Source organism: Pseudochaenichthys georgianus, chromosome 4 (genome assembly GCF_902827115.2).
Source record: "Pseudochaenichthys georgianus chromosome 4, fPseGeo1.2, whole genome shotgun sequence".
Classification (NCBI taxonomy): Eukaryota; Metazoa; Chordata; class Actinopteri; order Perciformes; family Channichthyidae; genus Pseudochaenichthys; species Pseudochaenichthys georgianus.
The window spans coordinates 40301832-40590189 of NC_047506.1; the positions used below are offsets into that span (position 1 = coordinate 40301832).

At 42.2% G+C, this 288358-nt stretch overlaps 4 protein-coding genes and 1 long non-coding RNA gene across 14 annotated transcripts; 3 read left to right on the forward strand and 2 right to left on the reverse strand.

The window, feature by feature from the left end:
- Positions 1-22593: 22593 nt before the first annotated feature.
- Positions 22594-198209, reverse strand: mcf2l2 (MCF.2 cell line derived transforming sequence-like 2). Of its 9 annotated transcripts, none has more exons than XM_034080615.2 (34): positions 197842-198209; positions 143807-143890; positions 140480-140594; positions 139380-139470; positions 138105-138218; positions 135751-135867; positions 135441-135590; positions 134673-134797; positions 134445-134559; positions 133948-134067; positions 133305-133496; positions 132646-132837; positions 132371-132557; positions 132140-132240; positions 131563-131651; positions 96206-96272; positions 90613-90728; positions 79363-79432; positions 78444-78536; positions 78145-78237; positions 74156-74278; positions 69907-69987; positions 69058-69198; positions 57102-57194; positions 56170-56248; positions 46325-46361; positions 45983-46080; positions 41452-41547; positions 37690-37788; positions 36099-36170; positions 35556-35666; positions 34349-34458; positions 32623-32738; positions 22594-22684 (listed from the first exon to the last, which is right to left on the reverse strand). In XM_034080615.2, coding segments are annotated over exons 1-34 (3567 nt in total). In that variant the 5' UTR covers positions 197921-198209; the 3' UTR covers positions 22594-22683. The 9 variants fall into 9 exon arrangements, with proteins under 9 accessions (XP_033936506.1, XP_033936505.1, XP_033936509.1 ...); XM_034080614.2 differs by having other exon boundaries at positions 138099-138218; XM_034080618.2 differs by lacking the exon at positions 197842-198209 and adding an exon at positions 182701-182912 and having other exon boundaries at positions 138099-138218.
- On the forward strand, positions 100181-121353 carry b3gnt5a (UDP-GlcNAc:betaGal beta-1,3-N-acetylglucosaminyltransferase 5a). Of its 2 annotated transcripts, none has more exons than XM_034080624.1 (2): positions 100181-100475; positions 119496-121353. In XM_034080624.1, the coding sequence occupies exon 2, from the start codon at positions 120011-120013 to the stop codon at positions 121184-121186; it is 1176 nt and encodes a 391-aa protein (XP_033936515.1). In that variant the 5' UTR covers positions 100181-100475; positions 119496-120010; the 3' UTR covers positions 121187-121353. The 2 variants fall into 2 exon arrangements, with proteins under 2 accessions (XP_033936515.1, XP_033936516.1); XM_034080625.2 differs by lacking the exon at positions 100181-100475 and adding an exon at positions 118129-118276.
- Positions 198210-199788: 1579 nt separating the features above from the next.
- Positions 199789-218240, forward strand: rfc4 (replication factor C (activator 1) 4). The gene is made up of 11 exons (XM_034081306.2): positions 199789-199998; positions 204182-204305; positions 204552-204630; positions 211454-211533; positions 211640-211759; positions 213379-213522; positions 213624-213744; positions 217043-217168; positions 217252-217332; positions 217441-217554; positions 218012-218240. The coding sequence occupies exons 2-11, from the start codon at positions 204190-204192 to the stop codon at positions 218105-218107; spliced, it is 1077 nt and encodes a 358-aa protein (XP_033937197.1). The 5' UTR covers positions 199789-199998; positions 204182-204189; the 3' UTR covers positions 218108-218240.
- Positions 218241-263980: 45740 nt separating this feature from the next.
- LOC117445032 (desmoglein-2.1-like) lies at positions 263981-285086 on the forward strand. Its single transcript, XM_034080424.1, has 14 exons — positions 263981-264083; positions 272079-272201; positions 272368-272523; positions 272618-272759; positions 273157-273317; positions 277174-277308; positions 277485-277670; positions 277981-278549; positions 278653-278795; positions 278960-279181; positions 279406-279639; positions 280615-280733; positions 280865-281110; positions 283576-285086. Exons 1-14 carry the CDS (start codon positions 264039-264041, stop codon positions 284674-284676), a joined length of 3582 nt encoding a protein of 1193 aa, XP_033936315.1. The 5' UTR covers positions 263981-264038; the 3' UTR covers positions 284677-285086.
- Positions 268722-269768, reverse strand: LOC139433789 (uncharacterized). The gene is made up of 3 exons (XR_011643187.1): positions 269544-269768; positions 268925-268985; positions 268722-268841 (listed from the first exon to the last, which is right to left on the reverse strand). It is a non-coding gene; the product is annotated as an uncharacterized lncRNA (long non-coding RNA).
- Positions 285087-288358: the final 3272 nt, after the last annotated feature.

A 288358-nucleotide genomic window follows, 5' to 3' on the forward strand; every position in this document is an offset into this window, starting at 1 on the left:
GCTGGGTTTGCAATGGCGGAAATTGCGTTGGCGTTTTTCGTTGCAGATGAAGTGGATGCAATAGAAATCCCACATGTATTGTATGGAGAATGACATGATGATGAACCACGACTGGGTTCCATAATTAGAAATGCTCCTCCCTCTTAATGTTTGCAAAACTGATAGGTGGACAGGCTACAAATGATCAGTCCCTTCAGATCCGCACACATGAAGCTTAATGAGCATGAATTGAACAGACCTGCTGCTGTGTTAATTCTTTAGCTGCCACTTTAAGCTTTATGATGTGTACAACATGGATGTAATTTGATTTAATCTTGCCATTTTAAATGATGTATTCAATAAATAAGGTTAAACCAAATCATTACATTACAATAGATTTTATTTTAATGATTTGGTTTAACTTAAAGAGAAACGTTATTGTTATTGCACATATTACAGGTACTGAGACAACGAAATGCAGTTTAGCTTCTAACCAGGTGCAACAAGCAGTGAAGTGGAAAGTAATGTACACAATCTACAGAATAACATATAGAATGAATTGAATGATGAATAAACAGTGGGGTATGAATACACTAGATATCAGCCTGTGAGCAGTATGAACAGTGTGTATGAATATGCTAAGATATATAAAGTATGAAAACGGTAAGCAGTATAGTATAAAATATATAGATATTAATTTCATGATGATAAACATTGTGGAACAATGATGAAAAATGGGAATGGATGTGGCGACGTAAAACTGACACAAAACAACAACAAACTTTTGCCAGCCAATTGGAGAGTTTCATCAGCAGCACGTGGTAAAAACCACCAATGAGCGCTCAGCTCGAGATACCAGCGAGCCGTTTCCCATCAAGCATTTAGCTTCCGCAGCTCGTGGAGAGCAACTGCGCCAACTCGCCTCGCCTCGCTCTCAAGGCTGCGGGCGTCTTTGTCCCGCGAGAGTTCAAAGTCTCATGTGGGCGAGCGTCCAGAGCAAGTCGGACAAAATGACTAACCATCATGCAACGCACTAGCAAGACGTTGATCGCAACTGCGCAGGTCTGCGCAGGTCTTGCTTGTCTTGCTTGTCTCAAACAAGCCTAATAGCACCACATGTATGAGAGGTAGTTCACAAAAGAGTTACGACCAGTGGTGAAAGTGTGCCGGTCCTACCCGGTCCTTAGTACCGGTAAGAGATTTCCAGGCGGTCCGGAGGACCAGGAAGAATAGACAGCTCCACCCGTGGAATTTAGACTACGAAGGGAAGATATTTTGGTTTGGATTACTGGTCTGGGGGAAACTCGCGAGTGTGTGCGCGCGCGTGTGAGTGTGTATGTGTTTGTGTATGTTTGTGCGTATTGTGTTTGTTTCCCGGGGAAAACACTCAGGAGAAACACCGGCTGTTGTTAAGCCTGCAGTGACGTTAAATTACTCCGTTCTCCGCTTGTAATTATGCCGTTACAAGCTTCAAAGTTGTATTTATCACCTGAATTTCCCGAAACAAGTTTAATATTCTGAAAGCCAAGACTTTGTTTAATTGAAATCAGATGAAAACAAACACTCACGGACCCTGCCGTGTTATCTATGATTACTATACGCTTACATTCATAATTTCAGTCGGAGGGAGGGGGGCGGCGCTGCTGGAAGAGCAGATTGCGAGAGAGGTGCCTGTCTTCGTCCCTTTACAAGCTTTAAAAATGTATTTATCGTGTGATTTTGGAAATAAAAGTTTCATATTCTGAAAGCCAAGACTTTGTTTGTTTAAAATCAAATAAAACACCCGAACCCCGAAAAAATTGTTTTTTACGCAAATCCACGTTTATTTTGAAATGAGCCGTTGAGACTTCCGACTGATTTCGATAGAGCGGGTATTTGCTTTTTCACACTTGATCAGAACAGCGGGAGGAGAAAGCAATAGAGTGACTGAATGACATCTAGAAAATTAGGCTACGTGGTAATTAAAGCAAAAATGCAAACGCCGATTCTTCAGATGTTTAAGAGAAAGGAGAGAGATGAAGAAACTCAGAATGTGCTTAAAATTAGAAAAACAACACCCACAGATGACACAGGTGATGATGCTTATTTAGCCCAGAGAATGAACCTGGCCATGATGTATAATAAGTTAGCTAACTAGCAAACTGTATATCTTAAATATAAACATTCAATATTTTTGCTTTGATATCTTCTATTTTAATATGCACATTGTTGCATACATTTTGAGACATTTTATTTTATTAGTATTTTAATTTATGTAACCAATATTCTGAAAATTCTAAGAAAGACAGAGACTTGTACATTTTTGACTGTCTTCTGAATTTAGTTATACATTTGTATTCTAATTTATAACAGTTGAGGCCCAGAGGGAGGCCAGAAGAAGTGGCAGCAGGTCCCTCAGAAGCCACCACAGGTGATGCTAGCCCTACTGCATACCCTTCTATATGGAAAGAAGAACAATATGAACAGTTCAAACTGAAAAATGAATGGATGTATGCTCACAATGGAAGGCTAGGCTGTACCCCATGCCATGATGTGAAGGATCTAGGTGTCATGGCATCCCGTGGTGTTAATATTGCTATTCAGTGGGCTGATGGAAAGATAATCCCAGCTGGTCAATCAAGGGATGTCCAGCTTTCAACACTGCGCAAAAATATCCGTGAGCACAAGAACTCTGCAGCACATAATGAAGTAGTCAAGATTCTTCAGACAGCAGATAAAGATGTTCTTCTGAACATGAACGTGAGTAGTCAGGAGTCTTTGTTTGAGTCTACTGCCAAGGTATTCATGACAGCCTATTATGTGGCCAAGAATAACAAGCCTTTCACAGACTTTGACCTTCATCATGCAAATTCTGCTGATTTAGGGCGTGTTTTGCATAGAAAAACTGTCTGTGTTGACATAATTGAGCATGTGTCATCACAGATGAAAAAGGAACTTCTAAAAAGCATAATAGAGACCAAGAGCAAAATCACAGTATTGGCTGATGAGTCAACAAGTGTTGGACACAAATCAACACTAATTGTGTTCCTGAAGGCTAGTGTTGATGGAGACATGGAGCCCATTGCCTTTCCATTGGACCTGGTTGAGCTGGATAGTATGTCTGCTGCTCATATCAAGGAACAGATTATGGGTTGCTTGCTTAAAAATGGCTTCACTGTTGAGTTGCTGAGAGAAATCCTCATTGGATTTTGCAGTGATGGGGCCAGTGTCATGCTGGGAGTGAAGTCAGGTGTTGGGAAGTTGCTCCAGGATGACTTCCCAGGCATCATATATGGCACTGCCTTAATCACAGACTGGAGCTGGCTGTTGACCAGGCACTGGATGTGACAGGGGGAACAAAGGACTTCCAGGCATTCATGGACAGCCTATATTCATTATATAGCCAGTTTGTGTTCAGGGATGCATGAAGCTGCGGGCGGGAGGAGAACAATATGAACCAATGAAGGTCGGGGTAGCATTATAGTACCTGCAAGAAATTCAAACCACTTTCACCCCTGGTTACGACACTCCCATAGACCTCCGTTGTAAAAAATGGCGGCGCCTACTTCCGGGGTACGGACATCGAAATAGTTCCAAATATTGTCATTTGGGCGTTGGACCATGGATGTTGGCTCATTCACTTACATTACGGCGCGTCGATTAGTTCCAGAGGTAAGTTGCTGAAATGTCGAACTCTTTTGAATTGTCAACTGTCTATATTGTATCAGAGGCCCTTTATGATGCTTATACTGGTCTTCATTTGTATATGCACAGCGTAATTATCTATATGTTATCTTGGTTCAGGGTTGCCCACACATCAGAGTCCTGCATCGGGTCGGGGTGACCCGCAAAAAAGGTGATTCTCGGGTGGTATTTTTTCAAACGCTTTTTTCCGGGTTCGGTTCTGGGTAAAACAAAGATGATGCGGGTCGGGTCGCGGGTATTGCATAATAAATATATTAAAATAATAATTAATTAGTTTAATATTTAAAATGCTCAGACCTCTCCCCCGCGGGACCGTGCATAATCATAACCTCTGCAGAGCGCATCAATCTGCTGCTGTGCCGGATCATTTGGCTCGGCTCACCAAGAAGAGCCGGCTCTTTCGGCTCCCAAACGGCTCTTCAGTTTACCAGATATTATACCTTTTAATTAAATCAAATGTAGCCCTGTTTTGACTAATGATTTATATGTGTACACATATATCACTTAAATTATTCAATACATCCTTTGTACTGAAGTATTCAAAAGTAAAAATTACATGTTTAATATAAATGATTTGCTGTGGCCAATTGTTTTCATTGCATTTACAGACCTGTGTAACTCTCTGATACCACCCAATGAATGCATTGACTTGCTTGTAGAACCACGCTACACAAAACAGATAGCAACACCTATAAAAAACTATTTAAAAAAGGGGGCTACTGTATCGACCTATATAAAGTATATAAATATAGTTTTTTTTCAAAATACAAAAACATCCTGCATTTTAGCCATGCCTCATTTCGCTCTTTCCAGCGCTGTTTTTTGCAGGGGGCTGATTCTGTGAGCTGCAGCTGACCACGCCCCTCTGCAGGAGAGGGGAGCGTGCTTTGAGATCAGCTGCTGGGCTGTCAGAAGAGGGGGACAAAAAGAGATCTCCGTCCTCCGTGTTTTATTCTTATAGAAGTAAGAAGAGAAGTAATGGGGCAGAAACCCTCCTTTTTACGCAGCGGTCCAGACATAGACATCAAACGGCGACACATATTCAGTGTGCAGTTCCTTTGGCATTAGGGCAGGGATATCTAGATACTTTCCAAGGTTTGACATAATGAATTGTGCTACTTTTAAAGCAAGCAACGATGTTTTCAAATCTGTAATCAAAAAGCTCCTCAAAAACACTATCGAAGCAGTTCCTGCCGTTGCTACGTTAGTTCAAACAGTAACAACGGACTACTTTTCTTAGCGGATGCATGTCAATTTAAATCAATACATACAACTATTTTTTAAATCAATAAAATCATTTTCTAAATCCATAAAAGCATTTAAATTAATATTGGGAGTCATGTCGTTACTTTGTTGAGAATGTGGCCATGTGTAATAAGCGGGATAATGTGCAAAAACAAAAAACGGCTCCCGTCGTTCAAAGAGCTTATAAGAGCCGGCTCTTTGAGCCGGCTCGTTTGCGACCGACACATCACTACTGTACTAATAATTGTACTTCTTGTTGACAAAACCATGTTATCCTTCAAACAGGTTTGCCAGATTTGAAACTGTTTTGGAAATAAGAGCCCACTATCTTGATTCTGCCTGTATTGTGATCGGATATCACATGTCGAAGTGTTGAATTGTCAACAAAAGCACTGTCATTTATGACAATTCTTAAGAGACCACAAGGGTCATTGTGGACACTAGGAGTCAGGAATGTTGGCAAAGAATCCCTGTCCTCGTCATGCATGTTGTCATGGTCTATTGGTCGTTTCCTGAAGCAATACGGCTTTATTACAGTACATGACATGTTACTTGTTAGACGCTTTTATCCAAAGCGACATACATACTCAATACTGTGGGCAATCCCAACAGGAGCAAATTTGGGGTGAAGTGTCTCAGGGACACAACGACATGCTGACTGCAGTGGGGTTTGAACCTGTGCTCCCCTGATCCGAACAGCAATGCACTAGGCCACAAGCCTCCCTTTACGCTTTATGAGTTAGATGATAGACTTATAAGACAATGATCACACTGTGCAGATTGTATTCTTCCAGTTGAGATATGAACAGACTGCAATGTTTGATGTCAACAAAACTCTACAAAATGTAATTCATTTTTCTTTCAATATAAAAGTGTGATGCTCTTAATGTGAGTAATGGGTTTAGCAAACATTTATACATTTAATGTAATTGTAATTTGTCAAAAACAAATTATTTGAATCTATAAAACCAATGGGACAACTATTTTGTGTCACTATGCATGGGGAAACATCAGCAGGTTCACAGAGCTAAAGTCCTTTTACAAATCATGCTTTACTCCTTCATACAAACCCCCAAGGGAAATATGCTCTTCACCTCCTTTCTGACAAGTAAAATCCAAGCATCCCACACATATTTTATTATTGATAGGGTTAGCGTACATAGCATACAGACACACCTGAGAAGGACTGTCAGGTGTCAGTATGAGAGGATGACAGATGCATTTTTAAAAAAAAAATATATATATATATATAGCACCAAATTGCAAATAATCTATAACTACTGTCACTTTTCACATTGAACATGTGCTCTTTTATTAAATAAACTAAACGCTTTCATTTTAAGTTGTGAGTTTAGTGTTTTTGACCCTAAGAAACACTGATGCATTCAGGGCCGTTTCTAGCTTTTTGGGGGCCCTATGCAAGATGCTGTTTGGGGGCCCTAGTTTTGACAATGGGGGGGATTCCGAAGCCTTTAAGATGATCTGTGGAGATGCATCAATCTGTTATACTTTAATAGGAAAACAGGCTAATTTCACGAAAACCAAGCAATTGAAAATTACAGAAAATGATATTAAAAAGGTAAACAATAAGGCTCCTCTATGTCAATAAATGCAAGAGATGCAGCATTTTCTCAACCATGTTTCATTTACATTTGTCATCTTCCTCAGACGTCACTCATTGGCTGTCAGCCAATGAGTGATCGTTGGGCTGTCGTTGGACTTTATTACCCCAAAAACCCAAGCCACAGCTTTGCTATCATTGCAGTTTATTCGTGTTTATATCCTACATTGGATTTGTAAGCATATAATGCTTCACCGAACACACAGTGGTGACTGGTCATTAGGGGCAGGGCACAGCCCCACCTAGTGTCAGCAGAAAGTATAACAAATAATGATTACAAAAAAATGCAAAAAAATAAATAACAAAATATATAAAATATATTTTAAGATCATGTTTAATCATCTGATTTGTCTGTACATTGCTGTTTTAGTCTGTGTTCTTCTAATTAGTGTCTACAGTGTGTGCCTATTGAGCTGTTTCGAGCCATGTGGGACAAAACCCGATCATGCCCCTCCCTCTCACTGTCTAAGTGAACGGTGACTATAAAAACTACACTGCGCATGCTCAGAGTATTGTCCTATTTAATGTGTGTGGCAAAAAAATAATGACCATAGGGCAGGAGGCGAATAACCTGGCTCGATGAGCGAACTATGGATAAACCAAAGAAAAGTACCGGAGGAACACAGGATTTAATTCTGTGTGGACAGAGTTATCTGCTTTCACAGCAAACGATGCTGGTTTACCGATATGTTTGATATGTAGAGAGAAGTTTTCAACGGTGGTGCAGCCTTTACGTATCGAGGAACAACACGGGAGAGGAAGACAGCTGACGATCTTCAGTCATAATTCAATAGGGTATGTAATTTATTTCAGAAAACACTTTTTGTTATATTCCATGGAATGCTCTTAACGTCCCAATAGCAATGAATATATTAAATGCTTTGACAATAAATACATACAAAAATTAATCTCTGGAAGCCGTAGCTCTGTAAAAAGTACGACCATCTGAGCCGGCCCGGCTAAAATAACTGGATTGCCTCCGCCTGTCAGCCTTCCATCTGTGCACAAACTTATCTCGTGCCCTCATTGGTCATGTGCGCGTTCGTGTGTGTTGGAGGAGGGGCTCTGTAAGAAAGTCTGAAGGAAGAGGCATATTTTTTCCGGTTGTGTACTTTCAAATTCTAGCGCAATCGAGCTGGTTTCTCCATTCTTACCTACCCTACCTTTAACTCTTTTTAGGGTATATGTTTTATTTATTTCAAAGTGGGCCCATTTTAATAATATTTGTTTTCCTTCAAATGTGCAGAGGACTCCCCAAGTGCTGTGTTTAATTTATTTTAAAGTAGGCCTGTGTATTATTTTTAATTCTCCTTATAGGAGTTCTTTGTTTCTTATTAGAGGTTAACAGTTTTATATCATGTTATACATAGCCTAATAAATGCAAAAAAACTGTAGTTTTTGTCTGATATATAACAATAAAAAACGATGAAATATGTTTTGCGGCTCCAGACAAAAACATTTTTTGGAAAAAGGAGCAAAATGGCTCTTTTGGTCTCAACGTTTGCAGACCCCTGGCCTAGCCTATATATGAGTAGTGAAAACGTGCAATTAATAACACATGCCGTTGCATATTTGTCTCAAAAAGCGTGGGATGTTGGTTATTTTCTCCATCTAGGATGACACCAAAAGCCTCCCAGACGTTGGATTTTCGCTCTTGAGGAAGTGTTATTGAAAATGCTGTATTCTCCACTAGAGAGCTTCACCTCAGCCATTTTGAATGTGGCGCGCACAGCAGAAGATTGATGCGCTGCAGAGGTTATGATTATGCACGGTCCCGCGGGGGAGAAGTCTGAGGATTTAAACATTAAACTAAATCATTATTATTTTAATATATTTATTATGCAATACCCGCGAGCCGACCCGCATCATCTTTGTTTACCCAGAACCGAACCCGGAAAAAAGCGTTTGAAAAAATACCACCCGCGAATCACCTTTTTTGCGGGTCACCCGTCGGGTACCCGCAAAAAATTACTCTGTAGCTATGTTAGTTTGACAATAAAGAACCTTGAAGCTTTATTTTTTTTGCATGTAAACTCTTTTTCAGTTGTCCATGTGGTGTGAACTCAGAGTCGCCCATACACCATAGTGTAAAGGTAGTTGTTTATAATAGTACATTCAGGCTTGGGGATTAATCAATACCTTGTAACAAGATTACGTAATCAGGATACAAAAAAAGGTTTTCAATTACAATTACATTAGCATTATTAGCATTAGCCCTGCCCACCAACGGAGAGAGAATAACTTATGGAAACACAAAAACAAACATGGGAGCGGTGGAGATGAGGAGGTGTCGGCGTTCTGGCGATTTACTAAAAGCCAGTCCCCAACTCCGGGGACGCCGTGAAGTTGTTTGCACCCTGCCAGTAAACCCAAAGCAGAAGAAGAAGAAGTGACGTCAGCGGCTTCATTTGCGTAATCTTCCCTCAGGGAATTTATTCTGGTGGAGTGATGGGAGTGGCTCAGCCGGAGGCCAGACAGCTGATCAAGATCAGGTTATGAGTCGCTAAATAAAAGCATGATGGTAACCTGGTTCTGGTCTGTCTTGCAGTAGCCACCCCGGATATGTTTTCAATAAACTTTGTTTGTTTTCACAACCCGCATTCTCTTTCCATCATTTTTAACTCCAGTGTGAGCCAGAACACTCACACCAATAGAGCAAAGGTGCATTTTACATACACCCACACATTCAATGTGGAGCATTGCCTTTCCTAGCAGTTTACCGATCTTGGCACCCTTGTGACCTCTGTTTAGAGTATGAGGCGAGGCCCCGATTAATTTATTCCGGTAAATTACTCTGACCTCACTAATTGACCCGACCGAAGTTACTGAGTCTATGTAAGTTTACTGCTTGGCTCAGATCCACCAAACGTCAGCAAGATCTCACCTCTATTAACTCCCCGAAGAACCAGGTTCAATTAACTGCTGTTTTCATTTCAGACAACTCTTTTTAATCTGTTTAAGCGATCCCGAAGGATTTTGGTATCAGTAAATGGGGTGTGTTCCTACCTAAACATGTGTGTGTGGCAGGGTGCAATCTTACCTTTGAAGCAGGAGAGGAGAGCACAGGTGTCCTTTAAGTTGTCCCAGTCCAAAAGGTGGGATCAGTTTATTTGAAGAAAAATAGGTCCAAACTAATACAGGGTTTTTTCCTTCTCTCTTTACAACATTATAATTATACTAAACAACACACAAAAATGATGCTGTGATCATGTTCACATATGAAACTTTAATTCACAGTCTTACATTTATTACCAAAATGTTTCCCGTTACCTGGACAATTCAGTTGTGACATTCTCTCATACAAAGACTGGTGATAATAAAAACCCATTCAAAATCCCGCAATGATTCGGAGGGATTTCCTCACGTGGGCAGGTATCACTAAACCATCAAATCCCGCAATGATTCGGAGGGATTTCCTCACGTGGGCAGGTATCACTAAACCATCAAATCCCGCAATGATTCGGAGGGATTTCCTCACGTGGGCAGGTATCACTAAACCATCAAATCCCGCAATGATTCGGAGGGATTTCCTCACGTGACAGGTATCACTAAACCATCAAATCCCGCAATGATTCGGAGGGATTTCCTCACGTGGCAGGTATCACTAAACCATCAAATCCCGCAATGATTCGGAGGGATTTCCTCACGTGGGCAGGTATCACTAAACCATCAAATCCCGCAATGATTCGGAGGGATTTCCTCACGTGGGCAGGTATCACTATACCATCAAATCCCGCAATGATTCGGAGGGATTTCCTCACATGGGCAGGTATCACTAAACCATCAAATCCCGCAATGATTCGGAGGGATTTCCTCACGTGGGCAGGTATCACTAAACCATCAAATCCCGCAATGATTCGGAGGGATTTCCTCACGTGGCAGGTATCACTAAACCATCAAATCCCGCAATGATTCGGAGGGATTTCCTCACGTGGCAGGTATCACTAAACCCTCAAAAAAACCTCTTCCATAAAATCATTCCATGCAGCATTCAAATCAATTCACTCAGCATTCAAAGCAATTCACTCAGCATTCAAAGCAATTCACTCAGCATTCAAAGCAATTCCCTCATTCAAAGCAATTCCCTCATCATTCCAACTAAGAAATGCAAGAGATATTCACCCAGTTTGAGAGAACCTTACCGAGAGCTATTAACCCAGCTCTGAAAGACAGAGCCTACCGGGAGAGAGTATACCAGGGGTTCCCCCCCCTCTCCCCGACGAAATCCAAAAAAGCCAGTCTTTTTATGCTCAAAAAACCGGATAGAAAACCCACAAACACCTCCTCTATACCCAACCAACATATTCTATTGGCTCTGGCATAAGACACACCTTCCCAAGTTTGTGTAAAACAAAACATGACCAGACATATTCTATGACTATGACATAACCACCCTTTTGAGGCCTCAAATGTGTTTCTGCTTAAGTCCGGAGCCCCCCCTCCCTGCTGTGAGAGGAGAGGAAAGAACCTGCCTACTCTCTTATCAGAGATTAGGGCATAAATCATTGTTAGGCCTTACACTCAACTAAACAAACCACTTTGTTTTGTTTATGCTGTAAATATAGAAAAACCTAAAATATGAAGCATTTTCATTGTGGGTTATACAAGAATATAATTGATTATATTTAATTATAACTAACTTTCGTTTTAAGTATTCAACATACTATGAAGCTGTCAACACCCTCTTTTGAAAACGCAAAGTTATCAAACAGCAACAACTAAAATTGTAAGCATACATACATATTCAAAAACCATCAAGAAGCATTCTCATTATGGGTTATACAAGAATATGATTGATCATATATGATTTATAATTAACTGTCGTTTTAAGTATTTACTTCATACTATGAAGTTCTCAACACCCTCTTTTTAAAACGCAAAGTTATATTACAGCAACAACTAATATCGTAAAAACACATACATATTACATCCGTAAAACTTCAAGCATCAATATCATGAAAAGTTCTTCAGCATGTGTAATCAGGACGACCTTTTGATGAACCTGGTGTGGAGAACGCCGAAAACATAGTACCTCACTGGAATGTTCTCGTCATCACAGGTCAGGCACCCGAGTAAAAAGAGTCATGATGATCATAGATTTGTACGCACCCCCACTCGGCCTGACACTTGCATGAGCGGGGGGCCTACAGTATCTGTTGTTATCTGATGTAAATCCTTGACCCTGACCATGGAGGGGTTGAGGTTCCTCCCTGGATGACACCTCCAAACGAAAGCCAGATAACTCGGCCGACAGTTGTTATGGATTTTTTAGACCTCGTCAATAATCGCTCATGACTTTGTGACAAGGTCAATGAGGCCCCACACCATGATAGCACAAACGAGGAACCAGAAGCATATGAAACAGCTTAGCTGGCACTCGCTCATGGCATCCTGTGTGTGCAGTGTGAGTGTGGTGCTGGTGGTGACTTGGCACGTCACTTGTTGTCGTCTGTTTCTACCGTCTCTCCTGGCCTGTGACTACGACCTTGCAGTGGCTGACGTGGACCCACGTAGTGAAGTGGACCAGTGTCAGGGGTAGGTAGGGCTGCTGCTACCTGGCGTCTGATGTCTGACCATGCAGTTATCAGGTAGTCGTCCCTTTTTGGGAAATCCACTGCGATCGGAGTGGCTCAGCGGGTAGAGATGCAGCCTGTCCCACATAGCTGGAAGAAACATCATCCTCCACTGGCAGGGGTACAGGTGACTCAGCCGCTGGCTTCATGCTGTACAGGTTTCCTGGGTCCAGGACTTGGCTTCACTTGAGGCACTGTGACTGAAGTTGTCCCGCTAGGCAGGTTCAAATCCTCTTGGTAGATTGCTGAGGTATTAATCTCAACAATATAGCTAAGATCAAGTTTAAATAATTTCTCTGATTCATAAAAAGTTGTTTTCAGTTTAAAACTTCCCCAAGGGTTTTCTCAAGCACTGGGCCATAACTTACTCTTATCAGTTTAACGACCTGACAGCCCTGCACCTCCATGCTGTGTGAAAACCAGCAAAAAAGAAGGAGGAAGATGTGCTCAAAAAAAAAATCTAATTTAAATGAATACTGTTGTAGGGTGTAGGCATATAACAATTAAAATAACTGAAAAGAAAACTAATAGTGTAAAATTAAAAAACAATGAGAAAAATAATACAAAGGTTATTTCCCATTTCCTCTTTGATACTGAGGTATTCTCCATTCAAGCTCCAATGATCCATATGCTAATAGACAGAATTTCCTCTTGCCATCTTTCTTTGCATAATTCACTAATGATTCTAACAGTTCTACTGCTAAATCCTTTGCATTTGAGCTATTACTTGTTACCTGTGGAAGAAAGCACATTAACTGCCACGGGTGTGTGCAAAACATGTCATGTGATGTGAGACTGATAGCATCAACAGTGGATTTGGTTAGGCCGCAGTCATATTCCTATCTGGATTCTAAACTCAGTTGGCTCGGGTGAGTCCTCTCTTCTGGAGTGAAACTACGTTCCCAGAGACTGACTTCACTGTATCCAAACCTTCTGATTTAGTTTTAAGCTAACCCTTCTCTGGACTTCGCCCCTTTCTGGTCACCCATACACGATTTCTGAACTTAAACAGAAAAGGTGTGATAGTTAGATATGACCTGACCTTTGCCCTAGGTAGCTTTTCCATACATATAGGAATATATTCAGCCTTGTCAAATTGATTGGAATGTCCCAATTATTTTTACAGTTTTTATACTCCACTCTGTGGCTGCTCTAACGCCTGATACTTATATGGTAACGACCAGATAGGTGTGAATCCCTTTATCTTGCAAGGGTGACAACACTTTCTTATTTTTAAAGTGAGTTACATTATCCATTCTTATTCTCTCAGTTTTTAGGAAAAACATACTTATATGTTCCGCCATTTCAGCAGACACTGTGTTCCAGTTGCTCTGGTCAGAGGATAGACATGTTGATCGTGTGTGTTGTAAGTGCATTCGCAGTTTTGGTATGAGTATTTTATTGTTGAGGCAATATTTTCTCATTCGAACTAAGCCCACATGGCCTAAACTGCTGTGTAGTTCACGCACAACCTGAGGAGCTTCTTCAGGGGGTACGTGAATGCTTCTACCCTTTTTCCATATTCTAGGGAATATGGAAGTCAGGTGGTTAACTCTTCCCCGGCTTTAAGCAAGGTAAAACTTCTCTATTTCCCTGATAGTCTAATTTGATCTTATCTGTATGGCTACGGACATGATTCCACTCCAGGTACATGCCTGCCTTTAACTCTGTAATAAGACCCTCACTTGAAGGGCATGTGTAAGTGCTTCACCTTTCACATTGAACTGCCTTTGTTCCCAGTTATTAAGCTCTTCTTTACCCGCTTTGTAACAATAATCAGTAACAATACGGATGTGTGTTATTTTACGTTGTTTAGCAAAAAGAAGTCCCTCAACAAATGGCCTTTGCCTCAGCAGTTTGTGCTGTACCTGGTATTGCACCCTTTTGCTTGCAAAGTACTTCACCTGAATTAGTTTTCATTATAAAGGCCCAAGTGGCTGCTTGGTCACCTTTTCGCAAACTCCCTCTGTAAACAGTGTTACCTTTGGAGCAGCGGTTTTCTTTAAGGGTTTCAATGTTTCCCTGTGTGGCTTACTACCTGTGGTCCTAAACTCCACATCTGGATCTGACATCATCCTCTGCCATTTTCCATTCTTATTCTCTCAGTTTTTTGATATTGATATTTTTGTTCTGGTGTTAAGATAATTTTTTGAATCTCCCTCTTTTCTTAACAACTGGAGCTATGTCTATTTTAGATCTGACTTGGTTAAGAGGTGATTTGTTCTTTGGTGAGAGGAACACTATTCCCCTTGTGCTTGGTGGGGGTGAGGGTGGATAGCCTGCTTACAGTCTCCAGATCTTCCTCTCTGTGCTGAGGCCATAAAAGTTTTAATGGGTCGCTCCGTGGTCTGCTCAGATTTTCTGACCCTGTCTCTGACCCTGTGTGTTGGGTTTTTCTGCAGCACCTCGGGAGCAGAGAAAGGGGGAGATTTTATTTTTCCAAAAGTGCAAGCTCCTTCATTGAGCAGAATAGTTTAGTTGCAGGTCTCCCTTGAAAAAGAGATCTATGATCTCAATGGGACCAATCTGGTTAAATAAAGGTTTGAAATGAAAAAATGAAAATAGTTGATTTTGGTAAAGTATTTGAGCTTTAGCTTCGCAGAAAAACTTCCTCATATTAGTTTTGAAGATATTTTTTGGGGTTTGATATCTGCTGATAGTTCCCACTTAGGTTTTCTCTTAAAAGTTCATGCAAAACAACCAGTATTTGTGGGTCATCTGATCACCACCTTGACTTCTGACAGTTTAATAGTCGTATTATCACTCTGTGCTAGGACGTATTCTCTTTGCCAGAGCTGCTGCTATTCCTCCTGCATGTTTTAGCTTCCTATTAGCAGGGTTCACTAACATGGTTTGTTGATCTAGTTTAAGATTTTCAATAATTGACATTTATTATTTCCAACATTCCTTTTCCCTGAATATCATGTCTAACAATGTGTTTTCTTCTAGGATTAGTAGATACTCATAAATGACATTTTCTAGCTTTTATCCCTGTAGGGTGGAGGTAGGGTCTCAGACATTATACCACCTGCTTGTGGCTCTCTGTCTCAACGGTAGTCTGACAGGAAAGTATTTAGGTCGCGGTACGCCCGTGGGTCTGGGCTAAGCTGACCAGGGCGAGCAGAAGCTCCGGAGGTTGCTTCTGTGTATCCCTCCCTGTGCGGTTGGCTCTGAGTCATTAAATTGCGTTTTAACCTCATCAGCCATTATTTTTATTTTATTTTTTATTTTATTCAAGGGTTTTCGTTCACTCTTTTATACACATGCAAGTTTCTAGGCTTTTACTCACACCGGAGGATCAGTCCGACTATACCGTCACTTGGTTCTAGGTTCTCTTCTGGATTCAGCTAGTGCATGCGGACACCTCAGTTTAAGAGTGTTATGTATCGAGCTTCGAGCTTTTTCAACAGCATAGGTACCTTTTAGACCTATGTTATCTTTATTAAATCTCCTATTAACTCTTCCCCACGTTATGTTTTAACGCAAAAATTCAAACCGCAGCTCTTTGACAAGTCCTACCTATAAGTTTCAAAGCAATTTGGACAGATACTGAGCAGTGCTCCTACGGCTGACTTCACTAGCCACCAAACCTGTGATTAAAGGGACCACAGGGGCTTCTCAATTTGGCTAGGGGAAGAAGAACCTACTTTAGCTTCTTTAACAGACAGCAATATCCGATATAATATAACCCTCAGTCCGGTGCAATAGTATCATCTTAAATTACTACACTTTAAGTCAAAATATATATTCTAGGATTCGGGCAGGTATTTTAACAAGACTTTCAGCCTGTATTTCGCTGATTTGTACTCATCGACCTTTTTCACTAGGTCGTTTTGGTTCTTGTATTTTGACTCTGTAAAAGTATTACTTTTCACAGAGCCCCACGTTGGGCGCCATGTTTAGAGTTCTAGGTGAGGCCCCGATTAATTTATTCCGGTAAATTACTCTGACCTCACTAATTGACCCGACCGAAGTTACTGAGTCTATGTAAGTTTACTGCTTGGCTCAGATCCACCAAACGTCAGCAAGATCTCACCTCTATTAACTCCCCGAAGAACCAGGTTCAATCAACTGCTGTTTCTATTCAGACAACTCTTTTTAATCTGTTTAAGCGATCCCGAAGGATTTTGGTATCAGTAAATGGGGTGTGTTCCTACCTAAACATGTGTGTGGCAGGGTGCAGTCTTACCTTTGAAGCAGGAGAGGAGAGCACAGATTTTCCCTTTTATTGTCCCAATCCAAAAGGTGAGATCAGTTTATTTGAAGAAAAAAATAGGTCCAAACCAGTACAGAGTCTTTACCTTTTAACACATTATAATTATACAAAACATATCAAAATGGGGTTATATATTTTTTATCTAAAACCTTAATTCATATTCAAAAGTCCGTGTATGGATCATATATTCCGGATAGTTCTATTAACCACCAGCATAAAACCCATGTATGGATTCCGTTGGTTATAGCAACTTTCGGTATAAAATCATATATTCCGGATAGCTCTATTAACCACCAGCATAACCACTTACCGAGAGCCGTCCAACCCAGCTCTGAAAGACAGAGCCTACCGGGAGAGAGTATACCAGGGGTTTCGCCCCCTCTCCCCGACGAAATCCAAAAAAGCCAGTCTTTTTATGCTCAAAAAACCGGATAGAAAACCCACAAACACCTCCTCTATACCCAACCAACATATTCTATTGGCTCTGGCATAAGACACACCTTCCCAAGTTTGTGTAAAACAAAACATGACCAGACATATTCTATGACTATGACATAACCACCCTTTTGAGGCCTCAAATGTGTTTCTGCTTAAGTCCGGAGCCCCCCTCCCTGCTGTGAGAGGAGAGGAAAGAACCTGCCTACTCTCTTATCAGAGAGCAGGGCATAAATCATTGTTAGGCCTTACACTCAACTAAACAAACCACTTTGTTTTGTTTATGCTGTAAATATAGAAAAACCTAAAATATGAAGCATTTTCATTGTGGGTTATACAAGAATATAATTGATTATATTTAATTATAACTAACTTTCGTTTTAAGTATTCAACATACTATGAAGCTGTCAACACCTCTGATATGATAGAAAGCTCCTACCAGATTGAGTTGGGATGTAGTTTTAAGATGAGAGAAGGGCTTTGTCTTGGCGGGTTTCCAACTTTTACGGGCCTACTCCTGTTCTGGCTGCCTTACACTGGCTTCCTATAGAACACAGGATAGAATTTAAAATTCTTCTTCTCGTCTACAAAGCCCTTAATGGGCAGGCACCATCTTACCTTAAAGAACTCATTATACCCTACTGTCCTACTAGGGCATTGTGTTCCAAGAATGCAGGGTTGTTGGTTGTTCCTAGAGTCTCTAAAAGTACAATGGGAGCCAGAGCCTTTTCTTATCAAGCTCCACATGTGTGGAATCAGCTTCCAGTTTGTGTTCGGGCGGCAGACACCCTATCCGTTTTTAAGAGTGCGCTTAAGACCTTCCTTTTTGATAAAGCTTATAGTTAGGGCTGATTAGATTCAGCCCCTAGTTTTGCTGATATAGGCTTAGTTTGTCGGGGGACATCTTACTTCTTCCTTCTCTCTGTCTGTACCTGTGTCCTCTCATGTTCCCATTAACCCAGCTTCCCCACATTTCTTTCTTTTTGGTGTCTATATACGCTGGGATCCGGAGTCATGGATGATCCTGCGGTCCTGTGTCCTGGATCTTGAGTCGTGGCTGTGGTCCCGGATCATCGGTCCTGGATGGATATCCTCGTGGATTCATCTTCCTATTATACACACATGCATTTCCAAACATTTGGACTACCTATGTTGCAAATGTAGGCCCAGGCTATATACAGGACGGTCCTGTACACAACGCCAAATGGCTATATACAGGACCGTCCTGTACACAGCTCTCTGAAATGGCTATATACAGGACGGTCCTGCACAGAAGCCCTGAAATGGCTATATACAGGACGGTCCTGTATATAAGGTCTCTGAAATGGCTATATACAGGACCGTCCTGCAGCTAACGTCAAATGACTATATACAGACCGGGCTATTATAGCATGCTTAAGCAAGTTTCGCGGGTGGTAATATAGGGATAGGATTCACAGATAAATATTCTCACGACAACATTATTTTCAATGAGTTTCCCTTCAATATAAAATTGTGGCAATTACATCTCTTTCCATGCCAATTGCTTAGCTTTTTATGTTGTTTCAATCATGTTCTACTTTATATTTTCCAATGCACAATGTTTTACTTGTAAAGGATATCACTGCATACTTTAAAGACTACTCGGTTTTATTAAAACTGAAGTTTTTTTTTTTAAAGAATACGCCGACATTTCGTTGACGTGTAGTGATTTTGCATTGAAAGCAACACAAATCATTTATCGGCTACGCCGGCATTTTTATTTTAGAAATCGGAGAAACCATCTTTTGAATTGTATGTAGTATGCTGTACATTTTTGTAATTTATCCTGCTGTAAACGTTAATTGTACACCAATTATATCCATATTTCTGTAGACTACATAAAAAGCCATTTCAGGGCTTCTGTGCAGGACCGTCCTGTATATAGCCATTTCAGAGAGCTGTGTACAGGACCGTCCTGTATATAGCCATTTGGCGTTGTGTACAGGACCGTCCTGTATATAGCCATTTCAGAGACCTTATATACAGGACCGTCCTGTATATAGCCCCTCCCGCAAAGGTATTATCTTTCAATTTACACACAGCATCTATTGCACGTCTGTCCGTCCTGGGAGAGGGATCCCTCCTCTGTTGCTCTCCCTGAGGTTTCTCCCATGTTCCCTTTAAACTGGGTTTTCTCTGGAAGTTTTTCCTTGTACGATGTGAGGGTCTAAGGACAGAGGGTGTCGTATTGTCATACTGATATTCTGTACACACTATGAAGACCACTGAGACAAAGGTAACATTTGTGATATTGGGCTATATAAATAAACATTGATTGATTGATTGATTGATTGATTGAATGACTATGCCTGTAATGAGAAGTGAGATGGTAACATTGGAAACCAGGCAGAAGTAATGAATGAATAAGTAAATGATCAGAAGGGATTGGTGACGGCAGAAATCTATCTGTAAACTGTGATAGATATTTACAACGGACAGTTTTAGTAATTATTTTTGCATGACTGTAATTCATGAGCAACTGTTAATAACTGTCCAAAATATATAAACTAATACCTTTTGGGGTTTTATAGGTAACCACTACTCAGAATTGTAAGCCCATGAATGAACAAAATCATCAATAACAAAAACTGGCAACTGCTTCTGAAATTATTTCTGAATTCAAAACACCACGTCAAATTTGGTGGGAAATGTGTTGGATTACGTGATGGCACTAGGCAGGGGGAGGGCACTGTTCCTCCAGTGAAAACTGATTACAAATGTTGACAAGATTACACAAAGCAATCAGAAAAGAAAAATGAAGGTTTGTTTTCTGGAGCTTCCGCACGTTCTTCTTCTGATGAGGTGGTCTTCTCCTGGCTAAAAGGACAAATCAGGCCCATTTCCGCGGGTTTGGATTTGTGCAAAAACAAAATGTACATGGAACGGTTAAAGCCTCAGTTATTACATCATTGGCTATAGTACCTATAAAACAACACCACACATGAGGATTATAAAATGTCAGTGATATTTTGTATTTTTAAGTTTGGAATAATGGACCAAGTTTCAAATTGAAATACAGGGCAACAAAGTTCACAATGAAAATGCATATTATCACAATAAATCAATATGTACATTAAATGACAGATTGTGCAATATACAGACTTGATACATTCCATAATATGGTTACATGTTAAATTACAGCAGGATGCAGTACAATAGAAATATTTCTTTACAAAGATACAATGTTTCATTTAGCAGAGGATAAACAAAATGTACAGCATGTTTAAGAGTGAATGTCTTAATCACATTTGTATTAAATGTATAGGACTTTTAATAGAGGTTTCCCATCTGTTATGGTAAGCAAGTTATGGTGTCGAAAAATATATGGATCATCCATACATTAATCCCTAAATTCATCCTTCCTTCCATCCACCTACCTACTATTAGTTCTATGTCATCCATCTACCTACTTTATACTTCCATTCATCCATCCACCCACCTACCTACTTCCATATATCCACCAATATACCTATCCATATATGCATCATTTTTTATTTCTTATCAACGTTGGGGCGTTGTTTTTAAAGACTGATTCCAGTTACATACATGTATTCAGTCCTCAGGTGAATATGCAGACTATAAAATAATCTCGATTTCTCCTTTCATTTACAAAAGTAAATGAGTATGTGCAGAAAGCTATCTGGGACATGCCGTCTATCCGGAGTACAGTGATGCTGTCTGGGATTTCTCAGTAAATAGTCAGTAGAATTCAGTCCGTCAGTAGATATGCAAAACAATGCGGAAAGCCTCTTAGGGAAAATGGTGTACAACATTACAGCGGACATACAGAACAATTGATCTTCAGCTGAAATGATGCAATGTTAGACTGGCAATGACAGTTATTTACATTTTCTGTAATGTTCTCCATTCCCTCTCCATGAAAGAAACGTCAGTGTACAGAGCCATTATACTCTCTGGAAAAGTGAATCCTATACAGCTGTGGGTAGGAAACAGCCTGGGTGCAGCCTGATAAAAAGCATCTCCCTGAAAAATCACTTGCAGCAAATTGCCAGTTCCCTGGCATGACTTTGCAGCTTAGCTTACAAATAGCTAACAAATGCTAATATCTCAGTAACAAAAACACTGGTTTCAACTTGGACTTCACAAGACTCTGATGAATCTGATAATGCTGATGCAAAGCTGGGCAATAGAGTAGTGCAGTAGTAAGTACTAAAACGCAGAAATGAGTTAGCATTTTAGCACTTCCTGGGTTTTGGGTTAGGATTCCTGAAAGGCGGACTGTGAGACAGAAACTTTAAAATGTCAAAGTGTTGTTCTTCAACATAAAGTTGGTCAGTAAATTCCCAAGTTGTGAATATCTATAGCTTCTCTGTTTCATAAAAACAGAGGTTGCTAACACTTGGCTAAAAAAACGTCATGCTAAACACAAGTCTGCCGTTAGCTTAGTGGTCTTGATACTAAGCCGTTCGACCATGATGTAGTTAGTTTATAACCTAAGGTTAGCTTCTACTTTTGCGGATTGTATTTAGGCTTCAAAAATTATCTTAAATATGTGTTTGCCATAGAGCTTATTTTCTGAACCCTTCTAAAATCGAATGGACAAATCCTGTTGCTAATATTGTCGAGGAAACCCCAAAATATGTCATCGCTGCACCGCTCTATTGAATTCAGCTACACAACCGGTATTCAGATTCTTCATAGTATCTATAGTGAAAATACAATCAATCTGGTCGCTGATAATATATGTGTATGAACATTGCTAGCTATGAGCCGATGCCAATGTTGTTGAGATAAATTATGTAATCAATCAAATGTCCGAAGTGAGTGACAGATAGTGTGATATTCCTATATCACTTACTGTTTGAAATGTTGTTATTTTTGCTAAAGATGAACATGTAAATGTATTACAGCAAACATAATAAGTAGAATACATGGAAAAATTGTACAAAATGTTAGCATCTCCAACCATGACACCTTCTAGCCTATGCCAACAATGGCCTCATGGATCAAAATAAACAATGATTTACATATAAAAGGTTTCCGACCAAATCATCATATTTTATCTGTATGACACATGTTATTTCAGATTGAATAAAACCAATGTAAATTATTTTTCTTGTATGGGTTATCTGGGGGTAATTTCAAGTATGAAGGGGAGATATTTATTTTGAAGTCTACAGGGTGCAAGAGTGCACTTTGAGATAACATATCTGATGTAACGTAATGACATTATGTGGGGTTCTACAAGAGTGAGTAAAGGCAAGTGAGACAACTTCAAAGTTGTTCTGGAGCATGCAGCTACTGCAAGGTGTCATGAACCTGAAGAGTTGAGCGACAGCAGAGGCAGAACCTGGTCTGAAAGAATTTTACTTCAGCGAAGTGTAGCAGCAAAACAAGGCACCTTGCCAAGGTCTGCTCACAACCAGCACACAGACTTTAATCACGTTCCCTAAGGTTTTCAAAGTCAGAAATGGGAACTGAGTGTTTTAGGTATTCAGCCCAACCACTCTGGAGTTGCATTGTCTGCAGTACAAGTTCTGAGTGCATCCAGTAAAGTCCAATAACTACAACGATTCAGGTTTTCAATATCCACAGATGACAGCTTGTAGTTCTTAGAATTAAAAGTCTTATATGGCTCTCCGGCTGTGGCATTCTGGCATGTTAAGGTTCCAGCTTTTTCCAGAGGCTTCACAGAGAAGCTTCAAAGTGTCAGACATGAAAACAGTTGAACAAAGGATAGCAGGCCATATTTGTAGTCCATCATGAATAACTACAAGTAGAAAACTAGGAAACGGTGGTTGAAAAACCATGTTTGCGATCCAAAAAAATGTTTGTAGTCCAATATAGTCAGCCAGGTTCATCAGCTGTCTTGAGACACATCTCCCCACGTACTGGCTTCATTTTCATCCGAGTCAGAGAGTACTGCTGTACACAGATCACTGAAGATATCTGGAAAAAAAGTTCAAGTTAGTTTAACCTTTAAATACAATTGACAATCTTTCTTATATAATAATTCATAAAAAAAGTATTTGACGTGAACAAACAATGGCATTCAAACATAATGCTGCGGGAGGGGGATGCCAGTATAAAATAACACAGAGACATAATAGTAAGGCATTCAAAATCTGCAACATATCAAAAGGCAAGAATTATGGGGAAGGCAGACATAAGTGACCAAATCAGGTGAAGAGGGATTTATAAAAGGGTTACACTTATCCAAAATACTGAATAATAACTGCTAAGCGTGTTAAGTATAGCAAGTTCTGTCTTAAAAAATTAGAAAAAATAGATAAAGGGAAGAGAAGAGAAGGGAAAGTGAGGAGAGGGAAGGGATGGTTGGAGAGAGGCGGACAGAGCGCAGGACCAAAACAAGTGAGGCTGCTGCGAACACTTCCAGAAGCTTTCTAGCCGGTGTGATATGTAGGAGATGTGAGGAGGGGGAGTGAGGGTATGGGACATTAAAGCGAGGGAACAGAGAGAAAGAGCAGGAGGGGCTGTCCTATAAGAAACAAATATATTTTGTGCCACCAACAAAGTCATCAATACGGTATTGCAAAATACATGTCTCAATTTTATGTAAGGTTCAGATTAATATAAAATGGGCCTGTAAAAGAATCTTTTAACTGGTTTCAGAAATACTTTTCCCAACTTTAAATGTAGGGACATTTTTACCGTTCCTTAACAACAAAATTGTTCCCTTTATAATTTAATGTATTAAATATTTTTTCAAAATAATGATTATTATGATTATTATAATTATTGACTATAGGATCTTTTGATTTGCGTTCCAGGGTTGTAGGTTTTCATTAAAAAATAATATATATTTGTGTGCAATTTTCTTTTTTGTCATGAAGGAAACCAGGACAAGTCTTGATCAATCAAAGTGAGATAATAAATCTTGGCATCAAAATATATTTTTTTCTTCCTACTGTACGTCCACTCCCATCATCGATAATGGAAAGAGATGTGCTCCAACCAGTGATATCATGCTCTGATTATTCAACTGAACAAGCCAAAGCTCTTCCATCCCCATCCACTCCATCCAACCTGAAGCATGTCCAACAGCCCCCCCCCCCCTTTCCCAGAGCAGCTTCCCACCCAATCCCCTGGCCCAACTGCCATGTGAGCGAGAGAGGAGCAGCTGAAGTTGGAGTAGTAGAGCGGAGGGAGGAGTGGTGTGTGACTGAGTGAGTTACAGCATTGCTGCCAGTGGTTAGTCAGATGTAGCGTTGTTACTTAATGAGTGACCTTCAGATGCTGTTTGCAGTTTATTGGAAGGAACCAGTCCTGTCTCCTCTGTTAAAAGGTTCTTCTCTAACCTAGAACATGAGACACAATGCAGCAGAGGGAAAGTGGATACAGTAGCTCTGAAATGTACAGGAACCATAGTTAGTTTATTTATTTATTAGACTTGACTCTGCTTTTTATGTTGAACCAAAGCAATCTTTCTTTGTTGAATACCTCAAATAGGAATGAAGTGATGGATCAAAAGTCAGACAAGTACATGTTCACAGTGTAAGTGCTGATTTAATATGTGTTTGTAGTAGAGGCATGTGACTGCAGGGTTGGGAGGGTTACTTTACAAATGCATTCAATTACAAGTACTAGTTACTTGTAAAAAAGAATCAGTTACCTAATCTGATTATCAAAATATAAAATAAATGTAACCTGATTACTTATGGATTACCTCTATATCCAAGGCAAGATATTTAGGATCAGAAAGGATTTTGTGTATAGGAAAACTTTCCCATATATAGCCTTAGTTTAATATACACAGTTAAGCTCACACACTATTTTATGAACATATGGTTCACCTGCTGAATTAAAAACAGAACAAATGAAGCAAAGAAAGTGAAAACCATAAAACAGATTCAGGCAGTAGGCGAATAGATTCACTCTTTGAGTATTAGCCTATAGAAAAGTACAGTTTACAGAGAAGAGATAACATCTGGTCCTTTACAACAAACACTCTATGCTCTTTTTAGATTTTGAGAAACATTGTAATCCTGATAGCAATCCCCAATTTTTGGGAAATGTAGCAGTCATTTTTATATAACTGTAACGGAATACAGTTCCTATTATTTGCATCCTGATTTGATAATCCCATTGCCTGTAATCTGTTCCTCGCCCCAGTCTGGTGACTGACTAACATCACAGCCTGAAAGCAAACCTTGGTGAAATGGAAGTCTCATGTTCAAATGGTACCACACATGTTTCAGATTTTTTTTATTGAGGCTTCATGTGAGGGGTTTGTCAGTTATATGCTTCGTCCGACATAATTGGTTTTGCAGAACTGGTTTTCCGACCAAACACACCATTAAAGACCTGGAATAGAGCCAGCTCATTAAATGTCTCTTAATTATTAAACGTGCAAATGTATCAATTAGGAATAAGACCACCTTAAAAAAGGTTTGGGAGGCTAAGAGAAAAGACATGGATAAAAAATCCCCAAAATTGAAAATGGTGGGATCTGTTGGACAGGACAAGAAGAAGAAAACTATAGGTTACTTACGTAACCCCAGTGCTCAGAGTAACATGAAGTGAGATGTCTCACTATGGGATGCGCCTCATCGCGGAGCAAACAGAAGCAGCAATCTCATTACGCCAATCCTGATTGGCTGGTGATCTTGACGTCAGCGTCAGGGAAATCACCCCCTATAAGTAGCTTGCGCCACAGCGCATGCGTCATTGAAAATAAGCACCTCTTCTCGCTTCACCATAGCAAGGAGGGCCGTCTGGTGAGACATCTCACTTCATGTTACTCTGTGACTGGGGTTACGTAAGTAACCTATAGTTCTCATTCATAACACTCCGTTCGATGTCTCACTATGGGAAATTGTAGCTCCCGTATTGCCAGGCGAGCTTATCTCGAAAATCACCGATCAACCAGAATTTAACAGGTGGAGTCCCGACTCAACAAGGTGCCCAGCACTACTCGGGCCACGCTTGGAGCGGAGACGTCTAGCCTGTAAAAGCAGACAAAAGTGAGCGGCGAGGACCAGCTCGCCGCTGCACGGATGTCTTGGATGGAAACACCCTTGAACAAAGCCCAGGATGTAGCCAGGCCCCGAGTCGAGTGAGCCCGCAGACCCGAAGGTGCTTGCAGATTCTGACTCGTATAGGCCAAAGCAATTCCCTCCACAATCCAGTGGGAGAGCCGTTGCTTAGTAACAGGCTTACCCTTGTGAGGTTTAGCCCAGGACACGAAGAGTTGGTCATTAAGACGAAGCTCCTTTGATCTGTCCATATATGTGTGTAAAGCCCGGACTGGACACAACAGATCCTGCTGCTGCTCCCCGGAGGAAACCAGCTGCGGAGGAAATGCCTCAATGTCAATTGGGGTACCAACCACCTTTGGTGTAAAGGCAGGGTTGGGCTTCAACAACACTCTAGTTTGTCCCGGGGCGAACTGAGTGCATGAGGGATGTACAGACAGTGCATGGATATCACTGACCCGCTTGGCGGATGCCAGGGCCAGTAACAGCACTGTCTTGAGTGACAGATGTTTCATGTCAGCTCCTTCCAGGGGTTCAAATGGGGTCATTCTGAGCCCATTTAAAACCACTGCCAGGTCCCATAAGGGCACCAGCGACCTGGAGACAGGGAGGAGCCTGCGAGTTCCCTTCATAAAACGGCAAACCAAAGGATGTTGGCTCGCCGTCTTACCCTCAAAGCCCACATGGCATGCAGCAATAGCAGCCAGGTACACCTTGATCGTGGAGAAAGCTCTGTGTTTATCGATCAAGTCCTGTAGGAATGATAAAATCACCCCGACAGGACATTGAAAAGAGATATGTCCTTCTTGAAGGCACCACTCCTCAAACACCCTCCACTTACAGTCGTAAAGAGACCTGGTGGAGGAAGCTCTCGCACTCTGAATAGTGTTTATCACCTTCTGAGGGAGTCCCACTGTATTCAGATTGTACCACTCACGGGTCAGGCCCATAGTGCCCCGTGCTCTGGGCGTGGGTAAAGGATCGCCCCCCCCGCCTGAGACAATCTGTCCCTGCGTGGTGGGGGCTGCCATGGCTGCCCGCACAACAGCTGATATATCTCCCCCAGCCCGTACATTACGGGCTAGGGCGGAACCATCAGGATAAGTGTGTGGCGTTGCTCCTTCACTCTGGCCAGAGTTGGGGGTAACAGAGCCAGGGGTGGGAACGCGTACAGAGGACCCGGAGGTCAATCGTGTATGAGTGCGTCCCCGCCTAACGGTGCGTTTAAATCGTGCATTAAAGAGAACAGCTGTCATTGAGCATTTTCTCCTTTTGCGAACAGATTTAACGCGGCTCCGCCGTAACGCACCCACAGCGGACTCACGATCCTTGGATGTGGAGTCCAGTCTGCATAGAGTGGTGCACCTCTGGACAGTAATTCTGTCCCGAGGTGCATCGCTCCCGGTACCTGTGTCGCTCTCAGAGAGAGGAGACGTCTGCCGCTCCAAGGGATCAGTTTGTGTGCCAGTGTGTGTGACTGGAGACAACGCAACCTCCCTTGGCGGTTCATACACGATATCGTGTTGTCTGTCCTCACGAGGACATGGTGTCCTCTGAGAGAAGGCAGGAAGCGTTTTAGGGTGGGGACCACCGCTAAAAGCTCCGGGTGATCTACGTGCGCCCGCTGGAGGTCTCTGCTCTAGAGACCTCTCACCGGGCGGCCTTCGTAGATACCCTATCAGCCTGTCTGACATGCGTCCGTGGTGACCACCTTCCGTGAAAGGACAGCACCCGTAGGCGCTTCCCGTACTAGAAAAGTCGGGTGTAGTGCCACTACGCATTACATAATAACCAATACTCTCCGCACGCCGTGGTTTAGTTTTATTATGAGGCCCATGTTGAGCGGGTGCTTTACGAGGACTTTTGTCTGCGTAATCTGACTCTGCTCGGCGGGCATTATAGATAAAACCCTTCTTTCTAGGAGAGAGAGAACCTTTCTCTCCAGAATATGGGTTGACTCTCTCTGGGTTTGTGAAAACAGATAATGTGTAACTGTTTTGAGAAGCCCAGGCAGATGTCGTGAGTATCTCCTGCTGTATGCTCCTTAGAGCCAGCTGAGATGTCACGCTTACGGCTCCAGCCGGCACTGCACATGCACGTGACGGTAGTGCCTTCACGACCCCAGCCGGCACTGCGCATGCGCGTGACGGTGGTGCCCTTAAAGCCCCAGCCGGCACTGCGCGTGGCGGTGGTGCCTTCACAGACCCGTCAGTAATCCGCCTTTTGAGAGATGCCGTAGCTGCTCTCAGAAGGGGAACAATTGACGGGCTGTTTATTGGCTTCATTGATTTTCTTTTAATTTTTTTTAGCTGCGCCCTCGGCCTGAAGCCTGGATGCGTCAGCGGCAAATGTTTTATGACAGAGGAATCAATCAATGTGTGACATGTAGAGATGTCCCGATCCTATCACGTGATCGGGGATCGGAGCAGATCACGTGATTTTCAAAAAACCGGGGATCGGGATTTTTTTTAATTTTTTTTTTTATAAAATATTTTTTTTTAATTTAATGTTACAAAACTAAAATGACCATGTTCACGTCTTAAAGTCATCCTGAGGACTTAGTTTTGGTTTAAAATTACACAACATCATGTATGTGTTGCTTTCTTTGGGCTTGTTTTCATAGACCTGGTTGCTTATTTCTCTCAAATCTGGCAACAGAGTGGGCGCAGTGTCTAATAGTAGCAGTAAGCTAACGAGAGGCTACGTTCAGCTGGTGACTCGGGAGTCGGGACGGAGAAAATGTCAGGAGTTTGGAAGTATTATAAAATTGAAAGCGAAGGCAGTGTGACAGCCAGATGCAATGTTTGCAAGGCGGAGGTTCCGCGTGGTGGAAAGAACAGAGCTACGTTCAACGCGAGCAATCTAATACGCTATCTGAGAAACCAACAACAACACGGCGAGTACACAGCGGCTACTCAGGTAACGGCACTGAAACAACCGACACTTTCAGAGACTTTTAAAAGGAAAGAGAAACTGCCCCAGAACAGTGAAAAGGCCAAACAATAACAGCCAAGATAGCTGAATTCATCGCGTTGGATGACCAGCCGTTATCTGTTACCTTTTTTTTCTCTTAATGCATTGCATAAAGATCAGATCGGGAAAAATCGGTATCGGCAGATTGTCAAAATCAAATGATCGGAATCGGATCGGGAGCAAAAAAAGGTGAACAGGACATCCCTAGTGACATGTGTTTGTACGGACTTGAGGATGGTGTTTAGGCATCTCTCGAGGCGGCGGGAACACATTCACGGAGGGGAGAAGGAGGGGCTGTCACGCCGCTCGCTTCTTCTTCCTCGACTGCTGGCCGAAATTCTGGGTTGGCTGAGCCTGAGCTGCAGCCGGAACCGGAGATTTTCTCGGCCAACTTGCCCTTGTCTCCAGCCTGGGCTGGGGACTCGGGGTGGGCTGCGACCTCTGCTTGTCCGGTGCTTTAAACCGAGCAGAGTTCGCTTGGGTGAAGGACTGCTGCTGCGAAGGCAGCGGCTGGACCCTTCGAGGGAGGCAGAGGTGGAGTGCCTCGTCCTCCTTCTTCTTCGTCTCACACCTCCTATGCATGGAGGCGAGAGCGGAGCCGAAAATTCCCTCGGGAACGATGGGCATATCCAGCACATCTTCCTTTTCTCGGTCGGGGAGGTTGGTGAGGTTGAGCCATCTCGCTCTTTCCTGCACCACCATGATCCCCATTGCCTTGCCCGTGGCCTGGACGGCGCAGCGCTGGACACGGAGGCAAATGTCCGTGACCGCTGCCATCTCGTCCAGTGTGGCTGCTCCCGGGCTACCCAACAGGTCCTTGCAGAGCTCCGCTTGGTAGGCGGTTAGCAGCGAGGACACGTTCAGGGCCCTGGCGGACAGCGCTGCAGCTTTATAGGACTTTTCAGTCATTGTAGACTGAAAGCGGTCCGCCTTTGCTGGCAGCGTGGGGTTCCTGCTCGGTGAGCCACCAGCGGTTCCATGGGCGGTATGCGGAGCAGGCCGAGCCTCTCCATTCCGTCGCAGTCCAGGGAGGAGGCACCCTGGATTGGGACCTTGTTGCTGAAGGGCCGGTCTCTCCACGAGACCGACACTTCATCCAGCATTTCTGGGAAGACCGGAAGGAGTTGCCTCCTTTTGCCCACTGTTTGGGGAAGATGTTTCCCCTCATAGCGGGACCTGGAGGTCTCCTTGGCCATTTCAGCCCACGGGACGTTGAGTCTGACCGCAGTGCGTTTGCACACGGCCTGGAGGTCCATGCTCAGACCGGGCGAAGCTGGTGTGCTGTCGCCCGGGAGAGCAGCCCTCACTCCAGGCTTTGCAGCCTGGGCCGATGACATGAAGGTGTCCTCTTCTTGTTCATCTGACTCGGACAGGAGGAACGCCAGGGCATCCTCCTCTTCGTCCTCCTCATAGTCCAGCTCGAGGACATCCTCCGCGGGTGAGACCATGGTGAGGTCTAACCGGGAGCCCCAGCTTAGTAAAGCGCGGGAATCCGTTCCCGCGTGTCTTGTCGTCACCAGGTCCCGGCCTCCGGTTCTGTGGCCATAGCGGATAATGAGCTCCAGACCGACACGGAGAGGGGTTCGCTCTCTGTGGCGGACGCCCCCGTGTCTTGACTGCCGGCCGGCGGGTCCATGGACATGAGGGGTCCTGTTCCGACAGGCTAGCTTGTCTTGCCAACCGTCGGCGGAGGACACAATGTCCACATGAGCCGGGGTTGTCGATAGCGCCTCGGGCCTGTTCCAGCCCGAGGCAGGACGAACAGACCTGGTGTGTGTCTGTGCCCGAGATCTTCAACCCGCAGCCGCAGAGTCGAACCACCGAGTCCCTGACTCCTCTGGTGTGAGGGAGAGGGGCGTCCATCTTTGTCGCCTCGTGGCGTGGATAGGGCCCGCTCTCGACAGGTGGGACGGGAAAAAATATGTTACCACCTTGTCCTTAATCCGGAGAAAAAAGGACGGTGTGGGTATTTTATTCCCGGAGAATACTGACTGGTGTGGCAGTATGCTCCTTTTTAATCCTTTTCCCCTCCGTGGGAAGAGAAAAGAAAAAAACGTCCTCGCTACTGTGGTGTCAGTAGAGAGGGAGCGAGCTTGCAACAGGTGTGCTGCTAGCTTGAAGCGCCCGTCGACCGAACTGGGTATTTGGGTTCAGTCTGTGGACAGTGAAGTTTGCCCGGCTACTATAGAGATGTGCTCTGAAGCGAGAAGAGGTGTTTGAATGACGCATGCGTCGTGGCGCAAGCTACTTATAGGGGGTGATTTCCCTGACGCTGACGTCAACATCACCAGCCAATCAGGATTGGCGTAATGAGATTGATGCTTCTGTTTGCTCCGCGATGAGGCGCATCCCATAGTGAGACATCGAACGGAGTGTTATGAATGAGAACACAAGAGGTCAGCAAAAACTAGATTTTCAGCTCTTTTAAGCTACTTTTGAAGCTGAAACCGACCTCAAGAATATGGAAACGTAAGAATCATGACTTATTTTTCTTGTCAGCACAAAACCACAACCTTTGAAATACAAATACAGAAATGTACCAATTTGGTTTGATTTAGTCATTCGTGGGGCAATTAACAAAAAGGCAATAAACACGACATGGCACATTGCATTGATCATTTGCTGAAAACAATTGTGCAGAGTTGGAGTCTAATAATGTTAGCAAAGTGACCTTCATCTGTGCAGTGGTTCTGCACTGTAACCTGAACTATATTATAAAACAATATTCATAATTACAATATGTATTTTCCCTTTCCATTTCCCCCAAAAGCAAACAATCAAGGTGAATATCACACACTGTATGCAACAAAATTGGCATGGCGCTGAAATGGGAGAATTTAATGTATATAATGTTAATCAAATAAATATATAAATATGTCATGACTAGGCAAACCAGTATGAACCCAAAAGCATGACTCGACAAACAAAGTACAAAAGAAAGTCTTTACTGAAAAGAAGACACCATGTGCACAATAGAAAATCACTCGGTAGAGGTAACAGGTAGATAACAAAAAAACACTCTTACGAGGAAAAGGTTACCAAAGTACTTCCATCCAATGCAAAGGATCAAATTAATTCCAAACTCGGTTCTTAGCTCTTAGCAGAAAGACATGGACTTGACGCTGGCAGTCTGGCACATGGGACGAAACGAACTGGCAACAAGACAAGGGAGACAGGATCTATATAGGCAGGCTAAGGGGGCACAGGCAGTGGCGGCGCCAGGGGGGCGCTAGGGGGTGCTGAAGCACCGCCCAGGAAATGTATGTCTTTTTTTTTATATGTGAAATTCATAATTTGAAAAAGGATTGATTCCCAATAATATGCTACAGTACAGTACAAGTAGCCTACATCTGGGTCTCTGTATTTCATTCAAGCTCTGTGTGTGTGTGGCACAAGCCATTTTGTGTGCGTGCGTGAGCGAGCGAGAGAGAGAGAGGTGTAATATCACCTTAACACTGCCTGCTGCTCACAAATGAACTCTGCCTCCAACGTATTCCACATTCAAGCATGCAGGTATTGACAAGCCTATTTTCAACATCAAAAAACTAAGTACACAAGTTAATAACTGCATGGTCCTTTTCCTGCCATGGAATATTTGCTTCAACATTAGTAATCTTCTTCAAAGAATGATGAGCCAAACATATAAATTCCTTAGGAGAACTAAAATAAATACATCCAAAGTGAGATTATAAGAAATGCTGCTTTTGTTGAACTGGCATTAAACTGGTAAATGTGTGTTCCTGGACCTGAAATTAGTAAGAAAACGTGTTTGAAATGAAAGATAGGGCCCACTTTGCCAAAGGTTTTTATATATAATGCTAAGTGGAGTAGGACTGCAACCAAGCAGGGAAACAATGAGTTGGCATGAAAAAGCTCACTGACATCCCACATTTCCAATAAGAGGTGACTAAAACTCACCAGTGTCCGCTCTCCGCCTCTTCCAGAAACTGGACCAGGTCCCCCGTCCCCAGAGAGAGATCTTGTGCATCACGGGACTGGTAGGTCAGCTGCACCCGGTAACGACTGCTGTCTCCCTGCACAAATAAAACAACCCCAGTCACTTGGTTCCATTTGGTGAAAATGCTTGGTTTCATTTAACCCTTGCGGCCCGTCCACACGGTGGCGTGCGTTGAAGCTTCAACGCTTCTTCCCATTCACTTTGAATGGGGTGACGTCACGCTTTGCCGAACTGCATTGTGGTTCCGTCGCTTCGCTTTGCCCGCGTTGCTCGCTTCAAAAGTTGAGAAAAGTTAAACTTTTGAAGCTTCAACGGAAGCGTCGGCCAATCAAATCATATGCCAGTACAAGCTCTAGCCAATCAAACCGCATGCCTGTGTGTCCGGGCGGGAGATTCATGTGATTGGTTGTTGGTCGAGTTTCAGACACGCCCGCTGGCAAGCTTCAACGCACGCTGCCGTGTGGACGCTGCGTTACACGGCAAGAGCTTGTATTGGCATATGATTTGATTGGCTGACGCTTCCGTCGAAGCTTCAAAAGTTGAACTTTTCTCAACTTTTGAAGTAAGCAACGCAAGCAACGCAAGCAACGGAACCACAATGCAGTTCGGCAAAGCGTGACGTCACCCCATTCAAAGTGAATGGGAAGAAGCGTTGAAGCTTAGGACATGGCAGCCATTTTTAACGTACATGGAAAGTTTGAAACTGCCTACTCTTCCTGAACTGATTCTTTATTTTTTTTACATTTAAAAAAAAAAACTGAATAAGAACACAGATGTTCTATAGTCAACCATGTCTAACATGTATCTCGACCTTAACAAAAAATGGACAACCTGCAATTTGTTTTTGTCACTGAAACTGTATGTGTTGTTTAAGAACAAGGAAAATAAAGTTTCTACAAAAAATATGCTTTGAGCCGAAGCTAATTAATGTTAAAAAAGTGAAACCTGATTAACTTTGCTGTATATCATTTATTGGAAAAAGACACACCACTCTATGATTTCAAATGGTCTTCTATATGTTTGAACTTAAACAACCAAAACAGGCTCTGTGACTCCTGTATATGTAGACATTACAATCTGTATGGATCTCCCTGACTAATGTGTATTAATACTTTTCAACGCTTAATTAATGAATAGTTTATAATATAGCTGTCGAAAGATATGATGTGGAAAAATAATAATACAGACGGGATTAACATATGCCCTATTTTGCATGATACTTAACGTAAAATGTACATGTATTTGAAGAAGTGTGCCAAAGTGTGGGCCAGTCCCAGTTTGTGTCTTTCTACTGTCCATTCCACATATTATAATGAATGTGATACCCAGCAGACCTGTGAAGCTATAAACCGTCCATTCCTCCCCTCCCCTCCCTCGTTTCTTAAATGTCAAGTCATCAGCGCCTGCCCATAACGAGTCACGTATCCATGGGAAAACATTAAGCAAAGGTGGGATCCTCTGTCAGGGGGATCATGAGGGGATTTTGTAGAAAATGGGAGAAAGTGGAATATGAGTAGAGAGGAAACTCAGGATAAGTGGGGAGATGTCATTGGGCGTTGATCGTAAAATGTACATTTTTTAGGCGAAAGCTGACGAGACCTAGAATAACTGGAATAGGTAGGGTGGAGCTACATTTTCCTTTCGGACCAATGTTTGACAGGTTTTACAATTTTGAGAGTAACCTACATTTTTATTGTTGCCTTCTTCTTCTGAAGAGTTGGAGGATTCCTCAGCACTGGAGGGGATCGTCTCAAAGTCGTCTGTGTCCATGGAAGGGTGACGCCGCTGGGCCCAACCTGGGGAGAATCAATGCAAATTATTAGCCACAAAATTTACAAAGAAACAAGAGGGATATCACTATTCCATTTGGAAGGTGACGTAGCTCCATTGACATTATAGCAATGTTGATGTGCATTTAGGTGGTCTTGCATCATCATGAAAGCTTGATGCATCTTATCGCAATAATTAAACCTCTAACCAAGCTTCTTGCACACAAAATGACTGCAATACTGATTCAAAAGACATGACCGTGGCATAGCCAAACAACATATGATGAATCCCAATTTTCCAGGAAGTCAAAATGAACGATCCATGATACCCTTGTTGGGTTCAAATGTGCTGGCAACAGGAGATAATATATAAAGCTGTGCAAGAATTGGCGAAGTACTGCACATATTTTGTAAATCTTCAGAAGCAGAAGGTTTGAGGCATTTACCAGAAAAGCTATGACAACAAATTCAAGGCAACTTTTATTATATGGTTACATTTAGAATTGATGTTGGATTTCAAAGTTTAGGAATTATATAAAGTGGCCAAGCTGTTGGGTGGAGGCTGTTTGCCTTCTCTGGTTCACTGATTGGGTAAAGTCTTCTACACTTTCAGTCAAAGCTTATTGCACAACGCCAGAAAACAGTTGTTAGTAAATAATCACCAATCACTTTTGGTTCATGTTTTTGAATGTCAAAGAAGACAAAAGTCAACGCATTGTTCTGAACATGGTGACCACAACCTCTCCTCCACCGTTCAGACATGCATTAGCTGCCTGGACGTAACCCTAGGGTTAGGGTTAGGTTTGTAACAGTAATATAGGTAACTCTGGATGTTACTGGCAGACTATTGGCACAACCTGTTTGGAGTCAGTTGATGATTACATGGCTAAGATAGACCTAGAGGTTGCATTCGAGCAAGATTTTTCGAGATCTATTTCTTTAAGATCAGTACGAGGCTAACATGCTGGAGAAAGAAGTTAAACAAACACATCAGAAGGACACACTGATCTAAAAAAGACTGCTCAAAACCAAATTATTAACCAAAGCCAATCACAACGTTCTTCACAACTTATCAAAACCGACAAGACAATTGACCGTAGCAGACATTGTTTCTCTGCAGTTACCTGGTTGGGATGTGGATCTAGGGACAGTTGAAGTGGCGCAAGCAGCAGTAGCAGTGCTGCTAATAAGGCTCTGACGCTTCCTGACTGCAGCCATAGCACCACGCAAAGTATCTGGAGGGAAGCCAAACGCTTTATACCAATCCTTTACGTCATGATTGCCACTCAACATCGTCAAACAAATATCAAAACGTGAGGCTACCGATAAAGTAGTGCGACTCAACTCATGCAGAAATCTACCAATAAGTCAATACACTTAAACAACACCAAACCCCTCACCACACCACACAACACCAACACATTTCATCTTATCTTTCTTTGATGCTCATGCATTTGGAAACGACACGGCACGAATCACAACGCAAGTCAACACAGCAGGCAAGAAATGGAATTGAACAATCACATAAATACGTGCACACACACTACACACATCAAAATAAAAATAAAAATCTCACAAATACAAATACCTTGTAAACCAAAGAAAACGCTAAAAGGCCCAGCATGCTCAGTGCCCGTACAGAAATATATCTTTGCATGTTCAAGTACCTTCATAACCAAATGGAGTGGGATCACTCTTTATCTCATGTCTTTTGCTCTTTATGCTAGCAGACAGGGGACCTGTCCAGGGAAGATAGCATGCAACAAGAAGCTTTATTAGATGGTAACAAAGAAGGCAGACACACAGCATTGCCCCAAAACCCCATTTGGATCATTATTGTAAAACACATTTAGATATGAAATGTGTAACAATGAGCTTCCATCTGTTAGAGTAAACACTTTGTATCGTTCAGAGTGTAAGTTTCATAAAAGGTTTGCTATGATTTTATTCATAGCAAAGAGTCTGAATTCTCAAGTGATAACTGCCATCTGGTACACAGTGTGTTCACAGTTCACTTTCCAGCTGGATCAGTGGTTTTATAAGATGTCTTACTAAGTGACCATCACAAGCTTTGGAAGACACAGATTGTCACAACTGTAAGCATCCCTATTCTCATTAGTTGTATTACTTATTAAGACAGATAAAGAAATCGTATGCTGTATCATTTCTGAGAATTCCGGTGAAATATACTATACTGTAGGTCGTGACTCCAATTGACCAAAATGAAAGCATAAATATGAACTATGAACTATTTTCCTTCTCGTTTGAAGCTGAAACCGATTTGATTTTGTTGAGGTAAAAAACATTCATTATTCTTTCCTTTCTGTCCATATTTTCGTGTTCGAGGCCAATTATCTTGATGAATGTAATGCTACGTGATCAGTGTAATGCTTTTCTTATACTTACTCTAAAAGAAAAGTATCCTTTAAATATATTAGGATGTTATTTACAAGGCTGAAATTAGGACAGAGATAAGATATGCATTGTAAATTAAAGACACAAACATGTATGAATTGAAATCATATGTTCCCCTGTTATAAGTGCACATGTTGGACTGCAATTAAAATCAGAGGTCACTGCATTGAAGGAGAACAAATTACAATACATGCAGAGAGCAGACAATAGGTCAGAGAAAACTTGAATAGCTCTGTGCCGGTTCTTTTAATTCCTCCCCTGCCTCGGCCCTGTTGAAATGAACTTCTCATCTATATTCCTATAGTAAATTGCACTTCTACTGCCACTTTGAATGTCACCCTATGTTCCAAATGTCAGCTTATCAAAATTCTTATTTCCTTACCGTTGCTGTAAAATAAAAACAAATGTATGTCTACTCATTTGCAGCCTAACGTTGTTTTCATTCCCAGCAAAGGCTCGACTTTCTCTATGCATCTCATACATTCAGTACATGGGGTGAAGCTAATAAGAAAATAGGGTTTTTCTTTATTAAAGTACACACACTTTTCTCACTACAGGTTCAATGTGAGCGTGTGTTTTGGTCATGACTGACCTGAAGTCCAACAGGAACCATAATTATTCAAAACCTATATCCAAGAGATTTTAAAATGTATTTCAATTCAAGGTGCAAAAGTTTGACTTTAAATTCATCATTCTGACAACACTGATCTGTATAGACAGAGATACAAAACAAAGAGGGTCTTGTCATTAAGCCACCAAAACGTAATTATGAATCAAAAACGCAAGCAAATATAGAAAAAAGAAAAACATGGCGGCAGGGAGACCGGTTGATAAATCAGGTACCTTTTGTGCGTCGTGCGGCGAAAGTGGAGGAGGAAGAGGAGGTTAGGGAGGAGGCGAGAGAGAAGCGACGGGTGACCTCTGCCTCCTTAGCAGCAGGCGCTATAGCCGGAGAGGGGTTAGGGGGGAGGAAAGGACGACGAAGGAGACAAGGAAGGAAAGATAGAAGGAGGAAAAGGGAGGATAAATGAAGAAGCAGAGGAGCATGGTCAAAGAGATGGTGTTATAGATTTGAAATGAAAGAAAAGGAAAGGTGAGAGCATAACAGGGAATAAAAGAAGGGAAGAGTTAGTAGTTTAACATCCCACTTCCTGACAACCACCCTCAGTATTGTTAACATTGTTTTAAAATCATTTAGAAAGAAGATTCTACAACATGTCATGCTAATGAAAAGAGGAAGCGGGACATGCATGAAATGATGTACTAATGTAATCATGTTTTTGACAAATAAAACTTAAGTTCTATTTCGATATGAGCCCTTAACCTCATCTCACGTTCTTCCTCAGTGGATGGAGTTTGTTTGGATATTGTAACGGAAACTATGGACATTACCACGATTAAACTTTGCAAACTCCGTATCGAAGATCAAAGAATCCCTCCACCTGGTCCTAGGTCTACCCCTTGGTCTCCTCCTAGCTGGACGTGCCTGGAACACCTCCCTAGGGAGGCGCCCAGGTGGCATCCTAACTAGGTGCCCGAACCACCTCAACTGGCTTCTTTTGACGCGAAGGAGGAGCGGCTCAACTCCGAGTCCCTCCCTGATGACTGAACTTCTCACCTTATCCCTAAGGGAGACACCAGCCACCCGGCGGAGGAAACCCATCTCGGCCGCTTGTATCCGCGATCTCGTTCTTTCGGTCATGACCCATCCTTCATGACCATAGGTGAGGGTAGGAACGAAAATGGCCCGGTAGACAGAGAGCTTTGCCTTCTGGCTCAGCTCCCTTTTCGTCACAACGGTGCGGTAAAGCGACTGCAGTACCGCTCCCGCTGCTCCGATTCTCCGGCCCATCTCACGCTCCATTGTTCCCTCACTCGAGAACAAGACCCCGAGATACTTGAACTCCTTCACTTGGGGACTCATTCCCTACTTGGAGTGGACAGTCCATCGGTTTCCTGCTGAGAACCATGGCCTCAGATTTGGAGGTGCTGATCCTCATCCCAGCCGCTTCACACTCGGTTGCGAACCGATCCAGTGAGTGCTGAAGGTCGCAGACCGATGAAGCCATCAGAACCACATCATCTGCAAAAAGCAGTGGTGCAATCCTTAGTCCACCGAACTGCAGACCCCCCCCCCCACGACTACGCCTCGAAATCCGATCCATGTATATTACAAACAGGATTGGTGACAAAGCGCAGCCCTGGCGGAGGCCAACCCTCACTGGAAATGGGTCCGACTTACTGCAGAGGACCCGGACACAGCTCTCGCTTTGGGAGTACAGAGATTGGATGGCCCTGAGTAGAGACCCCCTCACCCCATACTCCCGCAGCACCTCCCACAGTAACTCCCTGGGAACTCGGTCATACGCCTTCTCCAAGTCTACAAAACACATGTAGACCGGATAAGCGTACTCCCAGGCCCCCTCCAGGATCCTTGCGAGAGTAAAAAGCTGATCCGTCGTTCCACGACCAGGACGGAATCCGCATTGTTCCTCCTCAATCTGAGGTTCGACAATCGGCCTGACCCTCCTTTCGAGTACCTTGGAGTAAACTTTCCCGGGGAGGCTGAGTAGTGTGATGCCTCTGTAATTGGCACACACCCTCTGATCCCCCTTTTTAAAAAGGGGGACCACCACCCCGGTCTGCCACTCCTTCGGTACTGTTTCCGACTTCCACGCAACGTTGATGAGACGTGTCAACCATGACAGTCCCTCAACACTCAGAGCCTTCAGCATGTCCGGGTGAAGAAGAAGACAATTTTATTTAATAGAAAACTTCAGAAAAGTCAGCAAGTGTTTTAGAGGGGGTTGTAAAAGAAAACTTGTTTTTTCTGTATTGAAGTTATTGTTTTTTGATGTTTCATCCCAATCCTAGAATGTTAAGAATATGATGGAAGTGAAAGGATATTCCAAACTCAATGTTTGCGCTACTCTGGATAAAACCAAAGAAAGCACTCTGAAAAGTTTTCATTGGATATATTTTTATTTTTATATTCTTAAGACATATTCCTTTTAAGTTTTTTGAATGTCATTTGTAAATGTCATTGCTGTCCTTTGTTTTGAGGTGGCAGAGACAGAGAGACAGATCAAACCTAGCTTTCACTTATTTTTAAGGAAGTTGTCCATCAATTAACATCGATGTCTGCCCCCTTGAATTGTAATGACTGGAGTTGCATGTTGAACTCCACCTGCTGTTCACCACTGAGTTGAAATGCTGTGTCACTGTAAAAAAACAGCAATGTCACTGTGAGTCAAAAGTGAGAGCACTGATCCAACATTTGGGCTTATTGAGTCAAGCACTCCCATAAAAGGTCAGTATATACTGTATACAGCAAGCCTGATTCCAATACAAGCCTATTCTCCTACTTTTTAAAGTATAAAAAAGTCAACAACAGGAAATCTATTTCTATTTAAATAACATTTATAGTTTGAAACAAATCTCTACAATGCATCATTTTCACTTTCTTTATTCATGGGTTCTGTGATCTCAATCGGGGAATGTTTGACTTGAAGAGTAACTGCACTGCTGTCACATGGAAAGCTGTACTTGGAATTAGCCCGTCCCCCTCCAAAAATGTTAATGCACCTCCAAATGTCAAGAGGGCTTCAATATTAGAGGATGACATTTAGCGCTGTGCTGCGCCACATAATTTACTGTAGCCTCGCCACTGCGTCACTACTGCCGGGACTCTGGCAGATTCTCCCTTTCTATCTCGCCTGCTGTCTCTGCAACAGCAGACCATCCCTCTCATTTGGAAATCACAGGTTCCTTGTTGTAGTGCGGGCAGATTCAAAGGATACTGACATGAAGGGATAAAATATGAGCAAGTGTAGTAAAAGAAGATGTGGCCTTCATTATGCTGACACAACAGCGACATGCAGAAATGTATGTGACATTTGAAGATGAGAAAGACCACAGCAGTTATGTGAATGGAGCCTGGATGATGATGATGATGATGATGAGTGGTGATGATGATGATGATGATGAAAGCAGTCACAGACGAAGAGAACCAAGAAAAGACTGTGCGGTTAATAGAGTGGTGCAGTTAAGACGTATTTTTGTATACCCGGGTTTAGATTAGGGTTAGGGTTAGTTAGCATCCAAGCGGTCCCTTGACAAAAGCAATGAAGACACCACTTTGAATATTATTGAAGCGTCAATGTAATCCCCAGAATAAAAATGCTAACGCAAACCTATGAACGAAAAACATCACGTTCACATGGCTGCGCATCACCACCGCTAAGCTAAAGGCGGCTAATATTTGGCGTGCTGACGTTTAGTAGTCTTGTTTAGTCACTTGTTAGCAAACCTCCGTTTTTATGACAAATTAGAAACTTCGCACATTCATGAGTGGGTATTTACTATCGTGTTTTATATCGCAGAACAAAACCTGAAAATCTCTTATACTTGTTTTAACATCAGAAAAAACGTTGACTTCAAGAAGCGGAAGCGGTAAATTGCTAACTCATTTCCAGTTTTAGGACTCATTCCTGCACCACTCTAATTGTGTTGACATATATCCCAGTGGTGGTGATGATGGTGATGCTCGTGGTCATGATGAAGGTAGCATAAGTGAGCACTCAAAGTCTCACACTGCGCTGTTACCTGCTTGAAGAGACCTCCTGTTGGAAAGTCCCTGCAAGGTGAAGCGTTTCCTAGCGTTAGCAGCCGAGAGGCCTGATTGGCTGGCTGAAGCATCAACTGAGTGGGAGAGCAAGAGGGAGCAGGGCTTAGTTCAGGAGTGAGAGAAGAAGATCAGGCTGGAGTGTTGTTAGGAAGTGTTCTTATATTGGTGTCAATGTGATACATGAGTTACATGCTGTCGAAACCTTAGTTTGTGTGTTTGGTAATTTTTCATTCCACTAAATATACCAAGTTTTGCATGCTATGACTGAAGTAATGCACCTTGGAGGCAGACATTATAAATTACAAGTTGGTTATAAATCTCTATACATTCAGTTGTTAATATATTACCCTGCCTTTTGGCATTCATTTCAGATAATTTCCGATTACATTCAATTTAGCTGATGTTTTTACCCAAAGCTACTTACAAAAACGTTAACACCATAGGCATGCCTTACACTTCCAATGTCATCATGATTATGATTTGCAGGGTCTGGTGACCAGCTGATTGGTAGACAACAATTTGGCCCCTTAGCCACAGCGGTGGCAGGTCCAAGCAAATACTCTAATAATTTACGACATGGCAATATTTTATTGCAGTACAGCTTTTTGATTGATACTAGGGAATGACTGGGTGTATGAGAGCTCTGGGCCTCTGTTGCATGGTCGAGTTAGCTTTCTAACCGCTCCTATTATTGTCGTCATCATCAGTGCACTGATAGAGAGCAATAATACCACATGGAAAAATATCATAATGATGTGGGAAGCATTATGGTGCAGTATATTAGAACAACTAATTTCCCAATTTGATCCTCGTTTGTATATTTCAATGCATTAAGGTTTTGTGAGATTCAAATCTAGTCAAATATAGAAATATTTAGATTCAGTTGACTTCACACTTTCCAATGACATCATTATCTTCAGCAGGGACGTGCACAGACATTTGGAGGGGCTATTGCTCTAAACTAGAAAAAGGGCCTCCCCCCACCCCGCCGAAAACGTAAGAACTTTTTATAAAAAAAGAAAAATGAAAACCAGGGACATTTTTTGTTTTGCGGTCCATACCTCATTGACATATCTAATGTTAGTAACTATTAAAGACAAAATGCGGACAATTCTGTTTTAATGTAGTTTGACCGTTGTAACTGCTGTGCCTTAAATAAACTCAATTGATTAAACCAGTTCAATACGCATTATTCTTATTCTTATCATTATTTATGAGCGCAGTAACGGTAAGGTATCAAATTACTTATTTATTTAGTATTCCATAACTTAATAACAGAGATGGTAAAACTAAAGTAGAGACATGGCAGAAATCCTACAATGAAGCGGGGCAGTGAAGTGTTCTCCCGTAGGCCTATGTGAGAGAGGGCGATTAAGAAAAGAGAGAGAGGGTGAGGGAGTTTGCGGAGCAGATGAGAAGACACAGAAAGACAGAACCACAATAGCAAGTATATTTAGGTGTTTTTTTTGTAAATAACCGACGGTGTCAAGAGGAAGTAAAGTCCCCTGGTTTGTCCCCTATACTCCAACTGCTATGAGAGAACTCAAAATCAATTTAAGCATATTTAAAAACGGGGACATTTCCGGGGACAAATTGACCCGGGGATTTGCCACCAAAGCCAGGCAGGCATTTGGTATGATCACCATAGCCATATGAGGCTGGACCGGACTCTGAGGACTTTGCTTTTCAGCTGTCAGATTGTAAACAAAGTCACGTGACTGGGGGCAGATGACTCTACAATACTAATTGTGGGCTTATCATGTTTCTTAGGCCACAACAGAAAAAAAAGACAATCGCTCTCTCCAGAGGGGCAGGCCAGCCAAAAAGTTCAGAAGGGCCGTTGCCCGGGCAACATTAGCCCGTACCTGTGCACGTCCCTGATCTTCAGGTATGTGAGGTTCATCGCTTAGAAATACAAGAGAAAATGTGCTAAAGTCGCAATGAATAATTAAAGACCTAGCCAACACATTCCCTGGTAAAACGTTTTGCAAATTGGCCAGGGTCTGTTTCTCTGGAAACAAAGTTTTCATTGTTTATGTGAAGTCATACTGTGCACTGAATCTAGAAATTAGGGTATTTTGTGCAGTGGCAGATGTGGCCCGAAATGTGTTGGTGTGTGTGTGTGTGTGTGTGTGTGTGTGTGTGTGTGTGTGTGTGTGTGTGTGTGTGTGTGTGTGTGTGTGTGTGTGTGTGTGTGTGTGTGTGTGTGTGTGTGTGTGTGTGTGTGTGTGTGTGTGTGTGTGTGTGTGTGTGTGTGGCACAATCTTTGATTTGGATGTGTGGGCATGATTTTGTTCACTGTCACCGTGTCAGACCGCAAACAAAATGACTCGGCACTTACAGATATTCCACTTGTTGTAGTATATCAATATGCAGGGCACAGTTTTGTTTATCAGGTTAAACGTGTGACATGTCTGGTACAAACCCATAAGCCAACACTTGTCTCTGTGTGTAGACTTGTATAACTCATGTTGTGGGGACTCACCTTCCGTGTGAGTGAGTAATATATAATCAAGAGAAATTAAGTGCAGGGAAGAGAGTGAGGAGGAGTCTGAATTGAGCAAGGGGAAACAGAAGATATGGTGGGGTAAGAAAAACGATATAAAATACTGTATAAAGTAGTAAAATGTAGGGTTTGTGTTCTCTTCACATATTGATTAAATCGAAGGAACCCAAAAAGACACAAGGATGCATAAAGGGAGGGATGGGCAGCAAGGTTGTAGAGAAGGAAGTGACAGATGGGCAGAAAAAGGAGAAGGGAGAGAGGAATGATAATAGAGAAGTAGGTGACAAGGTGGCTCCCTGCAGGCTCATGTCGATTTGACTTAGTCTGGGATTCATACCGACACCCCCCCCCCCCCCCCCCCTTTCTCCTTTGCGGATAGAATGTTGATACAAGCTCAAAGAAAACTAGGGAATTTCTCACAAGTGTTACATTGTACTTGCTATCTTATCCTCGACTGCAGTTGACAACATCGTGTGTGTGTGTGTGTGTGTGTGTGTGTGTGTGTGTGTGTGTGTGTGTGTGTGTGTGTGTGTGTGTGTGTGTGTGTGTGTGTGTGTGTGTGTGTGTGTGAGGGTGTTTGTATGTGGAAAGGCTGTCCTGCTATCCCTGACTGCTTTTGACTATGTGTGCGAAGGGTTGATAAGTGGGTTTGAGATTGTGTGTGTTTGCAGAAGAACAGGAAACAAGAGTTTATGAAGAGTAGGGTTGGGTATCGTTTGAATTTCCACGATTCCGATTCTACTTTTCGATTCCGGTTCTTAACGGTTCTCAATTCCGATTCTTTGAGGGGCAGGGTAAAAAAAATGATTAAGTTCTTGTTGAGAGAAACAAGCATATCTGCCTTCTCAGGCATATCAGGAAGAAATGTTTGAACATTTTAAAGTAAAATGCTTCAATCTGGTGCAATTTAAGCAGAATGACTAGAGACTAGATCTAGGGGGTACAACTCTAAACACCCATATGAAAAAGATCGGTTTACATTTGAATAATTAAATAAGTATGTGAGCATAACCAATAACCTACCATAGCCAATAACATACATGTAACGTATTTTATGTTTGTTGTTCATTCATATCTTATTTTACTATTTTATTTATGCATATTTTTTTATCTCTCCAGTTTAAAACGATATGTCTGGTTTACTGTCCTATAGTACACATTGGAATGATTTCAAACCTGTTTTATCCCAATAATTATAAAGGAGTGCCTTGGAAATATAAACTTACATAAATTGTGATCAAAACGTTTGAGACCCACTGAGATAACTTAGACTAAAGTGAACTATCTAAACACTGAGAGTCCTTTATCTCACTGAGCTGTAGTTTTCAGCCTCAGTCTGACTGGAGATGACTCTCCCTCCACATCATTGTAGAAACATCTTATTCTTCCGTTAGAGCAGCTAGCACCAGATGCTAATAACAACAGCGCCGGTTCCAGTGCACCCTCCCTTTCTCCCTCGCTCACGCGCACTTTGGCTGTGAGCTGCGGTTGCCAGATAAGCCAACATCCCCCATTTTCATCACTTACAGCGCCCATCGTACAGGGCTAATGAAACGTGTAACCGGGATGAAAAGGGTGTTACATTTACTTAATTATGAATGTTGTTACATCAAGGCCGAAAATTAGGATGAGCCCCAACAGTCAAAACATTTGTTTTCCCTCCCAGAGCTGTCAGCGCAGCGCCTCCACAGATCTGGCGCCCTGGGCGAACATCCATAACGCCAGTGCAACGGGCCGGCCCTGGTCTCAGGTTACACTGTAGGAAGTGTAGGTACAACGCTACATTTCCCGCCTCGCTGCAGTCATGCAGTAGGCTACGGAGAGCGGCGAGAAACATTTCCTCAGGCATCGAAAAGTGGAACCGAAATTCACATTTCTAAATGATGCCATTGGAATCGAAATGTTGGAACCGGTTCCGAACCGGAACCGGTTCTCGGTACCCAACCCTAATGAAGAGTTTATTTAGTTTTGAGTCTGTTCTAAGGTAACAATGTAGCTCTCACCTCTCTTCTGCCTCATGTTAGGGCTGGGGTTGGATCTCCTGAAGCCTGACTCTGGACTTGATGAATCCGACTGTCTCAGTGCCTTCTTGTTGACATTCCTGGAGTACATGGAGTAGAAGGACAAGTAACATTGAACCAAATATCTGGTATACCAAGTTCTAAAGATTTTATTTTGGATGAAATTGCTGAATCATAATGACTCTTACTTAATTTACACAATCCAATCAATTCCCTTTCCTATATTGAATGATCGGATAAGCATAATTGAGATCCAGTGCAAAACCTATGTAATGGTACTTTTTTAAACTCTTGTTGGTGAGAATGTGGATGTTGGGTGCTCACCTCATCGGGGCCCCAGAGATGTTGTGCTGGCTTGCTTCTGTGAACAGAAGAAAGACATTAGATTTCATTGTGACATTGTTCCTTCAGTGCCTCAACAGTGGTCCATAACCCTAACCCTACTCATACATCATTATCTTTGGTGACCGTTTTCTGATCTGCTGCCTTGATGACTGAGGTCTTAAGTATACGAACCTAGAACGCCTTATGCAACATTTCCAACTGCATTGTGATCCACTTCATTACGTCTTTGGTACCAAGTGCTTTTTATCTGTTTGATTATCCACTGTGAATGGTGACCTGACAATGGCAAGTAAAAGAAACATCTTAAATGGGGCACTAACCCTAACCCTAGCCCTTGCTTTGCCACCACAACATTGGCTCAGGGTAAATGGGCATCTACCAATTGGAGGGTCAGTTGTTCAATCAGTTGAGCAGGTTACACGTTTTAAATATTTGGGGATTTATTTTGATGCTCAGTTAGGCTGGGCCCATCAGGTGGATCAGGTATGCTCAAAGATAAGCCAGCACCTGTATTTTCTGCGTCGGCTCAGGGTTCATGGAGTGGATAAATGCATCATGTTAATGTTCTACAGGGCAGCAATTGAGTCTATTATTCGTTATGGCATCACAACATGGTTTGGTAACTTGTCAGTTCAATCTAAGGCTGCGGCCCCACGAGGACGAAAACGGCTAAACGCATAGGATTAACGCAAACTCAATCGCAAACGGCTTCCGTCCACATGCAATAATTATCCGGATAGTGTCTGCCCACACGAGACCGCTCGGTTTAGCTCCAACCGCTGGAGAAGCTGCAGTACATATGCAGGAGCCTGTAGGTGGCGCTGTAACTTCCTCCACAAAAGCAGCGAAGAAGCATGGTTGTCATGGTTGCCCTTCTGTTTATTCTCCGCGGTGGGGGCCGAGGGAACCGGGCAGAGTTTTTCGCCAGTCAGCGTGTATTAAAGTTGAAATCTTCCAGACAAAATTATAAAAGTGCCGGTCAAAGGTCTTCTTTGTTATTTATTGAGCTTTAAAACAAATGAATAACGACTCTATATAATATAATGATAAAATACACGGAGCCTCTCTTTTTCCTCCCTCTCTTCGGACAGCGCCAGTGTCTGTCTCATGCAGCAGCTCATCCAGTAATCAGTGACCCGGCCGACAGTAAAAAATAAACATATTTATAACTAGTTTAGGGAGTTTGAGAGGTAATTAAAATAGCTAAGGGTGATGATCTGACTTGAAGTGTGTGTTTTGCTGCAGAGGGAGGAGCTGCAGGTGAGCAGAGCTGCGTGTCTCCGTCCTGTCAGATTAGACTTCACTCGCGAGAGAAAGATAAATAATCTGAATTCAGGGTGCAGTTTATTTTGACGTGGGGGTGAGCAGCAGAGGTGGGGAGAGGCGGGGCTATTGCCTCATCATTATTGCTGTAGATGTTGCACAAACAACTGTAGCATGGTCAATAGCGTCCGGAGCACGATAGCAACTCTGCGATCCGCCATTGTTGTTGTTGTTGGTGGCGAAACACTTCAGCACTGGCGCGGGGTAAGCGGAGGTGAGCAGAAGAGGTGGGGAGAGGCGGGGCTATTGCGCAATCACTATCAGTGATCTGAAAATGTCCGTATAGGGCGCACACACGGAGCTGTTTGACCCCCCAGAGAGTGGCGTATGCATTTCTATCCACCTTGGGACCCGTTGTCGTTTCCTCAGTCGTTTAGTGCCGTATTCGGTCGTCCTCGTGTGGCCGAGCGGTCTATATGATACTAAACAGTAACGCAAACGACCGAATTCGTCCTCGTGGGGCCGCAGCCAAATCACAACTCCAGAGCTTGATAAAAAGGGCTGGAAAAATAATTGGCATGCTTCCACCATCCTCTCTTCAGGAGATATTTGAGGAGATGGTGAGAAAGCAAGGCCGTAAAATCACATGCGACCCCAAAGACATCCTGTATAGAGAGTTTGAGTTGCTGCCCTCGGGCAGAAGGTATAGATTACCAAACTGTAAATTGAACAGGTATAAGTTTTCCTTTGTTCCGCTGTCAATCAAGCTGCTGAACAGTCAGAAATAACTGTGATTATGCTGTGTTAGGAGTTGTTGGGAGGTGCAATGTTTACAGTGTAGTGTGTGCAATCGAGAAGGTTAAATAGGGGAAGTGCATTGTGTGTAAATATGGACACAATAGGGATATGTGCAATTTGACGGACACTATGCATAGGTGAAATAGGGAAAGTGCAATATTGATTTGTGTATGAATACAATAGGGGAAAGTGCAATATTTGATTTATGTATAAATACAATAGGGAAAAGTGCAATATTTGATTATGTACAGTATGAATGCAATAGGGAAAGTGCAATTTGATTATGTATGTGCAATAGGGAAAGTTCGGTACCTGTATGTTTCTTGTTGTTTCTTTGCCATGTGATATATGTGATCTCTGTTCTGTATCTATGACTGATTGACCTGAATGTTTTTTATGTGTATTATCTTGATGCCCAAGACAAATTTCTCCTAAGGGAGACAATAAAACTCTATCTAATCTAATCACTAGCCCCTGCAGTCAACAATGTAAGATACCCAAATGCTCCTGACCTGTAGGCATGTAGACAGTATTTAAGTGTATGTAAGTTGCTTCATACAAAAGTGTCAGCTATATCTTTACTTTGTCAAGTTTATGGCGTAGGGTTCAAGAAGATGTTGATGATTCTCTCTGAACAATAAGTGTTCTGCAAAGATGTACCCCCACCTTCTAGTATCGGCTAAGCTTGCTTGGAACCTGGACCGGTCCTGTTAAAATGCTTCGCTGCACAGGACATGAAGGATACCGGACAGAATAGTAGCTGTATAGCGAGTTCAAGGTGAGTCCTCGTAAGCTATTTAAATAATAAGGAAGAAGAACCAATACTGGGCAGAATATAAAAAGATCGAACATATATGATTGTATTTCTGATAGGCTGTTCCCTCTGGATATTTACACCAAAAGCTTCTCTGGCCTTTCTCATCATGTGCAATTCGAACATTTCTGCATTATCTCCATGCATACAATTTCCCAAACTGCTGCGTCAACTCCCTAAGCTGCTTTTATTGGGCTGATAGAAATCCCTTTGTGTTGCTATAAAAAAGAAAGAAACATCCACACACTGAAGTCATTGGGGTTACAGCTTCATATCTAAACAAGCGACTTCATAAATGCAAAGTTAACAAATGTGGCCTGCCACAGGATTCTGCTGTGTGACAAGAAATCTGTGGAGAAGAATCTCGTAAAGAAACTGCAGCGAGGCCAAATGCATTGCTCACATAAGTGAAATACCAAGCTCTGAATGATCTCACTTGTCACCTCCCATTCCCAGTAACCAATGAACCTGTCGCACAAATGCAGACTCAGCATGGAGCCATTCCACATGCTCCAAATATTGTATTCAGCAAAATGGAGATATTTTTTCATCATGGATCTAACAATGTTTTATTCATAAAGGCTGAGCACATGGAGGTGTGTGCAGGCCAACAGCAGTGTGCGCGGAGAGCATGGGGAGTGAAACCAAAGTCTATTCTTTTCAAATGAGTGAACAATAACTTATAACAATAACTTTCATGTCAATAACCTGCTAAACAAACTAAGGCTAGGTTTCTTCTACAGGAACAAGTCCTGTTTCTCGCTTGAGGCCAGGAAAAGGCTAGTCACTGTGACCTTTGACCTGTGCTGGACTATGGGGATCTGGTCTATATGAATGCACCTGCCAATTGCCTGGTCAAGTTAGATGCTGCGTATCACAGTGCACTAAGATTTGTGACAAACTGTAAAGCATTAACCCATCACTGTACCCTGTATGCAAGGGCTGGTTTGCCTTCACTAACTGTACGGAGGCTCAGACACTGGTACATTTTTATATACACAGCCATGCTAGGGAAACTTCCATCTTATATCTGCTCCCTGATCTCTCGGAGAATTGTAAGTGGCTACTGCCTGAGATCGCATGCTGTGGTTTTATTAAATGTGCCAACTGCTAGGACTGTCTTAGGGAAGACAGCTTTTAGATGCGCAGCTCCTCTGTCTTGGAATAGTCTGCAAATTAAATGGAAACTGAACAATCTGGTGCCACTAAATGTTTTTAAAGCTCGGTTAGATGCTACTCAATCGGAAGCTATTGGTACCTGCTTATGTGGATAATTATGTAAATGATGCTGTATGATGTCCTTTTGTTGTTCTGTTTATGTTTTTATGTTTCATGTGGAACTACTTGAGCAGGTCTCCCTTGTAAAAGAGATCAATGATCTCAATGGGATTTATCTGTATAAATAAAGGTTTGAAATGAAATGAAATGAACAGCATTTACACATCTTGCAGTTAATTCAAATACACATAACTTTATTCCGTTTTCTAGTTCCCTCTACACTTACTGATATATATATATATATATATATATATATACTGTACTGTCTTCATCACATTCTCAGATCCCAGTCAAGAGTGAAAGATCTTTCTTGACTTTGGAAATAGCTTATAATCTTCAGTATACACCTTCATCTGACTAACACAAAGAAAATGATGTGGTTGAAAGTCCAGAAAAAGCTTGACCTTGATTCTAAATGACTTTTGTCAAAACAGCATTTCGGCTGTGTATTGTACCCCATCTCTTCCTCTCGTCTCCTCACATTCACACTTCCTCTCCTCCTCTTTCTGAAAGGAGTGCGGCTCCTCTTTGTCCTACTTCTCTTCACCCTTCTCTCTCAAGCCTCCTTCATTCCCCTTGTGCTGCCTCTCAGCCTCCATCTCCACCCTGAAAATGTCTTTCCTCTCTGTCCGTCCCTTATTCTCCCTCCACCCATCATCCCTCATCCTCGTATTGTCTCTTCCCATCACTTTCAATGTCCTCCCTCTCCTTTTCCCACACCACTTCACTCTCTCTTACCTACACCCTCCTCACATGGAGTCAGAGGGGTCACACACGCACGCACGCACGCGCGCACGCACGCACGCACGCACGCACGCACGCACGCACGCACGCACGCACGCACGCACGCACGCACGCACACACACACACACACACACACACACACACACACACACACACACACACACACACACACACACACACAGGGGCAGTGTGCGGCTCACGTTGGGGGGGTTCTGCTGTCAGTCAGGCCATAGAGTGGAACTGTGGACCACGGTGCTTACTGGTACCGAGAGGTGGTAACACAGGAAGGTGGGGGGGGGCAGCGGACACACAGGCAGAGAGTGTGTGCGGTACTGTGTGTATGTAAGTGCATGTTTGAGCCTTTGTATGCTTGTGAGTATTACGCATTGTCCTGACATGGCTTAAAGTATTATTAAGACTTCTTTTTATGATGGTTTAAACTGTTGATTAGGGCCATACAATTAATCGACGTTAAATCGTTATGCAATATGGACGAGTGCAATAACAAAAATGTTAACGCAAAGAAAAAATGCGTGAACATATTTGTATATATAGTATGGTGCTGCAAAGAAGTCCCGGCCTAATGGTGTTCTACATAATTAATAAAAAATCCTTTTTATGTAAAGGTCCTCTTGTAAAATAACCACAATATCATTTATTTAATTTTTCAATGAAATGTGAATTATGTTTAATTTTTTCCCTCTCAAAACACAAATGATATCGCAATTGCAATATGAGTCAATATTATTGTGTGTAGGTTATCTTTCAAAATCGCGGAGCCCTACTGTTATGTTCTTATGTTTAATAGTTTAGTCCATAAAGTGTCAGAAAAAAGAAAAACATTAAAATGTTCAAAGTGGTGTATTCAAATTGGTGGATATACATCATTATGTACAATTCCATATTAGAGTGTTTTTAACTCTTAAAATGATGCAGTCCTGACTAAATATTGTGATGCATTGTCATAAAACTGCGATCATGTTTGAATGTCGCAAATTAAAATGTGTGTTCTGTGTAAGTACAGACAGTATTGAAAAGAGGACGTTTCCCTGACTTGGTAGCGTGAGAGAGGATGACGAGCTTATCAGCAGACTGCAGCGAGGGATGACTTGTAGATGTGCTGATAGATACTGAACAGTTTCATGATAACAGGAAGCAATTGAGTTGTTGCAGCAGGATGTAATGATAGCAGAACATCAAACAGTAAAGGAGTCAAATCACTTTTTAGTATGTTTTTGAAACATGACCAGCACACTGTCTGGGGAATTGTGTTAGCTGTGTCTCACAAGTGTAACGTTTGTAGACCACTTTAAAACATGTCTTTACCTTCCATAGTCCAATGAACTAATTTCACAGATGCGTAAAAGATATATAGGCTCACTTGTTTTGTTTAGACTATAAAGCACCAGGGGAGGCAGCTATCACATCCACTTAATATAACAAAGCTGGGGCTAGCTAAAGCCGCTAACCCTCTACGTTAGCTAGCTTTAGACAAAAATGTAAGCCTCTAAATAAATAGGACTTTTACAACTAAGTCAAGCTAAACTTTAAGTAAGGTAAGAAAATGTAAAGGTCCCATGTCATGCTTTTCCGGTTATTACCCGTCCCCTTGTGTGTTATGAAGGTTTTTCTGCATGTAAACGGTCTGCAGAGTCACAACCCCTCAAAGTACACCCTGTAGCGAGTAAAACTCTACCGGCCCGTCCACACTACAGCGTCGACAGCGTCGACAACTCCAATCTGCCCATTCACTTTGAATGGGGTGACATCACGTTGCCTCGCTTTTTCGCCGAACTGAATTGTGGGTAGCAGAGCGGTCCGTCTCCGCCGTCTCCGGCGTAGCCAGCGCCAGCCAATCAAATCCCGTTTCGGAAAATCTGACAGCTCAAGCCGTAGCCAATCAAACCGCGTCTAAGCTGGGAGAGATATCCCGCCGTTCATTTCTATATTTCAAAAAAAGTTGGAGGAGAAACCCCGGGGATTGTATGGGAGCAATATATATATAAACTCCCCAAACAGGCGAAAACCTACCAGTTTCACCCACTGTCTCTGCCACCTCCCTCCATGCCTGGTTCCTCCGGTTTGTATCCCGGTCGGTGAAGAGGGTCTGGTCATACACAACCGGGTGATTTGCTACGGCGATAATTAGTTTCTCCTCCGACTTTTTTTGAAATATAGAAATGAACGGCGGGATATCTCTCCCAGCTTAGACGCGGTTTGATTGGCTACGGCTTCAGCTGTCAGATTTTCCGAAACGGGATTTGATTGGCTGGCGCTGGCTACTCCGGCGTCTCCGCCGTCAGAAGTTGAACAATGTTCAACGGAGACGGACCGCTCTGCTACCCACAATTCAGTTCGGCGAAAAAGCGAGGCAACGTGACGTCACCCCATTCAAAGTGAATGGGCAGATTGGAGTTGTCGACGCTGTCGACGCTGTAGTGTGGACAGGCCGTGACACAGAAAATACCTGTCTATGCTGCCCCAGAACGCCTCGTTGGAGATTTCTCTTTTTCTTCCTGGGTACAGTGACGTGCCCATGGACCAATCCGTGGAGCCGTTACGTTACGTCCGCGGAGCCGTTACGTTAAATCCGTGGATTGGTCCAAATTAACCAATCCGCGGACTTCCTCACACACACACGCTCAATCTTTTCTCAACTGCAGCTCCGCAGATTTCTCCTCCCTCAGAGACGGCGGGACGCGGCGAGGCTGTGTTTTGCTGTGTCTCGCTGTCACGCAGACGGCCACTGGACTGCTGTGTATGAATGGCATGTGCATGGGTGAATGATGATGTGTAAATGTAAAGCGCTTTCAGAGGTTGTAAAGAGTGGACAAAGCATATAAACTCAGTCCATTGGTCATTGTGCAACCTCACAACTAAATGGTGAATTAAAGCTAGCTCTATGGGCTTCCAACCCAGTCTCACGGCATTTCGTATAATAGTCACGAAATACATGTAATCTATTGATTCGTGTTCAACAACACGATTTCCCCATTTATTTCGTGTCGCACAGAAGGTTATTAAAAGCAAAGTATTTCTATTGGTAGTATGTTTCGTGCCTGCACCCAGTGGCGCAGCCAGGACATTTTCAGTGGGGTGGTCAGGATGGAACCAGTGATCATTTTGGGGTGAAATTGAAATCACTATTATATGAACATAAAAATACATCTCACTAGAAAATAAGGGGTTATTTAAGGTACCTACAACACACCTCTACATTATTTGGGATTAAGTGGTGGAATAGATCAAATAATATTCAGTATATCTAACTATTGTTTTTGTATTCCCACAGGCAAAGTATCAACGAAGCTTACATTATACAAATGTAATGCAATATACAGACTGTTTAGCTTATGATGATCAGCAGCCCTATGAGCTCATTCTCTCAGTGTATCATCAGGAATACAGAGACACACAGACATCATTTAAATAAGAGTTTTTAAATTAAATGATAGGTTAAGAATAAACATCTTAAAGTAAATAACAATAAACAATAGCCCCTAACCCTGTAAGGCCCCCGGTTGGAATTTTACAACATTACTTGAAGCTATCCTAAAAAAGTCAGTAAATGTTTTGTTTTTTTAAAAGACTACATTTACATAGTCAAAAGGTCCTTTTGTTCAGCCTCACAATGCTATTGGGTAGTAAATGTGTTATAGGTCCTGCCCTCTGGCCATACACGCCAGGGATTTTGGGCCCCATGGAAAGATATCACATTGGGCCCCACCACCAGGCCCAGGCCACGCCAACCAAGCACAATTGCTGTAACCACACCTCCAGAACACAACTGACTCATTTATGCTTTAAATAACTCTACCTGTACAGGCTTGCTTGCATCTATCTTGTAGTCCAATACTAACTGCACAATATTTACTGACACTGAGCTCTGAAAATATAACACTAATGGGGGGACAGGGCTGCTAAGTCTTGAGATGGATCTGTTGGTTCTGGCACCAGGGGGAGGGACAACTGATTTAGTATCAATAGCTGCTAAAAATGTACCTGCATTTACTAAATGTCAGCTAAGAAAGGAGTGAAATTAAAAACCTGTATATATATTAACAGTACTTAATGTCAGCTTACTAAAAACAATTATTATTTACAATGGACTACGCGTAGCTAACAGACACATTTCCACCACTCATAGACCACACCCTTTTCTTTGAAAAACTGGGTGACAGTTAGTCCCTCTCTCTTGTCTTTCTCTCCTTTCTTTTCTCTTTTGAAAGCCTGACTTTGTGAGTCGTTGAGACATGGTTCACATCCCTGCTCCTAACATGCTCTCACTCTCTGCTAGAAAGTGCCGGCGGTGCTGCACCGCGTTTGGAGGCAGGACCAAACCATTACATGTAAATAGAAGGGGGTGTGCTTTGGATAATTAACTTTTGGAAGAAAATAAGTTAAATTAATTGTAAGTTTAGTGAGTATATTATCAATATAACGTCCTATTAATGTTAATTCTTGATGAATGATGAAAGGTTACTTAAACATTTTTTTCTTAATGTTCTAAACTTGTTTGGGCCCCCGTGGTGAGGGTGTTTGGGGTGGCCAATGGGGTGACCAGGATTCACCCCCCAGCTCCACCACTGCCTGCACCACGTCTTTTTGTCCGATCGGGTCTTGGAAGACCGGAAGCTGTGTGGTTCATAAAAACGTTTTCTTACTCGATATCAAGCCACGATTATTGTTTTTATTTTAAATTGTATAATGTCGGACCTTTTTTGCCGTCAACGAGGAAAAGAAATGGGGCTTAGAGCCTCAGAATACTGAAACCTGTATTTTTAAAATATTTTTTTCCTTCTAATTTGTTATTATTTGGCATCGTCTCTAACCTTTAACTAAATAAAAGTAGGGGGGATTGGAAGAGGAGTTTGTGTGTGTGTGTGTGTGTGTGTGTGTGTGTGTGTGTGTGAGTGTGTGTGTATACCTCTGCACGCCTCGAGTTGGCCTGTAAGAACTTTACGAATCTCCAACACCCAATTGTTTTTCACATCCATGGAAGGAGCCTGCGGAGGAAAAACACACACACACACACACACACACACACACACACACACACACACACACACACACACACACACACACACACACACACACACACACACACACACACACACACACACACACACACACACACACACACACACACACACACACGCCAATGTAAAGCAACATATACAACAAGAGTTTTTTGAACACTCCTGCAGTTTTTCTGTGTTTCAGTGGGAGAGCTGTGCGGTACAACACTGCCTCCAAGAGGACGACCGTGGAAAAGATCACTGAATGTCTCCAAAAAATATATATATAACATTAATCTTTATATATATAATAAAGTGTAAATGTATGTCCCCTCAGTTTAAATATTATTTTCATAAAACACATCATATCTTAATCATATATATTTGATGTATTCTTTATAAAATGAACAGGATATTACATTAGACATTGGTATACACAGCAAAGGACATATTCCTTCTTTTCTCATTATTTTTTCCAATATTCTATATATGGATTTGAACAAAATATACTTCAAGTATCAAAAGTAAAAGTATGTATTCTGCAGTAAAATGTTCCCTCTGGGACATCAATGATTATATTATACATTTTACAGATTTGTAATACTGGTGCATCAATATATAAGAATGATTTAACAACTCCAGGTGGAGTGGACCTAGTCATGAGAAGCTACACAGATAGATTCCAACCTAGGGGCCTGGTCCCCTTCACAGGGTCATTAGATACGTCTAAGGGATTGTGAGATGATAATATAGGAAAGTGTTCAAAACAATGTGCTGCTTCATAAGTCTACATTTTGATTTGATTCTAATCTTTGTTGTTTTTTGTTAAACATCAACATACCTGTATGATGTAAACCTCCTCTCTGTTGTTGTACCACACCTCAAACTTCTTGATGTCGCCTTTCACGTTCTCTGTGATCCCCACTGCACTCATCTGTACAGGAAGCAGAGCAGAGACACCGTGAGAGGCCGCAATGACTCAACATTTACAAAATAAACTCATTCCATAGACCCGCAGAAACCAACCAACTGGCACTTTGCTGAATTACTAACTGGTTCGATGGCTGTGCGCTAACTTGTCTTGCCTGGCTGGCACACATTTATAGATGAGTAAGGAGTTTTATACTTCAATTAAACACATCAAAGTGCTATATAGCTTGATCTGTCTCACGTTGGCATTGCAGCAATGGAAACGGTAACGTAATGACGTGGCTCCTCTCCTCCTTTGCAATTGTTAGGGGGGGGGGGGCATGAAGAAAGACCTGCACCAGCTTCATCGACACGTTGCTGTTATCACTTGCTCAGTGTCATTTCATTTGACCAAATGTCTTTACATAAACATTTAATATATTTTATTATTATCCACCTTTTTGTTTTATGTCCTTTTATTTAAAACGTTCTTTGAGACTTCATCTTCTGGTTAAAATTTCAATAAATGTAATTTGTATAATCACTCTTTTGTCTTTATTCTACATGCAAATGTTAGAGATTCCATTCAAATCTGTTGATTATTCAGATCTTCCTCAGGAATAGTATGTTGGGTTTTTAATGCTAAATGTATATCATTTTCTCACAGGATATAGAACGAGACAACACAGTTTGTATCCATTGTGTATGAATGCTTCAGCTCTTCAGACCAACATAGTGAGATGTGAGCATGTTCCTAATTGTGTTGGTATGCAGCCGGTCTGCTCTGTCTAATAAAGCAAATCTACCACTTTTATATTGTAGAATTTGTTAAATTAAAGCAGTCTGCGTCTTCGGTGCTTTAAACCGAGCAGGGTTCGAGGCAGCTTGGGCGAAGGACTGCTGCTGCAAGGCAGCGGCTGGACCCTTCGAGGGAGGCAGAGGTGGAGTGCCTCGTCCTCCTTTTTCTTCGTCTCACACCTCCTTTGCATGGAGGCGAAAGCGGAGCCGAAAATTCCTTCGGGAACGATGGGCATATCCAGCACATCCTCCTTTTCCCGGTCTGGGAGGTTGGTGAGGTTGAGCCATCTCGCTCTTTCCTGCACCACCATGATCCCCATTACCTTGCCCACGGGCAAGGTAATGCCCGGACGGCGCAGCGCTGGACACGGAGGCAAATGTCCGTGACCGCTGCCATCTCGTCCAGAGTGGCTGCCCCCGGGTTACCCGACAGGTCCTCACAGAGCTCCGCTTGGTAAGCGGTTAGCAGCGAGGACACGTTCAGGGCCCTGGTGGACAACGCTGCAGCTTTGTAGGACTTTTCAGTCATTGTCGACTGAAAACGGTCCGACTTTGCTGGCAGCGTGGGGTTCCTGCTCGGTGACGGGCCCACCTTCGGTAGGAGGTGGGCCGCTACCAGCGTTTCCATTGGCGGCATGCGGAGCAGGCCGAGCTTCTCCATTCCGTCACAGTCTAGGGAGGAGGCACCCTGGATTGGGACCTTGTTGCTGAAGGGCCGGTCTCTCCACGAGACCGACACCTCATCCAACATCTCCGGGAAGACCGGAAGGAGTTGCCTCTTTTTCCCCGCTGCTTGGGGAAGATGTTTTCCCTCGTAGCGGGACCTGGAGGTCTCCTTGGCCATTTCGGGCCACGGGACGTTGAGTCTGGCCACAGCGCGTTTGCACACGGCCTGCAGGTCCATGCTCAGACCGGGCGAAGCTGGTGTGCTATCGCCCGGGAGAGCAGCCCTCGCTCCAGGCTTTTCAGCCTGAGCCGATGACATGAAGGTGTCCTCTTCCTGTTCATCCGACTCAGACAGGAGGAACGCCAAGGCGTCCTCTTCTTCGTCCTCCTCGTAGTCCAGCTCGAGGACATCCTCCGCGGGTGAGACCATGGTGAGGTCTAACCGGGAGCCCCAGCTTGGTAAAGCGCGGGGACCCGTTCCCGCGTGTCTTGCCGTCACCGGGTCCCGGCCTGCCAGGGCGCGGGATTCCGGTTCTGTTGCCATCGCAGATAATGAGCTCCAGACCGACACGGAGAGGGGTTCACTCTCTGTGGCGGACGCCCCCGTGTCTTGACTGCCGGCCGGCGGGTCCGTGGACATGGGGGGGTCCTGTTCCGACAAGCTAGCTTGTCTTGCCAACCGTCGGCGGAGGCTCTTGACGGTGAAGCGGACACAATGTCCGCATGAGCCGGGGTTGTCGATAGCGCCTCGGGCGTGTTCCAGCCCGAGGCAGGACGAACAGACCTGGTGTGTGTCTGTGCCCGAGATCTTCAACCCGCAGCCGCAGAGTCGAGCCACCGAGTCCCTGACTCCTCTGGTGTGAGGGAGAGGGGCGTCCATCTTGTTCGCCTCGTGGCGTGGAGAGGGCCCACTCTCGACAGGTAGGGTGGGAGAAAAAGATGTTACCACCCTGTCCTTAATCCGGAGAAAAGGACGGTGTGGGTCTTTTATTCCCAGAGGATACTGACTGGTGTGGCAGTATGCTCCTTTAATCCTTTCCTCCTCCGTGGAGAAGAAAAAAGAAAAAACGTCCTCGCTACCGTGGTGTCGATAGTGAGGGAGCGAGATTGACAATCTTTGTTGTGATACTTTTATGAGCATAAACATTTATGTCATCAACATTTGGTTGAAAACAAAATAGGCCACCACAAACGTGAGCAAAAAATGGAAAAATAAAATGTATTTCTCATGAAGGCTAACAATTGTGTATTATTTCAGTTAACAAACTTTGCCATCTAGGGATTAAAAGTTTTGAACTCCTGGGCCCAGGAGTTCAAAACTTTGAATCCCTATCTGATCAGATCAGATTTTGAAATCCCATTTTTTGTGATCCAGGATCAGACAAGTCGGCCACATTTTCTCCCTGATCAGTTTGATCCCAAAAAACTGGATTATCCTGATCCCACCAGAGGGGTGGATTTCCAGTGGATTACCAGAGCAAAATGTACTGTACAATTTATTTTAAAATATGTTTCAATTTAAAAATTAGATGGCAACCTTTGTTAACTGAAATAATACACAATGTTTAGCCTTCATGGGAAATACATTTTATTTTTCCATTTTTTGCTCACGTTTGTGGTGGCCTATTTTGTTTTCAACCAAATGTTGATGACATAAATGTTTATGCTCATAAAAGTATCACAACAAAGATCGTCAATCACAAATGTCCATCCATCCATCTTCTCCCGCTTATCCGTGGTCGGGTCGCGGGGGTAGCAGTTCCAGCAGAGAGCCCCAAACTTTCTTTTCCCTGGCCACATCAACCAGCTCTGACTGGGGGATCCCAAGGCGCTCCCAGGCCAGCGAAGAGATATAATCCCTCCACCTGGTCCTAGGTCTACCCCTTGGTCTCTTCCCAGCTGGACGTGCCTGGAACACCCCTAGGGAGGCGCCCAGGTGGCATCCTAACTAGGTGCCCGAACCACCCCAACTGGCTCCTTTCGACGCGAAGGAGGAGCGGCTCAACACCGAGTCCCTCCCGGATGACCGAACTTCTCACCTTATCTCTAAGGGAGACACCAGCCACCCGGCGGAGGAAACCCATCTCGGCCGCTTGTATCCGCGATCTCGTTCTTTCGGTCATGACCCATCCTTCATGACCATAGGTGAGGGTAGGAGCGAAAATGGCCCGGTAGACAGAGAGCTTTGCCTTCTGGCTCAGCTCCCTTTTCGTCACAACGGTGCGGTAAAGCGACTGCAGTACCGCTCCCGCTGCTCCGATTCTCCGGCCCATCTCACGCTCCATTGTTCCCTCACTCGAGAACAAGACCCCGAGATACTTGAACTCCTTCACTTGGGGTAAGGACTCATTCCCTACTTGGAGTGGACAGTCCATCGGTTTCCTGCTGAGAACCATGGCCTCAGATTTGGAGGTGCTGATCCTCATCCCAGCCGCTTCACACTCGGTTGCGAATCGATCCAGTGAGTGCTGAAGGTCGCAGACCAATGAAGCCATCAGAACCACATCATCTGCAAAAAGCAGTGGTGCAGTCCTTAGTCCACCGAACTGCAGACCCCCTCCCCCTTATTTTTCCATTTTTTGCTCACATTTGTGGTGGCCTATTTTGTTTTCAACCAAATGTTGATGACATAAATGTTTATGCTCATAAAAGTATTACAACAAAGATTGTCAATCACAAATGTAATTTAGATTAAATAAAAAATATCCTGGGCCCAGGAGTTCAAAACTTGTAATCCCTATCTGATCAGATCAGATTTGGATTTTGGGGAGTTCAAAACCAAAAAACAGGTTTAGGATCACGTTGATATCCGATCAGATCAGGAAATCCAATCCAAGCTTTAATCTGGATCAAATCTTCAAAATGGGTAGTTCAAACCGACAACACAGGATTGGGATCAGTTTGATCCCAAAAAACTGGATTATCCTGATCCCACCAGAGGGGTGGATTTCCAGAGCAAAATGTACTGTACAATTTATTTAAAAATATGTTTCAATTTAACTTAGATGGCAAAGTTTGTTAACTGAAATAATACACAATTTTTAGCCTTCATTGGAAATACATTTTATTTTTTCCATTTTTGCTCACGTTTGTGGTGTCCTATTTTGTTTTCAACCAAATGTTGATGACATAAATGTTTATGCTCATAAAAGTATTACAACAAAGATTGTCAATCACAAATGTAATTTAGATTAAATTAAAAATATCTTCAACAAAAAAAAAGTCCATCATCTGTCATCACCTTTCAAAAGTAATTGCGGACAATAGATGTGTCACGATCACAGGTACAGATCAGAACCCAATAGCACAACTCAGATACAACCAGTGTATAGCAATGTTCAGTTTATTCAGGTCAGGGACAGGCAGGGTCAAAACCAGGAAATCCGTCAGACAGGCAACCAAAACCAGACAGGGAGCAGGCAGGAACTCGAGATCCGTATACAGGCAGGGATCAAAAACCGGGCAGGACAAAAATCTAGGCTAGAGCACAACACTCACTGGAGAGCTTGGCGGAAACGACAAGACAATCTGGCAAAGGACAAGTGATAGTGAGGTGGTATAAATACTGTGGAGTGATGAGGGAATGAGTAACAGGTGAGGGGAAGGGCTGAGGAGACCAGGTGAGGGAAATGAGCTGATTACAAGGGCCTGGAGGAAGGCGGGATCTGAAATAACAGGAGAGTTTAGATGAGCCACCAAACAAACAATAATAGAAGTGTATAACTTGTGACCAGGGCCCTTTCTCATTTCATCAAATCCCCCTCCTCGACTCCTCGACTCCTCTGTCCTCCGGTAGTGACCCGGAAATGAATTTCAGCGCGCCATGTTGAAGGACATCCCATTTCTCTAAATGCACGTCGAGGACCGAGCATCGAGCATCGAGGAGGCTCTCTGGAGGAGCTCTAACCGAGGATACACTGATGGGTCCTCCACGGTCCTCCACGGCTCCTTCGCGGATGCATTTCCGGGAACAGAGATGTTTCAAAGAGTCGTGACGCACGGCCGGACTTATCTCAGCCAATGACAGCTCTGCATGCATCCCCTGGATATTATTTTAGAAACTGCTTTCATCGCGACGCGATGTTTACAGAGAGAACAGCTGTGAGGTCCTTGCAGAAAGCAGAGCAGTGTGTATAATATATATCGCTCAGTATAACAGGCCTACTCTCTTTATTTGCTTTAGTTTAGTAGATATCTACAAACAAAGAGTCGATATTTCTCTAAAACCATTCAGTGCTTCACAATAAAATACACAACGGCTGTAGCCTGTTTTAGGAGCTGTATGTGCGTGTGTGTGTGTGTGTGTGTGTGTGTGTGTGTGTGTGTGTGTGTGTGTGTGTGTGTGTGTGTAGGTGTGTGTGGTACAGTGTGTGCGTAGATGCAGCGGACAGACAGGTCAGTTGGTTTGGTGTCCTCTGCTTACTTTTAATACTTGTAAATACAACTTTTGGCCCGTAATTTATTTTCCTCATTGTAGCGACCAAAGGGGAGAGGGGGGGGATATATCCAGTCTCTGATAGTGTTACGTTATTATGAGAGTGCTCTGTTTGATTCTGAAATTGTATTTATTTATATAAATATATACACATATATATGTATGTGTGCGTGTCCGCATCTGCAGCCTGTTATTGTCTCATTATACCGCACTGTGAATGAATCAAAGTAAATATATAAGTCATCATGAACACATCTGTCCATCAGACAGAGGGCTGCTGCCTCCTGTCATCATTAATGGACGTCTCTTTAAAATGACCGCTCAGAGGAGAGGAGTTCTCATTTCTCTAACCGCCTGCTGCTTCCCCTCCTCTCTCCTCGGTTCCCCTCCTCGGCTCCTCCGCTCGCATCTCCTGTGGGCGGGACTAAGTATCGAGGATAGGAGTCGAGGAGGGGAGTCGAGGAGGGGAGTTCGAGAAATGAGAAAGGGCCAAGATGTCTCTGCAATGTGGTCTCTTGTCTTCCTTGTATTATTTTTCATGTCCACTAGATGGCGATCGGTAGGATTAAAGCACTGATTAAAGCACTGATATTCAGGCTGATCCTATCCTGAATTGCTTTGAATTGCTTTGAACTCCAGGGAGAAAATTTGGCCGACTTGTCTGATCCTGGATCACAAAAAATGGGATTTCAAAATCTGATCGGATCTGATTGAGATTAAAAGTTTTTAACTCATGGGCCCAGGGCCCTGGATACTGGCTTCCAATCCAATATTTCACGGATACTACGTCATAGAGTGCCGCCGAAGGACTGTTCCAATCTCCAGCATACTTGGAATTCCACCGAGGCCGCGTCCTTGGTTTGGGGAAAATGTCGAGGTTGCACATGGGTAAACTTCGCGTCCTTAAAATCCCCACAATGCTTTGCGCACGGACCAATTTCAAAAACCCTTGCGGAGAATGGCTGAACCGACGCAGCACACATTTAAATGTAAGTATGTAGTGGCGTAGAACATGTGTTGGTAAATTCGTTACTTTGTTACATTTGTTATCACCAAAAATGTGTTACGTGAAAGTAAAGCAAGTTCATAATTAGATAGACATCGTGAGGTATTTATTTTCGGTAGCCTACAGTTTGTTGAAACCGTTAGAGAGAATGGCACACTTGTTAGCCTGTTCCATTCTTCTTCGTTTTCCGAAGCCGTGGCTTGGAAGCATACTTGCTTCGTTTCTGAAGGAAGTGACTTGGAAGTACCAAGCCAGCATCCTCGAGATTGAGAAACGGCCACAGTCTCCAGCATACTTGGAATTCCACCGAGGCCGCGTCCTTGGTTTGGGGGAAATTTCGAGGCTGCACATGGGTAGACTTCGCGTCCTTAAAATCCCCACAATGCTTTGCGCATGGACCAATTTCAAAAACCCTTGCGGAGAATGGCTGAACCGACGCAGCACACATTTAACTGTAAGTATGTAGTGGCGTAGAACATGTGTTGGTAAATATGTTACTTTGTTACCACCAAAAATGTGTTCCGTAAAAGTAAAGCCAGTTCATAATTAGATAGACATCGTGAGGTATTTATTTTCGGTACAGTTTATGTTGAAACCGTTAGAGAGAGTGGCACACTTGTTAGCCTGTTCCATTCTTCTTCGTTTTCCGAAGCCGTGGCTTGGAAGTATACTTGCTTCGTTTCTGAAGGAAGTGCCTTGGAAGTACGCGACTACCAAGCCAGCATCCTCGCGATTGAGAAACACCCTGAGAATCGAAAAAAAAAATGAGGGAGCGCAAACGAGAAGAGCTGCAGCGAGAGCAAAAGTCAGATCATTGAGAAAGAAGCAAAGAGAACCGCAAACAAAAATATATGTTAAAACAAAGAAAACATACTTATAGTTTACATGATTACACAAATGATTTGTTTGCAACTTATAGTTTTATTTTTTAAATAAAATGTATTTTGCTTGACTCAGTTGTTTTCTTCTCTTAAAGTGGACCTATCATGCTATATTTGAAATATATATTGTAGTGCCATTCCTATATAAAACATGTCTGTGAAGTTTTTTTTTCAAAATACCAAATCACCCGTTGTAGCCAAATCACCCGTTGTAGCCATGCCTCATACTGCTCAAACCCCTCTTTTGAAGCCCTGTTAGAGAAACGCAGATTATGGGTCCTTAGCTTGAAAAAAATAAATAAGAGGAGGCGGAGCTAATGCCTGATCAGAATTCTACCGGAGATAAAGTTAAATTCTGCTGTGATAAAACGCCATCCTGTTTAAACCACGTCAAGGATTATTTATGAAACAGTACGGAGCTCAAATGCTTTTTCTCTTTCTGGTTTATCACAAGGTGAGTTCCTTTTTTTATTTCCTGCTTTTTAAAGACATGTGTCTCTAGAGAGGTTTCTCAATACTCTAATTTCCCCTCCTCGACTCCTCGGTCCCCCGGTAGTGACCCGGAAATGGATTTCAGCGCGCCATGTTGAAGGACATCTCATTTCTCTAAATGCACATCGAGGACCGAGCATCGAAAAGGCTCTAACCGAGGAGACACTGATGGGTCCTCCACGGACGCATTTCCGGGAACGGTGGAGGCGTTACGCATGGCTGGACTTATTTCAGCCAATGACAGCTCTGCATGCATCCCCTGGATATTATTTTAGAAACTGCTTTCATCGCGATGCGTGCAGAAAGCAAAGCAGTGTGTAAAATATATATCACTCAGTATAACAGGCCTACATTACTCTCTGTATTTGTATGCTGTAGTTTAGTAGATATCTACAAACAAAGAGTCGATATATCCAGTCTCTGATTGTGTTACGTTATTATGAGAGTGCTCTCATACTTGTTTGATTATGAAATTGTATATATTTATATAAATATATGTGTGTGTATATGTCCGCATCTGTAGCCCGTTATTGTCTCATTATACCGCACTGTGAATGAATCAAAGTAAATATATAAGTGGTCATGAACACATCTGTCCATCAGACAGAGGGCTGCTGTGCCTCCTGTCATCATCAATGGACGTCTCTTTAAAATGACCGCTCAGAGGAGACGAGTTCTCATTTCTCTAACCGCCTGCTGCTTCCCCTCCTCTCTCCTCGGTTCCCCTCCTCAGTCCTCCGCTCGCATCTCCTGTGGGCGGGACTAAGTCTCGAGGATAGGAGTCGAGGAAAGGAGTCCAGGAGGGGAAATTGGAGTATTGAGAAACCTCTTAGGACAGGTTAGCTCTGAGCTCTTGCAGGTCTCCCTTGAAAAAGAGATCAATGATCCCAATGGGATACACCTGGGTAAATAAAGGTTTGAAAAATGAAATGAGTGTTAGCGAGGCTTGCTAATGTAAACAAAGACGTCCAAAACACGTCAGGCATTGTTTCTGATAGCAACTTTCTGTGGGTCCGCCGCCAAATTGACGTCAGTTCGGATGGAATCTGTATCCGCTTGTTGTACACCCGTTTTTAAAAGATTTGGGTACGGAGGAAAAGAGAGAGGGTTTTATTTTCTGACGCTGCGTGAGTTCCCCGACGCACCGGGGACACATATTTATGTATAAAAGACATCACAAAGTGCATTTTGCATGATGGGTCCCCTTTAAACTCTTAGTTTTGCTTGATTCTGAGAAAGTGTTGCTTTATCTTTATGAAACAAAACTAATCCAACATTCATGCTCTTCTCTGGGTCATTCAGCACATAAGGTCGTAAGTGATTGAACTTCTTTCATACTTGACTTCCTTTGCGACTCACTTTGTGTGGACTTGTTTGAAAAGGAACCTGGGGATCTGTACCAATAGAGTCTGTCTGCAGACCGCAGCAAGGAGGCGTTTCCTATAGGGGCGTTTCCTATGGGGGCGTTTCCTATAGGGGCGTTTCCTATAGGGGCGTTTCCTATGGGGGCGTTTCCTATAGGGGCGTTTCCTATGGGGGCGTTTCCTATAGGGGCGTTTCCTATAGTGAACGACGGGAGCCGGCTCTCGCCCGCGAACGAGACGTTTTTGGTTTTGTTTTTGCGGAGGGATCTAGATCGGCATGAAGGCACATTATGCAATGTGGACATTATCCCGCTTATTACACATGGCCACATTCTCAACAAAGTAACGACATGACTCCCAATAATAATTGAAATGCTTTTATGGATTTAGAAAAAGATTTTATTGATTTAAAAAATAGGTTTTTGTATTGATTTAAATTGACATGCATCCGCTAAGAAAAGTAGTCCGTTGTTACTGTTTGAACTAACGTAACAACGGCAGGAACTGCTTCTATAGTGTTTTTGATTACAGATTTGAAAACATCGTTGCTTGCTTTAAAAGTAGCACAATTCATTATGTCAAACCTTGAAAGATATCTCTGCCCTAATGCCCTATGTCTGGACCGCTGCGTTAAAAGGAGGGTTTCTGACCCATTACTTCTCTTCCTACTTTTTGTCCCCCTCTTCTCCCCGCTGCAGCCTAGCAGTTGATCTCAAAGCACGCTCCCCTCTCCTGCAGGGAGAAAAACTATATTTATATACTTTATATAGGTTGATACAGTAGCCCCTTTTTTTAAATAGTTTTTATAGGTGTTGCTATCTGTTTTGTGTAGCGTGGTTCTACAAGCAAGTCAATGCATTAATTGGGTGGTATCAGAGAGTTACACGGGTCTGTAAATGCAATGAAAACAATTGGCCACAGCAAATAATTTATATTAAACATGTAATTTTTACTTTTGAATACTTTAGTACAAAGGATGTCTTGAATAATTTAAGTGAAATATGTGTACACATATAAATCATTAGTCAAAACAGGGCTACATTTGATTTAATTAAAAGGTATAATATGTGGTAAACTGAAGAGCCCTTTGGGAGCCGAAAGAGCCGGCTCTTCTTGGTGAGCCAAATGATCCGGCTCAGCAAGAAGAGCCGGAATTCCCATCACTCGAACAATGACTTCTTCTGCGAGGATTTATAAAAGCAGCTGGATAAAAAAAGTTAGGAAACGCCCCTATAGGAAACGCCCCTATAGGAAACGCCTCCTTGCTGCGGTCTGCAGACAGACCCATCTCATCTGTACAGCAGATGTATCAATGACAGCTTCACTCCCCCTTGGGGTTCTTATAGAGAAATGTCAGCAAGCCACCGCTGGTAAAGAACAATGTCTGTTTACGTGCCATGTGAAAGATGTTGGAAACTGCTCTGAGAATCATCCATACTTAAAACACATTTAGGATTATCATGAAGCTAACATGGTTTAGTAGTTGTCTTTACTTATTTAAAGACCGACATTAGCAGTCATTTAAAAAAAAAATCCTGAATCAAATAGCATGAAAATGTTGCTCCGTCACCGTTGACATTTGTAAATACGCAGTAATTACTGCTAAATTAGCCATACTAACTTTATAAGTGAATACTTGGGCTGATGTAGAGTTTGTCTGCCCTCTAATGGCTAAGAAAACATTTCTGTATTCACATCTTTAAAATCTGATCAATCAACATATATATAAATTGGCACATAACACTGCAACAATGAACATTTAAAATGTTCTTGGATTACAATATACCAAAGAATATGGTGTTCTGAGGGTTTGTTTAAACAGATTGTTGGCCGCTTTATATTGTAAAGCGACCAACAATCTGTTTAATACATTGCAAAATGTGTTGTTTTACAGAGGTACCTGTACTTCACTTTACTTATTTCTTGTCATGCCACTTCATACTGCACAACATTCAAAAATATTTGAACTAACTAATACATTTTACTATCAGGTTTAGCTCAGTGAGTTTTGCTAGTTAAGAGTTGGTTGAGAGCAAAACTCACCAGGTGGTCGAAATAACAGTTTTGTTTATTAATTATTTTGAATGTATCTACTCTTAAAACACTTGAATGTGTTATAAACACTTAGTTTTATATGTATATGTACTATTGACGTTCTCTCCCTTTGTTTTTGCATTGTTTTGCATTAGCCGTAGCTGTTTCAGTCCTTCAGTATCACTCTGCCTAACACACAACGTGTATCTGACCTTGAGAGAGTGTTTGAAGCTGTAGGACGGCGTCTTGTCGTGTCCGTCTGTCGTCTCTTCTCGTTTCTTACAGAATAGCATCATCTTGTCATACAGGAACAGATGCCTCTGCATCGGCTTAAACCGGGCCAAGTCCTTTACCTGGAATCAGGAAACGGGTCATTGTATCTGTGTGCATTTCCCCCAATCATTCCATTGTTCCCTTATTCATGTTGAAGTGTTACTTTATAACAACTTAGGCCTATTACATAAAGTCATCTTGGTAATGTTACCTCTAAACTTTCAAGATATTTACATTTTTTTTCTTTTCCCATCATTAAAAAATCTTAGGCTCTATTATGTTTAGTGAAGAAACACTTACTGTATAGCATGTAACTGCAAAAATAATATTTGTTTAAATTCATCACCAACTGCACCTTGACAGAGATATGGGGATACACTCACCTGTTAAACGAAAATGTGTTCCCTTCATAACATTACATTTAGCTAAATACAAAGTGACTTACAGTAAGCGCAATACATCATGAATATACAATCTCAGAAGAAAAAAATGCAGATATATTCCGTAAATTAATATACATTTGTATGTTCCGTTCTATTCATCAACATATTTCAAAATATCACCTATCAAATGCTAGGTTTTATTTGCTCTTGTGACTCGAGTTTTAGAGCACACAATTGTAACGCATAGTTGTAATTTCTTCCCATCACATCGGGCTGGCTCTGTTTAAATAATGGCTCTTTTTCTAGAGGTGTTCTGTTTGACTTGAGTTCAAATGAAAGGCATGTCCTCCTAATGTTGGTATTAAGGACTTCTGGTAATGTGGTGGGAATACTGCAGTGCTGTACCTTGCTGTGGCCTCTCTTGTGGTCGGTCCACACGTTGAAGGATCCCTGCATCAGCAGCTTTCCCAGTTCACTCAGGTTTCCCTGTGGGCATTAACACACACATACACTTAGACTTTAGGAGGGAAATAAAGAGGACAACACGTTCACCTATAAACACACACACAAATACACACACACAAAATGGAACATGCCCGCAGACACCTAAGACACAATATAAACAGAGCCTAGATTTGTTTTCCCAGTACAACTATTGACACTGATACATGTGTTGTTCATGCTCACATCGTCTTCAGACTTATAGGGACAATTCTTCAACATGATTCCATCTGAAAAGTAGACTTTGGAACAGCATCAGAGACGTATCCCCAGTAGTGTTGGGCAAGTTACTTCCAAAATGTAATACAGTACATATTACTTATTACTGTCTTTATTAAGTAATAAGTTACATTACAATATTATTGTCTCTGAAATGTAATGAGTAAAACTACTTTTATATTACTTTTGAGTTACTTTCACTAAAATAACCGCAAAAGAATGGCTAGGTATTTGAAATGCTAAATGTAGTTTAGTGCAGCTCATTATACATGCAGTGAAGGGCAATGTGGTATAGCATAACAACTGTGTAGGCCCTTAAGGCTACTGACAACTTTTATTACACGGCTTAGTTGAATACTCAATTCTGATTGTAAATTCAGAACACGTGACACGTTGTTAATACAGTAGTACAGACCGCTGTCAAGGACTATGCCCGTTGCTAAGGAGGATCAAGAAAGAGAAAGGAAAAGAGGCTAAAAGAAGGAGCGCTGGACGTCAGATAAATCACCAGAAGAAGGCAGAGAGGAAGTAAACACTAACACGGTATGGGCTCTGCAGAGTTTAAGGACTTGTTACTTGTTAGTGGATCAGAAACTGTGAACAGACTTGGACAGTGCTGCCGTAAATGTGTTGTTGCAGTTCCAGCCGTTGGTGCGGAACAGAGTTTTATTTTTCTTAGCGGAAGAAATACGATAATAATTTCAATTAATAGTGGGAGTCGAGTCGTTAGTTTGTTTAGTATCTGGCCCGTAATAAGCAGGATAATGTGCAGCGACCTTTTTTCGCAATGTTAGTGAATTCTTAAAAGAACAAAACACCCCTTCATTTCAGGTTAAAATGTGTTGTAACTGCGTTACTAAGAATTGTAACGGGTATTATATTACCCACATTTCATTAGTAATGCGTTATATTACTGCGTTAGAGCAAAAAGTAATGCATTACTGTAACTCCGTTACTTTTGTAACACGTTACACCCAACACTGATCCCCAGAGTAGATTGTTATCAATATGTCCTTAGAGGGATCCTGTTATGCTAATTTTGAGAATGCATATCAGCATTTAGTGTCTCTACTGTGACATGTCTCCATGCTTCAATGTTCAAAAGGCTCCTTATTTTTCTCATACTGCCTCTTTTCACCCTCTGTCTGAAACTAGAGCCCAGTCTGCTCTGATTGGTTAGTTGGCCGGCTCTGTTGTGATTGGTCAACTGCTTAGGGATGTGTTGGAAAAGTCCCTCCTCATAGCATATCAAGTACAATGTCTTGGAGCGCTAGCCAATAGAGGCCCACGTGTTAAAAAGTGATGTCACTATGCAACAGAAATCAACAAAGGAGTCCAGTGTAGGCTTTTCAGGCAGGGGGGAGTTTGTGGGATAGAGATTTTAGCCGTTGCAGATCATTTACATGCATCTATTACATTTACATTTACAACGATAACTCAACACAGGAAAGGGAAAATCCCAAAGAGCATAACAGGCCCCTTTAAATGAACTAACTGCACTCTGAATGTCCTTTTTGGAGATCAAGTAAAACCGAATCAGTTCTTTAAGCCAAGTGCCACAAATAATCTGCCACAAAATGTGTATCTCTGTGTAGCAAAGCAGATCCATACCATGATAGTCATCACAATTCCACTATACATAAAAGGCAAGTCTAGTCAAGAGGCTAAACACACAGGCTGAAATCCCCCAGGGACTGAAATGAATTCTCAGAAATGTTTGTAACAACTTCCTCAACTACACTCCTCGGCTTTCAATGATGTACTTATAAAGTGTGGTTTTGTCAACACAACCTTTTAAGAATGGCAAGTCACCCCAGAGAATGTTTGGTTAATAGATTATCTGATCTGGATATTAAGCTGCATGGACAGACTTTTGCAAAGGATTCAAAGGCTACCAGGAACCACAGTTTATTAGCATTGTTAAAAACAGTTTTCTATGTAGCTCCCTAAGATTTTTCACACAATCAAAAAAAATGACAGACGAGTGAACATTCTGCAGAAAAAAGGATGAATCACTCAAGCCAACAATGCTGTATCGTAACATTCAACTAATTTTGTTTTTCTTATGTACAATGAAAGCTTGTACTCAATACATCTGGACCATGTGTTCTTTAGTGGTGACATCATTTCAGAACAAATAACATGCATGACTAAATCCTCAAATAACATCCTTCTTAGCAGTCTGTGTAAACGGATTGACATTTTACAAGCACATTTTTTTTACTTGAGGTTATTTAAGGCAAGGTTATGATGATATGATGTATTCAGTAAACATTCCAAAGGGATTTTTCAGTAGCTCAGCCTTCAGGGAATTAGCTTGGGAACCGGAGGGACGCTGGTACCAAAAACGGAGTATTGACTGAGAGGTAACAGTTTGCCTTCTGGGCCCTGCCGAGGTGCTCTTGAGCAAATAAGCCTCCGACCCCCACACTGCTAACCTGGTGCTGTTTAATAGCTTCTATTAGGACCAGGAACACTATTCTAAATGTCAATGTGTGTGCCATGCTGTGCATGTATGTCATGATTTAAGAGGAATTCATTAAAATCCTCAATTTCCATAGAAAGGAGGGTCAGGCCGATTGTCGAACCTCAGATTGAGGAGGAACAATGCGGATTCCGTCCTGGTCGTGGAACGACGGATCAGCTTTTTACTCTCGCAAGGATCCTGGGGGGGGCCTGGGAGTACGCTTATCCGGTCTACATGTGTTTTGTAGACTTGGAGAAGGCGTATGACCGAGTTCCCAGGGAGTTACTGTGGGAGGTGCTGCGGGAGTATGGGGTGAGGGGGTCTCTACTCAGGGCCATCCAATCTCTGTACTCCCAAAGCGAGAGCTGTGTCCGGGTCCTCTGCAGTAAGTCGGACCCATTTCCGGTGAGGGTTGGCCTCCGCCAGGGCTGCGCTTTGTCACCAATCCTGTTTGTAATATACATGGATCGGATTTCGAGGCGTAGTCGTGGGGGGGGGGGGTCTGCAGTTCGGTGGACTAAGGATTGCACCACTGCTTTTTGCAGATGATGTGGTTCTGATGGCTTCATCGGTCTGCGACCTTCAGCACTCACTGGATCGGTTCGCAACCGAGTGTGAAGCGGCTGGGATGAGGATCAGCACCTCCAAATCTGAGGCCATGGTTCTCAGCAGGAAACCGATGGACTGTCCGCTCCAAGTAGGGAATGAGTCCTTACCCCAAGTGAAGGAGTTCAAGTATCTCGGGGTCTTGTTCTCGAGTGAGGGAACAATGAAGCGTGAGATGGGCCGGAGAATCGGAGCAGCGGGAGCGGTACTGCAGTCGCTTTACCGCACCGTTGTGACGAAAAGGGAGCTGAGCCAGAAGGCAAGGCTCTCTGTCTACCGGGCCATTTTCATTCCTACCCTCACCTATGGTCATGAAGGATGGGTCATGACCGAAAGAACGAGATCGTGGATACAAGCGGCCGAGATGGGTTTTCTCCGCAGGGTGGCTGGTGTCTCCCTTAGAGATAAGGTGAGAAGTTCGGTCATCCGGGAGGGACTCGGAGTTGAACCGCTCCTCCTTCGCGTCGAAAGAAGCCAGTTGAGGTGGTTCGGGCACCTAGTTAGGATGCCACCTGGGCGCCTCCCTAGGGAGGTGTTCCAGGCACGTCCAGCTGGGAAGAGACCAAGGGGTAGACCTAGGACCAGGTGGAGGGATTATATCTCTTCGCTGGCCTGGGAGCACCTTGGGATCCCCCAGTCAGAGCTGGTTGATGTCGCCAGGGAAAAGAAAGTTTGGGGCTCTCTGCTGGAACTGCTACCCCCTCGATCCGACCACGGATAAACGGGAGAAGATGGATGGATGGAATTTCCATAGTGGTTTCATTCAAGTTTTAGTTATCGTAATAACAGTTGAGTTAAGTTAAGACCTTGTTTACTTAACACATTTGTGTACATGATGCTGAATACATTCTACAAACTGACCTCGAAACCAGTGATGGCTATCTGGTGCATGGAGTCGTTGACAGACTTGATGATGTCCAGCATGGTGGTCAGAGCCTCCTCCAGCTCAGCCGTCCCCTCGCCTTTATTGCATTTCAACATCTCCTGTAAGAGGGGAAGGAAGAAGGGGGGGGTGGTAGAAAGATCGAATAAGGCAGGGTAAAAGGAAGGAAACACAGAATAAAACACTACAATACAAAAGAGAAGTCCCAAAGGGAGAACATTACTGAACATTACGGTTTGGGTCAGTAAGGTCGTGTATGAGGAGTGACTTTATGTATGTGTTCCAAAGTGTTTCAATGTAATAAAAGTAAATGAGAATTATAACAAATTGTATAGATAATTCCATTTAATTTCATTAATACCACTCCCTTAATAGTCCACTTGCCAACATTGTGAACCCAGGAATGTCGGACGTTTTTGTTTGATGTTAAAATTGTATACTATGTATATTGTATACTGTGATTTAACTAGCAATAATTAGTATAAATGCCTTATGGAAAATAGGTCAAAAACAGCTTGGCTGATTTCACTATATTAGAATAGTTTCTGGGCTTTTTGGGGATGCCAAATACATTACTGACATTTTCAGGATCCAAAATGGCAATTTGAACCAGAAAGAGGCCATATTTGAACTCCTGGTGGCCGATTTTGAATGATTTTGAGTCGATTTTAAAGTTTTAGAAGACATTGTAATTGATTTGATTAAACAGATCATGCTTGATCAGCTTATCTATTGAAAATAGTTGAATAGTATACATTACATTACATTACATTGCATTGCATTTAGCTGACGCTTTTATCCAAAGCGACTTACAATAAGTACATTCGACCAGGAAGACACAACCTTGAAGAAAACAGAATCATATAAGTACATACAACCAGCCAAACATTTCAAGTGCTACTCAACTGGCTTTAGGTAAGCCAGTCCTTTATTAGTATATAAGTGCTCTGTTAGCAGTTCTTTGTTAGTAATTCTATCGCTCGAGGTGGAGTCGAAAGAGATGAGTTTTCAGTCTGCGCCGGAAGATGTGCAGGCTAATTCTGCTGTCCTGATGTCAATGGGAGCTCATTCCACCATTTTGGAGCCAGGATAGCAAACCCACGTGTTTTTGCTGATGGGAACTTGGGTCCCCCTCGCAGCGAGGGTGCAGCGAGTCGTTTGGCTGATGCAGAGCGTAGTGCACGCACTGGGGTGTACAGTTTAACCATGTCCTGGATGTAGGAAGTATACATCTAAGGATACTTCTGACGACAAATATAATGAAAAGAACACGTCCCGACGGACCCGATTGTTGTGTCGCCTCACGTCTCCTGCGTCTTGGCCAAAAAGTCGCACTGGAACACACCGCAAAGACTTCAGCCGACGGCCAAGTAGCAAGTACGCACTGTGCATGCGTGAATGGCAATAACTCTCCTTACCAGCAAGTGGCGGTAGTGTGTATTCTTCATTCAAAAGAGGCAACCGGAAGACAGACTGCGTGATATATACAAACAACAAATAGCGTGTGTTCCATTTTCACTCTCGTCCATCATAGACTGTTTCACAGACTGTTTCACATAATGACTTATAATCGAAAACATGTTTAGTGCGGTACTGGAAAATGCCTTCTTCACTTCCGTTTCGCTTCTCATGCACTGATTCGCTATGCTGAACAGCCAATCAGAGTGATTTATAAACCAGTTTGGTTTTTGTGCTCACCACTCCACTGAGACAGCTAACTGTGTCTTTGTGGAAAAGGTTGAATGTATGTTGGACACAAGCCCTTATGTAGGTGCTGTCTTCCTTGATCTAAGGAAGTCATTTGACACCGTTGACCACCAAGTGCTCCTTACAAAGCTGACTTATTTCAATTTTTCGGCAGTTTCTATACATTGGTTTAAGTCTTACTTATCGAACAGAAAACAGTGTGTTTTGGTCAACGGTGCCAAATTCCCCTACCGTATCAACCCTGTTGGGGTTCCACAAGGTTCCATTCTTGGACCGTTACTTTTTTCAATGTACATGAAAGGTGGGGTAGGTAAGTTTGAGAAACCGGCTCGAGATACACTTTTTGTTATATCTCTCACAGGCTCCGCCCTCTACTGGACTCTATGGGTACTCTCTTACCCCGCAAGCATTCTCCCACTGAGACTTCTATAGACGTAGCCGGCCCTGGGCGGGCCTACCTGAATGCGCGCGCATCACACCGTATAAAAGGAGGCCTCGCCTCCTGACTATCATCCTTTTCTCTTCATTAAGCGGAAGTGTTTTCACGGAGCTTAGAAAGACGAAAAATGAAGAGTAATGGAGTCAGTTCTTGACCACAGGACCTGCCCGAAGTGTCCAAACCTGATCGTGGGAGCGGATCCACACCCCTGCTGTTTTTTGTGTATGGGGCCTAACCACGCTGTGAGCGGTATGGGCCCGACGCCGGCATGCTCAGCCTGCCAGATGCTTCCTCGGCTCATGCGTGAGCATCGTGGGCAGCATTTCCTGTCAGCAGAGGCTCCGCAGGAGGAGGTGGAGGATTCGGATCTCGACGTCGTCGAGATGGGCGAGTCAGGAGAGGAGGTATTGCCGTTCCGATTCTCCCTTACGTGGGGCCAGACAACCCCGATTCCGGAGGAGGAGGACGAGGACGCCTCGGTGTCAGGAGGTCCGACTCTCAGGTCTGCACGTTTGGATTTCCCAGCGGTGATGACCCTGGCAGCGGAGCGCGTAGGCCTACCGCTCCCACCACCGCTGCCACCGAGGCCTATAAGCCGCCTGAGACAGGGGTTTTACGGCCCGGTGCATCCAGCGCAACCGACCTTCGTTTCGCCCCAACTGCCTGATATATGGCGGTGTGTGGAGGCGACATGGCAGCAGCCATTCAAGACAAAGGCCCCAGTAGCCGCTATGGCAGGCATCATCAAGGTGGAGGGCCGCTCGGACACAGCGTGTGCGGGGGTACCAATAGAACAGGTACCAATAGAACAGCTGTATAAGAGAGCTATCAAGGTGTTTGACAGAAAGCCATATTAATACCACCACTGTACCATCCTTGAAAAACACAATTTCTTGAGTTTTGACAATTTTAAGTCTTTTAAAAGTATGTGGTTTATTTATAAATGTTTACATGGACTGGCCCCCCCTCCCTTAGGGGAATTCATCCACAAAAAAGACACGCTGTACTAGGTCAGAAACCAGAGGAGACTGAAGTCCACCGTAGACGGACCACTTTTGGACAAAATGTACTTTCCATTAAAGGCAGCTCTTTGTGGAATAGCCTCCCAACTGAGATACGGGATCGTCCCACTCTCAATAGTTTTAAAGGTCAACTCAAAGAATGGTTGAGAAACAAACAGATGTGCAATCACCGCTAAATGCACTTTAATACAGGGGTATCTCCTCTTGCACTTTATGTATCTCTTGTATCTTCTCTTGCACTTTATATGTCATTGCTGCTATATTGTATTGCCATGTGATAAATACTTGCTGCTCTTGCTCTTTTGCACTTTTTGCACACCATGTATTTGTTTTTGCTATGTTTATAAATGTGATTTTCTTAAATGTTTTATGTGAGGGACTGCGGATGGAAAGTAGCTCAAAGCTAAATCCAGCATATTTACGCTTGAAATATCTATTGTTTTAAGTGTTCATTAATGTGCAATGAGAAACTTTTAGGAGCCTTTCTCCTCAACGTTTGTCAAGTCCGTTTTTACTTCCTGTCTTTGTTTGTTTTCCCACCTTTTCCCCCGGTCTGTCCTAGCCTTATGAGTTCTACCTATTCCCCATCAGCCCTGCAAACATCTGACCTTCGGTACACCTGTACTTCCTCCTCTCATTTCTTCTGTTTTAAGTCCTGGTTTTTCCGTTGTAGTTTTATTCGTCTGGAAGTTCTATTTTACCTTGCCTTGTCTGGACGAAACCTTTAAACAAAGGTAGTTTATATTCTATCTTTCTTTCTGCATTTGGGTCCACCTTTTCCGTGACTGCAAGATGTTACCTTGAGCATGAGTTGGTATTTGGTGATCCTCTGGACAGGCTTCAGCAGGTAGGCATCCAGAGAGAGTTTGTGGTCCAGCTTCTTCTGGCATTCCTGTTGTCACAAACACCCAACATTCTCCATCAGGAAAGACACAGGATAGACCTACTTAACCTAGTGTTAAAGCTACAATAAGTTCATGTCAAAACACACCTGTCGCAAGATGGGAAGAGATTGAAATGCTAGAGTCAGGTTGACCAGTGTTATCCTGGTGTATGGAACAAATATTGCAGTCTGACATCCTAAAGAGTACTTCATACCTGAAAGAAGAGGCTGTCTCCACACTGTCTCCAGATGACTTCAGAGCGGGGTTTATTCTGGCAGTACTTCTCATACACCTGAAGCTCTTCTTTCTGAAAACACAAAGACATGCCTTCACATTAAAACTTGTCTTTTTTTGGTCAATTTCAGCTGTTTGAATATGAGGTCTGTCAGTAATTCTGCACATCGCTGGATGGTACACCTAGTGTCCTCATTCTGTACCCTTGATTAAAAGAGTCCAAAGTCATGAGACAAACAGTATACACAAACCCTGCTTCCTACAGAATACGTTTGTACTCTTTGTATGTCGAACTAATGCCTTGATATGGTTTTTGTCAATTCAACAGTCAACTCAAAACTCTTTCAGAAGGAATGAGAAAGCCCTACAATCTATCTGACCTGATCCAATGGAGAGCCAACAATCTTCTCATTTTTTTAAATGACATGCTTATACGTACTGTCAAAACAAATAAACTGATTCTGTGAGTATTAGGATGCAAAGTAAGGTCTTAGGGTTAGGGTTAGAAAAACAACAAGATCCTATTCCTAAGTTATTTGGACCCAGCCCGATGATCCTGCCTGGTCCTGCATGTATCTAAAAGCATGTACTTTAAAGGCATCCCCTCTGAATAACACACACAGAAGCTATAAAACCCATCTCTGAGACCCTATTTCGGTTCGTAGAATGCTGCTCCATTTTAAACCTGCAATGATTTTACTTCAGAAATAGTAGCAAATTCACACATTTCAATTGCAAATAACATTACCGAAGTAGTACACCACCGAATGTAGGTCCTCATAATAGGTTTACTTTGTTTATACAGGAGACATTTTCATTATTGTTGAATGAACAACACGTAAACACTCAACCCAAATGCTTGGGTAAATGAACTGTCCACTGTTTTTTAAGCGACTCACCCTTTTCAGAAAACACGTCCCCACCAGCTCTGGTTTCTCCGCACAGTTCTCCAGCTCCCTGAGAAATGTCCTGCAGGAAGTGAATGAACAATGAGAACACAACTCACACTGTTCATTTTCTTAGAGCTGGAAATCACATTATCAATGCAAGTGAGCAGTTTATTGTAGCACGAGACAGTCAATAATTTAGATCTCCTTGGGTAAGTTGGCCAATAACTCAACTCTTGTTATTATCGAACACAATATTGATGTGTCAAATTGGACCCATTGTTTGGAAATGAAAGAGAGGACTCTCAATTGTACACATGAACAGCAGTTTACTAATCCTGAGCAGAACAGGATGAGCTTCAAGTCTGAGCAAATTATCCTCATGATGTGATCAATGTATCTCGGTTCAGACCTGTAGACCAAGCATTTGAAAGATGTGAGCAGCTTTTCCCATTCTCTTTTAATCTACCAGTATAAAGTCTCGCAACTTTTTGGACCATACATTGCTGGAATACCCATTTAAGGCCTACACTAATTTGAGTCTTGGCCCCTTAGTTTATACAAATCCAAACCAAGGATTTTGAAGAAGTGGAACAAATCTGTCCAACATCTCTGCCCCACCTCACTTTCATCAGTAACTGTACAGAGAGATGAGAAAAAGAGCTAACAAGTAGAGAGGAAAACAGGAAGCAAGAGAGAGGGCAAGGAAGTGAAAGCATAAAGTGAGGGGAAAGAGATAAGGATGGAAGGAAAGTAGGAACAGCTCTTTGGTTCAGGCCTTCGGGGAGTCTGCAATCTGCTTGGCATGCCTGTGATGTTTCTGAATTGTTCTGCTTGTTACGGTGGCCCTGAAGTGAAAGACATTTTACAAAACGCCGCAGCTTTTCACAAAACGCCACAGCATTTCACATTGGACGGAAAGGGTATTCCTTAGGGAGAACACTTCCTGTTTGTGATTGGACAGAGCCAGCCATAGGAGCACTGCTGTGATTGGTTGTTTTTGCTGCCAGTCAAGAAATGACACTGCGTGATTGGCCCAACACATCAGCCGTTAGCTGTTAGCACACACTCAGAGCTCACAGCTCCTCATATCTGTTCAGAAACTGGACAAAAGTTAAACATATACAAAACACAGACTGTCTGTCATTTCGAATACAGTCGCTACTTTATTTATGTCTGTATGACGTTGTTGTGAGTGTGGACGGAGCAGCTACAGGTTAGTTAGCCTGATCGATCCTATTCTTTCACACACAGTGACGTCACGAGCTACCCACAATGCAACGTGCGCCATATATATATAAATACGCCATTTTCCAGGAGGTGCTAATATCCTGGAGGTGCTAATATAAACAGCTAGCTAACGTAGCCAGGCAGAGCGCACTAGGTTTTTTTTCTGAATTAACGACCGAAGAAATCGCTGCATGTCTTCGGATGACATCTCTGGACTGGAGGGGTGTGCTCTAGGTCGTTACCAGCGTAAACTAGAGCTGTGTGGGTTGTCGGATTGCCCTTACTGACTGCCTGCAGATGTATGGAAAAACGAACCTTGAAAGTGGCCTTCGTCGATTTTGGCTGCATCTACGTCTAATTTCTGGAAACACCAGGTGAATACCCCACTTGTCACAATAATAGTATCATGCCATTGCATATATGTGGTATTTTAGAGTTGACTAGATATTGATTAAGGCAATAGACTATGATATTCTGCTTGCACCTCGCGTGAAATGGCGGATACCGGAAGTACGGTGTCGCACTCGGCCGTATGTGTGTGTGAAAGAATTCCGATAGGATTTACATGGAGATACGCCCCACCCCCTCTCCAGCGTCTTGTTTGAATGACAGAAGTAAACACAGAATTAATGCTTTATTAATTCATGGTTTTTAAGGGGCTTATCTCCATGTAAATACTATGGTAGACCACCCAATATTCGCATCGCTCTAATCGCTCGAGTTTCACCGCGGCTGTCAGCTGTGTTTGCTCCTGTCATTCAAACAAGAGGCGCTGGAGAGGGGGCGGGAAGTATCTCCATGTAAATCCTATGGGAGATACCAACTACAACAAAATGAACATATTTGACCATGATTTAATTGTAATACACGTTTCAAAGTGATGCCGAAGTAACTACATACTGATAACGGTTAGTAAAAACCATGAATTAACGCTTTGACAAGTTTGCAGATAAGACGGCAGGCGAAAAGCTTTTAAAATGCGTGTTTTCTGAATGGAATCGGATCCATCAGGCTACACTAACCTGTTGCTAGTGATGGCAGTTTGACACTGAAGCTTCGAACGGAGCTTCAACCCTGGACTTCCTATTCCATAGAAGCAGTGCTTCGAAGCTTGCTTCAAATCACGTGACATGTGACGTCCGAAGCAGCAACTGCTTCAAATCACGTGACATGTGACGTCCGAAGCAGCAACTGCTTCATTTCCGGAATGACTGCTTCATTCCATTCACGCGATTCAATGCACTGCCTCGTCTCGATTCTGACAGGTGATAGGTTGAAACAGTTTCAAATTTGAGCCCTTTAACACTTTATGACCGCTCTAAACAATGCGCAATGTGTGGGTTGTCGTAGTTTGCGTTGTTGCTGTTGAGTTGTTGTTGGTATTGCATTTTAATTGTAGTATCATTATAGAGCAAGCCAGGAAGAAAGATAGGTCGTTCTGGCTCGGAGTTGGGAAACACTTCGAAATGTGGAGAAGTTGTGAACAAAAAGACAATTATAAGTAATATAAAAACAGTTCAATATTTCAAGGAATAGATAGCCCAGTGGGTAGAGCCGGCGGCCCGAATGCGGCGATGTCCTCCGCGCAGCTGGTTCAAAGCCCGGAATGGATGTATTTTAATCATTGCTTTTCAACTTTAATAACTGATAAAAGGCCCTCTCCTCCCAAATTTTTTTCCAGCACTCTCTAGTCTCTTCTCAATAACCCAATACACACAATTATCAATCTTTAAGTGCAAATAGAACATGATATTCAGTCTTAGTGTGTGTGTGTGTGTGTGTGTGTGTGTGTGTGTGTGTGTGTGTGTGTGTGTGTGTGTGTGTGTGTGTGTGTGTGTGTGTGTGTGTGTGTGTGTGTGTGTGTGTGTGTGTGTGTGTGTGTGTGTGTGTGTGTGTGTGTGCATCGAATATTTTTCAAGGCAAAGATACGTTAAACCCAATGCAGCCTTGCACTTCGCCAGGAGAGGTCGCTGTAACTGAAGCTTCGAGAAATGAACCTATTTCCGACACAATTGTCCAAGTGGTTCAACGCTTCATTCAAAGCTTCATTTTGCCATCACTACCTGTAGCTGCTCCGTCCACACTCACAACAACGTCATACAGACATAAATAAAGCAGCGACTGTATTCGCCATGACATAGACAGTCTGTGGTTTGTACATGTTTAACTTGTGTCAAGTTTCTGAACAGATATGAAGAGCTGTGAGCTCTGAGTGTGTGCTAACGGCTGATATGTTGGGACATATTTTGCTGTCGGGTGTTGACCAATCACGAAGCGTCATTTCTTGACTGGCAGCAAAAACAACCAATCACAGCAGTGCTTCTCTGGCTGGCTCTGTCCAATCACAAACAAGAAGTGTTCTCCCTAAAGGAACACTTCCAATGTGAAATGCTGTGGTGTTTTCTGAAATGCTGTGGTGTCTTGCACTTCAGGGCCACCGTAGTTTGTTGACAGTTGCTTTGAATAAATATCTCACAGGCACTTTTGTTTGTCCTTGGAGCGAGAGCACAGTGGCTAAGGTTACATCAATTACACTCTGAAGCTACAAGTTAAGGAGGTACAAAACAAACCAGTGCTCTACAGTTCAAATGTTCCGACATGCTAGCTGTGGAGTTCAATATTCCTTTCAATGAAGGATGAGATTATTCAATAAACTGTCTGCATAAATCTAAGAAGGACCATGGGGATTAAACCAATCAGAACCCTGGGATGTGAAACCGATCAAACTGTCAAACTAGACAGTAAGTAGCAAATATAAATATATCAGGGCTGTCAAGTTAACACGTTAATAACGCAATTTTTTTTTAATGACACTAATTATTTTAACGTGCGATTAACGAATTGTTCTCGGCCCGCCCCGTAGTTTCAGAGCCCAAAGGCTTGACGTTGTTGTTGTTGTTAGTTGGATGGTGGGAGATTCTAGCGAGAGATATGGATACAAAAAAATATGTTTTAAACAGCAAGCCAACAGCTGATGCTGACAGCCCCGCTCCTGCCGCTCGCTTGCGGCAGACCACGCTTGAAAGTTTGCCGGGGAGACGCCTGGACAACAACAGCGATAGCTAAATGGGGGCTCATTAAAAAATAAGTACAGCTATTGTCTCCCTCTTGTATAACTGGTGCCCCACCTGCAGCAGGTAATGCAGGGTTGCCAACTCTCACGCATCTAGCGTATGACACACGCTTTCACTCTCAATCTCACGCTCTCACGCTGCCCAAACTATTCTCAAGCCAAAAACAAGATGAACCGGTGATCGTCTTTTGTTGGTTATTTACAATGTTGAGTTGACAGCTGCTCAAGTTGTTGATCCGCTCCCTCCCCGCCTCCACCACCATCAGACCCCCCTATTAGTGCTCGGTCACTGTTCGCTTTGTGAGAGGGTTTGAAGGTCTAATTTCTAATGATTGATAGTTACACATACTTGTTGTATGTATTAGTTTAGTTTGCCCCTGGTACGTAAAAAGGATAATAATAGCGTTTTTTTTAATTATACTGAGTTATTCTTCTTGTCAATAACCGCTACTATTTGTTTGTTTTATGGATTTCGGCCGGCTGGGTCTAAATGCCAGGGCCGATTTGCTGTCCCAGTCCAGCCCTGTCCAGAGGTACCACAGTACTGGCAAAACGGGAGGTCTCCTTCACAGTGAGGAGACTCCAGAGGTGGTTTATTTGCCTGTTGTGACGGCCCCTAGGCCTTAGACTCAGGTCCCTGGTTAGCCACTCCCCAAATCAGGAGAGATTGCTGACACCTGATTTGGGTTGACTGCTCAGCTACAAGTATGGGTGCCTGAGCAGTCAGTCTTTCTCTCCTCTTGGGTTGCTAGGCTCTACTGGACCTTGGTTGGTTGGTTGGTTGGTTGGTTGGTTGGTTGGTTTGTTGGTTCTTTCGTTATATACTGATGCATGTTCACACTACACACATTACTGATTAACTGACTTCATAGTTAATTTAGTTTCTTTAAATAAATGCACTTCAATTGGATGAATCATGTGTGGTCTCCTTCCTTTGTCCGTCCTTGAGCCAGGGCGTGACATGGGGGCTCGTCTAAAGTCAAAAGTCAAATGTTGACATACATTTTGTCGGTAAGAATTTTCTGTACTAATTTAGGTTGGAGTATCACACATGGATGTAGTTGTTTTGGAGAGCTTTATTATAATCTAGTTTGGGCCAGTTTTCTTTGAGGTAAATATGCTAAATGTTTGGTGTGGCATGTGACTGGTGTTCTCCTCTGTGAGGCCAAGCAGCAGGTTCTAATGGAGAGTCTGTTGTCGGGGGTTGGGTTTAGTGTGACAGAGAAAGTGGCTAGAGCAGTTGTCTCGGGATCACGTCCATGGTTTCTTGTGGGGTCGCTGTGTATACAGTTGCTTTCCAGTGCCACTGGGTTTCAGTGAATAAATACCCGCCACAAGTATCTGTACGAAGACTAGGTACGAGTTTAGTCAGATAAGGGACATACTCTAATGAGTTAGTTGAGCATGGGGAGTCACCAGTTGTTGTTGCCACTAGTTGCATAGTGTAAAGGTTCCGTGTATGTTACCTCAATGTGGTTATCTAGGTTGCTAGATTTTTGTGGTTTGATATGGCTAACATTGTGGAAGATTTTGTTCAGTGTCCCTCGGCTGAGTTGTTGGAGCAATGTACAAAGCAGCAGTTGGTGAAGATTGCTCATTATTACTCTGTTGATTTTGATTCCAAGCAAACAAAGGAAAACCTGAAAAGTGTTATAAAGGCTCATTTGCTAGACTGTGCGGTACTGATGGACAGGGGAGGTCAGAGCGTGGTCACTAATTATGTGTCTGGCTTGACATTTGAACAACAGAAAGAATTGTTGATTTTGAGGTTAGAAGAAATGAAACTGGATTTGGAACTGCAAACATTGGCTTTGATTAGGGCAGGTAAAATGTCTGCATCGGCATTGAATGAGGAACTTGTAAGTTCACGCTTTGATGTTGCAAGTAATTTACTGTTGTTGCCAAAGTTTAATGAAAGGATATAGACACTTTTTGTGTCTGTTTGAGCGTGTTGCTGATTCAAGGGGCTGGCCTGATGAGGACAGAACTTTAATGTTGCAGTGTGTGTTTAAAGGTAAAGCACAAGAAGCCTACTCCGCTTTATCTTCTGATGCCTGTAAAGATTATGATACGGTGAAATCGTCTGTTTTGAAGGCTTATGAGTTGGTGCCTGAAGCGTACCGCCAACGTTTTAGAGACTGGCGAAAGAGTGGTAACAAAACACATGTGGAATTTACACGGGATTTGATCTTGCATTTCAAGCGCTGGTACTCTGCTTCTGGTGTAAAAACATTGGATCAGTTATGTGATTTAATCATTCTGGAGCAGTTGAAACAGTCGGTCCCTGAGAACGTTGCAACCTATATTAATGAACATAAAGTCACATGTCCTAGGGAGGCAGCAGTACTGGCTGATGAGTATGTGTTGACGCACAGGCGCATCTTTGGTGAGCGTTATGAAAGGAATGAATCTCAGAGAGCAGGATCTTTGTCCCCAAAGTTTGCACAGCACCCTAATGGCACAAGCAATGCAAATGTGTGTAATTATTGCCATCAACAGGGTCATTGGAAAAAAGAATGTCCTTTGCTCGAGGGGAAAAGCAACCATTGTCATGTGAAGTCAGTTGGTTTGGCTACAACTGTTCATAATCCCAGAGTTGGTGAAACAGAAGTCTTGGCTCCATTGCAAATGCAGGGTAAGGCAATTGATATCTCAGAGGTTGAGTCGGGTTATGCTTCGTTTATGTCTGACGGTTTCGTAACTAGTTGGGAGTGACAAGAAAGTTCAAGTCAGGATTTTGAGGGACTCAGGCGCTTTGAATACTTTGGTGAGGGAGGCCATTTTGCCTTTTTCTCCAGATTCAGACACGGGGCGCTGTGTTCCAGTTCGAGGGATTGTTCTGCAATCCATTTCTGTGCCTGAGCATAAACTGTTTCTGTCCTGTGATTGGGTCCAGAGAGAAGTGGAGGTTGGTGTTCGTCCAGAGTTGCCCGTGACTGGAGTGGACATCATTTTGGGAAATGACCTGGCAGGTGGTCGTGTTTGGCCAGATCATGCAAAGCCATTCAGGGGTAACAAAATAAACATTGCAGGAAAGAGTTTTCATGTTAGAGGCGAGGACTGGTTTTGTACTGATAAGTGTGGAATGATGAACTTTGCTAGAAGAAGCAGTTGTTACAGATGTGGCAGGAAGAACCCCATGAGGGCACAAATGATGAAAGCTGGAGGAACAGATAGTTGGAAAACTCTGGCTGGGAGGAGCAGGGGTCTCTTCAGTGTAAATGATTGGAAGTGCAAAACATGTGGCAATGTCAATTGGGCTAGAAGGTCAGAGTGCAACATTTGTAACACACGGAAGTATGTGAAAGAGAGCTACAGTAACCTCTTTGGGTAAGATGGGGCAGGCAAGGGGAGCTTCGTCCCATTCTTGTTGAAGTGTTGGCCGTACAGGCATTCCCTGTTTCGTCCACTAAGCAGCAGTAGTTGCTTTTCCTGGGGTTAGGCTGTAATGATTGCGGGTTTTGTGCAAATTTCAGTAGTCACCTCAGGTACTTTTTTGTCATAGTTCCTTCTTTGCCTAGTATCAGTTTTGATAGGCTTATAATGCAGTTTGTGTGTGCTCTGAGACGTGTTACTCAGATTTATGAATTGGAAGAAAATGTTGTGTCTAATATTCTTGTTTTGTTTCAGGATCTGAGGTGCTACCTCATTCTTAAGGGGGGAGGTGTGACGGCCCCTAGGCCTTAGACTCAGGTCCCTGGTTAGCCACTCCCCAAATCAGGAGAGATTGCTGACACCTGATTTGGGTTGACTGCTCAGCTACAAGTATGGGTGCCTGAGCAGTCAGTCTTTCTCTCCTCTTGGGTTGCTAGGCTCTACTGGACCTTGGTTGGTTGGTTGGTTGGTTGGTTTGTTGGTTCTTTCGTTATATACTGATGCATGTTCACACTACACACATTACTGATTAACTGACTTCATAGTTAATTTAGTTTCTTTAAATAAATGCACTTCAATTGGATGAATCATGTGTGGTCTCCTTCCTTTGTCCGTCCTTGAGCCAGGGCGTGACACTGTGTATCGACCCCGTGCGTCAGAGGAGACACATGGTGTACATTCCTCCTTCCGTGGGTTTGGATTGAACCCACTGGAAAAATCTCCACGTCAGTGGGGGTGCCCCTGAGCAGAGTGACGTCACACACCACAGTGTTCACAGACGCATCTCTCGCAGGCTGAGGAACGTGCATGTCGCAGGCAGTGGGGGGACAGTTATAGGGGATAATTACTATATGGAAAGTGCTCCAGCACTTCGTCCCGTTGCTGTACAATCAACATGTGTTGATTCGAACAGACAACAAAGCAGCGGCGGCCTACATAAATCGCCAGGGAGGTGTTCGATCAGCGCAGCTGCTGAACACACATCCTACAAAGCCAAATGGACAATGTTCCGTGTGGTGTGTAGGGAAAAGCCTGGACCCCGTTGGCCCCCCTGCCTCGTGCTGTCGTTCCTCCAGCTGTTGCTGGACAGGAATTGGCTTATAGCACGGTAAAAACATATGCTGCTGCCATTTCATCTTGCCACGTAGATTGGTGTCAGCACGGTGTGTAGTCACCCTCTGACAAAACGTTTTCTACGGGGAGCACAGAGACTCAGACATGGGTCACGCGCTTTGGCGCCTCAATGGGTTTTGGCTTTAGTGTTACGCGCACTGAGTAAAGCTCCATTTGAACCTTTGGATCAGGTCCCCCTGAAGTTCTGGTCAGCCAAAGTAGCTCTGCTCCTGGCTCTGACATCAGCTAAAGGGTGAGTGATGTGTCTGCTCTCTCTGTGGCTCCGTCAGGTCTCCAGATCCAAGGAGATGGCAGCTCAGCGGTGTTGCGCCCTAACCCGGTTTTACAGCCAAAGGTGATCACAAGCTCGTTTAGATCGAGAGTGATAACCTTGGAGGGCTTCTTTCCTCCTCCTCACACATCAGAGGAGGAAGCCACATCTCATCTCCTCTGTCCCGTGCACGCGCTGGCATGCTATGTTGCACGCACGGCTGCTTTACGAAAATCCTAGCGCCTGTTTGTGCATTACAGAGAGCGCTCATTAGGGCAGCCTCTGTCTGCACAGCGCCTGTACACGGGCTGGGTGAGGCGGTGTCACAGGCGTATGTCTCCTCTGGGTTGGATCCCCCGGAAAACATTAAAGCGCACAGCACCAGAGGAATATCAACTTCTGCGACGTGGCACGGAGGAATGACAGTGGAAGACATTTGCACTGCTGCATCTTGGTCTTCACCCTGTTCTTTTATTCATTTTTATTTGAGGGATGTCTCCCACTCCTCTCTGACACACTCAGTACTGGATAGCCTGCCAGGAGTAATGTCGGGGTTTTCAATTGCATGCCCTCTCTCCGGCCTGTCGGCACTTAGAGAGCGGCCTTTTGTTCCCCTCTCTTGATCGTTTTTAACAAGTGAAACTCGATCTCTACTTTTTATAAACGACAGGTAGCCCGAGTAAGCCTACCTTCGTTCCCTGATGGAGAAATAGTCATTTTTTAATGCTATATTCCCTGGGAACGTGATGCTCCATTTACGCACGGCGAAATGGACATGGGTTATTAACTGAGTAGGTGTGTTTTGTGCTTCTGGTAACGGACGGAACCAGATATAGGACTGGGGTTACGTAATGTAACCCAGCTTCTATGAGTATAGGCGCAGCCCTCTAAGGTTCGGGCCCCACTGGTTCCGCGAATAGCTGAAGAAAAGCTGTTGGAGTGGATTGTAGGGCTTACTTCCTATTTATACGGAAGTGAGCCTGGAGGTGGGGCCCACGTCATAGGTGGGCGTGGAATAAATCTGTCAGTGCTGCACACGTGCTGTGGGGATTACCCAATAGCGATAGCCTTAGAGGGCTGCGCCTATACTCATAGAAGCTGGGTTACATTACGTAACCCCAGTTGTTGTTGTTCTGAGCGCCGTAACGCCGTTGGGGAGAAAATCAGCGATGTAAACGGTGACGTCATGACGCAGCAGCGGCAGCACCAGTCAGGCTCTGGGCGGTGTGAACAGAGCGGGAGCAGAAAAGGGAAACCGGAGCTGAACCAGAAAAGCTCTAGCTCGGAGCTAGAAAGGGAAAAGCGCTGGTGTGAAAGCCGCAACAGACACACAGGCCAGGGCGTTGACACGGCGCCCTTTGAGCATCAGCTCTGACGACGCTGATTGGCTGAAATTATGTTTCGGCGGCATGGTTTACAGATAGCAACAGTCAGCTTGTTGGCTGCTGCTGCTCTGGCTGAGGGCTCCTTTCTACCGCCCGGACGAGAGAGGGTAATGATACACGCTGCGGCCAGGCAGGAAACATGTGACTTATCAGTAACTTTAGATATCGTAAAACAATTTTTACCGAGATTTTATTGTAGATTATACATTTTACTGATACAAATTATATAATATTTACCTTGTTCATTAAAAAAAAAAAGATATATTATTTTTAATTTGTAATGACAATCAAACATGTGGGAAGTGGGTGGGCGGCGCCCCTAGTGCCCCTATGGGCCGGCCGCCACTGACTATCGGTTTTTTCCCAGGAGCTGGTGAAGACCAACAATAGAGCTTGAAGGATGCTAATGTACAGCTGCATGGGTACATTGTTTTTCTCTCCCTTTATTTAGAATACTTATTTGAAGAATAATTAAATTCATTAAAATGTATGTAAAGTGCATACAAAAATAATTACTCAGTCTCTGAACCAGATCCAAATTAAATTATTACAAATAATGAATGCATTGATATAAAAAGGACTACTAAGAGTGTTTCACAAGTTGATTTGTTATCTATAAGAGATTTCTATAACTGTGTGGAACATTAATAATGTTCCTGACTCATGTGACATGGTTCGGTCCCTGGTCTATTATGGAGTGGTCTCTCAGTTTCCTACATACTCTTTCACCCTGTGGTCAGCCTTGTTCCAAATCAGTGTTTCCAGGCTAGAAAGGAGCATGGGACAGGCCAATGTGCACAATGCATCCCACCTACCTGTTGTGAAACTCGTATATGGCTGGCAGGTTGCCAAACAGCACATCCCTTTTGTTCTCCAGGGTGGGGGGGATTAGGTGGCTGAGCTCGGAGTTATCCAGCTCTGCAAAATAACCCTGCAGCAGGGAAGAGTGATGAGACAGGGAGGAAGAAGAAGACATAAATGACCCTGCAAGATAGCAAAACATGTCTTCTAATGACCATTTACAGTGTCAAACTTTACAAATGGACACCTACAATAAGAGTAATGAGGTATACATTAACACCATGCTCTTTTTTATGTAATCAATATACTGTACAATCAGAATCAATGCGTCCTGCTGAATCCTATGGTGTCTCGTCAATTGTGTTTGTTTTATGTCTGTCATTTCATGTTTAGCCAGGTACTTATGTCATTCCAAGTCTAGTCAGGTTTCTATGTAGTCAGGTTTTCATGTTACTTCACATCTTGTCTGTCTATTTTATGTCTGTCATCTCTAGTCAAGTCCCCATGTTTCATGTCATGTCTCGTTTTCCCATTGCCTGTTTTATTTTGTACTTACCTCTTTTCAGGCCCTGTTACTTCCTCCCTTTGTGTGTTTTCCCGCCATCGTCAGCGTCTGCCCCGCCCCTGATTGTTTCCACCTGTTCCCACTTCCCTCATGTTTAAATAATCATTGTCTCCCTTTGTCTTGTGCCAGTTCGTCTTGTTTCAGTGTGCTTCACATGTCCAGAGACCCAGCGTGTTACCAGAGAGGAGAGTTTTTGTTTGAAATCAAGAGTTTTGTTTTGTCCTCGCAAGAATGATCTTTTGTTTAAACTTTGTTTTATTTTTCTCATTAAAAAGTGAGTCGTTGCATTTGAGTCCAGTATTTTTGTACCCCGTTCTAACAAATCCAGCCTGCGGTAGTGATGGCAAAATGAAGCTTTGCATGAAGCGTCGAACCACTTGGACAATTGTGTCGGAAATAGGTTCATTTCTCGAAGCTTCAGTTATTCGCCTCTCCTGGCGAAGTGCAAGGCTGCAGTGGGTTTAACGTATCTTTGCCTTGAAAAATATTCGATCCACACACACACTAAGACTGAATATCATGTTCTATTTGCAATTAAAGATTGATAATTGTGTGTATTGGGTTATTGAGAAGAAACTAGAGTGCTGGGACATTTTTTGAGAGGTGACGGCCTTTTATCAGTTATTAAAGTTGAAAAGCAATGATTAAAATACATCCATTCCGGGCTTTGAACCAGCTGCGCGGAGGACATCGCCACATTCGGGCCGCCGGCTCTACCCACTGGGCTATCTATTCCTTAAAATATTGAACTTTTTTTATATTACTTATAATTGTCTTTTTGTTCACAACTTCTCCACATTTCGAAGTGTTTCCCGACTCCGAGCCAGAACGACCTATCTTTCTTCCTGGCTTGCTCTATGATGATACTACAATTCAAATGCAATACCAACAACAACTCAACAGCAACAACCAGGGCTGGACTGGGACAGCAAATCGGCCCTGGCATTTAGACCCAGCCGGCCCAAATCCATAAAACAAACAAATAGTAGCGGTTATTGACAAGAAGAATAACTCAGTATAATTAAACAAAACGCTATTATTATCCTTTTTACGTACCAGGGGCAAACTAAACTAATACATACAACAAGTATGTGTAACTATCAATCATTAGAAATTAGACCTTCAAACCCTCTCACAAAGCGAACAGTGACCGAGCACTAATAGGGGGGTCTGATGGTGGTGGAGGCGGGGAGGGAGCGGATCAACAACTTGAGCAGCTGTCAACTCAACATTGTAAATAACCAACAAAAGACGATCACCGGTTCATCTTGTTTTTGGCTTGAGAATAGTTTGGGCAGCGTGAGAGCGTGAGATTGAGAGTGAAAGCGTGTGTCATACGCTAGATGCGTGAGAGTTGGCAACCCTGCATTACCTGCTGCAGGTGGGGCCGACCAGTTATACAAGAGGGAGACAATAGCTGTACTTATTTTTTAATGAGCCACATGCCATGATGCACCAACTTCAGACTTCCTCACAGAGCCACTCCTCCACCACACACGAACGCGCACATGACCAATGAGGGCACAAGATAAGTTTGTGCACAGATGGAAGGCTGACAGGCAGGTAGGCCGTCCCAAGTTCCCATCAGCAAAAACACGTGGGTTTGCTATCCTGGCTCCAAAATGGTGGAATGAGCTCCCCATTGAAATCAGGACAGCAGAAAGCTTACACATCTTCCAGACTGAAAATTCATCTCTTTCGACTCCACTTCGAGCGATAGAATTGTTAACAAAGCACTTATATACTAAAGGACTGGCTTATCTAAAGCCAGTTGAGTAGCACTTGAAATGTTTGGCTCTATGAAACCTGATGTACTTTATGATTCTGTTTTCTTCAAGGTTGTGTCTTCCTGGTGGAACGCACTTATTGTAAGTCGCTTTGGATAAAATCCTCAGCTAAATGCAATGTAATGTAATGTCTGGGGGGGTATGCCCACCCCCCAGAAGAAAAGTTTTAAAAATAACCCCTTAAATGATGACTTCTAGTTAATTTAAGGGGGGGGGACCCTATAGTGCCCTGCCTCCCCTTTCTATGACAACACGATAGAGATAGGACCAGATGAGTCTACAGGATGAGTCGACGGCATCTTTTCTTGGGCTTGTTTCTCCCACAGATTGACGCTCTGATATGACTCCCTGATAAACACTGCTATGTCATTGATTAGGTTGAAAAGTGTTCCACATTCGATGACATTTTGGGTAGTTTCAGCCAGGACAAGATTAAGAACATGAGCATAGCACCACACATGGACATGAGTGGGTGACTGGGAGGTCATCAGTGCAGAAAATCCTTTGTACCGGCCTTTCATATTGGATGCTCCATCCGTTGCATTACCTATACACACATGCCCTTGTCCAGTTTCAGATGCTTGAAGTATTGTCCGGTGGATGCGTGGCACTTCACTAAAGCCACAAGCCTCTCTTGCACAGTCTCATTGACATATTTTAAGATTACTGAACACTGATCCTGAGAAGTTATGTCTTGTGTTGTGTCCAGCTGAACAGAAGACATTCCGGCCTTCTGGACATCACTGGAGATACTTTCTTTGATTAGACTACCAACAGTTTCTATCATGGAGTTAACAGTAGTTTTGGAGAGTAGGGGGATGAGAGACCCTCTACCTTTTGTTCCACTGGATTGGTGCAATTTCTTGCTCTTCTCTACGCAATCATCCAGATGCTCTTTTAACCAGACATCATACTTTCCTAATAAAAGGATGAGCTCCAAAAAGTTACCGTGGTCCACGGTGTTGTCAGCTAGCATATATGCTCCCTCATTCTCCACCTGCCTGCACTTTCACCACATCCACCACACGCTCCAAAACCTGACGTCTCTTTCGGACTTGTTCCCTATGAGCAGACATCTGACTGCCAGCAAACATGCTTTCGATGTCTGCTTTAGAGCACCGTAAGAAAAAAGCTTCAGCACAGGTTGAATGTGTAATGCTCTTTTTGTGCTCCTCTGTACGCTGGTGTGCGTGCCTCCAATCTGACATTCCAGTTATAAATGTGCCAGTGTCAGTCCTCTTCCCAAATGCCAGACATACAAAACAAAACAACATATGACGTCCCTTGCAATATGACGCCACTTTCTGCTGGTGCCATCTTTACAGGTGAATACCGTCTGCACAACTGGATTTCTGGTATGTTGTAAAAACATCTGTAACATAGATGGCTCGGGGCGGGCAAAGTAATCTATGTCCTCCTGCTCTTTGCTCTCCTCACTCTCCTCCTCTGGGGATGCTACCTGGCTCAACACGATGATACAGAATGAATGGATTCCCTGATAGAGGTCCATCCAAATAGGCATTGACATAACAATACCACACAGTTAATGGTCAAAACTACATGTGTGCCTCCATTTTTTATCTATTTCTATATTATTCATTCTATATATTGTCAATCAAAACTACCACAACAAGCTGACTATAAACATTTTCTTCAGGTCCCAAAAGACCACTGTTGCCCTTATAACCAAATAAGTAAATACACTAAACGAAACAAGCTGACAGTAATGGTTCATGAATGTTGGTTAACTTTCAATGAGACAACGTATCAGAGTCCCATTAAGCTATATTTTAACTTGCCAGGGAAAACCTAAAAAAGCCAGCTTACTAGCTTGGAGGCTAACGAATGTTTCTCTTATAATATTTTTGCTTATTAGTTAGTGCTTCATCAAAGGGATATTAATGGGTTCCAGAACTACAGAGTATCATAACCTTAATAATAATATTTTCCTAATTTTCTTAGCTTCTGCTTACCGCCAGTTCTCCTCGCTCTCCCCACTCGCGCTGATCTCTCTCCCTCTCATCATCTTCCTCACCACCAATATCGGCCACGGGTTAGAAGAAGATGGACCTGCACCTGTACTAAACATGTCGGTTATTTTGACACAAGCGGCAGCATCAGCACGAAGGGCCTGCTTTTTTCTTGCCCGCAATTGTTCTGCTCTCCCTTTTCGCTTGGCCTTCGCCTTCGCCATTTCTAACTCGAACTTTTTTTTTTCTCGAAAAAAAAAGGAAGTTTGGCTTCAACGGCCGGCTCACCTCCTGGGGGCGTGATTTAATGATGCACACCGAGCGGCCCAAAGGGGGAGGTGATTAAAGATTTGATTGGGCCGGCCCAGTGTCAATTACTAAAAACATTTAAACAGAGGGCCAATATACCCGTCTTATGGGCCGGGACTTCAGAAAAAAAAAAAGAAATGACGTGTCGGCCCAAAAGGCACGTCGGCCCACCGGGAAAATGCCCGGTATGCCAGATGGCCAGTCCACCCCTGGCAACAACGCAAACTACAACAACCCACACATTGCGCATTGTTTAGAGCGGTCATAAAGTGTTGAAGCGCTCAAATTTGAAACTGTTTCAACCTGTCAGAATCGAGACGAGGCAGTGCATTGCATCGCGTGAATGGACCGCGAACCAGTCAAGTGATTCATTCAGGAAATGAAGCAGTTGCTGGTTCGGACGTCACATGTCACGTGATTTGAAGCAAGCTTCGAAGCACTGCTTCTATGGAATAGGAAGTCCAGGGTTGAAGCTCCGTTCGAAGCTTCAGTGTCAAACTGCCATCACTAGCCTGCGGTGTGAGTAATCCAACAGAATATCAATTGGACATATTCAACCCAGGAGACACTATAAAGTTTATACACGGACAGGAGTCTGAAGATTAGGAAAATATTTGTTTTTACAGTATGCTTTCTATTAAAAGGAACATTAATCGGTAATGAACTCAGGGATTAGGACATATTGTGCTCATTTTCAGGTTTATATTTATATATTATATCGCTACTGTGACATGTCTCCATGCTTTAATGTTCAAAAAGCTCTTTATTTTTCTCATACTGCCAGCACCTCTTTTCACCCTCTGTCTGAAACCAGAGCCCAGTCTGCTCTGATTGGTTAGCTGGCCGGCTCTGTTGTGAGTACAATGTGTTCAAGTGCTAGCCAATACAACTGAACAGTGAAGAATGTAGATGTGTTGTAAGTAAGCCCAGATGCAGTGTAAAGTAAAGGACATTCTAGTAAGGTGGCATACTGTACCTCCATGATGCTTTGCAGCTCCTCCACATACAGCCTCTCTGTTTCAATCAGCTCCGTCATGATGTGTCTGCGGAGACAGAACAGAGAATGGAGTGAATTCTAACTCACACCAAATTATAATGAAATCCCTCCAGCAGAAATGTCTTGCAAGTAAACATGAAAACCTTTATCCATCCACTTTTCTCTTAACTTTGCAAACTCCCAAACACATTCATTAAAAGTAACCAGCAAATGTTTGCCGCAGTTGTAAGGACACCTTCATTGAGAAGAGAGGGTTTGTGGGTATTTGGAAGACCAGTAGTGTCATCAGAATTTGTCTCCCAAAGTAAAAGATATTGCACCATAATAAAGAAGTGAAACTCCACCTTTACTTTGGGAAAATGGTGGAAATAATGTAATCGTTTTCTTATATATTCATTGGTCCAGTTACTTCACATTAATTCAAGTTTGAGCGCTTTGGCCGTCACACTGTTACAGTTATCGCACTTTTAGAAGAACATTATTCCTTCACGGAAAACGAAAGCGAGTTAAAACAAAGTATACTCAGTACCTCAAGCCCACCTCTCATTCCAATATATTTTGTGTTGCTTCCTCTTAAGTCTAGTTCACATGTACACAAATTCTCCGTCCAGGTGAATAAACAAAAACCCAGTTTTAGCGCTATCGGTGTATGGTAGGCATACAGGGTGGGCCACACACACACATGTACAGGTCTAAGTTAACCAACATTCATTTCAAACTGTTGATATTCTTCACACTAGAGGAAGTCAAAGTTCATCATACTAAGATCTAAGCTCTGAGAATTACAAGCTCTTCCTGTCAGGTCATACCAACAACTATTGGATATATACCTTTGTAATTTTGAACATATATGTATTTTGCCCAGGGGATACCTTCTCAAGACTTTGGTGATCCCTTGGCTTTTTCTGTAACCTGTTTTTTCGTGAGGGTGAGATGTAGAATAAGTATTTATATATGTTACAATGCTCAACAATCTGGAACAAAAAACCTGTCTGACTGCTCTTTTGTGTTTAAGAAAGACATAACATGGAATAACCTTTGCAGAATACATGTACGGGCAAAGTTATCTTCCACTCCACTAATTATTTTGACTTTGCCTTCATGCCCTGAATTCTCATTTTACATAATGGCATGAATGCACAGAACAACCGGAGCTGGAACATCTGTGGTCAAACAATGAGGATTAATATCCTGGGAATTTCCCTTGGAACGGAATATGCCGCCTTTTGTAATGGTGCGTTCACACTGGACGCGATGCGAATATTTGCTTCGCTTTAATGCTGCGTTCAGACCGGACGCGATGCGATGTTTGGGGGCGGCGCGATTACATGTAAAGTACATGCAGAGATGCGGACATACGCAAATTCGCTCCGACAGCGAGCATGAAGCGGTGGACGCGGCGCGAATCACGCGATTGAGGCGATTGAACGGTGCCGCGTCAAACGCGAGTTACATTTTTTCAACTCGAGCGTCAAATTCACGTGACGCGTTCTCGCGGAAGCCAATCAGCTGTGAGGATCTCAGCCTGACGTCACTGACGTTCAACCAGAAAACATCAGCCATTAGCTGAATTTGACGCTTGAGTTGAACAAATGTAACTCTCGCGTTTGACCGTTCAATCGCCTCAATCGCGTGATTCGCGCCGCGTCCACCGCTTCATGCTCGCCGTCGGAGCGAATTTGCGTCTGTCTGCGTCTCTGCATTGACTTTACATGTAATCGCGCCGCCCCCAAACATCGCATCGCGTCCGGTGTGAACGCACCATAAAAGTAAACAATCATATTATATACTATAATGTTGGCCAAACTGCAAAAAGAGTGGATTTCTTAGATAGCAAATGGAGCCTCCAGTTTGTAACGCAGGTTCAACATTAGGTAACACTGATGACATCTCTACCCTAGTCAATTTTCTTCAAGAGACAAAGAAGACATAGAGCAAACTGAATGTAATGTGTGTGTGACACCTGCATTGTAACATACTGTTTTTGAGGGGCAAATAAAATATGGAACAAAGCAAATATAGTCCTCTACATGTGGACACATGTTATCAGATGTCCAGAGCTGTGCTAAAAGGCACACACACACACACACACACACACAGGAATAGAGTGTTTGCCGTCTGCATGTAAACGGTTTTCAGTTTCCAGGTGACCTAAGCAAGACGCAGACTGTAAGTGAATGGCTTCTCTCTAACCCTGTTATAACTAAGAATGTGAGGGACACAGTAGTCGGCAGTGTTGTGTCTTCATTACCTGACTGTGCTGTGTAACTAAAAGGCTGGCACTGATTTGTACAATTTCACACATGTGCTCATGTCCTGCACACAATCACTTGCCTATGCTCCTATCCACACACACACACACACACACACACACACACACACACACACACACACACACACACACACACACACACACACACACACACACACACACACACACACACACACACACACACACACACACACACACACACACACACACACACACTAAGGTTTATTTCATGTGATGTGCCAATAAACTGATGCAACTGTGAGGACATGCATTCCATATTCTGCTGAACATCGCTTAATGAGAAATTAATGTTTTTGACAACGGAAATGTTCAGAGCAAATTAAAAGTTTATTTTCACTATTTGAGCTTTATGTATAACTGTCATTACAAACCCAAAGTACAAGGCTCTGGTTATCATCAGTACTCTTTTAGCACAGGTAAAAAGTGTCTTTACTGAGCATAGGAAATTGCACAAATGAATAAATATGTGGTCAGTCTCTTAATCTCTCTTTTAAAATTAGAATAAGATTAGATTAGATTTAACGTATTGTCATTGCACAGAGTACAACAAAATGTAGTTAACATCCATCCGGGAGTGCAAAAGAAGCATTAAAGTGCTGTATTGTATAATAGTAGACAGTATGAACAGTATTACCAATGGTATGACTATGTGTGATATACAGTGTATAATAGCGGTATACAATAACAGTACATAAACAGTAGAAATAGGTATATACTAAAGACCGTTATTGACACTTGATTAAATACTTTAAGGCACATCTATTTGGACCTATAACATTGTATATATAATGTTCAGGTTAAAAGGACTGTGTATGTCACCAAGGCAACATGTATATGGACTTGTCACCGCTATCAATGGTTGAATGTAAGTTAGTAACTAAGTACATTTACTTAATCGCTGTACTAAAGTGCAAACTGGAGGTACTTTTTCCCGAAATAAGGTCCCATGTAGATCCACCGGAAGGGGAGGGACTTCGCCGTTGTAGTCCGCTGTATAGAAAACTGTAGTTTTCCATAGTTTTCCCACAGCAGCACGACTGTATGACGTCCGCTGGCGCATCATAAACACGTCGGATAGTGAAAGTGCAATCGGATTCTCTAAAGCAGTGATTCTCAAATGGGGGTACGCGGACCCCTGGGGGTACGTTGGGGAACGTGAGATTTATAAAAAAAAAAGAAAAAAAAAATGTATTAAAAAAAGACCATGCATGATTACAAAAATAATCTTAGTAGCCTACAATAAATTAAATAGAAAACACAATTTTATATAAAATATTCCTAGAACCACCAAGGGGGTCCTCATATAAACATGTCAAATGTGTGTATTGTATTTTAATAAATCACACACTGAGGGAACATCACTATATTGTAATTATTTATATAGGCTTTTTCGATCAAAAATGTTCGGGGTCGGTCAGGGGGTAGGCCTACTTGGCTGAGAAAATGTTTCAAAGGGGGTACATTACTGAACAAGTTTGAGAAGCACTGCTCTAAAGCACCGCAGTCTCTTCTCCTAAATCCTTTTGAATTCTCCTATGCACTATTTCTTAACCCCATGACGTTTCACTCAGAGGTCAAGGAATAGACGATAGGGTTAGACGTTAGGAGCTGATTTTTGGACTATTCTACTGCAACCCCTGGGTGGGACCTCCCCCTTTATGAGGCTCCCACCCACATACCCGTCGACCACACACACACCCTCACAGCGCGGGGACCGTCAGAGCTACTGCTTTTTACAGCGGCCGGAGTGAGAGGAAAAAGAGGAAGAGAAGAGGACATTCTGAGTGGCAAAGAGCCAGGATTGGGATCAAAGAAATGAGACGTAGCTGGAAAGAGTGAGGCAGAAAAAGTGAGAGAAACCTTAAGGCAGATATGAGGAGGGAGAGTTTACAGGAGCTGTGAAGAGGAAATGCTTTATCTGTTGTTCACACATGGACAGGACTGAAAAAACAGCCGGTAAGTGAGGAGCAGTGTGTGTGTGTGCGCGCGTGTGTGTGTGTGTGTTAAAGGGTGTCTCTAAATAAAGTCTATAATACCTTCCTTTGTTCGGGGCTAAATGCTAGCAGTTGACAGAATCCGAGAGGTAAGAGAAGAGCTAAGATGATATAACACACGCAGTCCCAGAACTCAAGGCACTTTTTCAGAGGGCGGAAACTCAGAGTTTACAAGCGTGTTTCAGTGAAACTGAGGGGATGAATCGGGCTCAGACTGAGAAGTTAGTAAACAGCAGAGTAAACTAAAACTGAGCTCACAGGACAGAAACACTATAGTTTGAGTTGGTTGATTAGCTGTATTTGACACACATGTAAATCCATGGGCGTCGCAGCCATTATATGAGCCCCCCCCCTCCCCTCCCACCTTTTTAAAATGATTAGTTTAGACCCCCCACTTTTACTATGCGGAAAGTCCGAGAATCGGTCTATCCACTCGCCTCTCTGTAGAGCGCTGTGTCAGTGCTTCATTATCAAATCCATTCCACTTGCTTATTGTGAGAATGCCCAAATCAATGAAATTCCGTCTCATGTTTTCACTGCTACTTTGTACCAAGGCAGATTCTCAGAGCCGTACACATGCTGCGTTTTTTGTGTAGCTGTATCTTTAGTTGTAAAATCATTTCCACCAATAGAGTGGCGAAGTCCCTCCCCTTCCGGGGGAGCTCCATGGGACCTTATTTCGAAAAAATTATGTATTGAAGTCAATGGAGAGAGAAAGATTATCTTTCGATCCCGTTTGAATTGTGCCACAAATTACACAAATGTAATATGTTTGTCAATTTAAAAGATAATTTTGCAAGTCAAAAAAATAAAAATGTGTCATAAAACTGTGAAGTAACACATTTGTTTGTGTGAAACGCTTAATGAACTACATCTCTGGTCTCGCACAACAACACACGTCACCAAGATGGCCGTCACTACTGTCTTGTCAACAAAACGATTGACTACCCTATCACCACAATGAAACACGTCCAGAAGAATGTCATGCAAAGCTGCCTGCCTGCCTGCCTTCCTTTTGATTCTCTCTGAACTGCCTGGTCTTTTTAATGTTTAATGTCAACCATTTGTGCAGATAGCATGAAGTAGAAAAGAGTTTCCCCCATCATCCAAACCCATCAATTTGAGTAAATATTGTCCCCTTGAAAACCGTTACTGAACTGATTTGGGATATTTGTACTTTGATAACCATTAATCTGCCCTTCAATGTTGACCATTTTCTGGATCTTCTCGGGGATTCTTCAAGTCCCGCCAAATTATGTGTGACGTAATTGCGGGCCAAGAGCTCCAGCTGCACCGTCCGGATCCCAGCATCTGCATGCAAACGCACGACGGCGCACACAGCAGCAAGCTCAGACAGCGATGATGACAGTTTAATTTTGAACGTGTCTGAGAGCTCATATGAGGCTGAAGGATCGGTTTATGTTGTATCTGTTAGAAGTTTAGGAATTAGGTGCGTCAATATGGGCGATCATACGGTCATGTAGCCAGTGGTGGACTCGACCGGCCCACTTCGGTATCGCTAGTAAATTGTCAACGGGGGGAGTGGGGGATGTGCTAGTGACTTATCCGACCGGCCCACTTCGGTACCGGCCCATCAGGATTCGTCCCGATGGCCAGTCCGCCATTAAAAAAAAAAACACACGTTTAATCCACGTTGGTGTACTACAACTACAAAAAGCATCGGTCTGTTTTTTCATCAGGAAATGCAGACCGGCTCAAACAAACGATCATCATCCTCACGATCATTTAATGTATCATATGTTCGCCGAATTGACATGAAAGCACTAATAAATGTAGTTTAATCCACTTGAGTTCACAACTACAAAAATAATCGATTTGTTTTTATATCACATCCGACGGGAGGAAATTCAGTAGCTCTCACTACCGATTTTTAATCCTAATGTAATCATCATCTTCACCACGATCATTTATGTTTATGTCGCCGAATTGACATGAAAGCACTGACAAATATGAATATACTGTAGTCAACTTCATTAAAACGTTATTAGCGTGCCTAAACTCAGTAATTCACCATTTCTACGCATGACAACACACTTTGTCCGTGTTTGGCTCTCTCGCCGCACAGTGAAGCGTTCCCGCATTGACGTCACTTCCGGCTTCCCCCAAAACTTCAAAATGAGTCGAAGGAATTTCCCCGCGATGTTCGAAATTATTGATATTTATCGGAACAGTATCGCACCTTCTTTTTTAAACTGACGGTTCGAGACTACGAGTAGCCCAATATTTCATTGCACAACAGTTGTTGGGAGGCTGTCACTGGCTCTTTAAGTATTTTATTTTGGTGAGTCTGTCGCAAGACAGAAAAGACAGCCAGTATTGCTAGAATATAAACCTTTTTTTAATTGCATTCTATTTCTAGCGCAACAGCTTTGGTCCAGGTTTACATCCTATCAGCTACTGCCAGGGGTGGACTGGCCATCTGGCATACCGGGCATTTTCCCGGTGGGCCGACGTGCCTTTTGGGCCGACACGTCATTTTTTTTTTTTTCTGAAGTCCCGGCCCATAAGACGGGTATATTGGCCCTCTGTTTAAATGTTTTTAGTAATTGACACTGGGCCGGCCCAATCAAATCTTTAATCACCTCCCCCTTTGGGCCGCTCGGTGTGCATCATTAAATCACGCCCCCAGGAGGTGAGCCGGCCGTTGAAGCCAAACTTCCTTTTTTTTCGAGAAAAAAAAAAGTTCGAGTTAGAAATGGCGAAGGCGAAGGCCAAGCGAAAAGGGAGAGCAGAACAATTGCGGGCAAGAAAAAAGCAGGCCCTTCGTGCTGATGCTGCCGCTTGTGTCAAAATAACCGACATGTTTAGTACAGGTGCAGGTCCATCTTCTTCTAACCCGTGGCCGATATTGGTGGTGAGGAAGATGATGAGAGGGAGAGAGATCAGCGCGAGTGGGGAGAGCGAGGAGAACTGGCGGTAAGCAGAAGCTAAGAAAATTAGGAAAATATTATTATTAAGGTTATGATACTCTGTAGTTCTGGAACCCATTAATATCCCTTTGATGAAGCACTAATAAGACAAATATTATAAGAGAAACATTCGTTAGCCTCCAAGCTAGTAAGCTGGCTTTTTTAGGTTTTCCCTGGCAAGTTAAAATATAGCTTAATGGGACTCTGATACGTTGTCTCATTGAAAGTTAACCAACATTCATGAACCATTACTGTCAGCTTGTTTTGTTTAGTGTATTTACTTATTTGGTTATAAGGGCAACAGTGGTCTTTTGGGACCTGAAGAAAATGTTTATAGTCAGCTTGTTGTGGTAGTTTTGATTGACAATATATAGAATGAATAATATAGAAATAGATAAAAAATGGAGGCACACATGTAGTTTTGACCATTAACTGTGTGGTATTGTTATGTCAATGCCTATTTGTATGGACCTCTATCAGGGAATCCATTCATTCTGTATCATCGTGTTGAGCCAGGTAGCATCCCCAGAGGAGGAGAGTGAGGAGAGCAAAGAGCAGGAGGACATAGATTACTTTGCCCGCCCCGAGCCATCTATGTTACAGATGTTTTTACAACATACCAGAAATCCAGTTGTGCAGACGGTATTCACCTGTAAAGATGGCACCAGCAGAAAGTGGCGTCATATTGCAAGGGACGTCATATGTTGTTTTGTTTTGTATGTCTGGCATTTGGGAAGAGGACTGACACTGGCACATTTATAACTGGAATGTCAGATTGGACGCACGCACACCAGCGTACAGAGGAGCACAAAAAGAGCATTACACATTCAACCTGTGCTGAAGCTTTTTTCTTACGGTGCTCTAAAGCAGACATCGAAAGCATGTTTGCTGGCAGTCAGATGTCTGCTCATAGGGAACAAGTCCGAAAGAGACGTCAGGTTTTGGAGCGTGTGGTGGATGTGGTGAAAGTGCAGGCAGGTGGAGAATGAGGGAGCATATATGCTAGCTGACAACACCGTGGACCACGGTAACTTTTTGGAGCTCATCCTTTTATTAGGAAAGTATGATGTCTGGTTAAAAGAGCATCTGGATGATTGCGTAGAGAAGAGCAAGAAATTGCACCAATCCAGTGGAACAAAAGGTAGAGGGTCTCTCATCCCCCTACTCTCCAAAACTACTGTTAACTCCATCATAGAAACTGTTGGTAGTCTAATCAAAGAAAGTATCTCCAGTGATGTCCAGAAGGCCGGAATGTCTTCTGTTCAGCTGGACACAACACAAGACATAACTTCTCAGGATCAGTGTTCAGTAATCTTAAAATATGTCAATGAGACTGTGCAAGAGAGGCTTGTGGCTTTAGTGAAGTGCCACGCATCCACCGGACAATACTTCAAGCATCTGAAACTGGACAAGGGCATGTGTGTATAGGTAATGCAACGGATGGAGCATCCAATATGAAAGGCCGGTACAAAGGATTTTCTGCACTGATGACCTCCCAGTCACCCACTCATGTCCATGTGTGGTGCTATGCTCATGTTCTTAATCTTGTCCTGGCTGAAACTACCCAAAATGTCATCGAATGTGGAACACTTTTCAACCTAATCAATGACATAGCAGTGTTTATCAGGGAGTCATATCAGAGCGTCAATCTGTGGGAGAAACAAGCCCAAGAAAAGATGCCGTCGACTCATCCTGTAGACTCATCTGGTCCTATCTCTATCGTGTTGTCATAGAAAGGGGAGGCAGGGCACTATAGGGTCCCCCCCCCTTAAATTAACTAGAAGTCATCATTTAAGGGGTTATTTTTAAAACTTTTCTTCTGGGGGGTGGGCATACCCCCCCAGACATTACATTACATTGCATTTAGCTGAGGATTTTATCCAAAGCGACTTACAATAAGTGCGTTCCACCAGGAAGACACAACCTTGAAGAAAACAGAATCATAAAGTACATCAGGTTTCATAGAGCCAAACATTTCAAGTGCTACTCAACTGGCTTTAGATAAGCCAGTCCTTTAGTATATAAGTGCTTTGTTAACAATTCTATCGCTCGAAGTGGAGTCGAAAGAGATGAATTTTCAGTCTGGAAGATGTGTAAGCTTTCTGCTGTCCTGATTTCAATGGGGAGCTCATTCCACCATTTTGGAGCCAGGATAGCAAACCCACGTGTTTTTGCTGATGGGAACTTGGTTTGGCCTACCTGCCTGTCAGCCTTCCATCTGTGCACAAACTTATCTTGTGCCCTCATTGGTCATGTGCGCGTTCGTGTGTGGTGGAGGAGTGGCTCTGTGAGGAAGTCTGAAGTTGGTGCATCATGGCATGTGGCTCATTAAAAAATAAGTACAGCTATTGTCTCCCTCTTGTATAACTGGTCGGCCCCACCTGCAGCAGGTAATGCAGGGTTGTCAACTCTCACGCATCTAGCGTATGACACACGCTTTCACTCTCAATCTCACGCTCTCACGCTGCCCAAACTATTCTCAAGCCAAAAACAAGATGAACCGGTGATCGTCTTTTGTTGGTTATTTACAATGTTGAGTTGACAGCTGCTCAAGTTGTTGATCCGCTCCCTCCCCGCCTCCACCACCATCAGACCCCCCTATTAGTGCTCGGTCACTGTTCGCTTTGTGAGAGGGTTTGAAGGTCTAATTTCTAATGATTGATAGTTACACATACTTGTTGTATGTATTAGTTTAGTTTGCCCCTGGTACGTAAAAAGGATAATAATAGCGTTTTTTTTAATTATACTGAGTTATTCTTCTTGTCAATAACCGCTACTATTTGTTTGTTTTATGGATTTGGGCCGGCTGGGTCTAAATGCCAGGGCCGATTTGCTGTCCCAGTCCAGCCCTGGCTACTGCATTAGCAGACATAGCAAAAGGAAATGGGGGGCCTATTTAGAAAGTTAGTGTTTAAAAATGTCTATATTGTGAGCCTAAATATTATATTGTACAGCATGGCAAATATCACGAAACACATGGCCTGATTTGCATATTGGAACTTAATGTGTGCACTAGAACACATGTATATGTAAAATGAACACTTATCACAATACATAATATGGGCTCGCACGCTGATAAACATATATCTGATCTCGGTGGGTCTTAATGATGCTTAATACAGACCTCAGTCAGTATACTATTTCTAAGCAAATGCCTACTATAATATGTATATTATATGGCTTAAAGTGTACATACATTCGCTCACATTATAAATGATGGTCGGGTTGCATTTTTCTGGAACTTGTTAACAATGTTAATGTAACAAAATAAACTGTGGTGATCTATTGTGACATGTTGATTCGTGGCGCACTCATAACGGCTAGGGCTTGAGTGATTCTTACTGTTGGGACTCGGGTTTGAGTCCAGCATGAACATGTCGATGCACACTGAATATTATGTTTGAATAGAGGATTCCTAATATTGTTTGCCGAGACCAGCATTCATGACCAAGCAGCATTTTAAAGTCTAAGTACCTGCACATGCAGCAATGACATTTCTGCTGCTATCTTTGCAAAACGAGTTAACAGTCACATCTTATCTGGATGAGTGCTGCAGAATGCCGTTTTGATAAGAGATACATGTGTGTGTGTGTAGTCTTTCATATTAAACATGATCGCTGGTCGATAGCCACAGAAGTCGTAACACAGTTTACCCTGGGCGGATCACAGCTTACCACAGCTGAAGAGTTGTCCACGCTGCTTTCAAACTGTCAGTAAACAACGTACGCTTCACTTACACAGGTCTCAGATGGACTTGGTTTCACATTAAGAACGATATTGAGTAATTAGTCAGGCAACTGGCTGGCCTTAAATGATTTATTGGAGTTCGCAATGTTTTGAACAGACATCCCCAGTCAACTCGTTTTTCTTTTTGTAGTCCTCGCTGTTCGCGTCTGGATATCACCATCGTAACCACAACCTCACACACTGGTACTGAATGTGCATCAAAGTCTTCCTATCCAGCCAAATATACCAAAAGATGTATGTAAACGACAGAAGAAGCGATTGAAATGTGTATTTCAGTCGAAGGCCACGCCCCACACCTCTGTAAACCAGTTGATCGAGAAACCACTAGAGGAGGTGAGGTCCACCACCTGCCCACACCCCCTGTCAAATTGTCCCACCCTCATTGAGGAGGCTTCCTACGCCCATGGATAAATCTCAGAGCAAGTTTGAAAGGTTTTTTATAATTAAAACACATTTAAATCCTATTTAGAAATGGTCTGTGTTGTTTGATGTGTATTTTTCTTTGAGTGTAAAATAATCTATATATTTCAACAAAGTTACGTTTTTTTTATTGGCACTTGGATTTTATAATTATATAGAACAGGGGTGTCCAAATCCGGCCCGCGGACCATGTTGAATCTGCCCTCAGCAAATTCAAAAAGTATAATGAAATATGGTCCACAAATTAAACATCTGCTATTGTACTTCTTAAATATATATGTTCAAATATATAACACAAATTCAGTCAATTAAAGTTGAAAAGATTTTCTAACAAATCTTAGTTGATAAGAAAAAAGCCCAATAACACATTTACATAACAACCTTGAAATATATACCCTTAATATTTCCTCTTATGATAAGCAATCTGAGCCTGCTGTTTTAAGGAATGAGCTGCCAACACAATACATGAAACCTTCTGGAGAGCTGTGGGTTTTTTTCATCAATATCAACCATCATTTACCTACATTTGATAGATTTTTCTAACTTCTAATTTATGAGGCAATATACCTCTAGTGAGCGGCCCAACCCTTCGTATATTTTTCTGTATGTATTACCCTCTGTGAAAGAAGTTTGGACCCCCCTGATATAGAACATGGTTTTAGTTTTTTTCTGCTTAAACTTTAATTCCAAATAGTTCGATGTACCCTCCATTCCAGGAAACAACGGTCAACAGTTAGGCCACACAAGTTAAGATAAAGTTTAAAAAAAAGTTTTGTCGCCCTCTTAACTTCCTCTTCTCTCTTTTGTTTCCCGCAACTGTGAGTCAATCTAAAACCAGAGATTATAGGATAAGTAGTTTTACTTTAGTTCTGAAAAAAGACTGGTCACGTCTACATCACCGACCACATACAGCATCAACATGTTGCCATCATTAGTGACTGACATTCAACATCGTAACATGTTTTTTTGAATTCATGTTTTTTTGGGTGAGATTCGAGAAATACAGCATTTAAAGGGGAGATAGAGGGGCTGGCATGCCTAGACATTCCACAGGTTGGAATCGAACCAGCGTACTTCTTGGCATTCCTCTGGGAGGAATATGGGAAAGACCTCAAACTTTTCACAGATTTGAATAGCTGAACAAAAATATGCTGGGAGCAGCGATTCAGCCAACTGCTATAAAAAGCTATGTTTCCCACAGAAATTGCCCACATTTGAAGTGTAGGTTCCCACAGCACTTAGTGTAATGGGGTTAAGAAGTTTCGATCATGGTAAAATATAGATTGTATAGCTGATAGTGTGCAACTGATTATGTGCAATGTAACACTGATTGGTTGAAATGAAGTCAACAACTCCATTGCTTTTGGTTCATTCAAATGTATCATGCTAGTACCAACTTGTTTAAATTCACGCTGTATTTTCTAAGAGTGTGCAGTTTAGACTAGTCACGGCCTCCAAATAAACGTATCTGTCTAATGAGGTGTGGTCTGATGCTGGTAATTGAAACTAATTTCAACAGAACAAGAAGATTATTGAAAATCTGATTTGTATTCAATTATGAGTTTTAAACAAGTTGAGCTATCAGTTCTATCACCTCTAATGACATTTTACTCCCCAATGTTAATAGTTAATTGGGAATCACGAAAAGTCTAAATCAGAATAATACTTTAAAGAAATTCAACTTCCTCTTACGAAACTCCTTCACTAAGTAATCCTTGAGTGTGGACATGTGTGACAGAGGAGACTGGACTGTCATGTTTAGTTGATCATATCTAGGCCAGATAGTTATCACAGCCAGCAGCCTGTGTGGTTGAACCCACATTGAGAAAACGTGTGACGGCGGCCTAAATAACAGAGATATTCTGCATTCCTGTATGTGTCACCCCAATGACCAACAGCACAAACTACTAATGGCGCGTTTCCACTGCAGCGGGTAGCTCGCTTTAAGCATGCCGAGCCGTGCGGGGCCGTTTTTGGTTGCGTTTCCACTTGGCCTAGTACCGGCTAGCGGGTCCTAATTCACAGTTTTTCTGGCCCCATAAAATCGTGGTTCTCGGGCCAAGAACAACCAGGCTGAGTCGGGCTGAGTATGCTAAACTAGAGGGAGAATTGCTGGCAAGGGGGCTACAACTACAACAAGATGAACATATTTGACCGTGATTTAATTGTAATACACGTTTCAAAATGATGCCGAAGTAACAACATACTGATACCGGTTAGTAAAAACCGTGAATTAATGCTTTGACAAGTCTGCAGACAGACGGCAGGCGAAAAACCCTTTTAAAATGCGTGTTTTCTAAATGGAGCTTGGCTATAGCTAACGTTGTATATGCTCCGACCGTCCACACTCACAACAACGGCCTATACAGACATAAATAAAGCAGCGACTGTATTCGCCATGACACAGGCAGTCTGTGGTTTGTACTTGTTTAACTCTTGTCTAGTTTCTGAACAGATATGAGGAGCTCTGAGTGCTAAGAGCTAACGGCTGTGTTGTTTTTCTGGGGCTCTCATTGAAGATGACGTCACGGCTCCGCCTACACTGCGTTACTATAGTAACTACCCCAGTTCCTAAACTGTAATGGAAGCGCAGCATTAAAGTGAGCCGGGCCTAATAAGGCCTAACCCCACCACCACCATGGGCTACTCGATTCACAACATTACCCTAACCCTACCCCTCACATCAGATACTTACTGGTTTTGGACCCCCCCAGACCCCCCCAATAAAGCAAAACTGCACGTTTCAGAGTGGCCTTTTATTGTGGCCAGCCTAAGGCACACCTGTGCAATAATCATGCTGTCTAATCAGCATCTTGATATGCCACACCTGTGAGGTGGGATGGATTATCTCGGCAAAGGAGAAGTGCTCACTATCACAGACTTTTTCAGATTTGTGAACAATATTTGAGAGAAATGTTTATTTTGTGTATATAGAAAATGTTTTAGATCTTTGAGTTCATCTCATGAAAAATGGGAGCAAAAACAAAAGTGTTGCGTTTATATTTGTGTTCAGTGTACATAGTATAGCTTGTAAAAGGGTGTTCTCTTATGAGTTATTTAGAAGGAAAACTCCGGTTGGAGTTAAACAATGCATGGTGAACCCAGCTGCATTGTCAGCCGAGTGTCGGGAAAACACAAGTAGGTAGGTAGGGTGTCAAATATCCCGCCTGAGGTGATGTGTGCAACTCAGATTATATTTCTGCTGGTACCACGTGAGTGAACATGCTATTCTTCTCTTCAAATGTAAGAAGAAGCAACAAAGACCTCAATTGAAAGTTGTTACTTCATCCAATTGGTGGTTTTATGTAAAACCAGTAAAGCCACAATAGATATACTGTTAAGTAAAGGAACAAAAGCATTAGCATAAAACTATACTCATACTACACAATGCCTAATATGAACAGATTAATGTATTTATCATTTTTATGCTGCGGCTAGTGAAGCACAGTTACTTCTGAATTTACCAATAAAGTTTCATCATGTGTTGATAGATAGGTGTAAATAGTACAATATGTACCTCTATAGTGAGTACTAGTATTAAGAAGCAAAGAATACTCAAGTAAAGACACCTGAATATGTCAAAGTGAAGAGGTGGACGAAGTACTAAGATATTTTACTTAAAGGTCCCATGTCATTGCCATTTCTACTGTTCATAATTCCATTGTTGAGGTATACTAAAATAGATTTACATTGGTTTCTCATACAGCATCTCTGTATAGTATGTGTATTCACTCTCTGTCCTACACGCCTTGTTGGAGCTCCTGCCCCCCCCTCCCTGTGAGCCCAGTGGCCGTCGGCGAGACAGCGAGACACAGCGAAACCCAGCCTGAAACACACACACACCCGCAGCCTGGCTGGGAGTTTGTGTGTGTGCCCAGGCTGAGTTCCGTGGTGTCTCGCCGACCCCCCACCAGTGAGCCAGCTCACAGTGTCCCGCTCCTTTTTTTTGTTTTATTACTTTGCCGAATCTCAGAGATATTTAAAGTGAAAGATAAAGTGTATATCTTCAACAATGTATTGATCAATCTCTTCCAAACATGTCACAGTGAAAACTAAATGGGAATAAAAAGAGGAATGTTCCAACTTCATGGATAACATTGTAATTAGGTGAAGTACAAGCACCTCAATATTTGACTGTGTACTTACAGTTACATTCCACCACTGTCAGTTTGACAGCAGTGCATGTCGGCCTGTGCAGAACTGAGACGCATAACTCCAGTGAGCAAGACCAAAACCACTATTTCCTGTTAAAGAAAAGGGGTTACAAAGAAAATCACTATCAATTAATCAGCCCAGTCTCACTACTTCCACATTAGCTTCAGGGGGGCTTTACAATATACACAGCATTCCACAACCCCTGTCCTAAGACCACTTCAGCAGAGAAAGGTACAAGTCCACCCCCCCCCCAACAAACATTAACAGGGAGGGAATGTAAGAAGCCTCAGGGAGAGTGACGGAGCTGGCATTCCTCTCCAATGCCGGGAAGTTTTTCTAAACTTAAGTGATCATTGATGGTGATCAATCAGAGAACACACAACACTCAATAAGTGTGTAAAATAATGTATTTTTCCCATTTCCTGTAGGCTAAATGGTTTGTTTATGGATCATATTTATTTAAGAAGGGACAATGCATAGTAATTGTCGTCAGTACTTGAGTCCATCATGAAGAAGTGCCAGATTTAGCCATACATTCTAATGATCTGAATAAGTATTTTACAATCTCCTTTGGAAGAACCTCTGGTTGATGAGTTATGATTTGTTATTTAAGGATTATTGTGTGTGGGAGGGGGCCAAACCATGAAATAAGGAAAATATCTGCACATTTGATAATTATTTACCAGTTCAAGGATTCATATTTTGTTCAAAATGTACAATAATTATATAAATTCCAATTTGTATCCACGAGTTGTTATGCATTCTAAAGTGGCATTAAGGAAAATCACAACATTAATTCAATATCAAGTAAACCAGGGCCAGAATCACCAATATGTGTAGCATTAAAAGCATCTTAAGGTATGGGGGAGCAATGCGTCATCATTTATGAAATAATGCTTCCTACTTGATACTGCTAAATATATTTGCATGGCTTTTCTGTCTTAATAGTTTGGTCATATACATACAACTATACAACATATAACAACAAATGTAATCTGTTGATCTCAAAAGCGGCAGTAAAGATAAGCGCCCATGCTCAAAGAAGGTTGTTCTAGAACGTGCATAACATCCTTCCATATTTAGAACAACAGGAAACTATCTTCCCCAAATGAGCCTTGCAACTGTAAATGTTTGACAGTTTCTAACAGTTGAGCGTCTCATGATGTTTATCCACATGACCTCAAAGTGTGGCTTATGGGCCACGTGTTGTCTCTTTTGTTGTAGCAGCAGTGTTCAGAGAGCCTGTGTTCGGCATGGTGTGTTGCTCAGACGTCAGCAGCTTCTCTGCTTGGGGGCTCTGTCCGGCTAAAGCCACTCTACTATGGTTGTTTGTGCTGAGTCGGCACTTGCTTTCACTCTGTAGTTAGCCAACATGGAGGACGTGCCTTTTGCAGTGTTTATATGGATGTATAAACAGAACTGGACACAGAGGAGGCGGGACCACGTTCAATCCTATAGAAGTTGCTCAGTGGCGCATGAAGCCAAAATTGACTCTCCAGTATCTGGGTCTGTGGAGCATGCACACTAGTGATGGGAATTATGGCTCTTTGAAGGGAGCAGGATCTTATGGCTCTGTTCCTTTGTGAGAGCCGTTCAAAAGAGCCGGGTTTTTTTAAGGGGGCGGGGTTACTAGGTTTATCTGCGAAACATACCTTTTATAATTCAATGAAATGTAGCCCTGTTTTGACTAATGATTTATATGTGTACACATATCACTTACATTATTCAATACATCCTTTGTACTGAAGTATTCAAAAGTAAAAATTACATTTTTAATATAAATGATTTGCTGTGGCCAATTGTTTTCATTGCATTTACAGACCCTTGTAACTCTCTGATTGTAGAATCACGGTAAAAAAGCAGATGGCAACACCTACAAACTGACAACAAATCTTTGCTGAGCCTAAAAATAATCATTACATTACATTTCATTTAGCTGACGCTTTTATCCAAAGCGACTTACAATGACCAATTACAGGGACATTCTCCCTGGAGTAACTAAGGGCTAAGTGCCTTACTCAAAGAGACAACGGTGCGGGACACACCAACCTGAGTAGGGCGCCACGAATGCCCGACTGCCTCTGACATACTTATTTACATTAATCGTGACCAAACCGTTTGAGACCCACTGAGATAACTTAGACTAAAGTTAACTATCTAAACACTGAGTCCTTTACTTCACCTGAGCTGAGGTTATCTGAGACTCTCAGTCTGACAGGAGAGAGTTCTCCCTCCAGCTTGTTGTTGAAAAATCTCCTTATATCCGTTAGCGTAGCTAGCACCAGATGCTAACCACTACGATCTCCGGTACCAGCTCTCTCTCTCTCTCTCTCTCTCTCTCTCTCTCTCTCTCTCTCTCTCTCTCTCTCTCTCTCTCTCTCTCGCTCGCTCGCTCGCTCGCTCGCACACAAAATGGCTTGTGCCACACACAGAGTAGAGCTTGAATGAAACACAGAGACCCAGAAGTAGGCTACTTGTACTTATTTTCGAATCAATCCTTTTTCAAATTATGAATTTCACACATAAAAAACAACGAGCAGATACAGATTTGCTGCTGATATGACGTCAAATCGGCGGCGGACCCACAGAAAGTTGCGATCAGAAACAATGCCTGATGTGTTTTGGACGTAATCTCGTCTTTGTTTACATTAGCAAGCCTCGCTAACACTCAGAGCTAACCTGTACTGGAGAGCACATGTGTTTTTAAAAAGCAGGAAATAAAAAAAGGAACTCACCTTGAGATAAACCCACAAGAGAAAAAGCATTTGAGCTCCATACTGTTTCAGATATAATCCTTGATGTGGTTTAGAACAGGATGGCGTTTTATCACAGCAGAATTTAACTTTATCTCCGGTAGAATTCTGATCCGGCATTTTTCAAGCTAAGGACCCAAAATCCGCGTTTCTCTAACAGGGCTGCAAAAGAGGGGTATGAGGCATGGCTACAATGGGTGATCTGTTTAGTATTTTAAGCAAAGAACTTGTATAGGTATGGCCCTACAATATATGTTTCCAATATAGCATAATAGGTCCACTTTAACAAACAATGTTTATTTGTCCCGCATTAAATCTGCCACTCATAAAATAACTGGCCCCAGCATTGTTCAAGGACCGTCACAGAGTGGGATTGACCCTTCATTATGTTCGTATATCCATTGTTTCTGAATTGAAAAGAGGATTACAAAGAAAGCGGGGAAGGGGGGGAGCATGCCTCAGAAGAGCACAGAATACACGCTGAGCTGTCGCTTTGTGAACACATGCACGAGACACAGCGATTCTAAAAATTATCTGCAGTTTCTGAGTTTGCAGTTTCGCCTTTTCACATTGGAGTATGGTTATTTGTTGTTAGTTGTACACTATTGGTACAATATGGTCTGCAATATAACTGTTAAAATAAGTTATTTTATTCGTCTAAATCTTCGGACAGAATGTGAGATGTGATGTCTGTGAGCCTGTGTGTTTTTCCGCTGTAGTATGTTGTAGGGAGGTGAACAGAAACCTGCCTTTATCACTTAAATAGTCAAATCTGGTTAGCTTAGTCAAAGTGTGTGTGTGTGTGTGTGTGTGTGTGTGTGTGTGTGTGTGTGTGTGTGTGTGTGTGTGTGTGTGTGTGTGTGTGTGTGTGTGTGTGTGTGTGTGTGTGTGTGTGTGTGTGTGTGTGTGTGTGTGTGTGTGTGTGTGTGTGTGTGTGTGTGTGTGTGTGTGTGTGTGTGTGTGTGTGTGTGTGTGTGTGTGTGTGTGTGTGTGTGTGTGTGTGTGTGTGTGTGTGTGTGTGTGTGTGTGTGTGTGTGTGTGTGTGTGTGTGTGTGTGTGTGTGTGTGTGTGTGTGTGTGTGTGTGTGTGTGTGTGTGTGTGTGTGTGTGTGTGTGTGTGTGTGTGTGAAGATAGAGTTAATGGTGTTCTCTCTTGCTGTGACTGTTCCCACGGAAAGCATCACCACATCAGTGAACTCCATACAGTGTGCACACACAGACTAGCTCCCCTAAAGTAGCCTTATTATTATGCAACTAGAAAAAGGTGTGTTTTTTGGCAGCAGTAGAACCAGATGTAACTTAGTGTGATCCCATCGTACAACAATATGTTTTGATGATTGAATATATAAAATCGTGAATAGAGATGTAATAAAGTTGTGATGAAGGGAACTTGGTCACTATGGACTGACGGCTTCAGGCCGGGTGATAGGGCACTTTATCAGCGTGATTGCACAGTATATGTTGTCTGTGGCTGATGATTGTGTGCACCTGGTGTCCTGTGTTGGCTCCTCCCCCCTCACCTGTGTCTTGTTGTGCTGATTAGAGTGTGTGTATTTAGGCTCTGTTTCGCTGTCTGTTGAGGGGCTGGGTGTGTGTGTGAGATCCTTGTGGCTGCAGGACGTGTGAAAGGAGAACCGCAGGATTGAGGCGGTGAACTTTGTGCCCATGATTTTAATAAATGCCCACGTCGGGTTATATTTTTGGACGTTCTGCCTCTGCCTCCATGCTTGGTCTGGGCCGCTCAACAGTCAGCTTCACAAAAGTAAAGAAAGCATGCTTGATTTAATTCGTGTGTCAGTTATTTTACAATATTGGGATATAATTATAAAACCACAGGATATTGATTGTAAAAACCAGGCCCTAGAGATTGTGATCAAATAAGTATAAACACATAACGGAGGAGCCAGACAAATGGACTTGGAGTCCATATTAAATACCTATCCACCAATTGAGAATATTAGAGTGATGCCAAGAGAAATGAAAAAATACAAAGTACACTAAACTCATAATATTCCTCTCTGGAAAACCATACACGTATTGCTAATGTAGCTATACGTGAAAGTCTGATACACATATCTAAGTAATGCTTTATCCCTTAATATTAAAAGAACAATGCTTTTGGTAAATTTCAGTTGTAAAATAAAATGTGTCTTTTATTCTATATTTTGAGCACGACTGATTTAACCATGGGCTTTTACAATAACATATAATATCATTATCAATATATTATATGAATATTTTAGAGATATTAGAAGTAATACAAATAAAAGAGTCTCGACTGAAATATATTTGGAATACAGCAGTGATAATTTAACATGTGGGTATATTATACAGATTCTAGACGGTATAAAGGCGCAATAGAATTTGGATTTGATTTCCTAAATAAATATGATAGTGATATAATGGCATATAATTAGAAAAAATCATTTCATCTGCAAAAATATATTCTAGGGATCTATATGGATCCTACAGAAATGTTGAATTTAAATATGAATACTGAAGGTTGTCTAGTATAGTTATTATTTTCCAGTGTTGGGCAAGTTGCTTCCAAAATGTAATAGGCCTACATTACATATTACTGTCTTTTTTAAGTAATAAGTTACATTACAATATTACTGTCTCTGAAATGTAATGAGTTACACTACTTTTATATAACTTTTGAGTTACTTTCACCAAAATAACTGCAAAATAATGGCTAGGTATTTTAAATGCTAAAATGTAGTTTAGTGCAGCAACTGTGTATGCAAGGCTTAGTTGAACACTCGATTCTGATTGGTCAATTCCGTTGCTAAGGAGGATCAAGAAAGAGAAAGTAAAAGAGGGTAAAAGACAGTCAGATAAATGAACAGAAGAAGACGGACAAGAAGTAAACACTAACGGGAACAGAACACGGTCTGGGCTCTGCAGAGTTTAAGGACTTGTTAGTGGAGCAGAAACTGAACTGAGTTGGACAGTGCTGCCGTAAAGTTGTTGTTGTCGCAGTTCCAGCCGTTGGTGCGCCGTGGAACCGCCGTGGATGTTCTTATTATACATCCATGCGTTGAACGGAGTTTTTCTTTTTTCTTAGCGGAAGAAATACGATAATTTTAAATCAATAAAATAATTTCAATTAATATTGGGAGTCGATTCGTTAGTTTGTTTAGTATCTGGCCGTGTAATAAGCGGGTAATGTGCAGCGACTTGGTCATTATGGGGAAACGAACACCCTTCAGGCTCATCACGATCAGCCTGACTGATTACGTAACCACCAGGTGTACTAATCTACCGGCACAATCTTTCTCTGGTGTCGGAATGTCTCGCGATGTTAGTGAATTCTTAAAAAACAAAACACCATAATTTCGGGTTAAAATGAGTTGTAACTGCATTACTGAGAATTGTAACGAGTAGTATATTACCCACATTTCATTAGTAATGCGTTACATTACTTTGTTACAGCAAAAAGTAATACATTACTTTTGTAACACGTTACACCCAACACTGCTTCCTACAGTATACTCATAGATATAGCCTACATTTAGTACGGAACAATGAAAACTGCAAAACGTACACATGATGATGACGAGTTAGATGTATCTGTGAAAGTATGAACATACCGGCTGAGTCTTGAGGGGAAACAGAACCTGCTGAGAGCTGTGCGCAAACACCACGTGACGACGCACCGTTAATGGTGACATGGAACAGGGACAACTCGCAGTGATCACGGGAAGTCCTGCACAGGTCTCAAACCGTGACACCGTCAATCTCCTCTCCGTATCCTCCGTGAGTAAGACAGCAGCACATTCCTCGGTGCCTTTCTCTCCCGGGATGATCCTCTGATGGTCGGTCGGTAACAGTGAAAGGTCTGGTAGCTCGTATGGCGTGGCACGGCTGATGGCCGGTCTGTTTGGTCTCGTGTTTTGCAAACAAGTAGTAATGTGTGAGCTATGCACGTACACCTGACAAAGTGCACACGCACGGCGTTAGAGGGAAGGGAAATCGATGAACTCACGTTTATCCTCACATTTCTGACACGGATGAATAAAGCGAGGACATTATATTCATGAGGGAGGTGGGCTCATACTAAGCACACTTCTTACAGTAAGGCATGCTGTATTGTTTAACATATTGAATATATAAACTATTTTCATTCAAAGTTATCAGTGCTGTATCACTTCACTCAGGCATGATTTACTCTTCTCTCTTCTGTGTGTTTTAGTTTTGGGATATGGAATGTCTGGTCACCTGCACACAACAATGCTTGTAAATGATTCTGGTGGGTCCTTTACGAAATATTTATATAACACCAACTACTAACTAACAGCATGGCAAGAATAAGCACACTCTGAGCCAACTGCTGAGACTCTGAGAGCCAGTCAAAGAAATTAATGAATACAGATTAACTTTCTGAATAATACATCTAATCGTAATGTTGCCTACTGTTTGTTAAAATATGATATTTAACAAACTCTGATACCCTTAAAGAAAGGAATATGGCACTCAAGGTCTCAGGAAGTCCACTTGACTTAATTCTCGCTTTTGAAGGTTTCTCAACCAAATCCAGAGGGCAAACTTTTTTCAATTATGAGTCGAGAGAAAACATTGGGAGAAAGGTTGTAGCATCAACCCTTCTCCCAATGTTTTCAACAGGTCTTTGGACAAATTGGGTCGAGAGAAGATTATTAAGACACTTGTTGCAACCAGATCTGAGTCTGTGCTTTCTGAACCATATGAACACATGAATGGATCACTTAAGTGCAATCAGAAATGATTTGATCAATATGTCCTCGTTTTGTCCAACAAACAGACATGCATATATTTACCTCACAATTATACAAAACCTGCAGGAAAGGGATTTGGAGGCTTGCACCTGGCTGTGTACATGTTGTGTGACGAATGACTGAAACATGCTCCTTATGAATGAATCAACTTAACATTTCAGGACGTGTGGATTCATCAATATGAGTCTTATCTTACATGGGTATCTCTATCTGTTTTTCAGGCACCATGTCTTCCTACGACTTACTGATGTGAGCCCGAGGGATACGTGGAGAAGAGTTCTCAGGAAACAATAAGGACGGAGCATGTTGTTTGGGACGAAGGAGGGACGCCAAGCTTTACCTGGAGATGCTTGCAGCAGCCGGATTATCATGAAGGAGCGGAGCTTTTGCATCTCACAGTTGAGGAAGATCAGTAACAGAGGAACCCAGACTCATGAGGAGCCTGACAAAGGTCTACTGGACTTTACATCATTAAAAGAGAAGAGATGCCAGGTAGGACAGACGAATGAAAGAGGAGATTAAGGCGAGACAGACTAGAGGAGATAAAGTGAAGGCTAAACTAAGGCAAACGGTTTGATAGATGGAATGAGTAGTAGAGGCAGGCAGAAATACAATAACAATACTACCATTAAAGAAAAGCCAGAAGAAGATACCGCTCGAGGAGAGTACATGTCTAGAAGTATCCAGAGAATAGGTGATCTCAGGTTTTGAAGATCAGCAAAAAACAGTATTCGCGATGTTTATGAACTTCCGTCGTATTCACAAGTGCCAGGTCGTGCAGCTGCTGACCGCCTGCATGGTGCTGTGTGTGGTGATGGTCAGCTGGGAGGAGCTGGACCACCATGTGGTCAGCCACATGAGGTCCTACACGTACCGCTACCTGGTCAACAGCTACGACTTCCTCAACTCTTCCTTCAACATCAGCTCCAACCGTCACAGAAAGGATGGTTCTACTAACGGGTTGGTGACCTACCCGTACCTCATCAACCACCCAGGGAAATGTGCATGGGGAGATGGGAAGAGCGGGGATGACGTGCTCCTTCTTCTGTTTGTGAAATCATCGCCAGAGAACTTTGAGCGGCGCCAGGCCATCAGGGACACGTGGGGGAACGAGAGCTTTGTTTTTTCCGAACTGGGAGCCACCGTGCGGATGGTGTTCGCCCTCGGTGTGGACGCAAAGCGGAGACCCAGGGTGCAGAGAGCACTGCTGCAGGAGGACCAGACCTACGGAGACCTGATCCAGCAGGACTTCTTGGATACCTTCCACAACCTCACAGCCAAACTGATCACGCAGTTCCACTGGGTCCACGAGTACTGCCCTCAGGCGCGTTTCCTCATGTCTGCAGATGACGACATCTTCGTCCACATGCCCAATTTGGTGAAGTACCTAAGGCAGCTTCTGAGTAGTAAATCGGGGGTCAAAGACTTTTGGGTGGGGCATGTACATAGAGGAGCCCCTCCAGTTCGCCGTAAAGAAAGCAAATACCACGTCCCCTATGATCTGTACCCCTGGCCTTCCTACCCGGACTACACGGCTGGAGCGGGGTACGTGGTTTCAGGAGATGTGGCCTCTAAGATCTACCAGGCCACTCAGGTGCTGAACTCCTCCATTTATATTGACGACGTCTTCATGGGGATTTGTGCCAAAGCCATGGGGGTCTCCCCCCAGGAGCATGTGTACTTTTCAGGTGAGGGCAAGGCTCCATATCACCCCTGCATCTATGACCACATGATCACATCGCACGGTCACGCCACAGACGTGCGGTCACTGTGGCAGGCAGCTACAGACCCTGCGGTGTACGGCAAGTCCAGAGGATTCATGGGTAACCTGTACTGCACAGCGGTGAGGGCGATGATGCTGTGTCGGCCATATTACCAGAACTCTTACTCCTGTATGGCTGCTTTTACATGATGCTCAGGTAACGCAAGGACTGCTTAACGCTAAATGTTTGCAGACAAACAAATGACGGAACTTTACTCAAACAGTCTGCCATGCTATTTTGCTTTAATGTGATATGTAAGTGTTTACTTGGCTATCTGCTCTATGGTAATAAAGATAAAAGCTCTAATAAGCAAACACATGCTCTTAGCTGTTCTTCATTTATCAACAGGATACTGGTAAAACACTATGGTTCTTTTACACCAGGGCTTTATGTCTTACTTCTGAGGCCATTTTGTTTAGAGTCTGGAGAGTGAGTTGCTGGCAAAACTAGTTGATATAATTCATCTGAGGCAATTTGTGCTCTGCAGACATTAATTGCTAAATTCATCCTTTTTAGATAAATAATCTGAATATTTCTAGATCGCAAATTCTGAAGAACAACCTTTCAAATAAGGCTTATTCAAATATTCAAGAATAATAACCATGTTGTTCTTTGTAGTTCAATTAAAGCTGATTGATGGCAATTAGCAGATTAAGCGCTGAGTCAATTGAAAGAGAATGGACACTTTTTAAAAGCGGGTTTAAGTAAGCAAAGAGGGTAAAGAACAAATCATTTAGTTTCTGTTTTATGTCCTTGTATGTAAAATGAACATATTTGGGTTTTGGACAAAACAAGACAATTGAATCTCTCCATTTCATAGACCCAAATATTTATTTGTTGTAGTCAATTTGCCTTTAAAAAAACAGAATAACCTATTGCCAGACAAGAAAGTCATCAATATTTGAAATGGTCACTTGATGATGATAATCACTGCTAATCCTCACCGCTTGTCATGCAGCACTGATTATGCAGCGTAAACAGGAACCATTTAGAAAAAAAAGTTGCTTAAAAACACATCCATGTATTCCTGTATGAGGCTATCGAGGTAATTCTCCTGATATTTTCTTTATCATTTGTCCACGGTCAGAAACTCTTTGAACTTGGCGGTGGTGGTGAAGTCGATAGGGGACTTGGCTTGGCAACTGGGAGGTCACCAGTTCAAGTCCCGGCAAGACCAAGTGCTACCGAGGTGTCCCTGAGCAAGGCACCGTTCCCTACACTGCTCCCCGGGCGCCGTTAAAAATGGCAGCCCACTGCTCCGAACACTAGGATGGGTCAAAGGCAGAGAAACAATTTCCCCACGGGGATTAATAATAAAGTATATCAAAAATCAAACTTGGTATGTTGCACTAGTATCTTAGCTGGAAGTGACTCGCTGTAGACGGGCTGACAGAGCTCAACAGACGTTTCCTGTTGGGACACAGCTCAGCCAGAAGCAAGGAAGCTAAATCCAGCCAGGCTGAGCTAAACGATGCCAGATGGGGGAATTACCCTACCACAGTACAGACAGAACTCGTGGTACAGTACAGTAGGTTGCAGGGTATTTCATATTGTGCTGTTCCACTGTACCTCTTTATGACACATTATAAGGGAGCTTTTACTCTTCTACATTTTAGGTTTTAAAGTGCAGTGGTGTCGGGATTAATCGGAAAGGAAGCAAGAGGATTACAGGGAGAGTTTAGCAAAAAGATTTGAATGCTCTTATATTTGCTTTAAATGTGAGTTGTCTTTCACTTCCTGAGGCTTCGATACATCATATAAAGCAGCAACAATGGGTCACAGCAGGTAGATATGGATTTGTTTCGAGGGTGTAGCACCTTTGGGTCAACAATAGTATAAGATGGCAACTTTGTTAGTAAATAGTTGCTTTTTTACACATGCAGCTATTATAAAGTGACATTATCAATCATTTGTGTTTCTGGCAACCTGGCTCATTTCATATAAGCTATATCTCACACAGTCTCTGCCCTCTACTGGACTATATGGGTACTTCTCTCTACCTTGCTATGCGAGCATTCACATACTGAGTTGCATAAACCTAGCCGGGCGAGCCTGCCTGAATGCGTGCGCAGGCCCACAGTATATAAGGCGGCTACGCCTCCCGACTGTCATCCTTTATCTCTTCAGCGAGCAGCAAACAACTGAAAAGCTAAACGTGAGAAGCGGAAAGAATAAGAAAAGTAATGGATTCACCACTCCTTGAGCCCCGGCCTCAAGACAGGAGAATTCAGGCCCATTCTGGATCTGCAACGCCTGAATCAACACATTGCTTGCAAAAAGTTCCACATGTTAACTATAAAACAGTAACTGGGGTTAGTGCAGCCGGGCGATTGGTTCACAACCATCGACCTGAAGGACGCTTACTTTCATGTCGAAATTGCTCCAAAGCACAAAGTATTTGCGTTTCGCCTTCCAGGAGGTAGCCTACGAGTACAACAGACTACCGTTCGGCTACTCCCTATCCCCACGTACGTTCAGCAAATGTGTGGCCACAGCGCTTCAGCCACTTCGCAAACCATGGCATGAGGGTTTTCCAACCCCCGCGAAATAGCTGTGAGTTTATCGTAATATTTGCAGAATTATAAATATAAACAAATATTGTATCATAATGTTTTTTTCAAAAGTGTTTCATTTTTGCATCTATACCAGTCATATTATTTCATCCAGTAGCCTAGTTAAACTTTCACCAGAAAACAGTTGAAAATGGCTTTTATGATGTTTATCAGCCTCTCGTGCGCACGAGAAAGTTACCGGTGCGCCAAGTAGGAAGAGGAGCGCACAGGAGACAACCGTTTCATTGCAGACCGTTATGTTTATGTGGGGAAATGGCAGTGCATACATTATTTGGGATATATTTGAAACTCGGACTTTAGTTTAAGGACATGTCGGCCCGGGGTGTAGAGCTATTTGTTTAAGCACCGGATTGGCAAAACAGGAGAGTAAACCAGTCTGCCTTGATCTATGAATTAATGTCCAGGACTCTCACGGTATCTGCTGCCCGCAGCTGTTTTATAGAAGGAAAGCCTCCTTCACTTCATGAAATGGCTGCAGCATCAGGAGGCAGCGGGACGTATAACTCTGAGAAGTGCAGCACCAGCGCGCCGAGAGCTGTGCCTTTTTACGCACCGCCTTCGCTGTGTTTACCTTCATCAGAACAGCTTAAGGCTGTGGCCACACGAGGACGAATTCGGTCGTTTGCGTTAGTGTCATATAGACCGTTCAGCCACACGAGGACGACCGAATACGGCACTAAACGACTGAGGAAACGATAACGGGTCCCAAGGTGGATAGAAATGCATACGCCACTCTCTGGGGGGTCAAACGGCTCCGTGTGTACGCGCTATCCGAACATTTTCAGATCACTGATAGTGATTGCGCAATAGCCCCACCTCTCCCCACCTCTTCTGCTCACCTCCCCTTACCCCGCGCCATTGCTGAAGTGTTTCGCCACCAACAACAACAACAATGGCGGATCGCAGAGTTGCTATCGTGCTCCGGACGCTATTGACCATGCTACAGTTGTTTGTGCAACATCTACAGCAGGGGTGGGGTGCCTCCGGCCCCCGGGCCGTATACGGCCCGCGAGACCATTTGGTGTGGCCCTCGAGGTAATTTATAAACACACGCAAAAAAGAAACAAATTAAATAAATCTAGACCGAAAAATAATTAAACAAGTGAGTTCCTGTTTTTCCTGGCCAAGGTCAGGGTCCTTGAACACAACACAAGCCTAACGTGTCATCACGTGGCTCGTATGACAGGGGTGTAGTTCTGACAGGGAGCACCAGAACGCAGCTCAGCTCTGGCACTTCCAAAAATGTCAGTAGGCCTACCCATAAGGAGCGGTACACATGCTGCAGTTTTTGCGTGGCTGTGTCTTTAGCTGAAAGCCCAGTGGCGTTCTGTTCATCTGTCACACTGATCATACAGTCAATACCTTTGTTGTTATTAGCATCTGGTTAGCTAGCTATGCTAACGAATATAAGAAGCTTTTTCTACAACCAGTGAGGTAAAGGCACATCTTTATATGATCATTATAGTTGTAAAAAAACAAGAGAATAAAGTAAACAGGTATAAAATACTATATGACAGTAAAAAAAAGTTGTTATTAATAAACAAGAATACAGTTTGAAAGGGGAGTGATTTGTAAAATGTCCATAAAGAAAAATAAAATCTGCTTACAGTTCTGTTTCATCTGGGTGTTGAGAGATGTTTCCATAGATCTCCTAATGTTGCTCTCAAAGTGCACCAGATTGATGCTTTCAACTTCAACATTTTAAGCATGGACCCCCCTAGAGGAGGTTAGGTCCCCCCCCCCCCCCCCACTTAAATCATGTTCACATGGATAGGAGTCTAAATACATTTGCACACATCTTGTGTCCATATCTTTCTGTTTGGGTGGTCATGCCACTCTGTGCACGTGCATGCGTGCACGAGTCATGGCAAGATATCTGGATTAAGAGGTTGCTTTTTCTTTGCACAGCATGAAAGAAAGGTGAAATTAGTGGGCTGTGATTTTAGTATTTTTAAGCAGAGGTCAATAATTTGTACGGCCCTCGGAGGATGTTGAAAACATTGAAATGGCCCTTGAGAGGAAAAAGGTTCCCCACCCCTGATCTACAGCAATAATGATGAGGCAATAGCCCCGCCTCTCCCCACCTCTGCTGCTCACCCCTGCGTCAAAGTAAACTGCACCCTGAATTCAGATTATTTATCTTTCTCTCGATATGGACCTAAACGCGAGTGAAGTCTAATCTGACAGGACGGAGACACGCAGCTCTGCTCACCTGCAGCTCCTCCCTCTGCAGCAAAACACACACTTCAAGTCAGATCATCACCCTTAGCTATTTTAATTACCTCTCAAACTCCCTAAACTAGTGATAAATATGTTTATTTTTACTGTCGGCCGGGCCACTCATTACTGGATCAGCTGCTGCATGAGACAGACACTGGCGCTGTCTGAAGAGAGGGAGGAAAAAGAGAGGCTCTGTGTATTTTATTATTATATAGAGTCGTTATTAATTTGTTTTAAAGCTCAATAAATAACAAAGAAGACCTTTGACCGGCACTTTTATAATTTTGTCCGGAAGATTTAAACTTTAATACACGTTGACGGGTGAAAAACTCTGCCCGGTTCCCTCGGCCCCCACCGCGGAGAATAAACAGAAGGGCAACCATGATAACTATGCTTCTTCGCTGCTTTTGTGGAGGAAGTTACAGCGCCACGTAGAGGCTCCTGCATGTACTGCAGCTTCTCCAGCGGTTGGAGCTAAACGGAGCGGTCTCGTGTGGACAGACACTATCCGGATAACTATTGCGTGTGGACGGAAGCTTGTTTGCGATTGCGTTTAGGTTAATCCTATGCGTTTAGCCGTTTTCGTCCTCGTGGGGCCGCAGCCTAAGAGTGACTGCAGGCTGCTACGTGTTAACCACACACACCTCTACATACACACACACACACACACACCTCTACACATATCGAACTGCCCTATTACTCGTTTTATGAAGGAGATGTCCGGTCACCAAGGCGCATGATGTATGTGTGCACCGGAACGAACGACACTATCATAATATATTCTGAAAACAAATGCCAGTGTCACACACACACACACACACACACACACACACACACACACACACAGACTGCGACACAGACTGCGACACAGACTGCGACAGGGGGCAACGTTGACAGTTTTGACCATCATGCAGACTCTGGGTCTCATGGCGGCTGCTCACTTCGTGGTACCCTTGGGGTTACTGCATACGCTGTATCCTGTCAGGCGTTTCTTGGACAGAGCTTTACCGGCCACACCATCCCCGAAGCACACAAACAGCTGTTCAGTGCACCTAATTGAAGCTGTGCACTCTACATAACATGCCAGCAAAGGAACAAAGGAGGGGTTCGGTCTGAGTGTCGCTCGGCTACCCCGGATCAAAAGGCAACCCGGGTGCACCGACAGAGCGGTCAGCTCGGACACTCTTTTGGCCGAAGTCAAGGCAAGTAGCAACGCTGTCTTCCATGACAGTGCTTTCAGGGAGGAGAGCTCCAGAGGCTCAACTGGTTCTGTGACCAGAGCCTCGAGCACCAACGTCAGGTCCCATTGCGGGGAGGAGACATGCACCACTGGGCGCTGCCTCCTGACCCCCTGCAAAAACCGCGTCAACAGGGCGGTTGACTAACGGCTGACCTGCCGCCAAATCCCTCATGGCAGGACGAAATGGCTGCTGCATACACCTTAATTGTGGAATGAGCCAGCCCTCTGTCCAGCAGTATCTGTAAGTAGGACAGAATAGAGCACAACGTACACGATAGAGGCTCTAGACTCCTTTCTTCACACCATCGCTGGAATCCCGCCCACTTTGGCCTGTAACAGGCTGTGGTGGATCCTGCTCTTGCTGCCTGGATAGTCTGAATAACGTTGTCAGACAGCCCCACCTGTCTCAGCCTGTCCCTCTCAGGAGCCAAGCCTGGAGAGGTTGGCCCAGAGTGGGTAACGCCCCTATTGCACCTGCTTCCTGAGACAGCGCCCCCCAGACCTGAGGAACCGTCCAGGGCTGGCCCACCATCATCTGTGTCACCTCCGCGTACCACGACGCCAAGCGGCGACCTGGGGCCACTAGGATGACTGACAGACGTTCCCGCCTCACCCTCTCCAGGAGGGGGGGGGGGGTTAAGGTGCAGCGGTGGAAAGGCGTAGAGCAGCTTTCTTGGCCATGGCTCGTGTGCAAATGCGTCCACCCCCAAGGGCGGATTGTCCCGCCGAGCCAGGGAGAACCACAGGGCTGTTGCACCGGCTGGCGAACAGGTCCGCCTCCGCTCTCCCGAACTGAGCCCAGATCGGCTTCACCACCTCCGGGTGAAGCATCCACTCGTCTTGACATGAGGCCGGCCCCTCTGTTCTCCCGCCCCGGGATGTGCAGGGCCCTTATGGCCCGTCCACACTACAGCTTCAAAAAAAGCTTGGAGCTGGGCGTGTCTGAAGCTTGGGGATTTTGTTCGAGCACCGCGACCAACAACCAATCACATGAATGTCCCGCCCCGGACATACAAAGCAAAAAAAACAGGTTCTTCTCCACTATTGCTAAACTGGATGCCGGTGTTGGAGCAAGGGCAAGAAGGGTAAGACGTGTGTGTGCAAGGTTGCATAAAGTGTATACATTGTCTCGCAGGAAGCCATGTAGTGTGCGTCGCTGGGTCTGGTCAGACAAATCCGGGTGATTTGCTACGGCGATAATTAGTTTCTCCTCCATCTTTTTTTGAAATATAGAAATTAACGGCGGGATATCTCTCCCAGCTTAGACGCGGTTTGATTGGCTAGGGCTTGAGCTGTCAGATTTTCAGAAACGGGATTTGATTGGCTGGCGCTGGCTACAATGTTCAACTTCTGCAGCCGGAGACGCCGGATTTAAGGGTTTGAAGTGCTGTAGGACCAGCACTACTGCCTGCAGCTCTAGGAGGTGCTGTGCCGAGCCTCTGTCAGAGGCCAGCCACCACCTATAGCTCCCTCTAGGCAGGTCCCCCCCATTCTGTCACGGATGCGTCTGTGAACACCGTGATGTAAGAGGTCACTCGCCCCAGTGGAGTTCCCCAGTATCGGAGGTTGCCCTCCACCGAATGGGGGGATGGTCACCAGACGTCGCTTGTGCCTCTTGGGATCTAAGAAGGCTGATAAACCGCCTCTGCAGGAGATGCGTGTTATGTTTTTTCCCATGCTCCTTAGGGACTCGGGGAACATGGTGCGCGGTTTCCTCACTAGTTTCCATGCACACGAGGTAAGCGTGTGTGAGTGTGCTCTATCAAAGCTGCGGCCCCGACTTCTCCACGGTCACAACCGGATGAGAGGAAGTGGTGTGGTGGCTGTTAACCAAAGGCTGGTCAGGGGCAGTGTGATGGGTCGGTGTTGTTGGACAACAGGGCGTTAATCCATCAGGGCTCCACCCACTGTACCCATAGAGTCCAGTAGAGGGCTCCGCCTGTGCTTCTACGACTAGGGTTACAATACGTAACCCCCCGCTTTATAATCATTCTCTTTCATCCAAAGCGACTTACATACTCAATACTGTGGGCAATCCCCACAGGAGCAATTTGGGGTGAAGTGTCTTGCCCAGGGACACAACGACATGCTGACTGCTGTGGGGTTTGAACCTGTGACCATCTGATCCCCATACCAAGGCTCTATCACTGTGCTCCCTCTTTCAGATGTTTTTGTTGCTACCAAATCCTGACCCGAGGGAAATGTCTGACTTTCTGGAAGCTGAAAGTTTCACTGTGTTGGTTTTAGAGTTTTCCCTCTGAAAACAGCCACCTCCCTCTGCTCTGTTTCCTCGTAGTTTAGTCCTCTATGCCCTCATCTTCCTCTGTCATTATTTTCTCTCACCACTGCCGATCGGGTGCATCCTGTTTCATTGGGTTTCTAAACATCAAACAGGCTGTATCACCAGGAGTGTGGAGGTCTTCTGGCATCATGACCTTAAAAGGAACTGTTGTACTGCTTTTGTATGGGTCCACAGATGGAACGCATTCACTACTGGAAACTTGGTATTCCCAACATGACGTGGCAAAGTTGTTTATTTTAATTTGTTTTCATTCGTTTTGTACACATCCTTTCAGACATTAACCCATTAGTAGTTACTCCAGTGTCCTCCAAAATATCAAATGTGCCCGATCCAAAGACTGAGCCAGTCATGACTCATGACTTGGATACCATGTGATGCAGGGTTGTGTTGGCATGTGTTTGGCAGAGAGTTCCATTTGAAGAGATGACTGCAGGAGCTCAGAAACGGCTGCCTTCAGTGGCTGAAAGGTGAAACCTCACTGCAGCCGCCCAAACCACTTCTGTCCCTGTTGGCACGGTCAGTCTGTTTCATAACTGTAAGTGTTTTCTCACGATATTTGAAATGAGTTTCTACGTTAGCTACTGGAGGTAGCTCACATCAGATCTGCATGACCAACACTTGTCCGTGTCTCCACTATACTTCTATTTGGAAAAAAGCTCAGTGCATTCCTTTATTAGATTTGATGCCATAAACGGGCCACACATTTGAAGTCAATATATGTATGTGTTAAAAAGGATGTCATGATACACTAACTGTTACTGAGGAAATAAAATGTGCAGAGGAAACACGTTTTCTATTTTTATAATCTTAACAATGTGTTATGTTTCCCATATCAATACATGTTGCCACTAGACAAAACATGATATTTCATTAAATCAAAGTATTCATGATTGAACAGAGAGATTATGCTAAGAAGTGGCCTTATCTAGACTGTACACACCCTTTGATTAACAAGTAGTTGTGTGTCAGTGTTGCCACCCTGTACTGTCACTATGATGTTCACTAAACATGTCCATGTGATGTGACTCATTATATCCACACTCCCCTGTACGGAACCGTCTCTATTTATACTGACGCAACTAACCTGAAGAGGATGAGTCTCACTGAGTCAGCAAACGGGACATGGAAAGCAAATTCCTCAGAAGGAGCTGAGGAAGGAAGGAATGTCCGCTTCCTTTCTGCCTCTCTGGGCTTCAGTTGCCTAAGATGATCCTAACGTTGGTTGTGTCTTTGTGTGTGCCTGCCGCCTCCATGAAAATGTCTCTCAGGTATTCAATGTAATACCTGGACAAGAATAGATCCGAATCGATCACAATGCATTGAATGGAAACCACAAATGCTGCATTAATGCCGTCAAATTAACAGTATTAGTATTAGCTCTGTATGCAGCGTGTTGCTTTTATTTTTCCACAGCAACATATTTTATATCAATGATGCAGACAATCTAACCAAGAACACTGTTTTTATAGTACAACACTGTTATTTTAAAGAAGTGTTCATAGTATTTTTTTTATATAAAATTATTTATCTGTTTGAATTTTTGTATTGATTTTGCTGGAAATGTAAAATACATAACTCAGCTTGCCGGTATTTTTGAAGACATTTGTACGCACAATGACTCTAAAATAGGATTTTTTTTTATGGATAGTAATTTCCCACTTGCATCCTGCTCTTATTCAAAGCAACAGGTTTCCTGAAACAGTTCTAATAAATCAATTGTTATAAGTTAAAATGGCGGCAATCCAGCCAGTAGAAATGTTAAATGATGCACCAAGCGCACCTCTTATGGGACACGGAGCCTGAGGAAGGAAGCCGGGTTAACAGAGACCGATGATAACCACCTTGATGGTACCCATTCTCTCTGATTAAGGTCACGTCAAAGAAACCCTTAGGGCCCTTTAAGTGAAGGTGTTCTGTGGTTCTGGCCATTCAAAAGGGATCCTGTTCCTCCGTGTGTCTTTTCAAGGTTACTTATAAGTGGGATGTGGACACATACGGTCTAACAATTCAAATGAACTTTTCCGTGAAGTACGAGACTTTTGAAGATGTGTGTTTTGTTCAGTGAACTGCTGCGGTGCCATTTCACTTCACACCTTGTTTGCAAACCTTCAGAATAATCCTGTTGTGTTATCAGTATGATGAGATGACAGTGCATCTGCATGTGAGCACAGCACTGATTCCTGTCCATACCTGCGTCTGTTGGATAGACTCTCCGCCGTCTCACTGGTCACCACAACGTGGGTGGAGCCTCCTTGACTTTCCTCGTGCATCACCTCAATCTGTGGCACAGAAACACACACATTCAGATCAATGAGTTATTAGGGCAGCTTGTAGTATGCCTTACATGCAAACAATGTCTTTTTGTTCAGCTTGGTCCCAATAGAGCTCTACAATGGCTCAGTCACGAACTAGAGCCAGTAAAAACCAATGTTTGCATTCAGGTGCACAGAACTGCTGTAGATAAACTATGATGTACAGTATCTTGGCATTTTGAGCAACATCTTTTGTGGTTACTATGGAAAATAAAGACATTAGTTGTGTTCTCTCTGTGAGGCTGCATGGAGGTCGCAGTGACTAGCGCCGATTCAATTCCCCAAACAGACCAAGTATGTAGTATAGCAAGTACCTAGTAGAGGTATCAATACTTGTGAGACCATACCTTGCCCCAGTGTCGCAGTCAGTTGCTCTTTTTCTAATTCATGATGATTAGAACTTAAAACATCTTTAAAGTGACTTGTTAATCAGGCTTTAATGTTGGTGAGGGTACCTTGATGCCTCCTTTGGCTTTGCGTATGTTCTTCTTCTTGGGGTCAGCTTCGACTGGCGGCTTGCCACTGTTGGTGTTATCAGACGCTCTGCGAGCCAGTGCTGTAAGAAGTTCAGAGGACCAAGCATAAGTGTCAATCATATCACAGACATAAGGATTCAAACAGTTTGAGTTGCCATGGATTCATCTTCTGAAGGACAGTTGAGCAAGTGAAAACAACATGCAACTCACGCTGCTGGACCCCTGTGGTCCTGGGGGGGGTCTTCAGAGGCGGCCGTTTGGGAGAGGACTCGGGCCGCGGGGCGACGGGCTGGACGGGTCGTGTCTGCTTGGCCGACAGCCTCTTCAGACTGACGTGCCGCTTCTGGAACATCTCCTGCACGTCCTCCAGGCGCTTCAGGGCCTTCAGTACGTTGGCCTGCAACACGCTCACCATCAACTCTCCTCATCATTATTTAAACACGACATCCAGTCAACGTGTCAACTAATGGAATCGCTTTCCATACCTTGATGTCCTCGGACAGGACGGCCTCATACTGGTTGTGAAGGTTCCTCAGTTCAGTCAGTTCAGTGTTTTCCGCAGACTCCAGAAAGCGTTCTATGTCCGTCAGTGCTGACTCCGCCCCTTCCTGTGACTGACACCTATCCACAGCCTGGGAGGCCAGCAGGTAGATGCCAGACTCGCACCACTGGTTGACCTGGACACAAGAAACATTCAAACAGGGGGGAAAGTCAATTTAGCGAACAACATACCATACATTGTAATTCCTCAGTGTACGTCCTGGGTTAAGATGCCACTGGGGTCAATGGGGAACATACACCGTTTTCTATAGCTCTTCACCACCTTAATTACATTAGGGGTTGAGGTTTTAGCCTAGTTAATGTATTATAAACTCAACATAATACCCTAAAATAAAATAAAATCTAAACGTATGATAAAAGCCAGAATTTGAGTAGGGGTTCAGACATTGTATTAAACATCATAACAAAGTATTACAAAATATATATTTATAAGATAAACAAAGTCTGTTGCCCAAGGCTGATCCAAAGTCAGTCTTTGAATTGTATGGACTTTTTTGTATCTACAATCCAATGAGAGATAATCCAAGTGCTGGGAAACGTGTGTTTCTGGGTGTGACATCTGTTCATGGTATCATGTTCTCACCTTGTCAATGCCCATGTGTATCTGCAGGGATTTGGACAGGACATCTGTCTTTTTATTGGACGCGTTGCTGAAGTCGTCAGAGACCCGCCGGAGCTCCACGCATTTGGGTCGGATAGAGTCCACAGCGTAGTGGTCGCTCTGGATTAGCTGGTCTCCGTGCAGTGCGTGGAGCTGGGCCTTCTCTAGTGTGGGCTGAAATAAACACATTTCAGAATGTACCATAGTCAGCAGAAGACAAAAGAGCTGTCATGACTAAGATTGAGGTAAGGAATACATACTTTTAAAAGTAATAAGTGTCATCGTTTCTCACTTTTGTTGTATGATGCTGAAGTACCAAAACGACTGTTCTCCTAAATATTTTTTTTTATTTTATAATTCATAGGGAAGAGAGGTGTGTGTGTGTGTGTGTGTGTGTGTGTGTGTGTGTGTGTGTGTGTGTGTGTGTGTGTGTGTGTGTGTGTGTGTGTGTGTGTGTGTGTGTGTGTGTGTGTGTGTGTGTGTGTGTGTGTGTGTGTGTGTGTGTGTGTGTGTGTGTGTGTGTGTGTGTGTGTGTGTGTGTGTGTGTGTGTGTGTGTGTGTGTGTGTGTGTGTGTGTGTGTGTGTGTGTGTGTGTGTGTGTGTGTGTGTGTGTGTGTCGACTGACCAGAGCTTTCTCCTCCAGTGTCTTCAGTTCTTTGAGCAGATATTCGACTCTGGCCACGCAATCCCCAATATCTGATAGGCCGGTGAGACTGTCCATCAAACTGTCTAGAGACACCTTAACCTGGAAGATCAAAGCGGGGACAGAGACAGAGACAGGGAAAATAATTGTGAAAATAATTACGTTACCCACAATATTTATTTTTGCAAGACTAATCATAAATTGATATCCAATGTTCTAAATAAGACATTTTACAGCAAGACAACACATAACTCTTCAGAACTTGAGGTCTCTGGTAAGTAATGAAACTGAGTCAATGTATTTAGTTACTATGTCCAAACTAGACCCGGCAGTACGGTGCTTTTTCTGAAGTATGATTTTCAAAATATGACTGTACAGCTGAATTATTTTGAAGCTGTAGGAAGAGTTGAAACCGGAAAGATCCAGAGATTGCAAGCCAAAGGCAGCCAGCCGGAGAGGCAGCAGATCTACAGATGTACCTCTCTGAAGTCCTGTTCAAAGTGGCGGAGCTGCAGGCATTGCTCCAGTTTCAGATGGTGTTTACACCAGAACTGTTCAAAGGCGTTCTCCGTCTCATCCAGCTGTGCTAGAAGCCTGAAACATCCAACAGGACCATGATTACAAACACATTGAGAGGTTATTATAGTACTGCGTTGCGATGATAAAGACTGATGTGCATTTTTAAAGGTGGGAAAAGGCGTTGTCACCTTTCCACAGTGGTTTGGTTCTCCACCTCGTCTGGGTTCAGCTGGTGGTTCTCTGACTTGGCCGCCTGCTCCTTGATACACCCTAACAAGGTGGTTCCCTGCTTCAAAGCTAACTTCAGTTCATCCTGATTTAGAGACATAGAAACAAAAGAAACAACATTAAAATCATCTGTTAAATAGCAGCAATTGGAAAACATTCTGGTGCAAATTCAGACAGACATACATTCATTGTAATGTTGAAGAGAATAGGTCAATGTGCGCTGTGCTGATGTGCAAAATGCAATAGTTATAAACCGTGATCGGCAAATTGGTTCCATGAACCAAAAACAAACTGTCTTGTCTGTGCTGACCTTTAGGGGACTGGAGAGACTCCCAAACCATTAACTACCCGACTCTGCAAAATGAGATGCCAAATGAAAAGCTTTCCTCTTCCTGTCCATTTGACATCAACTAACTAAGCAACAACCAACAGTAGCTAATACATGACCCAGACGACCAGGCAGTCATTTGACTCTCAATCCCTTTCAAACATTTAAGTGTTTGTTTATCTTGACTTTTTGTATGGTCAACACATCAACATATAGCACCTTGTTTCAAACGCATACAAGCCCTCAAAACGCACCTTTTTACCAAGGCTTTCCCCACTGTACAGTTAGTTTAATAGGTTTATTTTTCCGCTACTTCCCCCCCCCCACCCCCTTAACCTGTCTATGCACACATGTACTGTCCACGTTATTATCTGCTGGTGTTTAAAATGCACTGACTCACCTTGAGGTTGGTGTGTTTGTCGGTGTGTGCTGTGAGCAGGTCTTTGGTGCACAGCACGTCATTGGGCAGCTCCGTCTCTGCCAGAGCCGCCCCAAACCTCTGCAGCATCTGGGCTGTGGTTTTCACTGTCATGGCAAAGTTCTCGACGGCCTGGAGGGAAAAGGCACCATTTGGAAATTGGAATTGGAATCACTAATATTCAAATGAAGGTAGTATAGTATTTGTTTATTTGTCCCCGCGGGGAAAATGGGTTGCAGCAAATCACTAGGCCTTTCAGGTGGACAGTTTGCATCAGTGTGTGGTAACTCACAGTGCGGTGGTGCATCCACTGACTGTGGCAGTACTCCAGAGATCCTCCCAGCTCCCGCGTCAGCTGGCCCTTATCCACATGGCTGTGCAGGTCTGACAGGGAGTTCAGCATCACGATCTGCAACACATTCAGCACATCACTTCAAGCGCTTGGTCATGACCTACGTTGTGGAACAGTGACAGTGATTGTGGAGCACTAATGAGTTCATTGGCAAACCAGTCTCAATTACAGAGAAGTGGCTTGTCGGTCTCTGTAAGGGAAGTTCCCTGATTTACCATTCGACTTCAGTTTGATGTCATGAACAGAAGAGAAACACTGAGAAAATAACCTAGGTATGTCAACAGGACTTTGTCTGCCTGGTCATAACAATAATAACTAAAATACTGAGTTTCAAATTTGGGACATGGAGTTTGAAAGACATTTATCAGGCATGAAGACCCATGAGAGAATCATTGCGGGAATGTTAGGCTTCGATGTTTTTGGAGGCTCATGCGAGGGACCAAAAGCCACATATCAAAGTCTCTGCTGCTTTCATTTTGACCATTTCTTTAAATGTGTCTCTTGAGTCCTCTAAACCAGTGCTTCTCAAAGTGTGGTCCGCGGACCACTGGTGGTCCATGAGCGCCCCCAGGTGGTCCGTGAGTATATTGGTAACATTTCACATTTGAAATAAATAAATGTATTTAAGTTTTCCGCACTCTCGCGGGAATATCTCCGCCATCGAACGAGCTTAAGTTTCACTTTCGATTGCATGATATAGCCCAGATAAACACCTTCATCACACATGTTGCCACTTGTTTGTACCATTTTCAGGCGATTTGTAAAAAACGATGTGTTTTTGGATATTTGTGGAGTTAGGTGGTCCTCGAGTGTTTTTTTATTGGTTAAGTGGTCCTTGGTATGAAAAAGTTTGAGAAACACTGCTCTAAACAAATAGAAAATAAAATACTAAATTACTGGAGCACCCATTTGAATGCAACCCTAACCCTGCCTTAATAGCACTGACATCACAGCTATTATGTACAGTTTGTATATCCTGTCAGTGTTCGTTACACAGTTCTGACATTTCTTTTTTCTGGATGTTGTTTTTATCTGAGTTTTGGTTCAATATATGCTCCGAGAACATTTGAAATCTACACAGGTTTAGTTATCATTTATGTTTCCCTTTTCTTTCTTATTGTTGCTATTTTGTTAACACATCTGGGGTGTGAAGACGTGAAAGGAGGAGCATAAAAAGTGTTCTTCGTCTTGCAGTGTGCGGCCAGAGGAGTGAAACGAGATGTGGTTCATAGGGCGGTTGCTCTTATAGAAGCCCAGCTGAGGTCATGGTGTCCTTTTCCTTCCCTTTTATATTTGTGGGTTTTGGAAATCACTGTGGTTTAGATTTGACATATTTTAGGCTCAGAAATGACTATACAAGAGCTTTAGCATTTCTCTCCCAACATTTAATTCATGGCAACGTGGAGATCTTGAAAAACTATTTACAATCAAATCGTCTTTTTCACATGCTAGGTTGCCTCTAGTATATCAGCAGGGTTGGGAGGGTTACTTTGTAATTGTAAGTAGTTACTGAATACATGGCTCTGAAAGTAATCATAATACAGTTACAGTTATGTGTTCAGATTACTTTTAGAATACTTTTGGAATACTTTCTTTTCCCATAACAGATGGGTATGTGTTGGTGAACAGGAGACACGTATTTTACTGTTTTAATGGCTTATCAAGAACTCAAACACAACATCTTGGTGTCATTCTGGACAGCTCTCTCACCTGCACCACACATAAAAAACATCACCCGGACTGCATTCTGTGTACTGTCTTAAAACCTTTCCTTGGAATATGTTATGCATTGTAAGGTGTCCTTGGGTGCTTTGAAAGGCGCCCCTAAATAGAATGAATTATCATTATTATTTATTATTATTAACTGAAACTATGTAATAACTTTTAGAACTTTTTCCAGTCTGCCGGTAATGAAAATTAAATGTTGTGAGGAAACTTTTCCACCAATAATTCCAATAAGTAATCCAAAATGTATTCACTTCAGGTTTACGAAAGTAACTGTAATCAGATTAGTCGTTTTTCAAATGTAACGCCAGCTGAATACTTGATTGTTGTATTCTGATTAACGCCGTTACATGTATTCCGTTCCAACCCAACCCTGTTATCAGTTAACGCTGTACAACATATGGAATGGATGTGTATTTACAATTAGTTATTTCATGCAACATTCATTTGTCATGCCTTTAGTTTGAAGTCTCTAAACACTCTGTTTAACAAAGAGAGAAGTCATTGTTTTCTAATGATAGCAGTTGATAGAGTCTAAGTTGTTGGTAATGAAGCATGCTTACCGGTACCTTCATTTTAAAGTCGTCTTTGTGCATCTTGAACCCAATGTCTGATATGGCCCTCTGGAAGAACCTGGACGGCCTCAGCACCAGCACCAGCTGCAGGTTCCCAGGAAACGCCCCCTGGATAACACGACCACATTTACATACATCCAATCCTCTGATACACTCATTAACTGACGCGTTTCATTCAACCAGGCCACACGAACTGGGAGGACACTCCTGGGGCCAGAATGCGTGTATTTCTTGTATTTAACATTTTAAAGGGCCAAATTATTACAGCTGTTTATCCTGAGAAATCAGTGACAGGCCAATGTAGCTCAACATGTCTGTAAGCTAATGCAGAACACACTGCTGACTCATGCGTGTCATATTTAATTAAAAAGACTTCCTGTGTGGCCTTGAACTCAAGATGAAAACTGCTACTGCGTGTATATTACCTCAGTGATCGTCACAAGTAGAGTGAGAGGAGTGTCATGTTATTAATAGAATTACTGGATTTACTTGAATGATTTCTCTCTGCTTGGTAAATGCTGTTAACAACCACAAGTCCTTCTGTCCAAACCAACAACACATTCCTGAGACATATTCAGCTTATCATAGCACTCGTTATAAACTAAACTAAAGCCCTATGAGAATCACGCGGACAAAAGGAAACAACTCAATAACAATTGAAATGTAAACAGCAGAAGCTGCAGACAGACATGACAGACATTCTCACAAACAGCAGAACAGATCTCACAATCCTCAAGTTTCAAAGTCACAGCTTGAGGATTCGCCTTAATTGTGTACTGGTCACAATAGGCCCGATTGCACTTGAACCCCCTCACTCATCTGTGATGATTCACCTACCTGTGTTAGACCCTTTGTAAGTGTATTCAACCCAACTGATCCTTAAATGAAAATCACTTGTGTAACTCACCTTTAATACAAATGCCTTTAAACTTGACATTTACACTTGTCAGTGAAAAATAATGATATTAAGACTTCTGGCAGTTTCTACATCTGTGTTAAGACTAGAGCTTTGAAGTAGACACTTGAGCTTGCTTGTCTGTCTTAAGCTCTGAGGCTTATGAGAATTTCTTTTTTTTTTTAAATGTTGTGTGGAAATAAATTGCAACCACTAATCTTTCTACGTACCCCCTGCAACCCCCCTCAGTAGCCCTAGGGGTCCCTGTACCGCCGGTTGGGAACTTGAAATGTATGTATGTATTAGACAAACACTTGTTTATGTATAGGTACAAATGTATGATGATTCGAATATGAATGTGTTGGAGAACTTACAGCGATCCTGGACAGAGAGGCCTTCACTGAGCTCCATTTGTCCTTCCGCCGGTCCATGACGATGACGAAGCCGATACTGGCAGCGTCCAGGCTGCAGACAGGAGGGAGACATGTAACGGGGCTGCTGAGTATTTTTAAAAGATTTTACTGAATTGAAAAATCACACAGAATTGTTGGGGTCAGGTAGATTTTCAATATATAGAGAGTGGGATGGTGTGGGGCCAGCATCAGGTTGTTTTGGGACCATAATACTTCTTCATTACAATATCTCTTTGCCCCTTTGTTCATATTTCTGCTGCTCAAGGGTTCGTTTGACAGATAGCCAGAGAGACTCAGTAGAACATCCTGGTATTTGAGGCATCCTGCATTAGACATTGCCTGATGACACATATTTATACCTATGTATTGCGACCTTCGAAATCAGTGGGGTCCAAACTACGGCCCGGGGGCCAACTGTGGCCCAAAGCAAATTCAAAAGGTGTAATGGAGAATTGCCAACACCTGAAATGTGTGCTTTTCTTATATTATACTTCTTAAATATACATGTAAACATATATTACACAGAATTCATGTGTTAATAAGCCCAATTTTTCAATACATTCTGTGTTTTTTTTTCATGAAATCGTTTTCTAACAAATCTTGGTTGATAAAAACAAAAAACAATAACCTTTCCATAACAAGCCTGAAATATACCCTTCCTATTCCCCATTATTATAAGCAACCTGAGGCTTCTGTTTTAAGGAATGAGCTGCAGACACTGTTTGTAACAAAATAAGTTAAACCCTATTGAGGGCTGTGATGTAGGCTGTTTTTCGTAAAAAATATTAAATTATCTAGAATAATTTACCTACATCTGGTTGATTTTGTGAACTTATAACCTAACTATTAAGGGAATAGCCTTCGTATGTTTTTCTGTTTGTGGCTCTCAGTGAAAACAGTTTGGACCCCCCTGATTTAGAGAGTATGGTAGCCTACTGTAGATTTAGTGTGAAACCTTTCACAATAAAAGCTCCTATCATATGATATTTGGGAGTTAGTTTTGGGATTTCCCGTAATATGTAAAGGCTTTTATAAAGATGTCTGTTTGAGAGTGTGCGGACCTGGGTATGCTGGTCAGATAGGTCACGACATTGAGGAAGTCTTCCTCCGGCACCTCACTGAAGCTCGAGTACTCTGGGAAAATAATAATGGGGGCGCCATCTTTCCCTCGCCCTCCTGCAACAAAAACAAACAACATTTACTCTTATTATTTGATGGGTTTGACTATTGTGGAATTACCTTCATGTTTAGAATTGATAATGAAATATATTATTTTCAGCTTATTGGACTGCCTCTGGGTTAACAATTAAAACAACGTAGTGCAGGTTTGCTACATTTGGAAACCTGCACTACAAATTCATTCCAGCAGGGGGAGCGACATCTATCTGTGTAAACACAATCTCATGATGTCGGTTAGTAAGGGGAGCGACATCTATCTGTGTAAACACAATCTCATGATGTCGGTTAGTCAAACATGAAAAACCATTGGTAAAAAACATTCAACAAATAATATTCTCGTTATGCTTTGGGGATAAGGTGTAGTCAGTGTATCCAGTGCAGCTCCCTCTGTAGAAGCATTCTGTCTCTATAACCATCGTCACTGCCTCTGTACCCATGTCGTGTGTAACACTGTTAATGTGCCCGGGCGGCCACTGAAAATGTATAAACCTAATTACAAATGTAAAACTCTTATGTTCTCAGATCTTGTTTTAATTATCTTTGTGATCATCTGCTGATTTGTAGAAAATGATTTATTTGTTCAGTTCTCCATTCATATAATTTCCTCAGAAACAACCAGAAATAAGTGGTTTCGAGATTATAATACATTATAATCTGATGATTTAAGGTTTAAGGTTTGATAAGGTTAGGGGCAGAATCACATGTTATACACCAAGTACGTTGTTGACCTTGCCAATGTAATCAATATGATAAGTTTATATGTAGGGGGAAACTAAAACAATAGTTCAAAACAAGGAGGAATGACTACTATTTGTTACCAGTCATATCCACAGTTCAGTTAACGACACTAAAGTGGTAAAGAAGCAGTGGAAATGCCACAAATGTTTCTTGTACTTTCTTGAGTATCCTATACAAATATTGTGGCTCCCCCTGCTGGTATACATGTGTTCTGCTGGTTGCTGATTCTTATAGTAAAGGCCACCAGAGTTCATTGGGTTCAGTGTGGCAATATACAAAACTGCAGTCCTCTTAGTAATATATTCTCCTTTCTGCCGCCCTGTGTCTGCGCTAAGGTCATTTAACCTGCAGTACATTCAGTATATACTATGCTATACAACCATTTCCCCCCAATCTAAGAAAGAATGGTTCCTGTTCACATGTCAAAAAACTGTATATAAGGAAAAAGGACTAAAATATCCAACCCCTATCCTGCTGAGAAGGCTACACACATGTGGTCAAAGCCATAAACTGTGCTTCTGTTAAACGTAAGTGCTCTGAAGGTAAGTCCTGCTGAGAAGGGGATTTCTGAAAACAGTAGTTATTTTTGATGTTGTAAAACGACCGAGAGAAGGAATGAGAAGCATCTCTGCAGAACCACAGCGGCTGCTGTGCCACATGTGGAATACTGAGGGAACCCAGAGTGCATGCTGGGGAGACGGGAGCAATAACTCCCTCCAGCTGGACTGCAGTGGAAAGCTTCTGTTCCCAATGAAAAACAACCATGGGAAAACAAATGGAATTGGATTGTTCTTAATTACCACAGAGGTTTTTCTTTTGCAAATATATATGTAGATATGCCCCAATATGTGGATTAAACCAGACTTTTAATGACTCAATGTCCTCTCCTATTCTGCTTCAGGAGTCAACCTAAGGGCTTTCTGTGTTCTTCCACAAAAAACATTATCACTTTGGTTTGATGGTCTTCCAATCATTTTAAATCAAGCAGCAGTTTAATACTTGAAGTCTTTATTTCTGACTTCTGTCAATGATACAATACTTATCACAAGGTTCAAAAGGGAATCTTTAGTTCCTGTAAGCTTGAAGTGACACTGGATTTGGCACTTTGAATACAAAGACATTGTTAATGTTCAATAATATAAGAATTGGATAAGAGCTTGCTGCCATTATTGGAAAGAAATGGGCAGCTGCTGCTTAGATAGAGGTCCGTCTCCCTGAACAGCTGGCACCTGGCGGAGCAGCCTCTGCCTCTGTATGGATGTGTGTGAATGGGTGAAACTTGTATATGTGAAAACACTTTGTGGGGTAACAATTACCAATTACTGTAAAAACTCTATATAAATACAGTCCGTTTCTATATGGATGAGGAGATATACTGGAAGACACAGAATGCTCCAAAACAACATACTTAGGGGATGATGACAGTGTTGGCTCCTTGTGGTACATGCAAGGGAGGAACAGAGTCTATAGTAGCATACGGTATAGACCAGGGGAGAAGAGGGTCTTTCTGATGTACAATACAGCATAGTAATAATATACAGTAGAGCCTTTGTGAAGCTGTGTAATACCATGCAGTAGAGACACATACATCGAGTGACTTCACTGTTATCCCCTAGTAGGAGAAGGTAGGGAATGTGGTAACACACATGTCTACAGCATGTGATGTGGCTGGTTTGATGTTAAGCGGCTACTTCACCCATTTTAAACATAAAGGAAACCTAAAGGTCTGCTATCGTCAAATCCACTCTAGTATCCTGTGTTTCTGTGTTATAAAATAGTGAAAGATAAGCAGGGTTTTCTCCTCCGGGGTTACGAAGGCTATATGACCGACAACGTGTTTTTTTATTTACAGAAAGCCTAAACAATACGTTGAAGAAAGGATTTAAAAGACAAAGTATTTAGCAGGTAGAGGTGCTAAGCTGGGATACATCCAGTGTAATATGAGCTACAACCCTGGAGTGAATGTCTGGATATTGATGTTATAAAATATTTCCTCTCGAGTTGTCCAACTTCATGTAAGTGCAATGCTAAAATGCTGGAATACTCCTTTAAATATCACAGAAAAAAATTGCAAAATGAAGAGGCAGCTCAAACTAATTTCCACATGGACTTATTCATGCAAATATCTTTTGGCCAACTGGAAAGATGTAACAATGTTTTCTGGTTTATTTGTGGCACGCATTAAATCAGCAGTGATGTCCATTGTATAAAATAATATTCATAGCAACACCATAACTGAATTGAGACTGTATACTCAATATGTATTCACTTGCCATTGTATGGCAATTATTATTGAGAATGAATTTTCCTTTTTAGTTTTTACTAACCAATTTCAACTGTTTAAATGAAGGTCATATCTACTAGCTACCCTCCTGGCCCACAGTTGCTCTGAACATGTTCTTAATGTAATGCTTTAGGCGAAGTAAGGAGCCCTCACAGTGTTTGGTATGCAGTGCGGTCTCGTTCCGTACCTGAGAGTAAGGCGAACTGGCGGTGGAGCTGCTCTATGATGTCCACAGCCAGCAGCGGCCGGATCTCCTGCTGCATGATCTCATCTGGAACGAGAGACACATTCATCAGATAGAGCTAGAGACACAGTTCAACATCCATGGATCACAGACAGTCAGAGAGTTACAGCACAATGTAAAAGGGGGAGCGGGGGGATCAATTCTTCACATAATATAACACATATAGTCAGACAGACCTGCGTGACAGGTGCACATACAAAACATCTTTACATCAGTCATCTTCTCATTGTTTTGTTTGGATATGTGCATTATTCAAAGAAACTCATAACTCAGAATATTACATGTATATGTTTCTGTTCTCCTTTTCATCAGATTACCTCTTTTTTCATTTCCTTTAAAAAAAAAATTGCTTTTAATTTTGGTTCCCCTGTAGCCTGAAACTCTATAGGCAGGGTTCACTGAACAAACCTTTCTCTGTCCCTGAGAATAAAGACATGCATTGACACTGACTGTACTTTATTCCTGAAACATGCTTGGCTAGGTTGTATGCTGGTGGTGGTGGGGGGTCAGGGGGATGTGGGGGGTGTAAGGGCTGACTAAAGGAGAGCACAATGGGTGGTAGTGAGTATGGCTTTTAATTGCGCCAATATCAATGTTGCTCTGTTAGCTCTGTTAGCATCTGAGTCTGCTGTATCGGGATTACGTTTATATTTAGCACCGCAACCGCCATATTTAAACGTAGCACACATGTGGACCTATCGCTAAATCATATCTGTTGTTCCAACCTGTTTGGATTGCCTTTTTCTGTGTCATTAGAGTGGTGCAATATTGACATATTTCTATAGGCTGAAACAGAAGTTGGCATCGCAAGGGCTCCCTCGATGGGATTTTTCCTAACACACTTTTATGATACTCACATGTTTTTTTTCAGCAGCAAAATCTCCACATATTAATAGGCCTACCACTTTTATGATTTTTGAAGCTGAATTGATTGCCTGAAGTAAAAACCTAGCATTAGACTTTAAACAAACTACATCACGGTCCAATGGCTGCGCATCACCATTGCCTAGCTAAAGGCAGCTAACATTCGACTAGATTAGCAGTTAGCAAGTTAGCAACGTTAGCAGTTAGCAACTGTTAGCCTAAAAAGAAACTAGGTCATGGTCACCACATCACCGCCGCTAAGCTTAAAGTGGCTAATGTTTGGCATGATGACGTTGCATAGTCACATTTAGTCACTTGTTAGCAACTTTTAGCCCAAAAAGAAGCTAGGTCATGGACACCATGACGCCACCGCTAAGCCAAAGATGGCTAACATTCGGCATGATGACGTTAAGTAGTCTTGTCTTAATAATCGCTTCTTTGAGTATGGTATTGTCTGGTATGTTTTATGTTGTATAATAAAACAGGAACATTTTATAAGCTTGCGTTTACCACAGACCTTAACCAGGAATCTAAACAAAAAACTAATTTAAAAAACAAACTTCGAGACATTGTTAAAAGGAAGTGCTAGACTGCTTACTCATTTCCGTTACAAAACTCATTCTTGCGCCAAAAAAAAAGATTACATTCCACTGCACATTGTAAATGTCTTTATAAAGCAGGGTAGGTAACTTGCTTCACAAGGATCATGAATCAAATGACACCTGAACTATCAATCAAATCCAGTTAATTTACTGAACTGCACAACAAAAGAGGTGTTTGGGTCATTCTCACTGACTGTGAAGGCTGCCTTTGGTAGTACTTGGCTCTTTATATACATGTTCTAGTTTTTATTTTTTTATTTGATCATTTGAAAGAAAAGCTGGTAAAGAGAAAAGTTGAAAATACAAAAAGAGGTACCAGAGCATGAAGAGAGAAGCAGCATCAGTGTTTCCTAATACAAAGGTCAGGAAAATGGTAGGAAGCCAAAAAATGAAGTTACCCATGAAAATAGCCCTACAATTTCACACATCACGCTGGTTAGGAACATCAGGAAGAAGTACAGACACGCAAAAACAGCAGTTGTCTTTCTGTCTTTGCGTTTCTGTACTTCCTGATGTTCCTAATTGCCAATAAATTTTTTCACAAGCCGCTTTTGGCTACTCAAAAAGAGAAGCAAAACTTTCAGTGTGCCAACTGACATGTTAACCATTACATTACATTACATTGCATTTAGCTGACGCTTTTATCCAAAGCGACTTACAATAAGTACATTCGACCAGGAAGACACAACCTTGAAGAAAACAGAATCATATAAGTACATCAGGTTTCATAGAGCCAAGTATTTCAAGTGCTGCTCAACTGGCTTTAGATAAGCCAGTCCTTTGTTAGTATATAAGTGCTCTGTTAGCAGTTCTTTGTTATGAATTCTATCGCTCGAAGTGGAGTCAAAAGAGATGAGTTTTCAGTTTGCGCCGGAAGGTGTGTAAGCTATCTGCTGTCCTGATGTCAATGGGGAGCTCATTCCACCATTTTGGAGCCAGGATAGCAAACCCACGTGTTTTTGCTGATGGGAACTTGGGTCCCCCTCGCAGCGAGGGTGCAGCGAGCCGTTTGGTTGATGAAGAGCGGAGTGCACGTGCTGGGGTGTACAGTTTAACCATGTCCTGGATGTAGGAAGGGCCAGATCCATTCGCAGCATGGTACGCAAGTACCAGTGTCTTGAAGTGGATTCTAGCAGTTACCGGAAGCCAGTGGAGGGAGCGGAGGAGCGGCGTGGTGTGGGAACATGTAGGAAGGTTGAAGACCAGGCGAGCCGCTGCATTCTGAATGAGCTGCAGAGGTCGGATGGCACATGCAGGTAGACCAGCCAGGAGGGAGTTGCAGTAGTCTAGGCGTGAGATGACGAGAGCCTGGACCAGAACCTGCGTGGCTTTCTGGGTCAGCTGGGGACGCATCCTCCTGATGTTGTAAAGCGTGTATCTGCAGCAGCGGGTTGTAGCAGCGATGTTTGCAGTGAAGGACAGGTTGTTATCTAGGGTCACACCCAGATTCCTTGCAGTCTAAGTCGGGGAAACAACAGAGGGGCCGAGGTTGATGGTCAGGTCAAGAGTGGGACAATCTTTTCCCGGAAGGAAAAGCAGTTCAGTTTTGTCAAGGTTGAGCTTGAGATGATGAGCGGACATCCACTCAGAGATGTCAGCTAAACAAGCAGAGATGCGTGCGACGACCTGGGTCTCTGAGCGGGGAAAGAACAGAATTAATTGGGTGTCGTCAGCGTAGCAGTGGTATGAAAAACCATGCAGGCTAATGACAGATCCGAGAGAGTTTGTGTACAGGGAGAAGACTATGGTTAACCCCCATGTCACTTAGGACCAGGGAGTGTCAATCAGACTCGATCATCTGCAGTATGGCGGCCCCCAGGGGACGGTGCTGGAGCCATTTCTCTTCACGCTGTACACTGCAGGATTGCACACAAGACAGCTACCTGCCAAGTCAACATGGACTCCAGGATACTCTGCAACGTCTACAGGTGCACCAGAGAGCATCCTGACCTTCTGCATCACGGTCTGGTACGGCAGCTGCACCGCCCTCAACCGTAAGGCTTTACAGAGGGTGGTGAAAGCTGCACAGATCATCACCAGGACGGAGCTGCCAGCCATGGAGGACCTTTACTCCCAGCGGCTCAGGAAGAAAGCCCTCAGGATTATAAAAGACCCCCATCACCCAAACTGTTCAGTCTGCTGCCGTGTGGCAGGCGTTACCGCAGCATCCGGACTAAAACCACCAGACTCAGAGACAGTTTCATCCCACAGGCAATAACATCCACAACATTAATCCGGCTGAAATTTAGAAATTATTGATCTAATATACCATATTCAATCACTTGTATATAGACTCTTATTGCACTATTCCACTATTTCACTTTTTTACTATTTTTCTTTTTGTATTTACTTTTAAATGTTTTATTGTGTTGCTCTGTTGGAGGAGCCTGTGACCTAAGATTTATGACGTATGACCAATAAAAGCCTTGAACCTTGAACCACTTTTAGAAGTTCTCTGAAGACTCTGCCATCGTCGGCCTCATCTCCAACAAGAGTACAGGGAGCTGACGCAGGACTTCACCCTCTGGTGCCAGAGGAACCACCTCCAGCTCAATACAGGGAAGACCAAGGAGCTGGTGGTGGACTTCACAAGTCACCAACATTAACTCCCTAAGGAATGTGGTTACAAGTGATTGAGCTGAAGCACACACACATTCTCTGCCTAGCTGTCAAGACTCTGTGTTTCTATAACACAACAATGATGCCAAGATATGCACCTTAGTTGTCACCTCCTATACAGCCAACAGCTCTACATATAAAAGGATTATATAGCATGCTCTCACACAATGTCACTGCTGCTGCTCACACACACACACACACACACACACACACACACACACACACACACACACACACACACACACACACACACACACACACACACACACGCCAATATTAAGGGTAGTGTAATTAGTGTAATTACAGTTCATACGAACTGAAATCCTCCTTTTTGTCGTTGAGCAAGGCTGGTTGCATGATTCTGATATTATGTACCGTTATTTGAATTGGCAGCCTAGTAATCAGCAAAAGGCTAACACGAGGTTAACAAATATCTGCAAACATATCTGACTCATGCACTCTGGGAAAATTAGCATTGTTATAGTTACTGATAGTTTATGTCAAAGTGTTTCTTGGTTTGTGGTTGTATTTCCTCTCCTTGCAGCGTTTTGCTAAATTTATACAGCTGTTTTCTTTATTTAAGTGTGTTCTGTTGGACCCTCACCGTCAGTGCACCAACTGTCAAATGTTAGCATGCCATTAAAGTAAACTCACTTACTTTGTGTGCAGATTGTATCAGTGCTTTATTTTTTATTTATTTTTTTATTTTGATATACTTTATTAATCCCCGTGGGGAAACGGTTTCTCTGCATTTGACCCATCCTAGTGTTAGGAGCAGTGTGCTGCCATTTTGAACGGTGCCCGGGGAGAAGTGTAGGGAACGGTGCCTTGCTCAGGGACACCTCGGTAGCACTTGGTCTTGCCGGGACTTGAACTGGTGACCTTCCAGTTGCCAAGCCAAGTCCCTATCGACTTCGCCACCACCGCCCCTTTATATGAAACTACATATGTTTCTCCTCCAGTCTCTGCTTGTTTCCATCTCTAGGTTTACAGAGCCATAAAGCCCTGTGATGAGCGCACACCCCATACTGAACTCATATATCTTAATGAACACATTTTCCCATTGACTTAAAGTTGTCAGCGATCCAGGTACAAACAGTCTGCAGCCTATACTCTTAGCTCCATTTCTTATATGCTTTTTTTGAGCCTCTTGTGTTCACAGAAATCTATCCTACTATACTTTTTTTAGTGATTGCATAGTAAGTTTGTAACCGCCATTGCAGAAACATTAATCTGTCATACCAAAAGTATGAAATATTAAGCTGCGTTTCCAACAACAAGTTCCTGGTAATTTAAGAGCTGGGACTACTTTTTCATGAACTAAAAGGTGGTTCAGAGGTTAGCACACAACCAGCACCCCCCCCCCTCCCCCACATTCCACACACTGATCCTAAGGCTAAGTACCAGAAAGCCTGATATAACTGAAACCCAATGATAAAAGTATTATAATTTGTTCTCATTAGCCATTTAGTTTGAATATGCTTTTAATTTAAAAGAACCAAAACAATCTATTTTATAACACATGCAGATCAACTGCTTCCTCTTATTTATCCTTTATTCAACCAGGTTTGAGATCAAAGGTTGCTTTTACAAAGATGGCCAAGAATAGCAGCAACTGTGAATGTCATCAATTCCCGTAAAAGCCCATAGATCCGAGTACATCAAAACGGTCAGAACAAACAGATGTTCAGGATTATTATGTTTCAAAGATTATGATCAGTCTGCAATTCAGAAGACGCAGGAAATCTAAATGCTTTAGTTCACAATGGAGTGGTGCAGTCATAACATACTTTTGTAGGCCAACCTGGAAGGGCTTTCTCCTCAAAATGCCAAAGGGATTTTGTATTGGATATTGCAGAAAAAACAAGATCTTTGGCAAACAAGTTATACTTGCATGTTTTGTAAATGTAGCAGAATAATCTCTGCATATTAACACTATTTTATGATTTTCAGTAAATGCACTGTGTGAACTACATCACAGTGAGATGACTTTACAGCACCACCGCTAAGCTAATGTTTGTCTTGATGACGTTTACTAGTTTAATGTAGCCACCTGTTAGCAACCGCTTTCATCCTGCACTGCTCTATTACGTCTGATTTAGGATACGGCAAAATGCAAAAAGTTCTGCATACAGAGATTGTATTTTCCCTAGTTCCATCGACCATTCATAAGTACAACCAAATGATTTGTAAACTAAATGATAACTAGCAGACTGTAATGGAAAACACTGGTGAGCAGGCTGACAGAGTGCTGCGGTGTCTCATCACAGCCCATGAAAACAACACAATGTGTGCATGTACATTATACAATACATGAACAATTAACTTAACTTTGAACATGAGTTTCTGAACTGATCTTCAGGGAGTAAGCTAGAAAAAGAAACTAAAGGATAAGCAAATGTGAAAGAAGAACTGACAAAGTGAGTCCAGATTACAGTACACGACAGTCCAGTGTGTGTGTGTGTGTGTGTGTGTGTGTGTGTGTGTGTGTGTGTGTGTGTGTGTGTGTGTGTGTGTGTGTGTGTGTGTGTGTGTGTGTGTGTGTGTGTGTGTGTGTGTGTGTGTGTGTGTGTGTGTGTGAACATTACCTATAACATGTTTGACACTCTTCATGTTAGCGTCTCCCTGGCTCACACACATACACAGGCATACATGGAAATCCTTGTAGAAGCAGTAATCCCATAAAATAATCTCATGGTATCCACCAGTGAGGACAAAAGAACATCCAGCAGCAGCCCTGCTCTGTCCACAGCAGCTGCCTCTTCACCGTCATCACCATCCTCATCATCAATCAGACTGCTCCAGACATCCAGACAAACACATCTCTTTCTTCTCTCTCTTTTCTCAGATTTCCCCCACACAAACACACACTCACAGCCGGAGCTCAGCCCTGAACTGCGTGTGTGTTACTGTGGTCACTTTTTCCAGCTCCAGCTGTAGTTCAACAGCTTTTCTTTGAGCAGCAAACAGCCAATCAGAAGGGAGAGAGGGAGGGCAGACAGTGTGTGAAAATGAAAGAGATGGAAGCAAAGAGAAATACAGAATTAGGTTGAGCTGCAGAATGTGTGTGTGTGTGTGTGTGTGCGTGCGTGCGTGTGTGTGTGTGTGTGTGTGTGTGTGTGTGTGTGTGTGTGTGTGTGTGTGTGTGTGTGTGTGTGTGTGTGTGTGTGTGTGTGTGTGTGTGTGTGTGTGCGTGCAACACGTTCTCACTCCCATCCCGTCATATATTGACGGACGGTCAGAGCCCCTCCCCGTCGCTATATTACGTACAGGGTACTCCTTGCCCGTCAGGCTTCTTCGGGAAGGGCGTCCCATAGACCTTCATAATGCCTATTTTAAGGTTCATTTGGCCATTAAAATGCGTTTTGATGTCATTTTATGCGAGTATTGAGTTTTTATTTCTGATTATTTGTGCAGTACATGTACATGATGTTTAGTTTGCTAGTTATGACGAAGATTACTTCATGAATGTGTACACATTCATGGTTGCTAAGGTGGTTGCTATGGACGCTGCAACAGCTCCCAGACCACGTGATCAACAACAATTTCATTTCATTTCAAACCTTTATTTAGACAGATAGGTCCCTTGAGATCATGGATCTCTTTTACAAGGGAGACCTGCAACAATGGCCGACCTTCGTGTTATTCTCGGTGGAAAATGCCTATTTTAAGGTTCATTTGGCCATTAAAATGCGTTTTGATGGCATTTTATGCGAGTAATGATTATTTGTGCAGTACATGTACATGATGTTTAGTTTGCTTGTTATGACGAAGATTACTTCATTAATGCTAACGTTTTTTTGATGGAAATGTGTTTTTTCACAGCAAAGTCACCCTCTGTACTTGGACTTATTGGGAGAATCTAAAGGCAAGAACATCCCAAATATTCATTTAGGTCTTTGTTTTAGACCTTTAGTGTTGCCGTCTGTGAGGAAAATACATGGGGCTCAGAGCCTCGTATTTTTAAAATCTTTTTTTCCTTCTAATTTGTTATTCTTTTCAAAATAACACACTGTTATTTACTCACCAATAACACACAATTATCCTTGCTTTTATTTATTGGTTTAATTCCATAATCTCGGTCTTTTTTGGCATTTGTCAGGAATTGAATTTCAAAATAAAAATAACCGGAAACAGACGTAGGCCTATAAGGGACAGTTCGAGCATCATTGCGATTGTCAACATTTTTGAGTTTAGGATGGCCGAAGACACTACACTACCCATAATCCCAAGCTATCGTTTAGGACTACAGTCCCCATGATTACTCTTCAAGGTCTGGGATTGGATGTTGGAGTGGCAGTGCGCCAAGGTTACGCAGAGCGTCAAACAGCTGTTTGAAATGGAACGAAACCACGCCAGACTATCCAGAACTGGAATCGAACGCCTCCCAGAACTACACACTACACTATTGTGTTTCGCAAAATGTTCTATGGGACGTCTCTACTGAACGTTTTCGTTTTTCCCACAATGAGAAGTTGCCAGTATTAAACACATTGGTGTTATCAAATGTAAAACATATAATTAATAAATGGGTGAAAATCGCTGTCCATAATGCGCAGCATCAATATATAGCATTAATTTATACCCACATGACCGCTCATTGATACTTTGTAATTCTACTGCACTACAATTCAGAGGTTAACCTGGTATTTTTACTCCACTACACTTATTTGAGTTACTTTGCAGATTCTGATTAATGATGTGAAATATAAACAACCCTTAAATCAGACTTTAGTTACACCTGAGTAAAATTCAGGGAAGGTGATTGTCAAGTGCCAACAATCAGGAGAGATATTTGATAGTTGGTGCTTGAGAAGACTAAACATGTATCTGCAATTGACATTAATGGAAACGAGTAATAAAGTATATTAATTACTCGTTATTCTCTACTAATAGTTAATTAAAGACTATATATTATGGCTATTTTGCACATCCCTTTCAAGATTTCAAGATTTTAAAGGTTTATTGACATATCATATACACAACTACAGTGTAGTTATGCAATGAATGAAAAACTTGGGTCACAGGTTCCTCAACAGTGCATTACAAGACATCTATCAATATGTGTGTACCTCCACCATTAAACTGTCATATTCTGCACATTTCTTATTCTATCTACATACATAAGAGTATAATCCATATGTATAATATTAGTTAAAATAGGTGCTTCAACATAGTTAACATTGCAGGAAAGCAATATATTAGACGTTCTTATTTAAAAGAAGACCTTAATCTGTTATTTAATGTTTAAATAAAGGTTAATTCGTTTTTCTGTTTTGCACCTCCTCCTATTAATATCTTTGTACATCCTACACTAAACTGTTTTATTGTAGAGATCACTTATAGTATCTTCTTGATTTTTTATATTCTGTATTTCTATCACAGACCTTCTACTTTCCCCCTATGAAAGTATGTACTCTTAATATTTTTTTAATCAAATATAACACATAAAAACAATAATTCAATAACGTGCTTTAACCACTAGGCGGTGCACACAAGGTACACACAGCCATAATAAGTTTGTATTATTAGTGTAGGACACTGTATGTACAACATCTGAAGATGTGTAGTTTTATTCATGCTTTCACATCATTTTACAGCATATTGCTATACTATTTCAGACTCAGTATTCTTACATTCAAAATTCAATCCAATTCAAATCAGTAATATCTTTAAAAACTACAAGTCCTTTTATATCAGCTATGCACCGTTATGGTGTAAATATAACCTATCTATGAATTATATCAAATGTAAAAGTCAGCCGAATTAGTGTTGATACTGCAAGGAGATGTATTGTGTGAAGAGAAATTGAAGATGTTTTTTAATTGTTGATATATTTATGATCCACGTCAAGTATTCAGTTTCGGCGGCATTTCTTCAGTTTTTCCAAAGGTCTTCTCATCAGGGCGCTCTAAATAAAGAACTACGGCAGATCTGTAATGTAATGCAGCCGAACCGTGTATTACAATTTCGTTATGTGATTACTTTCAAAGAGAAAAGCAAGAGCACTCGGAATTAAGTATTCTTTTATTCTTTTAAAATGTTTTCCGGATTTCATATAATATAAACACCAAATCCCAGCATGCTTTGCGGCTAAAACATCCAATCAGCGTAGCTGAGGATCTTCGGTAATCGCTCAAAATGCCTATGTCTGTTTCCGGTTATTTTTATTTTGAAATTCAGTTCCTGACGAACGCCAAAATAGCCCGAGATTATAGAATTAAACCAATAAATAAAAGCAAGGATAATTGTGTGTCATTGGTGAGTAAATAACAGTGTGTTATTTTGAAAAGAATAACAAATTAGAAGGAAAAAAATATTTTAAAAATACGAGGCTCTGAGCCCCATGTATTTTCCTCACAGACGGCAACACTAAAGGTCTACAATAAAGACCTAAATGAATATTTGGGATGTTCTTGCCTTTAGATTCTCCCAATAAGTCCAAGTACAGAGGGTGACTTTGCTGTGAAAAAACACATTTCCACCAAAAAAACGTTAGCAACCATGTGTACACATTCATGAAGTAATCTTCGTCATAACTAGCAAACTAAACATCATGTACATGTACTGCACAAATAATCAGAAATAAAAACTCATTACTCGCATAAAATGACATCAAAACGCATTTTAATGGCCAAATGAACCTTAAAATAGGCATTTTCACCGAGAATAACACGAAGGTCGGCCATTGTTGTTGATCACGTGGTCTGGGAGCTGTTGCAGCGTCCATAGCAACCACCTTAGCAACCATGAATGTGTACACATTCATGAAGTAATCTTCGTCATAACTAGCAAACTAAACATCATGTACATGTACTGCACAAATAATCAGAAATAAAAAAACTCATTACTCGCATAAAATGAGATCAAAACGCATTTTAATGGCCAAATGAACCTTAAAATAGCCATTTTCCACCGAGTATAACACGAAGGTCGGCCATCGTTGTTGATCACGTGGTCTATGAAGGTCTATGGGACGCCCTGCCCGTAGAAGCCTGACGGTCAAGGGGTCCGCTGTCCGCAATGAAGGTCTATGGGACGCCCTGCCCGTAGAAGCCTGACGGTCAAGGGGTCCGCTGTGTCCGCAATGAAGGTCTATGGGACGCCCTGCCCGTAGAAAATGAAGGGAAAGGGGTACCCTGTACGTAATATAGCGACGGGGAGGGGCCCTGACCGTCCGTCAATATGTGACGGGATGGGAGTGAGAACGTGTGTGTGTGTGTGTGTGTGTGTGTGTGTGTGTGTGTGTGTGTGTGTGTGTGTGTGTGTGTGTGTGTGTGTGTGTGTGTGTGTGTGTGTGTGTGTGTGTGTGTGTGTGTGTGTGTGTGTGTGTGTGTGTGTGTGTGTGTGTGTGTGTGTGTGTGTGTGTTCTTATGAGGTATGGCTAGCCATTTGAGTATTTATTCCATATACTTGATATCAGAGGGCAGATGCCTACTCTAGTTGGCTCTTTGATTTCACTTGTTAGATATATGGTCAAACTAGTTTGGCACTCTGCTTTACTAGTTAAATAAAACATTACACTAGTCACTCTTTTTCAGCAACTAGTGGCACTTTTGTCCTACTAGTTACCACATAAGCCTTACTAGCCTTACTGCCAGGAGCAGCACTCGTAGAACCAAAGTAGAACCTGTTTCCACTCAGACTTTAATACAGCTACAACATTGTTTGGTTTCCATGGTAGCGCGTCTCTTTAGTAGCGCGTGCAACTGAAAGTCTGAGAGGGTGAGGAAGATAAGTCACGGAACAAGAATCGACAAAACTCCCCCTTGCTCACTCCTTTCCTGTATAACGCAGGTCCAGCCCACACATATGCTCCATCAAGACAGTGCACTTACAACTACAATAAGCATGTTAAGCTAATACAGCTCCGGCGATCCATTAGCACCCCCCCCCCCCCCCGCGGTGGTTTTGAAATGCTCCCGATTTCTGAGGTCTCAAGGTTGGCAAGTATGCTAGTAACGCTAAAAGTCTTACAAGTTAACTAGTGTGCTGCAAAAGCTCTGACATTTTAACTGGTTCCAAAAAAGAAGCAGAACTAGTTAACTAGTGGCATACATTTGTCTGCACTAGTTAACTAGTAGCACTAACCCTAACCCAGAATCATTAATCATTTCAACACATATATCCACGAAGATTAATACATGAAGACTTGTGACTCAGACTTGACTTGGACTCGGACTCGAACACAGGTAATGATGACTCGGACTCGACTCGGACACTCCTTGGGTGACTCAGACTTGGACTCGAACACAGACGTAATGATGACTCGGACTCGACTCGGACACTCTTTGGGTGACTCGGACTTGGACTCGACTACGACTCTCCCTTGGTGACTTGAACTCGGACTCGAAGAGTGGTGACTCGAGAGTGACTTGGACTCGTGAATTGGACTCGTGAATTGGTGACTTGACTACAACACTGTTATATGGCTGCCCAACTAAACTCAGATTCATATCATTTTTGTACAACAACACCCCCGACTTGGGTAAACATAGAGCAGACATCAACTCCATATCCAGATCTGACTCCAGATGTATCTTTACTCCTCAGATATTAAGACATTGAAGAAACGTACAAAAACCCCTTTTCTTAAGAATACGATCTCAGTTTGGTATGCTGCACACAAACATGTAGGCGACACAACAACGTTGTCTCAATTTACTCCTGTTTGGAGCAATGAGCAGTTTACACCTGGGAAAAGAGATGGAGGATTTAGATCATGGAATACAAAAGGCATTCCGAAAATTATGGATCTATATACAGACGGAGTTTTGCTTTCTTTTGATCAGCTACAGTATATCGGACATATCAAATCCCTAAAAATCACTTTTTAAAAAATGTACAGTTAAAAAGTTACATGTCATCAAAACATAAACAGATAATGTCTATACCACCTTTATCGAAACTTGAGGACATTTGGAAGGAAAGGGCCTAGTATCTAAATTCTTCAACATGGTTGCATTTGACACTGAATCAGCATTAGATAAATGAAGTGCATGGAAAACGGATATAAAAGAGGATATTGATGAGGAAGATTGGAATGCTACTTGCCTAAAAGCACAAAGTCAGACAATAAATACTAGGTTCAAATTACTTCAGTATAAATGGTTATTGAGAATGTATATAACTCCTGTCCAACTGCATCATAGTCTGCCAATATTCCAGATGTTTGCTCTAAGTGTTTGGATGAAAAAGGAACTTTATTTCATTATCTTTGGGAATGTCCACAAATTCAAATCTTCTGGAAGGATATTTTTAGGTGTCTGTTCATTATGTCGGAGTAGCATTTGGTTGGTATTTCCGGTTATTTCTCCACTGGTTAACATGGGTTAACAATACCGTGTAACTGTCACGTTTGAAATCGTGACATCTTCACGTCTCCCAGCATGGTAAATCGTCACATGTTCACGTCTTGCCGTGATACCGGGTTGGTCAGCTGGGTGCCCAGTGCCCACTGTGGTGTCTTAGCTCGGTCTGCCTACCACTTAGCATCAGACTTCCCACACACTCACAATAGAGTCTGTGTTAAAGAGCGTACATAACAGAGGAGATTACACTGATGTGATGAACAGTATGCAACAGCGGAGGAGCATTCTGTGCCATGGCCGTATCTACCATTGAGGTTACCGAGGTCCGGACCTCGGTAATATTTTCCGAGCTGTGCATAACAAAACTTGTGAAATAATTGCACTAAACGGGGTTCTTTGTAGTACTTCCATTTACTGACCATGGGGGCGCTGCATAACTACGTAGCCTCGATTAAAGCAAGGAAGAAGACGACATGTATCAACAAACCTCCCTAGCCCTGTATCGGAGCAGCGGAGGAGTGATGAAGTATCTAGAGACCTGAGTCCAGCGGGCTGCTTGTGTTTCTGTTCATCAGGACATCATATGACCAGCAGGTCCTGTGTGAACGCTCTACGTTAGTCAGTGGACATCCGACAACATGCACACTAACTTATATTGCAGCTATAGGCTATACTTTGGTTTACATTGCGTGAATAAACTAGCTAGAGAGCTAAAGTTAATTACGTTCATCCAATGTCAGAAGGATTACCTTTTAACAAACGTTGTAATGCTTTTCTTTCATTTCAATTTGAGTAAAACATTGAAGATATAACATTGTATTGTTTTCTTTTTACATTGACTCAGATATAATGAAAAGACTACGTCAGTCGATGCTCAGCTTTGGTAAGGAAGAGACAGGACAGGCAGAGAGAAAGAGAGAGAGAGAGAGAGAGAGAGAGAGAGAGAGAGAGAGAGAGAGAGAGAGAGAGAGAGAGAGAGAGAGAGAGAGAAGTCAGGGAGGAACTGGAGTCACACAAAATAATGTAGGCTTAATAAGCCCATCTATTTATCTATCTATGTATCTATAACAATAGTCTTCATTTACAATAGGCATAATTTTAATACATACATCTATTGCAGTTATGATGTCATAATATACAATTGTATAAAACACAATTTGCTTACATCTTTGTTCTCTTTTGAGAATCAAACAAGACAGATTTAAATTAAAAAATAATGCAAACAAACAAGTGAAATGAACTAAATGGCTGAATTGCTTTTAATTCACTGGCAGGAGCGACAAGTGAGGAGGAGCAAACAGTGAACAACGAGGGAGAGATTGAACAAAGAGAAAGAGTAGAGGACAGAGAGAGTAAAGAACAGGAAGAAGACAGAGAGACTAAAGAAGATGGAAGAGAGGCTGCAGGTTATGGAAAGGAGAGAGACATGGAAAATGAATGTTGTTGACAATGTGTTGTGATCATTTTAGCCTCTTCTGCATGTCCAGATCATTAATAGTAACAATCAACTGATTCTTATGCATTACACTTTCAAAAATAATTGATGCTGACATTATCAGCCCACTGACATGGTTTGAAATCAATATATTATCCAATTTGTGAACCCCCCACAGGACTTAAAAAGCACCTAACTAGATCATGAAAATCGCGGGGGGTATCCCCCGGTATTTAGGAAATCCTGGATACGGCCCTGGCCACACTACATCAGTATTGTCTCTGAAACATGTGGACATCTGTGCTAGTGATGTGTCGGTCTTATAAGTGAATGACGGGAGCCGGCTCGCGCCCGCGAACGAGCCGTTTTTTGGTTAAGTAATAATAATGACATGATGATCTCCGCGCTACAGCTGCTCCGTGCATGCATGCAGTGACATGTAATATCCAAGGATTAGAGACTGTTGGATGCTGCTGTTTTGAGCATTGCAATACATTTATTTGTATTGTGTTTTTTTATGATTGGAGACGGTTGGATGCTGCTGTTTTGAGCATTGCAATATATTTATTTTCACTATGTTATTTATTTATGATTATCCTTAGGCTCAGCAAAGATTTGATGTCAGCTGTTGCTGTCTTTTTTTCTATAGTTAATACTGAAATAGAGCCCTGCTGTTTTGTCAGGGCATTTTCTTTAAATATAATTTTAAAATGTCGATACAGTAGCCCCTTTAAATGTCTATGCTTAAGTTTGTATAGGTGTTGCTATCTGCTTTGTGTAGCGTGGTTCTACTACAAGCAAGTCAATGCATTCATTGGGTGGTATCAGAGAGGTACAAGGGTCTGTAAATACAATGAAAACAATTGGCCACAGCAAATCATTTATATTAAACATGTAATTTTTACTTTTGAATACTTCAGTACAAAGGATGTATTGAATAATTTAAGTGATATATGTGTACACATATAAATCATAGTCAAAAACAGGGCTACATTTGATTTAATTATAAAAGGTATAATATGTGGTAAACTGAAGAGCCCTTTGGGAGCCGAAAGAGCCGGCTCTTCTTGGTGAGCCGAGCCAAATGATCTGGCTCACCAAGAAGAGCCGGAATTCCCATCACTGCTGCACTGTCTGGAGCAGTGTGTTATTGTCATAATCTGTGCATCACAGAGGGCATAACCTGCTCCTCATACATTAACATACAGGTGCTAATAATGGCTCACATTTGAGAGGAAATCCCAGAAAAGGTTCAATAAAAAAAAAGAAGGAAATTAGCACAGCTCCTACCAAACACACTGCTGGCATGTTTAATGTGTGGCTTGGCGTGAAAACCGCTTTTGTTTTTAGTTCACTTCCAATCCTATTAGAACTAAATGCTTGTGTAGTGCCTGCTTGTCCTTGCCCCCACTAAATCCTCTGACCCCTTCAACTCTGACACCTTATCCTTACACATTCACAGTGAATATAGGTGTGTGTGTGTGTGTGTGTGTGTGTGTGTGTGTGTGTGTGTGTGTGTGTGTGTGTGTGTGTGTGTGTGTGTGTGTGTGTGTGTGTGTGTGTGTGTGTGTGTGTGTGTGTGTGTGTGTGTGTGTGTGTGTGTGTGTGTGTGTGTGTGTGTGTGTGTGTGTGTGTGTGTGTGTGTGTGTGTGTGTGTGTGTGTGTGTGTGTGTGTGTGTGTGTGTGTGTGTGTGTGTGTGTGAGGAGTAGAACATATCTTAAACTGTGGGAATCCATGAATGAGGTTTAAAAAAGTCCCTTCTCTTTCTTCTCAGCAGAATGTTCAGTCCTCCAGTAGAGCTCACATGTGACCACTTCCCCCGCATCATGAGGGCCTGATCATCTCATGAAGTTCAATGTCAGCACAGACTGCATCTTCTTTTGTGAGCTCTTGTACATTCATTATAGTTTAGTCATAAATATGTGTAAAGCACTAGGCATTCATCACGTTGAGAGAAGTGCTCATTTAATACATGTTTTGTGCATGAATGCTAGGTGCAATTACTATTTTGCAGCGTCCATACAATGTCACAGGCTATTCTGTGGTTTAGATCTCATTACCCTTGAAATATTTTAACACCATCCCTGCAAATCCTGCAGCACCTTCAACTGATGCACAATGGATCACTCCAGTCTCCCACACACTCCCCCCCTGACTGAAGCGCCTCCATTGGACTCCTTTGTTTAGTGCTGTAACAGTGACATCACTATGTAGCACTCGCGCTTCTATTGGCTATAGCGAACACAAACCTATAGACACATTCACACCCTCACATACACACATTGTGCAGAACATGTTTTATTTTTGGGTGGTTGCTCCTCAAGGTCCAGGGAAAGGGGGGTTTCCTATTGGTTCCAAGGAAAAAGGCGTCAGTACAAGAAGACAATCAGAGGATGTCTAATGACAGGAACCACTGATAATGGGGCTCTCAGACACACACACACACACACACACACACACACACACACACACACACACACACACACACACACACACACACACACACACACACACACACACACACACACACACACACACACACACACACACACACACACACAAACACTAGGGTTAACACACAACAAACGGAGATGAATGTCATCATCCTTTTGCGGTTGAAGAATGTGTGCACTTTTAATGTGTATGTTTGTTCTTGTATGTGCCTTTGTTGTTGTCACCATAAATCTTAGCATGTTTAGTCACAGGGACTCAAACAGGGATTTAGGAGATTCCTCATTTTCCAACACGCTAAAAAACACAGAAACCAACAACATGCTCGTAAATCACTACGTTCAACGCTTTAGTACTGAACTAAAAACAGGCTGCAAAAGCTGTCACTGAAACATGATGCCCCCCCTCACAGTCTATCATGTAACATTGGTCATAAAGCGCCTACATATCTTATAATAGGTGCATTGTTTTATTTTCCAAACAAACAAGTTGTGTGTGAGAGTTTTGAGTTATCTCACTGACAGTATGTGGAAACTAATTGGGGTCTGAGACCAGAGGGCGGCTAAGACTAATGCTCCGGCACTAAACAGTTCTACGTCAAATCTGAGGTCCCATCATATGATGTTTCCATGGAAACGCATCCCTTGCCATAAAACATAATGTAGTCGTAACTCAATGGACCCAGATTTCACATGATGGTCAATGGTTCGGCCCTCAACACGTCGATATAACAATACTGAGTTTTCCTCAAACGCTGTTGCCATGGCAACGCATCATAAAACACAATCTTGCTATAACTCATGTGTAAATCGTTAAAAAGTGCTCAAACTTCACGTGCAATGCTAACAGTCCAGCCCTGAATACATCTAAGTGTCAGTTTTGAGATTTCCTAATGTCTTTTGGCTGTCTTGGACGGTGAGAAGATTTCTAGTCATCCTGACTGGATTCATGTCTGTTCTGCCGTCCGCGGTGAGCATCCCCTGCAAAGGATCGGGAGTGCTACACAAACAATTACCGGTTACCTTGTAACAGGCAATCAGTTCGACAACATATGTTTGTCTTTTTTGTTTGCCTGCGATGATGGTTCGACAGGACTGCTTCTTAAGCTTTAATCACACTCTCGCAGACTTTTCCGGTGATTCTAAAGTAGATGACAATGTATGTGTGTTGTTTAAGAGGAAAAGATGCCTGTTTTTGTTGTTGTTATTACTGTCAGGAAATGTACAACCTAACCCTGGTCCGCCCAGTAGTAGTAGTCAGATCGCTACACCTGCTGATTTTAAAGCTAGGTCTGGGTTGGGTTTCATCCACTTGAATGTGCGCAGTCTGTTAGGTAAACTAGATTTTGTCCGCATTTGGGCAAGCTCGACTGACGCTGACGTCATTCTTTTATCAGAAACATGGCTAAATAAATCTATTTTGGCCTCTGACATTGCCTTAAATGGTTATAATGTGTATCGTTCCGACCGGCCTAATAAAGGTGGTGGCGTTGCCATTTATGTTAAGAATAAGTTCAGTGTAACCACATTAGTTTCCAAATCTATCAGTAAGCAATTCGAATTTTTAGCCTTAAATATAGAAGTGGCAAAGGGGCAACAGGTCATGGTGGTGGGCCGTTACAGACCCCCCTCAGCTGTCAAGGACTCCTTGTCTTCGCTAGCAAATCTTTTATCGCAGCTAGACTACAAGGAAATAGTGCTACTTGGAGATTTTAACTAGGAAGGTTAACTGCAATGTCAGAGGATTTTAAAAACCTTTGTATCTCTTTGAATGTTACTCAGATTGTTGACAGTCCTACTCGCCCTAACATTAAGTCCCCAAATAAATCCTCCCTAATTGATCTCATTTTAACTAATGCTCCCTATAAATACTTATCTGTGGGAGTATTTGCGAATTATCTGAGTGATCACTGTGTTGTAGCCACACTTAGGGACACTAAGGTTCAAAAGGTTAAACCTCGTATTATTATTAAGAGAGACATAAAATATTTTGTGGAGCAGGGTTTTGTGCATGATCTGTTTGGGTTTGATTGGGGAAAGATCGATCTGTGTGCTGATGTAGAAACTGCATGGTCTTATTTTTATCTTGGTTGTATGGAGATCATTGATAGACATGCACCCCTGCGTACATTTAGAGTAAAGGGACGAGACAATCCTTGGTTTTCTGCTGAACTGTCTAGTCTCCTGCATGAGAGAAACAAGGCCTGGGCAAAGGCTAGGAAATCAGGCTCAGAGGTAGAATGGCTGCGTTTTAGGCAGCTAAGGAATAGCTTCACTTCAAATGTCAAAAGTGCAAAGTCGAAGTACTATTAGTCAGTTACCACAGAAAACCTAAATAATCCTAGGACATTTTGGAAAGCCATAAAATCGATATCCACCGGTGAGATCCGTAATGAGCTACCGCCTTGCCTTACCACAGCATCTGGCTCTATATCGGACAGGGCCATCCATCCATCTTCTCCCGCTTATCCGTGGTCGGGTCGCGGGGGTAGCAGTTCTAGCAGAGAGCCCCAAACTTTCTTTTCCCAGGGCCACTATGCTAAATTGCTTTAATGAGCATTTTGTGTCCTGCGGTTCTATGTTTGATTCTGTGACTAACTCTGCTTCTGTGAACACCCCAATCCGTGACTCTGAACAATGTGGTCTGGAAAACCCTTTCAGTTTTACTCCTTTTACTGTCAATGTTGTTCATGAAGCATTATCTAAGTTAGATCCTAAGAAACCGGCTGGCCCGGACAACGTAGAACCTTTCTTTTTAAAGATAGCTGCAGATTTTATTGCTCTTCCTCTCACTACTCTTTTCAACCTCTCCCTCAGCACAAATGCAATTCAAAAAGTATGGAAGTCAGCTTATGTCTTGCCTTTGCTAAAAGGAGGGGAGGCAACTATTTTAAATAACTATAGGCCAATCTCTAAATTGTCAGTTGGTGCTCGAACGCCTAGTGAGTGAACAAGTAAAGGAGTTTTTATGTAAAAATGATATCCTGTCTAAACATCAGTCAGGCTTCAGAAAGCAACATAGCACCATCACTGCCACAATGAAAGTGGTGAATGACATTACGAGTATTTTAGATAATAAGCAGAGTTGTGCAGCTCTATTTATTGACCTTTCCAAAGCGTATGACACCGTTGATCATCGCATTTTGAAGCAGAGGCTACTCAGTATTGGAATATCCAGCCATGCAGTGGGGTGGTTTGTGAACTACCTCTCTGAAAGGTCCCAATGTGTTCACTTTGATGGGCTGTCTTCTGAGTGGTTAAACATTGCTAATGGTGTTCCTGTTTTAGGTACACTTTTATTCTCTATATATATCAACAGTTTAGGTGAAAATGTGGATGAAGCTACTTTACATTTTTATGCGAATGATACTGTGATGTACTGTGCAGGTCCCTCCATTAAGGAGGCTGGTGTTAAATTACAGGCTGTTTTTAACATTATTCAGACTCAGCTCGCTGAGCTTAAGCTTCTTTTAAATGTTGATAAAACCAAGGTAATGCTCTATTGTTACTATGCAAGGACAAGTACTCAAAGTGGTTACCTGTTATAAATACCTAGGTATCTGGCTTGATGATTGTCTTACTTTTAAACTTCAGGTCATTAATCTGCTTAAAAAGCTGAGGGTTAGACTAGGTTTCTTTTTCAGAAACAAGTCCTGTTTCTCACTTGAGGTCAGGAAAAGGCTAGTCACTGTGATCTTTTTGCCTGTGCTGGACTATGGTGATTTGATCTATACGAATGCACCTGCCCATTGCCTGGAAAAGTTAGATGCCGCCTATCACAGTGCTCTGAGATTTGTTACTAACTGTAAAGCACTTCACTGTACCCTGTATGCCAAGGCAGGTCTGCCTTCACTAACTGTACGGAGGCTCAGTCACTGGTACATGTTCATTTATAAAGCCATGTTGTGTAAACTACCTTTTTATATCTGCTCTCTGATCTCTCGACGAATTGAAAGTACGTATTGCCTGAGATCTCATGATGTTGTTTTATTAAATGTGCGAAGTGCTAGGACTGTTTTAGGGAAGAAAGCTTTTAGATGTGCAGCTCCACTAAATTGGAACAGTCTGCAAACCTGTTTAAAACTGAGAACTGTAAATAGAGTTTTGTAAACTGTACCCTGTACATTATGTTTTATGTCATCCTTATTGTTGTTCTGTTGTTTTTATGTTACATGTGTAACTAATGTCCTGCAGGTCACCCTTGAAAAAGAGATCTTTTAATCTCAAGGGGCTTTCACCTGGTTAAATAAAGGCTACAAACAAACAAACAATAATATGCCGTTTCCATGGCAACACAATGCCATGAAACAAGGTTTTCTCATAACTCCAGTGAACAGGCTCCAAGCGGCCCAAAACTCCTCATGGTATATAACGATGCAGCCCTCAAGACATCTAAGCCTATTATGGGGTGTCATCATATCTCGTTGCCATGGCGAAACATAACCGCCATGAAACACGATTTTGCTGTAACTCCCATGTACATTGTCCGATCGCCCGAAACTTCCCACGTTTTCTTACGGCCGAGTCCGGAAGACATCTATGTGACACGTTGACGTGCGGACAACAGCGAACCATGCGTGGATCATTGAAGACCCGCTCATCGCTGCTCACAGCTTTAATCATATATAATAATACATTACCACTATATATTATTGGAATTTTCGGTCCACTTTACTATTCCTTGAGCCAGGTTGTGACACCTTGTATTCATGATTTTCCAATTTTGATTTATTTTAATATATTTCTTCTTTTATACTTCATTAACCATTTTTTAAGGATATTTATTCATTTATTTGGTCAACAATGGAGTTATATTGCAAATAAGAAACATAAATATCAGGCACACAATAATTATTATTTGGTTTGAGGGCTTTTGGATTTTTTAGAGGACAATTAAAAAAAACTTTTTCTCTGAGGTATATTATTAGATATTTGATCCTACCTACACTTCCTTCCTAAATAAGAACAATTTTACTAACTGACTAAATATCATAGTGTGATAAGATGTCTATAAGATGCTTATTTATAATGTTTTTCAATGGTCATGTGTGTTTGCTGTGTGTTCGAAAAGCAGGGTGATTGTTATGCAGCATACTCCCTTGCCTATATAATAGTAACCAATGTTAGACGTAGTCTCGTCTGAGTGGAAATGATGAATGTTAATGAGAGAGCAGGGAGGTTTTGTCCGTTCTGTCAGAGGAAATCATTTGTATGTAAACATGGTTTATTTTTCGGGGTTAGGGTGTTTTGTTTGATTTTAAACAAACAAAGTCTTGGCTTTCAGAATATGAAACTTTTATTTCCAAAATCACACGATAAATACATATTTGAAGCTTGTAAAGGGACGAAGACAGGCACCTCTCACTCTTAATCTGCTCTTCCACAGCGCCGCCCCCCCTCCCTCCGACTGAAATTATGAATGTACGCGTATAGTAATCATAAATAACACGGCAGGGTCCGTTACAGTTTGTTTTCATCTGATTTCAATTAAACAAAGTCTTGGCTTTCAGTATATTAAACTTGTTTTGGCAAATTCAGATGATAAATACAACGTTGAAGCTTGTAACGGCATAATTACAAGCGGAGAACGGAGTAACTTAACGTCACAGCAGGCATAACAACAGCCGGTGTTTCTCGTGAGGGTTTTCCCCGGGAAACAAACACACAGGGCTGGACTGGGACAGCAAATCGGCCCTGGCATTTAGACCCAGACCGGCCCAAATCCATAAAATAAACGAATAGTAGCGGTTCCTGACAAGAAGAATAACTCAGTATAATTTAAAAAAACGCTATTATTATTATCCTTTTTAGGTACCAGGAGTAAACAAAACTAATACATACCACAAGTATGTGTAACTATCAATCATTAGAAATTAGACCTTCAAACCCTCTCACAAAGCGAACAGTGACCGAGCACTAATAGGTCTGGGGGGGTGTGCCCCTCCCAGAAGAAAAGTTTTAAAAATAACCCCTTAACTGATGACTTCTAGTGAATTTAGGGGGGGGGGGGGCCCTATAGTGCACTGCCTCCCCTTTCTATGACAACACAATAGAGATAGGACCAGATGAGTCTACAGGGTGAGTCGACGGCATCTTTTTTATATACATTGACGCTTTCATTAAATTGTTCCATCCTTTTTTTAATCGCTGTAATTGTATTGCCTTTTTCATCTGTACACACGACACCTATTGCACGTCTGTCCATCCTGGGAGAGAGATCCCTCTTCTGTTGCACTCACAGAGGTTTCTTCCTACTTTCCACTGTTAATTGTGGAGTCTGTTTTGGGGAGTTTTTCCTTGAGCGCTGCAAGGGTCTAAGGACAGAGGATGTCGTACCTGTACACACTGTGAAGCCCTCTGAGACAAATTGTAATTTGTGATATTGGGCTATATAAATAAAATGTGATTGATTGATTGATTGATTGATTGATTGATTGATTGATTGATTGATTGATTGATTGATTGATTGATTGATTGACGCACGCAAGGGGCTATAGTGCAAGTCTTAGGCGGCTGGTTTCTCAGAACCTCACAGCACACAGAACTGAAGGAACACAGGCTTAACCAAAAATACTATCCACTGTCTTTATTTTTTTTCCTGAGAATAGGTTTGAAAGAGACAGATTTAAATTAAGGGAGTTGAAGCAACATTTGACAGAAATCCCACATAAATTACAAAAGTATACAACTAGCAAGATATATACTGTATATATATACTGTACACACAAAGTAACTTATATACTAGACTGAAATAACTCAAATGAATGCTTGTTGTGGAGAGGAGCACTATGTCCAGCGTCCATTCCTCGGGGTGTGTGTGTGTGTGTGTGTGTGTGTGTGTGTGTGTGTGTGTGTGTGTGTGTGTGTGTGTGTGTGTGTGTGTGTGTGTGTGTGTGTGTGTGTGTGTGTGTGTGTGTGTGTGTGTGTGTGTGTGTGTGTGTGTGTGTGTGTGTGTGTGTGTGTGTGTGTGTGTGTGTGTGTGTGTGTGTGTGTGTGTGTGTGTGTGTGTGTGTGTGTGTGTGTGTGTGTGTGTGTGTGTGTGGTTGGGGGGCTTTGGGAGAGTCAAAAAGGATGCAGGTGACCTCTTTGGATGAATCCTTTAAAAGGCAAGTGATGGCATCCTGTCAAAGAGAGGGTGAAGTTCAGGATTTAAGAAAACAGAGCTGGCTAATCAATGAGAATTTTCTTAATCATTTTATTTACTTAAGCTCACCTTATTAAGCTACAAAAGCATCTTTCTCAATAAGTCACTCTTCTCAGCAACCCTATCAATGACCACGTCGGAGTCCAATGCCATGAGGATGTCTTTCTCAGTGGCCATCAACAAAAAAGTCTCCAGCTTGTTCTCTGACAGACTGCTTCTGAGTCGGCTCTTTATGAACTTGAGCGTTGAAAATGTACGTTAAACGTAAAAAATTGAGAACATGAACAACTTTCTGGAAGTAATCTCAGGTATATATCACAGAGCGACCAAGTCATTTCATTGGACGAGAGGCATACTATGAGAGCTGGTCACAGGGATGCGTTCAAATGTAGTCAGTAATTTGAGGAAATGGCGAAATGGCGAACGCAGATAAAGTACCCGGTACCAAAAGAAAAAAGACTGAAGTGCAAACCCAACTCCCACTAGCATGTAAGCCTCCACCACTCGCAGAAAGTTCAGACCGAGCCAAAGCTATTACAAATGCCAAATATCCTTATGTTGCCATGTTAGCAAAGCGCTACCTGGCTGTATCTGCTGCCTCTGTCCCTAGAGAGGGTGTTCTCCACAGCAGGAGATATTGCTAGTGCCAGCAGATCTGCCCTTTCAGCAAGCAATGTGGACAAGTTCATCTTTCTTTAAACAACAATGACAAGCAAGTCCTAATGTCAAGCTGGCTGCTTAGACCGTACAGTTCAAATACAGATTATTTCAGTTCATCGAAATGCTGCACCTTAATGTTTATTTTACTATATTTTGTATTTATTTGAATACATTAGTCACAGTTTAATAATAATTAAACAATTTGTTTTAATGTTTTGTGATAATTTTTTCTGCTGTACCGAAAACGTACCGAACCGAACCGTGACCTAAAAACGTGGTACATACCGAACCGAAATGTTTGTGAACCGTTACACCCCTACAATCAATGTTAACTTGGAAAGCCACAATATTAATATTTTAACTCAATCACATAGGTGATATTATTGTGGCACATCAGTAAAGCCTTACATATAAGGTGGCAGACGTAATTTATTGAATTTTAACTGAACAATAACTGAATGAGTTTGTCTCACTCTTAGACCAGCAGGGGAACCAAATCTATGCAGACTGCTGCAATAAGTACATGAATTAACTGTCTCATCGATGTTTGTCTGAATGAATATGATACTATTAACAATCATATTATTCCTATCAGCTGTCAATCACTGTTAATAAATAATAATAATAATAATAGATTTAATTTGTTAGCGTTTTTACAGGTGCTCAAAGACGCTTTACAGATATAGTGAAGAACTGTTATGATTCACATATTCATATATTATTGAATAAACTATATTTTTTGGAGGAGTTAATGATGAATGTTCATCAAGATGCTTGCTCACCCTCCTTCAAATTTGAAAAACAAGTAATGATATCATTATTGATATACAATTACAACCTTGACTTTACATCAGAGAGAACAAACATTAAAGAAGTGACTAACTGCATCAGTTAGGGTTAAACGTGTATTCAGCTAAAACATATACATCGCTGCAGTTATTATCCAGTGGAAGGTCCTTACCTACTGGCCTAGTTAAATCAAAGTGGTTACTTTCTGTTGGCTGGGCAGTGTAGTTTTACATACCGTCTTATTTTACTTTTTCAGGACTTAAAACTGTTTTTTGGGGGCAGACCCCCTCAAAGAAAAAAATATATACACGCATACAAGGTCATCATCTTAACAGTTTGTTATTCTCATCGAGTCATCCGTGAGCAGAGCATCAAGTTGGCATTTCAATTACAGCTGAATGCGGCAATTACTCAGCAAAAACGCCTCACAAACGTATTAAGATCAACAGCTGTAGTGTGTTTTGTCATTGTAGACTGCAACTACCTCATTCCTTCAGTGCTTGGGTCCGAAAGGCTTCTCGTTTTGCGCCGTTCCCCGTTCAAGTGAATTCGCCACCAATCATATTTCCACTCTCGCACCAGGACCGGGGGAGGGGTTACATGTAGGGATGCACGTTATTGGGTTTTTGAAACCGATACCGATAACTTCCTGCTTCTCAAGACCGATACCGATAACCGATAATAAAAAAAGATTTACGCCACTAATTATTTTAATGCGATTAACGCATGTGTATTTTTTTCCTTGGCCGCCCCGTAGTTTCAGAGCGCATCGAGTTTAAAATACCATCTACAAGCTGATGCTGACAGCCCCGCTCCTGCCGCCCGCTTGTGGCAGACCACACTTGCACGCTCACCGGCAGGCACCGACTGGCCATCTGGAGGGTGTGTGTATGTGTGGCCCGAGCGAGCGAGAGAGAGACCTTACGTGCATTGTTGTTGTTAGCATCTGGTGCTAGCTAGCTAGCTGCGCTAACGGATATAAGGAGCTGTTTAAATGAAAACAGAGGAGCGACATTTCGCCACAACTGCGCCGAGCACTTGACTTTATGCAGGAAGCCAGACAGTGGGACATTGTACGAGAAGTCAGCACACTAAGCACGGATAGTGCACAACATGATTGCAGCGTCCAGGCAGCTCCGGTTCGAGCATATGCCTTGAGTTGCACATACTGTAGCTCCAACGCGCGCGTGCGCACACACACACACACACACACACACACTTTGTATTGTATTATTGTCTTTGTACGCTTTTAACACACCATCGTAGCGATGGCGATGTTTCAGGTGACTGATCAGGTTCGAAGTATTAGGGAGCGCTGGATTTGTGAAGAACTCCCCTCTTCCTAAACCACTAATACCACAGTACTGGCAAAACGGGAGGAGCCGAGTGAAAAACAAGCGCCCCTCATCCCAATCCACCCACACCACAGTACTTTTTTCTTTTTTTTACCCAACAAATATATTGTATATTATCGGGGCTATTAATACTGGTATCGGGTTTATCGGGATGACGTCATAATTCCTAATATCGGACCGATAATTATCGGGCCGATAATTATAGTGCATCCCTAGTTACATGACGTGCATCTTGTGCTGCATTCACTTGCACTCGGACATTAGAGACTTTCTCTCATAAATGTCCGATGAGCCACAACTTTTCTTTCAAAACAAAGATGCCAACTGGGTTGGCAGCTGGGGTGGCAAGGCTATTGTTTAGGGTGGCAGTTGCCACCCCATGCCACCCCGGTAGATCCGCCCCTGCTTGTAGGCTAATGAATGTTTCTCTTATAATATTTGTCTTATTATGGCGCGTTTCCACTGCAGGTCTCGCTCGGTTTGGTTAGGAATTATTAGGCCCGGCTCACTTTAATGCTGCGCTTCCATTATAGTTTAGGAACTGGGGTAGTTACTATAGTAACGCAGTGTAGGCGAAGCCGTGACGTCATCTTCAATGAGCGCCCCAGAGAAACAACACAGCCGTTAGCTCTTAGCACTCAGAGCTCACAGCTCCTCATATCTGTTCAGAAACTAGACAAAAGTTAAACAAATACAAACCACAGACTGCCTGTGTCATGGCGAATACAGTCGCTGGTTTATTTATGTCTCTATAGGCCGTTGTTGTGAGTGTGGACGGTCGGAGCATATATAATGTTAGCTTAGCCAAGCTCCATTTAGAAATCACGCATTTTAAAAGGGTTTTTCGCCTGCCGTCTGTCTGCAGACTTGTCAAAGCATTAATTCATGGTTTTTACTAACCGGTATCAGTATGTTGTTACTTCGGCATCATTTTGAAACGTGTATTACAATTAAATCACGGTCAAATATGTTCATCTTGTTGTAGTTGTAGCCCCCTTGCCAGTGATTCTCTCTGTAGTTTAAAATACTCAGCCCGACTCGGCCTGGTTGTTCCTGGCTCGAACTTTTTTTTCTCAAAAAAAAAGGCAGTTTGGCTTCGGCCGGCTCACCTCCTGGGGGCGTGATTTAATGATGCACACCGAGCGGCCCGAAGGGGGAGGTGATTAAAGATTTGATTGGGCCGGCCCAGTGTCAATTACTAAAAACATTTAAACAGAGGGCCAATCTACCCTTATGGGCCGGGACTTCAGAAAAAAAAGAGGCGTCGTCCCAAAAGGCACGTCGGCCCACCGGGAAAATGGCCGGTATGCCAGATGGCCAGTCCAGCCCTGAACACAATACACACATACACAACATTACCCAAACACACACACACACATATACACACACACACTCGCGTGCTTCCCCCAGACCAGTAATCCAAACGAAAATATCTTCCCTCCGTAGTATTTTGATAATTTGCTCTGCGATCAATCAGATCGATGGATTCCAGAGAAGAGAAAACTTTGAAGGCCTTTTTCTCAAAATGATGACTCGGTGACAGTCATTATATAATGTGACATATTTTGCTTAATATTTGGAGTACAAAAACAATCCTGATATCATTAGAAAGCTAGGAATCTCCTCTTTCCAGCAGTGTATACAACTCAAAATGTGTCTTCGGGTCAATGCGACTGATTTCGATAGAGCAGGTCCAACCTGATCTCACCAGAATGCGTGACTCCACCACGACTCCTTAACACTGCATTGCGTGGTGGACTCACGAACTTTGTTACATTTACGTGTCTGCACCACGCAAACAACCCCAATGTAAAGTGAATGAGGCTCTTTTGTCGTGGTGCACACACGCATTTCTACAACGGCCTGCAGTGAGCTTTTATTCAATAAAACGTTTTTAAAATCTACTTTATAGCTTGTAGTAACTCACGGGAGGCTTCTTTTATTTTATTTGTATTCATAATAATTTTTATTTTTTGTCAGAATGTATTATGGTGCATTAGTTACGAATTTTTGTTCTAAAAAAACAGTGCATTGTGTGTAATACAACTGTGATTTTTATTAAATTAGTTCGTTTTTAAGGAAGGCCAGAGCTTCAGCTATGTCAAATAGATTGTTCCCTTTAGTTAACGTTTTTTAAAAGAACATGATATTCCGATTTGATCATGTCCCCTTTATTGTATTACGGAGAGCATCCATTGCATCCATTCCCATTGGATAACGGAGGATTTTACCCCGGAAGTAAGTATTCTCCTTACTGTCGATTGATTTTACAGTGATATCTGCACGACTCATCAACTCAAAAATACCAGATTATCCTTGTTGATTACACAACATTGATTGGTTTAAGTTGTGTGCAATGCTTTTGTAATTTTCCCCTTTGATTCGGAGAAACAAATATGTGTTCAGTTTAGGAGGATGACCGAAGACACGACATTACCCAGAATCCTCAGCTATTGTTCCACGTTGCCTCAAGCTCTGTGATTGGTTGACCTCCAACTGCATTCCATATGAAAAAAACGTTTCGTAAAAGATAAATCATACTTTATTCAGCAGTGCTTGCTTTACTCTTTGAAAGTCATCACATGAATGCATTGTAAATATTACACATCTGTCGTAGTTCTTTATTTAAAATAGACCGGAAACTATTCTTTTACCGTTCTGTTGTAATTTCACAATAAAGTTAGTAGTAATAATTTGTTTTGATATTATTGTTTTATATTAACTACTCATGTTAAGACCATCTTTTCTGTGTTGCTGTGGGGTTTTTCCATCGCTTTTGTGTTAAAAATATCAAAACAATAACAGAATATATCCGTTGTAAACTAAACCAGAAACAGCAGTATATTTTATTTTGTTAACACTGTAAACTTGACAGCTTTTTAACCTATGTTTTTAACCCATACCTCCTACTGGTTAAAGCACGTTATTACACGTTTAGAGTAATATTGAAATCTTGAAAAGGGATGTCCAAAATAGCAATTATATACAGTTTTTAATGAACTATTTGTAGAGAATAACGAGTAATGTATATACTTTATAGGGATCTGCAGATAAATATTTAGTCTTCAAGCACCAACTATCAAATATCTATCCTGATTGTTGGCACTTGACAATCACCTTCCCTGAATTGTACTCAGGTGTAACTAAAGTCTGCTTTAAGGCAGGGGTTCCCAACCTTTTTCACCCAGGACCCCCCCCAAATGACTGCTGTTGGAATTTGCGACCCCCCAAAACTTTGAAACTTTAATTATCGCTGTTGCCGATCTGCCCCCCTGCCCGATCTGTACTGCGCATGTGCGAGATGGTCTGCCATACTGGACAACTCCGTATGGCAACCCAACTAGGACACTTGACACAGTGGCGTTTGGCAAAGCACAAAAAGAAAACTAAAAAAAGTACATTGTCAGAATAAGTGAGAAATGGATTTAACTTCTGTTTGGCAGCATGCTCAAAGTAAGCCGGATTTTGGCGATGTGTTTATGTGGATTCAAAAATCGTAAATAATCTACAAAATGGAGGAGACCGATCTGATCGGAGGAACTGTGACAAATAATCCAACTGAAACGGACACTTTACGCGCAGAAGAAACATTTCTATTAAAGAAAAAATGATATATTTCTGTCTTTGTATTAGACAGTGTATTAGCTACTAACTTGCAAATATATGCATCATATTTATTTCAAATGTCGAAGAACAGGACGCTTCAAAAGAATAGACTATGTCTAATAAAAAAATGGTAATATGGTGGCATAGGCCTGTATAAAACAAAAATGAAAAACTGGCATATTAAGCAGGTAAATCAAATGCTTGTCTGCCATGGTAGCAGAGAGAAGACGAGGTTCAAGTAGGTTCATTAATGTGAACCTTGGGCTTACACGCCCGCAGCCAGGGATGGAATGTCCGGTGTAATGTGAGTGACAGCCAGTCTAAAGTCGTTGTGAACGTCCAGTGTGTTGCGTGCTTTTGTTTTGATGGCAAAAAGTGCGCTGAAGGCTGTTTCTGATAGATATGTCGTACTGAATGGGAGTATAATCCTGGTCGTGGCATGCAGTGTGAGCTTTGGAGCGAGGCTTGGTCCTTTGACAATCCAAAACTTTTAAAATGCTTTTTCCTGGAAGTATTTCTTTGACAGCGAGTCAGCTTGGATGTCGGTGAGCTCATCTTCGCAATCCAGGTATTCCACATCCTCAACTTTGGCAATAAAGGGATCTAAAACCCACAATTTTTTGGAGACATACTCGTCTATGTCAGCGAACCGTGATTGCATTTCCGTTTGCAGTGCGTTCATATGGCAGATGAACTCGTGACGTACAGACACAGGCACCGTTTCAGGATTGTTTTGGGATTGTTTCAGCAGTAGTGGAAACTGTTGCAGCTCCCCCCTCTCCATTTTCCCGACCCTGTACTCCAGTTTGCGCACAAATGCATCGAGCGCCTCTTTACATTGGAGAATGTTGGACTCCACGCCTTGCAGACGCTTGTTTGTTTCATTGTAGAGACTGAAGATGTCGGCCAGGTATGCTGTTTTAATCCAGAATGACTCAGTCACTTGCTCTGACAGTGCGCGGTTACGAGTTTGAAGAACCTCTTCAATTTTTTCCTTCAGTTCTACAAAGCGTGCCAGCACTCGGCCGCGTGAGAGCCAGCGCACCTCGGTGTGCAGGAGGAGGGTTTGGTGCGCTTCATCCTCGCACAAGTCTGCGAATAGACGCTTGTTGGTGGGGCGACCTTTGATGAAATTGACTATTTTAACAACAGTTGAGAGTGTTTCGCTGAGGTCTTCTGACAGTTTCTTGCTGGCCAGGGCCTGGCGATGTATCACACAGTGAAATATTGTGCAGTGTGGGGCCTTTTCTTTCAAGCGACTGTTAAATCCCTTGTTTTTCCCCATCATTGAGGCAGCTCCGTCTGTGCAACATGCAACTAAATTCTCATAGCAAAGATTGTGGGATGAGAGGTAAGAATCCACTGCAGTAAAAATGTCCTCACCCAGGGTGGTAGTGGTAAGGTTGACTGACATAAGAATGTCCTGCTTCAAATCTTCCCCATCGATATATTGCACATAAACGATCAGCACAGCCTCGTCTGCTACAATTGTGGTTTCATCAAGTTGTATGGCAAATGGCCCCTTTCCAAGCTTTTCGAGCAGCTGCAGCTCGCAGTTACTTGCCATCTTGTCAATTCTGCCTTTCATTGTATTGTTTGACAGTGGTACAGTTTTTAGCTTCTCTGCCACCTGCGGGCCGCACAGTTTCTCAACCATCTTAATGCAAGCTGGCTTAATGAGCTGCTCGCCAATGTTGTGCGGTTTCTTTGCCTTTGCTATTAGTGCACATTCAAAAGAGGCCTCGGTGGCCTTCTGTGCATCGCTGCCAGCCCTAACAAACGCTGTTCTAATATCCATTGGCTTGTTTGCCTTTGCAAGGTGTTGTTTCTTTATGAAAAAGTCCCGATCAAGCCTGGGTGCATGGTCTGTTGGTGTCTCTTCATTTTGCTGGGTTTCATGCTTTCGTTGGCTAGCTTCTCTCTGCATATCACACACTCTGGGCGGGTTATGTCCGTTCCCTCCATGAAACCGAAGTTAAGATAGCGCTCTAGGTAGGTCCTCATTTTATTTTTGATTGCAGATGAGCTGTCATCTCCTTTACGTTTTTCAGACATTTTTAGACAAAAATATTCACCTTATGAAGTCGGTCGCTATAGCTAGCAAGCACAGCAAACTGTTATTATTATGAAAGCTGACACAGTAACGTCAATGTTGGCGCGAATCGGAGGAGTATCAGATGAATTTTTAGAATTGTTATTTAAATTAATCAATTAATTTCTATATTTTATTGTAATGAGGGGACAAGGCTTTTAGCGACAATCATGTATTGCGTTACAATATGTAAAAAAAATGATATGTAAAAAAAAGAGGATATGTACTTTTTTTTTTTTATTCTATATTCCGATCTCGCGACAGGGGAAGCAAACAGACATCACAACACGTACCTTTACGGAGCTTTTACGGGAGATCGTCTCACCGTAGCTGTCAATCTGATCAAAAGACTTGTTCAATGGCATTAAAACAAGAAGAAACGCGGCTGAATCGGTTGATCCATAGGTTAATAATGTATCTGTGGCTTTGAAGCAATTGTTTATAATCCATAATTCCATTTTAATGTAAAAATCGGAGCACAAAAGTTAGCTGCTAATGGTGGCCACCAGAGTGTATGCAGCTTCCGGTTTTGGCTACGCGTCACTCTCACTCCTTATTTGTTCTCGTGTTGGTGTGTGTAGAACTTCCCCTCGATTCCATTGGCTCTAGCGGTTATAAAGAGATTTAATTCGTCAAAATATACCAAGGGGGGCCAGAGATATGGAAAATCCACCCAAATGACCCCAGAAGTGTTTTTTTGTGCTAAACCTCTCTAAAAAGGTCAAATGTCACTTGTTTTGCATCAATCTTGATACAGGGTACTTATTATATGTTGTACTTTGGATTCCTAAAGCTTTTAGTCTACTAACCCATCATCCAAGGGTAGTTTTCACTATAAGTAAAAAATAATTTTTGGATGTTCAATCTGAATTTTCTTTAAAATAAAAAACATCTATATTGATTCTGACTTTTCTACATCCAACTCACAGGTTTATCATTACTTTGAGAGAAAAAATTATTAATTTAACACTTTTAGAAGTGAAGATATGGTCATTTGTTCTGGGAATGTCATTTTCTAGCCTGAGACCTGAAAAACAGGCTCAGTACTTAAGTAGGTGAATTAACTCAAACACGTCATGTTACAATTATTTAGCTGCTTGCTACAAAAGGAAAACTTCCCCTCTCATGTCATGTTGAGTGAGTGACATGCACAGCAAACCACCAATTACAATCATTCTTGATCAGATCACAACAGGCCCCGCCCCGCTAGTTTGCAGACCATCAAAACACCGGTAAAAAATGTGTGAGGCACAGGAGGACAATACCTTCATCCGGTTAAATATAGTTAAAAAAACAGCAATATATATCGCAGGTTTTTTTTTTTAAATATCGTGCAGCGCATTATGGACACAAGCGATTTTCACCCATTTATTAATTATATGTTTTACATTTGATAACACCAATGTGTTTAATACTGGCAACTTCTAATTGTGGGAAAAACGAAAACGTTCAGTAGAGACGTCCCATAGAACATTTTGCGAAACACAATAGCCAGCATGTGTAGTTCTGGAGGGGCGTTCGATTCCAGTTTTGGATAGTCTGGCGTGGTTTCGTTCCATTTCAAACAGCTGTTTGACGCTAGGCGTAACCTTGGCGCACTGCCACTCCAACATCCAATCCCAGAGCTTGAATATTAATCACGGGGACAGTAGTCCTAAATGATAGCTGGGGATTATGGGTAGTGTAGTGTCTTCGGCCATCCTAAACTCCTAGAGGCCTACGTCTGTTTCCGGTTATTTTTATTTTGAAATTCAGTTCCTGACGGACGCCAAAAAAGCCCGAGATTATGGAATTAAACCAATAAATAAAAGCAAGGATAATTGTGTGTTATTGGTGAGTAAATAACAGTGTGTTATTTTGAAAAGAATAACAAATTAGAAGGAAAAAAGGATTTAAAAAATACAGATTTCAGTATGCTGAGGCTCTGAGCGCCATTTCTTTTCCTCACAGACGACAACAAAAGTCTGAAATTATACGATTTAAAATAAAAGCAATAATTGTGGCTTGATATTGAGTAAGAACATGTTTTTATGAACCTCACAGCTTCCGTTCTACTTTTTGCGAGATAAGCGCAGCAGGGCGTGCTCTGTCAGCCACAGCCCAGATTTATCCTCGGTTACAACCGGGTTAAAGGAGAAGCAGCTGCTGACCATAATAGCCGGTCAGGGTCAGTAGGGTGGAATATTGTTGGATGACAGTGCGCGTATACATCGCGGCTCCACCCACTGTACCCATAGAGTCCAGTAGAGGGCGGAGCCTGTGAGAGATATAACGTCGGGTTACGTAGTGTAACCCTTGTAATATTAGCACAGGCGGAGCCCTCTACTCGGGCACTGTCTGTCCTATTCCGCTCGCTGAAGAGAGGTGTAGGATGATAGTCAGGAGGCGAGGCCTCCTTTTATACGGTGTGATGCGCGCGCATTCAAGTAGGCCCGCCCAGGGCCGGCTACGTCTATAGAAGTCTCAGTGGGAGAATGCTTGCGGGGGTAAGATAGTACCCATATAGTCCAGTAGAGGGCGGAGCCTGTGAGAGATATAACACATTACCAGTAGAAATACATTGCTTTTAAAATCGTGCTGTGCAACACGAAAAAAAGGGGAAAATCGGGTTGGTGAACACGAATCAATAGATTAAAAATTGGCTAACTACTGGCGATCGGTATCATAAACGTGTGTTTGCCATGGATCTTATTTTCTGTAATCTACCGAAATCCCATTGCTTTGTTGGGGTAGCCCTTGCGATGCTAACTTCCCGGTCGGCCTACAACAATACGTCATTACTGCACTACTCCATTGCAACACAACTGTGACACTGCTCTGATCTTTCATGTGAAAGTACATTTGTGATGCATTTTCTAAACTCAGACTAAAGTGAGATACAGACAGTAAAACATTACACATGTTAAGGGTAAGCATGGAATGAGGATGTAGGTAATTGGTAGACATACTTCTTAGTGTGGTTGACTCAGTCTCCTTACACACCCCCACAAAGTGGTGGTAAGACTCCATCTCAGCGGTGGAGATCCGTATGGTGGAGTAGGCTGGTCCATATTTACCACAGCGTGGACAGCGAGACACAATGCTCTTGCGTCGCAGCCTGCCTACAACGTCCATCTCCGCTAACTCAAACCTCAAGCTAACATAATCTGGGTGAGTGGGCCTATCTACCCATCATGCCTCTGCAGCAGACAATAATCCATGTTCCAACATGATTCTGCTGTCCCTTACACAAACACAGCACTGCTACTTGAGACATCAAGGAGCCTCCACCTTTCTGCCTGCCTCTCCGTCATAATCTCTGTGTTAGAAAGTTAAGCCTATTACAGGACATTTGCATATGCCTGCCTGTGTGAGTGCCACAAACAACTTTGACCTGCTGTGAGAGAGACAGTGTGAACAGCATGCGTCACACTCTGTCCTTAGACCTAAAGCACAGGGGAAAAGTCCCAACGATTCCCCACAATGACCCAGGAAATGTGACACTGTAGGGGTCTGTCGCACAATAGATGTGGTGTTTTCAGTTTGAAAAATATGACAAAATGCCAAATAAAAAAAGATGTGAACATACGTATATACAAATGAAGGATCCAGGAGAAACATCAAAAAGCATCAAGGTGCCACCAAAATAAATATCCCAATGCCTGAAGTTATTTAGAGAGACAGTGCAGTTGAAGCTGTGAGTACCCAAACCTTTGGTCATCATTTGTTCTCCCAGAGCACAGATGATGTAAAGAAACACTTTTGCAATACACTAACATGAAACTGCTTTTAAAACTCATATTGTGAAAATGGCTATATATTCTTCTCACCTATCCAATACAAATGTACAGGACAAAGCAAATGTATAGCAAGGCTGGAATATAAAATGGAGAATGAAACTGCCCTTAAAGCCCCAGGTTTCCTATATGGAACCTTGTTAGGAGAAATGTAGCTATGCTCTAAACCAGGGGTGTCAAACTCAAGGCCCGGGGGCCACATTCGGCCCGCGGCTTCATTTTATGTGGCCCCACAACTTGGCCACAAGAGCTTGCAAAGAATATAATATGTTTATTATACGGTTACAGAAGCACGTTGCCCATAAACTACATGTCCCACAATGCATCTCAAATATGACTTTTTTCTCAAAATGTGCCTTTTTTTCTTCAAAATATGCATTTTTTCATAGAATTCCTTTTTCTCAGAATTAGATTTGTATTTCAAAATGTCATTTCTATTTCTTTTTTCTCCAGAATGTGGCTTTTCTTTTTAAATCATTTTGGGACATACGCACTGAAAAGACTTGCAATTATTTGCCCTAGACTTCTGCTTTCAGACGTAGTTAATTATGAAGTTATTACCCTATCCGATGATAATCCAATGCCGAGGCAATGATGTACATTATTTTATATATATGATATATTTATATATGTATTTTTATATAGTCTTAAAGTTACAACCGGCCCTTTGAGTGCAACCATAATGCTGATGTGGCCCGCGATGAAATTGAGTTTGACACCCCTGCTCTAAACACTGTTACTTTTGATCTTTACTTAAATTAAAATGTTTTTAAAATGTTTTCTTTTCGTGACTTAAATAATCATACACACAATTAATAGTGAAATGATTTGTGCCTAGCTGCAGAATGTAACAAATAAATCGAAGGAGACAGAGTAGAATGCCACACAATTAAGAATTTAGTTATTTGTTCTTCTTCATGGGGTATATCTTAGTTTGTTGGTTGTTTTCTGCACCTCTGCAAATGTGTTATGATTATATCAGGGATTACAGTGGACATTTGTAAAACTTTTTTTTTTACTGGATTTATTTTCCGTAAAAGAAAATAATTTAGTTTTGAGTGTTTTTTTTTATTTTCCTTGCAGTATGTTTCCAAATACAGTATCAGTAAACAGTCCCTTTACTAAAGCTGAAAATGCCTAAAAATAATAAATTAAAATCTAGACACAACCGTGGCGTATAAGTACATATTTTAGATTTGTTTGTTAACTATAGTTTTTTTGTTCAGCTCAATAATACAAAATATAGTCAAGAAATAAATAACAATATTTTACTATGGATAATACTGTGACTCACTTTGGTGAAATGAACACTCTACCCAGCTATTTCTTATATTTTAGTATTGCATTAACATATGAACACTGCTGTAGTCCATGTACTGCAAATAAATGACAAAAACACACTTGAGACACAAATAAATATACTTATTTGCTCCTACAGCTTGCTGTTATCAATATTGAGAAATGTTATGAAGTATATTTACTCCAAAATGTTAAGCTAGTGGTTTCCTTTTACGCTACTTATTCTACTACATTTTGAGACAGATATTGTCTTCTTACTCCACATTTCAGAACAGCGTTATTACTTTACAGATTCAAATTACTAGCTGAAACAAAACATAAATAAACAAATAAATTAACATAGTGACACAAAATTACAAGTCAATATTTCCAGCCACACTATCTAAAGTCATTACAATTGGCTCAACCTTTACCAGCTTTGATAAACACATTGAAGCATCAATTATCATGATCCAGTAAATAAATGTGTATATTTTAATGCCAATACTTTTTTACTTGTACTTAAGTAAGCTATTCAATGCAGGACTTCTAACTTAGAATATCAGTTTAAAAAGTAGTATTGCTACATTTACTTAATAATTCTTTCAGCACAAAAACAGACCATGATAACAGCCACTGGTAACAGCCAACGTCTCTGGCTAAAACAGGTCCAATTCACTTCTAGTGGATCCTATCGTCATTCTGTCATGAGGGGCAAAGCCAAAGTGGTACCATGCAAACAAACAGTACATCGTGTCCCGAAGTGTTCCAGAAGCTGATCCTTAACTTGTATTAGTAACAGATTATGTCAACATGTGTAACACCGTGAAAGCTATCAAAATGTCCATCACTTACACATTACTGATCCCATGCTGCTGCTCTGAAACAATCCACATGGACGGGGGGGCGAGCGCAGTGACTCCAGTCCTACGTCCACAGCAACATACCTCACACACACACACACACACACACACACACACACACACACACACACACACACACACACACACACACACACACACACACACGCTCTCTATCACAGGTGACACTACAGTCCAGTCTTCAGAGCTGTCTGCTCTTCCTCGATGTCACAGGAGAAGCCCTCCTCCTGTGTGTGTGTGTGTGTGTGTGTGTGTGTGTGTGTGTGTGTGTGTGTGTGTGTGTGTGTGTGTGTGTGTGTGTGTGTGTGTGTGTGTGTGTGTGTGTGTGTGTGTGTGTGTGTGTGTGTGTGTGTGTGTGTGTGTGTGTGTGTGTGTGTGTGTGTGTGTGTCAGAGCGCAAGAAAGTGAGGGAGAGAGGAATGTGTGTGTGTGTTTGTGTCAGAGTGTGTGTGTGTGTGTGTGTGTGTGTGTGTGTGTGTGTGTGTGTGTGTGTGTGTGTGTGTGTGTGTGTGTGTGTGTGTGTGTGTGTGTGTGTGTGTGTGTGTGTGTGTGTGTGTGTGTGTGTGTGTGTGTGTGTGTGTGTGTGTGTGTGTGTGTGTGTGTGTGTGTGTGTGTGTGTGTGTGTGTGTGTGTGTGTCAGAGCGCAAGAAAGTGAGGGAGAGAGGAATGTGTGTCACTCCTCCTGGCAGCCTTGTGATCGGCTGAGCGGCTCAATTCTTAGCAACGTTTACACAAATATCCTCAACAATGCTCCCATCAGGCAGCCGAGACTTCCCTTTCCCCATACATGCTTCCCTGTCTCCTCCCCCTCCTCTCTCTCTGCTGTATCTCTTCTAAGGGCTTTTTCCATTTTATAGTATAGTTTTATGAGGGAGAATGAGAAGGACCTCCACATTCCATTTGTTCTCTCTTTCCTCTTTTCCTCAAGTTCATCTCCTCCACTTTTCCTTCTGTTTTACTCATTCTTTCCTTTTCGCTAGTTTTATATAAACAACCCTTTGTCCTTTTTATTCATGTGTCTCACTTGTCAGCACTGACCATGTTGTGGAAACAGCAGTCTGTACTGTTGTGCACTAGAAGCATCTTGCCATGATGAATGTATAATACATTATACATTTAATGTAGCTCCGGACATACGCTTTAAAGAGCCTGTGACAGCCTCCCAACAACTGTTGGGCTACTAGTAATCTTGAACCGTCAGTTTAAAAAAGAAGGTGCGATACCTTTCCGTTAAATATCAATAATTTCGAACATCGCGGGGAAATTCCTTCGACTCATTTTAAAGTTTTGGGGGAAGCCGGAAGTGACGTCAATGCGGGAACGCTTCACTGTGCGGCGAGAGAGCCAAACACGGACAAAGTGTGTTGTCATGCGTAGAAATGGTGAATTACTGATTTTAGGCACGCTAATAACGTGTTAATGAAGTTGACTACAGTATATTCATATTTGTCAGTGCTTTCATGTCAATTCGGTGAACATAAACATAAATGATTGTGGTGAAGATCGGAGCTGCTGAATTTCCTCCCGTAGGATGTGATATAAAAACAAATCGATTATTTTTGTAGTTGTAAACTCAAGTGGATGAAACTACATTTATTAGTGCTCTCATGTCAATTCGGCGAACATATGATACATTAAATGATCGTGAGGATGATGATCGTTTGTTTGAGCCGGTCTGCATTTCCTGATGAGAAAACAAACCGATGCTTTTTGTAGTTGTAGTACACCAACATGGATTAAACGTGTGTTTTTTTTACCACAATGTTGGTAAATTAATGGATAAAATGCACGGATTATTATTATTATTATTCCCACTCCGATCGGGACACTAGGTCCACCGTTTCCCCGCAGCGAGGCTCCCCCCGTTGACAGTTTACGTGGGCTGGGTGCAGTGGCGGACTGGCTATCGGGACGAATCCCGATGGGCCGGTACCGAAGTGGGCCGGTCGGATAAGTCAATAGCACATCCCCCACTCCCCCCGTTGACAATGTACTAGCGGTACCGAAGTGGGCCGGTCGAGAGTCTCGGGATGATTTTTAGTCCCAGTCCACCACTGGCTACATGACCATATGATCGCCCATATTGACGCACCTCATTCCTAAACTTCTAACAGATACAACATAAACCGATCCTTCAGCCTCATATGAGCTCTCAGACACGTTCAAAATTAAACTGTCATCGCTGTCTGAGCTTGCTGCTGTGTGCGCCGTCGTGCGTTTACATGCAGATGCTGGGATCCTGGACGGTGCAGCTGGAGCGCTGTGCCCGCAATGACGTCACCCATCATTTGGCGGGATTTGAAGAATCCCCGAGAAGATCCAGAAAATGGTCAACATTGAAGGCAGATTAATGGTTATCAAAGTACAAATATCCCAAATCAGTTCAGTAACGGTTTTCAAGGGGACAATATTTACTCAAATTGATGGGTTTGGATGATGGGGGAAACTCGTGTCACAGGCTCTTTAAAGAACACAGAGAAGGAAGAATAGGTGAAAATGTACTGTGTATTGTCAATGTTCTCCGTTGTTACAGGTTCATGGGCGTAGGAAGCATCCTGAATGTGGGGGGGACATTTTTAACGGGGAGTTTGGGGATCCCCCCCCCCCACGAAAAAAAAATAGATTTCCTGTATTGTGGTGCATTTTAACAGGTGGTTTGATACTTTTATGTGGCTATACTAGCATCAGGAAAATGATGGGTACATTTTGTAATTTCATCCAGTAGTAAAGAAAGGAAACATATTTGATTATTAATTCAGAGCCGTCTTTGAATTAATAAAAAGCAGTTTAAATGCCCATTTTTTGTACATTTATATACAACAATAAATATTTGTGAGTGCATTGAGAGATATTGTTGTGGAGAGTCATTTATATATAAATCGCAAAATACATTTGTGAATCCTTCTGTGAACATTTATTAATATTGAGACTGATCTGACTCCATACAGATGTTAAGTTCACCTAGGAATGGTATCATTGACTTAAATGTTGCTCTTCTGTCTATATTGGCCATATGATGCCCCTTGACTGAAATTGTTCCTGTTCAATATCCCCACTGATTTCCTTAACATTCTGGGATGAGAGTCCACATCACAATTGACTCTACACTGTAATTTCCCTTTCATCACTCACCTCAGCAACGGACCTCTCTCCACTGTCCCTGTGTTCTGCCTCTGACTCGCTCTCAAGCGCCTAGATGTCAAGAGAGGTGGTGAAGTGACCACTATTTATTGAGCAATCTACTCTTTCACATTGAATCATAACAAGTCCTACTGAATGTAAATACAACTGACTCTAAAGTAAGTCCCAGTCTGTGACATTGGACATTTTGAAGACTCAAAGTCCCAAGCAGTAGGTAGAATATTAGCTAGTCTATGTAATGTGCATAGAAAATAAATAGTTAACTGAATACTGGGATGGAAATGGCCTATAAGCACTCAGTAAAACATAAACACACACAACAAGCTTCTGAATGATAAGAAGTATAATTAAAACATAATGCACATTACCATCTTGAGAGAGAGTACCGAAGTTAAAGAACTCAGAAAATAATCTCTTATCGAACTGAGGCTCCAGTAAAACACACTGACTCTACATGGCCATCATGCTGTTTACATGAGCACAGAGAGATCGGGTTATTCGTGATGAATTAAAGTCAGCCAAACATCTGGAGCTACATCGGAGAGCTTCCTCTTGCTCCAGATCTGACTGACTGGCTTTTGTTTCTAGACATTTCCCATGATGTTATTGAAGAGGTGCACAAACGATGAATCAGTTGTAGTCTCAGAGTCATGTGGACTATTAGAAAAGTCTAATTTTAGAATCATTTATGACCTGGAAGTACTTGAGTGTCAGCCATGAGCTGTTTGAATTCTCCAGATGATAGGAGAGGAGCTTCAATGCTTCCCTGGTTATCTCCTTTAGCTTAGGATACCCCAGACAATCCTTTACAAAAGGAAAGGAGATAATGTGGCCCATTCCTTGTGGCCGCAACATTTAAAGGGCCCATGTCATGCTTTTCTGGTTATTACCCGCCCCCTTGTGTGTTATGAAGCTTTTTCTGCATGTAAACGGTCTGCAGAGTCACAAACCCTCAAAGTACACCCTGTAGCGAGTAAAACTAACACAGAAAAGACCTGTCTGTGCCCAAATGGACCAATCCTTGGAGCACCTCACACACCAGGACCCCTTGGCTAACTAACAGGGAGTCCCATTGACTTGCATAGAGCTCCCTGAACGCTGGTAATAGACGAGTTGGGATGGCGGAGAAATGCTCTCCGCAGACCCATTCTCACAGCGTTATAAACCTTTTTCTTTCTCAATATTAAGCCACACTTATTGTTTTTACTTCGGCTGTGAGTGTGTGTGTGCTCAGGATGAGTTTCGCTGTGTCTCTCTGTATCGCCGACCCGGAAGCCTGTCCGCTCCTCGCAGCAGCGGCGAGCAACAACGAGCTTCGCAACGAGCCTCGCAACGTCCCGACCAATCAGAGCACACTGGGCTTTTTTATGCATATACTGCATAAAGTATTTATTCAAATAGTTTCATACAATCATGCTTATTAGGATTCAGGTTGGTAGTGAACAGGAGGGTGAACAGCCATTTAGTTTCACTTTCCTTTATTATATTTTAATTTAAACAAATAACATGTTTTTAATTGTGTCCATCTTCATATAGCCCACAGTAAACAATATCATAACAACTCATGGGGAATCGTATCTAGATGTGCTTTAAGTAGTCCATCTAAGTTTTCCCTTTGACGACAAACATCAGTCACATCCTCCGTTGAATCAGAATAATTGTGAGAAGTGAAAGTCAGATTCTCTTAACACCAAAGTTGAATTTCCAAAGTCCTGATGAATCTCCTTCAACAAAAAAAACTTAGAACCCGATTTTTGGACAATTCGATCACAACCCATGTCTTGTTCAAGAGCACTTCAACAGGATTCATGTTTGCAATAGAAAAAGCTAGTCTTTATCCATCAACAACTGTGTGTTGTGACATTCAGCTGCAGGGAGGAGGCTTCCTTACATCTTGGATTACATCATGAGGCTTTGAGTATCTCACTGAGAGTGAACGTGTGCTGTTGGCCAACTAGAGTCCCCTCCTGAGAGGATCCACACCATGAGCTCATCTCTGAGGAACGACTCACTGGAAGTGTCTGACGTTGCATATACTCCCCTCATCTCTTTAATAATTGATGAGCAGAATATTCCCACCAGTCCCCCAACTGAGAGGAACAGCTGTTGTTTTCTGATCTCTGTTCAGACACAGTTGTTATTTTTGAACAAGCCGCTTTTATAAAATCTTTACGCAAAAAAAAGAAAATGCTCATCTGAGACATGACCTAAAGCAACTAAAAAGAACAGCAGCTCCTAAAACAAATGGGATGAATCATCTAGGACAGGGGTGTCAAACTCAAGGCCCGGGGGCCAAATCCAGCCCGCGGCTTCATTTTATGTGGCCCGCAAGAGCTCTGAAAGAATATAATATGTTTATTATACGGTTACATGGCGATTTACAGAAGCACGTTGCCCATAAACTACATGTCCCACAATGCATCTCAAATTTCCCCTTTTCTCAGAATTTGACTTTTTCTTTGTCACTTTTTATCTTCAAAATGTCACTTTTCTTCTTTCTTTTTTTTTTCTTTCTCCAGAATTTGGCTTTTCTTTTTAAATCATTTTGTGACATTCTCACTGAAGAGACTTGCAATTACTTGCCCTAGACTTCTGCTTTCAGACGTAGTTAATTATGAAGTTATTACCCTATCTGATAATAATCCAATGCAGAGGAAATCATGTAATATAATGCATTCTTTTATATATATTAAATATGTATATATGTATTTTGATAGTGTTAAAGTTACAACCGGTCCTTTGAGTGCAACCATAATTCCTACGTGGCCCGTGATGAAATTGAGTTTGACACCTCTGATCTAGGACAATATAGTTTAACACCAAGCACGTGGGTCATTTCAATGTTCATACAAGGGAGTTGATTTTGGTAAAAAAAAAAAAGACTTACAGACGTCTCTTTTCCAAATGAGTAAATGGGAATCAAATATGTTTGGGCCCAGACAACGTTACACGACTGACACGGAATCTGGCCAATATGAACATTTCTTTCAATGCCCGGCTCGCCAGTGTCCAATGAACTGTCAGCCCATAAGATAAGATAAGATATACTTTATTGATCCCAAATTGGTATTTTGTAAACATGCATGTCTTCTACGCCCTGTGGAGTAAAACCAGAAACATAAGAAGCCTGGTGTGCAGTCAGTCAGCCACTTTTCGAGTCGGTCACCAGCTCAGGATTGACAGCTTAGAAATCTGTGCAGTGAGTAAAATAGGCGTGGAAGTCAAAGTTCTCTCACTGAAACATTTCTATTGTTCAGCTGTGTTGTTGTGAGTGGAGCCGCTCAGCTGGCCTCAGTCCAGCTGACAACACAAGACAAACGTTTTCCATAGGATATGGAGACCCAGCAGCTCTTCAGAGACAGGAAGAGGAAGCAGAGAGAATGCAGCTCTGACGTCATAACAACAAAGGTGGGGGAGGGCTGCTGGCGGGGTCCTCTGGGAAATACCACTGACCCCAAGACAGGCATATGAGATGTCACTAGTTGTGTATGGTGAGAAAATCCTCCATTAAAAAACCTAACTTATATTATGATGCACTGTGTCAGCCCCCACGGCTAGCACCTGCCAAATAATGTGCTGCCAATTGCAATGCAATGCAATAGTTAAAGGACAAGTTAAACTTTTTCTGAAATATGTTTGTTTGCTTTATTTATGAGAGTGAGATATTAAGAATGGATGTGAATCGGACATGTGAGTGCTGGGCTCAGGAAATGGTCTTGGCTTGAAGAGCAGAAGCAGGAAGAAACAGCGAGCCTGGATCTGTCCAGTCTGAATACACCAACACATTTCACTTTCTCTAATTAACATGTCGTAACGTGTTTGTTTACTTATTTGGTTGAAGTGTTTTTTGTAAGATTGACCCCAAGTCTAGTTTTCAAATTACGGCTTGAGGTTTACCATCATGTCTTTCCAGAGACCAACCACCCTTTGACACACCCATAAAACATACAAGCTCGACAATATACCAATAAATAAGAGTTCTAAGAGAAATGCTTGTGTTTTTATGTTATAGGAGGATGCGAACATGCAAAATGGGTGGTCTGAAAAGCACCAGTTTGCATTTAATATTATGACCATTATGTATGGGATAATGTGCAGCGACGTGGTCGTTATTGGACAAAGAACACCCGACAGGGTGATCATGGAGACAGGAAGTCAACACCTGCCAGTACTACTGCCATATTAACCTCTGAAAGTGAAAATTGACTAATCAGAATCGAGTATTCAACTAATAAGTGGTCAATATACCACACTTCCATTACTTCCTTACACCTTTCCTTTCTTCCTCCTTCCCTTCTTTCTTCTTACTTTTCTTTTTACTTTCCTCCCAATATTTCTTGCCTCCTTTCCTTTCTTCCTTCTAAATAAAATGCTCGACTTAATGCTTTCTTCAAAAGATGCAAAGTGGGATTGCCTGTCTGCCTCACTAATGTTCTATAATGTCTCTCTCTTTTCACATACTGTACTTGTGAGCTGTGACATCTTGCATGGCTCTTCTTGTAGCCCTGCATTGTAGTTGTAAGTAGCTCGTACCAGTGATAGTGAGGTATGTTTTGCATAAAAGGGATCTAGATATATGAAGAATTTATCCTACGGTTAGCTTTTCCGTCAGTAAATAAATACTAAATGTGACTCAGTGCACTATTGATGTAAACATTTCTTTCCGCCACCAGCTGCCCTGTCATTTCATGTTCATGAGGTTCTGTTCCGCCAAAGACCTCAACATGTCGTCTGATCAGAGGATTCCATCCAGCTGCTGTCCTGACAACAAGCGCTTCCTACACCTGTGAACAATGTGTGTGGTACTCAGAGCCTTTGAAGCCAACATATTGTAGTGGTTATCCAGACATGGTATGACGCTCTTTTTTTCATCCCACATCTTCTTGCCCCTCTCACTGTTTTTCATAAACACTATCAAGGTTCTTGTCTCCCATGTAACCCAAAGTTCCTGGAGTTCATTACTCTGCAACGTGTGGAACCATTAGGGTGAATATATGCAAAGAAAAAGATTCTCAGAGTATCAAGTTGTGGATTTAAGATGTTGGTCCGTTATTGACAAATCATAATGGTACATCATAAAACAACCCTCCAACCCTAAAACACGTTGATCCAATTCATGATGGATCTATATGATTTGATTAAGATAATAAGGAGCCTTGAAACACTCTAGACAGGACAAAGTGTTTTACTCTTAATTGAATAAAAACAATTTCCCGAAATCTTGAAGTAATTTTTCAGATGTATTTATTTCAAATGTTATATTGTCATTTTACAACGCTCGGTCGCAAAAATAAATGTGGGAAGTTTTGACTTTATTATACATTAAAAATGTAGATAAGGAGAATGAGTTGCAAAGTCTTATAGCCTCCGGGATCCGGAGTCATGGATGATCCTGCGGTCCTGTGTCCTGGATCGCGAGCCCTGGATCTTGAGTCGTGGCTGTGGTCCTGGATCATAGGTCCTGGATGGATATCCTCGTGGATTCATCTTCTTATTATACACACATGCATTTCCAAACATCTGGACTACCTATGTTGCAAATGTATTATCTTTTCAATTTACACACGGCATCTATTGCACGTCTGTCCGTCCTGGGAGAGGGATCCCTCCTCTGCTGCTCTCCCTGAGGTTTCTCCCATGTTCCCTTTAAACTGGGGGTTTTCTCCAGAAGTGTTTCCTTGTACGATGTGAGGGTCTAAGGACAGAGGGTCTAAGGACAGAGAGTCTAAGGACAGAGGGTCTAAGGACAGAGGGTGTCGTATTGTCATACTGATATTCTGTACACACTGTGAAGACCACTGCGACAAATGTAACATTTGTGATATTGGGCTATATAAATAAACATTGATTGATTGATTGATTGATTGATTGATTGATTGATTGATTGATTGATTGATTGATTGATTGAATGATATAAGGAAAGAAGCTGCTCGTCAATGTGGTGAAGCCTTTGAGCAAAACTATAAAGCCCCACTTTAGGAGTGTTCAAACCCTCAAATGAATACGAGTGTTGAGCACAGAACAGATCATGGTCCATACAATCAGTTCTAAGAAGAAGATGAGTGATGATCATCCTTTCCATGTTACACACTCAATCTACCAAAAGTCCTTCTGCAGGAATCCAGCATTATGAAATGCTCTATATGTCTGCTCTTAGCATCTAATGCCAGTAATGTCCCCGCACTCACAGATATAAAATCGTCCCACACTCTCGGTTGTCAAAGCAACAAAACACACAGCAACATCAGACTACATCATCCCCCACTACAGCCTGACCTTTCTCTCTGGACACCCTGAAGGGCAGCCTGTAACACACCCTCCTTTGATAAAGCAGCAGCTTTGCAGGAGTTCACTACTGAGGAGGGTAAAGGGTAGGTTCCAGAAAGCTTTAAATTGAACAAGAATATGATTGTGTGCATGCTCTTATCTGCCGCCTCAGCACTAATCATCCTGACAGCCCGCATCAGTGGAAGAGGAGCAGCCATTGTAAATCCGCAGCATGTGCGGTCATGAATGATGCATGAGGGCCAAGGTTACATTTCACATCCTGGTGCCATCAGCCAATAAAGGACAGAGGGGACATTAGTACATGGATGTTGATGTGCATTGGAGTTGATGCCATACTGTTTTTCTGTTGTCCAGGGAAACTGTTCCTATGGAGATTTGACAGCAAAGCCAAGTGTAATTCACCCCAAGGCTCACTGATATGCTGACTGGAACCATCCCATTTAAAGGAGTGTAGAAAAGCTTAAACACACACATTGCGTTCCATACTGTACGATGTCTGCCACTACATTGGAACATGTGCGTTTTATTGTTTAACACATGTTGAAGACTGCTGCATGTGAAAGTCATAATATGTACAGGCAAGTGTGGTTTTGATACAAATATTACGAGATAAATATGCACGATGAAGACCAGGTGATTTTGCAGCATGTTTAAAACTATAAGTTCTCGTGTTTAATGCATGAAACAATTGCAATAAAGATTTCTATAATAATATGGATTTTAATCCAAAGCTAAAAACCACAACAACTATGTGAAACCAACAATCTGTAATTAAGGAGGGAGGGGGTTATAACCATTGTTCTTCACAGTCTTTGACCTATCCTGCCATCATGGAACAAGTAAGTTATTTTCTAACCACTTATGTAATTGTAAGTAACTCAGAATATATTTTCAATTAACATGGTGGATCAGCACAAACACAGCGGCTATAAAAACCTTTCTTTAGAGCAGGGGTGTCAAACGCAAGGCCCGGGGGCCAAATCCGGCCCGTGACTTCATTTAATGTGGCCCCACAAGAGCCTGCAAAGAATATAATATGTTTACTATATGGTTACATGCTACTTTACAGAAGCACGTTGCCCATAAACTACATGTCCCACAATGCATCTCAAGTTTGACTTTTCTTCTCAGAATCTGACTTTTTTTTCAAAATGTCACTTATTTTATTTTGACTTTTTTTCCAGAATTTGGCTTTTCTTTTTAAATCATTTTGTGACATTCTCACTGAAGAGACTTAAGTTATTACCCTATCCGATAATAATCCAATGCAGACGGCAATAATGTAATATAATACATTCTTTTAAATATATTAAATATTTATATATGTATTTTTTGTATGTATATAAAAGCGGCCCTTCGAGTGCGACCATGATGCTGATGTGGCCCGAGATGAAATTGAGTTTGACACCCCTGCTTTAGAGCCTCACCTGTCTGCCAAGTGTGACACCTCCATGTGTTTGTAGCTGCAAATTAAGTAATATAACAAACAGCCATGAAGCCACAGGAACAGCATGAGGGGCCGTTTAGGCGAACTAACCTCGCGCACACAATACTGAAAACATCTGGCCTTGCACAAACACATCTTCATACTCTCACAGTACTGACCTGAGCACCCACAAGCAGGTCTTAAAGTCACACTCTCCACCCAACAGTTTAAAATACTTGACTAAGATTGATGTACAGAAGCCTACTTGAGCCACGATAATTCATTGTGCAGTATATATTCACCACTTTCTCAACATTGGAGTTAGTCCTTATATTTTGTTTTTAAGTGTTACTGTAACTTCATTAAATAACTGCTGTGTTTTACTTTATTGTGTTTCTCACATTCTCAAGTGGCATTCCTTTATGTTATGTGTTAAATAGGGCTTCTTAAACCTACACAATATTCAGAGCACAAGTTTGGGAAATACTCTCTTTTGTATTTGTATTAGATGAGACGATTGATATTAGGTACATACTGATGAAAATGTAACAACCAGAATTTGACTGTACTTCCAGGAACTCATTCCCAGACAAGCGACCAGCCAATTGACTCGTAAATAAGGAAGCCACAGCTGACTGAATTCTAACATGAACTAATCAGTTGCTCGACACAGTTGTTATGGGAGCATCAGAAGGGATGTGACAGTCACATGACATTGAGAGAGCTTCACGTGATCAATCTCCAGTGAGTTAACACAAAGGTCAGCTTGGATCAATGATGTCCCGTCCTTTAAGTATTTTGTGACTGTTCCACGACCTTAATGATAGGCGCTTTTTCCTGGGACTAAACGAGTCATTAGAGAGACGGGTAATTTCTTTAAAACCAATGAGGGAGGAAGATTTGTATGATCACCATCCTGTGTACTCCAGTCTGCTGGTCCAAGCTGGAGCGAGTGAGCTCCCTGCTGGCTGATGAGCAGCAGTGACTTGCTTGGAAGGAAGATGAGAGAGAAACAGCCGAATATGCAGAGACCCTGATGTGTTATGGTCCTTCTACAACAGGGGTGTCAAACTCAATTTCATCGCGGGCCACATTAGAATTATGGTTGCACTCAAAGGGCCGGTGGTAACTTCAAGACTATATAAATATACATAGATAAATATATATAATATATATAAAATAATGTATTATTTTACAATATTTCCTCTGCGTCTGAAAGCAGAAGTCTAGGGCAAATAATTGCAAGTCTCTTCAGTGCCATCTCACAAAATGAGATGCATTGTGGGACATGTAGTTTATGGGCAACGTGCTCCTGTAAAGCGGCACGTAACCTTATAATAAACTGATTATATTCTTTGCAAGCTCTTGTGGGCCACATCAAATGAAGTGGCGGGCCGGATTTGGCCCCCGGGCCTTGAGTTTGACACCCCTGTTCGACAATGTTTTTCACAAGATACATCTTTAAATGCAAACAAGGTCCTAGGACACTCCTGTTTATGAGTCTCATCCTAGTTGTTGTCATATATTGTACGTATAAGCTCTATATACACAATACCCAGGTTTCTGAGTCTTTGATAGTTTAATGTCCAGCCTTTTTCTGTCAGGTCTTCCAAACTAAACTGTAAAAAACGTCCAAAGTCGCACAGAAATATGATCTGATCTGAGGCCAGGATGCCCTTGTTCCAAAGTCTTTCCATATGAATCATCACCACCGTGTTCATCGAGCTGCTTTCGGACCCCTTCTCAGTCTATTGCATACGGTGGCAAACAGGTGCAAACGCACTACAACGTTCAACACATTTCCATTGCACCATGCAAATATAAAAACACAAATGTGCCAAAACACATTCACCAACTTGAATCAATAATCTGAGCTCTTGTTGATGTTCAGGAATTATACATTTGGCCAACTGACATGTTGGCGCAGTAAGCCTGTTTCAGACTTAAAGGTGTTTCGTCAGTATATTTGAAATGCCGAGGTTAGCTAGCTAGCTTAGAGCGGATCTGCAATAACATCAGAAAGAATCATTTAAGTTTCCAACAACAGTGTCGATTGTGTTTCTATATCCGTATCGTTTTTAAAACTGCAACGCATTTTTCTTAATGGAATTGTTTTCCGCTGTTGTAGCACGTTCGCACCGTAAGGTACCACCGTTGATGGTTTAAACAGAGTTTTTAAGTTTCAAAGTTTCCAAAGATTCCAAATATGTCTACAATCAAGCCCCGATGTAACATTACCAAACCATTTGGTGCATTCATAAAAGACATGGAGTTGTTGGTGTGGTTGTTTCACATTGTGAAAACTGAACTACTCAGAGTTCTGGAGATGTGAATCATTATCACCTAATTATCATCAGTATGTGTTTCTTTGCATGTTAAGCTTTTCTAGAAAAGACCGGCTCAAAAACAAGAAGATAAACTACTTATGGAGTTTGTGATGAGATTGTTTCGTCAGCGGTCATCAGAGATGTAAAGTAACTTAAGTAATTACATTTACTCAAGTACTGTACTTAAGTGGAATTTTGAGATACTTGTCCTTTACTTGAGTATTACAATTGTTTGCTACTTTTTTCTTCTACAAAGTGGCAAGCATTTTGTGAAATCTAACCAAGTGTTGAATCAGACTTTAGTTCCACCTGGAGTAAATCCACCAGCTACCCTGCAGTCTACAAAGTACTTCAAACTAGCTGCACCTTCACCAGCTTTGAGAACACTTTCATGATCAATCATTATAAAACATATCATATATATTATTCTGAAAAGGACCAATCTGCACAACGACTACTTTTGGTACTTTAAGTATATTTTGGTGCTAATACGTGTGTACTTCTACTTGAGTAACATTTTGAATGCAAGACTTTGACTTGCAACAGAACAGAGTATTCATAGACTCTGGTACTTCTTACTCAAGTAGAACATCTGAGTACTTCTCCCACGTCTGGCGGTCATATTCAAGGTCAACAACGAACTCAGCTTTAACCCAACATACAGTTTGTCGATAAGAAACCCCCCCCCCCCAAAAGTCTTAGAAAAGAGAAATCAATATCTACATCTCCATGACAACTAAAACAACACCTGATGAATGAATGTGTGTGTGTGCATTGGACTTTTAATACGTGTTCTCCATGTAAGTCTAATTCTCCTAATGGCCGGGCATTCAGAATATGAATATGAAGAATATAATCTAAGAGAGAAACACACAAATCCACAGCAAGACAAAGACACCCTGTTTAATCAGCACCTGTATGCAGCCACACATGATGCACACATCGACGGCACCATCCCACATGAACCTGTCTCTTGATACGTCGACTACAGTCCCCTTGCTCTGCAGAAGCTAGCACAGTTTCCATAGTTACTCTCTGCAGCCCTCCTCCACCCCCCGGGCCCACACTCCCATAGCTATGTGATGCAGGAAGTGCAGTGTTGGAGGAGTGCGACAGTTTCCAGCGTGGCACAATAACCTACTTCCCGACAAGCAGCGGAAGGAAATGACCCGGATGCTGAATAGTAAACGAGCAGAATGAAAGAATACAGAAGCAGGGGAGGAAAGGCAGGCGGCAGGGAAGTAAACCCAATGGGTCGAAGGGGTGGATGGGAGGAATCGTGGAGAGGGGAAGGAAGAGGACAAGTAGCAATGGAGAGAATGAATAGGAAAAGAAAGAAGACGAAAAGAAAGATGTAAGGAGAAAGCAAGAAAGAGAAAAGGTGATGTAGGACAGGAAGTGCTTCATGGGAGTATACATCTTTAACATGTTGACCTTGTGAATCTTGTGAAAAACAAATGCTTTAACAGGATTGGCCATTCAAATGTTTCCAAACTATAACCTTGTAAGTCATTGCGAATGAAGCACATCAATCTGCAGATATTCACTCGGCACACTCATCAACAGTTCACGAGCAGTAGAGAATAACCACGCCGTGAATTAAAATCCGTATGTAGCTCTGAATATGATGATAGCCATATATGCCAGCATTGCTCCGACTGAATGACTCCCCTGTTGTATTCCGATGACACCCCCCCCCCCCCCCCCCCCCCCCGTCCTCAGCGGTCCTGATGAGAGGATGGAGATCCCCTGCATGGCTTTCATCTGCTCTGTTTCTCCTCACATTTCCCATCAATTCAAGGGTTTCCATTCGACGACACCACCGTATGACGCAGCTTCCACCCTGTCTCTATCGTACACGTGCTTCCCCAGCAGAGGCTATGACTCATCGTATTCTAACCTTCAGATAAGAGAAAAGGAAAGTGAGGACTCACCAACATGAGTGATGACACACTGCACCCTCTGCAGCAGCTCCTGGACCGACATCTCGTCTTCTCTCAGCCAGCTCAGCATCTCAGGGTGTGGGTCGCATCCACCCTCCTCCGCTCCTGTCTCTCTCTCTCTCTCTCTCTCTCCGCTGCCACGCCTCCGTTCGTCACCCTTCCTTTGCCGACAATCACCCCCTCCTTCTGCTCGCTATAATCCAATGTTCTCCTGTGAATTATCTCCTCCTTTCTCTCTGATGCTCCTTGTGTCTTGTTTTCTTCTTTGAGCTTTAGGATGTTGATCTTCTTCTCTCCTTCACCATGCCTACTTCAAATCCATATAATAACAAATTGGGGACACATATGATGCTACTCCTAGCCAGTCAGCAAAAACAGGAATTATGGCGTGTTAAATAATCAGCTTGGCAGCCAGGCAAAGATAAGCAGCCAGTCAGGGAATAAAAGCAGCTCAGATAGCCAGTCAATGGATTTAAAACAATCAGCCAGTGTTTACTGAAATATCAAGTTCATTGTCAGCCAGTCAACCACACAATGCATTCTGTAGGGAGTCAGTCAGTAAACAAAAGAGATCAATTGTGTCTCAGCCAGAAAACAGAATTGATCTGAAACTAGCCAGGACATCATTGCAGAAAAGAGCACACTTTCCAGTTCATGTGCAGTAAAATGACCCGCCCCTGCGTAACTAGGTTAAAAAGGGTCATTAGGAAGCAACAAAAACATCAGCCACCCTATGGAGTCCTTTTCATGATGCTGGCAAACATATCCAATTATTCAAAAGAAGCCTCCAGGTCAAAGAACAAATAGTCCCCACAGCCACAAAAAAAGGAACACGATCCTCAAAAATATGTTTAACACGTGCCAAACATAGCCAAATAAAAAGGATGCTCCTCAGGAAGTAACTGGCCCACTTCACGTCTACAGACACTCCTTAGGTTCCGGGTTGGAAAGCATGGCTGCTGCTTCTGTAATGATGCTCTCATAAAGGAGCTGAGTCACAAAGAGGAACCACGAATCAGAGGGCTGCTACCTGCCTGCAGGGCGGAGGGAGAGACACAGAAGCCGGGGGAGGGTGGATGATGGATAGATAGGGTGGGGGTTAATAGGTCCATAACAGAAATCCTGGAACAGCATGGATTGGAGCTATAATGGAACATTGACTGATCCTCAAACAGAAGTGTCACCTGCTTTTATTAGATCTGAGGTAGGGGACTTGAACATTGTACACAATTGAAATGAATATTGTTTTTTCCCGAGTCTCTTTAAAGACACCATCCTTGCTTTGTGATTCACCATCTTTTTTTTGAGGGCTCAAACAAAACAAATCAATAGCCTACACCCATCATACATCATTCATGCTTTAGGCTCATTCACTGCTACCTAGCCACTCTGCTGATCCTGCTCTGTGTTTTCATTAAAGCCAACCATGTGAGACAGGGACATTAGCATCTCTCCATGAGCCTGTGTCCACTGGGACTGTATAGATTGCCTGGGAGACGACTATTAGCCAGAGACATCTGCACTCAGTCTCATCCTCCCACTCATTTATCTCCCCTCAGCAGCCAATAACAGGCCCTTCTGAAGGCTTTCAAACAATAGAAACATGCAGCAGAAACGGCGGAACAGCTGGCAGACAAAGCATGATCCAAGGCAGTGCATTCATTAAATAATATACATTCAAATGTTCAATCATTACCATGCAGCCAATATTTTGGAAACAAATAAAGGAAAAGTACAAGACTATGGAAAGGAGAAAGGGAAACAAGAGAAATTGCGCCTAGTCTTCTAAGAAGAAGAAGAAGAAAACAAGAGAGGGGAAAAAGGAAAGGAGGAAAAGGAAAGGAGGAAAGGAGGGGGGGAGGATACGTGAAAGGAGGGGCAGGACCCTTTATATATACAGTCTATGGGCAGGACCATCTGATTGGTAGCAGTGATATGACGTCGGCGGAAGTTGTTTTCTCTTCCAGAGCGGGAAGCCGCTGCTGCTGCTTCAACATCGCTTCGCTTTACACATGTCAACAACCAGACTCCACAACGCTGAGACACACAGCTATCAGAAGCTATTTCATCTTTAGGCATTGTTAAGAAGAAACTCATACCGTTGGATATCAACGGCAGGGTTTGTCTGATCAGCGGTGGATATATAAAGTAAGTGCGGTTTGTCTTTCTGTATAATCCTCAGATAACAATTGGCTAAAACTAAAAGCTAATAGCAGGCTAATTTAGCTACCTAACTGGGTGATTGTACTTAGCTTGTTCTTAATCTTTACTATGTAATGCCAGCTATAACGTGTTATTTTGCGACTCAATTATATATGCAAATACGTTTTAACTCTACATGACAATACTAAGTAACACATTGTCAGTTTAACATCCATTGTTTTGTTTATATGAATGGTTAGGGTAAGTACTTGGCATCATAACGCTTGTACGAAGAAGCCAGTTCAACATCCCGTGGATATCTTTGAGTTATCTGGCTTAAATAACCCTGACAAACGAGATCTCGCTAAACGGTCCTACGACGCTGGTTATCAACTCGATAAAGTGATATTTGACCAGTCACAAAATGGAGAAGCGTACTTCTTCATGAATGAAGAGTAAACTATAATATTAGATAATCCAGGATGAAAGCAACATAGGTGCAGAGTGCAGGGAGTATTCATTATATTTAAAAGAGTTCATATAAAAACATAATTGAATGCAGTAAGCGCTGCAGGCTTAATTGTATATCTTAAAGACAGTGGTGTGTTATTAAACGTTCAATATAAGCATGTTCTAATGTGAGGAGTTTATTTGTTCCTTCTTTTACTTGTTCTTCTGTCCTGCACCTCTCCCCGATGTTTGTGCTTTTTTAAAAAGTGTTTCATTCCTAGAGGTTTGTTACTGTAAACACTTCGGCATTCAGTATGCAACATAGGCCTCAAGAAGCGGACACACAGCAGCTGTTGATGACATCATATGAAAGCATAAAGAAATGTAATGCTAACATGTAGGGCTGCTCGATTATGGCAAAAATCATAATCTCGATTATTTGGGTCAATATTTGTAATTTGCGAACATTAAATGCGATTATTCATTGACTTTGAAAAGATCCATTTATTGTACTTTAAAACAAATACAAATAATAATTGGACATGTTTAACTGTAGAATTATACGTTCAGGGTAATCAACTGAAAAAACAATATAAAATAAATTATACATTCATATCTACATTTAAATAAATAATATCAAAATAATAAACAAGATCAACACACATGTTGCAGTGCACTGTCACAACCTGAAAACTCCTTAACATATATCCAACATTTTGGTACAACATATTCCACTCCGTTAAACATTAAAGGCTGGCCCACCGTCATGGTCCAGAAGTAACAGGAAATAAATGTTGAACTACAATCTAAGACCAAATAAAAAAATGTTGGCCACCATGGCAAATGCTGGTAGGGCTGCTCATGTCATCTCTTAAAAATGTTTTGCTAGAAACTAGGGCTGCTCGATTATGGCAAAAATCATAATCTCGATTATTTGGGTCAATAATTGATATCACGATTTTTAAAAACGATTATCCATTTACTTTGAAAACATCAATCTATTGGAGAAAAATCTTTGAACAGTATGTTTTTAACAGTTGATTACCCTGAACTTTAAGTATAACTCAACTGAAAAAACTATAAAAAAAATTTAATAATACAAAAAATAATCGTTATATTTAGATAACGTTGTTTTCGTAATCGTTGCAAGCCATAATCGTAATTGCGATTTAAAATACGATTAATTGAGCAGCTCTCTACACTAACGTGTGAATGTTTCTCTTTTTTATTTAGAACTGGTCTACGAGACACATTTTTACGGAGTACTAGTTTGATAGTTTGTAAGTTATATTTCAACTTTAAGGGAAACAAATTGGGTCATTTTTTAAAACCATTTGTCGATAACCCTTTTTTAGCTTTCTGATATACAGAGAACCAAACTGTCATGTTTATTTTTTAAGAACAAATCTGTGCCTATGGGGTGACAGTCGTCTAATATGGGTCAGATTTGAGTAGTGCTGCGTACCTGGACTCACATTCAGGTTCAGGTCCGGACTCAAGTCCAGAGGTTCAGGTTCAGGTCCGGACTTATAAGTCCGGACCCGAACCCATGGCTTGTGTCAAGTTGTGTGAGTAACTAAAGTGAACTTATTGTGAGCTAATTATCAATTGAAAATTAACTCATAATCAACTCAAATTCAAACTCGTCAGGTTTATTGTGCTCCCTTCCAACTTGTGTCCACATTTCTCTACAAAGTACAAATGTAAAAAAACACTTTTTGCCACTTAGTCTACAAATGACTTATGACAGCAACTACAGTGAACTACTACAAAGTTCAAACATTTATTTCATTTACCAAACTAAAGTAACCAAACAGTCCCTGAGCTGACTGAGCCTAAATCCCTAAAACGTTGCTGAAAGGTAGTGTGTAGAGTAGACCATACGCATTACACTGTTACACACCTACTATACAGTATAGGCTACACTGTAGTGACTGTACAGTCAGAGTGTACTGTACTGTCTGTACACCATGTATTTTCTACAACTCTACATGTGTACATTATACAGTTCATACTACATACATAGTGATGTACATACATAATGTTAGAAATTAAAATCAATGTTGATATGGCGTAATTTTGAATTAAATACACTATTTAATTTAAATCAGTTTTATTCTGAAAACACCGGAAGTTCACACTATTAACTTAATACTTTTATTCTGAAAATTCTTCACTTCCGGTTAGCATTAGCATGTGGCGAAATGCTACATTTTCAAACCGTGAATAGAAGGTGAAATGACATGTGATGTTGTAAACTGAGCACACTGGGATTAGCACTAATTTATTGACGCTGAATAACGTTTATCAGGGAATGTTTAAATAACCACAGACACCAGAATATACGTAAGTGCTAGTTTTTTTTGCGAGTCCAAGTACCGGTTCCCGATGTTCCGGTTTTAACCGGACTTGAACCGAAACTTTTTACAAGTCCAGTACCGGTTCGGCGTACCGGTACGCAGCACTAGATTTGAGGGCCTCTGTCTGCTCAATAGTTGGTTGGATAATATGTGTTACATTTGTGTCTGTTTCTGCATATGTATTAGGGCTGCACGATTTTGGGGAAAAATTCTAATTGAGATTTTTCGGACAAATATTGCGATTGGATTTGCGATATTTGTTTTTAAGCGACCCAACGGAAGTTTATTGTAAAATGCGGCCATATCTCCGGCCAGGAAGGTCGTATCAACGTGCTCCCGTCTCTAGCACCCCGAGCTACGAGTGAAAGAACTAAACTTACATGAAACCTCCGTTGGGTTGCTTTAAAGTCAAGCTTCAGTTTCAGATTCACCCTGTAATAGAAACATGTGATGGAGCATTACTAACCTGACTCATACCTCATTCACACCAACGGTGTTTCAGGGCCGGTTCGGAGCTGGAGCTTGAAAAGCACCGGGTTTTCTTGTTCACACCGCAGCGGAGCAGCCGCTTAGCTCTGGAATCCGGTTCATTTCGAGCACCAAAATATTGTCCGGCCAGGGCAAAAGCACCACATACGTCACGCTTACGTCGAGGCGGAGGCAGGGGCGGGATCAACTCCTGAACAACAACAAAAAGCCGGCGTTTTATCCAGTTTTTACACAACGATGGAGAAACGTAACAAGCAGCAGTAGTCCACTGGAGAGACCAGCCACCTACTGGGAATCTGGTCTTCCGAAGAGGTACAGAGGAAGCTGGAGCACAATCGGCCATTGTTGTTGTTGTCGGTGTCAGCTGTGAGGGGTTTCCGCGTGGTTTGGCTTTATGAAGCGGGCACGCAAAGGGTTACGTCATGACGCAAACGATAACGCAATTACGCAGCACCAGTCGGACTCTGGGCGGTGTGAAAAGAGCCGTAGCTAAACCGAAGAACCGGTTCTGAACCTGAAATGCTCTAGCACGGAGCTTGAACCGGAGTTGCGTTGGTGTGAATGAGGTATCAGATGGCCATCTAGGAAAGCTCCATTGGAAGCCATTTGGAAAGGGCAGGCACTTGGCAGGTGATTGGATCAATCTGTCTATCTCCTTCTATCATGGGCCACTTCTGATTGGTTAACAATGGCTGGTACATGTGGAGCACAGCACTTCTGATTGGTGTGGATGACTGACACACGGGAAAAAAAAATGTTAAAAAAAATCACAGGCTTTGCGATTTGATAATCGCATCATTTCAAATTTCGATTTAAAATCGATTAATCGTTCAGCCCTAATCTGTATGTGTATTTATCCCAGGCCTTTCTTCTGCTTTTACCAACACCAGGAGCAGTCATGCAGGCCTTTCTGAAAGGAGCGACCGTTCAGACCAGCAGACCTCAGAAAGACAAGGCAGCAGCGGGGCCCGGCACGGAGAAGAAAGCCAAGGCTGTTCCATGGGTAGAAAAATAGTAAGTTTGAATCACAAAGTGTACTGGGAATTATGTCAGTTTGTAACCAACCAATGGTAAAGACCCACAAATGGCAGGCCTCAAGACATCTCAGGGACTGGAAAATGAGTTTAGGATGCAGTCAACTCACAATAACGCATTTAGGGAGCACATATATATTTTCCTTATAATGCTTTGTTTCGAACAACAAAACCGGTGTTGAAATCGACAACACATGTTAACATGGGGTGTTTTTTCAAATCCCAGCAGGCCAAAGTGTATTGATGATGTGGCCTTCCAGGAGGAGGTGGTCGCCGTGCTCAAGAAGTCTGTGGAAGGAGCAGATGTAAGTATGAAGCTCTCATGCTGTGTTTGAGGAACTGTTTGACATTCTTCTCATGTGGAAATAGTAAAAATAAAAGGATAGGAGAAATTGCAAAAATAAACCTCTAAGCCCCAACACTTTAATCAGCACGGGGTTCTCAGGAGTAGCATTTGTTCACCGACTAAAAAAAACTGCGCACACTACTAGGGTTGCCAGAAACTGACCATGATCAAAATCGATTATTCGGCAGCCCTGGCGAATAATAATCGATTATTCGACCGCAGAGCTTGCATTTAACTTCCTTTGGACTTGTAAGTTCGAAGTAGTTCCACGAGGAGGAACTCTTTTTACCTGCCGCTTTGTTCATCTTTAGTCGCACGTGTGAGGGAGAGGGGGGGTGGGGGCGGGGGCGGTGTGTAGCGTGCTGCAGCAGCAGTCTGCTCTGCTCGCAGGCTTCCTCCAAGTTTACAGTAAAACAAACTGGTGGTGTGACCAATGACCATTTACAATTATTAATACTATTACTATTATTAGCATATATATATTTATAAATATTTTGGTTGAAACTAAGCCAGAAGAAAAAGAAAAAAAATTAAAAAAATATATATAAATAAAATCGATTTTTAAAAATAATATTCGATTATGGAGACTGTAGCGAATATTCGAATAATCGAATAATCGCTGGCATCCCTACACACTACACGGCTACATAACTGCTGATTTTATACTCACTGCACACACACTCACTTCTCTGCATCAACAATACTAACAGCATAGTCCATGCGGCCTTTAGCTGATTATTCTATAAAGCAATATGCAAAGAGAAAGGGACGGGCGGAGAAATATTGAAATGTTTTGTATCAGACACAACCATTGTGTGGAAACATTTTTATAAATGGTGAGACCAAATCATTTGTTGGTGTCACTAACTGAGAAAGCTGGTATCACCAGTGCTACCAATGTAAAATAAATACTGTATAACAGGGGTCTCCAACACGTCGATCGTGAACTACCGGTAGCTTATGCCAATGCAGCTTTTCAGTAGCTCGCCGCTCGCGGTTCACAGACTGTGGAAAAAATCCGACAATAATAAATGCACCTGAATCAGTCGCTGCGGCTCAGACACACATGGATTTATGTGTTAAAAGATACTCGCGTTGCACCATGTCAGGTTTTTGGTGGATTTAATCAAGTCTTGGATTGCAGAGTATGAACGTCCTCTTGCTATTTTCAGTTGATAAATACTTGTGTAAAGTTTGTGTATTAATACACATGTAGAGTTGTAGAAAATACATGGTGTACTGACAGTACAGTACACAGAAATTCACGCGATCACCATCTCCTCTCTGTTCCTCCAAGCCCCGCCCCCTCCCTGAAAATAATGAGTGACAGGCTGATAGTAACCTAACCTGATATAAACGTTATTATTCACTTAATCACTGATTGAGATATGATGAAGATAACTTAATCTCATACATTCATGGGATTTATGTAACAGTAAGACAGAGAATGTAAGTGTGCACCCAAGTGTTCATTTCGTCAGCTATTTTCTTATTTAGTTTTAGTCTTAATCCTGCGTTAAATTTCCTTTTTAGTTTTAGTCATATTTAGTCACCTTCATCCTGTTTTTATTTAGTCAAGTTTTAGTCGACTAAAAGTCTGAGCATTTTAGTCTTATTTTAGTCAAAGAAAACTAATTATTTTAGTCTACATTTTGTCAGATTATATAGAACATTTCAGTCAAACTGGTCTAGCCAAAACCAATAATTTGTCATTTTAGTCAAACATATTTCACAATAAGATTATATCTTGTCCTTATTTGATGAAAAACACAGGTTGAATGATTGAGAAGCTTTGCAGAGAGTATCTGGTCAGGTTTGTGGTGTGTTTACCAGCTGTGTTATGGCCACATTGCTTCCCTTCTGATAAAACAATGCATTCGCTTTTTTTCTCCGCCTCATTGTAGCGAAAATGGCCCAAATATCACATCGTTTCTTTCTCCCAAGCAGTGGTGGCTTTAGACTTTACGTTGTCAGTCATTTTGATGGACAGGATTGTAACATTTCCGTCATAATCCATTATTATCCGTCGAGTGCACAATGTATCACTCACTCGCGCTGACGGGGGGGTATTCGGTTAACGCGAGTGCGACCGCTGCTCCTAAGACCTGTTGTTGCCTTTTATTTTCTGTTAAATAAGGTTAGTTAGACCATGAGTTAGACCATGAGTTAGACCATGAGTTAGACCATGAGTTAGACCATGAGTTAGACCATGAGTTAGACCCGGGTCTTCCTGACAGTTCATATTGTGCCGCTGCCCGGTGTAATTCAAATGTACCGCCGCGCGCACCACAGAAACACAGCACAGCTGCTGCCCCGCCGCAGCACTGCCGCAGCACCGGAAATGGAACTGCTGGGAGAAAAACTAACTATCAGAGATTTAACGTTATCTTTGATAATATTTCGTCTCCTCATTTTTCGTCAACGAAAGTAAAGAGAGATTTTGGCATAGTTTTTATTTAGTAAACTACATTTTCGTCTCGCCACTTTTCGTCAACGATATTGCATGATGATTTCGTTACAGTTATTGTTTACTGCCGTCTCGTCATCGTCTCGTTTTCGTCATGGACAAAAATGGTCGTTGACGAAAATATTTCGTCATAGTTTTAGTCAACGAAATTAACACCAGTGCACTAGGGGTGCAACAACTAATCGACTTAATCGATTAAAATCGATTACCAAATTAGTTGGCAACTAATTCAGTCGTCGATTCGTTGGTGACGTCATCACATGTGTTCTACACCCCGTTAAGCTCCAACGTTATCGCTCTTTTGTATCGGTACAGGAGACATTTAAAACATATGTCATATGTATTATTGCTACATAAACATTATATCGCAGTCTTAGTGTCGCCAACTCCGTTTCTAATATGCAATATGACTACAAAATGCGTCTATAATGTATTTTCGATCTTCCCAATTCAGACGAGAGATCTCTCCCCCGCCTGCTTGCGAGGGGGCGGGGCAGTTTACACACACACACGCAGCTGCTACATGCATGCAACACACACACACACGGAGGAGATGGCGGGGAGAACGCGCTCCGAGGTGTGGTTCAACTTTAGCCGTCTCGATGTGGACAATACTCGTTACCAAAAGTGCAATAAGAGTTTAGCATGTCAGGGCGGTAACACGAGCAATGTGTCTAAACATTTAGCAAAAGTGCTCCACATCCAGACGGAGGAATGCACCGGGTTGGACTGTCTTTCTAGCAGCTCTGTAGCTCCATCCACGAGTAACGTTTCCACGTCAGGTGTTATGTATGCTAGCAGCAACACACAGAGATACTCCATTATACAAACATGGGTTATGATTAGAGGTAACTGAGTTATTTATTTTGTTAAAGTTTCAGCTATTCTGTTTACAGTTCTGTCATCACATTATTTAATACCATTTGTTAAAACATTGTTGTTTCTTTTGATGTGAAATATTATGCATTTAATTAAAATAAAAAGCAATGTTAGTTTTGTTCACAATTTGTTTAGTTAGCTTATTTCTTGTCAAAAGAACCGTTAATACTATCGTTAAAAGGACCGGATCGATAAGCAGTATCGATATAAGTAGTAGTACAGTTAAAACCTTAACGATCCGAATAATCGATTAATCGTTTCATTAATCGATAGATTAATCGATTATCAAATTAGTCGTTTGTTGCAGCCCTACAGTGCACCCACATGCACTATTTTAGTTTTTATATGCTGTTGTAAATACTCCTGTTGTCTGCTGTGTTTAGACTTAAGTCCTGTGTGTGATGCCACATTCAGGACCTTCAGTGTCCTTTCTTTAACAGAAGACCGTGGCTTGAAGCTGCAGCTAGACTGCAGAAGCATTAGCTTTTTGTTTTTGAGGATGGAACAATTTCACACACAGATATAGGGAGGCTAGACCTATACAATTGATTTATTATGGTTTACATTTCATGTCAAGACGAAGAAAAAGATGGCTGAACTGTTCAGTGTCAATCTTGTGGATTGTCATGAAATCTAAATAGGCTACAGAACAAGACCGACTGAAGAACATGTAAATGACTCTATTAGAGTGAACCTAAGTGGGTCCTGCAGACACCTCTATGGTGACTCCATGCAGCGCCAGTCCTCTCACTGACTGTGAAAAAGAGTGAATGCACTTACTTTGCACACGTGCCATAAGATGCTTGTCAGGTGGTGATTAAGGCGATGTATTTACTATGTGGGCCATAAGAAGAAGTGAAAACATTTTCTTTTTCTCTTGGACATTTATGTGAATTGTCAGTGATGTATACACTATGTGGGCGTCTGGACCATAATAATATGGGATAAATTGTCGTTTTTTTGGACCTTGATGTGAAGTTAAGATTTTTGATAATAATAATGGGTTTCATTCATAAAGCAAGTGCTACAAGCAGTGAGCATGAACAGTATAAAAACATTACACAACACGGTAGAATTAATAAAAAGCAATACAAACAAACAATACAAATAAAATAAAATAAAAGGGTGGTAATAAATAAAAGGTCTAGGGAAAGACTCTATTAAAAAGATGGGTTTTTAGGCCTTTTTTTAAAAGCCTCCACGGTCTGTGGTGCTCTCATGTGGTCGGGGAGAGCGTTCCACAGGCTGGGGGCAGCCGAGCAGAAGGCCCGGTCTCCCATAGTACGGAGCTTAGTCCTGGGGGGTTTGAGGAGGTTGGAGCTGCTGGAGCGGGTGGTCTGCAAGGAGGTAAGGGGGGTGAGGAGTTCCTTGAGGTAGGGAGGGGCAGTTCCATGGATACACTGGTGGGTGAGGAGGGAGACCTTGAATTCGATCCTCAGTTCCACGGGTAGCCAGTGTAGTGATTTAAGGATGGGGGTGATGTGATCGTATTTGCGCACCCTCATCAGGATCCTAGCAGCGCTGTTCTGAATGTACTGGAGCTTCCGGATGCTTTTGTTAGGGATCCCGATGAGGAGTGCATTGCAGTAGTCCAGCCTGGAGGAGACAAAGACGTGGACCAGCTTTTCGGCGTCAGACAGAGTGAGTGTGGGCGGAGTTTGGCGATGTTCCTGAGGTGATAAAAGGAGTTCTTGCACAGCTGTTTAATGTGAGCCTCAAAGGTCAGATGGGCGTCCATTTTAACACCCAGGTTGGTTGATACGCTTTGGGTATTGCAATATCACACGTGTACAAAAGTAGCTTAACCCTTATGTTGTGTTCGGGTCTCCGTGACCCGTTTCAAGTTAAAATTATATAATAACTACGCTCTAGTTTTTTTTTATCGGAACAAGGCTTCATGATATCCACAACAGCTATATAAACACTACAAAACTGATTTTGACAATTTTTGCCAAGTCTCTAAAAACAAAAGTGTATAATTTGGTGTTGGGGTCTGGGGAGACCCAGCAGAATTGTTTTGGGTGACTCGGGGTCAAATTTGGCCCAATCAAAATTCATCTTTGACTTTAGACACCCCTCCCCCGCCCCCTTCATCCACTGTAACGATAGTTTTTCGCGACATGCACCTGGTCTCCCCTCCCTCTGCCCCCCTCCCCCCACAGGAACTCAACCTTTCTCAAAGAATATGTACACTAACACTTGAACCTGAACACACATATGCCAGAAACTGACCATGATCAAATTCGATTATTCGACCGACAATAAATTGTGCGCGCATCTTCAAATGGATGCACTCAAAGCGCATTGTTGAGCTGTGATAGACCAACGTCTTTTCGCAGAGCTTGCATTTAACTTCCTTTGGACTTGTAAGTTCGAAGTAGTTCCACGAGGAACTCTTTTTACCTGCCGCTTTGTTCATCTTTAGTCGCACGTGTGAGGGAGAGGGGGGGCGGTGTGTAGCTGCTGCAGCAGCAGTCTGCTCTGCGCAGGCTTCCTCCAAGTTTACAGTAAAACAAACTGGTGGTGTGACCAATGGCCATTTACAATTATTAATACTATTACTATTATTAGCATTAGTCTATATTTTGGTTGAAACTAAGCCAAAAAAAAAAAAAAACATAAATAATAATTAAAAAATATATAAATAAAATCGATTTTTAAAAATAATATTGGATTATGGAGACTGTAACGAATAATCGAATAATCACTGGCATCCCTAATATGCACGTGTGCAATATGTGATGTGTTTTGGGCCATAACATTAAATTACAACAGGATTGTACGGTTATCAATGCATTACAAGTTAGTTATGATGGAGTTAAAACAATATTGGATGATAGTCATTTTTGTGTGTGTTTTGGACTGAGATAAATCATGGCTCAAAATTGACCCGCGAACACCATGAACGGTAACAGCTTTCGAACACAACACCAGGGTTCAACTGATGAGTGCTATGTGAATACATTTAAGCGATGTATTCAATTAGTAGCTCTTGGCCACTTTCCTTTTGTTCACAGTAGCTCTCAGATGAAGAACGGTTGGAGACCCTGCGATATAACACATCCAAATCTTTCTGTTCAAATGTGTCTTTGAGAACAGACGGAGAATGACTTCTTCACAAATCACTTCTGACTTTGTCTCCTTCGTAGGAAACTCAAAATGTTGTCGGCATAATGTTTTTCTTTTGTTATATCCTCTATGTATAAACTCAATCTATGTTCTTAGTGCACTTCTGTAGCAAAACTAAACATAGCATTAATAACAATGTCACAAAGCGTTGATGTTGCAGCGGATAGCGGTGATCAGTACACGAGGAATTCAGTGCATCAGAATTACACAAATGAAGGCAAACATCTGCTAAATCATGCAGTTTTCCCGTTTCCTCCTTCATACCCAGGATGGCTTAATCACAGTTTCTCTTTTGTTGTATCTGCAGCTTCCCAACTTGCTCTTCTACGGCCCCCCCGGAACAGGAAAGACCTCCACCATCTTAGCTGCTGCCAGAGAGCTCTATGGGTGAGTGCGCTGTTGATATTGTGGGTGAAAAGCAGATCCATTTCAGCCCGGTTATCATCTGATCATTCACCTGTTTTCTCTTGGTATGAACCGCCCCCCCCCGCAGGCCCCAGCTGTACAGGCAGAGGGTGCTGGAGCTCAACGCCTCCGACGAACGAGGCATCCAGGTAGTCAGGCAGAAGGTGAAGAACTTCGCTCAGCTCACCGTGGCCGGGTCACGCCAAGAGTAAGTCAGCATGGACTCATTCTCCAATATAGGGCAAGTTGTCTCGTGGTTGCTCTGTAACTCATCATCATTTTGTTTTTAAACAATTAGTGTTAGAAATGAGTGTTGTACCAATACCGATTTAGAATAACAATTTTGTTTCTTGTTTTTATTTAGTCTCCTTTAGGGAAATAAAATAATTAGAGCCGGGACTCGATTAAAAAAAGTAATCTAATTAATTAGAGGCTTTGTAATTAATTAATCGAAATTAATCGCATTTTTAATCAAATATACATATTTGACCTGAGAACAGTGAGAAGCAGTTTTCACATGGACTTTACTCCAAGTGGTCGACAGTCGGGTGCAGTCCAGTGAGCAGGGAGCTGGTTATTCTCTCAGACGTGGACTGACTTCTCCTGGCCCTGAAACCAGTCGTCTGGTTGAGTGTGGGTTGGGTCAGGGTGTGGTTCCTTGCACTCGGAGTCGGGCTAACGTCCACGCTAGCTGCTACATGCTTTGCATTTAGGTGATACTTTAGGCTTGATGTGCTGCGGTGATTATTTTATGATTAAATTATTTTTTGCATAATTTGCACACAGCCGTGCTCTTGTCGACGCTTCCATCCGTCCGTTTTTTAAAACAAAATGTCCCATCCACGGGGCCGACCAAAGCGGTCTCATCAGCTTGTTCGTTCATGTTTGATTATTGTTCACCGTGGTTTGTTGTTGTTTGAAGTCCCATGCTGAAGTCATGAACGTTAGTTGGTGCTCCAGTATAATCGGTACGCCTGAAACTCATCCAGTGAGAAACGTTCCGCTGTGCAAAAATAAGTGCGATTAAAATGCGTTAATTTTTGTGTAATTAATTAATCTTAATTAACGCGTTAAAATCCCGGCCCTAAAAATAATGAAATCTTGTGAAAAAATATGAAGTGTTTTTCCGCCCTTCCTCCATCTAACTCTGAATAAGCAAAATGGACTCTGAAAATGTCTCTTTAGTCGATTTAAAAACATCTTCTCATTGGGAAGATGCTAAGTATCAGCAGGCAGTGGTTGCGTTTAATTCTTGTTATCTCTTTTTTTTTTTTTATATATCCTATTTTTATAGTCTTTTATTATTATTATCATTATTTCCTTGATTTTATGTTATTTATTTTAGATTTTAGATTTTATTGATCTGTGTGAATCTTTGCTGTACTATTTTTCACGCTTACCCTGTTGCTGCTTTTGTACAACTGAATTTCCCCTCGGGGATTAATAAAGGTTCATCTTATCTTATCTTATCTTATCTTAGTTTATCCGCCATACTCCATTATTGCCCATTATTTTTTTATTATGATAATAAAATGCATATTTAATAGATTTAAAATCCATTCATTCAATTGTTATTTAATACATTTACAGATCAAGCTTTTAGTTTATGCATTTATATTGGCATGAATGATTGCAATCACTTTACATGGATCAGGTGAGATTGACTTTGTTACAACGGCAGTAAAAAAAGCAGTTCACAAAAGCTGATATTGATATCTGGCCAACACAGTGCATCTTGGGTAGGAATGAATGGTATCAGATGTGTGTCATGGCTCGTTCTCATTGATGAATTAAACGCTGAGTCGCTGTGTTGTGCTATGTGTGCAGTGGGAAGCCGTGTCCTCCTTTCAAGATCATCATCCTGGACGAGGCGGACTCCATGACGGGGCCGGCCCAGGCGGCTCTGAGGCGCACCATGGAGAAGGAGTCCCGCACCACCCGCTTCTGCCTCATCTGCAACTACATCAGCAGGTCGTCTGTCCATCCCTGAGCACACACACACACACACACACACACACACACACCCCCCCTCTCTCTGTGACTGACCCTGCTCCGGTCTGTGTGTTCTATAGGATCATCGAGCCCCTTACCTCCAGATGTTCCAAGTTTCGCTTCAAACCTCTGTCCAATCAGATCCAAGAAGAGCGGCTGCTGGATATCTGTGAGAAGGAGAGCCTTAAATACAGCAAAGAGGTAAAGGAGAACAGCTGACTCACTGCTCAACTGTTGCTTTGATTTAAACAAATAAAATGAAATTGCCTAAAAAAGAGGGTGAACAATAATAGAGGCGTTGTTTACCTATAGTTGTTTGCCAAAACAGAACTTTAAAACTTAAAGATCGTATATTTGAGCTTCGAACGGTGGGTTTTGTCCTTCATCTGTTCAATTAGAAGTATGGCAGGATTGTAATGGCCAGCATTAGGGGTGTGACGGTTCACAGAAGTCACGGTTCGGCTCGTACCTCGGTTTGGGGGTCACGGTTCGGTACGGGTTCGGCGCAACAAGGAAAAGCAACAAAAAAAGTCCCAAATGCATAATTCCAGGTTTTTTATTTATTTTTGAACAGTAGTGCAAGTTTCAGTATAAAAACAAGGAACTCTGACATTTTGAATAATGAACTGTATTACACAGTTAAAAACAAACCACTCACTCAGGTGGCATAGTATCTATAATGGCTGACCAACCAAACAAAAAGGTTTCATCAAGCTGTACAACTAAAAAAGAATGTCTTGAAAATATTACATCATAAATAATAAGAAAGTGTTTCAAGGGCGCATAGTAATTAAAATATATATATGCCTATAGCTTCCGTTATTTATCTTGGTCTCTCGGCTTTCATGTCTCTTGGCTTCTGAAAGACCGCGGGGATCAGCTGTGGGCTCCGGTGAGTGGCACATCTGGGTGATGCCTTCTGATATGATTTAGCACGTTTGGCGTGTGTCCATTAGCATACCGCACCGCTGTCGAACAACGCCGACACACCGTCCTCGTCCGATCCACCACTCGCACTCCATCGTTGTTGTAGTCCACAGGGAACCCGAGATGTTCCCACACAGCTGATTTAAACGAAGCAGGTAGGTTCTAGCTCCTGTGTGTTATCTGAAATCAACATACTAACTTTTCTTCTTCTTGTATTTAGTTTGTTTTGTTGTGTCACTGTTTTCTTCTTCATTTGTTGTTTAAAGGCGGCTGGCAAACAGCTTTTAGGCGCAATACCGCCCCTGGATTATGTACAGTGGGGCAAACAAGTATTTAGTCAGCCACCAATTGTGCAAGTTCTCCCACTTAAAAACATGAGGCCTGTAATTGTCATCCTAGGTATACCTCAACTATGAGAGACAGAATGAGAAAAAAAAATCCAGAAAATCACATTGTCTGATTTTTAAAGAATTTATTTGCAAATGATGGTGGAAAATAAGTATTTGGTCAATAACAGAAGTTCATCTCAATACTTTGTTATATACCCTTTGTTGGCAATGACAGAGGTCAAACGTGTTCTGTAAGTCTTCACAAGGCTTCACTGTTGCTGGTATTTTGGCCCATTCCTCCGTGCAGATCTCCTCTAGAGCAGTGATGTGTTGGGGCTGTCGCTGGGCAACACTTCAACTCCCTCCAAAGACTTTCTATGGGGTTGAGATCTGGAGACTGGCTCTGATCTATTCAGCTCTTATGTTTTTTTAATACCTACACTAGGGCTGTGCACTTAATCGTATTTTAATCGCGATTACGATTATGGCTTGAGACGATTATGAAAACAGCATAATTGACAAAATACGATTATTTGTGCTGGGTGCCCTTTCGCCCCTCCCTAAAAGCCCACGTGGGAGTGACATGTGTTGTGAGTGTTCAGCGCGAGCGAAGATGTCGGAACAAGAGCAGCAACTCGTTAAAAAGAAGGGTACAACTATTTCCACTATTTGCAAGTACTTTGTCATTACATTTCACATCGCTAAAGATATGTGTTAGCCCAGTTAGCACTGTTAGCAACCAGGGCTTTCAGCAACTTGTCAACACGTTGGACAAGCGTTACGCGATGCCGTCTCGGTATTATTTCAGCAGGTCTGCGCAGCCTGCACTATATGACAAATGCCGTGGGGAAGTTGAGAGAGATGTGGCTTCAGCCGACTACTTTGCTACCACAACAGACCTATGGTCTAGCCCAGGGGTGCCCAACCAGTCGATCGCGAGATGTGTCTAAAAATAGAACAACAATATTCAGTTTTATCGTTAATGTCCATAACATAATCGTCCTGTGCCAGAATAATGCACTTGAACGCATCACAGCTTTGTGATTGGCCGGCGTCACCCCATGTGAGTGGCTGAGGGTCTTCAGTACAGGTGGCTTGTCACCTGCCTGCGCTCATCTCTGAAACCAGACCATGTCAACAGGCTGTTGTTTCTTGCAAAAAATCTTTAAGAGATGACATGAGCAGCCCTACCAGCATTTGCCATGGTGGCCAAAACATTTTTATTTGGTCTTAAATTGTAGTTCAACATTTATTTCCTGTTACTTCTGGACCATGACGGTTGGCCAGCCTTCAACGTGGAATATGTTGAATATGTTTTTACCAAAATGTTGGCTATATGTTAAGGAGTTTTCAGTAGGTTGTGACCGTGCACTGCATCATATTTGATTTAATTTATCTTGGTCTAATTTATTTGTATTTATCATATTAATAATATATGTTTAGTATGGTTTTGGAAGTGCGCTCCAACATATTTGTTGATCTTGTTTATTGGTAAAATATTATTTGTTTTAAAGTTCAATAAATGGTCAATGAATAATCGTCAAAATAATCGTGATATCAATTATTGACCCAAATAATCGTGATTATGATTTTTGCCATAATCGCACAGCCCTAGCCTCCACCATCCTCTGGGACATGCAGGCTCTGACTGGTGACTGCAACATCAAGTGCACATGATTTAGAATTTCATATTTTTTTAGTTTCTCCAAAATTGTTTTAAAATTATCTATTGACAAAAGCTGTCTGCTTTCTGTTGTAATTATTTAAATCAATGCATCAATAATATAAACAATGCCGTTTTCATTTAAAAAATGGTTTATGCAACAACACAATAGCATAAATAAAGACCATCCATCCAATGTTATCCTATTACAGTATTGTATTGCAGTTTCATTATAATACTTGAATTCATTATTGAAAGATAAATGATAGAAGTTATGGTTAGTCATTATGTTTAAGCTAACCGAAGGATAAATTGACTTTGAGAAAATCAATAAATTAATCAAAACAAACTGTGAGATTATTAGAATCATCGAATTAATCCATAACAAATAATTGTAAATTGCCGCCTTAATGTGTTTTTTAAAGTGCATCCTTTTCTACAACTTGCCTTTTTCTCCAACCGCTGAACATACGTCTGTTGGAGCTGATGCATGCTCCACAGCACCTCTGCATATCGCTGTGGGCCTCAGGACGGGATCTACAGCTGGTGTAGCCAACATCTCACGCTTTCTGTCCTTCAGAGTATAGCAGCGTTAGTGACGGTGTCTGAGGGCGACCTGCGGAAAGCCATCACCTTCCTGCAGAGTGCGGCGCGCCTCAACATGGACCGGGAGATCACAGAGAGCGCCATCATTGAACTAGCGGGGGTGAGCCTCAAAGAACGGAGGATTTAAGTATGTTGTGGACATATCAAAGCCCTTAATGCTCACTCTGTTGTTGTTTACTCCAGGTCGTCCCTCCCAAGATGATTGACAGCTTGCTCCAGATATGCCTCTCAGGAACCTTTGAGAAACTAGAGGTCGCAGTCAGGGTAGGGGGTCTGTTAATACTAAAAAAACAATGTCATATCCTCACGTGTTTAATGTACATGGTCCCTGACAACTAAACAAATAATCTAAACTAATGTCTCCTCCGTCAGAACATGGTGGATGAAGGCTACGCAGCCACACAGATCCTGGGTCAGCTCCATGAGGCCGTCATCGAGCACGACCTGAGTGACCAGCAGAAGTCAGTGTTAACAGAGAAGATGGCGGTAAGTGATCTGATGGCGCTCCAGGTTAAGATTAAGACCTTTACTAATCCCAGAGGGGAAATTCAGTAAAGGCCCCAAATACACGCTCACATGCGCAACAAAGACCTGCAGACATGCGCTGATGGAGAGATCGCAGATCGAAGGGGCTGCCAGTGTTCTGGAAGGGGTTCGGTGCCTTGCTCCTGGGCACCTCAGCAGTGCCCAGGAGCAAACACACCTCTCCAGCTACCCTTTGTTTCTTGCTCCGATCAGGACTTGAACCGTCAAACCTTCTCTTCCTAAGCCAACTCCCTACGGACTCAGCTCAACATGTCAAAACAAAATGTTCGCTTTAATATTTGGAGAACAAAAACAAAGCTATGATTGGAAAGCTAAGAATGTCCGCTTTTCACAATATGTGTCAGTGTGGCTGATATTGAAACGTTCCATTTGTGCTTGTGTTCCCTTTTTCGTCCAGGTTGTGAGTAAGTGCCTGTCGGACGGTGCGGACGAGTACCTGCAGATGTTGAGTCTCTGTTCGGTCATCATGCAGCAGGCCTCCCAGCACAACTGAAGCATCACACAGCAGAACGGTGGACCTGTTGCCATCAAATGTCTCTTTATCATTTCCATGAATGTAACTACTGACCAACATATCTTTGAATACTTTTTGCATTTTTGGAAAGTAATAAACTACTTTTTGTATATTTGTAGTGTTTGTATCATTGACGTGATTGCTCATAATGAGGACCAGTGGTGGAAGAAGTACTCAAATAGTAGTAACAGTTAATTGCACAGTTCAGAAATACCCTGCGCACAAATCTTAGTTAAGTAAAAGTACAAAAGTATTAGCATACAAATATACTTGTATGAAAAGTACTACAAATTAAAGTATGGAAATAATATACATATTATTGTTGATTTATAATTATATTGTGTATATCACTTTAATTGTACAGCTAGTAAAGGTGAAGCTAACTTTGACTATTTCCATATTGCCAGATATCTTAATTTAGAATAGTGCATAACCTATTAGATTTATGTATTGATTATTTGAATCTGCAAAGTAACTTATTTTGTCAAACAAATGTAGGTAAAAAGAACAATATTTGCCTCCAAAATGTAGATGTGTAAATTAGCATTAAATGGATGTAGTAAAGTACAAGTACCTCAAAATGTTACTTATGTACCAGTGTTGTAGTCAAGTCACCCATCTTCGAGTCCAAGTCTGAGTCACCCAAGAAGAGTGAGTCATCGTTACCTGTCCACGAGTCCGAGTCATCATGTATTAAACATGTGAGTGGTATATGTGTTTACATTTAGCTGTTGATTTGGTTCTTATCAATCAATATGTTGTATCTACATTGCTTTTATCCTTTAATTTTCTGCATTGCTTTTATTCCTTCTATATATCTGGTGTGAAGCACTTAGGGCTGCAATTATTGTAAGAAAGGTGCTATACTAATATAAGGCTTATTATTATTAAAGTTGGGTCGAGTTCGAAGAGCTGTTTAACAAATAAAAACGGTCTACATCAAACACAATGACCCGCTGTCACCATTTCAGTTTATTTAGTGGTTCCAAGTCATTGACATTAACATTCCACTGAACCAACTAAACCATCACTGTACTGAATGACTTTAATTTGATTAGGGATGGGTCATAAACATAAATAAATGATAGTAATCATTCTTCAGGATCAAATTCAACTTGTATAATGTGTTTGTTTCATTTCCTCATATGCATTGTTGCTGAGAACGTCATAACAGTGGCACAGCGTAGTTCAATGTGAAACCGTGAACTGTTACAGGCTTCCAACGGCACCCGGACGACCCGTTCATCTTTTCTTCCGTGATAAATAATAGCCCAGACAGCTGGTTACCGGCTGACAGCGAGTCGCGTCAGAACTTGCCAGCGATCATCCGAACTATGGTAGCCTAGATACCGATAGTAAAGATTAAGAATGTAAGCTAACAGAACTTTTGCTCATGAAAGATGATGTTGTCCCAGTCTTTTTCTCACTCGTCCTTTCACAGAAAGAGCATTTTGCCTCCTCTTTCTGTCAAAGCAAACTGCACGATGCGGGGGGGTTATTGTTTGACCGAGAATAGCGGGGGCACACGGTCAGAGGACTCGCCTCAGAGCCATCCGGACTTGAGACTAAACTTGAGTACAGGTCCAAGTCCGATCGTCAATGAGGGAGTCTGAGTAGAGTCCGAGTCCATCACTGCGCGATAAGTGGTATTATTGCAAAGTGGAAACTTTTAGGAGCCACAGCAACTCAACTCATTAATATATATATAGGCCTACACTAATATCAGCACCAAAACTGTGCGCCGGGAGCTTCATGGCATGGGTTTTCATGGCCGAGCAGCTGCATGCAAGCCTTACATCACCAATATGTTGTTGCCTGTTCCCCTCTAGTTTATGCTCACCAAAGTATTTCACTCTGGGCCCAGCAGGTGAAAAACTAAAGAGGAGGTTCCATATCCGGCAGCGCAGTTGTTAGAGATGCCGGATTTTGAAGCGCCCCCTGTAATTTTGACCAGGATAGTCACAATGTCACCAAAATCACACTGGTGTTGCATGTTCCCCTCTAGTTTATGCTCACAAAAGCATTTCACTCTGGGCCCAGCAGGTACAAAAATAAAGAGGGGCTTCCATATCCAGCAGTGCAGTTGTTAGAGCTGCCAAATCCAAATCCGGCAGGAGAAATACCTGATCTGCCGGATTTTGAAGCCCCTCTTTAGTTTTTCACCTGCAGGGCCCAGAGTAAATTGCTTTTGTGAGCATAAACTAGAGGGGGACAGCAAACACCAGTATGATTTTGGTGAAGTTGTGACTATCCTGGACAAAGATATAGGGGGGGTTCCAAATCCGGCAGCTCCAACATCTGATCTGAACATGTTATGTAGAACAGTGCAGATCTTCCCTATTGACACCAGGATTAACCTAGTCTAAACTAAGGAACCTTAATAGTGTGATAGAAAATGAAATGTAATGTAATAGAGGCACAGATATAAGATCAATAATACACTTTATTTTAGGGCACCTTTCAAAGCATTCAATGTCACCTTAAAATACAATTAAAAAATATATGAGTGACATTACAATACAAACATGTGTTGAGTAGGAAAAATGATATTCAAAGGAGCAATTCAAGTGAGTGAAGCCAGTTTGAACACATTATCTTTTAGGCTTGATTGAAAATAACACAGTGTCTGACATGATCATATATAATGTGATATCATTACTGTTATATCATTGCTTACTATTCGTGGTTATCATCAGACACTTAAACAACAGAGAATGTTTTAAGAAATAGGACTATACTAACAAATCACATATTATCCTGTCATTGTCTGTTCTGTAGGAAGGAGGAATATAGCAGAGTGGGACTATACACTCAAAAACGGAAGTTTATTCCAATACGAAGATTGTGACAGATCTGAAAAACGTGTCCTTAAAACGAGCCTCCTCGCAATTGTATGCACATTATTTATTCAGCCGTTTGCTGTTTAATCAATCAATCAATGTTTATTTATATAGCCCAATATCACAAATGTTACATTTGTCTCAGTGGTCTTCACAGTGTGTACAAAATATCAGTATGACAATACGACACCCTCTGTCCTTAGACCCTCACATCGTACAAGGAAACACTTCCGGAGAAAACCCACAGTTTAAAGGGAAAAATGGGAGAAACCTCAGGGAGAGCAACAGAGGAGGGATCCCTCTCCCAGGACGGACAGACGTGCAATAGATGCCGTGTGTAAATTGAAAAGATAATACATTTGCAACATAGGTAGTCCAAATGTTTGGAAATGCATGTGTGTATAATAGGAAGATGAATCCACGAGGATATCCATCCAGGACCGATGATCCAGGACCACAGCCACGACTCGCGATCCAGGGCTCGCGATCCAGGACACAGGACCGCAGGACCATCCATGTCTCCGGATCCCGGCGTATATAGACACCAAAAAGAAAGAAATGTGGGGAAGTTGGGTTAATCGGAACATGAGAGTACACAGGTAAAGACAGAGAGAAGGAAGAAGTAAGATGTCCCCCGACAAACTAAGCCTATATCAGCAAAACTAGGGGCTGAATCTAATCAGCCCTAACTATAAGCTTTATCAGAAAGGAAGGTCTTAAGCGCACTCTTAAAAACGGATAGGGTGTCTGCCGCCCGAACACAAACTGGAAGCTGATTCCACAAATGTGGAGCTTGATAAGAAAAGGCTCTGGCTCCCATTGTACTTTTAGAGACTCTAGGAACAACCAACAACCCTGCATTCTTTAATCTGATATATCATTCAAAAGAGAGAAAAAAGCTTAGAAAAGGGTGAGAAAAGCTTAGAGAACGGCGAACACTCAACACAGGCGATGACGTCACCTTTGCGTGTCCCCGCGAACATGGCTTCAATCCACGGCAAGGCTTCAACCTACGGCATAACACCGGCTTCAAGTTGTGTTCCCTGGATGAGCTGAGCAGGCAGAGTCCCAGTAGCTTCACGGAGCTGCTAGCAGAGAGACGAGAAGCTAGCAGCAGCAGTCACTTGACAGAGCCGTCACTCAATGTGACCACGCCCTAATTTATGCAAGAACTTTAAGACCTAATATAAATAAAAGGGTCGTGTTAGAAAACAATTCACTCACAGATCCATAATCATGAAGGTGGAACCTAACTATATTCATAATAATATGTATTGCATCCATGGGTAGAAACATGTTTTCGTTTAGTTTTTCACCTGCAGGGCCCAGAGTAAATTGCTTTTGTGAGCATAAACTAGAGGGGGACAGCAAACACCAGTATGATTTTGGTGAAGTTGTGACTATCCTGGACAAAGATATAGGGGGGGTTCCAAATCCGGCAGCTCCAACATCTGATCTGAACATGTTATGTAGAACAGTGCAGATCTTCCCTATTGACACCAGGATTAACCTAGTCTAAACTAAGGAACCTTAATAGTGTGATAGAAAATGAAATGTAATGTAATAGAGGCACAGATATAAGATCAATAATACACTTTATTTTAGGGCACCTTTCAAAGCATTCAATGTCACCTTAAAATACAATTAAAAAATATATGAGTGACATTACAATACAAACATGTGTTGAGTAGGAAAAATGATATTCAAAGGAGCAATTCAAGTGAGTGAAGCCAGTTTGAACACATTATCTTTTAGGCTTGATTGAAAATAACACAGTGTCTGACATGATCATATATAATGTGATATCATTACTGTTATATCATTGCTTACTATTCGTGGTTATCATCAGACACTTAAACAACAGAGAATGTTTTAAGAAATAGGACTATACTAACAAATCACATATTATCCTGTCATTGTCTGTTCTGTAGGAAGGAGGAATATAGCAGAGTGGGACTATACACTCAAAAACGGAAGTTTATTCCAATACGAAGATTGTGACAGATCTGAAAAACGTGTCCTTAAAACGAGCCTCCTCGCAATTGTATGCACATTATTTATTCAGCCGTTTGCTGTTTAATCAATCAATCAATGTTTATTTATATAGCCCAATATCACAAATGTTACATTTGTCTCAGTGGTCTTCACAGTGTGTACAAAATATCAGTATGACAATACGACACCCTCTGTCCTTAGACCCTCACATCGTACAAGGAAACACTTCCGGAGAAAACCCACAGTTTAAAGGGAAAAATGGGAGAAACCTCAGGGAGAGCAACAGAGGAGGGATCCCTCTCCCAGGACGGACAGACGTGCAATAGATGCCGTGTGTAAATTGAAAAGATAATACATTTGCAACATAGGTAGTCCAAATGTTTGGAAATGCATGTGTGTATAATAGGAAGATGAATCCACGAGGATATCCATCCAGGACCGATGATCCAGGACCACAGCCACGACTCGCGATCCAGGGCTCGCGATCCAGGACACAGGACCGCAGGACCATCCATGTCTCCGGATCCCGGCGTATATAGACACCAAAAAGAAAGAAATGTGGGGAAGTTGGGTTAATCGGAACATGAGAGTACACAGGTAAAGACAGAGAGAAGGAAGAAGTAAGATGTCCCCCGACAAACTAAGCCTATATCAGCAAAACTAGGGGCTGAATCTAATCAGCCCTAACTATAAGCTTTATCAGAAAGGAAGGTCTTAAGCGCACTCTTAAAAACGGATAGGGTGTCTGCCGCCCGAACACAAACTGGAAGCTGATTCCACAAATGTGGAGCTTGATAAGAAAAGGCTCTGGCTCCCATTGTACTTTTAGAGACTCTAGGAACAACCAACAACCCTGCATTCTTTAATCTGATATATCATTCAAAAGAGAGAAAAAAGCTTAGAAAAGGGTGAGAAAAGCTTAGAGAACGGCGAACACTCAACACAGGCGATGACGTCACCTTTGCGTGTCCCCGCGAACATGGCTTCAATCCACGGCAAGGCTTCAACCTACGGCATAACACCGGCTTCAAGTTGTGTTCCCTGGATGAGCTGAGCAGGCAGAGTCCCAGTAGCTTCACGGAGCTGCTAGCAGAGAGACGAGAAGCTAGCAGCAGCAGTCACTTGACAGAGCCGTCACTCAATGTGACCACGCCCTAATTTATGCAAGAACTTTAAGACCTAATATAAATAAAAGGGTCGTGTTAGAAAACAATTCACTCACAGATCCATAATCATGAAGGTGGAACCTAACTATATTCATAATAATATGTATTGCATCCATGGGTAGAAACATGTTTTTTTCTGCTGTAAAGTTGGGCATTTTAACATGGGGGTCTATGGAAATTGCTCCTTTCTGCAGCCAGACCCTATCGGCCCATATATGAACTGCAGTGTGTGGCACTTCCGTATTGGCGTCCCGGCTCTTCCCCAGAGTTTGCCAATTGAGTGAGACGCTACAATACTAATTGTGAGCTTATCATGTTGATTCGGTCACAATAGAAAACAAAAAAAACTCTCGCTCTCTCCAGAGCATGCTTCAGAGGGGCAGGTCGGACAAAAATGGCAAACATTAGCCCGTACCTCTGCACGTCACTGCTACGAAGCAGGATTTTCGTTTAGCAAGATAACTTCTGGGATTTCCGGTACTACGAAGCTGGTTCACTTTTTAGCGGGCTAGATCTCCATGGTGACTTATCCTGGAACCTAGCCTGTGCTCCGAAGCAGGATAGGTTCCAGGATAAGAGATCAACTCAGCGAAGGCACCACGCCTGCTGACCAATCAGAGCTCAGTGTGCGGAGGAAATACAGTTTAAGGGTCATTCCAGAATTGGAGGACATTTCATGTCCCCCATATAAAAATCTAATAATCCATGCTAAAAAATGCTAAAACATGCACTTGTTGTGTTAAACATACTTGTCTTGAGACAAAATGTATATAAAGTTGTAGAAAAAGTGGTTTCAAAATATTATTTAAATGATCAAATAGCTCTCGAACATCCCCTAAAATGGCATTTTTCTCTTGTCCCCGCTTCTTGGTGACCAACTTGCATGTCAAATATAACATTTAAAATAGGGATTTTATTTACTTTTTTTGGTATTATTCTATTGATATAGCCTATGTCTCTTGTAATGGTAAAATAAATTTGTTAAAAAATAAACATATTTTAGATAACATTAATTTTGCACAGAAGGTGTGTCCCTCAACATGCGTTCAACCCTGTTACCCAAACCTTTTTAGATTGGCACAGGAAGTGAAAAAACTATAGGTTACTTACGTAACCCCAGTCTCAGAGTAACATGAAGTGAGATGTCTCACTATGGGATGCGCCTCATCGCGGAGCAAACAGAAGCATCAATCTCATTACGCCAATCCTGATTGGTTGGTGATCTTGACGTCAACGTCAGGGGAAATCACCCCCTATAAGTAGCTTGCGCCACGACGCATGCGTCATTCAAAATAAGCACCTCTTCTCGCTTCACCTTAGCAAGGAGGGCCGTCTGGTGAGACATCTCACTTCATGTTACTCTGAGAACTGGGGTTACGTAAGTAACCTATAGTTCTCATTCATAACACTCCGATCGATGTCTCACTATGGGAAATTGTAGCTCCCGTATTGCCAGACGAGCTTATCCCGAAGATCACCGATCAACCAGAATTTAACAGGTGGAGTCCCGACTCAACATGGTGCCCAGCACTGCTCGGGCCACGCTTGGAGCGGAGACGTCTAGCCTGTAAAAGCGGACAAAAGTGAGCGGCGAGGACCAGCTTGCCGCTGCACGGATGTCTTGGATGGAAACACCCTTGAACAAAGCCCAGGATGTAGCCAGGCCCCGAGTCGAGTGAGCCCGCAGACCCGAAGGTGCTTGCAGATTCTGACTCGTATAGGCCAAAGCAATCGCCTCCACGATCCAGTGGGAGAGCCGTTGCTTAGTAACAGGCTTACCCTTGTGAGGTTTAGCCCAGGACACAAAGAGTTGGTCATTAAGACGAAGCTCCTTTGATCTGTCCATATATGTGTGTAAAGCCCGGACTGGACACAACAGATCCTGCTGCTGCTCCCCGGAGGAAACCAGCTGCGGAGGAAATGCCTCAATGTCAATTGGGGTACACGAACCAACCACCTTTGGTGTAAAGGCAGGGTTGGGTCTCAATAACACTCTCGTTTGCCCTGGGGCGAACTGAGTGCATGAGGGATGTACAGACAGTGCATGGATATCGCTGACCCGCTTGGCGGATGCCAGGGCCAGTAACAGCACTGTCTTGAGTGACAGATGTTTCATGTCAGCTCCTTCCAGAGGTTCAAATGGGGTCATTCTGAGCCCATTTAAACCCACTGCCAGGTCCCATAAGGGCACCAGTGACCTGGAGACAGGGAGGAGCCTGCGCGCTCCCTTCATAAAACGGCAAACCAAAGGATGTTGGCTAGCCGTCTTACCCTCAAAGCCCACATGGCATGCAGCAATAGCAGCCAGGTACACCTTGATCGTGGAGAAAGCTCTGTGTTTTTCGATCAAGTCCTGTAGGAATGATAAAATCACCCCGACAGGACATTGAAAAGAGATGTGTCCTTCTTGAAGGCACCACTCCTCAAACACCCTCCACTTACAGTCGTAAAGAGACCTGGTGGAGGAAGCTCTCGCACTCTGAATAGTGTTTATCACCTTCTGAGGGAGTCCCACTGTATTCAGATTGTACCACTCACGGGTCAGGCCCATAGTGCCCCGCGCTCTGGGCGTGGGTGAAGGATCGCCCCCCCCGCCTGAGACAATCTGTCCCTGCGTGGTGGGGGCTGTCATGGCTGCCCGCACAACAGCTGATATATCCCCGCCAGCCCGTATATTGCGGGCTAGGGCGGAAACATCAGAGTAAGTGTGTGGCCTTGCTCCTTCACTCTGGCCAGAGTTGGGGGTAACAGAGCCAGGGGTGGGAACACGCACAGAGGACCCGGAGGTCAATCGTGTACGAGTGTGTCCCCGCCTAACAGTGCGTTTAAATCGTGCATTAAAGAGAACAGCTGTCATTGAGAATGTTCTCCTTTTGCGAACAGATTTAACGCGGCTCCGCCGTAACGCACCCACAGCGGACTCACGATCCTTGGATGTGGAGTCCAGTCTGCATAGAGTGGTGCACCTCTGGACAGTAGTTCTGTCCCGAGGTGCATCGCTCCCGGTACCTGTGTCGCTCTCAGAGAGAGGAGACGTCTGCCGCTCCAAGGGATCAGTTTGTGTGCCAGTGTGTGTGACTGGAGACAACTCAACCTCCCCTGGCGGTTCATACACGATATCGTGTTGTCTGTCCTCACGAGGACATGGTGTCCTCTGAGAGAAGGCAGGAAGCGTTTTAGGGTGGGGAACACCGCTAAAAGCTCCGGGTAGTTTACGTGCGCCCGCTGGAGGTCTCTGCTCTAGAGACCTCTCACCGGGCGACCTTCGTAAATCCCCTATCAGCCTGTCTGACCTGCGTCCTTGGTGACCACCTTCCGTGAAAGGACAGCACCCGTAGGCGCGTCCCGCACTAGAAAAGTCGGGTGTAGTGCCACTACGCATTACATAATAACCAATACTCTCCGCACGCCGTGGCACGCGGGGTTTAGTTTTATTATGAGGCCCATGTTGAGCGGGTGCTTTACGAGGACATTTCCCCCGTAATCTGACTCCGCTCGGTGGGCATTATAGATAAAACCCTTCTTTCTGGGAGAGAGAGAACCTTTCTCTCCAGAATGTGGGTTGACTCTCTCTGGGTTTGTGAAAACAGATAAAGTATAACTGTTTTGAGAAGCCCAGGCAGATGTCGTGAGTATCTCCTGCTGTATGCTCCTTAGAGCCAGCTGAGATGTCACGTTTACGACTCCGGCCGGCACTGCGCATGCGCGTGGCGGTGGTGCCCTTAAAGCCCCAGCCGGCACTGCGCATGCGCGTGGCGGTGGCTTCACGGACCCGTCAATAATCCGCCTCTTGAGAGATGCCGTAGCTGCTATCAAAGGGGAAGAATTGGCGTGCTGTCCTTTACAGCTCTAGCCGGCACTGTGCATGCGCGTGACGGTGGAGCCTTCACGGCCCCAGCCGGCACTGCGCATGCACGTGACGGTAGTGCCCTTAAAGCCCCAACCGGCACTGCGCATGCGCGTGGCGGTGGTGCCTTCACAGACCCGTTTATTATCCACCTTTTGAGAGAGGCCGTAGCTGCTCTCAGAAGGGGATTTATAGTTAACGGACTGTTTATTGTTTTTCTTTTCATTTTCTTGAGCTGCGCCCTTGGCCGAAGCCTGGATGCGTCAGCGGAAAATGGTTTATTTAAACAACAAAGATGTGACATGTGTTTTATGCGGACTTGAGGATGACGTTGAGGCATCTCTCGAGGCGGCGGGGACACGTTTAGAGCCGGGGAAATAACTTCCAGCTCTGTCACAGAAGGGAGAAGGAGGGGCTGTCAGGCCGCTCGCTTCTTCTTCCTCGATTGCTGGCCGAAATTCTGGGTTGGCTGAGCCTGAGCTGCAGCCGGAACCGGAGATTTTCTCGGCCAACTTGCCCTTGTCTCCAGCCTGGGCTGGGGACTCGGGGTGGGCTGCGACCTCTGCGTCTTCGGTGTTTTAAACCGAGCAGAGTTCGAGGCAGCTTGGGAAGAGGACTGTTCATCCGAGTCAGACAGGAGGAACTCAGAGGTATCCTCTTCGTCCTCCATGTAGTCTAACTCTAGGACATCTTCCGCGGGTGAAACCATGGTGAGGTCCAGCCGGGAGCCCCAGCTTGGTAAAGCGTGGGGCCCCGTTCCCGCGTCTCTTGCTGCCACCTGGTCTCGGCCTGATATGGCGCGGGATTCCGGTTCTGCGGTTGCCGCTGTCGATGAGCCCCAGACCGACCCAGTGAGGGGCTCCATCTCTGCGGCGGACGCCCCCGTGTCTTGATTACCAGCCGGCAAACCAGTGGACATGAGGGGGTCCTGTCCCGACAGGCTAGCTTGTTGTGCTAACCTTCGGCGGAGGCTCTTCACGGTGAGGCGGGCACAATGTCCGCACGAGCCGGGGTTGTCAATGGCCTCCTGGGCGTGTTCCAGCCCGAGGCAGGACGAACAGATCTGGTGTGACTCTGTGCCTGACACTTTCAACCCGCAGCCGCAGAGCCGAGCCTCAGAGTTCCTGACTCCTCTGGTGTGAGGGAGAGAGGCGTCCATCTCATTCGCCGCGAGGCGTGGAGAGGACCCGCTCTTAACAGGTACGTCGAGAAAAAAGGTGTTACCAATCTGTCTTTAATCCGGAGAAAAAAAGGACAGTGTGGGTCTTTTTCCTCAAAGAATATTACCTGGTGTGGTAATATTCTTTTAATCCTTTTCTCCTCCGTGAGAAGAGAAAAGAAAAAACTTCCTCGCTACCGTGGTATCGGCAGTGAGGGAAAAAACACAAGCTGGCAACGGGTGTGTTGCTAGCTTGAGAATCAAAACCTTACCTTAATTCCAGAGGAAGAACGGCGAGGTTGATTATAATACTAACTGGTGTGTTAGTACTATACTCTTCTGCGAGGCAGAATAGGGTAGCCGGCTAACGCCCGTCAACCGAAATTAGCTTTTGGTTCAGTCTGTGGACTGTTAAGCTAGCCCGGCTACTATTAGAGATGTGCTCTGAAGCGAGAAGAGGTGTTTGAAAGACGCATGCGTCGTGGCGCAGGCTACTTATAGGGGGTGATTTCCCCTGACGTTGACGTCAAGATCACCAGCCAATCAGGATTGGCGTAATGAGATTGATGCTTCTGTTTGCTCCGCGATGAGGCGCATCCCATAGTGAGACATCGAACGGAGTGTTATGAATGAGAACTGTAAATCAGATGACACAGTGGAAAGGACATCAGCAAGCCATGTGCTAGTGCCATGGGTAGACCAAAACTAAGTCCTCTCTTTTTTTCATATTTTTACAATCTTTTCATTCTTAAAAGAGTGTGGCACTCTGACCCACTCAACCCTGTTACTGATATTATCAGAATAAAGCATATTCATTTAAAATGTATCTTTCTTGCATTAGATATCCAAGTTTGTCCTTGCCTTGAAAGTAGCATTACATGCTACATCTAGCAATAATTCCTGAGGTTAAAGCTCAAATTAGCATTGATTTTCAACCCTGTTACTATAATTAGAGTAGCAGGGGTAATTCTTCATTGGAAAATATACATTTGATGCCTAGCTGGGCAAATCACTTTTTTTGATGGTTTATTATCTGTTTTAACTAAATACATAAAAAAAATATAAAATAAAAGGTTCATTTTTCAAAAATATTGGTGTCTAAATTGTCCTCCAATTCTGGAATGACCCATAAACTGCCGTTGCAGGAAAGACGGCCGGCCAACATCACCGACTGTGTGAACGTGAAAATGAATAGAACATCACCTCCCATCTTCAGAGCAATCTGACTATTATAACTATTATAGGCTACTGTTAGGCTAAAGCTTAATTAAATATCTGCCATAACATAAGTAACCGGATCAAAGTAACATTACGTAGCCTACAGTCAGCGGCACTGTGAGTGCAGACGTCGATGTGTCCCATTATCATTCATATCACATCATAATGTATCATATATCTCCTTATCTGAGTCAGCTGAGCCGTATCTGGCCGTGCAACACTCACAGTGTCACATACTGTATGCAGAAGTATTATTTTAAGCAACACATTAAGTTGACGAAAAACTCGAGTCAAATGTAATGAAAGTCAGATCGTGTTTTAGACGGGGCAGTGATATCATAAACCTGTTAATGTACGCATTCAAACACTTGTTCTGTTCCCAGCTGTATTCACCTTGCAGGTGCAGCTATGTGGCTTTGATCCTGGATAACGTGTTTGAGTCATGGATGTTTAAAGTTTAACTTCTTCATATGTCTAATATTATAGTTGACTTTTCATTCAGGAAGTATGACGCTGCGCTGTCAGTACGCTTCTCCATGTTTGTGATTGGTCGAATACTCCAGATACCACCCCTTTTATGTGAACGCGCACCTAACTAGATAGGACACGGCTGGCTTGAGCGAACGAGTTGATAGCCAGCGTTGTAGGACAGTTTAGCGAGAGCGGCTTTGTTTTTGATTAAGTCAACCGGATAACTCAAAAGTAACATATCCAGGATAGGTTGAACTAGATTCGTAGTATACCCCCCTGGTCCCGACCAGGTTAGCCGCTCAGCATAAGTTACCATGGAGATCTAGCCTGCTAAAAATAGAACCAGCTTCGTAGGACCGGAAACCCCGAGTTTTCCCTGAAGTTAGCCGGCTAAGCGAAAATCTTGCTTCGTAGTATACCCCCCAGGAGTAAGGTGCAAAACGGAGTATTTACAACAGCATTATAAAAACTAAAATAGTGCATGTGGGTGCACACTTACATTCTCTGTCTTACTGTTAAATGAATCCCATGAATGTATGAGATTGAGTTAGCTTCATCATCTCAATCAGTGATTAAGTGAATAATAAAGTTTCTATCAGGTCACTGTCAGCCTGTCACTCATTATTAGTAGTTATTTTTCAGGAGGGGGCGTGGTTTGGAGGAACGGAGAGGAGACGGTGATTGCGGAAGCTTTCCTCCTGCCTTCACAAACTTTACACACGTATTTATCAACTGAAAATAGCAAGAGGACATTCATACTCTGCAATCCAAGACTTGATTGAATCCACCAAAAAACCTGACATTACGATAACGAGTGTTTTTCAAAAACACAAATCCCTCCCTGTGTGTCTCTGAGTCGCAGCGACGCGGACTGATTCAGAGCGGGTCATTCTGCTGTTGGTTCTGGACTGATGTTGCTGGAGAAAGCAGACTGCTCCGTGTGTGGTGTCGCTGTGCCGCTGTCACATTTGCTCCTTGATCTCTGCGTTACGGACCAATTTTATATTTGAGTGACAGAAACAATTCTAAAAACACTTAATTGTCCGGCCGCGGCCGAAAAATCAAGAAGCAACGTTACTACACTATAATCGATAATCGAGCAGCGAGCTACTGAAAAGCTGCCGGCGAGCTACCGGTAGCTCGCGATCGACGTGTTGGAGACAAGCCCCCAGGAAGTGCGCCGGACTCAGATGGAAATATTCGTGCTGGCCAAACGGCGGTACTGCACATCCGTTAGGTTGCCAGGCCCAGAAACACTTTTTCCCATTGACTTACATTGGGAAAGAGTGGTCTGTCATTTTTTTTTTTAAACTAAATAAACAACCCAGTATGAACGTTTGTATAGCCCTTATTAAAAACATTCGTTCCTCAAGTTGTAAAAATGTGCTAATAACGTTATTCTGAGAGTTATTTCCCTCGGCATTATGAACGCGCATCTAACCCACGGGACCGCGCTGCCCGGCACGTTCATGTTACGTGTTCAGCACTACATGAGTTTCTCTTTACCCATGGATGCACAATAACAACGGACCATATCGCCTTACTGCCAGCCCACAGAGCTGTAATAATGGATATATTGCACATGTTTGCTGTAATTCATCATTTGTAAAATATTATACTACATGTATGATGTAAATCTTGTACCGTAAATGTTGTATTAAATAAAGTTAATATTACCGACGTAGATTAACGTTCCTGTAGCTTCTTATATATATATATATTAGGGCCGGGACTTTAACGCGTTAATTAAGATTAATTAATTACACAAAAATTAGCGCGTTAAAAAAATTAACGCATTTTAATCGCACTTTAATCACACTTATTTTTGCACAGCGGAACGTTTCTCACTGGATGAGTTTCAGGCGTACTGATTATACTGGAGCACCAACTAACGTTCATGACTTCAGCATGGGACTTCAAACAACAACAAACCACGGTGAACAATAGTCAAACATGAACGAACAAGCTGATGAGACCGCTTTGGTCGGCCCCGTGGATGGGACATTTTGTTTTAAAAAACGGACGGATGGAAGCGTCGACAAGAGCACGGTTGTGTGCAAATTAATTAGATTAATTTTTTTAATCGAGTCCCGGCTCTAATTATTATGCAATTGATGTTGTATCAACTCAATGCCTGTAAATTACATTATTATTTTAGTAAGAGTTATTTGTATGTCAAAATGTGGTGTCTTTAATGAGGAACCTGTTTTCCTTGTTTTACCAAGATACAGCCTGTGGGAACCTAGAGAAAGGTATTTAGGGCAACTGTATATGGTGATTGATCTCTAGGTGTGTCTACTAGGGATCGACCGATATGGCTTTTTCAAGGCCGATACCGATACCGATTATTAGTAATCAAGGAGACCGATAACCGATATTTGGAACCGATATACATTTGCAGTAAAATCAGAAAATCTATAGTGTCAAAATGTAGAATAACACAAATTCCAACACAACTCAACACAACTTCTTTGAAATGCATTTAAGCATATATTATGTTTAATGAACTTTTAAACATCTTACAACTGGTTTCCTCTCTGTGCCCTTTTCTTTAGTGCAGCCATCTGCAATGAGTTAGAGAGAGACAAGAAGTGGGGCAGCAGGCTGACATGCTTAACTAACAATAATGCTTAATTTATTATATCAAACCAATGTCTGTCTAGCATAAAATCCCAATAAGCTGCTAGCAGCTGCAAAACACTAGTGCTAGCTAATGTTTTGCAAACTATTAAATGTGAGGCTATTACAGTAGACCTAACGTTAGACTAGTAGCCTCACTTCTAATATTTTGCTAAACATTTGCTAAATACATGTTGGCTAGCTAATGAGCTTCACATATCAACCTGAAAAACTGCGAGGCTCCACTCGCAGCCCCCCCCCCCCCCCCCCCCTCCGCACCACTCCGCTGCGAGACGCTGCACGCTGACTGACTTCCCGCGTTCCTGTGTAACTGGGAAGCTGATAGAATTGGATCAATAGATCGTGCTGTTTTTGCAACTTCAGCATAGGGGATTGGGATGTTTATTGAACTTCGGCTTTCAACTGATTTACCTTCGAAACACATGTATGGCTCTGCCGCTCAGCGCTGCTGCTCGCCTCTGTCTGTGTCTGCGTTCTTCGCACCTGCCTGTAATCTGAGAAGGTCCTGCCTCTGTGGCTGGCTCCCGCCCGGAAAATCTTCCGTGTTGATTGACACTTCAGTAATAGCCTATCAGATAGCGCTGTGGGCGGGATATTGCTCGTGTACAGAGAGTGGTGACTGCAGCCAGAGAAACGGCCGCATCAGAGCCAAAGTGTTATCGGCAATTTTATAAAAAAAAAGCCGATACCGATAATCGGTCAAATGAGGAATATCGGCTCCGATAATCGGCCTGGCCGATAATCGGTCGACCCCTAGTGTCTACCTGTGTTACATAAACACAGGTAGTGCTGCGTACCGGTACGCCGAACCGGTACTGGACTTGTAAAAAGTTTCGGTTCAAGTCCGGTTAAAACCGGAACGTCGGGAACCGGTACTTGGACTCGCAAAAAAACTAGCACTTACGTATATTCTGGTGTCTGTGGTTATTTAAACATTCCCTGATAAACGTTATTCAGCGTCAATAAATGAGTGCTAATCCCAGTGTGCTCAGTGTACAACATCACATGTCATTTCACCTTCGATTCACGGTTTGAAAACGTAGCATTTCGCCACATGCTAATGCTAACCGGAAGTGAAGAATTTTCAGAATAAAAGTATTCAGTTAATAGTGTGAACTTCCGGTTTTTTCAGAATAAAATTGATTTAAATTAAATAGTGTATTTAATTCAAAATTACGCCATATCAACATTGATGTACATCACTATGTATGTAGTATGTACTGTATAATGTACACATGTAGAGTTGTAGAAAAGACATGGTGTATAGGCAGTACAGCACACTCTGACTGTACAGTCACTACAGTGTAGCCTATACTGTATAGTAGGTGTTGTTAGGAGATTTGGTAGACAACTTGTCCACTTTCTTAAATCTCCTCGCGTTCCTACACGAGCCATTATCTTACAGGAAGGAAACCCAGAACCTACAAGTAACCGTTTAACAATAATCCACTTTAATGGTAATATACAATGCAATACAATCAAGTACAATCAATACAGTACAAATTACATACAGTTCTGTGGGATCCCACATTTACCTGATACTCACGTGAGCCAGCCAGCCAGCCAGCCAGCCAGCCAGCCAGCCAGAGGAGAAAGAGACCGAACACAGCGGGGTTTCTGTCTATATCCCTCGCTGACCCAAGGAGGAGTTATCTGCGCCTCCCTTCCAGACCAGTGATTGGCTGCCCAAATTATCATCAACACCCCACATCTTAAGTCCCCAATCCCAGTGGCTCAGCTTCCTTATCACAGGGATCTGAGATGACTATGTCAACTCCACACCTTCCCCCTCTTCCTTTGTCCTCACAAAACCACATGTTAGCAGGCCCAAAACCAGCCCAGTTTTCTACACAAATCATTTTCCCTTTTTAAGCATCTTGATAGTTTACTAACCTGAATACATACAAATATTTCTTTACAATTCCCTCTTTTGCACTCTTAAAAAAGAGAGTGCAATTTACACAAGGCACTTGCAAAAAACTGCATCCTTGTCTGCTGAGTCTCCATACTTTTTATTCTCAGTGTCCACAGTGAAGGGCACTCCGTCCAGGCTCTCGTTGCAGATGACGCAGCGGAAGCAACCGGGGCGGTAAGACTTCCCCAGGGCCTGCCGGCCTGCATGTCCATGATTAGATGTCCACCTGCGTTGCACTTGTCTGCAGACTGCTGGAACCCAGAGTACAGAAAGTCCTCTTCACAGAAAACCCTTCCTGCGTCATAGTAGAACGCCTTCCCTCTCAGCCTTCGACTACAGGCGCTGCAGGTGAAGCAGCTGTCATGGTAGAGGCTGCCCATAGCTTGGCAGTGATGGCGGCTTCCGAGTCGATGCTGAATAGATTTCCTTTCGATCTTCCTTCTCCGGTCCGTTGATGATGCCTCCTGGGACGACTGCTGGATGGATGATGGATCTCCTCGAGGTCCTTCTCCTCCAATCCGCTGATGACAGCCTCCGAGTCGACCTCCCTGATGAGAGCCCGATCCGTCCTGATGTCGTCTAGGGTCCTCGCAGGTGTTTTCCCCCGCCGCACACTGGCTCCGCACAGTGGTACCAGTTGTCCCCCTTTTGGCATCAACAACCTGTGTGGAGAAATCTGATACAAATCCCTCAAGCCTACGCTCCGGGCTCTGGGGCCCTCGGCTGTTTAACCCACCAGTGCGTGGCAACTTGGAGCCTGTTGGTGGGGTATCTTAAAACAGACGTGTGTGCACAGGTTTTCTAAATTAATTGTGCTGCTTCAGAATCTTGGACTGTGCCCACTAAATAAGAACCCCAACATCTTTAGGTAAACTAAATAACATATTTCAATAGCTCTGAATTTCTGACAAGCATCTGTATTTATTTTTAAATGAAATCCCTGAGATCCCATTAAAAATCTAAAAATATGATTTGAACTGCTAATGTTTCTGGTAAAGAAACACACTAATCTTATGGATTCAAAAACAACCAAAATCACAATACTAACAAAGTGAATGGCTTCCTGGTGATACTGCTTCTACCCGTCAGTGCTTAGATATTATCCCACTGAAAAAATGAATACAGAATTCCCACCAACTGTCATCAAATGTCTTTCTAAATGTAGATGAAATGTATATCCCCATAATGACCTAAACAATAAAGTCTATGGCTTTTACTTCTTTACCAGACTAGTTACATGATGTTGTCCAAATCACATTGTGTCTCATTACATTACTATGTTTTAGCTTAACTGTAAATATGTTCTTTCTACATTTCAAACCTCAGTTACTTTAATACCTGTTGAAACATTAGTTGACACATTACTCACCGGTCAGCCTCTCCAGTATTTCATTCTGGACTTACATCTCTCTGGCAGCCCCTTGGCCACTGATTCTCTACCTGTGCTACCTGCTATAACTCAATCAATACTAGAGACATGTCAACATTCATCAAACAGTGTGTTATCCCCAAATATGGAGCAGGTCAATTCTAAAACTGTCAATCAATGGTCAGATTGAACAATGGAGTTGGGCAGCAGGTTCCTTTCCGTCCCTAAATGAAAAATGTACATTGTAAAGTTTACACTCCCCCTTTTTTACACATTCTCTCATGTGTAAACAAAAACCTGTATGGGAAGAAAACCTTCAGGTCATAATGGATTATAAGACAATACCAAACATTTTTCCCAGTAAACACTTGAGAGTGTTTCTCTCCATCATTCAGTCCTAAAAGAAACAGAATTCCAAATTTCCTAGTTTGAGTTTCACATTCTGCAAACAGCCACCTCCTGTGGGAGTGAAACATCATCAACCAGATTAGATACGGTTTCCCCTTTTGTGCAATGTTAGGAAAGCTCTCATTTCACACATTATTATCACACAAAAATAATGTGTTAGTCCAAAACATGCTTGATTAGTCATCGTTTCAAATCACGCAGTTGCACTGATCAGGTGCAGACATACACACACTCACACTCACACTGTCAGGTTGTAAAGTCAGGTTTGGTCAGGTTCACCGCAGAGTCAGTCATTGACAGTGCCTTCCCAAGTTACCCTGTCGGTCAGTTGGTCTCAGTCTTTTTGGCCATGTGTTGTGCTCTGCAGAGACTTTGATGTTCCAGCACAGGCCAGCATCCTCCGTCTATACAAATCTGTATATATGGAGCGCCATCATTTATTAATTCACAATTACAACTATAATGTTCAAGATATCTCCAACCCCTCCTTGCTGTTTCCCACATTCCCTGAAAAGTGTCTAGCCAAAAAAAAAATGTCACTTCCTTATTGTACTATTACTATTACTGCAATTCATTTACACCTAATTAGTATTAAAATGACTAATAGATCTATTTCAGAAACATGTGTACATCACTATCTTGTGTCAAAACATTACTAGGATCTGTAAAGCTCTGCTATTTATTCCATAACTCATTCTATCAATTTATCTTCAATTCTGGTGCACTTAAAGAACAATGTTACCCTCTTTCACAGTGCGTGGAACTCTGGGTGTCTGAACATGAAACCAGTACCTCAAATTGAAATACTATATTTTGTTTAGAACCAGCTTTCCCTTCAACATGACCTATATAAATAAATATTTATCTGATCTTATAGAGCTGTTACTAAAACTCTCCCTTTGAACTGATCAATACTGTAACAAATTAAAACACTACCAAATTCACACACGAATAAAAAATCCAGTGCATACTTCCTTCATGCCCCCCCCCCTTTTTTTTGTATCAGTGTGTATTAGACTGATTTTTCACTTCCCTTTAATAGTTCCCCTCTTTTCCGCTATTTTTATTTACCAATTGACTAATTTATGGTCCATACATCTTCTTATCTTCACTTATTTATCAAGTCAATTCAAGTTCTTTACAATACATTAGTAGATACCTTGTGGAGTCTTCACAATAACTAATCCCGTCTAGGATATGAAATCCATTCATCTTCAAGCAGATACTATGTCCTTATTTATGTTTTGTTCACGATAACAATGGTATAACAACCACATGTCATCCATTCTGGTCCACCTAAAAACCAATGTTAAACTCTTTAGCAGTGTGTGGAACCCTGGATGTCCGAACATGCAACCATTCCTCCCTCCTTTATCAAGGATTTAAAAACAGAAGTCATTTCATATTTCCCATGGTAATAACTATGCTACAATGGTGAAATCAATTATTTAGATTGGAATACTATATCTGGCTTGGCACCAGCTCTCCCTTTAACATTATCCATACAGATAAAGATTTGTCTTATAGAGTGGTTCCCAAAACTATCCCACTACTTTATTCACACGTGAATAAAAATGTCAAAGAATATTCTGTTAACCTGATGAAAAGATTGAAGAATATGGTTGTACTTTGTCATGTGGCCCCCTTTAACCCTCAGTGTGTTCTCATTTTACTCTAATAGTTTACTGCTATTTTTAATTTAATAAATCTTTCTGTCTTTACGTATTTATGCTTTAAATGTGCGTTTTGTGAATAAGTGTGTTTATGTGTAAACTCACTCATTCCCGTTTTCCTTTTCTCCTCCTCTGGTTTTCTCAAGCCGTGACCCCGGCCTCCTCACTTCTAATTGACCATGCCAACTCCTCTGATTCTGTGTTCTCTTCAGTCCCTCAGCTGTAACTTCATCCGCTGTCAGCCATTGGCCCAGTTACCTCTGCATGCCCCATCTTGCACTGCTTTGCATTTTATCCCCTCCTTTACAGTCTCTCTGCTGTTTTTATGGAGGGCAGATTCTGCTCTCATCTCCCACACTTTGCTCTTGTGCTCAGCTTGGAACTTCATGGTCCTGTCTGAGGGACTGATGAGCGTAGATTTCTGCCCGTCAGCATGCTGTCTGGTTCTGGATGCCACAGGCGGAGATAGTTCTGGCTGCAGTCTTGTTGTTGTCGTTTCAGCTCTGGTTCTCTGTCTGTTCGATGGAGAAGGAGGAGTTTCCTGTTGGGTTAGGTCTTTTGTCTGCTTGGAGGGTCGGGACCGTAGCCTTTTCTAACTCAGAGGGGGAGTCCAGGTCTCGGGACGCATTACCTATAAAAAAATCTAGCACACTGAGGTTAAATAAATCCAACCCTTTCCACTCTGACTCTTTGTAATCATACTATCTGTCTTAATTGTTAAATGCCATCTAAACAACCTAATTGATGTCTACAAATGATATTACAAAAACCCACTCTAAAAATTGTTTCATCCATTGCTACATATGTACCCAACATAACTCTTTCAGGAAACCATTTTCTCCTATACATTGAAAAACGTACATGTTTCCAGCATCACATATTCCACACACCACGAAAGAACATCTACATATTTTCTCCAATATTTTAAGCTAGTTTCTATAACAAGATTATCACGTGTGACATAATAATCAGATGTCTTGTTTGCTAACCAAGAATATTAAACTTTAAAATGTCTTTTGGCCAGTTGAAGTCCTGCTTACTTCATCCTTAAACTCTACTTTAATTTGAAACCAAAAAAGGTCTTCCTTCTCCACCATGATCCTATCTCTATATCAAAGTCCAGACAAACTGATGATTTATCTTTATAAACCATGAGGAATGACTCATAAAACACTATTCTCCCTTACTTCAGTTCTAAATCAAATGAGCCAGACAGGAAACCCCCTTTAACCACTTGCTTATCCTATTATTTTGATCAAAGTGGTGTTACAAGCAGGTTAGATCTGTAATGAATTAAAATCAATATTTAAAGACGCAATATAAGTTAAATATATTGTTAAGGTAATTACTGTTTTATTGTGAAGGCATCTCTGGCGAACAGCGGCCTTTGGCTTTTATTTTGAAAGGCCGTTCCGGAACAGCCGTGTTCCTAGAAACACGGCAAATTGACAATCGTTCCAATGCATTAACTATAGTCGTGAAAGAGACAAGGAGGGGGAAGGCGTGTGGAAGCAAGCAATGAACTGAAAATGCCACCAATCCTGTTTTAACGTGATGGCGCACATTGAAAACCTAAACGCCTTGTCATAACTGACAAGCGTTCAAAAACCTTTCTGCTTATCCCTTAGGCCACTATTTTTGTCTTATTCATAACCTAAAAATACAATTGTGATGAATAGCTTGCTTTTGTATCATTACATTTACCAACATAAAACAAGGTCTGTACTAATCAACAATGACAACCCACAGACAGCTCATTTAGTTAAATATACGCAATATATTGACTTCGCTTTTATTTATCTGACTTAATTAACGTGCTTCCCCCCCTTTCAGCCACTAGATGGCAGCAGCAGAGCACAAATGAGCTTCACTCTTCTGACTCAATGTCTGATATCCATAGACAATGCTCATACAGGTTATTTAGGTAAAAATCACACAGATTTATTCCCCTTACATTTTGTCCGGCTTGATAACGTGCTTCATATGTCGTCACGCAGGACTCTCTGCCTACCTTGCGATCAACGTTATGTTTACGTCAGCCTTTCAAATTAATTTTTACAGACAAGGGAAACGGGAGCCGGTCTCGTCACAATGTAGGTGACGTTAGCGCTCTCTCCCAAGGATTTAACAGATAAAAGTCCGCTGACACTTTCGCTTATTTGGTCTTGGACTCTTATTTTACCCCCAGTTATAAACGGCGGACCGATCTTAAATATCGATCATCCAGGTTACGTCGTGTGGGACTCACACCGCACATCCCACGAACTGCACCGCTCCTACGCCACTTCCAGACTAAACTACCTGAAGATCCACGCTAAACTGCTCTAATTTCTTGTTACGCAGGACTCTCTATACCTGACGATCAACGTTCACGTGTTATATATAACTTTCCTAACATGGTAAAAAAGATGCATTGTATACTCCATTCAAACTTCAAAAACACTCTGAAACGCCTACAGACAATCATACATGGCCCTGCTATTGTCCGAGGCGTCTAAAAGTGCTTGTTCCCGACCCAGTGTGGTCCTCTGAATCCTTCCACAGCCCTGTCTACTCGGAAACGTCGGAGATCACCATTTGTTAGGAGATTTGGTAGACAACTTGTCCACTTTCTTAAATCTCCTCGCGTTCCTACACGAGCCATTATCTTACAGGAAGGAAACCCAGAACCTACAAGTAACCGTTTAACAATAATCCACTTTAATGGTAATATACAATGCAATACAATCAAGTACAATCAATACAGTACAAATTACATACAGTTCTGTGGGATCCCACATTTACCTGATACTCACGTGAGCCAGCCAGCCAGCCAGCCAGCCAGAGGAGAAAGAGACCGAACACAGCGGGGTTTCTGTCTATATCCCTCGCTGACCCAAGGAGGAGTTATCTGCGCCTCCCTTCCAGACCAGTGATTGGCTGCCCAAATTATCATCAACACCCCACATCTTAAGTCCCCAATCCCAGTGGCTCAGCTTCCTTATCACAGGGATCTGAGATGACTATGTCAACTCCACACCTTCCCCCTCTTCCTTTGTCCTCACAAAACCACATGTTAGCAGGCCCAAAACCAGCCCAGTTTTCTACACAAATCATTTTCCCTTTTTAAGCATCTTGATAGTTTACTAACCTGAATACATACAAATATTTCTTTACAGTGTGTAACAGTGTAATGCGTATAGTCTACTCTACACACTACCTTTCAGCAAAGTTTTAGGGATTTAGGCTCAGTCAGCTCAGGGACTGTTTGGTTACTTTAGTTTGGTAAATGAAATAAATGTTTGAACTTTGTAGTAGTTCACTGTAGTTGCTGTCATAAGTCATTTGTAGACTAAGTGGCAAAAAGTTTTTTTTTTTACATTTGTACTTTGTAGAGAAATGTCGACACAAGTTGGAAGGGAGCACAATAAACCTGACGAGTTTGAATTTGAGTTGATTATGAGTTAATTTTCAATTGATAATTAGCTCACAATAAGTTCACTTTAGTCACACAACTTGACACAAGCCATGGGTTCAGGTCCGGACTTATAAGTCCGGACCTGAACCTGAACCTCTGGACTTGAGTCCGGACCTGAACCTGAATGTGAGTCCAGGTATGCAGCACTAAACACAGGTAGGGTGTGGTACTTTTTCTCCTATGAAAACAGATGTGTGTCTGTAGGTCACGGAACCAGGAAATGAGCATGCTATGATGTCACTCAAAGTCTGCCTGGGGACTGGCCATTTGGCACAAACACAGAGATATCATTAGGTAACATGTGATAAGTTTCTAGGAGATTTCCAAAGAGATTACGAGAAATGTGTGAAACAATGGATGACAACTATAAACAAAAACCACTTAGAAAGGGAAATGTTGCAAGATTTCTTTTGAATTTCCTTTTTAACTGACGCACATTTAGAGAAAAAAAGTGTTTAAGTGAAGGTGGGAAATATCTTCATCAATTTGTGCCAGTGTATTTTAAAGCTGTCACATAGCCCAAAATAAATGACCAAATGAATTGCCAGAAAAGTAAGAAAACATTTAGTGTTTGGGTGAATAACACTGTAAATTTTTTATTTTGTTTTACCTCTGTAAAGACACGTTACGTCTTCTTGCTGATTATAGAAGAGGAGTTTTTCCATTCAGAGTTGCCAGATAAAAAACCGGTTCCTTATTAAACTGTTCCTGCTAACTATATACATGAGCGGTGAACAATAGTCAAACATGAACGAACAAGCTGATGAGACCGCTTTGGTCGCCCCCGTGGATGGGACATTTTGTTTTAAAAAACGGACGGATGGAAGCGTCGATAAGAGCACGGTTGTGTGCAAATTATGCAAAAAACAATTTGCATAACACCGCAGCACATCAAGCCTAAAGTATCACCTAAATGCAAAGCATGTAGCAGCTAGCGTGGACGTTAGCCCGACTCCGAGTGCAAGGAACCACACCCTGACCTGACCCACACTCAACCAGATGACTGGTTTCAGGGCCAGGATAAGTAAGTCCACGTCTGAGAAAATAACCAACTCCCTGGCTCACTGGATTGCACTCGACTGTAGACCACTTTGAGTAAAATCCATGTGAAAATTGCTTCTCACTGTTCTCAGGTCAAATATGTATATTTGATTAAAAATGCGATTAATTTCGATTAATTAATTACAAAGCCTCTAATTAATTAGATGCATTTTTTTAATCGAGTCCCAGCTCTAATATATATATATATATATATATATACAGTGCAATAATTCTTTCATGCTAAATGAAGTTCTGTTGGATATCACTAGATCCTGTTACAGCATAATAGAAGTACAAAACGATTGATGTGCACATTAGCATAATTACTAGCTAGCCGCTAGCTGCTAACTGCATAATAACAAGCCATTACCATGCTGTCATGAGCGCACGGTGCTGTTACGTGTACGCAAATTGACTTGCTTGATGTGAACGAGCATGTTGGTTAAAGTTGCGCATGCGCTATGAGCGCACATACGGGTACTTCTCAGGCATGCCGGGTAATCTGTGACGTTTCACTCTCTCAAAAGTTGGGCCATTTTATCATCATGCGCTAATGAGCAACTCTCATAGGAATGAATGAGGCCCCGCCTCCCACGCTGTATCCAGTTCTTATTATACATCCATGGTTGGAGACCCCTGATCTAACTGTATGCACAATATAATAGTCTGGCCAGCCCTGCAGCCCGTTCTAGGTTCTGATTGGCTCTCTAGGTTGGCATTATAGCTTCTGACTGGCTGTCCAGGTTGTCAATCACTGCCGTGGGCATAGTATAGAGAGGCGGAGTCACGCCCATCTACTTCCGGCCCATGGGACCCCGGAAGCGAAACATTTACATTGAATTCAATGGAGAGAGAAAACGTATCTTTTGATCCCATTTGAATTGTGCCACGAACTACACATATGATGTTTGTCAATCTTAAACAATAAGTTCCATGTCAAAAAAGTCACATTTTGTCATAAAACTGTTGAAATATAAGACTATGAAAAATACGCGACTACAAAGACTACAAATCCCAAATCCCATTCTGGCTCGCGTAAGTGATGTCACAGGCAATAATGCTCCAAGTGGTTGCGACTCGTAATTAAAGCGAAGAAGAAGATCTCATAACCGATTTATTCCCTCCAATAAATAAGAGATTGCTAAAAATAAATTCACTTTTACAAGATGCATGTGTGCTTTGTACCAGGTTGTAATCACATAAGTGATCATACCACTTGCTCGTTCTATCGATTCCCGTCTGATGAAAGGACCAGGAGTCGCTGGATCAGACATATCAGGTAATATACATGTTGTGCATGGAACATATATAGTCAAGTTAGCTACCTAGCTAGTAGCGACGAGTAGCGAGCACGTTAGTTAGCATTACATTACTTAGCCTTGTCACTTTTTGTAGCCTTACCATGAAGTTATTATTTTATTACATGAAGTAAACCAACATTTTAAACAGTCATGATGGTAAGTATTTCGTGAAACATTTGAAGAGTAGCCTACTGCGTCATCCACGGGGTGCTAAGGAAGCAGTCAGGGAGAGTCGAAGGCAGGCAGGGAGCTTTGCATGACATTCTTCTGGACGTGTTTCATTGTGATGACAGTAAGGGTGAGTCAATCTGTTTGTTGGAAAGACAGTAGTTGAGTGATTACTGAGAGAAAATTATTAGAAGAGATAATTATTCAAAGTGTTGTTACTTTAAAGTGTTGTTACTGACCTTTTTCTCTTTTATGTCCTTTCCCTCACCTGTAACGGCTGAGATCCTGAGGAACATGCACACTGACCTGCCCTGGCAACCTGATTTCCACTGTACGTAATAGTATTTGGTTATGGTATATTATTTATATACATCAAGGGCACAATGCACCCCCCAGAGACACACATGTATTGAGTGTGATATTGTGCATAGGTCAAGTGAAATCATCTTTACACACTAGAAAACTGTAGGAGCGGCAACTTGTTTTGAAATTGAATTTTTAATATCAGATAATAAAGTTGATCTGTTTTCTTTATTCTTCTCTCTTCCCAGCTCCATCCATCACCGTGCTCTGTTCCTGCAGGTCCTGCTTGCTAATCAATGCTTTATTCTTTTACACAATTACAAATAAAGTCAATGTATTGTATGACATGAAGTTGTGCTTCATTCGGAGTCAATAATACATTCATTCTGTCTTCATCCATTCTGCCTTCAACTGCACAATGACTGTGGACTGCACCGACATCCATGTAGCTGCCCCCCAGTAAGATGAACCAAGCAAAGAGGGTCACCATCATGCCCAAGGACATCCAGCTGGCCCGCCGCATCCGCGGAGAGAGGGCTTAGACTGACCCGAGACCAGCACACCCAAACACAACGGCTCTTTTAAGAGCCACCTACAGTTTCAAAGAGTTGCAATCCTACGTTATTATAATTATTAAACTGGTTCATGTATCACTTAGTTTACTGAACCGTGATGAATGAAAGAAATGAGTGAGGTAGTGGTTTACTGAAGTTACAAAGACATTAATATATGAGTAACAGGTCAGTGTAAACACAAGCTTCTGTCAATTATGGATCATTCAAACTATATACAAATAATATGTAATAAAGTTCTAAAATAAGTATTCGGTATATTCCTTGATAGCTTTTGGAGAAGGTTGTTTTTAAGTTTACTAAAATCTATCGTTTCAACTGTTTCACTTTATAAAAAGGAACAGGTGAGTAGAGCATTATTGAGTTTCTTATTCTGTCAGTAAATTATCCAAATGAAATGTTTATCATTATTTTAGTCAACCCTAAACAAATTGATTGTACCTTTTTAATAATGACCTTACATGGTTAAGTTAAATTAACTTCAGAAAATCAAATCTGTTCTGAGAAAAAACTAATAAATGTTTAAAGATAGGAACTTGCCATCCCACTGAAAAACAGTCCGTAGAGATTTAAAGGCGTAGTTGTAGTTCAGTCCAACGTTTCATTTGGATTCATTTCTCCAACAGTCAACTATTTTCATAAAGAATATATATATTTTTCAAAGTCAACTTTATTGTCAATCTTACTCAGTTTGTGTTTATAGACAGAGAGATCAAAAAGACTTTTAAATCAAATAAAATTATACAATTTACAGATATGTATACAAATATATATATATCCTATATACACCATCATGTATAATGATGGTGGACACTTCAGCAGGGCAGATGGCTGCACAAGTCCATCGGGGGATGCTCCCAAAACACCAACTCACTCACAAAGAGACCAGACTCGAACACTGTCACCTGATAGGCCTGCACAAAAGCCTTCACCCCTTCGGCCTCGTTTACAACCCCCCAGTTGACAGCCATGACTCCGTACAAGTTGTACCCCCCGAGCACCCTCTTCATGAGGGATGTGCATGGAGTGGATGAAAGTCCCGACCGCAGCACAGCACCAAACTTGCTGGCTGTCAACCTGCCCTGTCTGTACAACTGCCACTGAGGATTTGTCCGCTGTCCTCCGGTGGCTGTCTGGATGGCAGCTTGCTGGTCTCTGCTCAGTCGCATTGAGGCAAGAATTGCCTCAAGCCCCCGACCCCCATGCCCCTTTACCAGCTCCAGCACGGTGACAATGGCCTGATGTTGAGGCTGCGGCTCTGGCTCAGGTGACAAAAGCCATGCCATGCCATGCCACACTGTGCGCCCCTCAGTGCAGACCTGAACCAGTCTACATCCTGAGTGGCGATGTCTCTGGCCAGTGGGTTGTATGTCTCCTCTCACTGTTGGTAAAGTTGAGACACCGGCTGGACTACTTTGGAAGTGCCAGGCTTCCTCCACTGGCACTCAACATCTGTGGAGCTGATCTGCCACATGGCACATATTGCCAATGCTGCAGCGTGGCTGCATTTCTACATCCCCCGTGCACAATCACAGACAGCGCTCTGCATCGCGCCATCGTCTCCCATGCAGATCTGTACAAATAAAGTAAGTACCATTTGTTAGCATGCTATAATAGATTGAATGAGCAATAATACAAGGATGGTCCGGATCTGGTGGTGGGAGGGGTTATTTTTCCATAGTTTTGTCCTCTTGTCTGATTGTTGTTATTGTTTGTTTTTTCTGTATTTTTTGTAATTTGTGTTGTACCGGTTGTGATTGTACATTGTATTTTTCTAAATGTGTATGAATACATTTTTGAAAAACATTTGATCAACAATAAAAAAGGATTTGGTCAGGATCTAGACTCAGTGTGTAGTTTATTAATTAATCAACGCTCTCTACATTAGGAAAACACATACCAGTGTACCAGAGGGAGTCACGCACAGCTGTGCCTGGATAACCAAACAAATTGACAAGATAACCAAAACCCTTGAATCTACACACAGCATATAAACTCAAATGACACAACAAGATGTAAAAGGAGATCACACATGCAGTATAGTCGATATAAAACTGGCCGCTTCAATCTGAAGAGCAACTAAAACAAAACACGGGAGTGTACCTTGTTCTTGTGAACACTAATGTTATCCACAGCATACACAGAGACCACGAAGTTCTTAAGGAGAAAACTAGTTCCTGAAACAAAACACGTTAGTGTACCTTGTTAGCTAATGTTAGCGAGCTGACATTAACGTTACACATTGCACTCATATTACTCACCAACATCTTGTAAAGCCGGTCCCGCTGCTCTTACAGAACCGACTAACTCCCCTTTCGTGTATGTACAGCTCTCAACGTGTCCAGACTTGTAGTGATGTTCACCTCGTTTTATACTTTTATTCTCATTCTGAAAGAAACAGGTGAAATTTGCTAACGTGACGGCCGTCTTTGTGATGGTGACGCGTATTGTGCGAGACCAGAGACCTGTAGTTCACTCAGCGGTTTCACACAAAAAAATGTGTAACTTCACAGTTTTACGACACATTTTTATTTTTTTTACTTGCAAAATATTCTTTTAAATTGACAAACATCATATGTGTCATTCATGGCACAATTCAAACGGGATCAAAAGATAACATTTCTCTCTCCATTGACTTCAATGTATAATTTTACGCTTCCGGGGTCCCATGGAGGCTCCCGGAAAGGGAGGGACTTCGCCTCTCTATACGAGTCGTAACATCGCTAAACTTTTTTCTTGATGGTTTTCTCAGTCAACTAATGCTATTTAACAGTTCCATTTTTCAGAATCAGAAGACTTTATTTATCCCGGGGGGAAATTAGGTTTTGCTGCTCCATTTTAGAATGAAATAAGAAATAGTTGTAAATATAAAATAAAATGATTATTATTATTTGAATTTGCAATAAATCTACTAGTACTAACTGATGTTTCCCTACCTCTTTACACAACATAAAGACTGTTTATAAAACCAACAACCACCTGACTTAAAATGGATTATTCCCTATCCAGACTGATCCAGTTACAGCCTCAGATACATTTCAAATCCAGCTCTGATCTTGACTTCACCTACTTTCAACAGTCAAAAATGCTATTGAAGACGATTTAAAAAATGTGTTAAAAGCTCCTTCTGTGAACATTGAGGTCTTTGTCAGAGCGGCTGACCTCAGCTCTCGGGTTGCGATGCCACAGGTTTCCCGTTTCAGAGGTTCATGTTTCAGTCAGGTGAAAACCAGAGAGGGAGCTGAGAGGAGGAGGAGGAGGAGGAAGACAAAGACCACGCTTTCCTGGGAAATAAGACAGAAAACACACACACACACACACACACACACACACACACATTTCAACTACTGTGAAGCCTGTTCACTTTCACACACAGTGTCCCGACATGAGTTGAGGGATTTCTGAGAAATACTATGCTGTTCCAGTAAATGTCATTGCTTCACCTGTTTGACAACATCTCTAACTCTTTAGACGTTTTGGGATATACTAAAACTGCTGAATGATAGGAAAGAAAATATGACCGACTCTTCTTATATTATATATATAATTAAGCACTTTGAATTGCCTTGTGTTGAAAGGTGCTATATAAATAAACTTGCCTTGCCTTGCCTTATACCACCCACCCTCTAAAGACAGAGACTGTACACTAAAGGCAGTTGTAACAGAGCACCTTTACTCAATGAATTGAAATGAGTATTTCCATTTTCTGCTACCCGGTCATATGTATAATTTAACATTTTGAAAAAAAGTCCTGATAGTATGTGGAAAAAAGTCATAATTTAGTATTTCGGAAATATTTTACAAAAAATACATAGTATATAGCATTGAATAAAATGAAAATGTGTTTGTTGTGACAAACTACATGCTGGCACAATAACAGGCAGGGTGTGTCCCTCTGTGTCTATAAACAATAGTAGAAATGTCCTCTGTTCCCTCTGTGTGTCTGTGTGTGTGTCTCTGTGCGTGCACGGTGTCTTTGTACTGCTCATGTATATAGTTAGCAGGAACAGTTTAATAAGGAACCGTTTTTTTATCTGGCAACTCTGAATGGAAAAACTCCTCTTCTATAATCAGCAAGAAGACGTAACGTGTCTTTACAGAGGTAAAACAAAATCAAAAATGTGTGTATATTTACAGTGTTATTCACCCAAACACTAAATGTTTTCTTACTTTTCTGGCAATTCATTTGGTCATTTATTTTGGGCTATTTGACAGCTTTAAAATACACTGGCACAAATTGATGAAGATATTTCCCACCTTCACTTAAACACTTTTTTTCTCTAAATGTGCGTCAGTTAAAAAGGAAATTCAAAAGAAATCTTGCAACATTTCCCTTTCTAAGTTTATAGTTGTCATCCATTGTTTCACACATTTCTCGTAATCTCTTTGGAAATCTCCTAGATACTTATCACATGTTACCTAATGATATCTCTGTGTTTGTGCCAAACGGCCAGTCCCCAGGCAGACTTTGAGTGACATCATAGCATGCTCATTTCCTGGTTCCGTGACCTACAGACACACATCTGTTTTCATAGGAGAAAAAGCACCACACCCTACCTGTGTTTATGTAACATAGGTAGACAGACCCAGAGATCAATCACCATATACAGTTGCCCTGAATATCTTTCTCTAGGTTCCCACAGGCTGTATCATGGTACAACAAGGAAAACAGGTTCCTCATTAAAAACACCACATTTTGACATACAAATGACTCTTACTAAAATAATAATGTCATTTACAGGCATCTCTGTTTTATCCGTTTTTTAAAACAAAATGTCCCATCCACGGGGCCGACCAAAGCGGTCTCATCAGCTTGTTTGTTCATGTTTGACTATTGTTCACCGTGGTTTGTTGTTGTTTGAAGTCCCATGCTGAAGTCATGAATGTTAGTTGGTGCTCCAGTATAATCAGTACGCCTGAAACTCATCCAGTGAGAAACGTTCCGCTGTGCAAAAATAAGTGCGATTAAAATGCGTTAATTTTTTTAACGCGTTAATTTTTGTGTAATTAATTAATCTTAATTAACGCGTTAAAGTCCCGGCCCTAATAATAATGCATGCAATGTGACTTGTATCTGACATATCCGGTTTCCGTTAACGATCCAGGAGCTGCAGACCGCCCTGCAAGGCATGCAGGGACGGCGGGCTCCTGGTATCGATGGCCTCTCCGTAGAGTTTTATAAAGCCTACTGGGACGTCTTGTCACATGACATTTTAGACGTTTTTAATGAAAGTCTGGCCTCTGGCTCGATGCCGATGTCCTGCAGGAGAGCGGTGATCACGCTGCTACCAAAAAAAGGAAACCTGCAGGATATCAAAAACTGGCGCCCTGTGTCTCTGCTGTGTGTGGATTACAAACTTCTGTCCAAGGCTTTGGCCACCAGGCTGGGGAGGGCTGTGGAGCAGGTCATGCACCGGGACCAGACCTACTGTGTGCCCGGCAGGTCCATGGTGGACAATGTCTACCTAATTCGAGATGTTTTGGAGGTCTCCAGCTCATTGGGCATTGATACTGGTCTGATTTCTCTAGATCAGGAAAAGGCTTTCGACCGCGTTGAGCACAGCTTCCTCTGGAAAGTAATGGAGAAGTTTGGGTTCAGCGCTGGTTTCATAGCCAAGGTGTTGTACAATAAGATGTGTGCTGAAGTTCAACGGTGGGCTGTGTGCTCCGTTTAGAGTGTGTAGAGGGGTCCGACAGGGCTGTGCTCTGTCTGGCATGCTCTATGCACTCTCCCTAGAACCCCTCCTCAACAAAATACGCTCCAAACTGCAAGGGCTGTTTTTACCTGGTTTTAGTGGAGGCATGGTTTTATCAGCATATGCGGATGACGTCATTGTTTTTATTAGAGACCAAAAAGATACAGACATTTTAGTTAACATCGTGAGGGATTTTAGTTCAGCATCGGCAGCGAGGGTGAATTGGAAGAAAAGTGAGGCCCTCGCGGTGAGTGGAGTGGCGGTCTCCCAGTTCTTCCCCAGAACATGATATGGAAGAAAGATGGGCTAAAGTACCTGGGTGTGTTCCTGGGTAATAACAGCATAGTCCTGAAGAACTGGGAGGACGTCATAGCAAAGATAGCGGGAAAGCTGTCCAAGTGGAAGTGGCTGCTCCCTCAGATGTCTTTTAAATGTAGAGTGTTGGTTTTAAACAACCTTGTGGCATCCCAACTGTGGCACCGTCTTACCTGTGTGGACCCTCCCTCGGGCTTACTAGCCCAAATACAAAAGAAGTTGGTGGATTTCTTTTGGGAGGGTCTACACTGGGTGCCACAGGGGGTGCTGTTTTTATCTAGAGAGGAGGGGGGACAGGGCCTTATCCACCTGGCCAGCCGAACAGCCACTTTTAGGATACAGTTTTTACAGAGGTATCTGAACGGCCCGGCTGATTTGGTGTGGAGAGATGTGAGCAGCTGCATTCTCCGACGCGTGAGTAACCTGGGGCTGGATGCTGCTCTGTTTTTAACTGATTTAAACATTTTAAAGTTAAGTGGGCTACCTCCTTTTTATCAGGGTGTTTTTAAATCTTGGGCCCTTTTTAACCATAAAAGGTGTCCAAAGACTCACTCTCTGTACTGGTTGTTGAGGGAGCCTCTCATTCACAAAGCCAGGTTGGACGTCAGCAGCAGCGACGGTGGCGCTGTGCCGATCCAAGACCTTGTGCCTTCAGCAGCTGGTGGATGCAGTGGGGCCGGAGCTGAGCGATGCCCGGGCCTTGGGCTCTCTGCTGGGTCTGCACTCTGTCCGGGTGGCCGAGAGGATCCTGCAACTATGGAGCCAGATCCTCTCCCCTGATGACAAAAGACTTTTAAGGAGCTATGGACAGGGAAGAGCCAAGCCGGACCCAGCAGACCCTTTCCCGGAGATCTACCTGAGCCCAGGGCTCGGATAACTGACCGGCCCCCTGCTCAAGGTCGCAAACCAAGGACAAATGACCATCCACACAGTTGACAAAAAAACAATATACATGAACATTGTAAAGACGACCAACACAAATGCACTGAAGGACAGGGTGCTGTGTGGAGCACCAGACTGGGTGCAGGAAGCGGACCAGGCCCACAGTGGAGGATTTTATACAAACCTCCCATAAAAAAACGTACTGCCGACCTCCAGTGGAGAATGGAACAGATAATTCAGCCATCTTGGCTGTTATTGTTTGGCCTTTTCACTGTTCTGGGGCAGTTTCTCATTCCTTTTAGAAGTCTCTGAAATTGTCGGTTGTTTCAGTGCCGTTACCTGAGTGGCCGCTGTGTACTCGTCGTGTTGTTGTTTGTGTTTGTTTCTCAGGTGGCATGGTCGTGTTGAACGTAGCTCTGTTCTTTCCACCACGCGGAACCTCCGCCTTGCAAACATTGCATCTGGCTGTTACACTGCCTTCACTTTACATTTTATAATACTTCCAAACTCCTGACATTTTCTCTGTCCCGACTCCCGAGTCACCAGCTGAACGTAGCCTCTTGTTAGCTTACTGCTACTATTAGACACTGCGCCCACTCTGTTGCCAGATTTGAGAGAAATAAGCAACCAGGTCTGAAAACAAGCCCAAAAGAAGCAACACATACATGATGTTGTGTCATTTTAAACCAAAACTAAGGCCTCAGGATGACTTTAAGACGTGAACATGGTAATTTTTGTTTTGTACATAAATATTAATAAAACAAATATTTTATAAAAAAAAAAAAAAAATATCCCGATCCCCGATCCCCAATTTTTTTCCTCCCGATTCCGATCTTTTGAAAATCACGTGATCGGCTCCGATCCCCGATCACGTGATCGGATCGGGACATCTCTACTCACGGGTTTCTTCTCTCTTTTAACATTGGTTTTTAGTCTTTTTAGTATAGCTTTTACCGAGAGTGGTTTTATCATGGGGGCTCCATATAAAAAGACGAACAAGGAAAAGTGGCAGCTCCTGAATTACCTCTCTGGCCAAGCAAAAAAGGCCATTTATTTAAGTAGGAAAAACAGGGTTGAAAATAAGAAAGGGGAAGAGGCAAAAGCGATCTGGCTGTGTAACATCAGAGCCAGACTCTGGCTGGAGCATTGTTTTTATAAACATATTGGAGACTTGGATGCTTTTAAACAGCGTTGGTGTTATGAGGATATTGTGTGTTCTGTGGTGGATGAGGATTTGCACTTTGCACAAGTTTTTAAGACATAGGTTTTAATGTATTATTTTAAGTGATTCGTTTATTTTATTGCACAATGAAGCACTTTATTGATCAAATGTATAATTGATCGTATGTAAATAAAGTGTTTTTGCAAAAGTCAAAAAGTCTTCTTCTTCTTCTTCTTCTTCTTCTTCTTCTTCTTCTTCTTCTTCTTCTTCTTCTTCTTCTTCTTCACTTTAGCTTATTGAGCACAATGACTAGGATTTAACCTGTTAAGCCCGAAGGTCCCCGCCGACGACACTGTGTCTCAGGGCATCTTAATATTTAAAAACTATTAATGTGTTATACCAGATGAACGAGAAGAATCTCAGCTAACTGACAATACGAACCATTTTTACAGAAACAAAACACAAGTCTCACAAGAAGCGTTAGCATTAGCCCTTAGCTAAAACGGGCAGATACTACTTCCGGTTTTAACTAACAAAAACGATCTTTAAAACTTAATATTTTCTGCACAAAATACATATCATCTGAAAGCTGATACTCCACAGATTATTTGGTTATGAGTATCATCACTGTAGGACACAAACTTACTGAGCTAGCAGCCAGTACAGAGAAGAAAAAAACCAACAGTTTTCAAAACCATAACAATAATTATGTCTTACCGTTGCTATTTTGTGATCAAAGCTCGTGTTCAAGGGAATAAAAACGCTGCTTAAAGTTAATCCAATGTCTCTTAGTCACTTTATAATTGTTCCTGATAATCTATCATTACATTCATGGCAGCAGAGTAGGTATAACGTTTCGCAGTCCCGAGCTAACGCTGTCTCACGTGCTGTTTACTAGTGCTGGGGGGAAACGATTATTTCGAAAACGATTAATCGGGCGATTATTTGATCGATTAGTCGACTAATCTAACGATTATTTTTCTGTTGTTCAATTCATAAAAAACGTAATGTAAAAAAAATGTAATGTAAAAAAAAATGTTCACGATACTGTGTCTCAGGGGATCTTAATATTTAACAAACTATTAATGTGTTATACCAGATTAACGGAGATAATCTCAGCTAACTGACGATACAAACCATGTTTACCAAAACAAAACACAAGTCTCATAAGAAGCATCTAAATGACCCATGAGCGAAAAATGCTAACGGACATTGGCACAGAACTCAATATAAAAGTACCCTTATTACTTATCGTAGCTGCACATACAAGATATCCGATTAAAGCTGAGACTCCACAGATTATGTAGGTATATAGTATCATCACTGAGTGATCCGGACTCGCGACAGGGGAAGCAAATACAGTCATCACAACACGTACCTTTACAGAGCTTCTAGGGAGATCGTCTCACCACCGTAGCTGTCAATCTGATCAAAAGACGTGTTCAATGGCATTAAAATGAGAAAAAACGCGGCTGAATCGGTTAATCCATAGGTTTTTAACGTCTATATATAAACAAATGATTGAATTTATAATCCATAATTCCATTTTTATGTAAAAATCGGAGAGCAAATGCTAGCTGCTAATGGTAGCCACCACAGCTAGCTGCCGCTTTAAATGTTCCAACATAGCCGTTGTGCTTGTGTGATATGCCAACTCCATTTGGCAAAGACTGCAAATGACAATATCTTTGCGTTTTGGACTAACTTTAAAATATTCCCATGCTTTTGAAGACCTAGGGCGAGATGTTTTCGTTTGAGGGCTTCGTGCGCAATCCTGTGAGGAGGAGGTGGTAGCCGTTTCAGTCTCCATTGTGTTTGAAGTGCGATTGCGAACGGCTCGTTGCTTTGTTTACACACCCACGTGTGTGTAGCGACGCGTCGACGCGGAAATATGTCGTCGACGATATTTTGAAGTCGACGCGCCGACAACGTCAACGCGTCGCTCTAGCACTACTGTTTACGCAAACCTCTCTCTACTTGACGTAAGTGTTTAGCGGGACTTACTAACTGTCACTCGATTCTATTGGCTCTAACGGTTCAGAAAAGGTGTCAATCACCCAAATCGACCAATGGGTTCCAAAGATATGATCCTGCGTAGTATAGACTAAGCCCGCTCCGGCTCCATTACGCATTACGCAGCCAGAAGGGAGAGCTTCACCACAGAGCAGGTGCTAGAGATGCTAGCTGACGATAGCTATGATCATACCAGATGACTCTTCGTCGGATGATGAAGATCTCCTCCAGCCAGACCTGGATCCGGACAGTAGTGACTCGGATGTTGAACTTCCACCACGGGAAAGGTATGTAATCTCTCTGTTTTTATATATTACTTGTGTGTTTGGTGAAACTGCGTCACAGTGCTAGCTTAGCCAAGAAGCTACAGGAATGATTAGGCAAAATGCTAAATAGTGTTACTTGTCTTTTTGGAGTTACATTTTCTAAATGAATGGCCAGTGAATGAATATATATATGTATTTACTTATTTATTTGGTGTAATATTATTCATTTATTGTCCAATATTATCCTTTTTATATATTACTTTTGTGTTTGGGGGAACTGCATCACAGTGTTAGCTTAGCCAACAGGAATGATTAGCCAAAATGCTAAATAGTGTTACTTGTCTTTTTGGAGTTACATGTTCTAAATGAATGGCCAGTGAATGAATATACATGTGTTTACTTATTTATTTGGTGTACTATTATTCATTTATAGTCCAATATTATCCTATAAGTATAAACCAGTGAATTAATCTAATCTCTTTGTTTTTCCACATTTGTTAGATGAGGTGTGACCCCAGCAGGACAAAGCCACACACCCAGAAGACTTTCAGGGAGCAGCTTGCTGCAGAATTGTTGGAGTTTGCTGAAGGCCCTGCTGAAGGCCCTGCACCTCCACCACCCCCTCCTCCACCACCCACATGCATGCCCGAGTATTATGGGGAAGATGCCACCAAGGTCAGGAAGAACTGCGGGAGGTGTCTAGATGCTGGACTCAAAAGGGTGAAGACACCTGTGTACTGCAGGAAGTGCCAGGTCCCTCTGTGCTTCACTGTCAAAAGGAACTGTTTCAGGGAGTGGCACGACCTAAATACTGGAACATTCAGGTAGGTATAAAGTTCAGGTAGGTATAACATTTTGCGAGTGTTTATTTAAAAAAAAAAATACTTGTTTTTACAAACCTACAGTGTGGTTTTATTGTATAGTACGTTGGTAAAATATTTGTTTTTACATGCCTATAGTGTGTTGGTAAAATGTTTGAAATAAATCTGCCCCAGTTGGAGTCAAATGTTACCTATGTTTCCGGTTTTTTTTATTGTGCAAGTACACCTACACACAATGACCTACAGTGTAGTTTTATTGTATAGTGCGTTGGTACAGTTACATACACACACAGCTACACTTACACATACACACCTACACGTACCCACACAGCTACACTTACATACCCACACAGCTACACTTACACATACACACCTACACACACACACACACCTACACTTACACACACCTACACACACACACACACACAACTATTTTTAACTTCTTTTTTTTTTAAGAAATATATTTATTTATTTTTGGGTGGAATAAAAGGTCAAATGGCACTGATGGAACCGAATGTGCCCAAATGTGCCCAAAGCTTATTCCGCCTGGACTTTACATAAACCTCTCTAAAAAGGTCAAATGTCACTTGTTTTGCCTCAATCTTGATACAGGGTACTTATTATATGTTATACTTTGGATTCCTAAAGCTTTTAGGCTACTAACCCATCATTCAAGGTTGGTCTTCACTATAAGTAATGGGTTTTCTTTAGGCGGAGACAGGAATTTACATTTTTTTGCTATGTTCCATCTAAATTTACTCTGACACAGAAACATCTATATTGATTCTGACACTTCTACATCCAACTCACAGATGTAACCTTGCTTTGACAACAACAATTATTCATATAAACCTTTTAGAAGTGAAGTTATCGTCATTTGTTCTGGGAATGTCATTTTCGAGCCTGAAACCTGAAAAACAGGCTCGGGGTTTAACAGGTTAATCCCTTGTTTACTGACAAATGTTACCTGACACATCACATGTTATACAGAGTAAAATAAGAAAATGCTGCAACCCTTAAAGTCTTCAACCTACCAAATACTCTCTGGCATCATTCATAATGTACGTTTCATGTAATGCTCTTTTTTATCTGAATTTGAACACAATGCTGATTATTTAACACAATTTCATTTCATCAACATTGAAATTGATGTCAAAACATGTATAACTGAGGAAATACAGTGTGAAAACTGCCACTACAGCTAAAAACCTTAGCTTCAGTTCCACTTTCTGCCATTAGCTCATTCAATATTAACCATATGAGTTGAGAAAGGAAAACAGAAGCAGCGTTAGTATCGATGACGATGAGTATGATTGCTACAAAGAAACTGTGTACAAATCTCCCCTTGTGGTGTGGATGTGTTTGTAGTCAGCACATGAGTGTGGCTCTTAAAAGTGGAATGATTATGTATTTTGTTCATTTTTTACAGAGCAGGAGAGGCTGGTTAGGGTTAGTTTTATTACAGCCTAACCTTTTAAGATTTATTGTTTAAAAAATGGTTACAAAAAGAGCATGCCATGCTTATCTTTCTTACAGTGCAGACGCTTTTCTGCTTGCTCCTGCCTCTGCTTACTTTTTATGCTGATTTTCCTATTCTTATTCTCTGAAAACTTCGAGCAGCGGCTCCTGGACATTAACCTATCACTGGGACAGTTCATCTTCGTAAATAGACGGAGGTTTTCAGCCATATTTCAACATTTTTACGGCGACCCCAGTCTTACAGTAGCGTGGCCTAGCAACAGCTAAAGCCTGGTAGGCTACTGCATGCTATTTAGCTTAAGCTAGTTGGTAGAAAAATGCCTCCGTTCTCTACAGATGACTTCCACAAACTTCTACAGAAGATGGCCGTGCTGGAAATGAAAATGCAACGGCTGGAAGTTAACGTGGAAGTGAATGGACTATGTTGTGGGAATGACACCACTTTACCAGTGTTGCAAAATAATGGAAAAGGGTATGCTAACTCACAGCTAGTTAGCAGCTACAAGGATTCCAAGGAAAAGGAGGGCTGTGTACCGGGTCATAAATCTACAAGTGGTGGTCCTCCCTGGAACTCTCTGGGTGCAAAGCCTAAGAGTAAATCATTTTCATGGGATTTGGGAGGAAGGATAACGGGCAGAGCCCAACACTCTGAAATATGTGATGCGACCGGCTGGCCTGCATTGTTATCACCCAAGAGGAGCGCCTCTTCAACCCCTAAACAGCAGTGGACAGCTGCTAAAGGGAGAATTACAAAAAATCCTCCTAAACCACCAAGTGTGCCAATCCAGAACAGATACGCTCCGCTGACCGAGAGCCGGAGATCTCTTTCTGATGACCTGGATAACCCGTCCTCTTCACACAGCAGGGTAAGGACCAATAGCTACTCCAAAAGTAAAAGGCTAGAGGGAAAGCTAACGACTGGGCCTGAAACTCTGATTGTGGGTGACTCTGCTGTAAGAGATGTAAAAGGTCTGTGTAGTAAGAACAACACCAAAGTACTCTGTTTTCCCAAGGATACAGTCTCTGACTTGGCTGAGAAGATCCTGCATATTGGGGCTGAACATCCGACTGTGAAGAATGTGGTACTACATATTGGAACAAATGATGTTGTGAAACAAGAGTCAGAAGTGCTGAAAAAAGACTTTAAATGTCTGTTGGAAACTGCCAGCTCTCTAAATGCAGAGGTGTTCATCAGTGGCCCTCTACCGCCAGTCAGAAGAGGAGTGGAGAGATTCAGCAGATTGTTTGCACTGAACACCTGGCTTTCAACTGTCTGTACTGACCATTCTGTGCATTTTATTGACAATTTTAACTTTTTCTGGGACCGCAGACATCTTTTCAAGGCAAATGGAGTTTGCCTGAACAAGTCAGGAGTGAAATTGTTTATCTCTAACATATTCAACTGCCTGCGTCATCAATCTGTTCCCTCTGCCAAGGACAAGCGGCAAGAGGAATCAAAACAGGAGATAGACACAACACATCGCGCAGAAAACCCTGAAGAAGTATCACTGCACCCGCCTGAGGAATGTTCTGATTATGGGAGACCTATGAAACACACGGAGGAGTCCCCACCGCCCGTCACCCCCCCCCCTGTCAACGCCTTTGAGGATACTCCGTTCACCCTTTCGCCCTCGCCCACCCTCCTGGAGATCGTGGAACACAAGAAGGAGATACAGAGGGCTGGCACCGATTCCTTCCTGGATTTCAAAGACCAGACTAAGGCGATGCGCAGGGCTGGCAGCATGTCCTTTACCCCCGCTCCTCAACGACGCCCACCAAAATCACCAAAGCAGAGACGCGCACCATCTCCCCCGGCTTCATCACCATGCCTACCACAATCATCCAAACCAAAACAATCTGCAAACTGATATCTGCTGGGTCCAGGCTCAAGGGCGTATGGCACTCTCAACTCTTTCCAGGACATGCCCGGGCCCTGCCTGCCAGTAGCTTTGCCGATATCTGTGTTGATAGGTAATAGATTAAGAGCGGTGAATGATCTTAGATACAGGAAGCACTCAAACGTTTGTGTGAGTTTATCTAATTTAGCAGTGATTCCATGTCAGCCACAGCTTGTTACAAAAAACATGACTGATAGTGTGTTTAACGAACTTAAACTAGCTTTATTAAATGTCAGGTCTTTGGCAGGAAAAACATTTTTAATCAATGATTTTATCACTGAGCACAATCTTGATTTTATGTTTTTAACAGAAACTTGGATTGAACAAAATAACAGTGCAGCTGTTCTTATCGAATCAACCCCTCCCAACTTTAGTTTTATGAGTCAGGAAAGAATGCATAAGAAAGGGGGTGGAGTTGCTATTCTGTTCAATGATTCCATTCAATGCAGGAAGACATCGTATGGAAACTTTGATTCTTTTGAATATGTGGCCCTTCAGCTGAAATGCTCCTCTCGAGCTCTGTTCCTAAATATCTATAGGCCACCCAAATACTGTGCAAGCTTTTTTGATGACCTTACTGAACTGCTGTCTATAGTGTGTATTGACTTTGACCGTCTAGTCATTGTTGGTGATTTTAACATCCATGTTGACAACCCCCAGGACAGAGGGGCTAAAGAACTGTTTTGTGTTCTTGATAGCTATGGACTGACTCAGCATGTGACGGAGCCCACGCACAATAAGGGGCACACTCTGGACTTAATTATCTCAAAGGGTCTGAATATCTCTAAGGTTGTGGTGACTGATGTTGCACTGTCTGACCATTCCTGTGTTTTCTTTGAGAGCTCTATTTCTGTTCACACAAGTGTTCAAAAAGAGGTAACCACAAAGCGATGTTTAACTGAAAATACTAGGGAAATGTTTACTCAGAATTTTTCTTCCACACTTGCCCCTGCTAACACCTCAGTAAATGAGCTAGTAGATCATTTTAATTCAAAAATTAAAAATGTTATAGATGCCATTGCTCCAATTAAGGTAAAGGAAGTGACTGGGAAGAAAATATCTCCATGGAGAAAGGCCATGACCGTTAAAACAGAAAAAAGAGAATGTCGAAAAGCTGAACGCAGGTGGCGAAAAACAAATCTCCAGGTTCACTTTGAAATTTATAAAGAGAGACTTGGCCTTTATAATTTGGAATTGAAAAACGCACGACAATCATTCTTCTCTGACATCATTACCAAAAACAAAAACAACGCACGTGCCTTGTTTGCTACCGTCGACAGACTAACTAACCCCCCAGTGTCAGTAGCCTCTGAATTTCTATCCACCAGGGCGTGCAATGATTTTGCTTCCTTTTTCACTGACAAAATTCAGAAAATCAGACAAGCAGTCAGTGCCTCTGCATCAGGAACAGCAAATGTGTTGTCTCTGTGTCCACTTAACATAAATTCAGACATCATGACACAATTCCATCAGATTAATGATAAAAACCTGGAGGACATTATACAACTTCTGAAATCCTCCTCCTGCTGCCTTGATATTATTCCAACAGGATTTTTCAAAGATGTTTTGCCTTGCATGGCCTCAGAACTACTTCATATAGTAAACAAATCTCTTCACTCAGGTATTTTTCCACAGGCCCTGAAAACTGCAGTCATTAAACCGCTCTTAAAAAAGAATAATCTAGATGCTTCAGTAATGAACAATTACAGGCCCATATCAAACCTGCCATTTCTAGGTAAGATCATTGAAAAAGTTGTTTTTCAACAGTTGAGTAATTTCTTGCATTTAAATGGTTGTTTCGATGTGTTCCAGTCAGGCTTTCGTCCAAACCACAGCACTGAGACTGCTCTTGTAAAGGTCTTTAACGACATCCACTTAAACATAGACAGTGGCAGAACTTCAGTGTTAGTATTATTAGATCTCAGTGCTGCGTTTGACACTGTTGACCACAGCATATTACTGGACCGACTGGAAAACTGGGTGGGACTTTCGGAAACAGTTCTAAATTGGTTTAAATCCTACTTAAAGGACAGAAACAACTTTGTTTCTATCGGTAAATACACATCTGAGTTGACAAATATGACATGTGGGGTTCCTCAAGGCTCCATCTTGGGGCCTCTTCTCTTTAACATCTACATGCTACCACTGGCTCAGATAATGAAGAACAACAAAATAAGTTACCATAGCTATGCAGATGACACACAAATTTACGTAACAATTTCACCAGGAGACTATGCTCCAATTCAAACACTGAGTAAGTGCATTGAACAAATCAATGACTGGATGTGTCAGAACTTTCTCCAATTAAACAAAGATAAAACTGAGGTAATGGTTTTTGGAGCCAAGGCAGAACGTTTAAAAGTTAGCGCTGAGCTTCAGTGTGCAATGTTCAAACCAACAGATAAAGCCAGAAATCTAGGTGTAGTCATGGACTCTGACCTGAGTTTCAACAGTCACATTAAAACAGTTACTAAATCAGCCTACTATCACCTAAAGAACATATCTAGGATTAAAAGACTAATGTCACAGCAGGATTTGGAAAAACTTGTCCATGCCTTTATCTTCAGTAGACTCGACTACTGCAATGGTGTCTTCACAGGTCTCACTAAAAAATCTATTAGAAAGCTGCAGCTGATTCAGAACGCCGCTGCTCGAGTCCTCACTAACACTAAGAAAGTGGATCACATCACTCCTGTTCTGAAGTCTTTACACTGGCTTCCTGTGTGTCAAAGAATAGATTTCAAAATACTGCTGCTGGTTTATAAAGCACTGAATGGTTTAGGCCCAAAATACATTTCTGACCTCCTGCTAAACTATGAACCATCCAGATCTCTCAGGTCTTCAGGGACTGGTCAGCTTTCTGTCCCCAGAGTCAGAACTAAACATGGTAAAGCAGCGTTCAGTTATTATGCTCCAAATATCTGGAACAAACTCCCAGAAACCTGCAGGTCCGCTGCAACTCTGACTACTTTTAAATCCAGGCTGAAGACTTTTCTTTTTGTCGCTGCTTTTATTTGAACTATTCATATCTTAAACTGCACTGTAACTTTTATCCATGTACTTTTTCTTGTAATGTTTAATTGAACTATTTATATTTTAGACTGCACTGTAACTTTTATCCATGTATTTTTTTTTCTTAATGTTTATTTGATTAGCTTTTCTTAATGCTTAATGTCTTTCATTTTTTTTTTTTTTTTTTGTAAAGCACTTTGAATTGCCTTGCGTTGAAAAGTGCTCTATAAATAAACTTGCCTTGCCTTGCCTTGCCTTGCCTTGCCTTGCCTTACATTAAAACATGCATCAACAGGAAGACTTATTTTTTTGTCAAACTTTTTATTAATTTTGCTCACAATAATACAGATACAAATGTAAAAACAGGAAAAAACAAGGGCTTTTAGCTTCGTAAACAAAACAATAATAATTATAATAATGAGTTTTAAATCATTATTTGTATTAATAATTACAGTCAAAATAAACATTCCTTATTTCATTCCTCATTTTAGGGGAGGAGCGTCACTTTCTCTCTGTGTGTCTCTCGTGTGTGTGTGTGTGTGTGTGTGTGTGTGTGTGTGTGTGTGTGTGTGTGTGTGTGTGTGTGTGTGTGTGTGTGTGTGTGTGTGTGTGTGTGTGTGTGTGTGTGTGTGTGTGTGTGTGTGTGTGTGTGTGTGTGTGTGTGTGTGTGTGTGTGTGTGTGTGTTCATGCGCGTGTGTGTGTGTGTTCCTCCTTCATAAGCCTCCCCTCTCCTTCATCAGCTCACAGAGTGTCCGGACCTCATACCGGCAGCCACAGGACTATCGACTCTCTTCACGCGCACACCGGAACTATTCTCCCGCAATGAATAGGATTACTTCTCCTGTGTTTGCGTTGTTTCTCTTAACGGTGAGTCCTGCATCACTCCTGTGTCTAAACTGCTGTTTTCTGAATAGTGTATAACATCCAATGTAGACTGAGTTTCTATAAAGTCCTCTGATAAACATATGAATGTTTACTATTGATTAAATAATGTGTGGTTAAACACACTGACTGTTATCCAGCTGTTGGCAGAAGCCTCTGTTACTTTGAGCCAGCGTTGGCCCGTAGCACTGGCGTTATAGATGTTCGTCTAGGTCCTAGGGCGCCCGATCTGTGGAGGCGCTGCGCTGACAGCTCTGGGAGGGAAAAAAAACATTTTTGACCGTTGGTGCTCATCCTAATTTTTGGCCTTGATGTAACAACATTCATAATTAAGTAAATGTTCACCCCGGTTACACTTTTCATTTGCCCTGTACGATGGGCGCTGTAAGTGATGAAAATGGGGGATGTTGGCTTATCTGGCGACCGCAGGCTCACAGCCAAAGTGCGAGTAAGCGTGGAAGCGAGCGAGGGAGAGAGGGAAGGGTGCACCGGTACCAGTGCTGTTGTTATTAGAATCTGGTGCTAGCTACGCTTACGGATATAAGAAGAAGATGTTTCTACAATAATGTGGAGGAGAGCTCTCCTGACAGACTGAGAGGCTGATAACTACAGCTCAGTGAGGTAAAGGACTCTGAGTGTTTAGATAGTTCAATTTAGTCTAAGTTATCTCAGTGGGTCTCAAACGGTTTGATCACAAATTATGTAAACACATATCTTTATAATTATTGGGATAAACAGGTTTTAAATCATTTCAATGTATATACTATGACAGTAAACCAAAAATATCGTTTACAACTGGAGGGATAACAAAATATGCATGAATAAATAAATGTTAACTGTAAAACAACAACAAAAATAAAACAAGTTACATTTATTTGTTATTGGCTAGGTTATGTTCACATACTTATTTGATTATTAAAATGTAAACCGATATTTTTCATATTCCCTAGATCTAGTCTCTAGTAATGTGTGCTCAAAGTGCACAAGATTGAAGCATTTTTCTTTAACATGTTCAAACATTTCTTCCCGGGGGGGCATACCCCCGGACCCCCCTAGAGGATGTGACGTCCATCCCCCATTCTATTGTGTATTCCTTGGATACTCTATTGATCTTTATCTTTTCTATTGTACGATTCTGGGGGGGGCGCCAGCTAAAATCTCGCCTAGGGCAGCAAATTGTCTAGAGCCGGCCCTGCTTTGAGCAGCTGGCAGAGTATATGTTTGCTCCTTTAGAAACACGTAGTTCCAGATTCCATATGTATTACTCCTCACATCTCAGGCTCTTTATCTGTTCAGGACAGGTTGACCTGGACACATACCTGGCTGCTATGGCAACACAGGTGTGGGAGTATTTAGACATTGTTAACTCGTGAACTTCCCTCAGCAACATTTCAAAAACAAGGCCATTAAACAAGAAATAATATTTTGACAGTTACGAGATGATTTTACATAATGTTACTCAGATATTAATTAAATAATGTTATCTTATTATAATTTTATCCTGCTCAGCTTCATTGTGCTCGTTTCCACTTTTACACTATTAAATCACGATTGTATCATAATTATAATGTGGTCAGTGTGTTTAAACTTAGTAATAGAAATGTGTTATTATAATAAAACATAATTATTAAGAAGAATATAAACTGATGCATATTTGTTTAAAATGAGATTGAGATTAGGCTATACTGAATGAAAACAGATTGAATTTGACTGATTGAATATAGTGATGTAATACAAATATTATTTCATGTTTCATTTAATTGCATTTTAAATTGATGCCTGTCAAGCTCTTAATCAGGTTAGACCGTTTTAATCTTTAGGGAGTGAGCATTATTATTAGTCTATAATTATCCCAGTGAAACAAAGGACAGCAATTACCAAAGAGAGAATGTCTAACATGAATATTAAAAATAATGTTTGTGCAGTCTAGCAACTTTCTCATACATGTCATGCACCTGTCCTGAGTCATACTTTCTGCTCAATAGTCACTTAAAGATGTGACGCTACACCTTTGTGAAGAAGCTCCAAGTGTCATACCTCTTCTTGTTTTTGTGCAATTTTGGAATATTTGAGACTTCATGTCCTGGGAGTGGCGGGGTGTGTCTGTGTCACCTCTAACACAAGCGGCTGCACCCCTGACCACAGAAATACACATTAAACAAAAATGTTTAGCAGATCACATAAGTGCAATCAACAATAATGATGAAGCAAGAATCCTGCAGGAGCATTACACCCATACAATAATAATATCCTACCCCTTTAAAGAATCTTATTGATGCTCTATAATATATATATATATATATATATAATATAAAAGTATGTCATCACTACACCTCTCTATAGAGAGGTGTAGTGATGACATACTTTTATAGGCCAATCCAGAAATTAGCATCGCAAGGTTTCACCCAAAAAAATAAACTATGGGATTTTTCCATTAGATCTAAGAATGTTGTAGAAAATAAGATTATTGGTAAACACACATTTATGATAGGCTACTCACGTTTTGTTCTCCAAATATTACCACCCTGTTAACGATTTTTGAAGCTTAAATGCAAGTAAAAAGCAAACAAACTACATCACAGTGTTATGCATGCGCGTCACCACCGCTAAACTAAATGTGCTAATGTTTGGGATGATGACGTTTAGTAGTCCCATCTAGTCACTTGTCAGCAAAAGCCGTTTTTTATGTTTATGTGTCTGATGACATATACAGCTAGTGTTTGATAGAAGAGGTGTCATCATTGTCAGTGATTACCCTAGTAACAGCTCATTACTTGGTACTAGGGATCGACCGATATGGCTTTTTCAAGGCCGATACCGATTATTAGTAATCAAGGAGACCGATAACCGATATTTGGAACCGATAAACATTTGCAGTAAAAAAAAAAATCTTGGTGTCAAAATGTAGAATAACACAAACTCCAACACAACTCAACACAACTTCTTTGAAATGCATTTAAGCATAGCCTATATTATGTTTAATTAACTTGTAAACATCTTACAACTGGTTTCCTCTCTGTGCCCTTTTCTTTAGTGCAGTCATCTGCAGTGAGTTAGAGAGAGACAAGAAGTGGGGCTGCAGGCTGACATGCTTAACTAACAATAATGCTTAATTTATTATATCTGTCTATCTAGCATAACATCCCAATAAGCTGCTAGCAACTGCAAAACACTAGTGCTAGCTAATGTTTTGCAAACTATTAAAAGTGAGGCTATTACAGTAGACCTAACGTTAGTCGAGTAGCCTCACTTCTAATATTTTGCTAAACATTTGCAAGATACGTGTTGGCTAGCTAATGAGCTTCACATATCAACCTGAAAGACTGCGAGGCTCCACTCGCAGCCCCCCCCCCTCCGCACCACAGTTACTCCGCTGCGAGACACTGCACACACCCCCAACTCTGACTGACTTCCCGCATCCCTGTGTAACTGGGAAACTGATAGAATTGGATCATAAAATCGTGGTGTTTTTGCAACTTCAGCATAGGGGATAGGGATGTTTAGGGATGAATTTAACGTATGGCTCTGCCGCTCAGCGCTGCTGCTTGCTTCAGTCTGTGTCTGCGTTCTTTCGCACCTGCCTGTAATCTGAGAAGGTCCCGCCTCTCTGGCTGGCTCCCGCCCGGAAAGTCTTCAGTAATAGCCTATCAGATAGCGCTGTGGGCGGGACATTGCTCGTGTACACAGAGTGGTGACTGCAGCCAGAGAAACGCGAGAGGCCCTGGCTGCGGAACGCGGAATGGGACGGGGTCGGATATGGGCGGGGCTGGACGTCCGATGGGCGGGGTGTATGGATATCCTAATGACACAAACAGCATCATCTGCTGGACAACTACAATAAGTACAAATACAAATCTGCACTGACTAAATATAATTAATCTGCACTCGACTAAATATAATTTAAAAACTAAATATAAAAACTTCCTACTAATTAAATGCATGAATGTATTTAAATATGTGGTATAAAAAGTCATATATTCTATATTAGTGTATTTAAGTTCATTATTTAATATTTGTTTTAAATGATATAGTGTATTTAAGTATATTATTTAATATTTGTTTTAATTGATTATTCATTTGGTCAGTTCTGTGCATACTCATATCTAGTCCATATATTTCAAATGATACATTGCACTGCATTTCATAGAATGATAGAAAAAGCATTTATTATTTACAACATTTATCATATAACAGAACAATCATTAAGATAACAGAACCGAAAAAGCAAATACAGTAAATATAAAAACCAAACCAAGTATACACAAAAAAAATCTATACAACAGTGAAAGGCTTTGCTGATGCAAACATTCAACCGCACTCTTCAAAACAGGCATGAACCTTAAGGTTTTCTTTATCAATGCACTGCTCAAAAAACATGAAATAGTCCGACTCAAATTTGAACCTGAACATAAATGCTGTGCTGCCTGGGGATGCTTCAAGCGCTCAGAGAAAGGAGTATGAATGTAAGGTTTCCCCACTGACATAGAGAGGAGGAAAGAATGGCTGGCTCAAGTCAGCAGGAGCAATTTAACTATCACAAAAGACAACAACAGCAACAACATATGTGAGGTAATCATATTTTTCACAAAACGAAGACCACACCATCGGGAAGCTTAACGTCTGTTTAATAAAAATAAGGAACAGGGAGAGGCTTGCAAAGCTCTGGGAGTTGAGACTCAGGTGCAGGGTGAGGGTCTCATTGCAGGGCTTTAGGCTCCATTGAATCCCCCTGGGGTTCTTGTGCTGAAAGAGGGAGACAGGAGAAAGGGTAAGATACATCTAGCAACCTAGAGGATGGGAAATTGCCGACCTATTTTAAAACGTACCTTGTGTTTTCACTCTCACTTAAGTCCCTCTCCCTTTGCCATCAATCCAACATCAGCTGAGCTGCAACATTATACAGGCGGGTAATAATCAACAGAATCACAAGGACATAATATGACTCTGCTAAAAACACTCACCCATAAATTACGTTTTTGTTTACTGTTTGGAAGTCTCAAATATCCACTCTAAATCCATATCGATAGCGATGTATCACAATAGCTCTCTTCCTTATTATTGTGTAACGTTAACTATATTATAGCTTGAACTCCAAAATGGATATCCTCATTTCACTACCTCCACCCACTACAATCACACGCCCCAATGTTATATTTAACTAATATGTAACTCCCTCCACCCGGATAAAAGCACGTTAAGAAGCCCCTTTTCTCTAATTCCACAACGTTGGAGGAAATAACATTAAGAGAACGGATTAATAGGCTGTTCGTGGTTAACGTGTGTTGCTAACGTTATCCGGCATTCTAGCCTAATCTGTTATCTGTAAACGTCAAATATACTGATTGAAGGGATAATCCACTAACATCCTTTAATACACATGTGTAGTTAATTTGATTCAGATGTTCTGATAATATCCGCAATATAAATCTTTAAACGTCTTCTTACCTTTAAAAGTCCATCACGAACGGTCTATTATGCTACAACTCTACTGCACTGCTAGCCGCAGATCCTCTCAATAGTTTCCCGGAAGTGCTCCGCGATCCGCCATTGCTGTAAAAAACTGGTCCATTGGAGTGAACGGAGATGTCGGAACTCTTCTCTGGGCGGGGTCGGACATCCAACCCCGCCTTTTATCCGACCCCGCCCCATTCCGCGTTCCGCAGCGAGGACCTTCTCGAGAAACGGCCGCATCAGAGCCAAAGTTTTATCGGCAATTTGATAAAAAAAAGGCTGATACCGATAATCGGTCAAATGCGGAATATCGGCCCCTACTTGGTACATGTACCAACATGTACGTACGTTTTTTTCTCCAAGCAGCAATAGACGAGAAGCCAATGTCTGAGCAACAGGTACGGCCCACCCTCCCTCTCAAAGAGGCAGGTCATATTTCAGACTGAACTCTGAATTGGCAGTAGACGTTAATGCACAAACCCCCCAACAATAGTCTGGTCAGACCTGTTCACAGGACTGTCAGAAACAGTGTTACATACACTGCTCCACTCACTGTGCAGTGCTTATTTTGTTGTTATAGCTGGAACGGTGCCATAGATTAAATCATTGGAAGTATAGAGTTTCCACGATGTATCACTCCACCCCCTTAAAACTTGGTAGAGCCCAAAATAACCAGAATAGCTGTGTGACGGTGTCTTAACATGCTGTAAAGTCTATTGTCTTTCACACACATTGCAGGGGTGTAGTGCTATTTTCTAGCGCACCTATGACCTGTGCATGCATGCATGCATGCACGGTTGTGGCACGACCACCAAAACAGAAACATATGGACATAGGCCACCATATAAAAAGTGTGCAAATGTATTTAGTATCCTATTCATGTGAACATGTTTTAGGTGAGGGTGGACCTAACCTCCTCTAGGAGGGTCTGGGGGCATGCTCCCCCGGGAAGATTATTTTTTTTTTTAAATATTGAAGTTAAATGCATCAATCTGGTGCACTTTGAGAGCAAAATGAAGAGATCTATGGATAGCCTACATCTCTCAGCATCCATATGAAACAGAACTGTACACAGATGTACTGTTCTTTATGGATATTTTACTAATCACTCCCCTTTTAAACTGTATTCTTGTGTTACTGTCCTATAGTATTTCATACCCGTTTTTCATTTATTCTCTTATTTTTTTAATAACTATAGGCTAATGATCATATAAAGGTGTTCCTCGCACATACTTGTTTACATAAATGGTGACCAAACCGTTTGAGACCCACTGAGATAACTTACACTAAAGTGAACTATCTAAACACTGAGAGAGTCCTTACCTCACTGAGCTGAGGTTATACGATCCTCTCAGTCTGACAGGAGAGGACTCTCCTCCACCTTGGTGTAGAAACAGCTCTTTATATCCGTTAGCATAGCTAGCTAACCAGATGCTAACAACAACATTCCACGTTACCACTCGTGCACTCACAAAATGCGCTCGTGCCACACACACACAGAGCCGAGCTTGAATGAAACACAGAGACCCAGAAGTAGGCTACTTGTACTGTACTGTATATCATATTATTTGTGATGGCTTTACTGTATAATCAGTGTAACAGATGAACAGATTGCCACCGGCTTTCATCTAAACACACAGCCACGTAATGATAACAAAACAAAAGTCGGGGGTCATTGGTCAAGCAACACACCAATCAGAGAGCAGCAGTGAGCACACCTCAGGCTGTGTTTCATATTTGTATTCTTTATTTCTGATGTATTTCACACAAAAAACCTTTAGTGGAAACGTTTTCACTTATATGATAAAAAAAATAAAAAACGGCAAAGTGGCAAGGCTTGCCCACCCTGCGTTGGGGGGGCACAGTGACTCATTTGGGGGGGTATGGCGCCATGACGCCGACCCTGCCTATACAAGGAAAATATAGATGAAAGACATAACAGTAAAAGACTGCTCAGCACACAATAATTAATTGAAAAATAAATAAAATAATCAGGTTTTAAGCTTTTTATGAATTCAAGATTTAAAATTGAACAAGCTACTAAAAGATAAAAAAGAGCTCTCTTTTCTGTATTTCTGCCTTTTTCTGTATTTCTTTCCTAGTAGGCCTATCTCTGTTAGAGCATACATCTGTTTGCAAATCATATTGGGATCTACAGCCAAAATAAAAATAAAATATTTACAAATGGATTCACAAAAACTGAGATTACTAAAATACTCGACAATAAGCCTGCAAAGTTTTGAATTACAAATGTCCTATTGCATTTCTTTATTTCACTCATAACCATTTTTAATCAGGCCAACATTTCACAAACTATTGTTGACACTGAAATTTAGAAAATAAAATATTTTAACTTCCTCGTATAGTTGTATTCTGTGCTTTCATTTAATGTTATTCAAACCTAAAGGGGCCCTATTATGAGTTGTATTATGAGTGTTAGTTTTTTACACACATGTAACTTACATGCAATTGTGGACCATTGTTTTAAAGAGGGATTCAGTGTGAAGTAATTATAAATGTATGTTGCAGGCTGTTGTTCTGGTGATTGCTTACTCAGGACACAACCTGGTAAGAAAAAAAAGGGAATGGATTCTCCCTCCAAAGCCACTGAAGGAAAATGTAGACTACACCAGAAAGGAATTTATTGCCAAGGTGAGTCACTGATTATTTATACCCATATATTCTGTAACAGACAAAGAAGGAACTATTTAACCACAAACAGCAATAATTTAGTGAGCAGGTGTTGTCGTCTGCAAATGTCCTTTGAGTTTGTTTCTCTGATGCAGTGAAATCACCGTCTTCCTGTTTTGTGTTTCAGATTCGGTCAGATTTGATGAAAACTGATGGACTTCAGTACTCTCTAGAAGGCATTGGTGCAAATAAATCTCCCTTCAATGTGTTTGTTGTCGACCCTCATACTGGATTCATTCGTGTGACCAGACAACTCGACAGGGAAGAAATTGATACATACAATGTGAGTGATGTTCCGTGCTTTTTGTTTTTGACCTGAATGCCACCGTATTAGATTCTGAATAAGTGATTAAATAAAAAATAAATATATTTTTCAGCTGTCAGGTATTGCTACGTACACTAATGGTAAACATGCAGAGAAAAAAATTGACGTACGAATCAAAGTTATCGATGAGAACGACAACGCTCCAGTGTTTGCAGTCATGAAGGCCGGGGAGGTGAAAGAGCTCAGTCGTCGAGGCAAGTGTTTCTGCTTTTGTGTGCAAATCCAGATTCTTCCATCAAAGTAATCCTACAGTTACTTCATAAATACAACAAAACATTCTGGTTTTATAAATACGAGATGATCTATTTTCTTGCCTTATTTTCACTAAGCTGCTTAATTTGACACATATTTATTTAACACCTAAAACTAGTATAACAAAGGTAAGTAGCTGTACATTTGGTAAACAATTTGATATTACTTAGGTTTTAAGTCATTATTCAGTATCCACATGAGAATCTGAGTGTTTTCTGATCTTTCTGACCAGTTTGAAATGTGATGCATTTAATTTTCTTTCATCAGGGCACAGCAGACTGAACATAGCCAAATGTACTTACATTTTTAATAACTGTTTCACTAAATAATGTTTTACAGGGACTTCAGTCATGAAAATAACTGCAACTGATGCTGATGAACCAGGAAATAAAAACTCTCAGATCGCCTATACCATCGTAGATCAGCAACCACCTGGTGACATGTTTTCCATTTCCAAAGATGGGATCGTAAGTGTCAAGAGTTCTGCCCTGGACAGAGAGGTACAGTGTGAACTACATCCACAGGGCCAGTCTCAATCGCAGAGGATTACAAATACTAATCTATGGAGCTAGATTTGTCTCAATAATTATATTTGTGGGAACAAATGTCCAAAAATGGCCAAATCTGTGCATGAAAAATGTAAATCAACACGTGTAGAATTGAGAACCACTAATGCATTTTCAATCTACAAATAAAAACCCAATACAATTCACAGATGCCTGATAGAAAGTTGTAAATGTCAAAAAAGATTTTCACAAATTATTTTCCTCGTCATGGTTTACCTAAATATAATTTACACTTTGGTTTTTCTTTAAAGTCAATTGTCTACGGAGCCCGCTAGGGGACATGAATACAAAATATTTTATTTTTTCTCGCAAAAACCCGTTGCAGTTTGTAGACGGTCCCTAAGCACTCCTCTCCCTCCTCCAGCTGCAGATTGTGACCAATTATTGATGTTTAGCTCGGATGACGGCGCGTATCGAACTGTTCTGATAAAAACGACTCTGTAGCTTGTTGTCTATCTTGCTATGATTGTAAAGTCATGTTGTTTGTATTTTTTTTTTTTTTATGTTCATGAGTTATTGATCCGCGAAATTCAAAGCTGTCAATAACTCAGCTCAGAGTATGCTTTGCGACGTGCATGTCCCCTCGCTCTGAGTGTTCTCTTGAGGTGTCTTCACTTATGTGAAACCCGTGCCTATTGCCAAGCACTCAGGCCCGGACTGGCCATCGGGAGGACCGGGAGGTTTCCCGATGGCCTGGCCTGTTAAGTGGCCTGCTGGCCTGAGGATTTTTTTTTTTTTATACGTATGTATTGTGAACGCAACGCTGCGCAAATGTGGGTCTGACTCTGCCTCACAGAGGGTGACTGGCTGTCTACATGATGTGGCCTGCCGACATGGCCACTTTCATACAGATCATACTCGATTGGTCTCTGTGTGTCATTCAAGCTCGGGAGGGTGTGTGTGTTATGTGTGGGGCGAGCGAGTGAGATAAAGCGCGCGCACCGGTTACGTGTTTTGTTGTTGTTGTTAGCATCTGGTGCTAGCTAGCTGCGCTAACGGATATAAGGAGCTGTTTCAACAACAAGGTGGGGGGAGAGTCCTCTCCTGTCAGACTGAGAGACTGATAACTACAGCTCAGGGGCCTATACTGCGAACCTGTTTCAACCTAACCTGGATATGTTTGAGTTAGCCGGTTGGCTTAATCCAAAACATACGCGCTCTCGCTAAACTGTACTACGACGCTGGTTATCAAGTGGATCGCTCAAGCCAGCCGTGTCCTATCTAGTTAGGTGCGCGTTCACATGAAAGGGGTGGTATTTGGAGCATTCGACACACAAACATGGAGAAGCGCACTGACAGCGCAGCGTCATACTTCCTGAATGAAAAGTGAACTTTAATACTAGTCAAAAATGAAGAAGTTAAACTTTAAACATCCATGACTTAAACACTTTATCCAGGATAAAAGCCACATAGCTGCACCTGCAAGGTGAATACAGCTGGTAAAAGAAAAAGTGTTTGAATGCGTACATTAACAGGTTTATGATATCACTGCCCCGTCTAAAACACGATCTGACTTCAATTACATTTGTCTCGAGTGTTTCGTCAACTTAATGTGTTGCTTAAAATAATACTTCTGCATACAGTATGTGACACTGTGAGTGTTGCACGGCCAGATACGGCTCAGCTGACTCAGATAAGGAGAGATATGATACATTATGAAGTGATATGCCGCGGACTGTACTTAATGTACTCTGATCCGGTTACTTATGTTGTGGCCGATATTTAAGTAAGCTTTCTTAACGCTAATGTTATAATAGTCAGATTGCTCTGAAGATGGGAGGTGATATTCTATTAATGTTCACGTTCACACAGTCGGTGATTTTTGCCGGCCGTCTTTCCTGCGACGGCAGTTTTTCTGTATTTCCTTTCTCCTGTAATATGACTTGATCGCTTTAAACTCCGCACACTGAGCTCTGATTGGTCAGCAGGCGGTGCTTTCACTGAGTTGAGCTCTTAGCCTGCAACCTAACCTGGTCCCGACCAGGTTAGCTGCTTAGCATATATTACCATGGAGATCTAGCTTGCTAAAAAGAGAACCAGCTTCGTAGGACCGGAAAGCCGGAGTTTTCCCTGAATTTAGCCGGCTAAGCGAAAATCCTGCTTCGCAGTATACCCCCCAGGTGAGGTAAAGGACTCTCTGAGTGTTTAGATAGTTAACTTAGTCTAAGTTCTCTGTGGGTCTCAAACGGTTTGGTCACCATTTATGTAAACACATATTTCCATTTGAGGGGTGAGTGATTAGTAAAATATGCATGAATAATAAAAAAATAAAAACGTTAACTAGGTGAAAAAAGGCAAGATAAACTATTAAAACTTGTTGAGAGCTAAAACTAGTCTTTGCTGCTGCCTCAAAGAGGAGGAGAGGAAGGAGACAGGTGAGGCTGGTTCAGGAGCACAGACAAACTCACAACTATAAATGAACCAAAAACAAATAAATAAACAAATTTCAATGTTTTTTCATATTGGATATGGGATGTTATTGGTTATGGCCATGTTATTATGATTTTATGATTATTTAAATGTATACAGTTATGTTTCATATGGGTGTAGTCTCGTTATTTCCCCCTCAAAATGCACCAGATTGATGCATTTAAGTCCAACATTTAAAAAAAAATCTTACCGGAGGAGCATGCCCCCGGACCCCCCTATAGGATTTGAGGTCCACCCCCACTTAAAATATGTTCACATAGGTTCCTAAATAGATTTGCACATTTTTTTAAATAGTAACCCATGTCCATATGTTTATTTTTGGGTAGTAGATTTAGAGCGCTATCACTACGGGCAGCAACGCTGTAAAAATTGACAAATAAATCCAGCAAAATGGCACAAAAAACTGGTAGTGGCCTGGCTGGGTGTATAATTCCCGGCCTGACTTATTGTCCCAGTCCGGCCCTGCAAGCACTGATGTTATATCTTTATATTTAAGGCCAAGCTCAAAGTAAAATTGATGAACCGCTCCATTGTTGTGGTTTCTGTGTTGCCGAACTGACTCGAAAAAGTATTGCGAGATCTCGCAAAAACAAAAGTATTGCGATATCTCGCAAAACATATCTATTTTTTTTTCAAATAATTTTTAATTTCTTCTCCATGTCCCCTAGGGGGCTCCGTAACTGTCACTGTACGTCCAGTGCAATCACAAGATGTCATATGCAACGTAGCCTGACTAACAGGAAGCGGTCGTGTGTTTGAGCCTGCCATTGGCTGCCTTTTCAGAAACAATTCACCATCCCTTAACCTATCCATATTATGATTTTGATGGGAGACTTTCACTTCATCTTGGGCTCAGCATTTCCCATGCCGACATACAAGATGTTGTAATGATGCACACAATAAAGCAAAGCAGCGTTTACCGACCATTGTCGCACATACATGTACAGTATCTGGTATGTGCGACATGGATGATGGTAAAACATTTATCTAGTCATTTGTTTGGTCAATCAGAGGGACTTAGTTTGAAGAAAGGCTCCGCTTCTATATTGTCAGCTGAATTGGGAGAGGTACAAAAAGTGCTGACCGTGCAGAACACACCGCAAAAACTAGGGCGAATGAGCACTGACCCAAAGTGACTGTAGGCCAATAATGAGTATTTTGTGTCAGGGCCTTATAGGGTCGCTATGTAATCTGTAATCTCATGAATGCATCTCATGTTTTATGTACTACTTACCAGCACTGCACATCCTATAGCTTGATAATTTGCCACCCTTTGTACATTATTGTAGTGGTTTGACTGAATCTTACAGAGAAGTCCCTGCTCTAACACTTCCTGTTCTATTCCCCATTCTTATTTCAGACAGTGGATCAGTACACTCTGACAGTGAAAGGTCAAGACCTGAATGGTGTACCAGGCGGACACAGTGCAACCGGCACTGTTGTCATTAATGTTCAAGATGTTAATGACAACCTTCCCACTCTGGAAAAAGTGGAGGTACTTTTCTTTCTCACATTATTCTTTATCAACATGTTGAACTGTATATTGATCTAATAAGATTAAGTGTTTTAGAGTCGAATGGGTTTCATGTTTACTTTAAGGGAATATATTCCATGATATATGGAAATGTATTTTCAAAAATGACTGCATCTCACAAGGCTTTTTACCTGCAGTATGAAGGCAGCATTGAGGAGAACACGGAGGGTGTGGAGGTGATGAGGATCAGAACAGGGGACTTGGACCTGGCGGGCTCAGAGAACTGGGAAGCCGTGTTTGTTATCGTCAAAGGGAACGAGGCCAGGTACTTCAGCATCAAAACAGACACCGCGACCAACGAGGGCATTCTGATGCTCGACAAGGTACACAAGTTCAATGAAAAAGAAACACAAGTGTTAGAGGCACTACATACTGATATACACCTGAACATCAGCAGGAGAGGACTCTTTAATTACTGGCGCCTTTATCCAAAGCACCTTAAAATAAGTGACTATGATGATACAAATTAAAAACACATTCGTACATTAGCTTTCAATAAGCCAAACCATTTAAAGTGCTAGTGCTTTAGTTTCAAATAAGCCAACTCTTATTTAGTCCTACATAAAGAAGACGTTTTTGTCTTTTTGGCCACATTTAGATTGATATTTAGACTTTATGTGTTCCATTTCACAGGCTGTCGATTATGAGGATGTGAAGAACCTTGACCTAGGATTAATTGTGAAGAACAAGGTTCCACAATACGATGGATCTACTGAATTTGATGGAACTAATATAACACAAGGTGGACCAGGTGGACCAGGAGGACCAGGTGGACCAGGAGGACCAGGTGGACCAGGAGGACCAGGTGGACCAGGAGGAGCAAGTGGTGCTAGTGGTGCAAGTGGTACAAGTGGTGCCAGTGGTGCAAGTGGTGCCAGTGGTGCCAGTGGTGCAAGTGGTGCCAGTGGTTCCAGTGGTGCAAGTGGTGCCAGTGGTTCCAGTGGGGCAAGTGGTGCCAGTGGTGCTACAGGAGGATCAGGAGGAACCTTCGGAACATCCGGAACATTCACGCAAGGTGGTACCACATACAAAACCTATCCGATCAAAATCAATGTGAAGAACCAGCCGGAGGGGCCAAGTTTTGACCCCAAAGTCAAAGCTATTCCCGTCTCAGAGGAAAGCAACTCCGTCAACATTAATGAAGTCATTACCCGCTACACCGCAATAGATGGAGACACTGGGGAAGTAGCTGAGAATGTCAGGTCAGTGCATAAATACATACTCACAATGCTCTGTGGTTAACCGTACTTCAGCTTAGTTCTCTACACTCAATCATGATAACTGACACAGTGTATTCTACTGTAGATATGCCAAAGGCTCAGACCCTGACAACTGGTTTACCATCGACCCACTAACAGCTGATATCAAACTGAACAAGGTGCCAGATAGAGAATCTCCATACCTGATCAACGGGACGTATTATGCCAAAGTACTCTGCATTACAGAAGGTACACTTTGAACAGTTTCTTTCTTCTTCAGATCAAGATGCTTTGCATGTGGTTTACCAGCCTTGCCAACAGTTGAGATTAGCATTTTGAAAACGTTCATGAAATCTGTCCTGGAAATAGAAAGAAATGAAAGCTGGTTGATTTCTTTATTTCCTTCAACACAGACATGCCTGCTAAAACAGCCATGGGCACCATAGCCATCCAAGTGGAGGATTTCAACGACCACTGCCCCACCCTGACCAGTCAGATCCAGACTCTGTGTATCCCCGCGGATGCCGTTATTGTCAATGCTAAAGATGAGGATTTTTCCCCCAACGGATCTCCTTTTACGTTTGAAATGATCCCAGAGGGCACTCAGGGTAAATGGCAGGTGGAGCACTTCAATGGTGAGGAGAATACTGTGAATATTTTAAAGTGTTGTAAATAGATATTAAAACATTCAAATAGATATACAATTAGAAGTAGCTCTGTCAACATTAGTTGGTTTTCCTAACCCTAATCCTGGCATGTGTCCTCACCAGGATTGAATTGTTTTGCAACAATAATCAGTATTATAATCAAAATGAAACACACTTGGCACACTCATCATCTTTTCGTCTCGTGCCTGCAGACACTGCAGCCATCCTGAGGGCTAAGGAGACCCTGTGGCCTGGTTTATACGAGGTGACTTTTGTGGTGAAGGACCAGCAAGGGCAGGCCTGTCCAGAACCAGAGAAAGTGACGGTCCAAGTGTGCACCTGTGAGGAAGGGGTGATGTGTGGAGATCAAGGTAATACCAAGAAAGGAGCCGAGTTCGGACCCGCTGGAATCGGACTGCTGTTCCTCGGTCTGCTGCTGCTGCTACGTACGTATGCTTTGAGGCTTACGATCAGGCACCTAACGATGTAACTGTGCTAAAGACAATGTTAAAGCAGGTTGAGTATAGTTAAGCCAATTAAACAAGCCATGTACATGGGACAAAAACAAAAGTCTGATATGAAGGGAATTCATTTGGACATTTAAAAAAGTCAAGAGATGTTAAGCCCCTCAAAACTTGGCTTTAAATATAAAGTATTTATTAATAATAACTTAATAAGCATTAATTATTTAGGTATGTTTTTAACAACAAAAAAACTCAAGATTGTGTAATGAAATTACTCAAACTGAAGCTGATGGAGAAAATAAGTCCTTTGAACAGCACCAACCCAGAACCCGTAGTGTGTTATATAGGTGTTGTGCATGTGAATGATCTGCAAAGTACATGGTTGCCTTTTATAGGATATAACATATTGGTTTAGGTAATTGATCTTCTAGACCAGGGGTGTGAAACTCAATTTCATCGCGGGCCACATTAGCATTATGGTTGTAACTATATAAATATACATATATAAATATATAATATATATATAAAATAATGTATTATATATTACATTATTGCCTCTGAATTGGATTATTATCGGGGTAATAACTAACTACGTCTGAAAGCAGAAGTCCAGGGCAAATAATTGCAAGCCTCTTCGGTGCGCATGTCACAAAACGAGATGCATTGTGGGACATGTAGTTTATGGGCAACCAGCTTCTGTAAAGTGGCATGTAACCGTATAATAACGTATTATATTCTTTGCAAGCTCTTGCGGGCCACATAACATGAAGTCGCGGGCCGGATTTGGCCCCCGGGCCTTGAGTTTGACACCCCTGTTCTAGACAGTGTATTACCTGGTAGGTTAGTGTGCCATGACAAATAAACTGCACCCTTGTTTGGATAACCACAGAGCCACACTGCATTCCCCACACCATGTTTAAGTAGCCTTTGAGTAACACTTTGTTGTTGTTTCAACAGTTTGTCTTCTGTTGCTGCTCTTCTGCGGATGTGGGGAGGCCGCAGGCTTCACTGAGATGCCTTTCGACAACAAATCTCATCTCATTAACTACCGCACTGAGGGCCAGGGCGAGAACACGGTGAGACCAACCTTACCTTCATACTGGTCGATGCTGTTGAGAGGATGTCTGCTTGAAAGCTCACTTTTGACGCGAGGCAGCTGAATAAGTGTGGACTATGTTATAACATTTGGATCATTGATCTTTTACAGGAGGTGCCGCTACTGAACATACCGCCACAAGTGGATGGAGGAGTTGTGATTGATGAAGCCCCAATTCAGAAATCACGACCTGGGATGTATCCGGGCTATTCTTTTCAAGTTGAGAGAGACGGCTGGGAGATGAGTAACGTTTCAGGATTTGAAACTTGGATTAAGGGCGAAGCATCACAAGTACATCAAGGAATGTACGAGGGAATGGCTCTGCCAGACCATTTCCTGGGACAGTACTACAGTGAGGTGAGAACTCATTATAATATTTCTGTTCTTCACTTGTCATGGACAAATGTTTTGAAAATAAATTAATCTAAATGTGCGTATATGGAACAGCCCAAATCCTACAACTTCTTATTACAAACTTAAAAAGGTTTGAAAAGCATGTTTTCAGGCACCAACAATGTTTTCCAGTAGAACGACAGGCATTAACTTGGTATGTGATGTTATGTGCAACATGCAGTACATACACATGCCACTTCATCATTGAATTGAATTGATTGATTTAAAACAAGGGACCGTGTACATTAATCAACATATTAAAAACATGTAAAAGTACTCGAATTAGCCAAAAGGCTAGTTTTCACCGATAGTCCTTTTGCCAGATGGTGATAGACATCCTAAAAGCAATAATGAAAATACCACGACGTTGTTATACCATTGTACATATTTACAATAGAGGACATCACTGAATACAGTTAAAAGCAAGTCATGAGTAAGGGATAATGTGCATTACATGGCCACATTCTCAACAAAGTAATGATATGACTCCCAATATTAATTGAAATGCTTTTATGGATTTAGAAAATGATTTTACTGATTTAAAAAATAGTTGTAGTGATTTAAATTGACATGCATCCGCTAAGAAAAGTAATATCTACATATAAAGACGGAGAGAGTAAACGATAACGTTTATGGTTAAGTGTTAGCACCCCCCGAAGAGGCACAAGCTCTTACGTTGATATTGGAGATTTCAATAAATTCAATTTGAAAAAAAAACGGAGAAAAAACAAACAAAACGAATATCCGAATAACGAAATTGAAACCTGAATAGTACTCCAACGAAACAAATATTCGGATATTCGGGTACAGCCCTAGTCAGCTGCCGTTGATATTATAGCTTTTTTAGCTGTCAACCAACTCCCTCTCAGAGGTGACCACGATTCACTCCACAGCATGTCAGGCGGTGGGCTCTTCCTATCGCTGTTTGAGTATACGCTGCACAAAGATGCAGAGTTGGCCAAAATATTGTTCTAATGGTGCATTTCCACTGCAGCGGGGTAGCCCCGTTTAAGCGTCCCTAAGCGTCCTCGCTCAGGCCTCGGGCTGCCTCGCTGGCCGTCCGAGGCCGTGGCACATTTCCATTACAGTTTAGGACCTGGGGTAGCAATGGGGCGATCAGCTTTTTTTTCACATTTGGAGTTGTTCTGTCGAGCTCCCGCTGGATTTCATCATCCCCAATGAGATGTAGGAACGTCGTCACCTCCTCGGTCGACCACGGTGTGCTTTTCTTTGACGTTGCCATTTTTGTAGCTCCTCCGTTTACAAAAATGCTGCAAGCTTGCTTCTAGATATATATGCGACGCTCGGGATGATCTTGCGCGCGATCTTGTGACGATTCTCTCTGACCAATCAGCAGTCGAGAGTGTTGACGTCACTAGTTCAGCCCTGGCCTGATAGAACCACGATTTTATGGGGCCGGAAAAAGAGAGAAAAAGTACCCGCTAGCTGGTGCTACGCTATATGGAAAGGCCACCAAAAATGGTGTGCTTGAGGACGATTAAGGACGCTTAAACGGGCTACCCGCTGTAGTGGAAATGCGCCATAAGTTAGCTCGGCTGAGTGAAAGGATGCACCTGCAGTGCAAAGGAAAATAAACCATGCCCATGGCGGGCTAAACAGTTCATCGTCTCCGTCTATTTCTCTCCGAGTGCAACGATGAGGAAGCTGCCATCCTTAACCAGTGTGCCTTGCTCGTGATTTACCAGTGTCTGTGCTGCCACGCACACAATGTTTCAAAAGTGGTTTCTATGTTGCCCTTTATTTGTGTATGTATTTGCGATAAGTGTGCGTCTTTGCGCAATGCTGTTGGCCTTGCTGTTGGCCTTGCTGTTTGATATATATATATTGTGCCGCAGGCCCGCAGCACATGACGGTTTTGTGTGCCCTCCCATGAAAATCATATGCCCTTCCCTTTAGATTTCTTCTTGCGCCGGGTCTGTGTCTATGTCTGGACCGCTGCGTAAAAAGGAGGGTTTCTGCCCGTTACTTCTCCGCTGTTTTCTTTTCGCTCTTGTCTGGTCAGTTAGAAAAGCAAACTGCATGCAGTTTGCTTTTCGGCCAAACTGTATTAAATCGAACAGACTTCTTTGTGCAAATGTGAGCGTCCTTAACAACAGTCAATAAATCCATGACAGCGGTCTGTCTGTTCTGGATTAACAACGTGTCACGTGTTCTGAATTGACCAATCAGAATCGAGTATTCAACTAAGCCATGTAATAATAATAATAAATAAAACATTCACAATACGCACTCATACACACACCTGCACCCACACATCAGTGTCGCTGTTGGTTTTCAATGAGCCACTTTTTTAATACTGTGCTTGAATGTGTAGTAGGATGAGGATTCCCTTATTGGTCATCATGGGATTTGTCTCAGTCAATAAATAAGGAAACCTTGGTTATGATTTCCCTTTTCTCTTTTAACAGAAGCTGACGAGTGAAAACGAAAACTTTGGAGGGAAAGACACTCTTTTAGTTTATGACTACGAGGGTCAGAGCTCCCTTGCTGGCTCAGTGGGCTGCTGCAGCCTCCTGGAGTCTGAGAACGACCTGCAGTTTATTGATGACCTCGGTATGAAGTTCAAGACCCTGGCTGAGGTGTGCGGAGGCAAGAAGATCGAAACTGAGGTCAAACAAGCGTTCATTTATCCGCCCAGTGCATCAATCCAAACTCCCATCTCAGCTTTCCAGCAGCCAGCCCCTCCACCCAAGCTGCATCAGACCACATCTCAGACAGTGATCAGTGAGACATCTGGAAGTTCTCAGGTTGTGAAGGAGAGCACGGCCACAGCGATGGAAGGGATGACCACGGTGAGAACAGGGATGATGCCAGTGAGCACAGGGATGACCATGGTGAGCACAGGGATGACCACGGTGAGAACAGGGATGATGCCAGTGAGCACAGGGATGACCACAGTAAATGAAGGCATGGTGAATCAAGGTCCGATGATCTTGCTACAGCAGCAGCCCGTCTACTACACCACCACCACCCCTGTGCAGATGCAGTACGTCCTCCAGCCACAGGTTCAGAACACCGTGCTGCTGGCGGAGGCACCATCCACCAACCTGCAGGGCATGGTACTGCTCAACGGCTCCCAAACTGGACATGCCCAAGGCGTGGTGGTTCAGGGACAGACCGTGATGTCCAGCGGGCGAGCCCAGGGCCAACGCATGGTGCTGGTGGAGAAGAGCCGGGTCCATGGAAGTGGTGGCAACCTCATCCACTCTGGCAACCTCTCTGGCTCCAAGACCATGATGGTGGTGGAGGGGAAAGCCCCTAAAGGGACACTAGAAGGGCTTAAAAGTAGCCAGACCCACTTTATCCACGGGGGAACTCTGCAGTCAGGGGGGCTGGTGGTCGAAGGGCAAAGCAACAGAGGGCAGCTGGTCAAGGAAGCAGGATGTCTGTCCCTGAAAAGAGACATCTCTGGCTCTCAGAGCAACGTGGTGACGTCCTCTACCACTACAGTGAACAAAAGCCCCACCTACCGCAAGGTGGTGGTACAGGAGACAAGAGAAATTCACTGAATGAGAGATCGTCCGGACAAGAGAGGATCTTTCCAGTGAGGCCAATAAGACTGTTCCTCTGGCCTGGTCTCGGTGGTGATGGGATGAGTGTGGGACTAAACTAATGCAAGAGAACTAATGTGTGACAGTTAATGGAAAAGTTTCCTATATTCCATTGCAGACTCCATTCTAAAACAGAGTCTACCCAAAGAAAAGTCAAAGTCAAAATAAATAAACAAAATGTAAACAATAAAGTTGAATGATAACAATTCCAAGCTGACCCTCCGAGAAAATCCCAGCAGACCTATGTGATGACTGTTGCCTTCTTTTCCCGTAGCTCTCAGAGACAAATTGTGTACATACAGAATCATGCTTGGTATAATCAGTAAATCCTTAAATTGTGTAATGATGTTTGTTTTATGCTGTCAGTTGTTTTGCACTAATAAAAAAAGACTTTTGTTACATTCATTTCTTTTGTTTGGCACAATCTCCTCCTCCTCCTCCTCCTCCTCCTCCTCCTCCTCCTCCTCCTCCTCCTCCTCCTCACTTAAAGGACATTGTCAGTTCTTTGTTTATAAGGAATACCATTTTTTGTTAACATTTACTCTGACTCCCTCAGCTATTGGTTGTTGTCTGTTACTGTCTCCAGGTCCCCTAGACCTTAGTGGGGATGTAACAGTCCCACATAGGGGAAATGTGCATTTGTTACAGCAAGAAAAGAGCCAAAGACAGCTTAATATTACCCAAGAAGCATGCATTACAGTTTTTCTCGATTGCTAACACACGTTTTTTTTAATTGCTCTGTTTCTCAGAACACTAAACACAATTCACAAAACCACACACCCAAAGTGCAAAACACCTAATTTCTCCTGCTAAATGAAGAACACACACACACACACACACACACACACACACACACACACACACACACACACACACACACACACACACACACACACACACACACACAAGAGAGCAGAGCTTGAATGAAACACAGAGACCCAGAAGTCACCTACTTGTATTCACGAGGCCATTAGGCTATGTGCAGAATCCTTCTCACTTTCAGGTGGACGTTTAAGGACTATAAACCAACAATTTTTCACTTTGCTGTTAGCAAATATTATAATGTGGCGCTCTAGCTAACAGGAAGTCACTCAAGTGTCACAAAGTAATTTAGCCTATGGGTAGGTCAAAAATCGAATGGGTGCTGGCCATTGGCCTAATCATATCACCTGTGTTGGCTTTATGTTTTTGGTCAAAAATGTGTTTGTTTCACATTTGCATTGATGTAATCAATATTTTTTCTAATTTAATTTAATAAAAATTATTATTATTATTTTCGGGGGGAAAAAACAACACATATTTATTGGGGGTGCTTAGGGGGTGCTTTGGCAATCATGGGGGGTGCTTCAGCAAATCCTGCGCAGAGCTGGTCTGCGCAGGATTTGAGGAACCTCGAGCGTAAGCCATCTGGTCCCGCTGCCTTCCGTGCCTTACACCTCTGCAGCTCCCTCCTCACCATAGTACATGGAAAAAGGCTATATTAGCTCCAAATTATGAACACAAATGTGCAAGGTATGTTGAAAATATAATAAAAGTCAAGACTACGGATACCTCATTACACTGAAAGAAATGACTTGTAGGATCACCTTGATTAAATCCTAGTAAGTATTTGCACTCACATTTTTTAAGTATATTTTACTGCTCTAATATCAAACGGAACTTACTTTCCAGTATCAAATAAAATGTACTTATCAACAGAGGTAACATTTGTGAAGATATTAAGTCAATCTTACTTAATAATGTTCAAGTTACACGTTATATTTATTTTAACTAATTAATTCAAGTCTCATTATTTTCTTCATGGACAGGAACATCACTGTTATCTACGGAGCCCTGGAGGGTTCATTGAGAGAAAAATAAATAAAACGTGGCCACGCTTGATATGAGCTATCAGCCCTGTGTTTAGATAAGAATAAAACGAAATCTCTCCCTGATGCAAGACTCATCTCACTGCAGGGTGATAGAAGGACACCCCATCTACTCACCCAGAAGAAATCAGGACATTCTGATGTGGAGTTTCAAAATAAAAGACCTTTGAAATCCCATATATGAGCTATCAGCCCTGTGTTTAGATAAGAATAAAACGAAATCTCTCCCTGGTGAAAGACTCATCTCACTGCAGGGTGATAGAAGGACATCCCATCTACTCACCCAGAATAAATCAGGACATTCTGATGTGGAGTTTCAAAATAAAAGACCTTTGAAATCCCATATATGAGCTATCAGCCCTGTGTTTAGATAAGAATAAAACGAAATCGCTCCCTGATGCAAGACTCATCTCACTGCAGGGTGATAGGACACCCCATCTACTCACCCAGAGAAAATCAGGACATTCTGATGTTGAGTTTCAAAATGGATGGATGGATGGATGGATGGATGGATGGATACTTTATTCATCCATTTTGAAACTCAACATCAGAATGTCCTGATTTTCTCTGGGTGAGTAGATGGGGTGTCCTATCACCCTGCAGTGAGATGAGTCTTGCATCAGGGAGCGATTTCGTTTTATTCTTATCTAAACACAGGGCTGATAGCTCATATATGGGATTTCAAAGGTCTTTTATTTTGAAACTCCACATCAGAATGTCCTGATTTATTCTGGGTGAGTAGATGGGATGTCCTTCTATCACCCTGCAGTGAGATGAGTCTTTCACCAGGGAGAGATTTCGTTTTATTCTTATCTAAACACAGGGCTGATAGCTCATATATGGGATTTCAAAGGTCTTTTATTTTGAAACTCCACATCAGAATGTCCTGATTTCTTCTGGGTGAGTAGATGGGGTGTCCTTCTATCACCCTGCAGTGAGATGAGTCTTGCATCAGGGAGAGATTTCGTTTTATTCTTATCTAAACACAGGGCTGATAGCTCATATCAAGCGTGGCCACGTTTTATTATTTTTCTCTCAATGAACCCTCCAGGGCTCCGTAGATAACAGTGATGTTCCTGTCCATGAAGAAAATAATGAGACTTGAATTAATTAGTTAAAATAAATATAACGTGTAACTTGAACATTATTAAGTAAGATTGACTTAATATCTTCACAAATGTTACCTCTGTTGATAAGTACATTTTATTTGATACTGGAAAGTAAGTTCCGTTTGATATTAGAGCAGTAAAATATACTTAAAAATGTGAGTGCAAATACTTACTAGGATTTATCAAGGTGATCCTACAAGTCATTTCTTTCAGTGTAATGAGGTATCCGTATCTTGACTTTTATTATATTTCAACATACCTTGCACATTTGTGTTCATAATTTGGAGCTAATATAGCCTTTTTCCATGTACTATGGTGAGGAGGGAGCTGCAGAGGTGTAAGGCACGGAAGGCAGCGGGACCAGATGGCTTACGCTCGAGGTTCCTCAAATCCTGCGCAGACCAGCTCTGCGCAGGATTTGCTGAAGCACCCCCCATGATGCCAAAGCACCCCCTAAGCACCCCCAATAAATATGTGTTGTTTTTTCCCCCCGAAAATAATAATATAATTTTTATTAAATTAAATTAGAAAAAATATTGATTACATCAATGCAAATGTGAAACAAACACATTTTTGACCAAAAAACATAAAGCCAACACAGGTGATATGATTAGGCCAATGGCCAGCACCCATTCGATTTTTGACCTACCCATAGGCTAAATT

What these genes read in the sequence shown, in the direction of transcription:
- b3gnt5a (XM_034080624.1), top strand. Translation starts at nt 120,011, where the DNA reads ATGTTTATGAACTTCCGTCGTATTCACAAGTGCCAGGTCGTGCAGCTG.
- rfc4 (XM_034081306.2), top strand. Translation starts at nt 204,190, where the DNA reads ATGCAGGCCTTTCTGAAAGGAGCGACCGTTCAGACCAGCAGACCTCAG. An exon ending in GTGGCCGGGTCACGCCAAGA is followed by an intron (nt 211,760 to 213,378) that starts GTAAGTCAGCAT and finishes CTATGTGTGCAG; the next exon opens with TGGGAAGCCGTGTCCTCCTT. An exon ending in GCCTTAAATACAGCAAAGAG is followed by an intron (nt 213,745 to 217,042) that starts GTAAAGGAGAAC and finishes TCTGTCCTTCAG; the next exon opens with AGTATAGCAGCGTTAGTGAC.
- LOC117445032 (XM_034080424.1), top strand. Translation starts at nt 264,039, where the DNA reads ATGAATAGGATTACTTCTCCTGTGTTTGCGTTGTTTCTCTTAACG. An exon ending in AAGAAATTGATACATACAAT is followed by an intron (nt 272,524 to 272,617) that starts GTGAGTGATGTT and finishes TATATTTTTCAG; the next exon opens with CTGTCAGGTATTGCTACGTA. An exon ending in CCACTCTGGAAAAAGTGGAG is followed by an intron (nt 277,309 to 277,484) that starts GTACTTTTCTTT and finishes TTTTACCTGCAG; the next exon opens with TATGAAGGCAGCATTGAGGA.
- mcf2l2 (XM_034080614.2), bottom strand. Translation starts at nt 197,920, where the DNA reads ATGCTGAGCTGGCTGAGAGAAGACGAGATGTCGGTCCAGGAGCTGCTG. An exon ending in CACTGGAGGAGAAAGCTCTG is followed by an intron (nt 133,497 to 133,947) that starts GTCAGTCGACAC and finishes TGTTTATTTCAG; the next exon opens with CCCACACTAGAGAAGGCCCA. An exon ending in GGACGTGTTTTCTGAAAAGG is followed by an intron (nt 78,537 to 79,362) that starts GTGAGTCGCTTA and finishes TTGTGTTTTCAG; the next exon opens with AAAGAAGAGCTTCAGGTGTA.